Source organism: Tetrao urogallus (genome assembly GCF_951394365.1).
Source record: "Tetrao urogallus genome assembly, chromosome: 5".
NCBI lineage: Eukaryota > Metazoa > Chordata > Aves > Galliformes > Phasianidae > Tetrao > Tetrao urogallus.
The window spans coordinates 52,226,123-52,513,673 of NC_136818.1; the positions used below are offsets into that span (position 1 = coordinate 52,226,123).

A 287,551-nucleotide genomic window follows, 5' to 3' on the forward strand; every position below is an offset into this window, starting at 1 on the left:
GATACTGCTCTCCTGACAAAGTCATGCTGTGTTCGCCAAAGGGTGAACTGGGGCTTGTGAGTAGCAGCCCATGCTGCTCCACCGTGAAACCCACTGCAGATGTGCTGCTCTGGAGAAGAGGGGTTCATTCAATGTACAGCATCTCTCCTGCATTCGTAAGGGCTGGAGCACCAGAAGGTCCCTTGTGGCTGTCAGATGCGGTGGCCAAGATGCAGTCTGTGATTATGAAGTCCTGAACCAGACTGGTAAGAAGCACTATGGCTGTGCCCAGGTATTTTTGCTGACCTTGTGCTACTGTGGGCTGGAAACAGGATGCTGAGAGCTGTTGAAGTGTGGGTGCCTGATGTGTATCCCTGCTCCCATCTGGGTCCCCTGTTCAGTTTGGAGGACCCCTATCAGACGCAGTCATGGCACTGTGAAGGTTCCTGCTTCCTAGGATGACCTCTCCTTTCCATATGGCCAACAGTCTTTTTTCTTCTCTTTTCCATCTTTCAGAACTTTTATAATGTAAGGAGATGGAAAAACTCAGCTTCAGTGATCCTTTTGCCAACTCTACATTGCAGTAACACACCCTGGTGGATGGAGTCTCTCATTTTATGAGTTCCTCCCAGAGCGGGTGGCAGCCCTTGCCCAAAGACATGCTATCGTGTAAGGTCAGTTACACCAGGCAGCACCAGCTGGCGTGGCGGATCTTGGTGCGCTCACTGGTTTCGTTGCTGCCGTAGCAAAGCAGACTTTGTGAGGGACTTGGAGGAAGGCTGGAAGGTGGATGCTCACAGCAAATGTGAGAAAAACCCCAGTTGCAACATCCAAAAGAAAGACCAACCGACCGAAAAAACCCCAAACTCAACTACAACGGAAAATGCTTCTGAGATGCAAGGTGACAAGACGCAGGCTGTACATTGGTAGGAGAAATTTGGCTTGGAGATGTGAAATGAGATGCTGAGTGCTGGCTTGATTTGCATGCTCAGCCCAGCGCCCGTGAGAAGCAGCTGCCCAGCTGGGAGCCGGCCCTTTGGTAACGGCCTGCGAATTTCCCCAGGCTCCGTTAATTGCGGGCCGGCTGCTAGTTACAGCTCCCGGTCAATTGCTGGGAGTGTTGGGCCCTGCTGAACAACCCCTTGAAATCAGTTGTTAGCCCAATTAACAACCAGTTTGGCTACAGTTCGGGCTGTTAACCATCAAACAGATAACTGCTGGTCATGATTGATTTCTCAGCAGTTGGGGTTGCCGTGGAGGAGCCAACCTGTTCCATGAAATGCCACAAAAGCCAAGACTTGGCACAGGCAGCTGGCTCAGACTAATGTCAGGGACATCCCACAGCAAGGTGGGCAAGGTGGCAGCTAGGATTTCTGCTTGTTTGGTTGAAATGAGGCCATCAGGGTGTGTTAGGGTGAGCCACATTCACTACCACGTGATGCTCCAGCCCTGTTTGTAGGGCAACCACTGGTACTTGTGGTCATTGCAGCCCTCAAGGATGGAGAATGTTTGGTGCCCAGCTCTCTTGCCAGTCTGTTTCTGTTCTATCCATGCAAAGATGATCTTGTCCAGTTGGAATATTCAAGTGTTTCCACATTTCCATCTGTGTGGCCAGCCAGGAGCTTGGATAGGGAATGGGAACACTTCTAGAGCAGACCAGGATGTTGGCCCAACTCAGCAGGTAGGGTAGGCAGCGCAGACCCATCTGTAGATATGAGTACATCTATTAAAGTCATACAATACTCTTGGAGTCATAGGTAAGGCTGGCAGGCCAGGTTTGCTTAAGGCTGTTGGTCAGCTCTTTCTCCACTTCTCTCTGCTGCTTCAGAGGAACCTCAAGGTTCCTCCAAGAGCAGATCTGGCGCTCCCTGACGTGATGCTTTGCCTGCCTACCTCACGGGAGGTACTGTTGTCCCGGGTGCCTGTCAGCATGTAACCTTGCATTCTGTATGTGATTTCCTGGTTCTCCCAAAGGGGAAAAATGAGAAATTTGGGTAAGCAGGAGAATTAAGAGCTCAGCTTTCCCACTCCTTGGATCTGTAAGCAGAATCACAGAATCACAGAACTGTAGGGGTTGGAAGGGACCTCGTTGGAAGGGACCAGAAATTATATTTGCAGCTTGTGTATTTAAATGTTTGGGCTGAACTGCAGTCCTGGCTGGTGCATCTCCTGCCTGCCTTTTTCTCCCAGCAGCTGTTGGTAAATGCATCCCTCCAGGATGAAGCTGCTGCTTGGGCTTTGACTTTCTCTGTTTTACAGAAAGCTATAAACGGAAGCAGTTGGTTTTGTTGGGGGCTTTTTTTAGATGCTGAGAAGGCTCCATCGCCCCCAGGCTGGCTCTGCTTTCAGCAGCCAGCGTGCCTGAGCCAAGCACTCAGCAGAGGATCCAGTATAGGAGAAGCAGTGCAGGATTTACAAGGGCTCCTCTGCTCAAGTCCTGCATCCTAACTCCTCCTCTACAAGAGGCCAAGGAGGTGGTCCAGTGGGGAACTGATGCCTATATGCTATAATCTGAGCTATAAATGAAGTACAAAGCCACAAAAGTGATCCTTTGCTAAACCTCACGTCCAATTCTATAACTTGGACTGCATGCTGGACCTTGTCCCACATCCCGGCTGGAAGGAACCTGCTCTGTACAAGCTTTAAATTCACAGGGATTGCTCTGACTGTCCGGTCCAAACCTCCAGCAACACCTGGACAAACACCTGGACAAAGGGATCCTGCTCAGTGCCTTCTGAGCAAAAGCCAAGGGCAACGAAAGAAAGATTTCCTGTAGAGTTGCCATATTTCAGTATTATTTGGTATTTCTCACTTGAAACTGTGTCACTTCACCTCCTGGCGCCTGGTCTTGCATTCACCCTTTCAGTTCATAGTGCCATCCCACTTCACCAAGGCAGGTTTTCCAGGTATCTCTGTACACTGCAGCTGTTTCTTTCAGCTTTCCCATCTGTCAGCATCTCCTGTGGATCCTGAGCACACTGGCTATAGCACCCAGTGATGGAGCCCACCCCTGGCTGTGCTGGGGATGCTGTGAGGGCAGTGATGCAGTGACACCCACGGGACAATCTCCCTCATCGAATCCTTGGCGTGGAAGTGCAGTAAGGGCATGGTTGCAGGCTTCTGTCCTCCATACAAAGGCTGCAGTGCAACTCCAAAGCAGAAGTGGCTTTGTTTGTGGAATGAGTTCTGAAGAGCTGAGCCTTGCTATTGCTCAGGAGGGCTCCATCTCTGACATTTGAATGTCCAGCTGGCCTGAAGTCAGAGTTATTTTTGCTCTCTGTTGTGATAGGGTAAACTTGCAGTCATTCTTCTGGCTTCAGTAGACTTGCTCTGGGTTAGTTCAGACAAGAGAAGAGGTTTGTTGCACCTCATTATCCCCAGTGGCCATGCATGCAGTTCTCTTACACCAAGTGGAGACAGCAGTGAGCACAGAGGCATTCATGCAGGGTTAGGGTAGAGACTGCTTGGGGAGCTGCTTGCTGTCCCACAGCATTGCCCTGGCAGTGACTGAAGGACAGGGAGGGCACGACTGGGCAGTTGCAATACATGCAGCACCCAGTGCTGACCTGCATCCCTCTGCAATCCCCACCCAGCTAGCTGTAAGAAAACCTCCTTCCTGATCATTGCTGCTAAATGGCAAAACAGCATCCCTAATAGTGGTGGTGGCTGATAGGTGCTGAGCCCTTGCAGCCCCCATGGCAGGATCCAGGCACTTTGCTCCCACTTGTTCACCTCAAGGAGCGGAGTGTTTCACCACCTCCCTGCACAGAGCCGTGCCTTTGCCATGCACTTGACATCAGCAAAGGGGATTACTTGTGCCTGATGGCTGTCTCCACCACCTCGTGTCACCAAGCAGAGATGTGCAGTGCCTGGTGCAAGGCTGAGCTCCAGAGCTTTGCTGTCAGCATGGAGGGATGTGGCATCCTGTGGAGCAGTGGGATGCTGAAACCTGCAGGAGGGAATCACAGCGGGCCTTTCCCTCTAGCTGTGATGGTCCGTGAGCTGGGATTTTGGATGAAAGGCAGGCTCTCAGCACTGTGACACATGATCACCTTATGCATGGTGAGGATGTGGCATTTCTTCTGCCCACTGCCTGTACTGTGTGGGAGAATTCTGGAGATGGGAGCTCAGGGACGTGTGGCAGCAGGTGGGGCACCGACGGCCAAGGTCAGAATCTGCTCTGCAGTCTGGCAGAGCCCTGAGTGCTGCTTGTACCAGGTGTACTCCCTTGCTGGCCTTTTTGCATGGGATGCTACTGCTGTCACTGGATGCTGGCAGGGGACCCTGATGCAAACAGCCCCAGGAAGTCCAAAGAGCACTCACTCACCCATGCAGATGAGAGCAAGAGGAGAGTCTGCAACCTGCTATGGGGAGCTTATCTGCAGAATCCTCCTCATACTGCTGCTTTCTCTATAACATCCTGATGGAAGCAGAAACCCTGAAGCCATTAGCTGCTGCTATTTCAAAGGGTGTACTATGGCAATGCACTAAAATTCTTTGAAATCCTATTTAAGACTGGAGGCAGCAGGAAGAACACCAGGGTGCTGCAGAACAGCACAGTGCACCAAGCTGCAACCCGAGTGCCCCAATTACTGCAGCGAGCTGTCATGGACAGCAACAGGTCTGCTTGAGTTATTCAGCCTGTATTGAGCTGCTGAGGAAATCTGTGACCTTCCTTGAAACCAGAGCATCAGCTCAGCCTGTGTAACCTCGGCAGCGAGCTCGGGGCAGGAAGCACAGCACTGAGCGATGGGGGCAGTAGCTTTGCTGAGGAAATGCATTTAATTTGAGCTACGCTGCAGTTTTTTGTTTGGAAAAAAAATGTTGATGCAGTAACATTCTCTGCAGTAACCAGGGGTGGATTAAAGGTCACAGAGATAATGTAGCTATGTATTCATAGGCAGTAGATGAGGTGAGTCCCAGGCCCACTGGGAATGTCTCCCTGAAGGTCTTCTCTGCAGCTTTGCCTGCTCTGCTCAAGAACTGGGTTTGCACCTCTTTCCTATCAGGTTTCACTCTTTCCTGGACCTTCTTTTCCTTGAGATTCACCTCCAGATCCCTTTGCTCGATTTATGCCCGCAGTTAACGCAGTTTTTTGCAATGCTGACTGTGCACACAGCTGGGTCTCACTGCACAGTGTGTTCCTAGGCAGCAGGAGGAGATGGTTTCCCCACTTTGCTGGAACTGCTGTGGGCGTCTGAGCTTTGTGCAAAAAGTTATAACAGAGGTGATGTCAAGTTTGCAGGTCTCTGGAAGCTTAATGCAGATTTCCCAGAGGTTTTGGAGCATGCATGAAGGATGTTGCAGTGCAAACTTTATTTCATCCTTATCACCCAGAGGAGACAAATGCAGCCTTCCTCTCAACGACTATTGAACCAGCTGGATAAAAATCCAGCAAGGAAGCAACCTGTGCCTGCAGACCCCCCCAGTATTGTGTGCTCTGTCCCAGCAGAGGGAGCCCGAGTTTATTAACAAATCCAGGCCTGAGATAGGCGCTATCAAGGTGGTACCGAGCCTAGGTAGGACGTGTACTGCAGGAGGAGGGATGCTGAGACCAAGCCAAGGGATGGATGGCCTGTAAGAATTGTTGGACTTGTTTGTTGCACGGGGAAACGTTCTGCACGGAAAGATACATCAGAACCATGCTTCATGGATATACTGTTCCTGATCCATGTTTCTTTTTGAGCCAAATGGGAGCATTTGAACTGACTTCCCTGGGATTTTGAGGCTCTGTGTTTGTGCACAGAGGGCTCCGGTTGAGGAACAGGAGCACCTTCAGCTCTGATGCCATGGGTGCTCCCATGGGCACAAAGGTATCTAGGAGAGGAAAGAGGATGCCGCTGGAATATGGGAGAGTCACTGATCCTTTTAGCTCATATCCAAACATCATTTAAATCAGCGCAAAGCCTCCTGTTAGCATGAGCCAGCCTGGCCAAGCCAAGGCACTTCTTTTAGAATCATAGAATCATTAAGGCTGGAAAAAGCCTCTAAGATCATCTGATCCACCTGCAAGCAATACTGCCCACTAATCACATCCCTCAGTGCCACATTTACTCTTTTCTTGGGCACGTCCAGGGACAGTGACCCCACCACCTCCCTGGGCAGCCTGTGCAGTGCCTCATCATGCTTTCTGAGGAATTCTTCCTAACATCCAAGTTGAGAAGCTGGATAACAAACTAGGATAATTCTGGGCATGGGGATGGGAAGGCAGACGGTTCAGGCTGTGCTCTAAGCAGCAGCCGGACATCTTCCAAGGCAACTTTTGAAAGGAAGGTTAAATTTCTCCAAGATAAGGAGAGCTTCAGTGAGCTGGAATGCATCGCAGCCTCTCTCCCCCCCCTCCTCCCCCCCCAGCTCACCCTACGATAACAGCTGTTGTGTTGGAAACCTAATGCTGATGAAAGAGTTAAGGGCTGGTTGATGGGCAATATCGGTGACACACCTCTGAATTGAGCATACTCCTGGAGTGAGACTGCGGACTGGTGTTACTCAATGAATAGAGGCCACTCCAAGGGAGTTTTTCCTTGAATAGAATGGGGTCAGGGAGCCGCTTTGGGGAACAATGGTTGCCACCGGCTAGCTGAATTTCTTACAATCACACACCATACCCCCTGATCAAATAGCTCCTTTGTCAGCCTGATATAAAAACATGTCATACAATGATGATCTGGAAGAATGACATGAGCTGGGCTTTCAAAGAGATCAGAAGGGCTTGTTTGGCACAAAAAGAGCCCCCATCAGAGTCAAGACAGAAAAAAATGGGGAATAAAAGGGGGTGAATGGAAACAAACAGCAATAACAACAACAGCAGAAAAGAGGGCAAGTTGGAATCTTGGGTCTGGCTTGTTTCATTGCATCCCATGGCCGCGGCAGCACCGTGTGGCTGCGTTGGAGCTGTTTGGGTACAGACGTGGATGTCAGATTGAGCTGCCATTGGGATCCCATTGTCATTCTGCACTGGGACAGAAGAAATTGCTGGATGGGAAAAGGTCACTTGGCCCAACGAATCATCTCACCCCCCTCCGAAAGTGTCTCAGCACCATCTCTCTGCTTTCTCACTGTAGTTCTCTGCCTTCCTAATGCAGTGTTCATCTGCTGCCTTTATGCCTCCATACAAAGTTCAGATTGCTGCTCTTGTCCATCTGCTTATAGGAGCTGGAAAATGTCTTTATTCAGCCCAGTTCTCTTGTTATATTTCTCTTTTTTTTTTCTTCTTGGAGTCCATACACTCTTTACAATCCTCTTCCAATGGTTCACAGGGACGTTACAGAGTTTTGATGGAAAGAAAGAGGTTTCCCCAAATAATGCTTTAAGATGTGCAGGGAAGTGGATCCCTCTTGGCTGCTTCCAGGGGAGCTGCATTCTTGCAGAACCTATTGCAGGAGTCCCAAGAGATGGCATTTGCATTCAATCATGGCAATTATTTGCAGGCTAGGAAAGTTCAGCAATTGTGGAATAAGGCAACAGGAGATACCGGGCAGTTCCAGCACCTACAAGTGTAGGAAGCAGCCTATATTTGGATTCTAACCTTGCATTACATAAAACAAGCAGTTGGAATAGTCAGAAAAAATCATCACATTTTGTCATTCTTATAACATATGCTGCTTGGCACATATTCATTTATAGAAAAAGTAATTGGCAAATTGTGTTTACACATTACATTGCTTCTTAAATACACAGACTATTTATAGGCACATCCACATCCTCACTCCATAGTGATGTGTATAAGCCAAACGAAATTACTGCTGACCTGCACGCTTGAGCTCTTCCATTCCTTTACCGAAAAGTCTGCACTGCACAAAAGATGGGTCATAATTAATCACTTATTCTCCTGAAACACAGCTCTGAACAGCTGTGCAGCTGGCTGAAAACAGTAATTTATTTAGAACTGTTCCAACTGGAACCTGCAGGTACCCACTTCTTATATGGAGAACCAAACCCAACCTAGGTCTGGGTGATGGATGGCACTGCCCAAATGGAGCGCCTTGCTGAGAGCAGGTATCTCCAGTGCTGGCTTTGATCATTAAAGCACATTGAGACCCCCTCCTTCCACCATTTTGTGGTCAACTGGAGCCAACTGGGGTTGAGAAGAAGCACTTGGCATTCCCAGACAATTGTGGGTGCCCTATCCCTGGAGGTGCTCAAGACCAGATTGGATGGGGCCCTGGGCCCTGATCTGATGGGTGACACCCAGCCCACCACAGGGATTGGAACTGGATGGGCTTTAAGGTCCTTCCCGTGTGAGCCATCCTGTGATTCGATGATACAGGTCCATGCCATGACCATCTGGATGATCTCTGTGAGTAAAATCTGATTCTAGATGTGGGGCATCTCTGTTCTGGGGTCAGCCTTGGTTGAAGGGCTTTCTGTATTACAGAAGCTATGGATAGGCCATGTGGACGATGTCTTGGGTAATCTGTTTTGATGCAAAACTGTGTAATTTTGTTGTGTTGTTTATAGCAACCTCTCCTCTGACTCTGAGACTTTGCATAACTCAGGGAAAGAAAAAAAATGATGTTAAGGGAATATTAACTGCATAACTATTCCAAAGGTCGGGGGGGCATAACTAAGCCAGGTTGTACACACACCTTAATTCTGTCCCTTTCTCAGCAGGTGGTTGATGGAAATGTAAGTGACACGGTCACCCTGGTTGTTTCCACGTCACTTCGCCCTGCTGCTGGTCCTGCTGGCTCTGCTCAGCTGGATCTCGCCTCGTCAAGTTTCCAGAGAACCTCCTTGCATTCTGCTCTGGTTCCCATCCTGCCGTTATAACCTCGGCGTTGGGAGCAAGCCTGGAAAATTTCAGGATGAAAACCGAAACCTTCCAAAAGGTAGGAGCACATAAAAATCAGAGGATATTAATGCAGCAGCAGCTGGACTTCTGCTTTAATAATGTGTATTTCGTAGAGCACGTAGCCATTTGGGTCAGATACGGGTATTTCTGCGCACTTCTGTTAAAACGAACCCCACGCCAGCAATACAACAAGAGGCTGATATACTATCTTAAAATACTAATTACCGAGCTCCTTTCTTCTGACGGGTCTACTAAGGGTACTTCAGATGGATACGTGAGAATTGATCAAAGATTCGGCAGGCTGTTGCCACTGCTCACTGGGCATTGCAACCCAAAGGAGAACCCGACTCCCATGAAAAAGATACGGTGTTTTTACAAGCAATAAAACCCGCCGGTCACTTGATTGCTATGGGGATGGGTACAACCAAACCGGGCTTTCTTAAGGCAGAAACAAAAAGGGACATGGGAGAGGGAGGGAGAGTGCGAGCGAGCGGGAGCTGAATTGATTTCAGTCTGTTCAGGTCTAGCTGGAAAACACAATGCGTCGAAACGCTCCCTGAGTCGGCAGGCTTCTTTTCCTGGGTTTTTCCCATGGTTTGAAGTGGAGAGGGAGGGATGGCATTAGAAAAAGTGTGTGAGAGAGAGAGACGGGGCTGTAGGAAAGGGAGAGAGATGAGAGACATCATTTGGAAGGGTGAAAATAGTCCATTCCTTCTGGGGAGTGGAAAACTTTGATGTCAGCGTCTCTGGTTTTAAAGTGGCAGTGTCAGGTTCAGGCTGAAAGGCTCTGGTATTTGAATCTTTGTCTGAGCTTGCGCTCACACCTGCACTGCAGGCACCTGCTGGGTGCAGATGAGTGGTGCAAAATAGGCACACGGCAGCACAGGTCTGCACGGCTCCTGCTGGAGGCTCATGCTGAGAGCCTCTCCTACTCATTTGAAAGAATAGGACCAAATTTGTCGCTTGTGGCACTCAGGTGATCCTGGCAGAGCTGATCCGCAGTGCATATGGCTTCTCCTTTCCTCCATTCTGAGAGCAGAAAGGTTTGCACCCTGGTGGGGCTGTCGAGCAGCAAGACCATCCTGCTGGAACCTTCAGCCCATATTTTGCCAGGCACGAACACGACACAAAAGTAAAATGTTTGAGAATTCTGCAGAATTTCAGATCAAGCCAATGATGAATGCAAACGTTACTGTGCACAGGGTGGCTTGTGTGTCCTGATGGGATAGGGACAGCGAATCAGTGTGTGTTCCATTGACAGCCCTCCTCTATCGGAGGCAGAGATTTGGGCTAGAATCCCAGGAATGTCGGCATTTTCTTTCCCAATCCTCGTTTTCAGTGAAAGGCCCACTTTCGTGGCAGGTGGGCTGGAGAAGGGAGGTTTTCATGACTCTTTATTCTTGGATTTATAATCTGACACGCTGTACGCACATGTGCTTGTCAGAGGGCTGTGTGAGGTGCCCACCACCATCCACGCATGGTCCAGCAGATGTTATAGCCATCAAGTGTGTTTTCTTCCTGTTCCAAAGGAAAACATTCTCTATTTTGGGATGTGGGATTTTTTTTTTAAACCGATCTAAATAAACAAACAAAAATAGTGGTGGAGAGGTAGGGCTTACATGATCATAAGAAACCTGTGTAAATGAGGATCTAAGCCTGTTCCCTGACCCATAAACTGGGTTAGTAATTAGTTGCTCCTGCAGTTTGTTGTCACAAAACCTGAGGTTAGGCTGTGGACTGTTTGGAAATTGTCAGCATTAGCAATATTGGATACCCAAACTTACACTTACAGCAGTGCCTTGGTTGCTGCTTACAATAGGATCTGAGGGTCTGAGGCCACAGCAGAGGTCGCATCCTGTAATTCTGCAAATTTGTAATTGTTGCAAGTAATTAGACTCTGTCTTGGTTGTCTGCTCCAGGCAGACCCAAAGCTGCTTGTAGGATTAGGTTCACCCACATACCTTATCTTACTCCGTAAGCAAAGCTTCAGGTACGGTAGCAGAACACCCTCCAAGGGACCCCTCTGTGACCATGGGCACAAAGAGCTGGGATACCACCATACTTACCCATGGACAGGGTCTGGGTCAAGCCACATAGGTGGAAGGAACATGCAGAATAAAACAGCACCATTGCCACTGTTAGAGCGAGGTTACTCTTAGACTGCTCACTGAACACTCCAAAATGTTTTGGAACGACCCGTGGAATTAATGAAAACTGAGTTGAAAATTGCTAGTTGTAAGTCTTGTTCTTACTCTCAAAGAAGCCAACGGGAATTTGGATGTTTAGTTCTTTAGACTCTAAGTATGAAAGGAAAAAGCCCCTAAAATATCTTCATAGGTAGCCCCTATAAAAGCACAAGATTCAAAAGCATTCCTTCAGGAGATCAAGGACGGTCCAGCCTTTGAAGCCGGGAGGATTGGGAAATTTAAAGATCTTTGTGGCAATCATATTGTGCCACTACAAATCTACCATTTGGAATTGTAAAGCATTTAAAAGGAATGATTCCAAATTCCACAGCTGTCTGGTGAGTGACAACTTGATGTGGCCTCAGGGGTAGGAAGAAGGTCATTGTTGGGAAAACAGTTAAAATGAACATTTTCCGAACAGATGCTTCAGATAATACTTTGATAAATGAGGTTAAAAACAAATAAAATAATCCGGGTGACTTTCAGAAAATAACAGACTGGCAAAACAAACAAACCAAACTCAAAATGCAATGACAAGAAATGGGTGTAGGGTTGGTACTTAGAAAAAGCTGATAGAAGACTGTTCAAAATCAAACGAACAACAAACAGAGTCTAAAATGACGCAATTCTGCTGGCTTGGGGAGGTGATACTTTTTTTTTTTTAGCTGCACTGCAATTGAAGAGAACTTCCATAACAGTCAACTGTTGAATTTGATACACGAAAATATTTGACGGTCTATTCTCATTGTCTTATTTTTCAAGCCATCGAAGCGGCTTGGCTGCTGATGAAAATACAAAAGCGTTGCATGTGCCTGGTAAGTGGATAATGAGAGCGACCCCCTTGGTTTAGTATCTTTGTCAGCAGAGTGCAGTGAGAAAAGTAAACACACAGCATCACCGCTGACAAACTGATTTATGGAATTGTTTGTTGTCATAATTTTCAGCATGGCTATGAATAAAGGTCCCGATCCTGCGGCTGCTAAGTGCCTCGTAGGGATGGCTGCTGGCTGCGCGCCCTTCGCTCTCACTGAGAGCTCCCTGTAGCTGTGGTTTGGAACTACACAGCATAGGGTCTGTTGGGATTATTGTTAAGGGAAGATTTTTCCTCGTCCTTTTACAGAACTCATACCAAATAGTTTCTAGTTCTGATTTCTTCTGGCAGCCCTTTTATAGGTAAAACCAAATCGATACGTATAAACCGGGGGAAAAAAAGAAGAAAATTCACTCTTAAATTCAGCATAACCTTTTAATTTTATCCTCTTTAATCCTTTGATATTTTTTTGTGCTTCTACTGCAGAAAAGCAATTCTGCTAATCACCTTTGTGCCAATCCCTGCATTCCTGACAATAGCGTGAACAGCTTCCATCAAAGTCTTTGATGTGGGAAAGACACACACACACATATAATCTGAAAACAATTCAGCTCCTCGGTTCTCAATGGCGAGCACTCTGCTTTAATAGAGTGCAAGTTCCGTGGAGGTTTCTAATCCTTTCTGCCAAACAGAAGAGACACAGTCAGGTAGCACACCTTATTCAGAAGTTAAAATAACATGTTACTTGCTCTCAGAGAAAATCAAAACAACTCAAGATCAAAAACGGATTCCGCCAACCTGAACGGGATAGACTTTCTACTCAGATAACTCTTGATCTAAGTGTGTAACAAGTAACCTGCTTTAATCCCTCAAAGCGATGGTGTTACAGATAAGTACTGTAGTAGCAGAGGAGGTGTCTTAAGTTTCAGAAATACACAAAAGCATTGGTTGGAAGGAAAAACAAAACAAAGAGCTGTCCACATGATTGTGTCTTTAGCTGGAAAGGTGTATTTGAGGGCACTGCAAAGAAGAATAAAACCCCTTGAAGACAGGAAAAGAAGAAAGAAAAAAAGAAGAAAAGACAGGCAGGTATTGAAATGGAATTTCTTCCGAGCTGGATTTCATTGACTTGCACTGTTGAAGCATAAGCTTTACAGGTGTCAGCCCTCATTTTCAGTTTACAAATCCTGCAAGCTATGATGCTGGAATGATCTGCTGCTTCAGCACGGAACCACACTCTATTTTCTAGAGGTGCAGGGAGGTCATGAGCCATGAAAGGACCGGAATCTTTGTAAGATTTGTGAAGGCTGTGTTATTTATTGACTTATCCTGCACTGGGCACCTGCACTGACTTCATTATTAGAGTATGACCATTGTATGGAAATAATCACGTTACACGTACCGTTTTAGAAATGCTCCCAAAACTTCTTTGCTTCTTGCTCTTGCAGATAGCTACCTATGCACTTTGTTCAGCTCTGCTGAGAAGACAAGGGCCATCTCAGCCTTCGATGCGCAGCACTGACAGCTCCACAGCAGTCACATCTGCTGAAACCACACCTGAGCAGGGTACGTGCTTGTAGGTCTGTTCCTCTTGCAGAGAAAGAAAGTAACAGATCACAGTGTTTGGGCTAAATTATTGTTGTAAGGCAACTATCCACACTACAAAACAATATTACTTTTAAGAGCAACGTATCATTGGTTTCTTCGTAACATTTTTTGTGACACCTATTGGGATGCTATTTGACCTTCTGTATGATCACTGCTTGTAAACATATTTCATCTTAGCCAAATCTTCCACAGTTACTTATATCTTGGGACACAAACTGGAGAGCGCTAAGTCAGACCCTACTTCTGTGGATGTACTTCTCAGTATTTTGGATCTGCCATTGCCACATGCTACACTGCACGTGGCACTTTGAACAGTCCCCTTCCAACGTGCACCTTGGTGAAGGACTCGGGCACAAACAAGGCTCCTGTACACTGGGATAAGGGTGTCATAATGTGCAAGGAGATGTCAGACGTGGCAGATGAAGCACTTGCATATTAACAGAGCCTAAAACAAGTAGGGGCCCCTCTGACTGATCTGATATACCAAGTTAGGAGTCGCTAGATCAATTCCTGGCCTAAAGATTCAGTTGCTGTAGGCTAGTCAGTCTTGCTCAAGGGGGAAAAAATTCTGATATTGTTTAAAATAGCTTCCCAACAAAAATATATTTATAAACTTGTTTCCCATCACTTTCTGTTAAGTGATCTTATCACTCTGTCTGCTAAACTGAAGATCCTGGTATCACCAGATTTTATTTCCTGTTTCAGTGCCCACAAGGTATGATCCCCTCACACCTCACCCTCTTTAGAAAGCTAAACAGACTGAGCACTTTGGTTCTCACTATAAAACATGTTTGACAGCCCTGCAATCCTTCTTACTGCTCTTCTTAGAAAATCCACTAGTTTTTCAACATCCTTTTTGAAATGTTGGCTGGACAAATTATTTCTAAAGCCGTCACAACAGAGTCAAAACCAGAAGTGAAACAACCTCCTGGCCCTTGTTTGTTTCCCAGCCCTTTGCTCACAGCACTGCAGAAGGAGCTCACGTTTAGATGATTATTCATCTTAATGAAGTCTTCACGGAATTGCAGCTTTGCAGGATAGAGTTACATCCTTTCAGTGTGACCTACATTCTTTGTTCCTGGATGTGAGACTTTACATTTGACTTGATTGAAATACGTATGAGTTGATTATGCCTAAACATAACATAAGGTTACGCAGCCATAAGCACCGTTGGCCTCTTCCCCGAGGCTTTAAGCCTTCTAAAAACTTTGCTAATAATGACTTCAGATTTTTTTTCAGGTCACTAATAAAAACATCCAAAAATGTAGGATCCATATGCTGTCTCTGTGGAATCCTACCAGAGAAAGACCAACTTGATAATAAACTTCTCTTTATAATAACAATTTACGACAGAGGAGTCAGTCAGCTTTTAATAAATTTAATGTTTCAGACTGCCAAAGTCTATTACAAAACAGCTAATTACAGTTACATGTTTAAGATTAATGTCATCAAAGAGACACAGAATTCACATCAATTCTCCATAATCTTTTGTTAAGTAACGTTTGTTATATCGCCTCTCTTTCGACTGGCCGCTTCAGTCCTGTACCAGATGTGCTGTTATTTTACCTGAACTTAATCTGAGGTGCTGAAATTTTTAATTGCTCTGGCCATCTGATTCACTCATTATAAATGTTGATAAAATATTTGCTGTCTTCTGATCCTTTAGAATCTCCTTGACTTCCAGGGTGCATTGAAACTCAGTGTAAGTGGACCAGACAGCTCCTCAGCTGGCAGTTTTGAACCTTTCAAATACAAGGCCTCCAGAGCTGATTTAGATAAATGAATATTTGAGTGCTTGAGATTAAACAGATGAGATGACCTTCTGGAACAGGATGCAAGTAAGTCTAAAAGGCCTGTCTGCTATGGTAACCTCATTAAATGCTGAAATTTATTTTCCAATTCTACAGTGCAAAAGGACCTGCAATTTGAGGTTGGTAAATGATGTCTATACAAAGAATTCTAGGTAGATGATTTACTTTTCATAATTCATATATTTTTTAATTCTGAGGCAGAAGTTTCCTTAAGCATTTCAGGCTTCTGTAGAGTGGAAAATACTGTAAGAAAGAATAAAACAACACTGTACTCATATTTTCCTGCTCCACTGTCTGTGGAGGGCTACTTAGCCATTTTGGACCAGGATCCTCCTGTGTTGTCAGTACTCCAGGCTCCTGTGGATGGCAACAATGACTCAGTTATTATGAACCGTTCTTTGCAGCGATGCACATACATGTATGCACATACATGTACTAAGCGTGAGCACTTTTTCACCCCCTGCTCCATGGAATAGATGGTACCAAATGGTCTGAGTGACCAGCCAGCCTTAAATCCTCTGCAACAGGGGCCTTTCTTTCATAAGGAAGACCCTTTATTTTAAGTGACTCAGGGAACCTAGGAGTCCAGAACTGCAGTGTAACACCAGACGACCCCTGCTGTCATCTGGTGGGTGACAAGAACTCCTGACTCTGCTCAAGGGTAATTAATGAGCAGTAACCACCCTGCTGTTCACCTTCCTTTGCAGGAGTGCTGCGCCCAGCCAGGTGGTGGAGCAGATGCTCCGGTTACTCACGATCACCATTCTGGCCGTTAATTATTCACGTTATTAACGAATGCGTCGATAAGGTGATGTTATTAATCTCAGCTACAAAGAATAATAACCCATGCACGGGCCGGGGGGGCTGTTTCGTGGCGGATCGAGGTGGGGGTATCCCCGGTGCTTCCCATTAATGAATTAATTTCCTAATTGTCCCCCCCCCCCCGCCCGCCGCGGCCGCCTCCTCCCCCGGAGGGGGGCAGTGACAGGCAGCGGCTCCTGCCCCATGTGACTGGGGAGCGGCTGCCCCCGTCCATGGCTTGGCCTCCCCCGGGCAGCAGCAGCTCCGGCTCCCGGGGAGGAGGGGCAGGAGCTGCTGCTCCATGGGGAGGAAGAGCAGCCCCCGATCCCCCCGGGCGGAGGGGGGATCCCGGGCCGCCTCCCCCCCCTCCTCCTCTTCCTCCTCCCCCCCCTCCTCCCCGCTCTGGGCCTTACCCGAGGAGCTGCTGCTCCTCATCTGCTCCTACCTGGACGTGCAGGCCTTGGGCCGCCTGAGCCAGGTCTGCCGCCGCCTGCGCTTCCTCAGTAGCCGCGATCTCCTCTGGAAGCGCATAGCCCGCGGGTGCCTCAATTCCGGCTTCACCCAGCTCGGCACCGACCTGTAAGCTCGGCCTCCGCGGCGGAAGGGCGGGGGGGAGGCGGCCGCGGCGGCTAGGAAAGGCCGGGGATGCCGCGGCCTAGCTGGTTGCTAAGGGGCGTGCTGCGCTCCTGGCGTAGTCGCTAAGGGGGGCTCCCCGCTGCCGTAAGGGGGCGGAGGGAAGAGGGGCGCTATTCTCGAAGCGCGGCTGCGCCGTCACTGCTCCGAGAGGGGCGGCGAGCGCGGGGGAAGCGGCGGGGCCGCCCTGCCAGGGGAGGGACTGCGAGCGGCGGCGGGCTCTGGGCCTGGATGCGCCGGCAGGGCTGCCGTGTGGGGGGCAGCGCTTCCTGCTGCCGCGAGAGCGTGGCGAGGGCTCGCTAAGCACCAGGTCCGGCAGGAGCGGCCCGCAGATACTGGAGCTCAGGGGCCTCTCCGGATGAGCTCGGCTCCCCGGAGGCCCCCCCTGCACAAAGCAGTGTCTGAGCTCGAGAGCTCTGAGCCGGGGGAGGTGGGCTCTCCCTCACAGCTCCTGAGCTGCACTGCCTTGCCTGTGGCTGCCGAGGCCTCAAAGACCTTGGAAAAGTAGCTGAGAGGGAGCAGAATCTGAACTGGCAGCTGAGGAAAGGCCTGGAGAATGAGCCTAGATGTGCTATTAGAAGTGCAAGGCTTGGTAGCTTTGCTCTGTGTGACACCAGCATTTTTCTGGAGGTGCTTTTGGGCTTTGGGCCTTGATGGCACTTGGTAAGAACCCACAGGTTGTGTTTCCTCTCTCCATTTGCTGGCGTGCAGAACGCCACTCAGAGGCAATCGCACCTCGTGGGCTTCCCTTGCTACCTCAGGGATCCCAAAGGGGAGTCCATGTGCTTAAGGATCTATGAATCGCTTCCTGTGTTTCCCTATAGCTGCCAGCCTGAGGTCCGTAACTTTATTGACGTTTATCGTAAAGGATGTCTGAGACCTGTTTCAATGTCTCATAGTGCTATCTTGTCAGTAATACAGGCAGAGAGAAGCAGCTGTGGCTCTTGCTCTTTGGAGCAGGACTTCAGTGGTGCTGAAAATCTCTGTTGGGTTTTCAGGCCAGGATTTTAACCCGTTCAGTTTTTGTAGATTTAGGCCTGCAGCCAAGGGACGCTGCAGCCAAAGACCGGACTTGGAAAGTTAACCACAGTTCCCTAGGAGGTAAGCAGGAGTAAGTGCTGCAGAATGGCTGTGCGTAGGACTCCATCCACCATGATATATGATTTTGTCTCCTGAGGAAATGAAGTTCTGTATTTTTCATTAAGAATAAGGTGATACTATGCTGCTTCGGTTGCTGGAGGGATCAGGTGTACAGCAGAGCAGGTGCAGCACATGTAAGGACCACCACTTCCCCCTGCAGAGGAATGTGGGTCTATAAACAGCTACAGAAGAAGTCTGTTAGGTCAGAGGGTTTAAGTGAAGGGAAGGGTACTTATGTGTCATGAGCTCCCAGGGATTTCAGTGCCGTTAGACTCACTGTGGGAACACAGAGTTGCTTTGGTTAGTTTTTTGTTTTGTTTTGTTAGTTATTCTAGGGTGTGCTTTTGTGCTGAGCCCTACTTGCAAATTGTCTTTAAACTCTAGTACGGAGCACTGCTTTTAGCATTGGCTGGTGCTTCCTTGGTCCAAGGGAGTTCAATCACCAGCAATGCACTGTGGAACTACAGTCTGGTCACGAAGGATCTGAGAGATATCCCAGAGAATGAATCCTGTTGTTACTTTTAACTTCATGAAAGACTCATGCAATCTTCAGTTCTTTGAAGTAGACAGTGTGCCAGTTCTTTTGGGCAATACCTGAAAGCCAAACGCTTGTATTCCCTGTGTGGACATCCAGCATCTGGGGGCAGTTTCAAGAGTCTTGCTCCAGTGAGTTTGACAGTTCTGGCAACAGATAAAAGACAAGAGGGTACTTTGGTGTGTGGAGGGGTCTGGGTATGTGTACAGCTCCAAAAGAATCGCAGTGAATACACATGTTGGGTTGTGGTACAGTTATGAAGTTTGTGCTTGATGAAGAGTTTAATAACCTGTGTGGCAGCTTGAGGGTTTTAAATAGCCATGTCTTTTTTACATTGCCTGTGCCTCACGTGTGTCTCCAAGATCAAGAGCAATCTCCAGTGTTGCTCTTATTGCAGTTGAAGGGTGAACGTTTGAGGAGAAAGGTTATACTTTATTTGACCAGGCAATACAAGCTGGGGAGGAGAGTTAGGTAAGCTTCTAGGCGCATTGCCTTTCTTCCTGATGGTAATTCTGGGTAAGAAACTGGTAGGTTGCTCATTGGAGATTAAATTTGAACTGAGCAGGTGTTTAAGCTAGAATATCATTAGTAAATAGAATGATGGTGAAGATGATGGTAGTTGGACCTTCTTGACGACTGTGCTTTCTTAATCATATGGAGTCAACCTCGAGTATGTCATGCTTGGCTTGCTTGAGGGCTGGGCCTTCTGTTGCACGTTCTGGATAGCATTGCATGAGGTGAACACTGTTTTTTACTTTCAAGAGGTATTTGTGCAATTCTGTCTGCAATTGAGAAAGCAAAGGCTGGAACCGTTTGTGGTAAATGTACTTAATGAAATAACGTGCATGGTTCTAACATTAGATCTTAGACTGATGGTCCCTGAGAGGCTGGCATAAGTTAAAAACTAGTCTAGGGAGTTCTTACTGCTTAAAACAAAAAAAACATCTCAGAACTAGTTTGATCGTTTCTGCTGTTAAATGGCTTTTGATAAGCCATCTGTTAATGCTTTGTAAATAGAGATAAATTTGAGCTTAGAGTGTAAGATAGCTGTGAAACTTATCCCCCCTCCTCCACTTTCCCATTTTTTAAAGGCTGATTAACTTGAAAATGACACCGTTTCTTTAAAATGTTGTTTCTGTTAGGTATATCTTCAGGTAATTGTAACAAGAAGATCTGAGGGAACAGGCTTTAGCTTGTATGTGGAACAAATGTTCACACAGTGAGCTTGCTTATACAATTTTTTCATGCCCAATTAGAGAAGAGAGAATATTAATTAGAAACTGGTTGCAAAACCCTAGCTGTAGAGCAGCAAGGGAAAGAAAAAATGTAGTACCTAAAACAATTTGACTTAACTTTTAAAATTACCCTCTTGCCATCTTGGCTATCCACTTCTGCCGGCTATTTTTATCTCGGCGCATATACTCAGGCTTAAACAGCGTTCAGTTGATTGGCTAATGTCGTCAAAAGAAGATATGAACTTAATCCTAGGCATGAGTTGTTATGTTGAAAAGCATTTTCACATCATTGACAAGCCTCTCCTATTTGCCCTTTCTGATAGATTCAGCTAATGAGGAGCTGTGTGTGCAGTGAAGTATTTAGGTGTTTCAATCATGCGCATACGAAGAAGAACGAAGTTTGCCTCGTGCCATGTTTCCATCACCTTCGTTCCTCAGCAGGGGAACCGCTAGATCTGCATCAGATGAGTGAGTGTATATTAGGGATAGCAGGGCCTGACTTGGAAAGGTTCTTAAGTACGTTCTTGGTGTTAAAAACATACTTTTTCTTCTTTGAATCCGTAGTAAGTAAATGCTTACTAGAATATTGTGTTACTGTTTTGGAAGTCTGCAGCAGGTTGGGCTGTATGCGGTTCTTGGCGCCTGTCTCTATGTCAGGCTGCCTTTTGCTCTGCACAGTCATGTTAATTTTATGTGTAGACCTGTACTGCAATAAGGCCTTGTTGTGGGCATGGTAAGAAGATAGTCCCTGCACAGAGGAGTTTTGCTCCACTCAGTCACAGGAGCTGCTCAGGCCGGAGTCAAGACCCGTCTTTATGACGTAAGGTGAATGGAGCATTTTTCTTCCAAAAATGCATGGCAGCGTTTCACAGAAGAATATGGCTTAATAATTCTTTTTGCAGCTAAACCATAGCTGAGCAGTAGCACAAGGCCTCTGGGGTTTCTGGTGAGTATAGTGATTTTACAGTTGTGTCTGGTAGCCTGTGTCTGTTTTGCCAGCTGTTGTACAGGCGCAGCAAGAGCAGTCTCTGCCCTGAAGAGCTTGCTGCCTAAATAGACAGAGTAAACAAGGGCTGGGAGGGCAGCAAGGCACAGAGATGTGAACCAAGCTGCCCTCTGTGCAGCAGGTCAGTGTCAGAGCCAGAAATAGAAGAGGGTGCTGTGAGCCTTCAGCCAGTGCCTGCCTTCTGGACCACCTTGGACTGGAGAAATTGGAGAGCCAGAGAGCTCATTGCAAGGTGGTTCTTTATTTAAAGCCTGAAAGAAAGGAATAATGTTGCAGCTGGGCTAAACTTATTTCCTCTTTGTTACAAAGGAATTTTAAAGGGCAAGTTAAAAGTTGCAACCTAAATAGCTTGACAATGTGCTCTTTGTAATACATTAATAGCTGTTGTCAAAATACAGAAACGTTCTGCTGCCTGTTTTCTCTCCCCCATCTCGCATCCTGCCTTGCCCACTGGCACTGTGGGATCTTCTCCAGTCCAGAAAAATAGATTAATTAGTGGGTGACTTTATTTTCTTTGAGTATTTAAAAACTAGTGTGAGCATTTATGTGACTTAATAAAAGCAGTGTTTTCTCCAGATCTTGGATAAATATATACACCTGCAGGAGCAGGAAATGGCCAATCTATGTAAGTCAAATCCAAATGCAAACTGCAGCAATCATCGGAGACCTCTGCCTTCAGTGCTGGGGGGAGGGGGTGTGAAGCAGCGTGGAAAGCTCCTTCAGTTTCCTTCATCTTTTAAAAGCCGTTTTGCCAGCTTTAAGTCACAACTGAAGTAGGCGATGAGCTGGTGCAGAGGATGCAGAGGGGAACGTTCTGGGGAGGCTACTGCAATAACAGCTAAAGCCTGGAAGAGGGCACACAGCTATTGCTTTGTGCTGGAAAAGTTGGTGTGTTTCAGGAACTCTTGTTACATTCTTACTGTCTTAAACTATTTCTTCTGGGCAGCCAGAATGGCACACTTAGTAAAACAATTTCTTGATGTGGGAATGGGAAATTGTAAGGAGCCTGTGTCCCCTCCCTTTACAAACTTCACAAGTTCAAAGCAGCAGCAGAATTTTATCGAGTTCAGGGCTTCGGAAATGTACGCTGTGTCTATTGCTGTTATTCCTGTAACTTGCATGAGTGAAAAGCTGTGTGCTATTTCATTATGTACAAACATCGCCCTGACAGTCCACTCTTTCAATTCAGAATACATGACAACTATTGAGCAGCTGTGGGTTTGCTCAGATCTTCCTGGGCTATTCATTTATTTTATTTTATTTTTTTAAAGCAGCCTAGATATCAGCTCCAGACAGACTACATAGCTCCTTGAGAGCAGCAAAATCCTGCCTGGAGTTTCTGTCTGAGTTCCCATTGCAGGTTGTGAGATCATCAGTGAGGGAGGAAGGATCTGATGGGGGTGATCTGCTTCAGATCAGGTGATGATAGGTGGTGGTTTTTGGGAATCTCTCTGAGGATGCTCGTCTTTGCTGTGTGTACAGGAACTCGATTCTGATTAGAGTCTCCGGCTTCTTCCTGCAGGTGGGTGGTTTTGAGGATCTGTGGGGCTGTGCAGCCTGCTTGCATTGCCTGCTAATGTCTGACCAAGGTAGCTTAGTGGCATCACCGAAGGCAAGGAGCAGCGAGAGAAGTTGGTAGTTCAATCTTGGTGTTGTTTGAACCCACATCACATAGGAAGGGGTTGAGTGCAGAAGACAGACTGAACCTGGCTGTAAGCTAAAAACGGGCCATGTGCTAAAGGAATTCAGGTGGAATTTTTTACTGGAAGAGCCGTACTGAAAGCATGCCAACTTCTTGAGGACAGCAACAGGAGCTCCTGACATAAATAGCTTTTCCCTCTTGGCTGTCTGTTGGTGGCCCATGACTTGCAAATGCACTGAGACTCTGCCACTCAACAGGTGTGTCCCGATTACACAAATAAGTGCAGTTGGTCCCTGTGTTAACCATCTCTGCCACAGGGCCAAGGTTGAAAGGGAGGCTTAGCCACTATGACCTATTTGTTCCTCTGTATGACCCTTTCAGTCAGGCTAGAGGCAGCCTGGTGATGGCTTTTATGCAGACAACAGATTTTCTCTATAGAAGAGATTCAGTCTCTGCTGTGGATCTTTGCAGACTTGCATTTCCAGATGACCTCTTCAGCATTGAAAGTGTAACAAAATGGAAAGGACTTCAGTGGGTTAGGATGCCCCATGCAGCTGGGAAAATATACAGTATGACATATTGGTGTTACCTTCTGTAACGTGGTATTTGTTGTTGCAGGCACCATTGTTTTGGCACATGCTGAAATTGTAGCCGGCCAGTGGGAATCTTGCCGAGATGCAGTACTCAGAAACTCTTGCTATTGCAGAAATGCCATTTCTCGTGGCAAAAGAGTTTGGCTGGGGAGGGGATCATTGAAGGCAAAAGCTGCTGGAAGTGAAGCTTTAGAAGGAGATGTGCTTTGTCTGTGGCTGAGTGATTCCTTCTTTTGCTGATTTTTGGGGGTCCAGGTCAGTAAGTGCCATGGTGGCTGAGGTGAGGTCAGTGGTGCTGGGGAAGGATAGTCCCAGTCTCTCACTTCAGCAGCTGGGAAGCGGGCTCCAGAAGGAGTATTATGTTTCTTCTGGTAACTCTGCCAAGAAAGAGAGGAAATCCATAATTTGAGCAAAATACTTAAGGGTAGGGTGAAGTAGGAAGGGAGAAATGAAAATTCTTTTATAGTGGGTTGGTTGGGATGACTTTTATACTGGAACTCTCTCTCATGCTGTGACAAATGTTCAGCTTCCCTTTCATACTGAAACAAAGACATTCTAAAGGAAACTTCCACCAGGAGCACATGCAGTTGGAAGCACGCATTAGCTTAGGTCATATATTGTGCCACATGGTTTGGCATCCCGATAGAGTGCTTTTTGGATTAATTTGCTAATGACAAAAGATAGCCGTGTGTGTTCCAGGTCATGTGGCTTTATAGACTGTTTATAATAGTCACCCTTAGCACAGATGATAAAATGATGGACTTTGAACATTGCTTGGGTTTTAAGAGTGTTTTGCTTAAATGTCACTCAATTTTTACATCACAGTGTTCACTTCGTTGTGTGTCGTCCTTCTAGGATGGGCTGCACTTCAGTTGCACTCTGATGCAGCATGGTACTGCTCCTAGTAAAAGTCCTTCCTCAGTGAGTCAGCCTCCTGCAGCCTGGAACTTCACTGCTGGAACTTTTCCGTGAGAACTTGAACGCTGCATTTCAAAGAACATTTAAGCATGTATTGAATACCAGCTGGTGTTTTGTGGTGTGGTATACTAAGAAAGGTCAAGTTATTCGCTGTCTTTGGATTGTGGTCCCTCCACAACATCACCTTTGTGAGCTGGGTTAGTCCTGTTAATCTCTGAATGCTCAATCCAGTTGCTGAAGTGGAAGGTACTTGATTGAGTCAACCACTCAGTGTAGATGTGTGGTGATTTGATTCTCTCCGGTCACCATGGAGAAATTGGTAGATTTACACATAGATCTTGCAGGGGAGAAAAGGATCGTTATTATTTTTTTTATCATTATCCTATGATTAAATTTATATAATGATGCCCTTTTTAGCTTTCTAATATTTGAGAACTGCTCTAGTGTGCTGATGGTGCTGCTCTCACCCTTGCTGGTGTATTCTTGGAGCTGCTGTTGAGGAAGCAGATTAAATTATATGTCAGCATTGGATTCCATCACTGGCCTCAGTTTGACTTCCTTCTTGGCTCAGGGGAGCACCCATCTCTGACCAACACTGAAAGTCATTGCAGTTTGGTCTCTGCTGCCATGGAATTGGCAAAGGAACATATCAGTTCAACTTTCACATCTCCCTTCTTGTGGCCTTCTTATGTTCTGTCCCACCTCCTGCTTCTATTTTAAATAAATGGAAATGTATGGAATATGTGAGTGCTTCTAATGCAGGTTAAAATTAGATTGGTTGAGAATTGTTATATGATGAAGGCAGGCTGGATGAACAGTACATCTATTAGCAGTAACCCTCCACCCCAAAACAAACAACCCGCTCCCAAAGGAACAACAAACTCAGACCCCCATCATCGACAAACAGTCCTTCCCTTCAACGTGTTTTGTCCTTGCCCTTTTCCTGCAAAAACTGTTGACGTGCATGGAGGAGCAGAGTGTCTGTTCCAGGAGTAACTACAGCAGTTTACTGATGGTGTGGGCCGAGCCAGCACGCAATAGTCTCTTCTGACATTTCTCTTTTAGTGGTAGAAGGATCAAGGCCTACCCACCCCCAGCTAGGAAAGTGACTGGTTTTTTCAGATGAAGGCTTCTTTTTTGACCTTGGATTCACCTTTTTTTTTTTTTTTTTTTTTAATGGTGGAAATTGCATCTAGCCTGTGTAGGGTTTGTGCATTGAGCACAGGATATCTGGCTGGGCCAGTATGTGTTGGGGGTTGTGGCACAAGTGCGTTTTCCATCACCATGCAAACTGGTGCTTTATATCTGTACGTGGGGAGAACTTAACTGAGGGCTGAGCGTGGGGAGGAGAAGAGTTCTGGAGTAATGAATGGAATTGGATGTAGGCGGAGAGGCTGAACTCTGTCTGGGAGAGTAATAAGCAATGAGGCGACTGCTGGACCTGACCTGACTTCTCAGTGCCGTGCATTCCTCATCTCAGACGCTGTATGGCCCCACAAACCCCTGCAAGCGCTCTCTTTAAATGGAATTCCTCTTCTTGCAGCCTAGGCTAACGCTAGAGATTTAATTTTACTTTTTTGTTTTGTTTTGTTTTAAGGGTTAGGAGAAATAAAGAGCTTGTAGCTTCTTAAAGTCACTTTTGTTTGTTGTGGTGCTACTGGTCATAAACTTCTAGTTGCACAGGTGTCTAAGGGATGAAGATCTTTTCTGTGTGTGGTTTTTGTTTTTGTTTAAAATGGGTCAAAAGCCCAGGAATGCAGTCAAATTATAATGGTGACTAAGTGCCGGAAAGCATAGAAAAGGGGAGGGAAGGGTGAGCAGAAAAAAAAAAAAAGCCTGAAGAGCCCGAGGCTATGGAAGGAAGGCTGGGAAAATGAGAATCTGGCCAAGCTGCAGGGCCAGGTTAGAGATTCCTACACCCATTAACAACCACAGGAGATGTTTATTTACAGAGAGCTAATCTTTGTTTTAAAGATGACAGAGTACCCAAAAATGGAATTGGATTGGAGGCATGGTAGAAATGTGAAGAGGAGCTGGCCCTGGCTGGGCACCAGTCCCCATCTATCAATGATCTAAGGGTCTTCCTTTCATCCCATGTGGTTGGGAACATTCACAGCTGAGAAATGCATGAGAAGGGAAAAAACTCACTTTGTAGCCTAGTAAATGGCTCACAACACCCAGTTACAAAGAATAATTTCAGTGATTTCTTTCTTTTTTATTTTATTTATGTATTAATTTACTTTACTGATCCTTTCCACCTTAGCAGCTCCACCAATGATATTGAATAATTAATACGATGATAGGTTGGTATTACAGCTGAATGTTACTTTTTTTTTTTTTTTTAAATCTTTAATCAATTCCAGATCATGAAGGCGAAACAGTTGTTGAACAGCTGCTTCAACTGGGTAACTTCATGTAGTCACTGAAGAGACCTGGGTCCCAGGTGTCTGTGGTACTTACCTTGTATCACTTTTTGAGCTCTGCTGATCTTGGCTTGTTCCATAATTTTGGTTTGTATCCCAGTGACTGGGTATGAGTCTCTCTTTTAGCAACCTTCAGTAACTTTGACTAGAAGTAGGGAATTTCCCAGCAACCAGGTGGAATTCTTTTTCTTTTGGTGAGCTGCCGCAAGTGATGGCCCATCTTACTTGGGGTGTGTGTGCACTGGGTGGTTATACACATGAATGAATTTTATTTGTAGTCTGAATCTATCTTGATTTCTAGTTAAGCAGATAAGGGTCTGGAGCAGTTTCTTTACTACTCTTCTGAGTGGACACTTTTAGCTTCTACTTTCAGTATTCTCTTGACTGGTGTTTCCTCTATCAGTTCCTGTATGTTGCTGTCCCTATCCTAACTGTCCTTCTTTAGTCTCCACTAGAAGAGTGGTGTCCTGTTTCTTTGGTTCTGGTAATTTCTTTGCATGTAGACTTGATCACATTTCATTTTAACCTCTATCTGTGTACCAGATCAGGTCGCGATCAGATCTAAAGTCTGTACAGTAGTGAGCACTGTGGTTGGCTTTCTTTGTTGATGAACACTCGCTCTGCTCAGAACTCCTTTCTCATCAGCTTTTCTAAGTGCATTTCCTTTAGTGTGGCTCTGGCACCATCAGTGTGTACGAGCTCATCATTTGTGGAACCAGAGTGAGAACCTGTGAGCAGCTTGGGTGTATTTGTTCTCTGTGTAGCATCAGTCACGTTGCTAATCTCATCTTTCTTCCTTTGTCTGCAGAGCACCTGGCATTCCAGTGAAGGAAAGGGTGAAAGTCTCTCAAAACTGGAGGCACGGACGCTGCCGGAGGGAGACAGTCCTGAAATGGAAATGCAAGCAAGTGGCTCTGTTCTCTTCTACTTGGTTCTTTCTGTTGCTGAGGGGATTTGGGTTTGCCTCTGTGCTCCAAAATGAGGTGTTTCACGCTCCTTCTGATCGAAGGGGTTTTACAAGTGGTGTCACTGGCCTATTTTGGATTATGCTGTCTAGCTGGATGTGGGGTAACTGTAGTTATTGTCTTGCTCTAGGGTTTCACTCTGAGTTCATAGAATCATAGAATGGCTTGGGTTGGAAGGAACCTCAAGGATCATCTGGTTCCAACTCTCCTGTTGTGGGCAGGGGTCAAATGCCAACCATTTGATCAAGCACTAGATCAGATTGCCTGGGGCCCCATCCAGCCTGGCCTTGTGCACCTCCAGGGATGAGGCATCCAGTTGAGAGTTCCTCTCTCAGTAAGAGCTTGAATTTGGCATTGCTCTGATTTGTACATTTCTAGTTGGATTTAGTAATGTTGCCTGCAGACTCCAGACTATTGTGTGCCTGTCTATTGCTGCGTACCATGAGCGATTTTCTGCCCTGCTCTCACAGTGAGCATACCTTGATCTCAGATGTGGACTTGCATGTTTCCTCAGAATGCTTCTGTTGTCTCCAGTGCTTTATCTTTGCTCTCAATTTGGATGTACAAATCTAAAATGCTAATTGCTATTCTTTTACTTTGTGCTTCTTCTTTCTTCTGTTTTATGCTTCCCTCCTTCACTAACAAAATGGATATTTGACATTTATGAGAGGAGGTTGTTGTTAAAGCTTTTCTTGCAAAGGCATACTCAGCTTTCAAAGCAAAGCCTGAGATGTGTCTCTTATCTAAACAGCACATCTAAATTTTCAGCTTTCACATCATCAGACAGAAGGAAAAATGAGAAGAACTATGGTTTGCTAGCTGCTGAGGAACAGGGACCTGCTACTGAGCTTTCATGCCTTTTTGTGCTGTGTAGATTGAAGTGGTGGATAATGTGCCACTGCTTGTGTGAAGTCCTGGGAACAGCTGTAATGAGCAGAGTGGTTCTTGGTGCAGGTTGTATACCTGCCTTTGAAGTGCTTGTGACCATTTGTGAAGACAGGCTCTGTGGTTGTTAGAGATCATTACTAAACCAGCTTCCCAAATGAAAATGCAAGGACCGATTTAATAAGGCCATCATCCAAGCTGTATCCCCTGATTTTCATTTGTCCTACTTTCAAATTTGCTACTCCTCCTTATGAAAAACCCATAGAAAAGGGTAAAAAGCTAAACTATGGCAGGAGGAGAGCTGCAGAAACTGGCTGTGGGCTGGGGAAGCTGGATATTCACTTGCCTTTAGAGAACTGCGTGGGAGTGCAGGAAAGAAAAGAAAATCAAAGCCTGCCTCAAACCAAAGCTGCTGCTCCAAAGATGCCTCTTATTTTTTCCCCTTGCGTAAGACCAAATCGCAAATAACCTGTGCTCAACTTTTTATTCCTGTGACAAGCTTCTTAGTGGAGAGGAATACAGGGAAGCAGGAACCTTCTGTCTGGTAATCCACATTGTTCTCTTGCTTCTAGTCCCTCATTGTGATGATTTGAGGGGCTGCTGTGTGTAATGCCTCTACTAATGCAGAAAATTGTGACCTCTAAGAATGAATGATCTGCAAGAAAGAGAGACGTATTTTTATGCTTTCAAAACAGCTTTTCTGAGTAGTTTGAAAGCTGAAAGGATGTTCTATGGAAAGGCTTTGGTTTTGCTCAACATTTTCATGGGTATTAGTGTGCTTGGCAATGGCTGTGCAGACTGGAGACAATTTTACACATCCGTGCCTCATATGATATGAGCCCCATATCTCTTTATATCTGACCCCATGTCCAGAAGGCCTATTTGTTGACTCTTGAGAGGTGACACAAAAAGCAAGATCTTCAACAAAGAGCTTACTACCTGCAGGTATGTTGTAGGCTGTTCTGTTATTTTGATATTGTTTCAAGAATCAATGAATCTGTTGTGATGAGAAACTTGATTCAGACACTGCTTGAGTGTCCTCTTTATCTTGGTTTCCCAGGATTTGAAGCATATTTTTCCACTTTCAATTTCAGTCTTCAAACAGATCGTTTAGCAGTCTACTGCCTGGAACCCCATGTAGGAAATTGTTATTGTTCCATAAATAGCAAGAGCCAGAAGAGGTGTATGGGCTCATCTGAGAGGTGGGCAACATAAATCAAGAGAGTCTGCTCTGCAGTTGCTTTCAGCTCAGCAGTGGAAAAGGTGTGAATGTGGAAAAGTACCTCCTCTACTTGGGCAGCACAACGTTTCTGGGTGCCCTCAGGCTTTGCATAACAGTGTGCGATATGTGTAGTAGGTGCAGGACTTCATGGGAAGATGTTATTTGAGGTGACCTGTTCCTGTGCTGAGATGCATGTGAAACAGTGGCAACTTTGTGTTCTTTGCTGAGCATCGACCAATAATGTGGACAATCAGGACTGCTTGCGCCAAGAGCTTGGTACTGAAAGGTCTCTTAGAAATGTTTGACATAGCTCACAAATGCCTGATAGTCTAGTTTCTTTAAAAGTACAGGGCTCGTGAAGAGGGGTCAGGGAGCCTTAAGTATTTCCTATCTAAACTCACTAGAGTCTTGGCAATCTTCTCTTCAGAGATTCCACACTTCATTTTCCTCAGCTCTTGGTTAGAAAAATGCTAGCAATGTGATCTGCTTTGTATGTTGCTAAAGAAATATCACTTCTTAGCTGTGCTGCATTGAGCCCTGCTTTTATATGTGACCAGCAGCTCTAACTTCACAATTTTCTGTAGTTTGTTTACGCGTGCGTTATTATTACTATTGTGATTAATTTTTGTGGATTTGTTTTTCTCAATCCTCCGACCTTGATGCAGTTTGATGCCCTGGATGGAGCTGGATGCCCAGTACCTCTATCTGTCACAAGCCGAGAACATCCAGGCCTACCAACTCTGCCCAGATGGTACAGGTTTGCAGCGTCACCCTCAGGCTATTTTCTCTGGCCACCAGGAGGACGTATGTCGCTTTGTTCTTGTCAACTCCCACATCGTCAGTGGAGGGGGGTAAGTTGGGTCAATGATGGGAGCCCATGGAGCATGGCAGTGAAGCTGGAAGGGTTTTGTGCAACTCCAGCTCAGAGCAGACAAGTCAGTCTTTATAACAATATCTTTGTGCTTGGCTGTATTCAGCTCCTGCTGCTTTATCTCTTATGATTTGGTTCTGTCCTGAAAATCACAGAATCACAGAATCACAGAATCACAGAACTGTAGGGGTTGGAAGGGACCTCCTGAGATCATCGAGTCCAACCCCCCTGCCAAAGCAGGTTCCCTACACCAGGTAGCACAGGTAGGCATCCAGGCAGGTCTTGAACATCTCCAGAGAAGGAGACTCCACCACCTCCCTGGGCAGCCTGTTCCAGTGCTCCGTCACCCTCACTGTAAAGAAGTTCTTGCGCATGTTTGTGCGGAACTTCCTATGCTCCAGTTTCTGGCCATTTCCCCTTGTCCTGTCTCTACTCACCACTGAAAAGAGTCCGGCCTCGCCATTCTGCCCCCCACACCTTAGATACTTATAGACCTGGATCAGGTCCCCTCTCAGTCTCCTTTTCTCAAGGCTGAACAGACCCAGTTCACTCAGCCTTTCCTCATAGGAGAGATGCTCCAGGCCCTTCACCATCTTCGTGGCCCTCCGCTGGACTCTTTCCAAGAGATCCCTGTCTTTTTTGTACTGGGGAGCCCAGAACTGGACGCAGTACTCCAGATGAGGTCTTACCAGGGCAGAGTAGAGGGGGAGGATCACCTCCCTCGACCTGCTGGCCACGCTCTTTTTAATGCACCCCAGTAAGCCATTGGCCTTTTTGGCCACAAGGGCACACTGCTGGCTCATGGCCAACCTGTCGTCCACCAGGACACCCAGGTCCCTTTCCGCAGAGCTCCCCTCCAGCAGCTCATCCCCCAACCTGTACTGGTGCATGGAATTATTCCTCCCCAGATGCAAGACTCTACACTTGCTTTTGTTAAACCTCATCTGGTTTTTTTCTGCCCAGCAATGTTCTACTCTGTATAGAGCCTCACAGTCCTGACTGATCTGCAGGGTTCATTTATTTTCCCTGTTACAACCAGGGTAAATGTGTTCTAATGTTCAGAACTGAGGCTTCAGTTGTGCATAAATCTTTCTAGGCACAAGCTTGTCTTTATTAGACCTACTGATATAATTGTGGAGAGGGGGAAAATTGCCAAGCATTCCAGCACACACACATTTCTCTGATTAATTTGCATTTGGCTGGTCTTTTTTGATTATAGCAGATGACAGAACTGTTATATATAATGTTTTATCTGTTAATATACTTCAGCACAGAATTGAGAGATGCAAGCGTGGCTGGCTGTCCTGGATGCCTTCACACTTTCCTCTATGAACTGTAGCCTAAAATTGAGATCAAAATGAAGGCATGCGTTTAAAGTCCCAGTTACTGTATTGGTTGAAAAATGTCTAAGTATCCTTACAGTTAATTCAAAACACAATGCCTTGCGTTGCTGCTCTGAAATGAATGAAAAGCTGAGGCTCTCATGTGGTAGAGAATGACCTCTTGCTTGTTCCCTTACTCTGTCCATTCAGCATCCAGCCAGGATTTTGGCCAACCAAAAGCAGGAGAGGGAAAGCAGGAGAAGGATGCTCTGTTACTTTCTGTGGTTTAGCACAAAGTGGTTGGTGGAAGGTTTACCAGAAAAAACGTCACGTGCAGCAGATCAGGCTTTGAATGGCCGTTGTGGAATCCAGATAGGATTCTGGGAGAACATATGATGTGTGAGAAGTATTGGGTTAATGATGCTGTTTGAGTTTCTGCTCCCATGACAGATCAGTGCTGGTCTTTTAGTGGCGTTGCCAAATGTTAGTGGAAGGTACGTGGCTAGCCAGAAGAGATGCAGCTCATACAGTCTCTCTGTTTGGGGATGTGTTTTTCAGAGATGGAAATATTGTCCTTCACAAGATCCATGGCTCCTACAGCGTCAAGTTCTCTGCACATGAACAAGAGGTGAACTGTGTGGACTTCCAAGGTGGCCTCATTGTCAGTGGCTCGCGGGACAGAACAGCAAAGGTGAGCAGAGATGTTCTGGCTGCTGCAGGTGCTGCTGCAGTGCTGACCTCAGAGGTCCTATGCCACAAACACCTAAGTGTCAACAAAACTGTTGTGAGCCCTCCCTCTGCAGGAGGAGCGCCGGGTATCTTGGCATAGGCTCACATCTCAGAGATGCTTTCTGTGCCAAGCTTTTTGGAAAGATTTAGCAGTAGCTTAGTATATTCAGCTGTTGGTTTAAACTGGAAAAAACCCTGTCCTGTGTCCTGCTAGCACAATGCAGCATCTGTAGCATCTTCCCAGTCTCTCATTTTATGGTTAGTAGTGAATGCTGTGTGTTGAATGTTTTGACTGTTGCTCAGCACAGGATGCACTCTTGATCCCTGGTACATATCTTAAACCATTAATGGAGTTAAGAGGAAAAACTGCTATTCCTATTTTATGAGAGGGGAAGATAGGGGCAAAAGAAGATCTAAATGTCAATTTTAAGGTTTTATAGGAAATATGTGATAATTGATAACTAAGTGGCAAGGCTGCTCAACAATGCTACCCTATCTATTCTGGCTGGTTCCTCTGTATGAGTGTGTACTCCTGGATAAAATTGCCCTCAGGCAGACCAGCCTGATGCAGAAGGTCTGAGGTGCTTATTTGGCTCCTGGGAGCAAGGCCTTGATACTGCCTTGTCTGACATTTAAGCAGGGCTGCTTCTTTCTGTTCTGTGGACCCTCTTTGCTGGGAGAGTGCCTTCTTGGTGCTTCCCTGGCAGCTGGAGGACAGACCTTCCCTGACCTTGAGAACAAATTCCTGAAGGCTAGGGTGAAATTTAAGTCTCTTTTTCTTGGAGCTAGTGTGAGATCTTGCCCACCCAGTGCTCCCTGGAGGATAGGCTCTCGGGATGTTCACCTTTTATTTTTTATTATCTCTTGTGTAGGCTGCCTTGTTTGCATGAGTGAGACTCTTGGAGGGTGGAAGGGAATCCCTACTGGCCTTTTAAAGGGGCTCTAAGTGTCTAAGCTATTGAGAGCTCTGCTGAGTGTTGATTAGGACTAAGCCCTGAAGAGCTGCTAATGTACATTCCTGTGTGATAGGCACCAGATAGTGTGCTCTGAGCAATATTTTTAACCTGTAGGAGATAGGGATGCCTTAAAAGAGTTAAGCTTTTCTGCTGCTTTTGCTGACACTAGGTGCTAAATTCCCCACTGACAAGAATAGCCTGCAATCCTGGGCATTATCAACAAACAAACAAATAGGGCACTCCCAGCTTTGAAGTCCTGAAGTGAAACATTGGGGGTTGGTTACAGAGAACTGAGGAGCTCAAGTTCCACCAGCCGAGAATGAGGGCAAGGTGGGGAAAGTGAAGAACACAAGCAGAGGCTCAGTAAGACTTTATAAGGACCCAGAAGCAAAGGTAGCGGGGAGGGTGAATTTGTGGATGGAGATGTGCATGGATTCACTGATGGGGGAGGGAAGAGATCTCTCTCACATTGTCAGTGAGCAAAGGGGGGCCTCTGAAAATGGGGTACACTTAAGAAATTTGGTCCAATTGGAATGGCTTTATACAGAACTGCGTTACAGGGTAGTGAACAATTAATTTTGTAGACAAATTGAATCGAAATATTTTCAGGGATGGCACAAGGTCTTCCCACACCGTTAAAGGGAACAGCAGAGGCCTGCTCAAATCTCACTTCTTGTTTATTTAACTACTAAGGCAGAGAAATCTCTGTGCTGAGTGTTGCCTGAGAGCGCGTGGTGATGGAGGTGCTTTCTCTGTTCCCTGTGGTGAAGCAGTATGGAAAATCATATTCGTAAGCTGAATCATTGTAACGTTAAGAGCTTCTTTCTGCCAGTGATTGAAAGCTCTGTCCTCAGAAATAAGTAATGGGAATTCAGGGAGAGGCTATCAGGGAAGGTGAGCGAGGCAGTTTTGGCAGCTCTTCCAGCACTGCATTAGTGGTGTGCATCCTGCCTCCTGGGTTACGTGGCATAACGTGCATCTCTCTCTCTTTAGGTTTGGTCCCTGTCCGCAGGCAGAGTCGGACAGTGTCTACATACAGTGCAGACAGAGGATCGAGTGTGGTCCATTGCTATCAGCCCGTTATTAAGGTAACTGAGCTCTCTTTATTCCCAATTTCCGACAGAAAGAAGTTAAGGAGTTGGATAGGGTGTATGTCTGCAAATGTTTTTGAGGCACCAGGGTGACACTTCAGGGACTTGCTCTGCGTGGCGGCCGATCAGGTGCTTTTGCCTGCAGCAGCAGTTCAGGGAATAGCGTGCAATCTTTGTTCTGCAGCACAGCAGAGTGGTCCCTTCATAAGAGGCTGCAAAAATAGCCCTGCGTTCCTATTACTGTCTCGGGTGGGACCTGTTCATTTTTACTTGCAGAGCAAACTTTCTGACTTGCTCTGCCTTGCTAGTTAGAAGCAGCGAGCTGAGTCTCTGAGGTTTTCTGTACTGAGAAGATGCCAACTTGTATTCTCACTCTGTGGCAGAAGAGATGCCAGGCAAAAACTGTTTCTGTTTTTCTGGCTTGGGAAACTTGGAGCTGTGTGCTGTGGTTAGCGCTCAGTTTTCAGGGTAAATTGAGCATACTGAACTGTGGAAAGTAGCAGAGGTCAGTGGTGAGGTTTTCCAATCTCCACTGCATGTAGTGCTGTGCTTCTCATGGAGATGGTGTATTACTGTAACTTGAGCATGGAAGGTAAGGGTAGTGCCAGTGTCTTCCAAGGTGCTTTTCAAGGTGATCCTGTTCTTGAAGAAGCGAAAATCTGAGAAATTCAAACTCTCCTTGTTAAAATCTTATACTGGCCAGCAGTGATCCGTCTGTCTCTTTCCACTGTTAGCTGGTCTGCTGCATACAGAAGAGATTCTTACTCAGCCTTCCCCGAAGGAAGGGAATGTAGAGCTGTTGTTGCTGTCTGTGTGATGTCTGCATTGAGTGAATTTTAGACTCGTGCAATAGCAAAGTATTTCCCATAACTGCTATCTTCCTCAAGTGTCTGAGCTTGTTTTGCGGGCAGCAAAGACTTAACGGTACGGAGCAAGTGGCATTATCAGGGAAGTGACCTCAGGATCCACTATGATTTTGCCCTTCCACCATCCCATTGCTCCAAGTGTTTGGAATAGATAATGTTTTTGAGAAGTGCCGTGTGCATTAATGCTACTGCAGGATGTTAGATAGAAGCCCCTTGCTGTCTTCTGTGCTACAAGGGCCCCTTTTCTGGCAGACTCATAGCAGAGCTACAAGGCTCTGGCTCTTGCACCATGTTTGGTTAGAGCCCAGTGGCATGCTGCTTCCTGCTCCTAAGTGATGACCTACTGATGTGGCCTCTTGTCAGGAGGACAGCGTTCCTCTCTGTGGTGTGCACGCTGCACGCACTCCTTGTCACAGTATTTACCCACTGTCTCCTCACTCCCCCCTTTCCTCCCTGCAGGGTGATAAATGGGAGATGGTGGAACAGCTACCCCATGAACAAGCGAGCCTAAATTGTGCACTTTTTTTTTTTTTAATGTGACTGTGGACTGTACCAGCCTCCCCCAGTAGCCAGCCCTATTTCCCCCTGCTCCATCTAGCCCCTCCATATTTTGGGGAGGGGGTGGAGAATTAGAGCCAATTAGCCACGTCATTAATTCTTCAATTTGACGGCTGATATAGCAGGGGCCTGAAACACGCTGCTGACCTCGTATAATGGGAACCCTGCTCCTTAACATATTGACGATGGGAGAAGTTAATTAAAATTCCACAGAGAGAAGGTGTCGGCTAACCTATAAACCTGTCGCTTCTCAGAACAAATCACAGCCATCCTAGAAGAGAGAGAGGATCAGAACAGGAGGGCATGTGGTGGGGGAGGGCCGGGGCAAGGGGCAGAGGAGATGAATTTTTCACTAATAGGTTTTATTGCTTGTTGTCTAATGAGGGTGAGTATCAAAAAGATAATATTTGGTTTCTAGCAAGGTCTGCTTTGGGGAGCTCTGTGGTTTTATTTGCAAGAGCCCATATTTCACCCATCTGAATTCTCATTGTGCTTGTCTGTGAAGCTTTTCCTTCTCTGTAGCCACCATCCTTCTGGCTTGGACATTGAATGCATTTGTTCCTCAGTGAGGCTGAACGTGGCTTGTAGCCTCCGCTTCCTCCTAAATGTCTGACATGCCCTCCTGCTTCACCTTCTCACTTGCTGGTGTAGACTGGGAGCTCCTCCATAAGAATGGATAGTTATGCTGGTGTAGAACTGCTGTAGAATCAGGCTCCAACCACAGAAATATTTTGGCCCATCGTTGCTCAGAGTCCACCGGCTCTCTCTACTTTGTACAAACAGAGGTTGGGTACAGCTCAAAGCTGTTGTGTGCAATGGGATAGAGCACAGAGCTTCTCTAGCTCCAACCATTAGAAACTGTTCTGGAGAGGCTGCTGTTTTCTGGCCTGGAGGTTTGCCAGAGCTAAGACTTGAGTAGTCAGGGCTGTGTTCTTACTGAACCTCAGCTGTTAATGGGCAGGAGTGAAACTTTTCTTCTCGCTTTTCAGTGATCTCTCTTTCTGTCACTGAAGTTTCATTAGTATCCCATGTGGTCCTGAGCCACAGCTGGGATTTCTGCTGTCTGTTGTAATCCTGCTCTGCAGGGCTGCTGTTCTGATGGACAGTGCCCATACCTCCAGACTAAACTTCAGTAGGAAGGACCTGGACCAGTGCAACCCCAACAGAAATGTGTATGGTGACATGACAGCAGTGCTGCTAGGGACTGGTCAGGGTGGCTCGTACAGCCATGCAATTGCTTTGCCCTGCATAGATATTTGTGCTCTTAAGTGCAGCTTTTCTGGCTTTAGGCATCTCTTTCAGCTATTCTGCTTTGATTTGTTCCCAGTTTCCCCAGAGCTGTAGAGAGACCCTCTCACAGATGTGCTGAGCTACAGGGGAGGCTTCCTTGCACTTTGTGTGGTGATGCTGGGCTGAATGCTGGGAGGGCCTTAGGGCCTTCAAGCAGAATGGTGCCATTAAGGGAAAAATTAGTAAGTAGTTTGAGGAAAAACAACAACAAAAAAGGCGCTAGCAGTAGTAGCTATAGTGTAGCTACTATGCAATAGTAGGAATATTTTCTCTTCTTTGTGGGGAAAAAATTGTGATTGGTCTTTTGTGCTGCCTTTTCAGTTGTGGAGGTGCCTTCAAATCAACTTATGCTATTGGAGCCTCATTCCTTTAGGGCTCCCTAACAATGTCCTGCAAGGTAGTGGGGATGGGGAGAGCAGTGCTGCCTTTTTGGGTTTTTAACAGGTGTTTTGAATAGCTGTGCTGTGGTCAGTGCAATTGGGACAGCAGGTCTTACATTGCCTGTTGCATCAAGATTAGAGAAGTATCTTATAATATCCATAAAATAGGATGCTTCAGCTTGCTCTGACAACTGTTTAGTTGGTCTCCAAAGCTATTCTTCTGCACAGGTGAGTAAAATACTATTCTTACAGAAAGGTTACATACACAAAACCGTGCTTCTTAGCTGCTTGTAATCCCCTTCCCCCAGCTCATTTGCCTTTTGAACTCTGCGTCATGCAGATGTTAAACTTTCATTTACTAGCACTAACTGCAGTGACTTAAGTGTGCTCAGGGACCAGGGCAAGCCTGAATGCAGTGGACCAATTCAAATGTGCAAAGTGAGGCAAACCCAGGGACTTCTAGTGGAATAGTGGCACCTTCATGCTTTGTGATTCCCTGAAGTGGCAGTAGCCAGGGAAGGGAAGTGACCACTGTGCGCTGTCTAATTTGAGTGATAGGTTTATAGGGAAAATGAGGTCCAATTGCTTGGCATTTATGGCTGCTGCTGCATATAATGTTTTGTGTATATATATAAACCCAGATATTTGTTGCACTACTGAAATGCAACTATTTTTTCCCTAAATAAAGGAGCAGTGCATTTTTTTTTTCCAATGATAGAGAAGCTCAAACATTGGAAGGAAAATAACTAAAAAAAAAAAAAAGTGAACCTTGATGTTAAATTTGTTGTTAGTCTTGGATTCAGAAATTCTTTGATATCAGGTTAAAAAAAGTATTTCAGTGTAAGCTGGCTTCTCTTGCAAGATTTAGCCACTAGAATTTGCTATCTAGATTTTAGAATATTTATGGTGAGAGCTGATCTTCCTGAGTTGTACTCCAAATTTAAAACCAAGAAAAAAGATGGTGGAGGCACAAAAATGGTTTTCAATGTGCAACCAGAGATAGAGAGCTAGGAGACATTCAGCACAATCTAAGGAATCAATGCACAACTCTAATGTGCCCTACTGTGGCAGAAATGTGTTTCTGTGTGTAAGCCTAAAAGATGGTCTCCCTGTCCAGCTGTGTCATTTGGCCTACTGCAGTACATAAGCTCTCCTTGCAAACCTCTGAATGTTCACTTCAGAGAAGAGGAAGACAAGGTATCTGTGCTCAAAATGACTATCTCTGGGAGCAGCTGAATTAATAGAAGGTAGCTTGGTCTCTTTTATTTATGCAGTGTTGTAGCTGAAACCCGGCTCCTGTTGTTCTACATGGTGGATTGAATCTCTGTTAACCTAGCTGCCACTCCTGTGGAATATTATGGGGAGTTAATATCTTGGACAACTTCAGACAAACTAAAACGTACCCAGAACATGCTGGGGAAAGGAAGGAATAGAAGGGTTAATGACAGGCCTCTCTTCCACTGGGAAGAATCAAAATGATTCATTTTGAAGGCTTCTTCTTTTTATGGCTATCTGGAAACTTTTTGTGAAAATGGAACAATCTGGTCTTGCAGTTTGCATTAAAGCAAAACAACCCACGTGAGTCAGAACCGTGTTGCAATGGTTTTAACTGTACAAATGAAGCCCTAATGTGCAGCAGTTAAAATGCTTAATAATGCTCCCCCCGCCCTCATTTCTTGCTCTGTTTTATCAGTGGATATCCCTTACTGCATATCAAGATGAGCTGTTGTTCTGTAGTGGTGCTCTGTTTTGACCTAGCTTTGTGCAGTTAACCTCCCTGAATCTGCTAGGACACGGGGCAAGTAACTGGGTTTTGTTCTGGTTTGTGCATTGCCAGCAAAATAGCAGGCAGCAATAGTTCTGCTGTCCTTAGGGATCTCTTGCAGAGTCTGGTCGGTTTGAATAATTGAGAGGGGACTCTGACCTGCAGCTGTTTCTTAAGAAGGAGCAGGAAGGGCTTTACTCAACTGCGAGATCCCTGGGTGTACTCGCAGAGTTAGTGGTGGTGTTAAGTACCATCTCTTACTGACCTCAGAAAGTGATCTGTGCAGACTTCTAGATACATGCAATAATCATAACTAACTTGGTGCTCTTTCACCCCTGAGCTGAAGAGCAGGAAATGAGTATCGGTTTCTCTTTCCAGTTTCTACCATCTGGAGCTAAAATGACACCTGTGTCTTATCCGTGTGCCTTGACTGTTCCCTTGATGAAGGGAAGAAGAATTTGTTCTACTTTCTTAACTGCGTGATAATGATTCTCTTTTCCCTCTTCGCATGGATGAGCATTTGAACGTACACATATTCTTTCTGTCTCCTCCAATATCATGCACGCAAACAGTTCTGTATCACGTACATGCTGACAAACTGTGCAAGTCACCCTTCTTCACTTCAGTTTCTTTGCTTTGCACATTGAAGCTTACATGACTTACAGCGCGCTCCCTTGTTGTCACTTCTAGCTGATAGTCTAATGTATATATTGTCCCTGTGTGAATTGGCTCACTAGTGGCTGTGGGCAGGTGAGCAGGCTTTGGGAGGCAGTAGCTGAGTTAGATCTCAGACATCTGTTTCTAATTCTTCGGAGCTGTTGCATATTGAGGCTTTTAAAAATTTTTTTTCCCCTGACATTTTTTCTCATCTTTGCCTTGCTTGAGGGGAAAGTCTGTCTCAGAAAGCTTGGGGGAAGCATCTTTATTGTGCTGCTTGGTTTGCACAGGAAAATCTGTGTCTGTTTAATCAGTGTGACAGAAGAAACTCAGTTAAAGGGGCTGACAGCCTTATGTCCTGAGGTTTCTATTTCCAGTTTGAGTCATTTTCTCTTTGCTTTTTAAACTTATAGGAGGAGAAGGTAACTTCACCAGACCTCAGCTGCTGTTTACCTTTGCTCGGCTGTGCAGTGTGCCTTTGTTTTTCCACCTTTGATCAGTGTCCTGCCGACAGATAATTTAGCAATTGCATCCCAGGGTGGAAGTGTGGAGTTAATGTTAAAATTAGGTTTTTTTTTTTTTCCTTTCCTAACTTCTCTGGCTGATGGAGCAGAGAAGGAGAGAGGGGAGTTGAAGGGGGCCATAAATTCTAGACGTGGTGATTCTGCTCCTTGTAGAGAAAGGAAAGCCTCTGATGTCTCTTCAGCACTTTCATTAACATTTAAATTAAGGGTTTGTTTTTCAGGCGGCTTCAGTCACAGTCCTTTCATAGCTTGACACATGGAGGCTGTTCTCTCCCTCTCTTCTTCTCTCTCTCTTTCTCCAGCTTGCAAATCAGTGTACAGCAGTAATCACTGCCCTATTTTTTTTTTTTTTCTGATCTCTTGTGAGGGCAGCGACCTGACAAGCTGTACCAGAGGTTCAAAGAGAATCAGAGAGCGCAAAGGTAGATGGGCAGGAGGATGCCAGGTTTCACTCCTACAATTAGAGTGGTGTCTGTTCCCTCCCCTGTCTTTCAAAAAGTCACTTTTGGGGGCGGGTAGGGACAGAAAGGGATGGACCTTTCTTGCTTGGTGAGAGCCCCAGGTGCAGGTGCCTCTAACTAGACTCAGCTTCCACTGTTACTCCTCCCAGATGAGGCCAGGGATGTTGCTCAGAAGATGCAAGCTCATGCCCTGAGGTGGGAAGAGGAGTTGCAGTGTCCTAAGATAGAAGCCTGGCCCTTCCAGAGGAGTGTTCTTTCACTCTGAGGAGAGCAGCAGGCTGGATCTCAGCCTGCCATTGCCATTGGAAAGGAGGGAGATAGTGGAGATCATTGCCTTGAATTAAGAAGCTCACCTGTGTTTTCTGTGCTGTAATACTGAGTTCTTGTCTGCTCTGCCTACTGCGGCTTACTGTAATGGTAGAGGAGATAGATGGTTTGGATCTTGGCTTACAACAGCCTAAACAAGGCTATGCATTACTGTAGGTAAGGTGTAGGAACTAGTTGGCTTAATGTCAAGGAGAAAAAAATCCTGTCTTCCACCTGATTCTGTAACTGTGTAAGAGCCAAGGAACAAGGAGAAACAAGGAGACAGTATTAGGAATCTGATAGCTAACTTCTGAATTAGAACTTAACGGAAGTGATTTGCAGTAGAAAAGAAATGCAGCAGGATTTGTGTAAACATGATGTGAACTGCAGTCTCTATCCCAAGCTCTTTTGGAATCTCCTCTGTCTCATCTTTCACCCAGATGATCACCACTGCCTCCTAATTTCTGTGGGCTCTCTGGTAGGAGTTAGCAGACTCAGAGAAGAAATGAACCGGTGTCTTTCATGAGCTAAATCTCAGCAAGTGGTGGAGGAACTTGAGCCAACACATGAGTTAAGTGTTTAGCATAATGAAACCTGCAGCTTTGCTGCTGTGGCTGTCACATTGCTCTTGTCTTCACTCCTCCACAACTTCACATTTGTTTGCCCTTCACTAAACAGATAGGCTTTGGAGGACACCAACAGGATGTGACAGCAAGCTAGCAGTGGGATTGGAAAGGGGATTGCCTACCTGCTGATAGATATGGTGCATCAAGATAGATACCAGAAGTTTCTGCTTCACCAGCATTGGCCTTATGTGTGCTGGTGGTGATGACAGACATGATTTATACCACATAACTCTTCAAAATTATTCAAAATCATGCACTGACAGAAGCTTCCTATATATGCTGAAAAATGTTTCTGTTATGGAGATAGGGTTTTTTTTTTTGTTGTTGCTTTTTTTTCCTTTGTGTGTGAATTACTACAGACTGCAGTCTGTCAATTCTTGTGTCACTGCTGTCAGGTTGAAGTAGTATTGTGTCACTGACCAGGTGATGGTGTCCCTCTGACAGTGAGTGACACAACAGCTTTTCAGAAACAGGTGATCTTGTCTGTATTCCAAGTGCTCTGAGGCTGTGTGGTGGGATATGCTTCTCTGATCCCATCTGATCCATGCTCTATTTTGTACCACCCATCTGATTGCCCACCTCCAGGTGGGTCCTAACTCTTCTCTGTGAATGATTTCTGTATAGTCATAACAACTACCACCATAAAAGTCTTCTAGGTAACTTCATCCCGTGTCATGCAAGGGATATTAAGGACACATTATACTGCTAGTATCTGTCCACTCTTCCACGTGCTCTTGGAAGCTCATAGGCTCATTTCCTCATCAGAGGCTGTGCTGGATGATGCTGAACATGTTTGTGAAGCTCAGAGCTTGTGAAAACCAAAGCTATTAGAAATGGGAAATGGATGCTTAATACTTGTCACATGTGGTCCTTAATTATTACTTCTGAGCCACCTTTGGTGTAGCTCAGCCTGTAACTCTTCAGTGAGGAGAGCTTTTAATTTGAGCTCTCCTGAAGCTGAGTGCATGGAGGCCAGTTGAACTCCCTAGTGGCACTCAGGACAAGCGTGCCGCGGCACTAACTGGGTAACTCTTACTGAATTCCCTTTGGAAGCTGCACTGTATTTATGGGTGGGGAGGGTGGGGGGATGCCTGCCCTCCCACCTTCCTCCATGTTGTCTCAAAGGGCCCTGGTGCATCTTTGATTAGGTGTAGGTCAAAAGAATTTCCACATCGTGACCTTAATAACTGGGGTTGATTGGCAGGTGGTCTGCGGAGAGGGAGCAGCCTGTCCCTTTCATCTCCCTTGGTGCCGTGCAGGGACAATGGGCCAGCATATTTTCCTTGTTGTTCCTCATTTGAAAAGGGTCTGGTATCTCTACTAGGTACCTGTGACATGGGGGTCTTGATTGGGGTCTCATAAAGGGCCCTGTCAGTGTGTCCAAAGGCCAGGAACACAAAAGCGATCAGTGGGTGGGGGTCTCAGCTGACCACTGAAGAAGGGAGGGGAGGGTCCTGGAAGCAGTGGAGGGAGAAGCAACCCCTGATGGGAGACCTTAAAGGGGGGAGGGAGGGAGGAGGCGGCCCATTTTTGTCCCAAACTCATCAAGCACATCTGCAGAATTGTCCCAGCCGCTGCCTCCCAGTTTCAAAAGAAAATGATCGTTTGATAAACCGTCCTGATTCACCACTTTCTCACAAGGGAGGGAGACCCACCTTTGACCTCTATGATTTCACATTGGGCCCAGCTCCCCCCCATCCAATTGCTGGAGAAACTTTGAAATGCATCCCTTGCGTTCCCTCTCCTTCTCTCTCTTTCCCTTTACGCTCTTTTTTTCCTCTTTCTTTTCTCCCCCTCCTCCTCTTCTCCCCACCCCCACGTTCCCCGCTCTCCTCCTTTGTAAAAAAGCAGGCGTACTGCTTTGGAGTTTAGGCAAGTAATTAGTAAAATCTTTTCTGCAGCACAATAAAACGCAGCGCTTGGCCCACATCTTCCCACAATTTACATAGTCGCAGGCATTTGCGAAAACAGGTGGCATTCCCAGTGCATCGCTGCCTATGAACATCATTTGGAAGGCAGGGAGGGGAGGGTGCTGGGACCCGCTCGCTCCTGCAAGCTATAGGAATGTGCATGAATATATTAAAATGTTTTCACACAATGCTTGTATTTTCCAACGGGAAGAGGCGTCTTCTGGATGAAAGGCAGCCGGCGCAGACACAGGCCTCTTGCAAGCGCCCTTTCCCACTCGGAGTTTGTTCGCATGGACCAGATAGAGAGGGGACTTGTGGGGGAGGAAAGGCCGAGGGTGCTAGCTCTGAAGAGTAAATCTTTGTGTGCCTCCTGCCCACTCCCTGTTTGTGGTCCCAGAAAGTCGAGTTATGAGGGAGCAGAGTCTGCGGAGGGGGCAGAAGGGGGAAATCTTTCTGCAGAAGCCTTTGGAGGCATTCAGATGTACAGAGGAAATAGTTTGTAATGGAGCATATAGCTCTCTGACCAACGGGATTCGGTGGCTGCAGCAGGAAATGTCTGAGAGGGAGCTGATTATCTTGGGCAGTATTAGCAAAGTGCCTATTAATAAGAGAAAACATTCTTGCAGTACTTTTCCAGCTTTATCTTATTGTCCAAGAAGTGGCTGATCAGTGCTCAGCCCGTGCAGCCCATTCAACTGTCTGTCTTTCCAAGGGGGCAGTGGTTCCAGGCTCTGCCACAAGTAGAACCCAGGAGTTCCTCCTCAACTTCACTTGGAGTCCATTCAGCTGCTTTGTCTCCTAAGAGGTTCTTTGGACTCTTTGAATTTGTAGAGTGTTGGCAAGCAATGTGTGGTGAAACCTGTGTCTAGAATGTGCAACAGGGATTTCCTTTCAAATGGCTGAGAATCAAAGGAGAGAATTGAAGGGAGGTAGAAGCTGAACAGGAATAATGAATAGGTGAGCTTTGGAGCAAGGTGCGTGTGTTGTGGTGACCTGGGTTCAGCCCTAGGGTTACTGTTTTATTTGAGAATACTCTGGCAGGATGCAAAGAGGCCTTGCTGGGGAAAACTGAGATAGGATTGTGGCTGGATTTTATTTACTGAAGTGGAAAGGACCCTATAATCTCTGAGGGAATTAGTGTGCTACCACCAGGGTGATCTAGATGTCCATCCCATGTGTGCTACAGGTACGGTCTTTGTAGAAAGCTCTTCTGGGCAGGCTCCTGTCCAGATTGGTCTCTCCTGCCCACAGCCAGCCAGAACCATGCCAGCACACATCACAGCTGCCTGCAGGAGCTATTGCAAGGCCCGTGCTTCCCATCTCAAGTCCCTGCTTCCAGAATAAGCTGTAACCCTTCAGGGATGAGTGGGAAGTACTGTACTGAGGCCTTCTCTCAGCTCAGCCAGCTTTTGTCGTCCTTTCTGGCCAGGCTATCCCTGTGGCAGGTGGGGAGAGATTGCATTACCCAGCCCTGCAAGGAGCGAGACAATTCAGCATTTCAAAACCTTTTGCACCAGGGTATTCTTGCATGTCAGCTGTTCCTAAAATAGATCTGCAGAAGTAGGAAAGCTGTGTGATTCTGTTTCTCCCAGTTGGCCTGGCGCTGATCATAGTGGTGTTTGTCACGGTGCAAAGGTCTCTAACCTTTTGTTGGAAACAACCAACAACACAATCAGCAAGAGGGCTTACTTTTTATTTTTAATTATTGTCTTCCCAATTCCCCACTCCTCCCCTTCATCTTTCTGCATTTCTTAAAAAGGCAGTGGAGGGAAAAAAGGCTTTGGTTTTTGTTTGGGAAGGGGGTTAGGAAGTGCGACATGGCCCCTGCAACCTCTCATAGGGGTGTCTTGTCAGGGCGCGGCATGAAGGGCACAAACAGATCATAACCTTTAAAGGAAAATGTGATGGAGGGAAGAGATGAAAGCAGTGAAACAAATTAGATACATCTAGAGGGGGTGCTCAACTGGAGAAAATTAGCATTTCTTCCTAATTGGAGTGCAGGGCATTCCATTACAGGGTTTCATTACAAGGCGGGAAGCACTGGGCCCCTTTGGGGGATTCCCCCTTGCCCTCCATTCTTCTAAAATTATATATGTGTGTGTATATATATAAATATATAATATTATTATATACATTTATTTATTTATTTATTTATTTATATGTATTTATATATATTTGGGGGAGAAATGAGAGAACGCTGAATTAATCAGAGTGAAAGTTTTGTTCCAGGAAGCAGGAAGAGCACCAGTTCTCTGTTTATGCAGAGAAGGAGGAGATGACTGCATGCGAAATGAGACACTAGTCTTAGTTTTTCTGAAGAAAACTAAAGTCTGCAGGAGGCTGCAGGTGACAGTAACTTTCTGATGCTACTCTTTATTTGTTTAAATTTATAACTGTATTCAAAATGTATTAGGCCAAAGCATGTGGTTACATATTTTATGGTTAAGATCTGTAGAATCAATTCAGGTCTGTTGTAAACTGCATGTCAAGACCATGCTGTGTAAAGCACTTATTCAAGGCATGTATGTCTGTTCCTGCCTCTGATTAGAGCTGTTGTATCCAAGAGGAGTTTGGAGTGAGCTGGTGGGAAACATCCTGTAAGTGCACTGGGACTTGTGCGTAGTTCTGCGGTTCCAGTGGCTTGAAGCTGCCTGAGAAATAGGCATGCGTGAGTGTTCTTCATATATACATCTTTACGTATAAATGGGCTATAAGAATAGTTTAGGGGCAAAATGTCAGCGTTGCGTCTTTGGATTAGGAGTAGAGGGAGATGGTTTCTTTATTTGAAACAAAGACTGTGTGCTCACTGGAAGGTGGAAAAAAAAGAAGAAAAAAAAAAAAGAGAAGACTTGCTTCAGGTGTGTGGCACGTAATGTATGTTGCTCTGCCAGTCTGCAGTTACAGCATTTACTGTTCCAGGTTGGGAGGAAGAATATACAAGCATTGGAATGTGTTTAAAAAAAAAAAAAAAAAAAAGTTCAGAGGGAAGGCGCCTATCTGCACAGAAGGTGTTTCCTTGAATGGAGAGTGGAAGGATGTTTACAGCAGCAGTGCCTTCATCTTGGGAAGCCACTGTCATCTGTATGCCCTGAAAGAGATTGCAGACAATATGAATTTATGGAATTCGTGAATGCATATCTCTAATTTAACCTTTCTTCTGAATTTTGGCATCTCCTTCAGTTCCCATTGAGCAAAAAGTCAATTCCTGTATGCAAAAGATAGCAAAGCTTATAAATCCGTAGCCTTTGCAAGACCAGTTTTCACTTATGTCCATGCTGAACCCTAACAGAGGATGTGCTCAGTAATTGTAGGGGCGGATTGTGACCCTGTAAATATGAGTTTGCAAGGTCTGACCATTAGGAGCTGAAGTTTAGAATCTCACTGATGTGTACTGTGTGCCCATAGCTCTGAGCACAAATAAGCATTTGCTAGATTCAGCTGTATCATACATCGTGTCTAGTGTACCTCCTGGCTTCAGCATCTGTAGAAGACAAGCCTGAGGCAGACAAGCTGGAAGCTGCATTTTTAAATCAGTCCTCTTCCTCGTGTTCCTGTGCACACCCCTGCTAATGGTTTAGTACTGTCTGAAAAGATGAAGCAAATGGTACTTTGTATTCATCATGCCTAGGCATGCTTGTCACACTTACCAGCTGGGAATCGCAGAGCATTTAGCATCCTCTTCACTGAAAGCATTTAAACCTACATGGAGAAATGTGCTCAAGAATGAAATCTGCCATAAGCCTGGTGTATCTCAGGTCTTTAGTTTGCTCTGCCTTTGCTCTGCTTGATGGCTTTGGGAGCTTTCTGATAGTAGAATGCTGGAATGAAAATCAGCTTGGACATCCCTTGAATTGTAAGAGTACGTGTATGAGGATCCTCTCTCTGTTTCTTCAGTGTGAGGCACAGAGCAAAATGCTGCCCCCAGGAATATCTTCAAGAAGAAGAACTGTTAAAAATGAGAACACTGCTAAGAGATAAGCTGCTTCCATTTGAGGTCTGGCACACATCAGTATATTGTCTCCTATTCCAGTCCTTTCCAGACCCCTCAGTTCTCACAAATGTTTGAAAGACTGTTTAATGTGAGCAAATGCATCAGAGACAGTCTGGCTCTGGATTAGCAAATCAACCTGCTTTTGAAACACTAGCAGAGGTGGAGAAGCGATTTGAGAGGGACCAGTGGGCTGGAGTTGAAAAGGGACAAGTGATTGGAGAAGGTTGGCAGGCTTGAAGGGAGACTAGGTCCTCTGAAGAATGGGAATGTCTCCTCAATTTATGCGATTGTGCCTCTAGCTTGTGTGCTGATATTCTATAAAAGGCAGCATGCTAGGGTGCCTCCTGCCTGTTACTAAGCTTCAGCTTCTCCAAATAACGGATCTTTCAGAGCTAGCTTTCTTTCAGAGCACCGAGAGAGCATTCCAGACTGGGAAGTCAGTTCTCTCCGTGTAGTGTTGTCCCCGTGTGCTGTAGCTGATTACCTAGGATTTGTCAGGTCTTCTCTTACTTCCTTCTCACCTGCAGGGAGCACAACCATAGAAGATACTTTCTTGCTATAAAAATGTGTTGTGGATTCACGACATGCCGTTCACCATTTCTGCACATACCTACTTGAGGGATATACTTACAGAGCTTTGTACATTACCTGACGTTTCAAGATGTAGTGCTACTTTTGGGTCAGGTGTTAAAGCCAGTTTTATGTGCATTGTCCTGCCTAATTAGTAAATCTTTACCACTCTCCTCTGAGATTGAGGTGTATGTTCCTCTAACTCTAGCCGTCCATCAAAGAGGATTTGAAATGAGGTTCTGCTATGGTTGGTAGACACAGGCACCTAATGAAGAGAGAGAGAGCCCATTTCCTTTGAGAAGAGAGATCTGTACCAAGGTGATTAATAGTCCAAGAGATTTATTATTGTGAGGGCTGGGTAGAGGTTTTCAAATTAGAACCCAACAGCTTGTTTGTTTTTCAAGGGGAGAAAGAAGTCTAGTGCCTGTGTGTATGTACCTCCCTTCTCTTCCACTTCCAAAGAAGCAGAAAAGGAGACCAAGGAATAAAAGTAGACTGATCAGAGGGAGCAATTACAGATTGAGCTGGGCCAAGCAGCAACTGCTACTTTTGCTATGCTTAGTTTCTGCTTCCTTGAAAGCTGTCTTGAATTTTGCACCTGTGCTTTGTGTGGTGATCTGCTTCTCCTGTCCAGGCAGATTTAATGAGGGATGAGGATGGAGCGGGACTGTCTGATGGAATTGGTTTTCTCTTCCTTTTTGGTTTTGGTCTTACTTGGAGTATTGATTAGTACACGTGGTTGAGATCACATTTGCTAGTAGTTAAGAATGAGCTTCACAAGTGGGCATTCCTGAGATGTGGTAAGCTCAGCATTTCTTCCCTGTGTAGACTGTAGCTGGAGTCCACAGAGATGCAGCCTAAGTTTATCCACATGCTAAAGATCACTGACAGCTTCAGCTGGGACCCTCCAAACGCTGCAGAATCAAATATTGGTTTTTTGATAATGCTCATTTCAGTGGAGGACAAGTGAGCAAGTTTGGTTCTGGCATTTTTTCGTGTGGGTATTGGACTTGCCAGAAAAAATGGTTCTTACTGTATTTTTGGATGAGGCTTCATAAACTCTCAGAATGCATGGGAATTGGGCAGGCCATGGAAGGAAAAAGAGGAAACTGTGGTTTCACACTCCAGCCCGCAGAGCTGCTTGTGCATCCAGAGCTTCCCAGCTTTTATTCATTGAAGTGTCAGAGGACTGACTGCCAGCCTTTGTCCTACTTGATCTAGATAGCGGGGGACAGGGGGCAATGGGGTATTTCATATCCATGTCAGGTATTTCTTGACATCAGAGGACGATTTGTTTTAGGGAATTCTCCGTTCCATTTCAGACTTAAGAGATGTGTGCCTGAAGAGGTTTCTTCCCAGTGCCCTCCAGCGTGATCCTTTCCATCCTACTCCATTTTCTGTGCTTTTTTGGGAGGGGGATCAATATTTTGACTTCTTGACTTGTCCTTTCCCTGATTCTACAGCATCTACCTTGCCTGATTCCTTTCCTATCTTTACTTGGCTAATCTCAGTTCTCATTTAAATTCAGTCGTTCATGGTCTGCCCTGCTATCCAGCCTGTGATTACAGATGCTGAAGCTGATGACCTGTGCTGTGAATCTGCTTTATTGTGTATTGACTTCAGGATGGCTTGAGCTCTGGTTCTGCAAAACTTTTTCACATGTTTTTTTTGGGGGTAGTTCTGGAGTTCTGTCAGAAGTAGCCACTTAATGTCCTTATGCTTTAGATGTGTGTTGCCTGATTGTTTAATGAAACCTTACGTGCATTTTTCTGCACACAGGGCTGGGGATATCCATTCTGGCGGATTTTATTTCTCACTCTGGTGCTTGCCCAAAACCAAGCATGTCCTGAATATGCAGATGGAGTATAGAGGCTTTGTCCAGGATCTTGGTCACTTAGGGGCAAACAGTTAATGTGCTCCAAATGCTTAGCATGAAAACCCTGAAGCAGATCATGTTGCACAGAGTGGAGAGCTGGCAAGAGGAAAGCTGCCCAGAGCTTTTAGGGCAAATGAACTGAGATTGTTGCAAGCGTGTCTGTGTTGGGGCTGGAATGGTCAGAGCAGGAAAGCTCTAGGAGTCATTTCATGGCTCAGTTAAACACAGATGAGGCTTTGCTCACCTCCTCCACAAAGCACCTGTGTCTCCATGCCTCAGTGTCCTGGACCTCTTTGCGTGCAGCATGTGGTGTGCACACACTTCTCCCCTTTCACCTTTCCTGCTTTTTGGCTGCTTAAAACCCTCTGAGCAGTATTTCCCCCACGGTCCTCTCCTATTGGATAAGAATAACTCATTTTGACTTTGGTAATTTGGTAATCATTTAAGTGATTTTTTTTCCCTCTGTAACTGTGAACAGGTATAGCTCCAGCCTCTGTGATGTGGAATAAGAACTACTCTTTGTGGGAAGGTGATGAAAGTATATGCTGATTGAGAAGTCCTCCTTTTCCTCATCAGCCTGACCGCTTCTTTTCAAAATTCTAAATTGGAAGGTTTGGATTTGGGCTGTGTGTCTGTGTGGGAAAAGGAATAAGAGAAATATAATGCCTGGCTTGTGGCACCAGGAAAACTGATTCCTTCCCACCCCTACCTTTAAACTGAAACATTCTTGGGTTTTAGTTGTTCTGGCAAACCTGAAAGGATTCACCCCTCCCCCTGACCTCCCTGGCATGCAAGGATTGCTGGCTTATTGAAAAGTCATTTTCTGTCCTATACTCTAATGGAAAAGCTTAGATAAGCTCTGATTATATATGCATTTTTTTTTTTTTAAATAATAGTTGTTTCTGAAAACTCTGCCAGTCACGTCTGAAAATGTATTGGGATTGGCTTTGGCAGTCATGAAGCTTAAAAAATAGAAAGGAGATATTTCTAAAATAGCAGAGCCTTTCTAGCTTTGCATCATGATTCTTCAAATATTTGCTGCTCATTGGTGTGTATCTAGACTTTTCACCAGTGGTGACAACTGGAGCCTTTACTTAAATCACTCTTACATCTCCCCTTGTGGTAGAGTATGAAGTTTCAAGAAGAGAGAGCCCTAGATTCTGTTTTACATTTCTTTTTCTACCGGTGTTGCAACTCTTTGGTAGATTTCCTCATGTAGCCTTGAAACTGGCCTAGTCAGCTTGGATCTGCCTGTGTTTATTTCTGGTTCCTGTTTCTCATATGGCAGCATTGATTTCATGTCAAGCATATTTTGTTCGGAAGTGTTGAAGATTATTTTTAAGGAAAAAATCTAGAGTGTTGATGAAATGAGGACACATGGTATCTAGCTGAACTCATCCCCACAGCAAATACTTTGAGGCTGCAAAAACTTGGATTGAAATTCAGAAATCGACATTCCTGTTGGAATCTTTAGTAAAAGGTGAAAGATGTATATAAGCTGAGAAGAAACCAGAATATTCTGGGGTGGAATCATGCAACCTGCTTCTCCAATTTGCAGCCTGCTATGGTATTTGATCACAGTTACGTATGGTTTTAGACAGCTCGGATGCAATGGGTCTGTGCCCTAGGAGCTGTGCTGCCTGTCTCCTTGCTACTTATTAAGTCTCTTCCTTTTAGTTGTGATTGTTGTGACTGTATCATCTCTGAGGGCTTGCTCAGTACTCCTATGTAACTGTTGCTATGATGAAAGCAATGGCCTTGTTTTCACTTGGCTTCTTGCCTCATACACCTCATTGCAGATTAAGGACTGAGCTTTAAGATTGGGACAGTTCTTGTTTTTCAGTCGAATACTGCAGTCATAAGGGGCACAAGAAGACGTTCAAAATGCAATTTGTCATCAAAAATAAACAACAAAAAAAACAAACCCAAAAATCCAAACCTGGTTGCATTGGAGGTGCAATCACTAAGTCAGCTGAGCAGGTTTAACTTGTCTACAGCCCTAGAGCTGACCAATTAAGCCATATTTCTATCCTGAAGAGAGCCATAATAATTCAAAGAACACATAGATGACACTGTTACAGGATACCAGATGGATAAATGCTCTGGCGTGGCACAGGAGCAAATGCACTGCAAGCCTGGTGGTTTGACCACTCCACAAGCAGAAAACAATGTTTTATGGTAGGTTTTGCAGAACCAAAGGCTTGTAACACAAAGGTAGCTAGCATAACCGAGGTCCCACTATGAAAAGTGATTTTGCTTTGCTAATGGGAAATGGCTTAGCAATGAGGAACCTGGAGCCTGTCCTCCTGGTTCTCCTTGTTGCCTGACTCTGGGCACATGTGCAAGAGGATCTGTTCTTGGAACAGTTCTTTCTATCCTGTCTGGGACCTGTGATATCCAGTCTTCTTTCCCGAAGCCTCTTACCTTTCCTAATTTCAGTGCAAAGACTTAGAAATCCTTCTCTGGTAGTGGATTCTATGCCAAGCCTTCAAGAATCTGTCATGCGTTGCAGCTCTTCAGATGTGCATCGTTGGATTTCTTTCCTCCTTTGCCCCTTCTTAGCATCCCACACTGCCCCATTATGCAGACTGAGGGAAGATGCGTGTTGTGCATGTTCCACTGCGCCACCAGGCTGCAACCCCCTCCTCCTCACCCCAGCCCGCAGCCCCCCGTGAAGCCTTTGTCCTCCTGTTGAGAGCAGCTCCTGTCCTACCGTTCCCACATGGCACACCCTCCCTGGCAGCCCCCTCCCCATTCAGCGGTTTGGACTGAAAGAACCTTGGCTAATTACGCTGGGCTGAAAATTACCACTTTGCTGTGTTCTCCTGCTGCTGGGCGCATTTGTGTGGGGCCTGTAGTTAAGAGGGAACAAAGCCCCCCCCGTGGAGCCAGGCAGGCCCCAAGTGTGAAGCTACAGGTACAAGCAACAGGGGAATGAAGGGAATAATTACCAGCTTCTCCAGGTGAAAGCCCCGTTAAAACTTCAATAAGCCAATTAGGGGCCAGGGTGTGTGTTGAGGGGACAGTCTCCTGCACCTATAAGTGATTCCCACCAGGCAATTAACTGAAATCATTTCATGGAGGATAAGAAATGGCTCTTAGAAATTGTCTTGGGATGAGGGGGGAGCAGAAACAGCATGACTGCTGCAGTGGTCCTCATGTGCTCCAACCTCCTAGCTCACTGTGTGGCCCAAAAGTGTTGGTGGGGATAAGGGGAAAGGGAGGAGGAAGGGAAAATGGCAAAGAAAAAGGAATCACTGGAGCTTTACACCTGGGCAGGCTTTGAGAAAGCTAGGGCCAGAGTTCAGGGCTTCTTGTAAGGCTGTGTGTGGGCCCAGAGGACTGGGCTTCAGGGAGATGCGGGTTCCAGGGAGGGTGAGGGTCAGGTCTGCCCTATGGGTGCTAGGGAGAAAGAATAAAGGTGTTGAGCCACAGGAAGGTGATTGGTATAGGACGTGAAGGCTAGTGGTAAAAGTGCAGGTGGGTGAGAGCTGAGATCTGCCTGAGATGATCCGTAGGTGCCCTGCCTTATTCCAGGAGCGGGTGGTGTCCAGTGTCTAAGACCTTTGCATGCATCTCATACAGGGACCATATTCAATTGGGTCAAAAAAACCAATGTGCTGAGCAAAGATGGAGACCTTATGAAGTTGCCTTGCACTTCCTTTGTGCTGTACTGCTAATGGCATGTGCTGTAGTCGAGGGTAGGGCCTGCTATGTGGTGGGTACCTAGCGACAATATTGTGTATTCTGCAAGTTCTGACTGGCTGCTCCAAGGAGGAGGACAAGAGTAGAGTGTGGGAAGAGGTTGCTGCAGATGACTAAGTGGTGTTGGAGGGAGAAGCACACAGTTCTCCAGATACCAGTTGTGGTTATTTCACCATGAACTCCTCAAAGTGTGAATGTAACCTTAGTAGCACCTTTCTTTGCCTTTCTAAAGTTTTGACTTCTGAGAAGTAAAAATGCCCTGTAAGGTTTTGTTGGTGATAAGCTGAAGTGAGTCTTCTGTAAGTTAGATTCTTTAGTTAAGGAATCTCTATTTTTTCTTTTTTTTTTTCCCCCTCTCTGTGATGACTGTAAAAATTTGAGCATTGATTGAGGATTAAGTTGAGTTTGAGAATGCAGGAAGTTCTCATACAGAAAACTGTGCACAGACCAACCGCTCCATGCCCGGTAAACCCTGAGTATGGGGAAGGAGGAAGGGTAATTGAACAGTATTGGACATACCATGCTAGTAAGTATTTTACGCCTGCAAAGGTATAAAGACTGAAAAGCACTGACTGCAGGGTGGAGGTGTCCAGGTTGGGTACCAGCTAATAATCAACTTGCTGGAGTAGAGGCAAATTCTTCTGCTGTGCTGGGAATTGGGTCTTTGGAGATACAAAAGGCTTATTATATCCTCCAGCCTGCACGGCTCTGAAGTCTAGAGGAAGACATGAAGGTAGAAGCCAAGAGAGAGGGCTGGAGCTGACCCTTCTCTCTGCTCTGAGATATACAGTAAATGATGTGGGAGACAATGACGTGAGCGTTTCTTCTCTTAAATGTGCTGGAGTTCTGCCTCAAATGTGAGCCTTCTCTGTTTCAGCCCAGCTTCTTTACAGTGCCCTTCAGTACAAAATGCAAATGCCTTCTTTCTGGGGACCGCTTTCCAGTTGTCCACTTGGGGCTCAAGGCAACATGTAAATGAGTTATTGGCCTGTCTGCTGGTGCCTGTGTCACTGGTCTTCTTGCCAGAACACAGCAATTCCTATTTCAAACATTGAGGTGTTCATGTAGTCATATTTACACATTTTCTTTTCTTTCTGTGCTGAGACCCTGGTGGGGTATCCATGAGGACTAGGCAGAGTTCTTCTGTAGCTTCTCTGTGTGCTATTTACGATGCATATCTGGAACAGAGTTCAACCCTGAGCTGGCTGATGCCTTGGGACACACTATGGCATGCACACGAGGCTGAAGGAAGCAACAGCAAACATGCCAACACTTTCTAGTCTGTTTGTGGAACAAGTCTGGTCATTTGCCTCCAGCTGCAGGTTCTCTTTGGCAACATTATTCAGTGCTGAACAAAGGTGAGGCTTATGCAGCTGTGGGTCTCTGTTGCTCAGGTGAACTCAGTCCTGTTATTGAGTTGAAATACAGGAATATTTTACATGTATGCAAGCACTTGAGCCCAAATGTAAGGGCTCAGCTCTAGAGCACCCCAGAAGTTCTTTTTATGACAAGTTTGGATTAGCAGTGCAGGAACCTGAGCAGATTATCACAAGCAGACTCCTGAAACTAGACTTTGGCAAGGTAAAGGGTGGATACCCTTGAGCCCAGAAAAGCAGCCAGAAATGCAGATAGGAAACGTTCAAGTTGGTGTGATGCATCTTGTGTTCTTTTCCTTGCACTGAAGGTCTGGATCTGGAGCACTGCATGGCAGAATGCAGCAGGAGTATGGTACTTGGGACAAGAAGGACAGCAAGGCTCTTAAGGACTGAGGAGCATGGAAAGAATTAGTCTAGAGCCAAAAGCCTGAGTGATATTGCAGGGAAACTGAATGCAACTTGCGCTTGCTATTTCAGGTTTTGTACAGTTAAGTGTCACCAGCCTCTTTAGCCTTTTCAGTCCCATCTTCTTCTAAATAGACTTCAACTCCCCACACTTGCTGTTCTGCAAAGTCATTATTTTGGCCTGTTAGTAATGGTCAGACTTTCGGTGTGACTGCCCTTCCTGCCAAGTTTTTTTTTTTTAGTTTACTGTTACTGAGCTGCCAGCACATAATCCAGCTGTCCTGACTGACTTCTGCTTGGTTCAATTTTCTTATCATGCAAGAGGGATGAAGTAGCTAGTGGAACTTATGTGGGGCATAAGTATATACCATTGGGTGTGAAGGGGCAGCACCAGGAATGTGTGCACAACCAATCTTGGCTTCATCTAGTGTTGCCTCAGTGAAGGGTGCATGGGACTTTTTGTACATTTGCTCATAAAAACTGATGCTGCACTTTTTCTTCAAGTGAAATGCTTCTGGGGAAGAAGCACCAGCTTCACGTACTGTTTCTGTCTCTCTCTCCTGTTGTGTTCATCTGCTCTGTCAGAAAAGCCTAGTGTTGGAGGTGCTGAAATTCACCGTGCGGTTTTATACCCCCTTCTCTCCCCTTGAGAACGTTGTTACTGTTACATCTGTTCTGCAGCCTCCTGAGCTCTTCAGCAGGGGCTCCATCAAGTTTGTGTGACCTTAGCACTGTATTCATGCTGGAGGAGTTACCTTCCTTAATGATGTCAACTGATGAGGTTAGCAGGATGCTGGCGACTGCGATAAGACATGACATGTTCTAATGATTCGCCTTAGCGAGCTGCGTGCGTGTGTTGGGGGGGCACAGAGGGGCTTAGAGAGGGGAGGTGGGGGCCCCACAGGTGCCGACAAAGACTTTGACCTTTGCTGCTATAATATCAGTGTTTCACAGGCAGGGCGGTTCGGTAACCCACTTTCAGCCCATCAAAAATTGATTTAATTGCAATTTTTTCCCCCAATTAGGAGCACTGGAGCTTAACTAATTGGAGTAATAGAGAGTAATAAGGCTCTGATAAAAAGCCTTCCTCTGCCTCCTTTGTATCTTGTGTCATCGCCTGTCAGAGGTCAGAGAGCTTGCATATTCTATTAGGCAGAGTTGCCTTCATTTGTACAAATTAGTTTACCCAACAGTAATTAAAATGCCAGTGCGGGTCGGGGAGAGCTGAATACAATTGATGGGCACGTTGGTGAAGGATTTGACAGCTCTGGTGGCCTCCCTTGCCAAAGCGTGTCAGTGCTGAATCAAAGGCTACACAAACCCACAGACCCGTGTGTTTAACCTGCGGCACCAGCAGCACCAACTGCTTTCTCTCCTCTGTTCCATTCTCCATTTTGGACTTCCTTTCTCTTCTCCTTCTTTTCTCATCCAACTTGAGACTTTTTCAAAAGGACGTTTCCCATCTCTGAGCAGTCCTTTCTGTTGGTCCTTTTCTTAGTGCTACTGCTAGTCCCCCCATCCCATCTCCCTCAGTGCTCCCCCACCACTCCCCCCCGCCTTCTACATTCCCAGCTGCAGGGCTCTGTCAAGTAATAACTTCTTTGTTTCCCGGTCCGATGAGTCTCTGTATATAATAGTCTCCAAAATGGAACAACGATGACCAATTCCAGAGGGTGGGGGAGCATGCAAGGAGAAAGGAACAGGCTCTTGCACGCGTCAGGCAGATTCTGGGTTCAAAATCTCCGAACAGCAGAATAGGACTTGGGAAACAATCTGTTTACAGTACAGGGAAAGGGTGCAAACCTTGGGCATGCTGGGAGTTGAGAAGAGGATGGAAAAGACCTTTTTTACCCAAGTTCCTTCATTGACTTTGCGTTACAGGATTCTCAGCTCAGGCTTTCTCTGAAGATTGGGTTCAGTGCGAAGGCTTTACTTGGGATGTGAGACTATTTCCAAGCCTTACAACAAACAGCATCTTTTAAAAAAGACTGATGTACATCTACCTCTTTCCCACTGGTTCAACCACATCTGGTAGTGCATCTCTCCAGCGTGGGGTAAAGAGGGATGCTGTAAGTGAGATGGAGCTAGTATTTTAGGGGCAGGCGTGGGATTGTCATAACTGTACTACTATATTGGCTTTCCTGGTTTTAGCTACTGAGGAATCCCTATGAAAACAGTGCATGCTGCTGTGGAAGTCACAGAATCATTAGGGTTGGAAATGACCTTTAAGATCATCAAGTCCAACTGTCAACCCATCACCACCATGCCTACTAAACCATATCCCTAAGTGCCACATCGACACGTTTCTTGAATACCTCCAGGGACAGTGACTAAACCACCTTCCTGGGCAGCCTGTGCCAATGCTTGGAGAAGGAATTTTTTCTAATATCCAGCCTGAACCTTCCCTGGCATAGGCTGAGGTCATCATCTCTCAATCTATTGCTGTTTATCTGGTAGAAGAGATTGAAGTCCTACTACGTTGTGTATTTTTCCATTAGAGGGTTGGAGGGAGGCTGTAGTCATGGTACACAACAGTTTTCACAAGACAGAGGAAAGCATAGTGGGGAAGGAGTCTCTGCATCTCGTAGCCCATCTGGATCTTGAACACAGCAGTTTTTATGTAGTGGGTGGATGTATCTAGTCAGTGTCTGCATACACCAGTAATGTACCTGAGACACGGATCATCCATGTGGTAACACATGTAGGTTATCTTCTGTTTTCTTCTTCCAGTCTAGTCTCTCTTCAGTCTCTGACTCTCAAAAGCACTGTAGGGCAAAATAAATGACATTTACTAAGCTTGTAAGTCTTCAGCTGTTTTTCTTGTATACCAGTTTTTCAGCAACTCAGTTTGAGTTATTTGTCTTGGGCAGCTGACCAGACCAGTTGTCAAGAGGTTGGACTTTCTAGTTCACAGGTTTCTGCTGCATGCTGTGTTCTTCCTAAGACAAAAAGCCTTGCTAAAGGTAAACTGAAGGAAGCAAACCTGGTGGTAGGTTTAAGCTCTGTATTCAGAGGCTTTGAACACCCATAGCTCCAATTTGCATATTATTTCAGACCTACCAAATCATGCTTGTGTTGCCTTTCTGCTTGGTGTCAAGCTGTCACCTCTATGAGGCTCCTGTTTTGGGATGTCTGAAACTGCAGACCAGACTCAAGGTGAGAGGCCCTGTATCATACCTGGGGATGCAGCTTTCCAGTTCCATTTGCTCCAAGGCTTTGTCAGTTACCCGTTTGCACTGCTTCTTTGTGCAAGTCTTGTGAATGCTGCTCTCTAATCCTGGCAGTGAAGATGCCCAGCACTTCTGGGAGAAGTCTTATCTTTGCTTGCTAATGGGCTCCAGCCTGTTAAAGATAAGGCCTGCAAACCTGATCCTGCTGAAGTATGAGACAAAATTCTTGTTGACTAAATGGAGGCAGCTTTACCCAGAAGAGACTTGTTTGTGGCCCTGAGGCCTGTATGTGATGCTGAAGAGAAATCTCTTCATCTAATACTATTTTTTTGGGTGGGGGTTGAGGGTAAGAACTGAGGAGGGAAAGCTGAAGTCCAGGACTGACAGCATGAGCAGGGATTAGACCTTGCCGTTCCTCCCACCTTTTTCTCCCTGTTGGTGTGCCTCCATGCTAATTTAGACCTGTGACTACCATCAAAGCCTTGCTGCATACCTTCTGCACAAAGGGGTCTGTCTCCCACGTGAGGGCGTTCTCTGCTGGGACAAAGTCAGTTTGTCCCCCGAAAGAAAAATCTTAAGCACCCAATTGCCTGCTTGACTGACTCCCTGACTGCTATTATGTTTCTAACCACGGTAATTGGCTTTAGTAGTTATTAATGGATTATGCTTGGGAAGGGAGGGACAGAATCCAACACCTAGCTTTGTAGATGAGGGACTCCCTGACATAAGTGCTGCTTTCCAGACATGGGGTATGGCTCGTGAGCTGTCAGAGTGAGTCTTTTTGGCTTGTTTCCTCTGAGACAGGAGATGTTTGCAATCGGGGAATATCTCATTCTTGGTGGAGGGAAGGTAGATATTGAGCAGAAACCCTGTTTCCAAATGCAGAATGCTGCAGGTGATAGCTGTCTGCCTCTTCTGCTTAACATGCTTGGCAGTGCTGCTTCAGCCTCATGATTTCAGGTTGGATATTAGGAAAGACTTATTTTAAGAAAGAATTGTTTACACTTTGGAACAGGCTGCCCACGGAGGTGGTGGAGCCACCATCCCTGAGGTGACAAAGATGATCAGGGGACTGGAGCACCTCCCCTACGAAGACAGGCTGAGGGAGCTGGGCTTGTTCAGCCTGGAGAAAAGAAGGCTGCGGGGTGACCTCATTGCAGCCTTTCAGTACCTAAAGGGAGCCTACAAACAGGAGGGGAATCAACTCTTTGAAAGGGTAGATAACTGCAGGACAAGGGGAAATGGTTTTAAGTTGAGGGAGGGAAGATTTAGGTTGGATGTCAGGGGGAAGTTCTTTACAGAGCGAGTGGTGAGGTGCTGGAACAGGCTGCCCAGAGAGGTTGTGGATGCCCCGTCCCTGGAGGTGTTCAAGGTCAGATTAGATGGGCCCTGGGCAGCCTGGTCTAGTATTACATGGGGAGGTTGGTGGCCCTGCACGTGGCAGGGGGGTTGGAGATTCGTGATCCTAGAGGTCCCTTCCAACCCTGTGATTCTGTGATCAAGGAATGAGGAGATAGGGCTCTGAGGGACATGGTTTAATGGGCTTGGTGATGGTGGGTTGACTAGATGATTTAAGAGTCTTTTCCAATCTTATTGATTCTATGACTTGGAGAAAGCAATTGCTCAGCTAAAACATGGAGCTGGAAGTAGAAATAGTACTGAGTTCTTGCCCTTCTTTCACATGGCTCTACTCTGGCTTTGATCAAGTTGAGTGCGTGTTTGCTGCTGGATGCCATGTAGTGCTGGTAGGAGTGCTTCTCACAGAGGTCATGGTCTGTGGAAGAATCCATTCCTGCTACATTAGTCTTGGAGGCACCTTTTGATTTCCAAAGGAAGAATCAATGAAATGTTTTAGAACTGCTGTTTTTGCAGACATTATATATTTATTTTCTTATTTTGCTTTCTTCTTTGAGCTGTCATCCTCAGTGTCATGTTTAGGCAAAGCAGCAAGTTGGCATTTTTTGAAAGCAGGCTGCACTTCCTGCATTTGTACTATCCTCGTTGCAGTGACTTAAACATAGTTTTGACAATTTTATTCTCAGCAGCTGTAGTAAATATGGCTTTGTGAGAGATCATTAATAGATTACTTAGGAATCTTTGATGAGTCTGTTTCTCTTCTTTACGCTGAGTATTGGAAGCTGGCACAAAACAAGCAGTGTGATGTGGATAGCTGTAGCACCCATGTTTCTGCTGCTTGAGTTTGGAGATTTGATCCTCTCTTATCAGTTAATTTGAAGCCAGTGACTGTTAGCCAATCTCTGGACTCAGCATATGCAGCAGGGACGTGGCATCACCCAAAGAGGACTTTGTAACGGACCTTGCTAAAAGGTGCGAACTAAGCTGAATATTGCTGCCTCTAGCAGACAGTGTTGAGTACTAGAGAGGGCATCCTGATCCAGCTTTGAAATTGGCCTCACTTTGAGCAGACGCTGGACTGGAGACCTCTATTCTGTGGTTTGTTAGGTCTGTGATGCTGCAGCCAATTCATGATTGTGCTGGGAAGCTGCCAACGCACAGGCACAAGACATGAATTGAAAAGTAATGGGGAATTTTCCATGAAGTTTTTCTGCAGCTTATAGCCCTGACTGTATATGAAATGTCCCAAGTATGTGCTGTTTTGAAAATGTCATTGCAATTTACAGCTGCTCCTGGTTTAGGCTTTCCATCCACACATGCAAATACATCTTTATGTCCTGCCAGTTCTCTGCAGTTTTGACCTGCTTCAGCTGGGAAGCTCAGTCCAGCTACACTGACAGCTTCAGAGCACCTCTCCCTCTTCTGCAACCTGCCCTTGTGAAGTGCAGTGGAACATGCTGAAACAGTCTCTAGCCAAAATTCAAAGTGTGCCTTGTAGCCCATTTTCTCCATCTTGCTCACACTTTCTTCATAACTTAAGGATTGGTAATTGTTTCTGTTTGCTTGTTTTTAAACAGCTCATTTGTGACAGGAACGGCCTGCTGCGGACACACGTCACCTCTGAGAATCTGGGACTTCGAGAGGTGAGTGGGCATATAGGTAATGGGGAAGGACTTGGCAATAGGAAATGGAAGGCTAAAGATGGCATAGGATCATTCCTTTGGTGTGTATGGGCAAGAGATGTTTAAATAGACATTCAAGGCCAGGCTGGACAAAATACTGAACAACCTGATCAAGCTGTGAATGTCCCTGTTCATTGAAGGGGAGTTGGACTAGATGACCCTTAAAGGTCCTTTCCAAATCTAAGGGTTCTATGATTCTATGAAATATGAGATGTGAGGGCAGGGTGTAGAAAGGTGTGTGTTGGAGTGATTTTGGTTCAGTATGGTGCAGCTCCACGTTTCTCTCCAATTTATGGCACAGTAATCCTTGATATCCAGTGAAGCTGCTCTTGTTTTATCTGGTTTCTTCTCATGATCCAAGTACAGTCAGAACATTCCCATTACACCTTCCTTTGCATCCATCTCAGTTGATGCATCAGTTCAAGCCGGAGGGGAGAGAAGTGATCCTGTGTCCTTCCATTTGCAAACTTGTCCACGATGTTGAGAAGCCAAATGTGAATGCAGGCTCTACAGCCATCTTTTCCTGGCTGGTGTTTCTGGCAACTCAGGGAGGTGAGGGTGGCGACAGGTTATCTACTGAAGTGACTTAGGCATGTTGTCTTCTCTCTGTCTTAATAAGCATTGGAGGTTAATTGCTGTGGCCTCTGATTTGGGGCCACTGAGTAGTTCCTGTCTGGTAAAGGTGCTGACCTTAATGACTGGGAAATGTTGGGCTCAAATCCTGACGTGAGACTCAACTGCTGACAAATTTGAAACTCTTAGCCTGAGGGTCCTTGTGCAATGATGGACAGATAGCAAATATTTGGCAGGATTATTGAACGGCAGCTCAGCTTTCCAGAACTGGTATGCTCTGTGTAGGAGTGGCACAGCACAGATTATCAAGGCAGTGCTGTCAGGATTGAGGAGAGCTGGCGAGGTCTGGGAGGGGAACAATGACAGAAGGGGCCCAAGGGTTGTCACCAGGGCTGTGTTTGGGAAAAGGAGGGTAGAAGGAGATTGGTGTGGATTCAGAGCTGGTCTGAGGACAATTGTCCGCTAACCTATAGCTTAGGTAATTTAGATTGTCTGAGTCAACTACATCAAATGTAAATATAAAACACTTTGTTTCCTTTCCTCTGAGGTAATAAAAGTGAAGAGTTGGCAGAAGATGCATCCTGCAAAGGCTGGGCTAGAGTGGGCCCTAGTGTTTTAGCAGTGGCAAATGTTTCTTGGTTACCTAATCCAGTGGTGCCCTTGGTGTGCTCCAGAAGGATACAGGCTGCGCTGATACCCCTGCCCATCAAATTTGCTGATGATTCTTCAATAGAGGCATCTGACAGGAGTGAAGAGGTTGGCAACCCTCTCCCCCTGCCCCAGCCTCTTTGACAGGCTTTCCCAAGGAAGCCTGAAGAGATAATAAAGCTGTGTAGAAAATAGGATTAAGGTAATGAACAGGCACAACGGAGTTTGATCTTTCAATAATGTCAAAGCCTGAGTGACAGGCAAATAAAAAAGCCAAGGCAATCTAGGCCACTGGGCCTCTGTTGCAATGGCTGCAGTGTCAAACTTATTCTTCCCTGTTCGCCTGTCACAGCTGGAATGCACCATGCCACTGGGGCTTTTCCACCCTGGGGATCTGCGTGTGAGCTGGAAGTCTCGTCAGCACGTGCAGGGCAGGAGGCTGGGTGAGGAGTACTGCTGGGAAACTGCCATGTGAAGCTTGATGTGATCATTCATAATGAAAGAATATGGAGTTGTCCTTGAAGATCTTGACTTCTCCATAAACTCTTCTTCCCAGGAAAGCTTTAGACTGTTTATTAAAGCTTCCAGTGGTTGCTAGCAACCATGTTGGAGGGAAGTGCTGATTTCTTCCCTTGGGGTTTGTGCATGTTGTCTTCCTGCTGAACACTCCTGAACTGGGAGTATGATGTGGAAACTCAAGATCTTTGAGCTACCCAGGACTGAAGGACTCCTCCTGTGTCCAGTGTGTCCAGTTAATGTCATGCAGCTGAAGCCAGACTCTGCCTCCTAGTTTTCCTTATGATCGTGAAGGGGCAGAGTCTGACCTGCAGAGTCTGACCTGAGGCTGAACGTGGCAAGGACGTATTGCTATGAGCAGAATTGAGGCAACTTCTCTATCAAAAAATGATGCAATGATGCAGGGGAGAGTGATGCTTAAGATACATTCTTTAAAACTGCAGGATCCTTAATGTTGGTATTTGGTGCTGTTCAAGGCCTCACTCAGTTTATTTACCTGGTGCATGGCGGTGTGTGCAATGTCTGTGGTATTCTCTTCCCTTGGGTAGGTGGTCTTTTTCTCCAGCTGCTGAGAGATAGAACATGCTACAAAAGGATTTAAAGCTTAAATAACCTTTTGTGTACTGATCTTCTTAGTTCCAGGCCAGATAAGTCCTTGGCTGGTGCTTGTAGCTGTTGGTCATGGTGTATTTTCGTATTTATGACCTTCGCTATTCCCTGACCCTGGGGCCCCTCTGAGAGAAAAGGGTTAATGTCTTCACCTGGAAACGTGTTCTGGGCACTGAGAAAGGTTGGTTGGGTTTAGAGGCAAAGAAATTTTTCGTGGGGGAAAGGAAATGCTTCTTGCTGCATCCCACCCCCACAACTGTCTTTCATTTCTAACTCTGCTTATGATGGCGTTGGATCAAAGCTGGAACAGGCAGCAACAAGCAATTGTCAAAGGGAGTCTGAAGCAGGGGAATGACCGCGTAATGCCAAGACTGTCTCTGATGGCTGAAATTCCAGCTGCTGCTACACCTGGCCCTTTCTCCTGTAATAAGGATTTTTTTTCTTTTGCTTTTGAAGCTGACTAGCTACACCTCTGGAGGACATATCTCACAGATGCTACATTGTGCCACCTGATCGCTTTTAGATGTGGGGAAACTGCTGTGCACTTATTGCTACTCAGGATCAAGGTGTGTTTGTTGAGGGGGCTGTGAATAACCTAGATGATTAGAGGTCTGTACAGGAAAGGAGAACTATTAGTAATATAGGCCACTGGATGCCAGCCTGTGTCCTTGCAAGTATCAGGTCTTGTTGACTTCTGGGCTTCTTGCAAGCTCCCTTGCCTTTCTGCACCAGTGAGGGATGTGGGGGCAGCTGCCTCTCTGATCATGCATCCCTGCTTCCAATGAAAGTGCACCTGCCTTTCTCTTCCCAGACCTTTCTGTCTCATCTGCCAGTGCTAGCATGTGGCTTAGCATAAGAGAGATCAATAATGGCAAGCAAGAGAGAAAGAAATTTTCTTCAGATTCTGTTCCTCTTGCCACCTCTAATCTCCTTTGGGAGTCTAACCTAACTGCCTGGGAGATAAGGGTGACACTTCTGGAAACAGCCCAAAGTCAGCATTTGTCCTTTGCCTGCAGTGTGCTGTTGCTCCCCAGTGTGTCATGGTTGTGTGCATGTCTTTACGTGCAGAGAGACAGGTGCCCCTTCCTCAGAGATGCTCCTCTGCGAGGCAGGGTACCCTGGATGTCACTTTGCAGCAGCTCTTGGAGCTGTTATGCTAATGATGTTTGAAATGGACCAGTGTTGCAGTATGGCAGCACTCATGCTGTAAACACTTGGAATGCACAAATCCTACCTCATCCTTTCCTGTGACACAGTGTGACAGGCACAGGGCAGGAGAGCCTTTGTGTAAACTCAGACAATGTTAACTGTGCCCTGCAAACCTCCTCTACCGTTTAAATATCCACTCTTTGTCCATCTCCTCCCCTCTTTTGAAAGCATTTTTGCTAGAGTTGTTTCTTGTTTTTCGGGTGTGTTTTTCTTCTTCTTCTTTTTTTTTTTTTTTAAGAGCCCTCTAATTTCTCGTTCAGTTTTTCTCCCTCTCCTGAGCCCTTTGAAAGTGGCTTTACGCCGTCACTGACACCAAACTGACACTTTGCGTTTCCCCACTTCTTGTCCCTTTATGGCAACAGATGTTGAAATTTTGTATCCCTTTTATCTGTCCCTCTTTGCCCTCTTCCTGTAATTAGGTTTCCCTTGTTAGCAGTACAAAGTGGCCCGGTTTGCTGCCTGGCCTTTTGAGCCATTGTGTCTGAGCACATTTTTTTCCTCCTCTTTCGGAAGAGTTCCTTCCCCCTTAAGTAATAGGCAGGGTGTGGGCCAGAGCTGTGGCTTTTTCTTGTTTCTTTGTTCTCCATTTATCTCTGCCACCTTTTTCAAAGGGATGGGGAGAAAAAGGCAGAGAGTGGTGGAAAGGGAAGATACAGTGTTTCATTTCTTGACCGTCAGGCTCCCCTGATCTTCAGGTGTTCAAGGCAGGTGCCTTTGATGTCTGCATGTTTTGGGGTGGTGGGAGTAGAGGATTCCTGAAAGTGGCTTGGGAGTGGAGAAGAAGGGAGATTCAGGTGTGTGGCTGGTGCCCTCAGCAGAGGGGTGGGCTGCTGAGCAGGCTGGTAATCCACATTTGCCTCTCATGCTATTGCATTGTGGTCTTTCCCTGTAAGAGACAGCATTACAGCATAAGCAGCTGGCTGAAGTTTGTGTGAGCTTGCTGCTGCTTGATCTCTGGTATGTGTTTCCATGGGACCCTTGCTAGGTTGCATCTGTCTGTGAAGCAGGGTGAGCAAGAATTAGTTGCTGTCTCTCAAATCTCAGTGTATGTTGATCTGCATCCACTTTGGCGGCTCTTAAACCAATTGAGTGAAGGAACCTGAGCACAGCTGTCAACAAGGAGGGAGAGCTTTAAAGCTTTTGCTCCCTGTGCTGCTCTTAAGCAGCAAGTGTAATGTGACAGCTGCCTGCTATGTAGCGCTGGTTGTGCGCTGTGCACCATAAGTGCTAGGTCCTGCAAATGTGGACCCAAAGCAGACTTTGGTCCTGGCTTCATTTTGTACTTGGTGGGCTTAAGAGCTGACTGCTATACGAGGTTTGTAAGCTGTTTGGGGACTAATGGTAGAATCTGATTGCTGCTGGTGCTTTCCTGTTTAAATCCAATCCTTCTTGTCTTTGTGTCTTATCATACTCAGATTTTCTACGCGTGGAAGTAAATGAAATGAAGATCTGCAGAAGTAGCTCTTGGTTATAAAATGTGCTAAATGTTTTATCAGAAGCTTTTTTTTATAGAAGTTTGGTCTAAAATGTACAAGTGTCATGTTCTAAAGTGAGTTCTGTTGAAGAGTGCTCTCTTCAGAGCTTTTGACTTCAAGGTTTAAACAAGTTTGAGACCCTCTACAGCTCCTCACAGGGGAGCAGAGGAGCAGCGCTGATCTCTGCTCTCTAGTGACATCCACTCTCTGGAAATGGCATGGAGCTGCATCAGGGGAGGGTCAAATTGAGAATTAGGATAAGGTTCTGTACCAGAGGGTGGTGGGGCTGGAGCAGGCTCCCCAGAGCAATGGTCACAGCACTGAGCTGCTGGTGTTCAAGAAGTGTTTGAACAGTGTGCTCATAGGACTTGGATTTTGGGTGGTCCTGTGTGGAGCCAGGAATTGGACTCGATGATCCTTGTGGGTCACTTCCAGCTCAGAGTGTTCTATGATTCCAATTCAGTGACAGGTTTGGGTGAAGGGGAGCGAACAGACTCAGAACTGAAGTTCCTAAATCAAAAGGAAAGGTAACTGTCTCCAAAAAGGGTGGGGAGTCTGCTTCATCCAGGCATTAAAACTGGATTTATTTAGTCACAGAGTAGAGGATGGATATCTCAGTGGGACCAGGAAAGATGAGTGGTAGGAAATATTCTGGCACTTATAATAGATTCACAGGATTTGGGGGACAGAAGAATGACAGTATCACACTGTAGATGAAGAATCCCTTCTCTTGCCATGCTTTTCTATGAATTTATCACACTAGTCATCTTCCTTGGTGAAAACATTCCAGGCTTTGTGTGAAAAAGGCACCACATTCTTTTTAGGCTTGAATTTCTTTCTCAGTATCTCTGTCTTGGCTGAACAAAGTCCTTAAATCACAGTAAGTGATTCAAAACTTGTCCAACAGTGAGCTAAACTGCTTTCTGAGCTGTGCTTGCCTCAGATAAGTGAAAGCAAATGTGAACCTTTGACTGCCTCCTCTCAGCAATGGGATGATCCACAGGTAACTGCCCTTCCTCAGATAGCTTCTTATTCTCTTTTTCTGGGGCAATCCTGCTTATTTATTGCTGTGTTGTTTCCTCTTCCCCTCCACACATGACTTTGTTTACTCTTTTTGAAGCATTGGTTTTGAGTATTCCCATTAATGTGTACGTTGTTAAGTGGGAACAGAAGTGTTGTGCCTTCCTGAAATTCAAGGGAAAGGGGTTTGTGATGTGACAGTCTGAAGTCTATCATAGGGACATTTTAGTCTTCAAGCACACCCATTCTTGATCTGCTCATATTAATTTAGTTTTGCACAATGATTATCATGTTTCTAATTTGGTGCTCAGAACCATTCCCTCTGCAGTAAGGTCAGCAGAATGGGGAGCTCAATTGTAGATCTAGGCAAAGGAAGAGCAGGTCCCTCTCCTTGGGAACTGCTCACGCTTGTGACTTGAGAAGCAAGACTAGAGGCACACTGTCCTCTTGCCTTCAGGCATGAATTAATCCTTTGACAAGGCCGCATTGAAATTCCTACCCCAGTTCTGCAGCTCTAAACTGTGGGATTAGTTTTCCTTGCCCTGAGATCTCAGACCTTGTTGGAGGCAGGACGCCTCCAACAGCCAGCTACTTGAGCCAGTGCTGGAGGAGGCTCACTGCTATAGGGTGCCTCTTAAGTAGCTCTCTCCTGGATGAGTGCTCCTCTTAGCAGTTTTGTGGTCAGAGCACTGTCTCTTGGTTTATAATTAATAGCTTCTGTCTGATCTGCTTGTGCAATGTATTTTCTGTGGTATGCATGCAGTCTCAAATCAGTTTTGGGCCTTGTGGTTCTTCATTGATTTTCTTTTTACTTTTTAACATCATTTTTCTCAACCTTTTGTCATGTAAGCTGGACTTTCTCTGCCTTCCTTTTGTTAAGAGGACTCTGGTGCATCTTAACCCAGAAGTAAAACACTTGTAAGAGGAAGACCATACAGGTATTTATCTGAGATCCTTTTCTCCCCGCTGCAGTTGCGATTCTCTCGCACTGCGGTTGAGCGTGAGGCCAGCTCCTGCCCTTTGGATGTTACATGTCCAGGGCATGCTGTGGCCTTTGCACTCCTGTTCAGGCGTATTTATGACAACTTTACAAGGCCCTGAACAATTGGAGAGCGCGGGTGGGGGCTGGACGCTCCAAATGCATCAATCAGTTTCATCCCTCTGAGCCAAAGCAAAAGCAATCTTTATTTTTCCCTGGGTTGAGAAAGAATCAACAGAGGCAAGAGAGAAGAATGGGAAGGAGTGAATGAGGAACCCCCTCTGCCACTGGCTAGTGGTAGCTCATTTAAACAGATGGCTTTGTTTTGATTTGGACTCTCCATTTTTTTGTCTCCCCACTAAAGGAGACCTGCAGAGCTCAGTCCAGAAAGGGAGCAATACAGCCTCCTGTTCCCACACAAGTGGGGCGAAAGGCGAGAGGCTTTGAGAATTCCCTGCTTCTTTTCCTTGCCTTCCTCTTTTTCTCTTCCCTCAAGAAATCACAGTTTGAGAGAATTCCCCCCTGCTCCTCCCGTTGGAAAGAAAGACACAGAAGACATTCTTGACATTCTTTGCAGAGAAAAGGGGTTAAATGTCTGAATTTGGGGGTCACCATGTTATACAAATTGCAATCTAATCGTTTTTACAAGAACACACGTGTGCTGAGAAAAGGAGCCACGGACAAGAAAGAAAAGGGGACAGACAACTTTTTTTTTGTCCTATCTTTTTTTTTCTCTCCCCCCAAGGTTTTGGACTATTGTCATGTCCTGTCTCTCTACCCTCTTCACCCCCGAGAGGGAGAACATTGGTTTTATAGTTAAATTGGTCCGTAAAGCAGAAGGGCTTGGTGCCATTTCTGTTTGTTTTCCCAAATAAAAGACCCAGCAGGGTCTCTTTTGCACCGTTGTGGCTTTATTTGAAGAAACTGGCTTTTTCCCATAGCCCAGCGTGTCAGTTTATCCTCTGAACTTAACCTTACGGGAACCCGCACAACAAAAACTCACAGGGTCCCCGAGCTGGAAAGGTAAAGAAATTGTATCTTTTTATTGGACCATTTAAAGCGTGTGTGGGCCAATTCAGAGAAAGCAGAAGAAAAGAAGGCAAAACTCCCTCTTCTGTCTCTTCCCCCCCGACACAATCTCAAACCATCGTTGGTGTCATTCCCCCCTACTGCCTCAAGGCCCTTCAGCTGTGTTGGGGAAGCTGAGAGAGGCATTTCTCCTGAAAATCACTTCAACTCACTTATAATGGCATCTCAGAGCCATTTCACATGGAGGTCACCCCCAGAATTCCCCAGTCCTATCCACACCTCCCTGCGAGAATTAGTAACCTTGGCCTAGTGCCGAAGTAATCTTGGGGTGGGATAACTCTGTGAAAAACAGCTTTGCCAAATAGCTCTGTTTCTCCCTGTGTACATTTATAGATGTTGCTTAACCAAGCCTTTCTCTTCTTAGCAGAACCTGCTGCATCCCTTGAGTGTCCTAGCCCCAGGTGCAAAGCACCTGGAAGAGATGGCAGTTTAGCTCTTCCCTTCTGTTTTGGTGTTCTCTCCAAATTGGATGACAGGGGTTGTACAAATGCTGCACTCCAGATAATTGTCTTTAAATGGGTTTTGTTTCCTTTCTCTGTTTGATACCCTATTCAAATATCCCACTGTTTTGAATAGAACAGTGCACTTTTCAGTATTTATTTATTTATTTAAGTAAATGCTTCCCAGCTGGCTTGCTGGAAGTCGATGTTGATGCTAAAATATGCGTATGGAGCAGTGCTTGGTTTTGGCCTACTTCTGTGCAATGGCTTCTCCTCACTGATGGATAGTCACAGCTCACAGATGAGGTTTCCAGAGCGAATGAGTTATGTCCTCAAATTCAGGCATATCTGTTTTCAACAGATGTTCTGAATTCAGCAGATTCCTAGAATGCGCTTAATACTAAACTTGTTTGCTATGTATTTGTGTAATATCAATGCTAGTGAATCAGGTTTGACAAAAATTTAGGGTGGGGGGAAAACTGTGTATTGTTTCAACCCAGCTTTTGGACTGTAGTTCAAGTACATCAAAGATAGCTGGCCAAGACCAGAAGCAACTGGACAGAGTGCAGGTAGGGAGCTGCAGACTTCTTCAGAGCTCTGTCTGTCAGCAAGGTCTCTGGGAAATCCTGAATTCTTACGATCATGCAGATGATCGTTTTTGCTTGGGAGGCTGTAGATTATTTCAACTTTGTGGGCTTTTTTTGTGCCTCTTTGAGTAGGTGCCCACTGCCCAAATGAGCTGTTAGAAAACTATTGCAGATGCGCTGGTGTATCTACTGCTTTTCTTATTGCGCCTTGATAGGTCATCCTGATCATTTTTGGGTTTTCAGGGAACAGCTGTGGGTTTTGCCCCCTTTGGAAGTGGAAGCTGGTGGGGACTGGGTTTTGAAGGCAGGGAGTAGTTGGGATAATGAAGACTGAAGAATTTGTAGGCACTAACTTGTGATCCTGAGACTGGTACACCTGTGGTTGCAGAACATTTCCTTCCCAGCAAAGGCTCAGCATGGTTACGCGTGCTTGGAGGATATGGGGCTAGCTCAGCATGGTGGCCTGGTTCCTGGAACTGCTGGCCCAGAGTCACATAATTTGCTGAAAAATGGAAGAAATATTAATCACATTCAGCGTCTTTATTTATTTTAGTGTACCTATGCCAAAACTTAGCTTTTTCTGGTTTATGTGCCCAGTGTGCAAGACAGTATGATTTTCCCCTGGTGTCAGGTTATAAGCTTTTCACTGTAGCAACTAATGTGTTGCTTCTGTAAACTGCTAAAGGGCTGCTGCTGTAAGCAGGGGCTGGACCTCCCAGCTGAAAGCTGTTTTGGCTGACCTATTCTTAGGGCAGGAGGATTGAACTGATTAACAAACAAGCAAAACAAGGTTTCCTGCAACTGCAAAATGACTTGTATGCATCTATGCTGCTGCTTTTCTGCCTACTAAGGAAAACTAATCCTGGTGGGGATTTTGTTTGTTTTCTTTTCTGTTGTCTAGGCTGGAAGGGAATTGGAGGAACTCCAGTTGCTGAGGTGCTTGGGTACCACTTGTGGTGAAGTGTGAAGGCATGGTGAAACACTGGAGCAAGGCACCTGGGTGGTGCTCAGCACAGCACAGGAAAGCAGGAATCCAGACTCTCTGGTTTCTCCCCGGGGTTCCTTGATGTTTAATGCTGATTTTTTTTTTTTTTCTTTTCATTTGGAAACATTAACAGCCTGGCGTTAAAATTTGCTGCTGTCTTGCAGCGCTGCATACTGAAGCCTGGTCTGGGGACACAGGAGGCAAGCTTTTGTGTAGCCAGGATCAATCTGGATATAATGGGAGCTTGCCAGAGGTGGGAGCATGTTAGGAGATCCATTTAAGGCACCTGAGAGGAAGAAGAGGTGCTCCAGCACATAAAAGATTTCTGGATGTTGTTCAGTGTCCTGCTACCTTTCCTTAGCACAGTGCCTCTCTGTGCATTTTAAAAGTGTATTAGTAGGGAAAAATGATGGAGGGTAAATAGTACAAACAAGTGTCAGCCAGGTAGCATGTGTTCACCAAATGTGCTGCTGGGTAGAGTTGTCTGTGCACAGCCACTGAAACAGCTCATTTCCTATGAACTGCTCCCTGCTTTTCCTCTGGCAGCAAGCAGAGGACTCAGGTTGGCGAATCTGTCTTCTGCTTCTTGCAGGTAGACCAAGGGCTCATGATTGAGAGAGCAGCTGCTTCCTCTTATGTGTGTCTTCTGATACATGTCCACACATACAGCTCATAGGATCAAACAGGTTGTGTGGAGGCCTTGAGAACAGCATTGTGCCTGTCTGTCTGTCCTGCTGACTGTGCAGAATGGCAGATAGAGTGGATCAGTGCAGTTGGAGGGGCAGGGCAGTGCCAGAGCTCAGATGTCCAAACCTCCCACACCCTGTAGTGAAGCTGGAGGACACATCTACTTCAGCTCAGACTGAATGTTCGACCTCCAAATCTACAGGTGCAGGTGCAGAGTTGCAGCTAGGTTGGTCTGTAAGTAACCCTCCAAGGGTTAACGTATTGTGAGAAGGTTGCAAAGGCCTGATGCCTGGAATCCCCTCGATCCCTTGCCTAGAGAAATACAAAGTCCAATAAGCCAGCACCCCTGGATTCGTGTTGGGGGGGATTAATTCATGCACTTGATGTTAAAGCTTGTCCGAGAGGTTTGCATGGGGGGGCCATTGCTAGGGCTGGTTGGCCTCTCTAAATGGTTGCTAGGGCCCTGGCATCAAGGGCCAATGTAGCTGCCCACAGCCACGGTCACGGAGGGAATTACACAGCCACAAAGAAATTGTTATTCTACATAATCTGCTCTTTGGAGAGTGACTGTGGGGAAACAGGCTGGCCCCAGCACGCCGCCAGCTCTGTGATCATAGAAGCGTGCTGGCTGCAAAGATCGGCCAGGGCTCGCCTTCTGATCTGGGGACACCAGGGCTCGAGGCGCTAATCTGCTTTATCAGCGATTTCTGTCTCCTGACACAAAGGTGTTTACTTGTTTTAACATCTCCTGGGACTCTATTTCTCCTTTTGTGTGGTCTTTATCCCCCGACGAGGGCTTTAGCCCAGATTACAGACAGAATTAAGGCATTTGGCGATGTGCCTCAGAACTGTGTGATGCTGGATCAAGGAGCAGAAAGTAACAAAATAATGGTGGGAAATGCTGGGAGTGACCCCACGGCGGGGTTCGTGCTGTCGGCTTTCAGGGCCGCTTCATTGTCCTGAGAACCAAGGGCCTGTTGGAGAGGGCGGCCGTGTGGCAGGGGTGGAAAAGCAAGTGCTTCGAGGTTTATTGTGTCCAGCATGTTTGATGTAAAGGGTGTGAGGAGGAGGCGGAGGAAGAAGAGGAGGGTTTGCAATAGGTGGCCATCTCCAGCAGCTGGGCAGATTGTCCCCTCTGTTCCTTAGAGTCTGCTATGGACAGGTGTTGCTGGCTGCTGGGGTAGTTGGAGTGTCAGTGGAGACAGCCTGTGGCCTGTGCCCTAGGCAGTGTGTAGTTTCACGTGACCGAGAGAAGGGCCTCAAACTTCTCCCAGCCTTGCTGGGAGGCCCCTTGTAGAGCGGTCCCTCACCAGGCAGCCGCTGCTGCTTAACGTGAAGAAGCAGCTGAGTGATATGGCCACAAACTTTGAACTTCATGGGGATTTTGTTTTAGCTTTTCCACAGCAAGCAAGGAATTTTATAAGGACAGGGGAGAGGCTAGCCTTTGGGAAATCATCTCCAGAGCATACCTAGGGTGGCTGCTCTTGGCCTGTCATGTTCAGCCCCAGGTAAGGTGTTTGCATCATGCTGCATAATGTAACAAAGTGAGGAAAAGCAACCATGGTGACCAGGGGCAGGAGTCTGTTTTGGCTGTGGATCTGAGCTGTGTGTCAAAGATTTCGGGAAATACTCTAGCAGACAGTGTGCTGGAGGACGGAATCTGGGACGGAGTCAACCAGGGGAGTGGCTGCTGCAGATTATCTGGAGTTGAGTATCATTTCCCATGGAAATGGAGCCTCGTCATTCAGCGTATTGGTCACTTTTCCCAAGGAAGACGACCCCCTGTTGCTAGGGGTCAGCTCTATCTTGGCTCATGTCTTATCATGACCAGCTGTGACTCCTGCTGGTCGCTATCCTTGGCAGTTTGTAGCTCAACCACTAGCAAAAGCTGGAGGAGGAAGAGCAAAGCTGTGCAGGCTGTTGCATTCTGTTAAATCACAGATCATGAGATCTAAGAGACTTCTGTGACATCTCTGCTCTGGCCTGCTGGACTGGAAGGGCTCCCTGCTCTGAATGACTCTTCAATTATGTTTCATTGCAGCGGTCAGCTGTTAACCTGCTTAGGGACTGACTTTCACCATGGAGCTGGAGTGCTTGATGTCTTCTATGAAACTCCCTCCCTTCTCCTCTCATGTGGGTATGACACTTACATCCGCTACTGGGACATACGGACCAGCACCAGGTGAGCCTATCCTGCTGGCATCTGGGGCCTGTGCAAGGATCCTCTGGGCTTTTCTTGTGCAGTGCCTGGGGACGTGCCTGCGGCTCGGTTAGCTGCTTCAGGCAAATGGGACCTCAGTTCCAGTCCAGGCGCTGGTTGGTGGAGGCTCAGCTGCTCTCTGTTTTGTGTTGTCACTGCAGAAAATGTGTCCGGGAGTGGGAAGAGCCCCATGACAGCGCCTTGTATTGCATAAGGACTGATGGGAACCATATGATTGCAAGCGGCTCTTCCTACTACGGAGTGGTGCGCCTCTGGGATAAGCGGCAGACTCAGTGCCTGCAGGTGAGGGCTGGTTGGAGGCCAGGCAGCAGCAGGGCTTCTGGCTCATTCTGTGGCAGCCAGGTACTCGTGTCTCTCTGAAAGAAGAGACAGAGGCTGTCGAGCTGTCTTCGGACTGAGTGAGCCTAGCCTTTATTCCTGCTTTGCCAGGGCATCTGACCATTTGGGCCTGAAAAACCTGTTGGGGTCTGTGGGCTGACCTCTTCTTTGAAAAGCTGACTCTCCTGTTTTCTTGCAGAGCTTTCACCTGTCTTCACCCACCAGCAGCCCAGTGTACTGCCTCCGTTTCAGTACCACCCATCTGTATGCTGCCCTGGCATCAGCCTTGCACGTCCTTGACTTCACGGCCTCGTGAAGGGCACCGTAACCGCTTCTGGTCGCCCCAACTCAGCAATGTTGACACTTGGTTCAGGGAAAAGCAGGGCAGGAGAGGTGAGAGAGGCCCCAAGGCATCTATAGATTCTTTACTTGCCAAAAGGCTATGTTAAAGAGTCCAGAAGGGGCAAGGCTTAACAACTTCATCTGCCCTTTAGTGGAAATAAAGGCCAATTGTCCTTTCCTTTTTTATTTTGTGCAAGTCAGGGTCTGTAATATTATCTGTTCTTGGTGGGTTTTTTTTTTTGGTTTTTTTTTTTGTTTTTTTTTTTTAACTTTCCTGTGGATACATTTGAGGGGCAGGTTGAGCCAGAATGCCCTATCAGCTTTGATGCTGGTCAGGTTGAGATCAGCCAAACTGAGCCGTGTGAAGCAAGTCTGTGTGTGGGGTACACTGATTTGGCGGAAGGGAAGGTGCCTGGAGCAGGGACTCCTTTTCACCTGTGCTTGCTCTCTTGACAGCTGCTTGTGCTGTTCTTTTCAACCAAGAGAAAGAATTGAGCTAAAAGGCAGAGCCAGCCCTGCTTTCAGTGTATGCCTCCCCTAGCTGACCATCAGGTCAGGCAGTGCACTTGGCAGGGCTGAAACAGTTGTATTTTGCTAAATAAAACTCTGAAGGGAAACAGAAGAGATTGTTTGTTTTGTTTAAAGTCCCAAAGGAGCTGTGATGTTATCTGCTGGTTGTAGAGGAGACTGGTCCTGTTTTCAGGCAAACTGTATGTCTGGAGGATCTCTCTCTGGGTAGATGCTGTGGCACTTCTGTGTTGAAGGCAGTTGCTGGGATCTTGGCTCTCATACCACTTATTCAAACAAGAAACAAAAGCAAGATCTGTAACTCGCTACCTGCATACAAGCAGCAAACTGGGCTAGTGCAAACACCAAGGCCTTGCTGTGACTTATTGGGATTCTGTAGGAACATCTAAGAGAGCTTAACTTTTTGCAATGGCCTTCTGAACCTGACCAGGACTGAATCTCCCAGCTGTAGCTTTCATGTATTCTGTGCTTTCTGAATGATTGTGGATGTCTGTGGATGAGTGCAGCATTGCCTGGTCCTCCTCAGAAAAGGAGGTGCATTAACTCTATTAGGCTGTGAGTTTGGGTATCCTGGATAGGTAAAGGAGAGTTTTTGTATCACAAGCTGGCAGCACCTTTAGGGCAAAGCAGCCAGGATGGTGCTTTGTTGGGACTTGAAAGACAATTTCTGCCTTCAAGAGGCTGCTTTTCTCTTGTGATCCACAGTGATTGGAAGATGTACGCTGGAACCTCTGTTGGAACTAGAAGAGAGTGGAATCAACCAGGTTCTCACCTGCTTTAAGAAAGCCCTCCACTCCCAGTGGATGTGAGACAGCAACTCAGGGTGCAAAGTAATTGGCTTTACTGCAGGATCATATTCTCACATAGCTCTTTCCAGCACAGCTTCCTGTCACAGTTTGTGATCCAGCTCTGCTGACAATTATGGCAACTTACTGCTAGCTTCCGTGTAGCTACTGTGGTGCCACATGTTCTCCTGGAGTCTAAGTGGCAAAATAGATATCTAAGTGCCCCAGGCACTGATCTACTGCTGTAAAAAGATGTCAGTACTGGAACAATCTTCCATCTATGCAGATCTGTAAATCCCAAAGACAGCTGGTCCAGGATAATGATTCTGGAGGAGACCTCTGGGCTATAGGTAACATGGAGCTATTGTCCAAAAGATGGAGCTTTGTGTCAGGGGCTGCTAAATACTGTTGCTGTATTGCTTGGAGCACTTCATGCTCTGCATGTGAGAAGAGGCTTTACGTACATGATTAGGCATGAGACACAAGACCAGAGAGATGGCAGAACTTGGAAGTGGGGAGGAAGGTCTGTGTTTTCTCAGATCCTTCAGTGTTCCAAGTCTTTTAATGAAATAGCAAACGGGGGGGGAGAGATGGAGATATTAAATATCTCTGACACAGTCCCCAGAGAGAGGCTCTGAAGGATTGGGGTTAATACCGGGTGGGAGGAGAGGTATTTTATTGCACTGGGACTTGGGCAAGGCTCAGAGTAGGAATGAGCATGTCAGCAGATTATGTGAACAGTGTCCCTGGGGCATCTTGTAGCAGACGCACCTGCAACATCGCTGCTGCCAGTCCTGCCATTCCCCTTCTGCAGCCCCTGTTGGTGGATCCTGCACTTTTCTGTTTGCTCTTAGGTTCCTTCTGGTTGAAACCTAGAGCAAAGCTACAACTCCATGGTGGTGCCAGCACTGGCTGGTTGAAGGATGCACCCTCCCACCTCAAGTGACATTAAGGAATGGGAAAACCAGAAGTAGGGCTTGGCACACTGCCTCTGCTGACCTCTGCCTGTCGACGGTGCCTTGGGAAGACTTGGGTGCAGATGGGAGCTAAAGTTAGGCAGCATGGAGGGTATAACTGAGGATGTCAGCAAGGCTCTGAGGAGTTTTTGTGATTTGAAAGCAACGCTATGCTGGGAGCCCATAGCACGCTCACTTGGATTTGTTGTGGGCAGAAGCTTTTCAAATATGAGCTGTGGATGAAAGGACATGCAGAAGTATAAGCACAAGGATGGTTGGTGCAATGAGGACAGTAGCCAGCTGCAGGGTGCGTTGTAAAACCAGCAATGATGGAGTTGTCTCCATGCACAGGGTGCTGTCTTTACAGTGAGGCTTGCACTGGGGCAGGTTGGGGCCCACTCCTGCAAAGGATGTGGTTTAGCTACCCTTGAGTTGGCCAGTGGCTCCTGTCACCACATTCACCTCCATGTCATGCAAATGAAGGCAGCTGCATCTGAGTTCCTTCACTCTGCACAGCAGCCCTGCATCCTGCACGTCACGTTGCACATGGCTGGTCATAAGGAAGCAGCTCTTCACCTGTTTCATATGCTGTGCTTGCTCAAGCCTAAGCACTGGAGCTGTTGGCAGGGAAACCAGTCACCAGAACATCATCTTAACAGCGTGGAGGACCCTGTGCAACAGCACAAGAGAGAGCTGCTTCCAGGCACATTCCAGGCAGGTAACAAGTGTGAGGAAAGCGTTCTTTTTCTCCTCCTGGGGAACTACCCAGCTTTCATGTTGCTTCTCCCACTACAGGATGAGGAGGAAAGGGCAGCTGACTGCAGCTGTGATGTGCTTTTTTTGCTTGTTGCAGCTTCCCACAACTAATAGAAGGATTATGAATGTCTGTGTAAATAAGGCAAAAAACAGACTGCCTTGCAGTTTCCCTGGGCCTGCAAAAATCCCTCTGAACAGCTCTATTAACAACACAACTTGTATTTATTTTGCCTTTTCTAATAAAAACCATGAGGCTGTGACAGAGCTGTCCCCGATACCTCAGCCTCTTAGCAGCCACAGCCTATTGGGTCTTGCAGTCACCATCCCCACTGTTTGCTGCCTTTATCTTCTTCAGCTCCTTCTGCAACTCTTCTTCTGCAGCCAGGATCTCCTTTGGCTTCTGGTACTGTGGAACAGAGAAATGCCCATAGCACTCCTGTTCAGCCTCTGCTCCAAGCAAACTAATTGGAGCGAGGCTGTAAGCAGCAGGGTCTCCATTAGCACAGCTCTTGCTGGGTGTAAACTACACAGCTGGGCCCTCTTGACAAGGGAGGTCTTTCCATTATCAGCTACCTCTAACGTGGGCTTGGAGAGGTGGTGCCCTCCTGGTAGGGACATCTGCCAAGATCTGGAGTGTCAGTTACAGTGCAAGTAAAACTTCCTAATTGCATGTGGAGTCTTGGCCTCCACCAGCACCTCTGGAATATCCTGGCAAGCTGTGCTGTGTATATCCCTGGTGTGCTCACTGGTCATATGCTCACACGTGTTTTATATATATAATCTCCATTTTTTTTAAAGGCAAGAGAAATAGGAGTTGCAGTTCCTCTGACCTCCCCTCAGAGCCCTCTTGCCCAGCTGTAGTTCAGTGGTGGCTGCAGGTGCTTTTTGGCAAGGGTTGGGTGTATAGCAAACAGAAGCTCAGAAGCACTCAGGATGCGCCTCCTGGCCTGTTTCCCCTGCACACCCACCCCCAGCTCTGCTGTGAGGTTTCCCTCAGAGAGGATGCGCTCTTGGTAGCTGGCTTCCATGTTTAAGATGAGCACATGCTGCTCAAAAGCATGTCTGCCTCTGGATGCTCTTTGCAGCAGGTAAGTGCTCATTTTGTTAGACTCTTAACTTCCACCATGTGTCCCTTCTCTGGCACAAAGCAGCAGGTGACTTTTTTAAGGCTGAGAGACCTCCAAGTGCAGCAGGACCTTGGAGTCTTTAACACTCATGCACATAGCATGAAAGCATGATCTGAGCCAAGACAAACTTTTTGTTGCTGAGAGGAGGCTTGCTCAGGCCAGTGGGAGGGGAGTACATGGAAAATAGGGCACTATTATAATAGACCCTATTCCACTTGCAAGTCACCTTGATGAGCAAGCAGGGCCCCTCTGGTGGCCTGGGCTGTCCTGGCCAGTGTCAGCATGTCCAGCGTAATCTAAAAATGCCAGTGACTGTGACAGAGAAGGGGATCAGCAGTGACCCACAGCATATCTCCCTGCTCTGCCTTGCTTCTCCACATGTAAGAATTTTAACTTCTTTTTGGACATAAAGGGAAAAGCAAAGTGGTATTCTGTGTGGCTAAAACCTCACCGTGATGATCAGAGTGTTGTTAGCATGGGTGAAGCTCAGGGCAGCTGCATCTAGGGGGAGCTGGTATCGGTCCAGGTCAGGAATAGGAAACTTCTTGTAGTACCTACAATGCGATAAGACAGAAATGAGAAGGATGGAGTTCCTATTCTCCTTGTTATTCAGCAAGGTATACTCTTGCATCTCCACTGTGCCTGCCTTTGTTTCATGAACAAGGATCTGCAGGGAGCAGGGTCTCAACAGGGTAAATGCAGGGGGGAATGGACCTGTCAGGGTTGGCAGGAGAAACCTGTGCCATGCTGTGTGCCTGCTGGTGCTCCCAGGCTGGTGGGAGCACTGGAAACAAACCTCTAAACTGGGTATTGGAGCTAGAAAGCTCTGAAGAGCTTTGGTATATTGGAGCAGGCTTGGTCCCTCCAGGTTGCCCTCAAGAAGTGCCAGGCATAATCAGGGATAGAGTGCTCAGCTTTGCTGAGGGATGTTCCTTATCTTTGTGCCTGCTCATTTCCTTTTATTCCCTTTAAGTTACCTGTCAAAGTTCTTGTGCCTGTTACTTTCCTGAGAGCTGCAAGGTTTTATTTTGTCTCCCACTTGCTCATATCCTGCTTTGGTGATGTTGTGGCTCTCAGGCATTGCCCTGGGCACAGAGCTCCAAGCATAGATGCCAACAGCCACCTAAGCCTCTACTCTGCAGCATCTCCATGCAGCCCCCGTGCTGGCTGTGCTGCTGTTCTGCGCTCCCAGCAACACCGCCCTGATTTCTATCCCAGTTTCCCAGTCTCGCATCCAAGGAGGGGATAGGAAGGTTTCTGCCAGCTCCCTAACCATCTTGTCTCTCCATTGACCACACTTTGGGCTCTGCTCAGTGTGAAGGGGATATGTTGCTGATAGAAATTGAGGGGTTATAAGCTGTCTATGCTGCCGAGAGATTTCCTGCTTTGGGGACTAGAACCTTGTGGATCTTCATTCTGCACTTGGCCAAGATCCTTCTCCGTTGGCATGGCTTGCCCTGCATCTGCTGCTTCCATGTAGGATTGCAGTTGTTGGTCCTGTGTCCAACTGGAGGCATGGTTGGGTTTTTAGTCTCTGCCAGCAGTTTCATGGGTAATTCTCTCAAAGAACTGGCAGTTCTCTCCAAGGAATTGACTGGTAGCTGGTACTGAGGTGCCCAGAGATGAACATGAACAGGCAGCAGTTGCTGTCATGCCATGAGGGGTTCTTCTCCATTCATCTGGTTGTGTATGAGGTTTGGCCTCCCTGGCTACCCTGCCCAAATTGCAGTTTATTTTCCAAGTCACGGTGAAAACAGCTACAAAGGGCAAATGGCCCTCCTGGTGCAGTGGGAGGAATGTACGCAGCTTGTTACCGCAGGGCTCAAACCCTTCTGTGTTGTCACTGCTGTCGGTATTTGGAAAAGGTGGCAGACATGGATAATAAGGGAGATGTCAAAGGTTAAACAGCAGAGATTAGATGAACACAAAGACATGTTAAGGAAGTGTTAACTTCTTACCGATTAGACAAAAAAAAAAAAAAAAAACAACAAAAAAAAAAAACCAAAAAAACCCGAAGGAAAAAAAGCAGTACACAGAAAAAAAACACTGTTTCAAAAGGCCTTGGGAGTTATCAATGAAACAGCAGCATTCTGCTGCCCCAGGACTAAGGAGAAGGGAAGAAGAATGGCTTTGGCTGGCCTCAAACTAAAATCTGTGACAAGATCAAAGGAAACCAGATCTGCCTGGCCACCCCCTCCTCCTCCTAACATTACCACTGCCTCTTGCTACAATAATTGAATCAGGTTTGGCGTTTGGGGAGAAGGCTTTCTGGGTTTGTTTTTAGAGTTTAGTTTAATGGATTTATTTTACAGCAAGAGGTTTTAAGCAAATCCCACTTGAGCAGCCCTTGCCGTGGCCAGAGGGAATGGGAGTGACTGGTGGATGTGAAGAGCTCCGTCTGGGCTGGGAAGGTAGCTGATGGGAGGTAATTTCTGCTGAAGCAGGGAGATTCTCTGCCCTCGCCTCTCACCCCATGGCCAAGGGCAGTATTGCACTCTGAGCCTCGGTCCTGGCTTGAGAGCCACAGTGCGTATGTGAAGTCACCTCTATTTTTTTCCCTACTGGAAATCCACTTTTTGTCAGCCTGTAGGGAAAACTGCTACTGGTATGCTGAGAATTTATTGCTGAGCTACTCAGTAGTGACTTGGCAACCCATCCTGATGCTTGTGCCTCTGGCTGGCGGTCAGCGCAGCTCTGCTGCTCAGAGGCAGCGTGGCTGACTTCCAAGGGTTGGAGAGGCTCTGAGGTTTCCTTTCTCTCCCATAGTGATGCACGCTCTCGCTGTGTCCGCCCCATGCCTTTGTTGCTATCTTGGAATTAGTTGCTGAGTGGTGCCTTGCCCTGGCCAAGACCCAGGAGAAATGATATAAGATATCCTGGAGCCTGTACAAGTACTCCAGTGCTGGAGTCTGTCCCTGCTCCCCACTGAGGTGACTTTCAGCTTTAATTCCCAAAGCCCTTAACTTTCATCTGCAGGCCACAAGCAGCTTTCACGTCCTTCAGCTATCTCTGACACTAGTCTGTGAGCGTGCAGCTGCCATACGATTGTGGGACAACTCTATGTTATCCTGAGAATGGTACAAAAAACCTCAAAGTCAGGTAGGACACAGGTGAAACCTTAGTGTACGTTATAACCTAACAGCAGGCAAAGAGGTTCCCACATGCACACTGCTATTAGTAGGATGGGAAGTAAATAAGCTTGCCAATAATAGCTGGGGCTTGGACTTAGACTCAAACAGTACTGCTTTCCATGGGTACCCACCTGTACCTGGTGAGAATCTCACTCATCTTTGCTACGCAGGTCTCTCCATTCTTTTATTGCAAATCCTTCTCTGTGGATTCAGGACAGAAACCTACTGTATTAGAGCTGAATCTGCTTCTGCTTTCACAGAGCAGACCTCCCCTTCCTACTGTCAGCTTCCTCATGCTTTTGAGCATCCAGGTGTGCCTGTGTACAGAGCTCAAACTTCCCCTTGCCATGGTCTCTGATGTGATAAACCACTGCCTGAAAACTGTGGGTTCTGCTGTCCTGATAGCTGTTCAGTTCCCAAGGCAGAGCGAGCTCCTTGCCAACAGCACCACCTACAGCCAGCAGCAAGGAGAGTTGAAAGAGGGCAGGGTGCAGGCCGAAAAGCAACGCTGCGGTTTTTACCCACGAACCTGATCCTCACGGGTTCTGCAGCAGTGCTGGGGAGGAAAGGCAACCAAAGGACAGGCTGCCCAGCTTTTTGTACTGATGTATTTATCCCAGTCTGTAAATAGCTTTCACTGCCTGTCCAATATTCTCTCTTGTTTTCCTAACACTCCTTCCTTGCTATCTCTCCCCAACACTACTGCTCATCCTGGCCTATTCCACTGAGGCAGTTAAGGCTTTGGGGCACAATGCATCTCATTCTGTAAGAGTAGACAGGTAATGACAAAGGTTAAACGATGCTTAAGAGGCTTTTTTTCCCCTCCCTTCTTAGTTTTCTTTTGGCAGAATATTGTGGTGCTTGCCTTTCTTAGATTGCCTGTATTTTTTCTTGCTACCTCCAGAACAAAAACTATCATTGTCATTTGACTACAGAGTAAGTTTTCAAAGGTGCAATCTGTCTGAGTGCTCAGAGCTTACACTGTGCTTACTGAATTCTGCAGGTCCGTGCATTCTGAGATACAATGACTAAATCAAAGTACTGTGTCTCAGGAAGAGGATGGGAAGCTCTAGTTTCAACAGGTCTGCAAAGGTATTATTTCCTTTCTCTTTGGGAATGATATTTGACAGGAACAGAACAGACTAACCACCTTGGTACTGAACTTGGTGAGATAAGTTTGCAAAGTCCACTTGTTGAGCCTGAAGGGCTTTTTGCTCAGTCTGAGGCAACTGGAAGTGGAAACTGCAGTTGGCACGTCTCTTTCTGCCTAATGTATGGCTCCTCGAACAAAGGCAAGAGAGGACATCACCCCTCTGCCAACACCACCCTGCCCTCTGTGCCAGCCCACCCCAAGGGACTTTCAGCACTGGCAGTGCTGTTCTTACTGACTTCTTGTTTGTGGTCCGGATGACACAGCAGCGCTGCTCCTTCTCCACAGAGACACTGTAGACCTCCTTGGGGTAGGGCAGGTTACGGATCCGCCACTGGAAGCTGGTCAGGGTGTCCTTCCTCATGAAAACAGGCTACAGCAAACAAGTACCTTTAGCAAGGCCCCTCCAGCTGTCTCCTCTCTCTTCCTTGTACCCTTTCGCTTTTACTACCCCAAGAGGCTCCGTATGGGACTATTTCTTCTTTCCCACTGGATCGTTAGGGAACAACTCAAGAAACTGCCAGAGCACCTGTTTTGAAGGGCTAGCACTTACTGCTAGCCTGCTCTGCTCTGCTTGTAGGCAGAAGCTAGAAGCAGAAGCAGAGGCTGAAGGCATTTACCAAGGGAGTCCCGCAGCAGTGTTACAGTGAAACTGGGCCTCTGCCCCAGTCTGCTGCGCAGAGCTGCTCTTGTGTTTCAGGTCTATAGAAAAGAAAATGAGAGACTAAAACCTCTGCTTCCTACACCGGTGGGACAGGAGGTTAAAACAGGCAGTGCTGTGTTGAGGAGCAGCTCGTTACATACTGCCTTTGTTGGCCGTCCCCATTATCACCTCACTTTCTATCCACTGATTTGTCCTGACTCTTCCTTTCAGCCTACCTTTTTGGAAGCTAGCACAATAGCTGGCTACCACAGCAATGCAGTTTTTCTACTTATACGAACCACAAATCTCCTGAAGACCTAAACCATGTCCTCTTTCTCCTCAGACCTTTGGGATGCTTTGGAGTAGAGCGCTGGGCAGGTTAAGGCTGTCTCTTGGGGCAGTGAGTGATCTACAGACTACAGATTACTGCTGTAAGCACAAGGCTAGGTAGACAGTTTTAGGTGCAGTGGTGCCTGCAGACTCTTACATACATTAGAGCTGCTTTCCTTTATGAGCTCTGATTCCAGTGGTCCCAGGAGAGGTGAAGTTGGGTCTCCCACTTCAACCTGCCACTTGCCAGTGCCCCCGAGGGTGTTCTTCTCTCGCCACCTTCTACCTGTAGAAGGGAGAAGAGATTTTGTTATTCTGTTTTATATGAAGAACTCCAGCAAATTACCACCAAAGCTGCGCAGCACCTTAAACTGAAATGATAATAAGCCTCTTTCCTTAATTTCAATTATTTCCACTTCGGTATAAGTGGATCAGTTAGCTGGACTACTCCCAAATCCAAGAATTGTGCACTAACTGCCTCTTTTTTGCTATTTGATATTGAAGCCATAGTAGGTTCACAACAGATGCTGTGCCGCAATTGTGGTTTTGGATAGGATCTGTAACCAACACCTTATCTGTCTGTGGCCACAAAAGCCACCAAAAAGCATGTTTTACCCCAGCACGTGCCGCAGCCCCTGTCTGGCTGTGTGAGCTGGCAATCCCGTTCAGTGCAATTGTGTCTGCTGTGAGTGACAAGCAGTTTGGGAGTGAAGCAAGGTTTGCTCGAGGAAGTGAGAAAACTCTGGGTCTAATCAACCACAGTTATGTCCCTTCAGAAGGGAGTGGGAGCTCCAGGAACAATTTTTTTCTGGAATATTTAGGAGCACTTCCTTCCTGCCCAGACAGTGCCTTCCACCACTCCAGCCCTGCAAATACTGACCTACCACTCCACTTACTCACTAACTGGCCGGTCTTCATGTCGTACTCTTCAGCCATCTCCTTCCCATCCTCAAACTGGTAGTGGATCTTCCGCTTCCCTAGAAGTAAGGCAGGGCTGAGAGTCAATAGGAATAGGCTTACTCCTGGGAGTAGGGCCCCGTCCCCTCGCCTGGGACCGTACCCCCTCTCCCGGGACCTCGTCTCCTTCTGCGAGGGCAGCAGCGCAGGGCCGCGTCCCTACGTTTGCAGACCCGTTTCCTCCCTTAGGACCCAGGCCGCGCTCTCTTCCCGCAGGCCCGCCCCAAAACGCTCCGGCTGGGAGTAAAGGAGAAGGCAGGGCCCCATCCCGGCTCGCCGCTTCTGTTACCGTCCTGCACCAGCGCGGTCTTGCTGGCGGCCCGCAGCCTCTCCAGCCAGCTCGGTACCGCCATGGCGGCCGGGGCCCGTCGCCACGGCAACGCGACCACTTCCGTCGCCGACCGGAAGTGCTTTCGGCCTCTGCCGGCGACCCGTAGGTGAGCGCGGCCTACCGCGGCGCCTGGGCCCGATGCCGGGCTCGGGTCCCTTCCCTTCTCGTCCCCTCTTCTCCCCTCCCCTCCCTGCGTGCCGGGGCCTTCTGTCAGCCCTCAGGGACCTCAGGGGATCGCTTCCAGCCCCGGAGCTCGGTTCCCCAACAACAACAAACTAACAAAGTCTATGAGCAAAAGGTGCAAAGCTTAAGTTGTTCTGATTGCACGCAGCTCTTCTCAGCAACTTTCTCCTTTCTTAGCGCTGTTCAGCAGCTGCAGCCTCACAGCCTCACTGCTCCCCAGGGGAGCGAGGCGCAGCCCGGCCTATGGAACCGCGAGGGATTGTCAAAGCCTTTCCCAAGAGGAAGAAGGTGAGGGATGACTCAGGGAAAAGCGTCCCTCTAAAGATCCCGAAAGAAGGAACGGAGGAGCCAGAGGGTAAGTCCCTGTGCCTGTGGTGTGGGATATAACGGCCGCATCCCAGCTTGCTGGCTGAAGGTTCTGTGCCCCGAAAGGCTTCTTCTGGCCCCCGAGTGCATTTTCTGTAGAGGTATGGCTGGCTTGCTTCAGTGTGTCCAGCCGTGGTCTGAGATATGTAGCCCATTTGCTTCAGGATGCTGTTTCTCTGTTGCTGATCTCCTGTCCTTGTGCTTTTCCTCAGCGGAGTGGCTGAAACCAGTCGCTGCCTACGTGTTGCAAGCTGGCATTGGCCAAGCTAGGGCAGAGATCTTCCACAGGCAGATTGTCCAGAATGGGGGATATGTACACAGCCGTCTCTGCTCGGAGGTGACGCACGTCATTGTAGCCGAAGATATGGACTGTGATCGGGCCTTCCGGCTCCTCAAATTAGCCAAGCTGCCTTCGAGGTTGCAGCTGGTGAAGGCATCCTGGCTCAGTGATTGCATTAGAGATCAGAAGCTGCTGAATACCGCTGGCTACAGTGTCTTTATCCCTTGGAGGTAGGCAAATGCCATGCTGTTTTTCCTCCCTGTAGCACCTCAATCCTAAATTGAATTGCACTAAAATTTGACCTCTGCTCGCAATCTCAGACTAAATCTCTTCATGGCTCCCTTGGGCATGGCTCAAAATCCTTTTTTGCCATACAGATAGTGAAATTTAGTGATTCTGTGACTGGTTGCCATTCTATGTGGTAGCAGAACTTGGAGCAGAGCCCAGAGTGCTAGTAGGAGTCCTGTTGCTTACTGCTGGTGATAAAGGCTCTTCTTAATCTATCAGTGATAGAAAGATTTTCTTATTTTTTTTAGAAATACTGGGGGTTAATTACTGTTTCTTACTGCAGATGAAGAGCAGAGAATTGACAACTAGGCACAAGAAGAAATAAGGAGTGGAACAGCAGCAACCACATTTTAGGGTCAAAGTGTTTTGATGGAAGTGTAGAAGTGTTTTAAGACTGAGGTAGATTGGAGTGGAAGTTGCATGTCAGTGGAATGGATTGAAACTGGGGGGATTGAGCCAAAGCCAGAGTAATCTGGGAGTAAAATTCACATTGTTTGTTTCATTCCAAAATATGTGTAAGGGTTTTTTGGACAAACTTCTTGGAGCTGATAAGTACTCCTCTGCTAAGGTGTCTGATCCATGGCAGGTACCGGGAAGAGGGAGAACAGCAGCAGCAGTTCCTGGGCAGTGAAGAAATCCAGTCCTCAACAGAGGAGAGTGCAGCAGAACCAAATGTTAAAGCACAGGTGGGGGATTCCTCACAGCAAAACCTGGGCAGCCTTGCACAGCAGCAACCATATGAGGTGAGGCTTCCCATACAGGCTCTGCTTCCTGTGGACAGGTCCTGTGTACTACTTTGGGTAAGAGCCTTTCTGCAGGGCTGAGATTTTCTGAGCAAAGGGATGTTTTGGGTTATTTCAGTGGGTTGATGTTGACAGGCTTGGACTGTAGATGTGGCTACTGCTTCTCTTTATCTCTTCAGATGTTTTAAGTAGAAAAAACACCCCTTAAATTCCCATCCCTATCAGAATATTTCTAGCTGAAGCAGTCCAGGTGCTCCTATCAGGCCAAGGCTCACTCCAGTGTTTCCCCTGCCTCTTTTTGAGCAGTATCCCCTGGCTGAGAATATCTCCCTTCAGGAAGCACTGATATTTCGTCTCATGTTCCTGCCTGAGCCACACTGACACATTCTCTGCTCCTTGGCAAGAATTCTGTTCAGACACATGTGCAGTGGATCAGATTGCTACTAGAATGATTGTGATGGTGTGCTTAAAATATCTGTGTTGGGGTATTGGTGGCCTGTGCTGTGAGTCAGCTTCTCCAGGTCTGCCGTCAGCTTTGTCGTCTTTTCCTGCGTTTCTGTCCAAGTTTGCTGAACTCTTTTCTGTGTTGGCATTATCCAGATCTATCTGCAGCAAAGTCACCCGGACCTCTTAGAACATCAGCTACCTTGTAATGCTGGTAGCTGGTGCTGTGTTTGCTGACTTGGTCCCAGATTATAGGTGCTGAATTTATTTTATGAAACACCACAATTACTTCCTAGTTGGCATCCCACCAGGGTCACCTTTATTTCAGGCTTTCCTTTTTCATGAACACGTGCCTGGGGGATCTTTTCTCCCCACGTTTATTGTCTAGTATGACAGGGTTGGCTACTGCTTCTTCACTGTATCGCCTTTGCAATTACCCTATCTTTGCCATTTATTGTAACTCCAGTGGCAGTCATTAATAACAAATCTCACACTTAAGAACAAGAAAGGGACTTCTGTGCTGTTATGGATCCTGTGGCAACTGTCCTCCTTTCTTCTCACGTTTACTTGTGGTGGTCAGACAGCTGATGGAGTCTGTGGGAAGCCTTGCTGCCTTTTTTTCTTTTAAATCCCCTCAAGCAATGATACTTCCTGTTAGTCTGCATGCAGAAACAGTATCTGTAGGCACCTGAGTAAATTCCCTTGGTCAAAGCTTAGGGCTGTGTGGGTTGAGAGGAGAAGCCACTGGTTCTGCTCTAAAGGCAGTACCTAACACTTTAAAAAAATGACACCAACAGAGAAGCTGAAACTGAAATCTTAGTGTGGAAGTAGCATCCGTTTAAGCACTGAATGTTTTTCAGCATGGATGGATGCTGTTCTCTAGGCAGCAAGGAGCGTGCCAGTATATCATACTGAATGGGGACTGCTCTAGAATTCGGGGTTTGGATGTGAACTCAGCAGAAGTCCTGTTGCCAGTCGGGCTGTAGCAACTGCCTTGTGATTGGCATCAAGTTGCTGTAGTTTTCTACAAGGTAGGAAGTGGTGCCAGTTATTCACTTATGGAACCCTGTCACTGTTTGCTCTCTGTCCAGTGAAGTGTTGCCTCAGCCACCAGGCTCAGGCTGCCTTTCTGGGACAGACAAACCTGGCACAACCCATTCTCACCCAGCTCTGCAAGCCACCTGCTGTAGGATCGTGGAGTAGCTTAGAAGCTCACAAGGCTGTCGTTTTGTATGCGTGCTTGTAAAAAGTCCATCAGCTTTTTTGGCAAAGCACAGAGATTCTGGGGTTTATGTACTGTTTCACCTATGTGACACTGCTGGCTGAGAGAATGGGAATTGCATGCTCCAGCTGCAGTGTTGTTTACATTGTGCTGGATAACATGTTCCTTAAATGCTTTTAAGGGGCTTACTAAGCGATCTGAACACTCTGAGGCTTTGCTGCCCTTGGAGGGAACTTTGTCTTCAGGGAGTTGCATACAGGGTTTCAGAGCAAATAAAACTACTTCAGTCTATCAAATCCTCAGTCTGACCCAATTTTCAGAGTTATAAAACAAGATTACAAAAGGGAAAGCACAGGAACATCCTGCCTCTTCTGCCTAATGGCTTCAGCTCTGTATCTTGCAGGGACTTTGTTTGCAGGCCTCCCTAACCAGCAGGAACAGGTTGTAAAGATGTGGCTCTGCCTTAGGCTGATGCTCTGCAGAAACTCATAACGGGACTTGTGTGCAGCGTGTAACTTCAGAACAAATCCCAAACGGCCCTGTTCCTTTCACATTTACTTCCATGGTACAGGAGCTCATATATCTCCATAGACTCCTGTGTTTATACATAAGGAGAGAGGGGGACCCAAATGAGCAAAGCAGTCTTCAAAGCCTCTGTTCAGCTTCCTCCTTCTATCCCTTTTGTTCATTACCTGAAGCCAGGGGTCATTGTTTCTTAAGTCCACACAGAGGCATCCTAATGCTGAGAGTATCAGCAAATGTATACATTGGTTCTTTCTTCTGTCACTGAGGAATGTGGAGTCCTTTGTGGCATTCCTTCCTTCCCCTTTTCTCTTGCAGATAGCCACGGGGAAAATGGGGAGGGGGGTGGTGGTGTTGTAATTTAGTACCCTGTTAAGATTTTGTCTGCAAAGTGAAAACAGAGTACAGGGCGTATCTCCTGTGATCTGCATGGTGAGGTGGAAGGCACAGAGACTGAATGTGAGAGATGTGCCTATACAGACACCAGTTCAACAATAAGTTCCCCAGTGGGAGTGCGTGTGTTCTTGGGTTGTATCTGAGCTGCAACCTCTGTTCTCCTGTGCTTCGTGAGATGTGCGTGTATTTTCAAGGGGTGCCTGGGTAGCTTAGAACATTTAGAGCTGTGTATGCATATAACTAACAACTTCCTGAGATGGCAATTTGAGCACTGCATACCCTGGAGGTTGGTTAGCGCTCTGACTTCCTACTCCCAAGAGCAGGCTGTGCTAACGGGACATATGTGAGGCATGCACTTATTCTCACATGACTGCTTTTCTACCTCTCCCTAAAGAAAGTCTGTGATGATGAAGACAGCGAAGGAGAAGATGGGAGTGTCACTCAGGGAGATCTGGAAGCACTGATTTCTGGCCACTATCCTGTGAAATTGTCAGAGGAGACCAGCGGCAGCTCTTCCGCAGTGGCCCAGCCTGTCAGCAAGTGGGTTTGTGCACAGTCCTCCCACAGCAAGAAGGAGAATCACAACCAGTGCATCACAGAGAAGCTGGAAGTGCTGGCAAAAGCCTATTCTGTCCAGGGGGACAAGTGGAGATCTCTGGGCTACGTTAAAGCCATCAATGCACTCAAAAGCTACCACAAACCAGTAACCTCCTACCAGGTAAAACACTTACCCAGAGTAATGGAACAGAGAGATGGACTCTGCATCCCATCTCTTTTGTAAGGCAGATCTGTTCCTGTTTCTGTGTGAAGTATCTGATCTTCATGCCTTGGGAACTGTGTTGTAAGTTGTTGTTTAGTGGGTTGGATTCGTTCACCACCAGCAGAATCTTGGAATCAGAGCCTCTACCCCATATTCAAACTCAGAGCCTCTTAGGGTAGGATCTGAGCACCCACAAGATAAATGCCTTCCCTAGGTTCAAGGCAGGGCCATTTCCACTTTCCTCATAAACCTCAGCAATGGGCTAGCATTGGAGATAATGTATAAAATTAGTTGAATCTGGAACTGGCTGACTGTGACAGCCCAGCTGTTCAGTGTGGTAGTGTTTCAGTCCTGTTCTGCATGCTTGTCTTTTTTCACTTGGCATTGAACCTATGTCAGCCAGATCTGAAGATGAGCAGCTCACAAAACTAATCCTGCACTTAACAATCACTGATCTGACTGGGTTCTGAGTGGTAACAGCTCCCCAGCTTGTGTGTGGCCTCTGTCACCTCTGATTTCTTTCCAGGAAGCCTGTAAAATTCCTGGGATTGGGAAGCGAATGGCAGAGAAGATCCTGGAGATCTTGGAGAGTGGACATCTGCGCAAGCTGGATCATATCAGTGAGAGTGTGCCTGTGCTGGAGCTATTTTCCAACATCTGGGGAGCAGGAGTCAAGACAGCTCAGATGTGGTACCAGCAGGTAAGTTTAGAGCTTTATGCAGTGGCTCTTGGGCTGTGATTTGAGGACTGCTCGTGAATACAGCAGGGAAATTACTTTAACAAATAGTTTCCGATTGCCAGTATCCACAGATAGGATTCAAATCTGCATTAATGGGAGTAATTGTGAGGCTGGGTCCTGTTGTGGGTGTATTTGGGGAGAATGGAGTGCAAGCAGCCAAGACTTTGGTCATGGGGTAGACGGCGAAGATGTGCGATAGGAAGAGTGGAGGAGGACACACACTGTCTATTCTGTTGCCATCACTGCTTGGAGACTCATCTCTGCTCACTGAGTGACACTGTTAGGAGCCAGCCTTGAGCCAGGATGTCTTGGTTGTCAGTTCACAATCCAGTTGCTGCCCTGTTGTCCTGGCTGGCTCCTATAGCTGTTAGAGCAGCCACCCACCTTGGTGTAAAATAAGTGACAACATGAGCCTGTCCAGCCCTCTGGTTAAGTTCCTTCTCAGAAGTCTCATTGTTTCCTGAGCATAGATCAAGTGAAGCCTGCCTTCCTGTAGTGTTTGGCTTGTGAATGGCTTCTTTGCTGTCTAAAAATATGCCTGTGTTTCCATCATAGGCTTTCCTTTACCTACACCACTTGATGTCATTCAAGCTGTAAAGAGCACAGAAGCCTTAAGAACAGCACCCTTCTGTCAGGTTTAGTTAAGCTTTGAAGTCATTGTGGGTGGAACTTAGGAGTATGTGTGAGGATTGCCTAAGTATTTTCTTTCCAGTAACGAGGCTGTAATCTCTACATGCAATTTCAGAAACTGTGACTAGCCTGGTCTTGAGACAGGTTAAATACAATCTGCCCTGGTGCTAGTGGAAAGCATTTGAAGAATGAGGTCTCAGCAGAGGTGTGTTCTGCACTAGGGGTTCCGGACGCTGGATGATGTCCGCACAAAGGCGTCTCTCACCAGCCAGCAAGCCGTGGGCCTGAAGCACTATGAGGATTTCCTGCAGCGCATGCCTCGGGAGGAAGCTGCAGAAATAGAGCAGACTGTGAGTAGCTTGCCTCTGAGCCCTTGGAGTGCAGGAGCTGCTGGGATCTGACAGGAAGTTGCAGGCTGTGGAAGTGTCCCTCTGTTATAGCTGAGTTCTTGAGCAACTTCTCTGAGTTTGTCAGTGCTTGGGTGACTGCTCTTGGGTATGAGCCCACCAAGCACTTACTTTAACCTGTGAGAACGATCGGTTTGAGTGCTTGGCAAGAAGGAGGATACTTCCCAGCTGTCAGTTCCTCACAGTGCTTCGAAAAAGACTAATGTGGCATGATGGCTCGAGCAGGTTCTAGCTCCCTTTTCCCGCCTCTCATCTTCTCTGATATCTGGTTTTGGCCAAAGGCCTGAGCTAATTCCCTGATGCTACTTCTCCAAATGAGTCCACGAGCATTCTGTGAGCTGGTTGTTGGTGTTGAGACAGACCTTGGATATCCTTGGTAGAAGCAGAGGGGATCCAGGCACAGAAGGGGGTTGCTCGCTCTAGTAAGCCGTGGCTCTCCAGGACCGTGGGGTGCTAAGTCAGTGTACCCTAATGTGAGCAGAGAGGAGCTTGGGGCTCCGTCATTGCTACCCCTGTACTCTCTGATCACCATGGAGGCAGCAAGCAGCGTGACCCTGTCACTCGGCCACAGGGCCTGGCCACAAAGAATACCCTCCTGCCAGGCCCCTGCTGGGGTGTCAGTCCCGTATGCTGGATTAGCCAGTTTGGTTGTGAGTGGTCCTTTTCCCATGCAGGCTGGTTTGAGGAGCTGGCTCTTGGGGCTGGGCCTATTGTTATCTTGATGGGATTACTGTGCTCCCCTCCATACACAGGCACACACCTCTGATCCAGGCCAGGGAGAGAGAATAAGGGATTAGTCACTGTCTGTGCCGCCTGTCACAGTGAGAGCTGATGAGCTTTTAGGCTTTTGGGTGGGGTTGGGAGTTTTCTAGAAATCTTCATTTAAAGCCAGAAGGGGGGCAAGGACACCAGAGGAGGGCTTGCTCCGCATGAGAAAGGGTTGTGGCTTCTTGAAGCACCTCTGGGGCAAAGGTTAATGGGTTTATCTCTTGCTAATGAAGGATGATCCCCAAGAGTGACAAGGGACTGTGGGCATGGACACTACCTTCCTGAACCTCAGCCCCTGTGTTGGCCTCGTCACTGGGAATTGCTGAGCCCCTAATTATTTGCTGCCAACAGGGTGATTGGCACAATCAGTCCAAGAATACTTCTGTCCAAGGACATGGGAGCCTTTCTTAAGCATTTAATGAATTTAATGAATGAAGCCATCAAAACTGGTTCTGTCCACGCAGAGTGAGAGCTGGGATCCAGCCTGGAGGGGGCTGCAATAGTGGTATCTCTGATGATGCTGCCTCCCTAAAACTGCTGCATCTTCCAACTTGTCCCAACCCAGCTGCAGCCTGGCCTTCCCCAAGAGCTGATACCAATGGCCAACTTGTGGCAGCAGCCTAGTAGATCATTGTGTTGTTGGCAGCGGGCTGGGCATTTGCAGGACTGTATGAAAGCCATCCCAGTACACGCGGCTTCTGACAGCAGGCCAGTCTTCTCCTTGGGGCAGTTTGCCATGCCTGCCAAGTGTCAGCTCTGTACAGAGACCCTGGAGCTGCAGGACTGGCTGAGGCAGGTGCAAGATCATTTGCTGTCTGGACAGAGAGGGCATTAAGAGAGTAGTCTGTGACTCTTCTCCCCTCTTTCCGCCTCTGTTCTTGAAGGTCAGACAAGCAGCCCTGGCCCTGAAGCCTGGGCTCGTGTGTGTGGCATGTGGCTCCTACCGTCGTGGGAAGGCCACCTGCGGAGATGTGGACGTGCTGGTCACTCACCCGGATGGTCAGTCCCACCGTGGGCTGTTCAGCAAGCTGCTTGACAACCTCCACGAGAGCGGTAAGAGGGCTGGGGGCTGGCACATGGTGCTCGAAGCTGGTCTTAGCAGAGCCAAGCCAAGGAGGGACTGAGGTCAGAGCTACGCATGAGTAGCATTCGTTGAAGGGCAGGTGATCGCTCCTCCCGTCTTGGGAGGCCGTCGGGGCTGAGGCTGTGTTGTTGTAGGGACCCTGCAGCACACCGAGACGCCTCAGCTGCTGCCTGGATGGTGGAAAGTTCAGAATGGGGATTCCAGGTCTGCTGCTCAGTCCCCCTCTGCCTGCTCCCTCTCCTCAGGCTTTCTGACGGATGACCTGGTGAGTCAGGAGGACAACGGTGAGCAGAAGAAGTATCTGGGGGTGTGCCGCCTTCCTGGGCCAGCCCGTCGTCACCGCCGTCTGGACATCATCGTGGTACCTTACAGTGAGTTTGCCTGCGCCCTGCTCTACTTCACCGGCTCGGCCCACTTCAACCGCTCCATGCGTGCCCTGGCCAAGACCAAGGGCATGAGCCTCTCAGAGCATGCCCTCAGCATGGCCGTAGTGCGAGGCCCTGGTGGTGTCAAGGTGGCACCCGGCCACGCTCTGCCCACCCCGACCGAGAGAGATGTCTTCGCTCAGCTGGGGCTGCCGTACCGAAAGCCCTCGGAACGGGACTGGTGACGCCGGTTGGCAGCCAGCACTCCGAGCTGTGCTGATGTTTTGAGGGGTGCTGGCTTCTCCAGTGCTGTTCTGCGGTGGCTGTGAACTGGGTAACGGATGGCAGCAAACGGACTCCTGGCAAGCTGGGGTCCTGCTGCTAGCAGAGCTTTGTGGCTTCACCCAGCAGAGGGCGTAGGCTGGAAGGGCTGGCCGGCGTCACGCGTCTGCCTGTGCCTGGTTCTCAGGCAGCCCCTGGCTACTGAAGGGGCTCACTGCCCATCAGCTAACCCTGGCCTGGTCTCTCTAGGGAAGCTCCAGAAGGCTGGCTTGGAGATTGTTATGCCAAAAGCCCTCCTGGTGCTTGGGTAGTGGGGGAGAGTGATGCATCTTCCTCTCTGTGTGAGCACAGATGCCCCATAATCTCTGTTCTGAGCTGTGTACGAAGGCAACAGGGATCCTGCCTGGCCTGGAAACGAGCCCCTTTTCTCTGCTTGCTGCTGCTGGCATCTGCTGCTGTGAGAACTGCAAAGGTCTCCCTGTGCTGCTGCTATGTCTTCTCTCTGACTTGTGTTGCCCGGTGAGTCTCATTACACAGTGCCAGGCAGTTTCCCCTGGAGCCAGGTGAGCCCTGAGGAATATGTAAAAACCCAGTGTGCTCCATCTACATGTTCTCAGTCCATCGTGTGCTGAGCATCCTGCAGTGCTGAGTGCTGCGATCCTCCTGGCCTGGGCACAAGGGCTCCTTTCCCCTTTGTGCAGGAAAGAAAAGGCCCCTTTGGCTTCAGGGTGACTGTGCTCAGGATTGTAATGGTGCTGAATGTAACCTGGAAAGGCTGTGTGTGGTGCATGCAAAGCATGGAAGCAGAGGGAAACACGGATAATTCAGTGTTAATCTGGGCAAAGCAGAGCTTTCCCATTTTTTGTGTGTGATGACCAGGAAGTCACCTGGTCTGTATTGATCTGAGCCAGTGTGTGTGTGCACGTGTACAGGTGTGCTAACCCCTTCTATTCCAAGGGAGTGAATTTTGTTTCTCAGGAAACCTCAACTATTTTTATATTCTGGAGATGAATTTTGCAGAGGCTTTCAGTGCTCTGCGGCATCAGCTGCTGGTGAGGCCAGGGTGTTCCTGCCTCAGTCTCTGGGGCTAATCTGGCCTTACACTCCCTTGTGTTGTAGGGGACCTGGCCACCCCCACTCCACACTTTGCTGCATCTTTGTCATGTGCAGGGATGAGCTGTGTTTGCTGCCAGGGCAGCCACTAGGCCATCAAACCTGGCTGCTGGGGACCTGCAGTGGGGCCTGGGTATTTGCTGGGGAGGACTCAATCCAGGCGGTGTCCTTGGTCAGCCCAGCCCTTCTACAGAACGCCTGGTGGAAACGAATGTCTTCTGGCATGCACTGGTGCTTTGAAACATGAAGTGTAATAAATCCTTTCTCTCTTTTTCATCCAGCTCTGGGTGCTGGGGTGAGCTGTTCCTTGGGTGACTGTGGCTGCCCCTCTCGCCAGAGTCACATGCTGGAGACAACGCTACTGGTGGGTTAGATGCAGTACTGCTGTCCCCCATCTCTTTTCCCTTTGTCCTTTCCTATGGGGCCACAATTCACTCTGTGGTGCCAATTGAGTGCTGCAGCAGCCGTGCAAAGCTCTGGTCTGGCTGTGTGTGCTTTTACAAAGGGGGAGGGCTGGGACCGTTCTCTGGGCAGCGCAACTTTCATGGGGACACGAAGAACTCCTGCCAGCCCCCTGCACTCTGAGGGAAGGGTCTTCTGTCTGTCCTTGTCCTCCCATCCCTCAGCTCCCTGCCCAGGAGCGCTGGAGAGGGCAGAGAGCCCTCCCGTGGCCAGCAGCAGCTGCAGCTGCGTGGTCCAAGGATGGGGCCATTTCCCCTGCAGATGCAGCACGATGGCCCTGCCGGTCACCAGGAGTGGTGCTTCTGTGTTCCAAAGGCTCCCACTTCCCCCTTGTGCTGGGCCAGGCAGAGCAGCACCAGTGACTGGATCATGCTGGACTGGGCAGAGCCTCCTGCCCTGCACGGAGGGGACAGAGCACCCGTTCTGCATCTTCTGAGTCACTTGCAGACCTCAAGGTAGGGATTACCTCCACTCTGGCATTCCCCAGAGCCAGGTGTGGCCCTGGGACCACTCCTCTGCCTGTGCAGCAGAGCAGGAGCTGGCCACTACGTGTCCCCAGCACAGCTTCTGTCTCTTCTAATGTCACGCAGAAGAAGGTTCAGAGCTCAGGGCCCCAACGGAGCTCCTGGGGTGCCTGGGATGGGGTGTATGCCTGTGGGTGCTGAGCTCCCAGGATGGCTGCAGACAGGGTGAGCTTTAAGATTGCTTTAAGCATCTCCCATGGGGTGTTGATTGGTTCCTGCACCCCAGGAAGGGCCTTCAGTGCTTTCCCCCTTCCTGTCCTCCCTGGCTGTGAGTCCGATCATCCTGAAAATTAAAAAGAAACCCGAACACAGCAGCACTTGAAGAGACTGAGTGGGGACAGGCATTGAGTTCCTGCTGCAGAGCCCCTAGCTCCCACTTCTGCCCTGTGTGCCCCCAGTGTGGGCACACTGTCAGGCAATTCCTGTCCCACCCAGCAGCTCTCTCTGCCCCCAAAAGTAAAAGGAAGAAAAAGCCATGCTGAGTCACATCAAGGCAGCTCTTCCCACCCTGCTCCCTACCCCATGGGGGGGATGCCTCACCCCCTGTGCCTGTCCGACAGGGGGCAGAGGGGTGCAGAGGGGCCCTTTGGGCTCCAAACGGTGGCACTTTGTACCATGAGCAAATATTTGCTAATGGCAGCACGGCCGGGAGAACGTAGCGGAGCTGCTCCCCCCGCCGGGGCAGGCAGGGAAATGAATATGAATTTATCATGATTAGGTGAACCCAGCAGGGAGAGCGGGAGAGAGAGGGCCAGGCAGGGAGGGGGCGGGCGAAGATGGATCTGTGCAATAAAATTAAATAAGGACACCAAATAGAGTCGCTGCTCGCGCGCCTGCCCGCCCGCGTGCTGGGCCTCTCCCGCCCTCCCTCGCTCCTCCGGCTTTGCTGATTTCTCTCTTTCCTCAAATTTATGAGGCCAATTATGAAGATGAGGTTGGAAGTTCTCAGAAGTTCACTAAATGCAAAGTGCGGTCCCTGCTGTTCCCATCAAATTAATTAACCGAGCGCTATTGATGGCCGGGCGACGTCGGTGCGGCGTGGAGCGAGAGGGAATGGCTGCTGGGGTGCAGCTGGGGGAGGGATGGGGGACCCTGTGAGGTGTCCCAGGGCAGCAGCCGTGTGCCCGGTGCACCCCTGCCCATAGGGGCGGCTCCTGGGGGTCCTACACAGCCCCTATGTCTGCTGTGTCCCCATAGCAGTGAGATGCACGCTCTATGTGCGACCTGCTGGGATGCTTGTAGGTGGGAGATGCAGAGCCCCGGGCTGAGCTCAGCCACCACCCAGCCAGCCCTCCCCTCACTCATTTTTGGGGGAAAACAAACCCAAAGCAATTCTATTGCTCAGAGACGCCTCACCCCTGTGCTGTGCCACAGCCAGTGCTTGAGGCCGGCAGGGGACGGTCCCAAGCCCTTTCAGAAGGCCTGGTCCTGAGGCCCCGGATCAAACCCAGGAGGTCTCCATTTGCTGCTCTGCCGCTCTGTGCCTCAGTTTCCCCCCTCCTTGCATTTCTTGGGGCTGTTTGCTCCATGCATTGCCAAACCAGCATCCCGGTTTCCAGGGAGCGCAAAGACACAGAGAGATGCCCCCCCGAACAGCCTGATTTGGCACCAAATATTTGTGCCATGGATTGCTTGCACTATCCAGGCATGAGAATCTTCACCCCGCAGTGCCAAGAGGTCTGAGACCACGCAGCCCCCCAACCCAGGGCTGTAGGGCCGGCTCTCCTGCTGCCCCGTCATCAGTGAGCTCTGCTTGGGCCACACGGCGGCACAAACAGCCGCGTTTACAGAGGCGTTTCTCTCCAGCAGAGCCATAACTCAGCTCCCGTCACCACGGGAAAGGGGAGGCAGGCTTTCCAGTCTCCTCGGATGGGAGACGTGTTACTTGCCGATAATTTACCTGCTCGTGTCAAATCGAAAAAAGAAACAGCCCGGCAGCTCCTGGGCTGCTGACGCTGGGCTCAGAGAGGGAAAAAATCAATCCCAAACGCGGGAAGGAGCGGTTTGAGAGCAGCCGGCTTTGGGGCCGGGCTCCCTGCCGGCTGGTGCTGTAGGGCTGAGCTCGTAGCCTCGTCCTGCCCCCACAAGCGGCCCCAGCCACGGTCCAGAGCTGCGCAGGTGGGGTGGGAGGGGGAGATGATGAGGAACCTCGTCGGGAAAGGAGGCGGAAATCAGGGAGAGGTGAGGGGACAGGCAGCAGAGGGAGCTGGAGGACCGGGTAAGGGCAGCGCGGGGATGCCCGAGGTGGAGGCGGCCCGGCTCCGTGCAGCTCCTTGTCGTGGGGATGGGATGCCGGGGTAGGAGGTGGGTTGAGATGGCGCAGTGACCCCAAGCCAGGGGCGGGCTCAGCCCGTGCCCGCAGCCCGGCTCCTGCACCAATCCCTGTCACCTCCTCCAGGTTTACTCGCAGCGAGGTCCTGAGCCGGCAGCACTGAGCCTGGAAGGACGCTCATCCCAGCAAGGGGATTTGGTGGCTCTGTGACCATCAGCAGCAGAGCAGTGAGCCATCAGGGAGCGGGAGGACCTGGTGCAGGTACGGCAGAACCTGAAATTGTCCCCCTGCTCTGCTCCCTCTGCCTCCTGCTGAGCCCCGGGGTGCAGAACTCACCAATTGTTCCTGCAGTCAGCACAGTTTGCCTTCCCATTTGGCAGGCCAGGCCGTGGGTCTGAGCTCTGGGGACACCGATCCCAGCTGCAACCCCCGGCCCCGCCTGCCTCCCTCCCAGCTCCCTCCCTCTACCCTTGCCATTCCCAGCAGCAGGAGCCAATTCGCGGCCATGGGTGCCACGCTGGGACAGTACAGCCCCTGGAGCTTGGGTGGTCGAAGGCACTTGCTGCTCCCAGGAAGCAATGCCCACAGCAGGAAGGTCTCACTCTTGCTGCTGTGCCAGGTACTGCAGTGGTCTTTGTGGTGCCTCCGGGCTTCTGCTGCTGTGGTCTCTGCCATTCCGGATGGGCACTTGTCATGCTTTTCAACAGACAGCATTTTTCTACTGCCCATTTCCCATGCTCTGCAAAGCTGCAGCAGCTCATAGGGGATGCAGCAGGACCCCCACCCTGCTCCTAAGGGTGTACCATTGGGACACGCCAAGAGATCGCCATTGAAACACCCAAAGGAGGCACCACTGGGACACCCCAAGGGTTCCTATGGGATCACCATTGGGACACCCCAAGGATCCGTCAAGGGGACACCCCAAGGGGATGCTCCAAGGAGACACCATTGAGACATCTCAAGAGGACGTTATGGGGACGCTCCAAGGAGACGCCACCGGGACACTCCGACGGCCAGCACCCACAGCCACTGGGGGATTTGGGTCCGGGGGGGCCCTCTTGCTCATTCTCCGTTTTCTGCCTTAATTAGAACCCGGAGAGACCGGGCGAAATCGCATTAGCGCGGGGCCCCGGTGCGCGGAGCCATCCATCTTTTTTTATTACAGCGTAATGGGGCTGCTCGCGAGGCGCCGTGCGATTTGTCACAGGCCTCGTTCCCTGATAACGGGCATTTGTCATCACTTTCTTCCCGTGTTAATGTCATCATCGGCGGGCTGACAGGCGGACCCGCGCAGGGAGCGCTGGCGACAGACCACATCCGTCAACCTAATATTTCCGTGGCTGTGGGGATCGGCCGGGCTGAGCGCACGCATTAAGGAGCTTATGGGGGAGAGAGAGGGAAAGGAAAAAAAAAAAACTAAAAAAAAAAGCTAAAAAAAAGAAAAATAGAAGAAAAAAAAAAAGGAAAAAAAAAAAAAAAAGAGCCATTGTCATTCATTAAAATGTTGGCACGAGCGAGTCAGTGCATGGGACACAGCCGTGGCTTTCTGCTGGAGGATGCAGCATCTCCTGGATCGCATCTGGGGCAGCAAAAGGTCTTCGGTAAGAGGGGAGGAGTTAAGTGGGATGGTTCCCCCCCATGTCCCACCCCAAGGGTTTGTGCCAGGGCTCATTGGAGGCGTCGGTGGGATGAAGTGAGCAGCCTCAGCCCCATGGGGTGGTGGAGGGAGGGGAAACCCCCAGTCCTCCCACCAGGGACCTGACCTCGGCCTGCTGATGATGATAATTTGTGGTTGGGGGCGCTCAGGGCTTCGCCCCCCAATATTTGGCTGTTTCCATGGAAACTGGGGGTGGGGAGAGGGAGAAAGGTGCTTGGGATCATGGGTCTTCATGGGGGGGCTGTCATTTTCAGTTCTTTTCTACTCTTTGGGTAATAAAGAAAAATAAGGATTTTTAATTTAATGCCTGTATTTCTAATACCTCTGCAGGGCATCTGGGGGCTTTCGGCGGGTGCTCCCAGCCAATTCTGCCCACTGCCTCCCCGGCTCTGCCCTGCACATCCCAGGACATCCCACCCTCTCCCAGGTTGGGAGTTTGGGGTTTTGCCCAAAAGCCGATGGGGAAACTGAGGCACACAACGCCGCATCCCCAATGCGCTCCCACCATGAATCGCTGCCCTCCGCGGGCCGACCGCCTTTCAGGAAGGATTTGTTGGGGGTGGGGGGATGGGAGGAGTGGGACACGGCTTGCCGTGCGGTGGCAGCGATGCGCTCCCATAAATCGAGAGGCAATAGCAGCAGTGGGGGGGCACGGAGCACCCCTGCCGCCCCATCCCTGCACTCTGCAGAATCTCCCGCTCTGCACAGAGCGCAGCGTGGAAAATCCCCCGGCGGGGAGTGCGGACGCGTGTTCTTTGTAAATGAAGAACATAATTAACATTAAATTAAGGTAATACAAATGAAGACAACACAGCGCCTGACAGGATGAGTGTTTGGGGAGGCAGTAGAGAGAAGTGATTCATATTTTTAATTTACTGTACAAATAGACTAGCAGGGCTGGGGGGGGGGGGGGAAGGGCCATCCGAGTGGAGTGGGGATTTCTTTTCTTTTTTTCCTTCCTTTTTTTTTTTTTTTTTTTTCTTTTTCTTTTTCCCACTGTTGTTTTGCTGTGCTTTAAGCACACAATGACTATTAAAGTCAACTGCCCATATAATAGGACATCTCCTACATGAGCGCTCTCCGAGAGGCAGCTTGCTGCAGCCATAAATCCCGGCAGTGCCATCTGCTGGCGCGCACCTCACGCCCCGACCGCCCCGGCACCGACCCGCTCCGCCATACGGGATCCTTCCTTCTCTTTCTATAGGGAAGCACGCTTGTGCACGTATAGCTATTTTCTGAATAGCTCATCCTTCAAAGACGCGTTTTGGAGAGGTTGGGTTGGGGAGCGTGGGATCCCAGGAAACGCGCTGTGGTTTGGAGTGACAGAAATCTCCGCTCCTCTCCACCCAATGCTCCCTCCCTCAGCACTGGGCACACCGTAGAAAGGCACCCGGGGCAGATCACCTCTGTCTTTGCTTCCACAGATCCTAGCAAGGCCGTGAGTACCCTCACGGTACCGAAGTCACTTCTCTGCAACACCTCTGATTTTTTCAAAGCCTTCCCCTCACCGTCGCTGTGTCATCCCCTCATCCTCAGTGCCCTCTGAGTATGGCTGAATCCTTTTGGTGGGTTTGGGCAGTGCTGGAGCCCTGTACTTCTCCCAACCCCATGAGGGATTATTTAGAACTACAAAATTGTTTGAGTTGAAGGAACTCTTAAATGCCACCTGGTCCCATTCTCCTGCATTGAACAGGGGCACCTACAGCTTCGTCAGGTGCTCAGAGCCCATCCAGCCCGACCTTGGGTGTCTCCATGGAAGTGAATGTCCCCACCCCTCCCCTCTCTGGGCAACCTGTGCCTCGGCCCCAGTTCACTGGACAATTTTGGTGGTAGGAGGTTGTTTGGACTCAATGATGTTAGAGGTCTCTTCCAACCATAATGATTCTACAACATGACAGCAGGGCTCGTGGGTCACACCGGCACGCAGGGGTCGAGGGGTCACTGCTTGCCACGGGGAGGGCACGGGGCATCTCCCAGGCTGCCCAGCACGCCGGGTAGGAGAGAGAAATAAATACCAGAATAAATAAATACCAGTGGCAAAGAGGCCTGAAATGATGCTGTCGTTTGCTGGGAATGAGAGACACAAGTGTAATTTAGGTTTTGATATTATGAAAGTCTCGCTGCTCTAAAACAGCAGGGCACTCAGTGCCTCATTAATAAAGGATAAACTTGGAGTCTATTTACAATGCACTTTTTGGGGTTATTTACACTCCATTATACATATGTAATGCTGCACATATTTACCGCTCTGTTCTGCTGCCGAGAGCAGCCGAGTCGGGAGGGGGACGTGGAGGATGCTATGGGGCCGTGATCTCTGCTTCCACGGTGTTGGACCAGGCAGTAGGGATCCATACGGACCAGTCGCTGTTCCCATGCGCATCGTCGGGCTGCGGGTTGGCAAGACGTCCAGCAACACCCCCCATTGTCCCTGCTCCCCTCTCAGCACTCGCTGGGGCTCAGGGCAGGCTGTGCTCTGAGCCCTCCAGGCTGCTCTCCGTGGCCCCGTATCCACGGAGCCTCAGCAGCCCCGCGTGGCACGGTGGGGCGAGGGGTTGGCGGGCAGCAAAGACACGGCTGATCTCCACGAAGGTCTTGTTCTTGGTCTCGGGGATGATGAGGTAGACATAGAGGGCCACCAGCAGGCAGACCCCACAGAAAACCAAGTAGGAAAAGGCACCGGTTGACATCTGGGGACAAGGAGAGGGAAGGGTTGGGGCGGCTGGTCTCGGCTCCTGGGGGAGCAGAGGGGTCATGGCCATCCCAGAGCCCAACCCGAGGCCATTACCTGCAGGAACGGGAAGATGAAGCCGATGGTGAAATTGCAGAGCCAATTGAGAGAACCCCCCAGGACATAGGCAGCCGAGCGGTGGGACTGCGTGAAGAGCTCGGCTGTCATCAGGAAGGGGACGCCAGCTGCGGAGGGATGGTTGGGTCAGTGGCAGGGGACCAGGATGCCACGGCCCTTTGGGACAACGGGATGGGTACTGGACCGGGAAGCTTCAGTCCTGGTGCTGTGCCCGGGGTCCCAGTGCTGGGGATGCTCAAGTCATCCTCGTGAGAGGTGCTCCAAGGAAGGAAATGAACAAGCAAGCAAAAGTGATAATAACTCCAGGAGGAGTGCAGCCCCGATGGACTCTTACTCACAGCTCGCCCAGAATAGAAATATGTATATTTTTGTTATAAAAGTCCTATTCATCATTGTTTGTGAACAATGAGCCATTAAAATCCTAATTAAAGATGTAATTACAGTGAATAAAGTCTGGGCTGAGGATGAATTATAGATCTGCTAACGGCTCTGCTAATACATCAACTGGGTAAAGCAGGGCAGGTTCTGTGCCTGAGGTCTGGAGCACCCAGCTCTGTGCTGCCCCCTGTCACCACCCCCGGCCCCACAGCCCCCAGGCCCACCTGGCCCCATGCAGAACCCAGCGATGATGCCCACCACGCAGGCGACGGCGACATAACGCATCCAGGGCAGGGCAGTCTGTGGTGGGACACGGGATGGTGGGACACCAGTACAGAAGAGAGATGGGTGGTCCGGGGCAAAGCAGAGCCAGCTCAGGGAGCACCCATCCCATCCACTGGAGGGTTGGACTTGGTGATCTCAGTGATCTTTTCCAACCTTAATGCTTCTATGCGTCTGTGATTCATCCCTTCACCACCCAGCCCTCATTAAGGGTTGCCCGGGGTTGGAATCTCATTAAGGCACCCAAGGCCCGTGGGATGGCAATGTCCCAGCCCTACCTGAAGCAGCAGGCAGCCGGTGATGCCTGCCAGGCAAGTGCCCATGGCACAGAACCCAGTGATGATGAGGGGCCGCCGGCCCAGCTTCTCAATGGTGAAGCACTGCCAGGGGAGAGCAGAAAGCAAGGGGACAATGGGGATCCCACGGTGGTGATGAGGGTACACTGTGGGTCCAGGTCCAGCTGCAGGCATGAAGTGCTCCTGGTGGCACCTCTATGTCCTCATTCAGATATATGTCCTAAAATTGAGCCTTCTCACCCCATTCTTCCACCCCGTTTTCCTGCCACCCCCCTGCAGAGAGTGGCACAGATGGTATATGGGGTCTATCTGACCCAGGCTCAATGGCGCTGGGTGCTGAGGTCTGTCTGTCCATCCATCACTCACCCCAATCAGCCCCGCAACAACTTCAATGGCGCCGGTGCCCACAGTGGTATACGGGATCTGGGATTTGGGGATCCCCGCGTTTTGGAAGATGGTGTTGGTGTAAAACCAGATCTGCCAAGGAGGGGACTCAATGTGAGCGGGGGCACAGAACTCTGTGTCCCAGCAGAACCAGGTTTCAGGACCAGGACTCACGGCATCGATCCCTGAGAGCTGCATGCCCACATTCACCACCGCCACCGAGAGGGTCTGCCAGCGCACCGAGCCGTCCCGCAGCAGCTGTCGGACAGAGACCGTCTGCACCGAGGAGAGGGACTGCTGCTCCTCCTTCATCTCCTCCAGCACCTCCTGCACATCAGGTGTCCCCAGGAACCGGCGCAGCGCTGTGGGTGAGGGTGGATGGGTGCTCATAAACACGGCATGGGGGGATCCACTGGGCCGTGCATCCCTGGGAGTCAAGGAGATGCCCTGACACCACAGTGATGGGCACCGGGGAAATGCTATGGGATAGTTGAGTGTGAGAGAAGATTTGGGTTATACGGGGCATGGGGGCTGTCAGGGTAGTGTGGTAGGATGCATACACACAGGTGGCTCCCCCCTAGGACAACCCTCACCCTCAGTTGCCCCACAGACATCATTCCTCTCTATCAGCAGGAACCGTGGGCTCTCTGGGAAGCAGTGCAGCAGCAGGAGCTGGAGGGAGGCAGGGATAGCCACCACTGCTAGGAACAGGGGCCAGTACCCGTCCTGGGGAGAGCAGAGATGGAGATGTGTCATGGGGAGGGCAGTGCAGGGCCTGTGGTAGGGGCACAAAGGGGACATTCCATTGGGGGGTAACCCTTTGGGAGGGCATCCCACTGGGGGACATCCCATTGGGCAGTACCCCATTGGGTGATACCCCATCCTGCTCACCTGGCCCAGCAGCTCAGGCAGCCCCAGCACCTGCGCGCAGAACACCCCCAGGCAGATGAAGATGCTGGGCAGGAGGCCCAGGAAACCCCGCAGGTTCTTGGGAGCGATTTCTCCCAGGTAGAGGGGCACCACGCTGAGACAGATACCTGACAGCATGGACAGCAGGGCCAGGCGGTAGGCAGCGAGGTGGCCACACAGACAACCCCCAGACCCTCTCAGGGTTAGGGTTAGGGTCTTCTCCACCCACCTGAGTGCAGCCCGGTGATGGCACGGCCGATGATCACCATCTCGGGGGCTGCCAGCTGTCGGCTGAAGGCCATGAGGCCACCGGCCAGGAGGACGAGCAGAGCGCTGCGTCCCAGCGTGCCGTGCCTATGGGGTACACACAGCAGTGGGGCAGCCCCTACGGCCCCATCTGCGCCGTGCCACCCCCTTACCTGCCATAGCGTGCCACCAGAGTCCCCACCAGCAAAGAGCCCCCCAGCCCGCCTAGGGCGAAGACGGAGACGGTCAGAGAGTAGAGGAGGGTGAGGGGCCCAGGGGGCAGCCCGTGCCCATAGCGCTGGGACCACGTGGCGTTGTAGAAGGCCTTTATGTGCTGTGGGGCAGAGAGATGGGCACTGACTGGAGAGGAGAAAGGCGGGGGGCCAACAGCATCACAGCCAGCCCTGGGGTAACAGCCTGAGGGAAGAGCCAGCACTTCACTGTTGGGCAGGAGTTGGGGTCCCACCGCCTCCACGGAGGGACGCAGATCCCGGTGGGGCTGTGCCATCCCTTACCGCCGCTGGCGAGTTCACCACGGCCAGGTTGTAGCCATAGAGCATGGAGGAGCCGAAGGATACCAGGAGGGTGACGGAGAGCAGGGGGCAGGTGAGGCGCTGGGGGAGAGGAGAGCAACAGAGCCCTGTTCCAAGCACATACCCCAGCCCCACAGAGCTCCCCAGTAGCCAAATCCCAGTCCTGGGAGTTTCCTCTCCCCCAGCCCCCCTTTCTGAGCCCAGTAGTCAGATCCATAGCACTCAGCAGCTCCCGGCTCACGCACACCAAATCCTCACTAATCCCAGTCGGAATCCTGAGCTGGGAACTGGGGGGAGGGGGGGTTTACACACCATGAGGGATGTGGGGAATGGGGATGGGGCAGCCCCCAACCCAGACCCCTGCCTACCCAACACTCACCCCACTGATGTCCCTGCTGGGCCGCGAGGTCCCCTTCTCGTCGGTCTGAGGATGAGGAGGAGGGGAGGAAGGCAGCCCCTGTGCCTGGCTCTTCTCTCCCATTTTCAGATGGAAGGAGGGAAGGGAAAGGAAAAGAAGGAAAGGCAGTCTGAGTATTGTCCCCTGGGCTCATTGGAGGCTTCAAAGTGGGTGGAGGAGGAGTCTGGAGCCCTCCCTGCCTCAATGGGGCTCCTCAGGACTGGAGGCAGAGGGTTGAAGGGGATGCCCACATCTCCCAGCACCGCCATCAGCCCCCCACCATCACATCGGGCTGCGAGGCAGCTATGCCCCATCTGCTGTGATGAGGGTAGGAGGGCTGGTGACCCACGTGTCCTGATGAATGGGGGCATCTGCCCTTGTCGGGACCAGGGTGGCAGAGCCCCCAGCCCCAGGGTGCAGCCCCCAGCCCCAGAGAGTAGAGATGCAGCTCATGGCAGCTCAGAGGAATCCAATTTTGCTGCGGCCAGGAGCTGCCTCCCCTGCTGCTAATGAAGTGCCTTTAATTAGCAGCCTAATAGCAAGCTCTTAATTTGCTGAACAGCCAGTCAAAAGGATGGGGACCCCACTAAGCCAGGCTGGCAACAGCTCCAAAAGCTTAAAAGGGACAGGCCAGGCTGGCTGGCCCCACCGTGGGACAGGTCCCTCCATACGGGACTCCCTGTGTCCTGCAGTGACGTTCCGAGAGCCCCTCCATCTCTCTCTGCCTCAGTTTCCCCATGTCTTCATTGGGACATCGACCCACATAGATCTGTGGGACTTCAAGGGCTCTGTCCTCAGAGCAGAAGGACAAGGCTGCTGTCACGGGGCTGTCACTGGATTTAGGAGTAAATCTGGGTTACCGTCACTGGTCCCCAGCAGCTGCTAGAGCTTTGGTGGATGTGCAGGTGGGGACAACGTGGCAGGAAGGGAGGGGGGTGAGGAGGAAGCCTGGGGTGTCAATTAAGGGCCACTGGGGAGCCGGGTTAATTGGAGACACTCCTGCGACCTGACCCAGTGATGGTGGCACACGGTGCGATGGGGACAAGTGCTGGCAAGCAACCCCCACTGCTCCGTGCTGGGATGCAGCTCAGCACTGCGTCTTACAGGCAGCCCCGGTCCTCCCTGACTCAATGTGCTTTGGGGGGAAAGCAGGAGCCAGACCCCAATCCATCCCATTCCCTCCCACTCTCACCCCTGCAGGACCGCTCGCAGTCACCTCCTTATCTGGGTGCTCTCCCACTGCAGGAAAGCCACGTACCTGCACGGAGCCCTTCCAAGCCCAGGTTTTCCTCCTCCAAGCCCAGCAGCCCTGGCACAGCAGCCCCTCACCTCAGCAAACACCCCCAGCAGCCACGAGGCTCCCGCCATTAATGTGCCCAGCAGGCCGACACCGACTGATTTCCCTCTTCCCCAAACACTCCTTGCTGAAGCGTGCATATAAAATTGAAAGAAAAAAAAAGAAAGAAACCACCACCAGAAAATTTCATTTTAAAGCCGTGGGTCGATCAAACGCTGTTAATTTGGAGATATGGCAAACATTACTTTCCTTCTTCATTTGAAGTGGAAATAAGGCACACATTTTTAAAAGGAAAGGGTAATTAAGCACTGAATCTATTTAAGATAAGCTGCCTGGCACTCACTCTGTTCCTGCAGAAATTTACAATGAAGATTGCTTTTCTGTCTCAGATCCTGTGCTCCTGGATGCGAAGGCAGAATTGCTGGGAAGTTCTCCAGCTCACTCTGATGGGTTGGAACTGGATGGTCTTTGGGGTTCCCTCCAGCCCCACTATTCTGTGACTCTCCCATCTTTGGGGTCCCTTCCAGCCCAACCATTCTGTGATTTTCTCACCTCTGGGGTCCCTTCCAACTCGATCACTCTGTGATTCGATGACCCTTGTCTTTGGGCATCGATGGGAAGGAGAGGAAGGGTTGGCTAGGGATAGAGCAGGATAGGAACAGCAGAGGATAAAGCAGCATAAATCGACGATGTACGTATTAAAAATCCAACCCTCTCCAAACAAAGCACGCGGCTGCTGGGAATGCTGTCACAAGGAGGGATGGGGATTGGAGGTGACAGGACTCCCAGCCCAGCAGAAAGCAGGAGGTTCGCCATCTCCATCCCCTGCTGGTTCCCAAGAATGGAGCCAGCAGGGAGAGCGGCAGCAGGCGCGCGGCAAGTGTTTGTTTTGTGCCCACCCTGGGAGCCGGGATCTTAAAACCGCAGTCGTCTTTGTGTTAAAAGGGGCTGTTAAGTAAAACGGGAAGATCTGAGGTTGCCATCCGCAGAGCATTTGTAAGAGAAAGGTATTCTGAGGCCAAGGGTGCTCGCGTTTGAATTGTCAGCATTTCAGCATCCCCAGCCATTGTGTCGCATGGCGGTGCTGCGATATGTCAATTACTCACTCATTATTGAACAGCAGGATTCTGATTAGCTTATAAAACAAATTTGTGCTTCTCCTACCAGGATCTTGCAAGTGTACCCAGAAAAGCACAGTCTTTATACTTTTATAGGCAAGATGGTTGTGGCTCGGTGCGTCGCATCCACTCTGGCTTACAGGGCAGACGCATTCAACCCAGCTAGAGGCCACCAGTCATTCGGTGGAGTTTGTTAATTAAAAAGTATGCTGTGGTTTTAGGAAAAAGTGGTGGTGGGGTTTTTTTCCCCTCTTTCTGCCTTCCAGAGCACAGACAGAGGCCCGGGAGCAGCCCCCAGGCTGGTGCTGGGGCAGGGAGGTTCGTTCATGTCCAAGTGCAAGGCACAGCCCTGATGGTCCAACACTGTCCTTCATCCCAAAAGGAACACAGGAGAGGTTCACAGCTTAACCTTTGTATTTGTATTTAAGTTATTTTCTGAACAGTTAAAAAAAAAAACAAACCACACTGTTACCATGACCCTAGCTCAAGTGAACATTAGTACATTAACTACACATCACCGTAACATAATCACAAAATTCAAAGCACTCGTTACTTAAGAATCCAGATAACAAATATAGCAGAGTAACAAACCGAAAACTCTGGAGAAGCCACGTCCTTCCCCCCCCCCAGCCCTCAGTCTGAGCAGGGATGCAGCACAGGACAGTTTTTGGGGTGACCACCTACTACAAAAGGGACCCATCCAGCAGTCAGTTACCACACATTAAGGGCTCGTACATCCATGCACATCAGCATCCCTCTGATTTTCAGTGTATCAGTTTAACGTCACCGAAGATTAACCAGTGGTGACAACTCCTGTGAGATATCCACGGGACAAGCAGGGAAGCCCAGCGGTCTTTGGGAACAAGCACAAAGTCACGGGGAGAATTTTCTGACAAGACAAAGGATGATTTATTCTGGCTGTGTATCAAGGCTCACCATGGGAGAGAAGCTCTGGGAACGTGCCAGGAGTTAGGCTACAGCTCATTAAAAAAAAAAAAAGGAGTGAGGGGGAAAGGAGGGGAACCAAATCTCAGCCTCAGCAGCAACCACCCCTCCCAGCCCACTGCTGGGGATGGGCAGAAGGAATGTGCCCGTGGGACCTGCCGCTTCTGTTCTGGTATTAAGTGAGGACAAAGACCGTGGCCCTCATGCCAATCAACCCAGTGGGATGTGCTGTCAGGATGAAGGAGGGATTTCATATGGAGACCTCTCCAGGGACAGCTGGGTCTCCTGCCGTTCCCCTTCCTTCTGGGAAGCTGTTATTGCTCCTTAGGGAACAGCAGCAGGGCAAGGCTCAGCACGTCAGTGCATCATGCATGCCACTGGGAGACCTGGCAAAGTCCTCTTGGTCACTGCAGTTCAGACCTCTCACCCCGTGCCCCCAGTGCAGCTTAAATGTGGGCATCGCTGGACCCACCCATTCCTGCAGGCACTGCTTAATGACCTCCTGGCATTTCTGATGTCCTCACAGTAACCCTTCATCCTCGTGAGCCAAGTACACCAGCTAAGAACCCTGTTTTTGCAGCACTGTCCCCGCTCATGCAGAGCTCCATCTCACCCCCACGCTTCCCTCCTAGCCTTCAGCCACACGGTTCTCTCCTCCTCTCCTCCCCCGGCCTGCAGCAGGAAGGCTGGGGCTCCTCTCCTCGCATCTCTCCCCAAGGAGAGCTGGTAGTGCCGTGCCTCAGCACAAACACCGACCGCATCAGCCACAAGTCAGACCTACAGGTGTGAAAGGAAGGCGCTCTCAGAGACGTGCTGCCCCGTCAGAGCCAGGATGCTGAAGGACTGAGAGCCAAGCCTGGAGCCCTGCTCAGACTGAGGAAGGAGTGCGTGACAGGGGCAGGGAACATACCTGGGGCAGGGAACGCGCATGGTAGTCTCCAGTTTTTTCAGTGTTGTTAAAAAAAAGAAAAGAAAAAAAAAAAAAAGAAAGAAAGGATCCTTTAGAGCTGGAGCAGGTGGCAGGTAGATGGAGCACGGTGGTCCAAGTCAGCTTCCAGTTCAGGAACAAGTGTAAAGCATTTCAACGTTTCTGATGATCAGGCTTCTCGACTTGACACCCGCATCCTTCCCTTCCGGCAGCGGACGTGTCTGTCCCTGAAGGTTACTGGGGAGGAGACAGCCACACAAGTTCCCTCGCTGCAAACTCCTTTGTGCCATTTTCTATTTGCATATTTTAAAGCAAGCTGAATTCCTCTGAAGATGAGAAATATTTGCAGCACAACGGTGTCCTGTCGCCAAAGGAGTCACAAGCAGGAGACGGTGTGGCCAGAGGGACTGTCCTGCTTTGGACGCCCCACACCTGCAGCACTCGGATCCCGCAGCGCAAGGGGAAGGCTCTGCGAGCTCCCTGCTTGTGGGAGAAGTGACCATCTCTATGCAGCAGAGGTATTTCATTTCAAAGCCATGTGCAACACCTAAAGCCCACAGACACCTTCAGCCCCTTTTGTCTCCTTTCTGTAGGCAGGTGCTAGCTCTTTTCATCATAAGCTCTGCAATTGCTCCAACCTGGCTGAGGGATTACCCATTCAGTTCATGCTGAAACCTCTCTCACAGGTGCTCTTGCCCTCTCACACACAAGCACACGTATGCTAAGGGGGGAAGTTTGAAAAAGCCACTCTTCTCTGACTCTGGGAGATGTACTTACCAGACCGCTCCTCCCTGTGTGCAAATGAACACCACCAAGTGCCAGCCTGTGGCAGCTTCAAGTTCAAGTTACATCAGTTCACTTCAGTTTCCTTCCTAGCTATCAGAAAACGTGTACAACTCAGGGATGGGTTAAGAATCCTCAGCCTCCTGCAGATCTGTATGAAGTACCCAGACACAGCCCTTACTTGAAGGGGAGACACCGTTCCTATGTTTGCCAAAAAATGGGAGTTCAGCTGTTGCTCCCAAACTGTACCTTAAAGAGCTCTAGACAGCAGAGTTTGAACTACAGTACCACTTGAAATACCCAGCACTTAGAAGTTACAGCACAGCAGCATGGAGCAGCAGGGCTATGACAACCACGGCAGTCTGCAGCGGTGCGCTCCCTGCGCCTGGCCAGCCAGCCTTCTGCTTCTCCCAGATTTCTGCAGACAGTAAAATAAAACACATTTCTGCAGGTGCTACCCACAAAGATGCAACTAAAATATTAGAAGTTCTGCAGCTGTCAGAGGCTGGAGTAACAGATCACTGTTTTCCACAGTAACCTAAATGTGAAAGGCAGAGGACAATCAGACAAGATGAGGAAAGTGACTACCAGATCTGAAGCCAACCTTTATCCCCTGCTGATATGTAACCATGCTGCAGACCTTGTAGTAACTGAACTAAGAGGAACTGCGTGCAAGTAGGATTAAGAATTAGACTCTGAACTTCAACTGAGAGAAGTCTGGGATGTAAACTTGGATGCTCTCTGCTCCCCTTCCAGTTTTGCTCTGGGACTGCAGTGTAGCTGATATGTATAACTGTCTGAAATCCACAGCAACCTTCTTAGACTCAAAAGTAGCATCAAAATTAGTTGCAAATGAATTTATTATAACGATCCAGAACATTTAGGACTCTGCAGAGGTAGGTCATACTGGCAGTGCTACCTGAGCAGAGTAGAGCTAACCTGTGAGATCCTTTTTACAGCAACAGTTCCAACAGAGAACAGGAGTGTCATCACACGCTCTGAGCTGCTCTTTTGAACTGAGGCAGTCTCCAGGCTCAATGAAAATACAGGAGCTGGGTGCTCAGCACTGCTGCCCATGCATTTCAGGAACTACACCAGGTGCTCCTCAACCACCTGCTTTCCATTCCCTCCCTACATCCACTGCCATGTTGTCCATCCTGACTGTCACCAGAACAATTTAAGCCCTCTGGACTGCTCGCTGGGGACTCTTGGTCCAGCTCCTTGCAAAACTTCATTGGTAGAAAAAGCACATCCCAAGCAATTAGACACAACTGCTTCCCTAGCAAAGTGAAACTGATGAGAATAGCTGAATAAAATGTCCCATCTGCCAAGTTCCAAGTTTAAAGGGTGTTAGAAAGCCTGTTTAAAACCCTTCCAGCCCAGAAACAAAGGACCCTGTTTTCCTACTGCAGGACTGGAGCACCTCCCCACTGAAGCAGTGAGGGTTATTCAAGACGTGGGCATGGCCTGGAATGTGGCCAGGGACTGATATACACCCTTTCCTGATCCAGTTGCAGGCCTGCTGCAATTCCCTTCAGCTCAGTAAAAAGAGGTATGTCACATCAGATCTCTGTCTAGTTCAGAGACATGCAGAATTGTTTCACACGTCCCTCTCCTCCAGGGCTATTTTTATCTTCTAAACAACAGCAATTTGCAAAAGACTCAGCTAGGGAGCAAAGATCCAGCTCAGCTACCAGCAAAGGGACAAATCATCCCGTGTCCCTGAACCGCAATGCAGCATGCACACAGGTTAGACAACAAAGGCGATCCTATCCCTCCCACCTCAGGCTTTTTAGCAAGGCCAGCCCCAGAAACGTTGCAGAACTGCTAACCTTACTGCCTGTGCTCACGGCCACCACTGCCCACCTGCCATCACCAGGGGACCGTGCCTTTGGGTGGAAAGGCAGGGGCATATTCAGCTTGCCTCCTTGCCCCAGCCTCAAACCTCAGCCAGAGCAGAGAATGGTTCCTAAGCCACGGGCAACACACTGCCTTCAGGGAGAAAAACGGGGGTCAGATTGTCCTTTGCACAAATGATTCCTTTGTTAGTGAAATACTGCCCTCAGACAACGCTGCACCGGGACAGGGGGAACTGGACATCAGCCCCAGTCCCTCATGCTTGGGACTTTGGCAGAGGAGAGCTTAACTTTTCACTGAATAGCATTCCTCAACCAAGCAGATGTTAAAGGAGACTACAATGCACATCCAGCTTTCAGAGGGTTAGCAGAGCAGGCAGGAGAGAACAGAGACGGATTTGGCTCATCACAGTCAAATTTCAAGGGTCCTCTCTCCAAAAGAACGGTCAGAACAGCCAAAAGCTGCAGTGGTGTGGGGAGCGAGGTCTGGCGTTTCTGTCGCTCTTCAGAGCTGAATGCTTTACAAAGGCCTAGCAATGGAGATGGATTTCAGTGGGAGAGCAGCAGCCTCCTCCCCACCCACCCTCCCACCCTGAGGTGACTCTCCCAGCAGGGTGAACTGTGGCTGTAAGTCTTCTGCTTAACAGCAAAGCAACACGTTCTGGCAACATCTTAAATATATTCACAGGACATCTGTGACTGGGTTTGGAGGGAAACCAAACAGGGTAAAGGGAAGGGGAGTGAATAGGAAAACGGGGATGAGGGAGGAAAGGGATGGATGGAGAGGTTTAAAAATGTTATTAGTTCACGAAAGATAAAAGTCATCTTCTGATTTAGCAGCACTTTAGCAGTCAGCCACGCTGAGTAGACCCTGTCTGAGATCAACCGCATGCCAACTTTGTTCCAGAAACAAGTCTGAGAGCCTTCTCTCTTCGGCAAGTATTGGTTACGTGGATAGTTCTTTTGTCCTGGCATTGGCAGATAATATAAATACTGCAGCTTAAATGAGTCCTGAGAACAAAAAAGAGAAGAAACCAAACAAACCCCATTTGTACTAAGCCTTTCAATGATTGAAAATAACGTCTTACTGATCAGAGTGCTTGAGAAAATCAAGACAGCTGATGTGACAGCCCTGACACATCACTGCGTATTTACTCATCAAACAAGATATAAGATGTGCTCCAGAACAGAGCACTTTCATGGAAAAATGTCACTGAGAACACTCCCTGCAGAAGCCTGCCAGCTCATCTGCCTTTTTTCTCAAGCTACTAACAGCAGTGGTACCCATCACAGTGGGCAATCATGCCATGCCACTCTGATTACAGACATCAGATCCACTCTGCAACTGACTCAAACTTAAGAAACACAATTTCCTCCCCATACTATGTTGGCCAAGACAAAGGGAGAAGGCAATAAGTCAACCAGCCAGGCTCAGACATGAGCAATTTACACCCATGCTGTAGCAAAAGAAGTGCTGGGCCCAGTTAGTAAATAATTTTGCATATTGATGCACCTTGACTTAATTTGCCTGGTCTTGTGCCTCAGTGCCTCCTCCCTTAGCCAAACAGTTCTCTTGAATCAGCTTGCTGCAGAGTGAGAAGGATGGTCACCACTTCAGCAGGAGGGAATAAAGCTGATGCCTCTTGGCAAAACGCTCCTGCCTGGTGAAACTGCCCAGGGTCAGGCCATCTGCACCTCTTGTTAGGCAGCAGCTGCTCTACTCACTGCAGAAACCCTTCTTCCTTCTAGACAGCAGTAATAGCTGATTTAATTATTGATGATGATGGACAGTGGAGGAGTTCTTCAGGGGAACTCACGGACACCACATGTCACAAATACTTGGATAAAGGCCTTCTTGTAAGGCAACAGAAACCACTCCTTTCCTTTTACAGGACACTGCAGTTACTGTCCAATCAAAATGAGAAATACTGACAGACCCAGCTACGTATTCAAGCTGCATGCTCACATTACATCCAGTGTCATCTCTGAGATAATTTTTACCTGTGCGAGTGTGAGGTACAGTGTACTGTTATTTATCTTGAGATGTAGGTGTATGTTCTGGATGGGGAACGAGTGGATTCTGCTTGGGCAGCTGGGTCATTCAGAAAATCCCAGATGAGGATGGTGTCATCATGTGAGCTGCTGACGATCTGGAACTCGTCAAACTGAAGTCGAAAAACTCTTCCAGAATGCTCCTAAATGGAAGACACGGCATGTGAATTCACAAATTCTAGCATTATATTAATTTCTCAGTCAATAAACCTCTTATGACACATCGTCCAGCCCCATATCTAAACCACCCTTGGTGAAACAAGCTTGCTATATCTGCATTCTTGGCTCGCCAGGAATTTTACATTACATTTATCGCGTTACTCCTTCAGTCCCCATGAATGCACTGTGAACAAACCGAGCTCCCTCCACCATACAAGGCAGCCTTGTGAGGCTGATGGGAGCAATGCCTTCCTTGTTCTTCGGCTCCTTCCTGAAATCACGGTGTTCCCAGATGCAGTAGGTTACAGGGGGATTAGGATTTTGCAGTCAAGGCTTGGCACCACTGCTACTGCTCAAGAGGGGAGAGCTTAATACTGGAGGACACTAAGGAGCCTGTTGTAAAGTCCAGTGACACAGTAATAATCCCTCTTAAGTAGTTCTAAAAATATGAACTAGAAAGAGCATTCTTTATAGCCTGCATTTTGCTCAGAGGCTGAGTGGAAATGGCATGATGATTTGGCAACAGTTCAGACTATAATTAACAGAAGGTAGCAGAAAGATCCTGGATATCAAAAAGAAAATCCACTAGGCTTTCCCTTTTGTGCTAGGCACTTTTTCCTGGTGCTTACTGCCACAGGAGCGAGCAGCATCCTCCTCAGGAAAAAGAGGACACCGTGCAGGCGGGACAAGCCCTCTCTCTCTAATACATTTCTCTGTGGTTCCCTGTGGCCTAAGGTCAGGAAAAAATGCTTAGAAGCATTTTATAGCTTTTTCAAATATTTGCACAAAAGAGAATTGTTAGCTACTAAAAAGGAAGCCTGTGTCTTATGGCACAGGACTCTGAAAATACAGCTTGGTTTGAAAGCATGGAGAGAACAGAACAGCTGCCTTAAAGGGAGCCTCTAAAGCTCCAAATTAAATATACACACTCCAAAATCAGATTCTGTTTTTATGACAATTTTGTTATAGAAGCCCAACCATTGGGACCTTCCTGATCTTCTGACCCAATAAGTGTACCTTATAAGCACTTCAAGGGCTTCTATTCAGTTCCAAAAAGAAAAGTATTTCCAGATCCTGTTTTGCATCAGTGAAGTAAAGCAGTAGTTGCTAAAAAAGTACCACAACAATAACCAGATCCACCGAGGGACCCTTAACAAAGGCACCAAGAGAGAGGTATTTCTACAAACTATTCTGAAAAGTCCTTTTCCTCCCAGCTCCTGTAGGCTAAGACTGCCCCAGAAGTTCCACGCAGCCCTCCCCAGCGCGGTTGCAGTGACAATAAGCAGGCTGCACGCCCTGAGCTCAGGCTGCAGGGAGCTGGGCCCTTCAGCTCAGAAGGAGAGTTGTGCTGTTTGCTTATTCTGCGCCTGGAAAGCCTCTGTGACACTCGTGTGGCCGCTGCTCCAGCTCACGGGAGGGACCTGGCATGCAGCGAGCATTTGTTATCTGTGCACTTTCCTCCTACTGTTTGAAAATTGAACACGAGCAGCGGGAGACTCACGATGTTCATTGTGCAGCCAGGTTTAATTTTGGAGGCCGAAAGAAGAGAGGGAAAAAAAACCAGCTATGGGTAAGCGTGTATAAGGACGCCCTGTTGCCATAAACATGAAAAGCCCTAAAAGCACGACGACAGCCTCCTCTGCCCCTCCTCTTCTGGCTTCCTCCATTGCTATCAGAAAGGGATTTATGAGTATCCACGTGTTGAGATTCCTACAGTGTTTCCATCCCACCGCTTCTGATTTATAATACAATTAGCTGGGGCACTTTGGCTGTCCACTGCTGGAAAATGCAGAGGAAATCGCACCAGTGAAATTAAGTCTACAGGTTACTAGGCACACATTTGTCTCGGGCTGGAGCAGAAACACCACTAATGTCACGCTGAAGTCTTGGACTCCTGGGATACGTGTTCATGGGCACAGAGTTATTCCACAGTTTGCAGCTGGGTGGCTGACGACAAAAGGGTTTTCTGGACTTCAGCCACGAAACTATTTGTAGTTTTCTTCGGCTACCAAGGAGGTTTTTCAACACAGTACCTGCAGGCATCCAAGGCTCTCACTGACTCTTACTTTGCAGCTTATGGTCCAAATACAGGATTGGAAAAGAGCTAGTGTGGCTTAACGACCTACTGCCTGTCAACCCTCAAAGCCTGTGCAAAATGTGAAGCAAAATACTTTAGTGAAATCTACAGCAACTGTAGCAGTTTGGGTGGTAGATGAGGGTGTGGGACAGCTAGAGCAGCAGCAGGTCTGATGTCCACCAAACTCCGACATCATCCAAAAATTTATTTGCTAAAAGAAAACAATAATTCATTACTTCTTTTTCAACATGGATTCAGCACTGGACCAAAATCTTTCTGTAACCCTGGCATAAGTCTGTCAGAGCAGAAACAGCAAACATGTCAGAGGAATGCTTATAGGAAGCACCCCATGGCCTTGGCTGTGCTGGCGTTTTTGTCACAACCTTCCTGCATCATTCTAAGATCAGTGCAGAGCCACTGTTAAGCATGACGGTGAATGCTGTGAACACTCATGCAGTGACATTTTTATCGCGCTATCATCAGACCTGCACTAAATATCACTGGAGAGCATTAGAAGCTGCTGTTTAAGGATGAGGCAATCTCACTGTCTGTTCCAGTCTGTAGCCCTTCTCTCCTTAAACACACACAAGCCACTGAAATGCAATGCAAAGGTTGCTTCTGTGTTCTCCCCCCTCCCCCCTCAAATTTGAAATTTACTTTTCTTTAAGAAATTCCCTGTCAACAGCTCATGGGAATAGGCCCACTAAAGTAAAGCCACTAACACATGGATTCCAAAGACAAGTCTCAAAAATGACTTAGTTTTTAACTTCCAAACAAGAAACCAGATCTCTAGAAATGACTTCTGGATCCTGCAGGCTGGTGCTAAAATAACTTGAATTTCTGAAGTTCAAGACAGCCCTGAGCAAGAACATTTTCCTGCTCCCTCTCCAGCACCCCTACCCAAAGCTCTTACCACAAGGGTTCGTAAGCAGAGTGTCCCTGCTGGAGCACGGGGGTCCAAAGCAGCCACCAGATCCCATACCTTAATTTTTCTAGTAGTGAAAAAACAGAGAAACACCACGGCTCTGTTAAAAAGAAAAGATGAAGTGCTCACAGAAAAAAAAAAAAGCAGTTAGCACAGCCGAGCTGATACAGCAGCTCAAGGAAAGCTACAGAAATCTTTCTGCTCCTGAAATGTGGTTCTTGCTCTTCTCCTCTGTAATGCTCATACAGCTTCAAGGGAGAAAATAATACGCTGTTGACAAAATAAAATATAAAAAAGCAGGCAATAATAACTAACAGAAACATACAGGAGGGTTAATGCACACTAGTCCTAGTGGCAAATGGATCAGAAGACAACCACAGAAGGCAAACACTGTTCTTAGCAATGGTTGAGCTAGAAGATGTTTCGGATCAAATCTATCTGATATTCTTAGTAGCTAAAGAAATGGACCACATGCATCAAATCCCACTGACTTTTTAAAAAAGAAAATACAACAACGGGTGTACTTCGTAGAATCAGCCTGACTCACTGGCCTTGACCAGGACCTCTGGGTATGACACACAAGAAATTTAATTTCTCTGAGGAAGATCCAGCAAATTCGTATGAGAGACACTGAGAAAGACAGGAGGATCCAACACATTAGCTAGCCTCACCCATCGTACGCCCCGCTGACTATCCTCTTGTTGTCAAAGCGGATGCATCTCACCAGCTCTTCGTGGCCTTCCAGAACTCGCAAACACGCCCCACACTCGATATCCCACAGCCTGGAAGAGATCAGGAAGAAGCAGTGAGAATTTCTGATCATTTCAAAGAAATGTTTGGTCTTTGCTTGTAGTTAATGAAAACTAGGAAATAAAGTTTATGATGAAGCAACAAAGAACAAACAAACTCCTTTTCCTGCAGTTCAATAGATGCCATGTTTTTCAACAAGACTCTGTCATGTGGCAGTATCATATGGGGGATTACCCAAACATTTTAACATCAGCCACGCTCACCATCTACTTCTCAGTTAACACAAGACACGGGATATCTCCCAGTTATCCTCATGAGGAGCCTGACTTTATTTTAAGTCAGTTTTTCACAAAAGTGTCTTTCTTTGATTTGAAGATGTTCAGTGAGAGAGACTCATCAGTCCTCCTGGAACCTTGTTCCACAGGTAAAAGCACCTGGACAAGGCACACGTCCCTGTCTATGCCTATTTCTGATTTGGAGACTAACGTCAGACGAATTGTGGATACAGTAGTGAAAGGAACTAACAAGCCCTTTATGTTTGTCACTTTGTCCCACTGAACGTGTATTTGCCCTGTAATGAAGACAACTTATGCATAAGCTAAAATGGGCATTTTGTGTTTATTTATTCATAATGCATTTTCTTCTTGTGGTCAAACAATTTTTTAAGAAATAAGCCTATATGCTTTTGATACTTTTGTCAGCTCTTTGAGGGGACTGCCAATTAGAACAGATGAAGAAAAATCATTTGCCAACAAGAACTGAAATTCTTGACATGTATCACCTACAGGTGTTCCACCTCCAGATGACATAAACTTGGTTCACAACAAACGGAATCTTTCAATGCCAGTATCTGTTGAGGCTCTGACACACAGCTGAGAAAAAGCAGTCACAGATGTTCTTGAATGCTTGTTCAATTAGAGTTCAGACTGACAGGGACTGCATGGTAGTGAGGTTCATGGTTCACGGAATTTGTCTGGATGACACCACACAAAGAAGTACAGCTGCTGTGGGGTCAGGTCACTTTTCCTTGAGAAACTAAGAGAGATAAATCGTCCCCACATATTTCAATCCTGAGGTCCCCCAGGGAATAATCCAGACCCTGTGGATGTGTGCACAAGGATGGTGGGTAATGATTTCATCTGTCCTGCCACAACAAGCTGCTCTCGCTATGGACGACTGGGGAATGAACAGAACTCTTCCTATAACTGTACTGGGTAAGGGTTAGTTTATCATAGAATCATAACGGTTGGAAAAGCCCACCATGATCACTGAGTCCAACCATCAACCCAACACAGCATGGCCACTAAACCACGTTCCTAGGTGTTACACATCTGAGGCCAAAGAGGAGCAGATGATTCCTCAGTCTATGAAGCTGAGTGTTCATCAGTCTGTGAAGAGTCCAATGGTTTTGCATTAGCACCAGCACCAGTTAAGGTCAGAGAAAGTAAACCCATGGTAAAGTTCAGCCAAAGGCACTCTGGCTGGCCAGAGAGCATTACGTCTCCTGCCAAGGACTGCAAACAGGATGCACAATGCCAGAAGTGAATTGGTGCAGAAAGGTCTGAAGCGCAATCTTGTGCCAGGAACTTTTGTGCCATGTGTTTCCACCCCTTGCCATCAATCCTGAGGTTGCCAGCAGCTTGGCAAGGCTGCATCACGTTAACTTAGACTTGTATTATCAGGTTCTACTTTGAATTTTCACCTGAATTTGGCTGTGATTAGAAAAGATGATCGCAGCCCTTAGCTCTGAGAGCAATGGGCTTCCACACACAAAAAGAGTAACTGCTGTGTAAGAACAGCATATCTAGAATTGGTTCCAAGGGAACTTTCCAGATTTGGTAATCTCCTCAATTTTCTACTTCTTTAAATAGTCAAAGGATCAAACAGAAACAAGACTGCTCTTAGGCTTGAGAACTAACTTCGAAATTTCGCTATGAAGTGAACACAGGCAAAGGAACAGCCACTCTTCCTTCCCAGAGCTTTGGGAGAACTTCTATAGTAGAACACCTCCAATTACCACGGCCTTTACTTCTCTTGACCTCCTGGCAGAGTAGGAAGATAAACAGGAGGCAGACGAGCCTGAATCCCCTTCTTCAAGAGTCCAGCAGCAGATCCTCGTGTGCACACACTGGTGGTTGAATACATGCACATACATGCACCCATGCCAGCCCTTCATTTAAAAGTGAACACAGAATGACACAGCTCATTTTTTTTGCCTTGGCACTAGTGGCTAAGATACTTAATTGACTGGATTAAAAAAATATATATATTAAAATGATGGGCCACTTTCTTACTGGTAAAAATCAGCACAATAACAGTGATGCCTATGTAGCTGTATTCTTTCGCACTTGCGAGAACTCTCTCCTAAACCAAAAACCTAAGTCATTTTTATGCATGGAGTCTCTCCACAGAAGAAGGATACGGACTTCTCAGCTACTTCCTTAGATTCATGGTTGAAGAATGAGTAATCACACAGAGTCAGCTCCTTTTGCAAAAAAAGTTTCCCCGTAACCGAGGAATGGCCAACTTCAAATTCAATACCAGAAGGCAATCCCTACTAAAGGCCAGCACAACATCTGGTATTTTACAATGGATTAAAATCAAACATGCAAAACACCAAGCCACCCACAGAGAGGACTTAGTAACCTGCCCTTGCTTAATCACTCTTCCACTGACATGTGCCTTCTGCTAATGGCTGGGAGAAAGCTACGTGAACAGGTAAACCTTGTGCCTTGCCCACACACAGCTGCCAAATCTGCCTTCCATTAAGATTCACTGCCAACATTCTTGAAATTCTAGCACAGTTTATCTGTCAGTTAGGGATTTTGTCCAATGTAAGCATAAAAGTAATCACACTCCTCTTTAGCATTATCACTACACTGACATTTATTTTTATTAGTATTACTCATATTTTAGATCCTTCCCTAAATGGTGTAGCATTTAACTATTTCTTACTCTGAGACCAAGTTTCACAGTACAGAAGCAGTGGGTTATTTTTTCCATCTGGAGTTCTTACTACATATATGGTGCTACTCTTACACAATGTCTATTAATACTTATTGCCTTGATAAAAGGACAGAAGCCCCAGCTCTTTAGCTCATGCTCTCAGGCAATCACACACTAAAACCTAGTGCAACAATCCAGTGATGACCATCAAAGGACCACCATTTTCCAGAACACAAAGCACAGAGAGACACCGTTTTGCAAGCAAAGTCCACAAACATCTGCATGAATCATTCTCACTAAGGAAAATAAACTCCGACATCAAAAGTGAAGACTTTCTGCTTAGGCTGTCCAGACTTCCAGTTTTATCAGAAGGAACACAATTCTTCAAAGCAGTGATCAATACAAAATGGAGGCTCCTCTTCCTCCTGCTTGAACAACAGCCGCTTCCCCACACAACTTACACTCCTATTCCGGCTTGCTCAGTACACCCAGAGATTAGTGGGACACCCCTCTGCCAGCAGCTGCTGGATGTAGGCAGAAATTCTGGCTCATGATACCAGAAGGAGTTAAATCTCAGACTGTAGCAAGGGCAGCTGGAGAAGTGCAAAAGGCAGCAAACTGAACTTCATGCTCTAAACCAGCTGTTCCAAACTTAACCCGGTGCCAAGTACCACAAGAAGAGCTTGGCCAGAGCCCAGGAGGATTTCTGCAGAGGATTAAATGCCTCTTACTGCAAATCTGACCCCTTTAACTAGACACATAGCCCAATTAAAATATCACAAGAGGACATCACAGAAAGTGTTACTTGCCAGCTCTTTCATACACCAGAATTGTCAGAGCAATGCAACTTGTTGATTAGTATAGGACTCCTGAGATACAGAGAATGAAAGACAACACAGTAAAACAGACTTCTAATATCTCTTCCCAGTAGTTCCCAATGTACTCTACCAAAGGAAGCATATTTCAAGGAAGACAAGGGTACAGAGCACTTTGCTTGTCTAACCTCCATGCATCCCAGGGATTCAGAGACAACATGCTTGCAAAGAACTCTGCAACGGGGAGTGTGTCTCTCACCTGATAGTATTATCTGAAGAGCCGCTCACTACTAGCCTGTCTCTGTACTGCAGACATGCAATGCCTCGTTTGTGGCCATTTAAGGTGCGCACAAATTCGCAGGTACTAGTGTTCCATACCTGTGACAGGAAAGGTGAAACCACACAGAGACAAAATTATTAAGAAGAGACTAACAAAAGATGGCATCTGTATGATACAGAGTGCACCTAGAATGTTCTTAATTGAACACACTTCCATAAGAACAGGAAAATTACCCCTTTGATGACCTGTGACTATTGCCTGAAAGTGTTCACAGCTTGGGCCACAGCACATAGAAGGTTTCTGTCATACTGTACTAGAATTAGCTTCCAAAAACAGTCTTTGGCCTGAGAGTGATTTAGTCTGTGATTTAGTCTACACAGGAACTGGATTTTCCTCAGTTTTAATGCAGCAGATCCGGATCATAGCAGTAACACTCAAATGACTCCTACTCAGTCACCTTTGCTTTTGCCCCCATGTTGCCTTCTGACAACTCTTTGTATTACCAATGCTAAAACAGATTGTGGAACCAGTCAAATTGAAAAAGAACACAGGGAAAAAGGAGTCCTTTTTCAACTGCATCTGCACCGGGGTCTGACTTGCCATACAGCTCTGTCAACAAGACGCACAAGCTCAACAGATGAGGGATGAGTGGAAATGAGCAGGAGGAATACTGCTTCTAAAGGAAGATCAGTGTAATAACAGCCAAAGACTGTTCCCTGTCTGGTCATTGCTTTTTGTTAGTAAATACTCAGCGCTGCAAATAAAAAAGCCTCCGAAATACCTCACCTTTATGGTTCTGTCACCTGACGCTGATACGATGTACTTGTCATCAAAGTCCACTACGTTGACAGCAGCACGGTGCCCTACGAGCACCCTCCTCAGGGTGATGTCTGTTGGTGAAGCCATGTCCCACACAGCAATGGAACGGTCTTTGGAACACGTCACCATCATGCCGTTATTGAAGCGGAGGTGCAGTACTGCTTCACAGTGGTGAATCAGTGTGTTCAGCATCTCGCCTGCGTTCACGTCCCACACCCTGCAGTTTCAGATTTCAAACCAGAGAGGAGAGAGTTAAAAGAATGTACAGTAGTTTTTCTGCAGAGGGAGAAAGGGAAGGGGAGAGGTAATTAACTCTCTAGCAATATTAGAGATGCAAACGCCACAGGTTTTAGCTAAATCTATTAAATATTTCATTAAAAGATATGTTACATAAACCTGTTGATTATGCACATATTGAGACAGTCCAGCAGCCAAAATCCCTGCAATGCAGTTAACACCATAAAAACAACCCAGCCAGAAAAACAAAAAAAATAAAAAAAGCATTCCTTAATTAAGAGAATTTAGTGCTCAAGGAAAGGTATGAGATTGACAGCCCTGGAGACAGACGTCTCCTGGTCAGGTCAGCCTACCATTCTCCATTCCCAGACACTGACTGCTTAAACATGACCTGTGGAGAAGGAAGTTCAGAGATAGGTTTCATTTTTTACTTCTCTCACAGGACTATCATCTCATAGGATAACTTACACAGAGGCGAAGACAAGGTTATGCCTTTCAAACAAATGTAATTGCTACAAGTTGCACAATGGGCTGCTTTTACTCTGCAATGCATCTGGTACATAGCTACATCCTAAGAATGTGCTGAATACCCAAATTAAGACAGAACATTCATGTTGATTTAATGTTATTGGAACCAACTGTTTGTACTGAAAGATCATTTAAGATGAAAACTACTCAAAGGCTTCATATGGAACTTCTAGGACTTGAAATTAAGATTTTAATCCTCAAAAACGTTTTGGGCTGTCCTGTTTGCAGGCTTTTTTCATTCTCCACAAAGAGATTTCTTTTGGCACTATCACACCTGTATCCCACACACACTGTGTGAGAGCAGAAAATGGCTGCATCATTAGGCAGATCACACTGTAAAAGCTGAAACTTTCCTCTGCCAATATGGTGAGCAGTTAGAAAAGGCAAGATGTGAGAAAGGATTCTAATGCCTCATTTTCTAATGCATAGAAGCTGAAGCAAGTCAACTTCTGGTTTATAAATGAGAAAGGAAAGTACACTTCCAATTACAAAATGCAAAGTTAAAAAGACTGCAGACTGCAGACCTGAGCCATTAGCATACAAGCAGTTTGCCGACAAGGTTGCCAAACTGAACAGGAGCTGGAGACCTACTGACTTCTCTGGACAAGTGCATCCCTGAGCTCTCGGAAGCATTAAGAGCCCATCTGTACTGTCTATTGGACAAAGCCCCTCTTTTTCAGGAGACCCAAGGATAAAAGTGATGCATCCTATGTGCCTCGGGGGTCTGCACAAACGTTTATAGCTACAGTGGAAAACAAAGTATTTCTGGGCAAGTAGCCAGTCTGCAATTTGGCCTCCCTGGCCTGATATGGAAAATGATAGTGCTTGTTACAGAAATAAGCATCTCCTTTTGCAACATGTATTTAGCACTGAGCAGTTCTCTCACAAGAATTCTGGATTTCTACAAATATTAGGATCCCAAAACCTAACAAGACTACATGCACCACGTGTAAAGTACTAAATGAAACGGTCACTCGTTTAACAGTGGTAGTTTGCATGCAGCACAGTGATAACCATGAGCAGCCTGCAGCCATAGGAACACATGGTAATAGCTTCAGAAAAAGGCCATTGGCACAGCTTTTTTGTCATCTGTAACTTCACTGCATGGGCATTGCTGATTCTCTGACAAAAAGAGGATATGTAACAGCATGGAGAAGACAGGCTTGCTCCTCTGTGTCCAAGTTCATATTGCAACTCACTAATTTGAATGTGCCTGTATTTACACTGCAGGACTTAGGCTCTCTGTGATCCTGTAATATGTCTAGTGGACTTTACATCTGCATAGTGAAAATGTGCACTGCATGTGCTGACTTAAGCGTCCAGCCTCTTAATGAAGACTGGAAAGGAAACAAAGTTAGAAAGACCAGGAAGAAACGTCATGCTGAAACTTAATTAAAACTCACAGGAGATCTAGTCACACATCTTTGTTAAAATTAAGGGACAACAGATGACTAATCCTTCAAGCTTGCTTTGAGTACTTCACCAACTTTAAAAAGTTATTCCTATGGAGGATGTAAAAGCATTCCCAGGGAGTGTCCAAACAAGCAGCACCTTGGTGAAATGCCAAATTGTTTTCCTAAGTCATCTTGACCTTGGCTGACCTTTGCTTAGGTTGTCATTTCTCCTTGACAACCACTCGTGTGGACATCTGATAAACAAGGACAGTGCACTCCTGAGCAAATGTGCTGAACTAGATTATGGAGGTAATTGAACAGCACAGATTTAAGAAAAGATCACTTCAGCAGCCCACAAAGCTGAACTTTCTGAAGCAAATGGAAAGCTCTGAATCACAAGCACACACCTGACAGTCGAGTCTGAAGATCCAGTGATAATCACCCGTTCATCATACTGCAGGCACAGGACAGAACCCGTGTGTCCAGTGAGAATTCGCTTGCATTCTAATGTATTCTTATCCCAGATCTAGGAGAGAGCAAACATTACAAAACAGACAGCTAAGGAAGGTTTACATCATACTTTAAGCACCTACTGCTTAAAAAACTGGTCTGTTTTTCACTACAACGGATCATCTACACTGCAGGCAGAACTACCTCAGCGGCATGGGCTCATTGCTGTGGTGACATGCAGGCTGGTGTAACATGCTAACATCTTTTGTATTACTGGGTTTGCTCTGAATACTCGCCTTACCTCCTCATTAATGCAGAGTAGTTATATAATCTGTAATTACTGACTGAAAAGCCAACTAACAAATTCTGTTCAGAAAGAAAACAAAGTCTCTCTTGACTAATATAAGAGGTATACATGTTGCTTAGGTAAGAGGTGAAGGAAAAGGATAGTTTAGCAACAAGAGGTTGGAGAAGTGCCACTGAAATTAGGACACTACTGTTTATGGCACTAGCGTTATGTGCCATTGGCATGTCATTCTGGAGAGTTCTCACCTTGATAGTGTTGTCTCGTAGGCCACTGACTATCTTCTGATCATCGTACTGTAAACAATAAACGCCTTTGCTTGTCTCACTACGGCAGTGGATTCTCTGTAAACTGTGCCTCCCACACCGCCAGTTTGACTCTATTGTCTTGAGAGACAGGAGACAAAAGAGAAGTAAAAATAAAAGACAAAACTCTCTCTTCCTTACTTTCATTTGCTTGAGAATCACACAGAATCACAGAGTGGCCTGGGTTGGAAGGAACCTAAAGGATCATGAATCTCCAACCCCCCTGCCACGTGCAGGGCCACCAACCTCCCCATGTAATACTAGACCAGGCTGCCCAGGGCCCCATCCAACCTGCCCTTGAACACCTCCAGGGACGGGGCATCCACAACCTCTCTGGGCAGCCTGTTCCAGCACCTCACCACTCTCTCTGTGAAGAACTTCCCCCTATGTCCAACCTAAACCTTCCCCCCCTCAACTTAAAACCATTTCCCCTTGTCCTGCAGTTATCATCCCCCTTGTCCTGCAGTTATCAACCCTTTCAAAGAGTTGATTCCCCTCCTGTTTGTAGGCTCCCTTTAGGTACTGAAAGGCTGCAATGAGGTCACCCCGCAGCCTTCTTTTCTCCAGGCTGAACAAGCCCAGCTCCCTCAGCCTGTCTTTGTAGGGGAGGTGCTCCAGTCCCCTGATCATCTTCGTGACTCTCCTCTGGACCCTCTCCAACAGCTGTCTTTCTTGTACTGGGAGCTCCAGACCTGGACACAGGACTCCAGATGGGGCCTCAAGAGAGCAGAGGAGAGGGGGACAATCACCTCCCTGTCCCTGCCGGCCACCCCTCTTCTGATGGAGCCCAGGGTACCATTTGCTTTCCGAGCCAGAAGACAGCAGATACTTTACATTTTTTCCTGCAGCCAGATCCATAGAATGACACAGCAGTTTTCTAGAAGCAGCAGCATGTGATGAAACCAATGAAACAGGCAAAGGCTTGGAACACATACTGTGGCCAAACTCCCCTGCATGCTCTGGCATGGTGAGGGAGCAGTGACCCAGAAGTTGTTTTTCACAAACTTCAACCTTTAATTCTGTGACTCTGCAACTAAACAATTGCAGAGAAAGTCTCAGCTGAGCTCTAAGGGCTTGTGCAAATCTGCCCAGGCAGTGCCTGACCACCTCTTTTGCCACTATGCAACTGTCAGAACAGGGCACTTGACACTGGCTCTCCACCAAATACAAGGCAACACGGCCCAGTTGCCTCGTTTCCCTGGGTTTTTTAGGGACTGCACTTTCTTGCTGACTCAATTCCTGAGATCCATCTGTTATCACCTTATTAGATTCATGTGCATGGATGGGGCACAGGACCACGGAACAGAGAAAGTCAAGATGGTAGTGGTGCTATGACATCCGATGTGCAAAGTGTGGAGACTTCCTGAACAACGCAGCTTCCCCTCTGACCAACGCAGTGACGATGGCCTGGGAATTTATACATAGCCCAGATCTTCAAACTCCCAATGAACACAGACACATCGTACTTAATGAAATACTTCATCAGCATGAAACAGAATTTGAGCATGATGAATAAATGAGAGAGGTTGTTAAAAAAAGCAAAACAAAACAAAAAAGCCCATCACACCTGGAAGTCACTCCTTACCTCTATATCCTGTATAATTTTGGGGTAAAGTGCTCTGTAGAAGGAGTTGGGTGGAGCAGTCCCATCAGGGGGTTTATTTTTAAATAGGTATTGACCCCTGGAAGACAGAGAACACAGATCACATTTTAGCACTGGGGAGGAAGATCTCTCTGGTATTTTAGAAATGGGTACCCATTGCTGAAAAGCACACAAAGATTCACAGTCTAACTTCATTTACTCAGTAACACAGGGTGGTTCCTTGTTTGTTTGTCCTGTGACATGTTGAAGTTGCATCTAGTCACTGAAAAATTAATGACAAAGCAGTTCTTTCTCACTCGGGGAAGGAAAATGTGCTATTCTGGACGCGAGCCCCTTCAACTCAGTAAGAGGTTAGAATGGCTCATACCCACTGCATACATATTCATATCAGAGGTCACCTTTAAAATAAAGCATACAAAAAAATATGAGAAGCTGAAGAACTCTCAAGCTCTCTGTGCATTCAGGACTAGCTTTGATCTACATTAACAGGAACAGCATCAGTTTTGGAACACGGACATTTTACTGCTACTACTTTATTTTGGTAAGCAACGCTTCATCGGTGGCGCCTTCCTCATTTCAACACTGATTTGGAATACTCATATCCCAAGCTAGATTTTTGCTACAAAAAAATCCATAAACGGCAATCACTACCTGCTGTGTAAAAAACTTAAATTCCTCATCCTGAAGTTAAGAAGCCACCAAACACGGTGTGGAAGCTAGTAAACCCCACCATGGGCGTACTAACTGCTGCTCTGCCTGGCAACATGCCTCGCAAAATGGAGAGAGGCACAAATGCCTCCGAGTGTAATCCTGGCATTGGAGGCACGGAGTTTATACTGGGCCAGCTCTCCACTTCCCCCTCCCTCGCTCCATTATGGCATAATTAATTGCTCAATACTTCATTGTGCATTCTTTTCTTGTCCTTTCCATATAACATGTCTTGAAAGTCATTTGAGAGGCTGCACTAACTGGCTGACATACGTTGGGCAAAATCCAGACTAAATCATTACAATTTTAAGGTATAAGCGGGGAGGTAAACTATAGGATTAAACAAACAAAACAACAAATGCTCAAGAAAAGATCTTTTGACAATTAGGGAAACTACTTTACATTCAAATTAAGAGAAAGCTGCTTTCTACTTAGGACAAAGGAATCATTTGAGTTTTCAAACAGTAACCAGCAGTCTGGGGACAAATCTTTGTGAAGAAGGGACATATGGCTGCGTGCAAACCAACAATTAGGTGGATCCTTACATGATCCAGTTTGGAAGTGCAAGAAAATTACTACTACTGGCTTGGGGAGGGTGGAAATGGAGATGTGCAGAACAGCTACGGCACACTACAGAAGACTTAGGGTAGGTCTAGAACAATCTGTATACAAGCCTATGTGCCTGAAAACCTGTCTGTTGTTTGCACCTTTACTACAAGAACTATTAGAAGGCCCTGCTAGCCATACACAATGTCTTGCTACTTGTAAAGTCAGTTGCATATAGATCAGCTGAGGGACTGTTTGGAATTTCCCTGGTATTCCCGTGATTGGGATAAAAGCAACTATTGTTTGCAGTTTCTGATGACTGGCCAACTCAATCAAGTATTCAGATGGAAACAACAGTACCCAATCTTGGGCTTCTGTTTTGTTTTTCTCTAAATCTGGTAACGCTTGCTGCTCCCTGACAGAATAACATTGAGTGACTGTTCTTTGAGATAGAAAGCAGGATTTTTGATAGGAAGAAGGCAAACCCAAGGAAATGGTGGACTGTCCAAATGAACTTCACAGACTGCTCATCATAGAGCACATGATTAGATGAGTTCCTGGAAGATGAAAAGCTGACCAGCAACAGCCACACTGATCAATCCAGAATAAATCATGTCACACGGACCTAATTTCTTCTCAGAGGTCAGTTTCATAACTTAGCTAGAAAGTATAGTGGTGGAAGTGCTCAAGGGTGAACACACAAATGGCCAGCAAGCACAGCTTACCAGCTGTGCACTGTCAAAAAGAAAGGCAACTGGGATCTTGCATGAAGTCTCTCCTAGATGTGTCATATTAGACATTTTCATTAATGACAAAGAATGGAAGAGGGAGCATATTTACTTTGTGGCCAATGATGCTAAAGCTGAGAGAAGATACAAGCACTTTGGAAGACAAGATTAAACTCATAATGCATCTGACAAAATAGAGAAATACTAACCAGTATATACAGAATCTAATTCAATAAGGATGAGTGCCAAGTTCTCTACTTATAACATAAGCATTCAAGATGAGGAACAACAGGTAAGGAGAACTTCCACAGAAAGGGTAATTAAAAGTTATGTATAAAATAAAACCACTGTTTAAAAAAAAAAAAAAAAGCTCGTGTTCTTCTGGAAAGCCTAAAATGGAGCATCCACCATAAAGCAGAGAAAATAATCCTTCTCATTAAACTCTGGTGATGCCTCAGCAGAAGGATCAGCTGAAGTCACCATCCTCCAAGAATGGAGAAGAGTAAGAAGAGTAACTGGAGTGAGGCTACTCAAAGCAAATTGAGAACGACAAGAGGGCAAGAAGACACAGGGTGAGCATTCATTAGTACATCCCATGTATAGGAAATATGATCATCTCCCAGCTATGCAAAAGATTGCTACAAAAAGCAGAAAGGGAAACCGTTCTCTGTGTCTGTGTAGGCTAAATGTAACATCCTGAGCTGTAGATAGGAGGATGATGTTCACCAGAACTGGCTGCCCACAGAAGCTGTGCATGCCCCATCCCTGGAGGCATTCAGGGCCAGGTTGGATGGGACTCTGGGCAGCACGGTTAGCAAAATGGTGGTACTGTTCGCCCAGGCAAAGCACAGAGAATCTCCATCATTAAAGGCTTTTAAGAACCATTAGACAAACATCTGGGATGACATAGAAAAAAGGGGATGAAAAAGTTACCGCTACCACATCTGCGTTCATTTTATACTCTTTACAAGCACTGTACAACTGGAAGCAGATCAACATAGTATTTATTTTTAAAGGACATTTCATAATTGTGAATTACTTGCCTTTACTTTCTGAGACAAGCAGTACAACAAAATTAACCGTGAAACAGAAGTCTTTGTTTGCAGTTCTGTATCTTTTTCTTTTTAATAGCAACCAAAATGCCTGAGCTGTCACTTTTATCTTGTTTATGAAATATTCATACCCAGCTTCCTTTCTGCCAACATCCTAGGGACACCCTTGGAAAAGAAAATTATGTATTAAAGGACGTAGCCCCTGAGAGGGAAAGTTCTAATGAAATGTTAACAGAGCAGCTTCAAACTTGAGTGAGACCCACACTGTAGTAAGGCTATTCCAGCTGATTATTAACTAATCTATCTGCATTTCTAAAGTCCCCTATTCTCTGTGGTACCTACCCTCAGCTTCCAGTTTGAAAATTAAACAGATATCTAATAGTGAAAATCTGCTGAGGAAAACAAACAGACCCATCAGGAAACAACTAATACATAGCACATGCTGCCCCATTGCCACCCCCAAAAAAGCTCTTCTGCTCCGAACTGCTGACTAGTTTAGTGTTCCCCTGGGGCGTACACAGCTTCTTAATTTGAACCGAATGACAGCTGGGCGTAAAAATCTCACTCTGTATATCCCACTTGTCACAGTGGGATAAGAGCATGATCAGATGAGGAAAGTGAGGAAAAAGCCCCCTCGCTGTCTGCACAGCCAAACGACGCCCTAAGCCCCCAACCCCTGAATCTGGCCTCTTGCATTTGTCAGGTTTGGAACCAGTGTGCTATTTCAGGATGCTACGTATTCTTCTTCAAACACTGTTTGAAACACAGAGCACCCACTATCCTAAATGGGGGCAAAAGAAGTAAAGATACAGTTCCCTCACCATCCTCTCCTCTCTGACAACCCCCTCCACAGTGAGTCTGTCCTGACCATCCTCTCGATCAGCTTCTTCCACAGCATGCCGTCCGACGTCACGCGGTACCACTCCTTGCACACCAGCTCAGCAGCACACAGCGATTTGGCATCCAGGTAGGACAGGATGTTCTCAGCAATGTGATCCAATCCCCGAGCTGCAGGGGGAGGAAGGAAAAAAAACAACAGGCATTATTTGCTGGGGAGAAGGGCAGTTTAAAACAACTTCCCTTACACATACAAATACACCCCCTCTCTCCTATTCCTTTCCATCCACTCTTCTGCATGCAGAGCTGGACCAAATGCGCAGAAGAGCATCTGCAGCTAAGTTCAGGAGTGAGCAGTGTTCTCCAACTTCCTTTGGATATAACACAACAAGTCATTAAAAATAATAAAGAATCCAAGAAGTCATTCCAATCTATTTCGATGGGTTTTAGCACTAGGGGGATATTCTATGGATGGCATTTCCAACTCAGCGACGCAGCCCCCAAAATCTCTCTATATTAGGACCATTTCTCATCTCACTGCTACAGCTGTTCTCATGTTCCAGCGGCTCAAAAGCTGTTTTTGCTAAAGCAGTAGCTTTTAAACGTAATGAAGAAAAAAATATATATTCCCAATGTGTGCCCTGAAGGGTAGTGGTACCTTTAGACATGGGGGAGGGAAAGATATGCAGATGCACGGGGAAGTGGAACGGAAAGAAGAGGCTGTCTGAGGAGAAAGTGAAGCAGGTTCACCAGCTTCATTTATTAAAGCGAGTGGAGGAAAAATATGCACCATAATCGTATAATGTGCAAATATTTTCCAGTGTGAATACCATGACTGGCCTTCTTTCAACATGGTTGGAGTAAAAGGCAAAGCAGTTGAGCTAAAAAGGCAGCAATGCTTGCAAGGCTTTGGCTCTACAGCCTGGGTAGTACCTAACCAGCTCAGTGTAATATCTCCACACAACACCATGCTCTGTCTTTTAAACAGACAGATGGGTCTAGCAAAAATGTGCCCCTTCCTACTCAGATCTGATCACCTACCAGACATCAGAAAGATAAGATGCCTTTTAAATGAGGTGTTGCATAAACACACCTTCTCTTGGAGGCTGCTGAATTCATAAGCGAGACACAGTGTCAAGGGATCCTCCCTCGTCACAGGTCCAATTGCTGAGGCTTTGTGAAAGTTGTGGTTGAGACCCTAGAAACCCTCTAGTTCACATGTGGGACATGGTTATATGTGTCCTTTCTTGCTTTTTAAACAACAGCCTCAAAGAGCAGGCCCTGCCTGTCAGTGACAAAGAAAAAACAGTGAATGCATTTGTAAAGTCACATGCCCATACATCAGCAAACCCAAACTGGGAGCAATCAGCTGATTCCTTTGGAGCTCGTAAGAAACAAAAGGCCCAATCTCTACTTGGTTTTGTTAACTGAAACATCTCAAAATTATCTACTGACACATGAAAATGAGAAAACTCAGCACGTCTTCTCTCGATCCTATCAAACATCTGAGATTTATAATGCACATTGGGTGAGACATTCTGCCCAGCATTTTATGTTCCCATTCATTCAGAAGAAAAAGCACGGGAATGATCCCAGACACAACCAGAATGCAGCAAGAGGGCTGACATTTCTTATCTTTATAGATGCAAAATTAGATGTCAACCTGCAAAACCGAAGCATCAGCAACCTTTATTATGGATTTAATCTGAAAAGATAAACACAGCCATTACGTGAAACTTTCAAAGAAGAGTGTTTGTAAATCCAGGTTTATACTACAGCAATTCATAGACCTATGTCTATGTATGTATGTCTATGTATTTTGGTGAACCTGAACCAATTCTGAAGGACAGAAGCGGACAACTGAAGGTGTTTCCTTGCTTCCCCACTCTGCAGTCCTGAGCTCTCTCCAGTGAGTAGAAATGCCACATTTTGCCATTCTTTCTGACAATCTTTTCCATTCCACTTCACGTGTGGGAAGGGAAAGCCAAAACCTCACTATTGCTTGTCTTCACAGAATCAAAGCTATTTTGGGGTGGCAGCAAACTGAATGGTATTATTATGTGAGATACATATCTACTGGAGCATTGCTTCCTTTAAAAAAATTCTTCATGCACAAAAGCTTTTGCTAAACTAATGTGAAACACGATTAGCCCTTTGGTCCTCCCCATCAAGTATTAAAGGAATGTTTCAGTTGTTTCACACGCCAAACCCTTATGAAAATGACTCTGCTCATAAAAAATGTTAAACAGCTTGGAAATGCTAAGCAAAGACCTTGTTTGTTTTTTTTTTTTTGTTTGTTTTTAAAGAAATGGAACAAAGTTTGTTAAGTACACAGTTAAGCTGCATTTTCCCAACCTTCATTCCGTCCAAAGCGCTGGGAAAATAACCTCAGTCAATTGTCCTCTATATTAGCCAAGCCTGCTCATGACCTAAAACCATCTCTGGTCATTCTGTGGCACAGTGCAAGGAGGACAGAGATAAGATGCCTCAAGATTTTGGAGAATCTTTATTGTTTTATTTACTTGAGGGGGAGAGTAGGAAAGAGAAGGAAGGCATAAAAATGAAACTGGAATACTGAGCACTTGAGAATTTCAGAAAGCTACAAAATACTTAAATAGGCTAGGGTTTGTTTGGTTTTTTTAATTGACTTAATTCAACATTTTAGGTTCAGCACTCTTTCCTCAGCAGTTCCCTCTTCCTATCACCCTTACCAGAAAGCTGCCTGCACTGAGGACATTCTGCACCTCCCAGGCTGCAGAGCCTGAGCCAGCCTGATTCCCTGCCATTCATTTTCTCCCGTAGAGCCATATTCACCAGGACATTTGCACTTTGCCAATATGCAAATTGATGCACATATATTATTTAAGCACACAGTTCCCACAACTGTTCACATTCTCAGACATTAGCTGCCTAATATCCTGTCTGTTCTGTACTTGGAGGCAGTAAAATTCAAAGCTAGAGCTGCTTCCTAGATAACTCTGAAAAGACCACTAACAAATATGGCACGGCAGGCAGATTTTGGATGCCTGTGAAAATATTTCTAATATTTGCCCAAAACGATCAGAAAAAGGCTTGTAGGATGAAATTAAACAACAGAAAATATGCGGTATTTCCTTGCTCTGATGGAGCTTTGTGGAGGAAGACCCGGAAAAATTGTGTAGCTAACTGTATATATGCTTTTACTTTAGAAGTGGGGAAACCAGTGTGCTTTCCAAGTATTCTGTCTTTCTGAAACAGAACAGCCTCACAAGTTAATGCTGCTCTAAGTACACAAGATTACTGCCACTGGACTACTAAAAACTAACATAAAGAAGGTACTTAGCATAACTCAGATTTTTTTTTTTAATGCTACAACAACCATTTGATTACTGGACACAATGAGCTTAAAAATCCAGAGACTGCATACTTAACTGCATAGCAAAACTCTCACACTGCCTCTATGCTTTGCACAATTCAGTTAAATCCTATTTTTTTCCACCTTTTTTCCAACCCAACATTTTCAATTTCAGGTTAAGAAATCCCCTCCAAAGAATGATCGAATGACTGGATGGAACGAACTGTCCAAGTTGATCATTTCTCCAAAGGGATCCACAGAACAAGTATTTTTGCAAGAAATTCCTCTTTTCAGCTGGTTATTTACATGGAACAGCTGTAGGACTTGCTCAGGTTCACCTGAAACAAAGGGATTGCTAACCTACTGACTATTTATTGAGGTATGATCTAACAGTCTGGAAAAATTCGACAGACAGGAATTCCCATCTGGCTCTGAAATTCTATGGCTTATTGTTCGCATGTCTTATCTCCTTTTGCCTCACTTTCTCACCTGTAAGAGGGAGTCAAGACACTATATTACGTGTGCGTTCTCTGAAATACACCCAATGCCACATGTGAGAACATCTGGGACAACATCTTGAAAGGAAAGTCCAACAGAGGTGCAAAAAATACACTGAACATTTTCCATTCTTTTTTCTCATGTCCTCCATTCACTATGGGCAATAAACAGATAATCAAAATGATGGCCTCAGGAAGGTATTTTACTAGCACCAAAATAATCTACATAAGAAAAGAGAAAAACCTTGGCTGAGCAGTGGAAAACAAGAGTAGTTTTAATTTTTTAAAAACATTATTAATGAATCATTGCAGACATTCTAAGCACAACTACCTGTCTTCTGGTTTGTGATAACTCCCCTTAAGATACAGATAAGAGCTATCATTCACTCCTGGCCAAACTATGCTGATGTTAGATCATCCCTTCAGTGACGGTAGGAACACAGAACAAAACATTCCTGTATTTTGTATTCCTATAGAGCTTTTCATTCAAAAGCTACAATTTGTTTTGCTAGATGGCCCTAGAAGAGACTTCTTCAGCAGGGCAGGCCAGAGGCACAAGAAGCCAAGGAGAATAGTTTTCTGGAAGACAAGAGGAAGGAGCACACTTCCGCCGCCTGCAGAAGTACCTGGCAGTGCAGTGATGAAGTCCCTCTGTAACATGGGCTTGAGGTAAGAGTTTATATGTCCATGCTGGTAGTGACACATCTGGGAGATGAGGTGCTCCACGAACTCCACCTGGTCAGACTCAGACCACTGCTCGAAGTACTTGACGCAGAGCTCCTTCTCCTTCTCATAGCTTGCTGACAGTTTTCTCTGCTTGGGCACAATCATACTGGAAGTGCCATTGGCAAGTTTTGTCTGTGAAAGGAAAGAAAAACACAAATCATACAAGATCGGGTGCTCTGATAAATGAAGTTGGCCAGGACTGTGCATCCCATTTGCAGCTGAGTGCAGAGCTGTAACTCCAGCAGAACAAGGCCCTGGTCCACGCCTGAGCTGCACACAAAGGACTGCTTGGAAGGGAAACCATGAGTGCCAATTTAATACAAACACAGTTTTATTTACGTCTTGCAGACAGCAAAATGCGTTTGGATTCCTAATCTACAGTTACCAGTTATTTCAATACACCAACAGAAAACTGCATTTATATTTCACTTTTCTAAGAATGGACTGCTACTACAACTCATAGAAAATGCCTAAAACAAATGAGGGGAAAAAAAAAGAGCACTTCTTCCAAGTATAAAGTCATACTGTAAGGGTTAAACCAACTAAAGCACACCCTGATATCTGCTACATGCTTCCTTCACAGAATAAAAGAGCTTATGTTTTCCAAGCACTGCTAATATCTCGTCAGAAAGGCTCAGCTCAAAGAAGAGTTTCAGGGACAATACAAAACACTGACATTTCAATTTACTTCTTGATGGCAAGATGTAATTTCTGCTTCCTAAACGATTTTACTGGAAGAAAAGTGCACATTTTGCATTGTAAGGATATCCTTTGTCCAGAAAACATTAACATTATTTTTTTTTCTACACTGCTCAGTTTGCATTAAATGCTAAATTGAGACTTTTGTATCTTTTTAGGATTCATTATCCCCACACACTCACTTCTGTACATCCCCAGTCTAGGAATACACACTACAGGCACACGTTTAACCAAAGCAAGGATAATTTTCATTTTGCTTTTGTAGATTATTCCCACTGAAAACATATGATTTTCCCTTTTTCACCTCAGTGGTGTAACACCAAGCAGCTCTGTAAGGAAAGTCAGCAATACTACACCGCTTGTATTTACAAAATGTAATTGGAGGTTCACTATTAATTATCAAATCATTAGAAACGAATTACAGACAGTGAAATATATAAACCATTGATTCAGGGGCGCCGTATTTCTGCTGTATGATAAAATTCCAGGCACCAACCTCACCATGAGACTTCATTCCTTTTAAAGGAAAAGATGAGTACCTAAATCTGCCTGTAATTACAACTAAAATGTATGGATTTACTCATTTTACTGGAAGAAAACACAAAACACAAAACAATACTTCTTCTCAAGTGCTGAAACACTGCGTTTAGAGAGCAGATAAAAACATTATCCAGTTAGGGTTTGGAATGTGTAAATTCCTAACTGCTCTGGAGAAAAGAATTCTTGTTCTTTGATACCCACCTGCCCTGCCAGCAATTCTCTGAAATACCAAAAATACCATCATTTGAAAATATACCTAACTATTCACCGCTTCCATCTCATTGTATAGCACAAAGCCACCTAAATTTCAGCCTCTCCAGCAGAGCTGGACAGATTTTCTTCAGATGGAAAAAGGTGGTAATTAGCCGCCATTTGTAGCAAGCAATTTCTACTACTTCAGTGTCAAGTCTCAGAACATGGAGTACACACCACCCGTACTGAACTCTGCAGCTCAGGGTTTTCAACCTCCCTTTTCTCCCCACAGAGCTGTGTGTGTGTTCAGTAGGACTGTGTAAGACAAGGGCTATGACTGATTGACCCTATTTCATTCGGTCATCCCACGGACTGCACTGCAAGTGAATAACAAACCCAGTACTGGGCAGCAGGAAGACATTCTCTTGGGACATCTTTTTATATAGAGAAACCTCTATAAAAGGGGCTGTGGGAATGACGTCCTTGGTGTGAAAGACTGAAGTTTTCCTAGCAAAGTCCGCAGCTGGCAACAGCCAGGCAAAAAATCATTACCAATGGACTGCGCTGAACATTGGTCTTGGGGGACTCTGGTCATTTCTGCTGCAGTTAAGCTGCCTGCAAAACAGACACCCCCGTAAAAGTGCTGGATTTAGACAGCAGAGAGCTGTTGTGTTCTACAAGCCTGATGTGGTTAATTTCTCTTGTTTGTTTGTTGGGAAGTTCATCCCACAACAGGCTGTCTCCAGCTTTTAATTTGAGAAATTGTAAGACGGAGCAGCAGAGTAGGCAGGTGAAGTACAAAGACAAAAGGGACTGCTCCTCCTGGCGTGGGGCTGCAGCAGGCTCTGCCCCTGCCTTGACAAGCTTCCAGCAGCCTCCAGCCCCCACTTACCTCTAAAACGTCTGCCTGGGACATCAAATAGAAGTTGCAAAACCCACAAAAACAAGTAACAGATCCTGTGTGCCTAAAATCAGATGGCTTCGGTGGGCCAAAGCAACTCACCTTGCTTGGGTCCCAAGTAAATACAGCCTCTGAGGTAGGAAAGAATCAATTAAAAAGCCCACTGACCAACACGTAACTTGAAGACAAACTCTGCACTTACGTTGTGGATCTGCTAAGAAAAGCATTCTATGTGTTTATATGTCTGAATTAGCAGACAGGAGTACAACGTGTTTTTAGGTGTGCGTGTCCTACTTCAGCCACATTCTGACCATAGAAACCTGAGACATCATCAGTGTCCCTGCCTGCTCAAGTCTCCCATCGAAAAAAGCACACCCAAGGTCACCATAGCATGCCCAGGGGTCCCATGGTCCATACACCAAGGATCAGAAAGACTGTGCAGGCCAGGAATACCCCAGCTCTGCAGGATTCAAAATCCTGTGATCGCCCTGTCCATCTGCAGCTAAGGGTAAGAAGAAGATTCCAAAATTTCAATTTGAAGATTCCTGAAAATCCACTGAGGAGCTCGGTGAAAAAGGTCTGTTATTAAAAAAAGCAACGACACAACAATGACATCAAGCATGTGTATCATTAAAACACTGGGGAGGTACCGGTTACAAGCAGCAAGAGAATTCATTTAGCTTTCTAATAAACCCTGATGACTCAACCATTCTGTTCAGCTGCAGTTCATGACAAATCAGATTCCATTTCCTGCAGCACACTATGGTCTCTTCAATGGTTCCTTTTCCAGGCACAACAGCAGACATAACCTGAAGAAGTGAGCACCGACCTACAAGCAGGACACACTGCTATGTTGAACTGGCATCCAAGTGCCATGTTAGTGCTTATGCTTTTTATAAGCTTCACTTGCCGAAGTGGCGAAGAATAAGCAGTGGTAGCCCATCATCACAGGCGAAAGCTGCGTACAACGAAGGTGCAGGCTCCACTGTGCCTCAGCTAGCTCCAGGTTCCCCAGTGGCAACTCCTCTGCAAGAGCCACCAAGATGTTCTGCACTGGTGTGCCCGAGCCTGTGAGCTGTGCTGGGAAACCCAGAGGACTGGCTGCCTCGGGTTGGTACTACCTCAAGGATCTACGTACCTTGCTCCACTGCAGCCCATAATTACATGAGCCTTTCTCCAAATGGCTACATTTCACACAAAGTATGTTTGTATGCCCTGCAAAGTACAATAGGGCTAGTATATGAAAGGAATTCAATCTAACTAATGGTTTGCAACTATAGGAAGGTGCCATACTTCAACAAGATAAATAAAGCCTAGATAAATCTCCTACTCTGCATAGTAGACACAACGGCCATGGTATATTACAGCTGTAACCCACATATGACAATCAAAGTTATTTTTGGTTTTGATCAGTAGAGGGGACTAAGAAACCTTCTAAAGCACAACAGTAAGGATCAGCACAGTTCTCTGATGGTGTTACAGGCACAATATTTCACAGCCCACAGTAACGGTCAGAACCCGTAGCAGTGGTCAAAACCTAGTAATAATCAATTTTTTTTTTAATTAAAAAAGTCCTCATAACATCTTCTAATCATTGCAGAGGACTTTGTTAAGGCACTTTCCACAGCATGGGTGAATTTAGTTTACACATTTCTTGATGTAAGAAGACAACTCTTTTAAGAAAAAGAGAAAGACAGAATATCATGTGCGGCTTAAATGATCCCAGCAAGGTTTGGGACCTTCTCTACCTTCCAGATGTCCTCAAGCTGGAGTTCCAACATGACCAAGAGATGAGGTCAGCACTGAGCATCTCTCCAGACCAAATGAAGGGACCTTCCTTGGACAACTCAGTACCAAGGGTCCATGCTGGGCTTCTCCCCCTTCCTCCATACAGGGACTGCAGCTCCGACCTGGACAGGTGGCTCCTACTGTTCATTGGCAGCTGCAGTATCCCACCCCCAGCTGCTTGTGTCGCTGGCCACGGTTAAGTCGCTGATCTAGATAGAGCCACCTTAACAGGAATTTTGGATGGGTCTTAGTGAAGGGGAGGAAAAAAGAGGACATAATGTTTAATTATAAGAAATGATTGAAATAGGCACAGACATACCCCGGGTGCCTCTGCACTGCAGCAAGCTCTAAACTTGTTATCGTTAATGGTTTAAATTTCACTGTGCTAATCATTTCAGGACACAAGCCTTTCTTGATAATCTAATGAATTATTCCAACATCCTTCAGCAAAAAAAATCCTCCATGACAGCACTAATTACAAGACGTTTTCCCAGTGCTTATGTAAAATATGACAGAGCAGCAGCTTAGGGAATTGCAGAAAACTGCTTCTAATTTCCACTGAGAAACTGACAAACACCTCTCTTTCATCTCTCCCAGCTCTCAAGTAAGATTTAACTTTCTCATTTAGTTAATTACCGAGTGAGGATCATCATTTTCCCGGATCGGAGCGGCACAGAGCCTTTATCGTGTTAACTTGTGAACTTGATCGATGGCTGCTGCTAAAACTTAATAACTTCACCCCCTGGCAAATTGTAAGATAAATATAATAGGAGAAACTCTGACAGTAAAAACCTGCCAGAAATGAGCGCTGTGTTTATGTTTCTTTGCAGGCAGCAAAAAAACAACCGACAGCTTATTACTGGGTGCGTGTTACTTATATTTAAAAGACTCCAGGCATTTAACTTTCTGCGTACTGTTCAAACTTCACTCACAAGATAAAAGACACTGGGGGGGAAAACGAGCAATGGGATGACAAAGAAAAGTACCGTGCAGGTGTACGGCTGTAACAGGGGGAGATGGTAACTTTGCAGTGAAAGCAAAGCCACACCAGTGTACACATCCTGACCGTTCCTCACAATTAACTCCATTAAAAAACCACAGTGGTGAAACCAGACATGAAACCTGTAGTTGCGGCAGCAGCACAAAGAAAGATCAGGAATTCTGCAGCATGCTGGAAGCTGTGTGAGAAAAGCAGGGGATTAAAAAGTCCAAGTGGTGGAGAGATGTTTTGAGGTGATGCCTGCAAAGCTGCTTGCAGCCCCAGAACACTGCACAGCTCCTTCAAAGCCACTCAGTAGATGTGAAGCTGCTCCTGCCCGTAGCACTCAGCCACCCCAACAGAGCAACGGAGCAAAAGCACTGAAATGGAGCTGAGAACCTCTGCCAGTCCTCCATCCTACAAGGCAGAGCCAGTATTTCAGAGTCCTGTTGAAGGGGGCTGTTTGCACGCCTGAAGGCAGTAACAGCATAATTAACAGGACACAGGTTCGGTTTCTACGGCTGGCTTCTTTCTTTTTAGGTTCATAATTGCCAAATGCTGCAGAACAGATTCCCAGATCGCCAAGGCTAAGCAAAGAGGATGGAAGTCGTAGCTCCTTAATGCAGCTCCCTATGGCAGTGCTGCCTTGTTTTAGGAAATGGGGTGGGGGTCTCCCCATAAGGAGCAGGACCTCTCCTGCCACAGCACCTGTATGGCACAAGAAGAACAGCAGCTCCTCACTTTTCTCCTTTGCAGAGCAAATCTGCTTTTCTGATGTTTGACTTGACAGAAAAGCTACAATCCTAGGTCATTTAACAACTCACTCCATTTACTTTTATCTTAAAAGCTCACTTTAGAATCTACCCGTTTCCGTCTGCCTCCATCTCGCACAACAGACTCTGCGAGGTTAACCATGGGTTTAGCGCACACACGGACGGAGTCGCTCAGTACTGAATTAGTTTCCACGCTGCACAGCTCACCACAACATTCTGAGAAACGATCAGAACTCAGAAGCAGATGATCATCAATCACATCTGAGAGTCAAAAGAAAGCAGCATGAAAGAAAGCGCAGCATCGCGACCGTTCATTTTCAAGTGAAAATTCAAAATACAGGCTCACGCTGAAATTAGCAGCCCCCTGGACACTTAAGGACCTCGCAGTTCTGCCAGTTCGTGACTTTTAGCAGCTTGCCCACATTTGATCTCCAAACATCTTCAGAAAAGAACCTGGATAAGTAAGGATCAGCCTAGATGAAAGATCACTGGAATTACACTGGACACAGCAGCCCAACCAGCCGCACTTGCTGAAATTCAGGCGGGGGGGGGGGGGGGGGGGGGCAATCGTTTTCAGAGGTACCATCCAAGTGCCTACGATGTGATATTAGCCTGAAGGGCACCCAGCTACAGATATGGCCTCAGACACAGAAGAAGGAAAATGCTGCATTGTTTTAGGGCCAGAGAAAGCCACAGACACCCGAACAGGAACATCTTGGGTCTCTCCAGGGACAGGGGAGGCACGACTCGGCCATGTGCACTTGCACAGCGGCTGTACAAACTGCAATAACACCTTGCTGGAGAAGCTGCTCCCCTCCCACACTGCTACACAGTAAACAGCAACAGGGAGAGGAGATTAAAAAACTATTCTTTTAAGATAATAGTTAATGTTTCAGACAGACTAATAAAGTTTAATTGTCTGGAATCTCGTAGCTCCTATTGTAAACTTTCGTTTGATATAGGTCTCCCATCTAGATTTTAAGTGCTGGTAAAAACCTCCAAAATAAAATTTCTCTGATGCCAGCAACGGATGTGAATTGGGAGTCCCTCTCCTCCTCCTCCCTTATCTTCAAGTTGCCTTTGAAAATAACAAGCACTGATGAGAAATCTGCTTGCATCAGCACAGCACTGGCATATGTTACTTTCCCAAACTAAGATCCCTGACCGAATGCAAATCTAGACATATGGGGCAGGGAGGAGCAGCCACCGTCACTCTTAAAGCGATCATTTCATTAGGTATAAACTGATCGTACACCGATGTCAAAGCAGATACTACAGTAGTAAGAAACTACTTTCACTGGAAGTCACCAAAGGAAATTCTTTCTCAGAATGGCTACCAGAACCTATGTTGAACTGCTGGGACCATTATATGTTATTACTGTTAATGGAGGGAAGGAACACGCACATTATCACTTGGAGAACCAGTCTACTAAAGTCATTGGGTAATGGCCAGCAGCAGCAAAGGGCTCGTTTATGGCAGGGAAAGGCATAAGCTATGCTCTAAGCAGCAGTTTCATAGTTTTCTAGAACAGTTGCTTCTGTTTTAAAAACATCCAAGCATGATTTACTGCCTGAGTGAAGTTTTTCTTTACGGTTGATTTTCTTTTTGCTCCAAGTACTCCCTGAACTCGGAGAGAAAAGCAGCCAGGAACAGGCAGATGGACTAAAGAGGTTCAAACCATGGCTAAACCCTGAAGACTACACCACTGGGAAGAACCCACAAGTAGAGGGAGAGAACAACCTGAAAGATAATACTGTCTGCATTCAGCAATGCTACAGAGATTTTGAAAATGCTATGATCCTCTAGGTAAAGCTTTTATCATCAAGAACAAAAGCCCTCCAAAATAGCTCATCCAAGAGAACACAGCTCAAAGCAGCATTATTTTCCAAGAACCTCCTTGGAGATGCACATTGCCACCGCCAACAAAGAGAGCACAAATGCACCATACGACCAAGATACGCAACAAACAAAAATGCAGCAGTGATCTAAAGAATGGCAACTGTCTCAACAATGCTTGGTCCCACTACAGACACACTCCTTAGATCTGCTGGCAGAGTTGGCTGCATGCACACTGCCTAACCTATTTCAGTCAAAATAAGCTTGTTAGCAAAGACCTGCTATTTAAACTGTCTAAGCTAAAACACCTCATCTTAACTGAAAGCAGGGTTGCAGTTTTGCTGACAGATCCTGGAGGGCAGCAACCTGCAGCAGCCAGACAAAGGCTGTGTGGTGTTTTTTTACCAGCACAGCCAGGTCTAGAAGAGGACATCTAATGGGTTCACACTCATTGACACCAACATTCCTGCTGTTGGCAGCCATCAAAGAGGCAGCTGTAAGAAAGTCCATGGAACAGAATTATATAACTGTTTTATTTCGAAGGGACCCTTAAAGGTCATCTAGTCCAACTCCCTGCAACAAACAGGGGCAAATACTTTTGCAGAGTGTCAAAGCTGGCCAGTAAACACCTAGACAGACTTTTCATACAGCCTCCTATGGTCTCTTCTAGATAATCATGCAATTTTCACCCATTAATAATTACTGTCTTCTCAATACTAGCTGTTATGTAAAACTTGCAGTCAAACATTACCTTGCTGGCAAACTGGGGCGATTCCCAAGAAAGAGCTGGCTGGGGAAGATGGCTGGGGAAGCTGGATGTTTGGTCTGGAAAAGGCTGAGGGTGTCTCCTGAGAAGTTACAGAGGAACATGAGATGGAATCTGTTCAGAAGTAAGTAACGAGAGAAAAAGTGGCAATATGCACAGGTGGTAACTACCAAAACTTTGGTTGTTATGAGAGAGAGAAACAGAAGCGGTCAAAGTCCTGAGCAAACTGAGCTGGCTGTGAAGGCAATCTTCCTCTGAACAAGGCAGTTGGACTGGAGACCTCCAGATGGTGTTATCCCAGCTTAAAGCTTCCCGTGACTTTGTATCTTAAGCTGCTTTGCTGATACGTGGTAAGAGATTTATTATCTGAGCAACGGTCTCCAAAAACACAATCTACAGATAGCCTCTGGTGAAGTCCACATTTTCACACCTCGCACTGCGCTGGGTTAGGCCAGACAGGTAACCATATGTACACGGGAGAAGAAAGGCATGAAACAGTCCCCTCAGCAACACCAAGCAAAGGCTCTGACCAAAACAGCAAGGTGTGTTTTGGTTCAGAGATGAGCAGACTGTCCCTATCAGCTGCACTCAAATCACACAGCCCAGATCCTGAGTCACAGGCGGCGGCACCAGGGATTCCTTCATGGCTCACTGCTTAGCTGCCAACAAGCTTCCAGAAAAACCCTCAAGTTAAAGGAGAGAGGAACAGTCCATTGCCTAGAACAGACTCAATTACACAGGGATTGTGGAAATAGACAAGCAATGTAAACATCCCAGTAAGATGGGGCAGAACAGGACAGTGAGTCTCATCTGGCCCCTCACTGTTCTGCATTTCTCATGTAACATTCAACCACTCACACAAAGGTATGATTCTGTGGTTTCTTTTAAGGAGATTAGCAAGCCGTGGGAATAGTTTCAATCTACCTTCATTTCCCTTCCTACAACAATAGGCTTATCTTTCTTTTCATCCCACTTCTGAGCGATCCTTCCCTGTTAATTTGTAAGACTTGTCCTCCTTTCTGAAAACAAGTGTATACGAAGGTTAGACTTCACTACTGTATATTATTTGTTAAACATCTCAGTGCTATCTCTCACTTGTTTCCTGTATATTCAGGGAGCTCACAACAGCCTGCACTAAGCCTAGTGTTTGCATACCTGAAAACACACTATTTGCATCTTCTCAGCTTGAAAAATGCAAGGAGTCAATTTAGGATCATACCCAGAAAAAACACAACACAACTTTCTGATGCAAAAAAAATTATGAGAATTCAAGACTTACCAGGGACCAAGCTGGACAGACACACTGCTCCTGTTCCCTACATCAAGGGGTTAGAGCTCCCTCTAGCACTCTCCAAACAGAAGAGCCATAGATTCTATGCTGTGACTGTATGATCTCATCCAAACCAACCTTGGGTGGTGCTGTCCATGATTTTTATTTGCTTTACTTTCTGCTGTCACATGAATAATTAAGAATACATTCACCAGTTCGTCTGAAGCTCGGGAGAAACAAGTGTCAGAAGAATTTCTCTCCATAACCGATTAGAAATAGTCAGATTGCTATAATTAACTGTTCTGTTTTAAAATGTAATTTAGGACCGGTTGAAGGATCTTCATGTCAGCTGTATGTAGAATGTGAAACGTAGCAAGAAATTAAATGAAAAAGTTGCTGAAATTTTCAATTTTCACAATGTAAGAAAGTCTTGCTACCTCGCCCTACCTTGCAGCTGACAAACATCCCAGTGTAGCTGACAGGTCGCCTACAGCTGTGAATTAGGTGTTTCTATTTCAGCATTAAATATTGAGCAACTCAGCTTAAGTGAAACTCAAAAGGTGCAACCCTGCTGAGTTCTGCACAATGCTGAAGACAGAGAAACATCTAATGACAGAAGGAGTGTCAGGCCTTTTTAATCACAGGTTATTACTTATTAATTCTTGATAAACTGAAAGCTGGCAGTACAAAGTAAAACTGAGAAAGGAAAATGGGAGCCGAGCCTTTTCAGTTTTATTCCTAACTCTCCTGCTGCCTTCCTGAGCTGCCGTAGGCAAGTCACCCCTCTGCTTTTCACGAATCTCTTGTTAAATGTATGTGTCCTAATGCAAGTCACACTGAGACAGAGCAAGGCTGCATGCTGGTGAAGTCCAAGGAGGCCGCTGTGTGGAAAGTGCCTGGTGAAGCAAGCAGAGCTGAACAACAGCACACCTCACTGCCCACATGTAAACATCCATCATCACACAATCATCCGAGTTGGAAGGGACCCTTCGAGGCCATCAGGTCCAACTCCCATGCAGTGAACAGGGACACCTACAGCTCCATCAGGTGCTCACAGTCCTTCCAGCCTGACCTTGGGTGTCTCCAAGGATGGGCAGCCACCCCCCCTCTGGGCAACCTGTGCCAGTGCCTCACTGCCCTTACTGCAAAATGCTTCTTTCTTATATCCAGTCAAAATCTCCCCTTGTTTAGTTTGAAACCTCTTCCCCTAGTCCTGTCACAACAGATCCTGCTAGAGAGTCTATCCCCTTCTTTCTTACAGCCCCCTTTAGATACTGAGAGGCTGCTATTGGGTTTCCCCAGAGCCTTCTCTTCTCCAGCGCTGGCAAACACATTTGACCCTTAAAAAATAAAGACTTGTTAGCAGGGTCTAGACATCATCTATTAGGAAAAAAAGCAGCCAGACTAATAATTTTTGTGGTCTTTGAAAACAAGATCAAAATTTGTGTACATCAAGAAAACACTTTACCTTAAGTTTTCTCAGGTGAGCCACAGCACCCATCTACGCATCTTAAAATCCATGCAAATGTGGAAACAAATCCTCTCCCTGCACACGAGTGCCCTAGAGTGGGTACATTTTAGTTTCTTTACTTACCACAGCAATTTCAGTATTTAACCACCAGGGGACTTCTGAGCACTGCCTGGTTTTAGAAGTTTGCAAATTTAGTAGTATCAGTATGTGACCAAGACGAAGAAACACAAAGGATGTCAGGCTATCCCACTTACATTGCCACTTCTCTGACAAGTCCAGTAAGAAGGACTAGAAGTAATTAGAGCCGAGGAGATGACAGAAGCACCTGACAAAAACCATGCAAACCTCCTGGCATAACCTGCCTGCGTCCCTCAGCCCCAGCTGACAGCTGTCATTGCCATTCCAGGCCGAACTTTCTGTACTGTTCTGCTGCTGCACCCAGATCCTGACACCCAGACCTTCCCTCTCACGGTACAGATAGCATCTGACACTGTTTCTTTTATCCCCTTGAGAGGACTTGGAGAAAAGCACTGGCAACTTCTGCTTGCTTCCCACACCTCTCCCATGCGGCAGGAGAGGATGACAGCAGTCATCTGACCTACTGAACACCAGTGGAAGGGTGTGCAGAGGGACAGCACGCCTCAGAGGAGGACAGACAGGACTGCCTCAGAGCAGCCCAGCCAACGATGTGGCTGAGCAGTACTCAGCTGCACACTTGTACTGCCTAGATCTGTGGGCGTCAAGGGAGACTTACCCCTCAAATTGTAGAGTAGAAGTTCTGTGTGTGCAAAACTTGGGAGAAGCACGTTGCTAAGAGCGGAGGTTACCTCGTAATGAATCCAATGCTGACACACTCTGAGCTGAAGTCAGACCTTCCGAGGTCTCCTCCAGCTTAAGTGATGCTGTGTTTCTCATCTGACAATCCTCAAGTCAACACTCACCTATACATCCCAGGTGTTTGGAAAATCCTGTTTAGGTTTTGGCCGAAATCAAAACAGAATTGTCTGATGCTGATGTATTTCATTTATTATACATGAAATCTAAAATTCTGTTTAAAGACACTTTACAGAGAATTACTTTTTAAAGCTTTCCAGCTCCGGGCTTCACAAGCCTTTGCTTTTCAATTATTCATTCTTTGCAATAATCAAATACCAGACTCTTCCAAAGGGCACTGCAGATCTGCCTGCTCTTCTGGTTTTGCAAGTTGAGAGCATGCAGTATGCAAAATACTGCCCTGCTTGAGATGCCCTGCTCAGATTGCTGATCTCCCCCTTCCATTCTGTCCATCCAGCTACTCAAATTTTGCCAAAACCTGTTGATTCTGTTACAACGTGTGTTGTCTCTGAATTGCAGCTGATTGTATTCCAGACATTTCTGCATTTATGATCCAAAAAAACTGCAAAATTCAGGTCTTAAGCAAAAAAGATTGTGAGGTCCAGTCATCTTCAGAGTCTTCTAACACTTGCACTGCAAACTGCCCATGAATTGAGATTACAAATTACTATCAAGCACACGACAGGCAAATCTAAACTAACATGGCAGGGGAACAACCTGATTCCACAGAATCACACGTTTGTAAAATCCAGGGACTTAAAAGAAAACAATGCATGCACATAAGTGGCATTAATTAAGCAACATTTTTATTACATACAATCAAAGACTTGTAAGGAAGGTTTATTTGACAGAAAGAGGGCTTTTTTTTTTTTTTGGCCAAGAAATTACCATTCTTACTTAATTAACAATCTAGTTTTTTCATAGTGTAGCTGTTAAGCTTTTTTCACTTTTGTTTTCATCTAAAAGGATATTATGTAGGGGAACTTTGTCTAAACACAAAAGCAATTACAGAAGTGGGTCAGAAAAGACAATGCTGAACCATTCTAAGAATCATGCATTTTATTTTCTTTTGCAGCCACCATTGCAAGGGTTTTGTTTTGTGTTGTGAAGCAAGAGGAGGGACACACAGGAGAAGAAAGTTAAACCTGGACTTGTGCATATAACTAGGAAAGACCTATCATGTTTCACAAATTCAGGACATACTTCTACCATGCAGGCAGGTTTGCTTCTTGCACACAGAGCCCAAATAGCCTGGCTGCACAGAGCACCTTTTCCATTCTCTAACTTCAAACTACTTTGTAAGCTGAGCATGTATGGACTACTTATCTGTCAAGATTCATTATTACTGTAAAACAAGTAATTGCAGCTACTTGTAATGCTACTTTCAGGTCTGTGAGAGCAATTATCTGGTTGCTCATATTTAATTTTCCTCAACAATAAGGTTCAGCAATCTGTACAGTGAGTACTGTCATGCTGGACATGAGGAAGTATTACTTTTCAGAAAGGGTGGTCAGGCACTGGAATGGACTGCCCAGGGAGGTGGTGGAATCACCGACCCTGGGGGTGTTCAAGGAAAGACTGGATGTTGCGTTGAGGGACATGGTTTAGTAGGAGCTATTGGGAATAGGTGAACGGTTGGACTGGGTGATCTTTTAGGTCTTTTCCAACCTTAGTGATTCTATGATTCTATGATTCTATGATTCTATACTGCTGTCTGCTCCCAAGCTGCAGCCTCAGCTAAGCCCGTCAGTCACATGCAGCAAGGGACTGCCTGCCCTGCTGAAGTTATCTTGAATATGAGCTTCCACAAGCAGACTAATTTGAATCTATTTTTGTAAATTATAGATTGTGTTAAATATACATGAAGGAAAATATGGAACAGTTTGTTTTACTGCACAACATGAGTTATTTCACAATCTAGGTTCCCTCTGAGAAAACTCTCAATTTTAAAACTTGCCAATTAGTGGCAGTGACTATTGGTGAGACCTAACCCAGGCAAAGATTATTTGCTGAATGCTGCAAAGGGCAGAACAACGCTGCAGGAGAATGAAGGGAGAGGAACAGCAAGAGGAACAGCACACAGGAACAAGGAGAAGCACAGAGTCACTTGCCCAAGCTTCCTTTCCTTTAAGAAGAACTGAAGGTTGTGTCACTTTATGTATTTTATATATGTATATATATATATATATATATATATATATATAAAATATGCTATATATGCTTTAATACAACAGTGAAACATCAGCCAGAATTAGATCTTTGCATGCAAAGTGAAAGTGAGTGTTAATTGCTACAGTAAAGTTCAGAACAATTATTAGACAGAGTGTTTGGAAGAGAGCACGATGCTCTTCATCACTACTCTTTCCTCTTATTCAAATGAAGACAATCCCATTCAATCCATCCTAATAAATAAACACAAAGAGAGCATGATTTCTTCCAACAAACATATGGGGATAAACATAAAAAAGGGAAGGGATTTCTAAAACGGAAGGAATAAAGAAGCAGAAGAATCAAAGCTACAATCCCATTACGAGCAAGCTAACTCGGCAGCCTGGAGAGGATTTCCAGTGTTCAGAACTATTGAGCTGCGGAATGATCTTCTGGTGGTACCAGAATGGAAAAAAAAGTTCAACCTTCAAGTGGCTGTAAAATAAAGCCCAGCGAGTTCACCAAAGGGACAGCACAGTACCTGCAAGAGCAGGGAGCTGGAACTAGTGAGCTGAGGTCCCAGTAGGTAGGGTGATAGAAACCAGGAAAGGTCCCGCTATGCAGGAGGTCATTCACCACCTTATACCTCACACATCATCTGAGACGGCACAGATGCAGACTTGTTGACTAGTAACTGAGCAAATTGACCTTCAATGAGTAGAGAACATAGATGAGACCGCGGACTCCGCTCTATTAAATATACAAAGATATATTGATTCCTCTATCACGGACGATAGGCCACTGCGTCAGCCAGAAAAAGCAGCTGTCAATTTTCAATCTGAGCTTGAGCATACCTGAGATTTATGAAATGTCCAACCTACACCCTTCCCACTAGGTGCTGAACTGCTGAGTTTCATAGATACACAGGAAAACTACTCCAGTACGCTTTTATCCATCTGTCTCAGCTCCAGGAGATTCACAAACCTCAGAGTGCCCCAAGGCTGTATCCACTGTGACTGCAGCTGGTTTGACAGGGTACCCCTCCTAGTCTCTGATGTGTTTGTAACAAATGTATTACACAGGAACAGAGGAGGTCTCTGTTCATACTTTCACAACTCCCACAGGATGTGGGGCAAAGCCTTAAGCTGCTTGTTCATGTCATGTTTGGATGTAAGATGACGATGGGATCTGGCAGGTTGTAAAGCAAGTGACCTTAGAGTCCCTGATATGCATGCACTTCTGCTGGAGGATTAGAGAGGAGATACCTTCAACTCACTCACCACTGACAGAGAAGACTAGGCTGTGACCTGCTGGGCAGTGAGCTGCAGTGACTGTGAACTCTTCTGTCTCAAGGGACAACTGTCTACTGTCTCCATAATTAGAAGAAAAGATACATTTCAACTTTGCTGCTGTCTTCTGGTAGCTTCTGCCTTTAGCTGATCTGCGTATAGGTTGCAATGGACATCTGTCATATACTCCCACACTTTCACACGTTTCATGAATATTATCAGAACCACAGGGAGCAATCAGACAGGTATTAGTTGGAGACCAGCATGACTCCTAATCAATTCTTAACGACTAGCAGGATCAAAACTTGTCCTGCCAGCTGATGATGGTCTGCTGCAAGAAACTGACTGACAGGCAAGTGTCTGACCTCCATACTAATTACACTGAGCCACTTCAGGTCCAACATGAGAAGAGTTCTTTAACTTATCAGGAAACTCAGAAGGTAAATGTGACGCAGTGGAGGACAGCATCTGAAGGCTGCTGATCTAGTCTTTCACATTAGCAGGGATCCTAATTGTCATTGCTTGATCCAAAGAAGTTACTGATGTGACAAACGGCCAGAAAGTAAGGTAAAGACAATAACATATTTGTAAGTAAACTGAAGGTAAGGAATCAAGTTCTCCATTCTCCAAGGTTTTATTCCATTAAACATTATTGTAGGAGATGAGATCGCAGACTCAACAGAGCTGCTCTCATTTCCTGACTGACAACTTAGCTATGCAGCCTGTAAGTTCACACATCCCATCCCCACCTTCATGGGAACTGCAAGATACATTTTAGGGATTAGTACTTCAATACACATATTGATTTCATTAGTATGGGCAAGGTTTTATAATCCTGCTAAAGAGAAACGATATTCTGTAGCACTTTGTAAATAACTGTTTGCCTGTTAAAAACTTAATACAAAATGATCTGTCTTTGAGACAAACCTGTCTTGCTAAAAATAGCAAGAAATTTTAAAGACAACAGCAAGAGCAAGGTTTTGCTAGCCCGCCTAGAACACAAGAAGACATGGGTAACTGAAACAAGCACAACACAGAGAGATTTCAGCTGGAGGTAGGAAATATTCTAATATTTAATAAAAGCGGGCTTCAAAAATAGCATCCAGAAAGACTTTTGCGCCACACAAAGCACATGAGACTGTATATACAAAGTAGATATGTGCGCTCTCTCCACATATATACGCCAAGTATAAGACTCTAGGAAGCACATGGGTGGGCACAGGATCCATGGAGCCACTTTGGCACCAGTTCCCAGGGGAATTGGGTAAGGATGGCTTCAGATGGCACAGGCCAGTACAGCTCTGTTCTCACAGCACAGACAGCACAGTCTGGGGACCAGGCTGCACATCAAGGCCTTTGCGTGGGTCAGCCCACCACCAGCTTAACAGGAGAAGGCATCCTGCTCTAAGGAGCTCCCTTCTGCGTTGGTACTGATGTTCAGGAAATTACATTCACTTAAGGAGTGTTTCAAGGAGGGCCTGAGGAAGATATGATGGTAAGCAGCAGCACTCTACACATGAAAAAAGCTCCAACGTGATCAAGCCACAGGGGTAAAGTAAAACACCTGGAGAGTGATATCCCCCAGCCTGGGGCAGCTTGCAGAGTGCAGGGCAAGGAAAGCACTTGGAAGGAGTGGGAAAGCTGCACTGAGAGAAAGCAAAACCCAAACAAGTGATGGGAAAAATACATAAGCCATTTTAAATAAAACTGACTGAAAACAGGGTTCTAAAAACTACCAAGAACTTCTAAAATTGACAAAATCAGACAGTTACAAAATCTGACCAGCAGCTGGAAAAAAATGTATCAGGTTAATAAAGAATTAAGATTTGCTGCATGTTCATTTTAACGTGTATGTCAACACTACCAGTCTGTAGGCTGCCTATTAATTCACATGTGGCATACTTACATTCATTCTGATATTACGCCCCATGCTAGGACATCCCATTACAGAGTCACGGTAGCAGCTCCATACTTAAGGTGTCAGGAGCCGGTGAATTCCGCAGCACGTTGCCTTTCCCCTCTTATTCTCTTGCAGTAGAATTACTCTGGGGCAGGAATTTGCCATTTGGTTTTCAGGCCACAAGGGAATCTCTTAGGGAACTGACAAACTGATTTAAGCAGCTGTAGAATAATTTACTGGTTTTTCTGTTTTATTAAAAGTGGAGGGAAGAGGGGGGGAAGAAGGCTTTGACATCTTTTGGTGTTTATGCAACAAGAAGAATAAGCATTTGTCTTAGAAAATGACCACTTTTTCATAGATACTGCCATTGCCTCCTGTAAGTATTGCATTTGATTGCAAATTTGGCTGCAACCACTGGCGGCTGGGAGGCACCAGTTCCCCAAGACCCATGGCTAACACAGACAGACCTGGGAAGAGAGAAGGTATCAGAGGAGCAGAACCCAAATCAGCATTAGGTGTATATAAACAAAAGCAGTGCTCAAGCAGAAAACACCCTTCAACTGGTATCACACTTCCAGATCCCCAGATGTCGAGCAAGGAAATATTAAGCAGCATTATCACATTTCACAGACAGAAGAATTGAGATGGAAAAGCACGATATGACAAAGACTAAAGGTATCTCAAAATCTGGAGCCATAATTCCTAATCTAATAAACTTCCTGTTAGGCCTTAGTGCTTATTACGAATATTTCATCCCTAGATTTCAGTTGTAAGAGCAACTTTGAACTCCTCCGCAAAAAAACGATGCTGTGAGTCCAGCCCTGGTCCCAAGAAACATGGGGAGGATTAATTAAGGCTTGTGAAGCACTCAGACTGCAGGGAAATCCCCAGGAGGAAGTTCGTATTTCCATATTCTGACCAGGGCTTGAAAGGCATGCAATAAACACAGCCTGGGGCACAGAACAAACAACACGAATAAAACAAAATACTGAGCAGCTGTTCCTTTAGCAAATACCCTCTGTCCCACACCAAACTTTATTTCTGCCTCAGGCCGCAGGGAGGGAGTGGGGAATCAGATTGAGGGAGAAATAGACTTTTACTTCAAGAGGTTAAACGGTAGCAGAGTTATAAACAAGGGAACCTGTTTGTTATAAAGGGAAATAAGACATCCTTAGCAGGCAGAACTGCCAGCTACAACAGTTACACCACCTTCCCATGCCAGAAAGTGGGATGCCTACCATGAAGGCAGCCTGCTTAAGTGTCCTAATGAGAAAAAGGAACAAAAAGCAGCACAGACGTGCAGGAGCACAGCCTCACTCCACAGCCAACACAGCTTCTTTGGGAATCACCGGGAAAGAGAGGCAATGCCTGAAAAACACAATGCAGAGAGCAAGGAAAGACGAACATGAACTGTGTTAATCAGCTGGATTCCTCTGCACTGCCAACACAAATGCTGTTTCATAGTATTTCTGATTTTCCTTCCCAGAAGTCACCCCCTAACACCACTCTTTCCTCCACAGTATTTGTTTCCTTTACAAATATGCCTATTTTTGAAAGACTGCTGTTCATTCAGAGCTGACAATCATTAATTACTGTTTCAGCTTTTAGACTGTAATTGAGAAAGCTGCTGTTTTATCAAACCTCTACAAAAAAAAACAATCAAGTCAATCTTCTCAGCAAACAGCTGCCAAACCTTTCAAATTACAACTTGTCAATAACTGAATAAACTGAAAAATATTGGTGCAAAAAAAAAAAAAAAAAAAAAAAAAAAAAACCTACCAAAAAAACCTCCCAAAATGCAAGCAGAGAAAGGAGCAGCAGGAAAGCAGCGCAGTATCTGCTCTCTGCTCCTTTTTGCTGCTGAAAGAGGCACAGCATGCATAGTATTTTTAACTAAGGAGTCTCACTGCAAATATATGCCAAGGAATCTTATTTCAAACATATACTAAATAAGGAGGGCAGTAATAAAACAGGCAGTCCCTTACTCTAATTTTATCCGTCTCCCTCCTCTTCTTTCCTTGATGCAGTGAAACTTTAAATCCAACACCAAACCCCGTCTCTCTCCTTCCTTTTTTTTTTTTTTTTTTTTTTCCTTAAACAGTGATCAACATTTTCCTAAATGACCCCCGAAAGGACCTACTTCTAAGCTACTCATTAGTAACAGCCACGTTTGCAATATTAACCTGGATGCGGCTGTTTATTAAGATCTTTTAAGGGGTTTCGAATGAAGACACACTGCCGGTGTACAGGGAGCACAGAAGGGGTAATTTAAAACCCGTGTTTTTCCTCCCCCTCGCCAAAAAAATGCCCAGCATTGTGCAGCTGTGCTGCCAGCTTCATCACTCCCTCCGTCTCCACTCTTGCTAATTAAAAGGTTGATCACAGAACAATGCTCTTCTCATTAATTTCGGCTTTCTGATTGGGCAGGATTCCCGTTCGCCCCGCCTGATCTTTTCCACACTGCTGAAGTTAATGTGACAGGAGCCCGAAGATGGATTACCCGCTGCCATATTGCCCATCACCTCCAATCAGCAGCTATCTGGGTAAACTGATTGTTCTAATTTGCTCTCATTATTTTTACAATATCAGGAGAAAATAACGCACACAGCTCACTGTCAAAGCCGTGAAAATCAGCCATTAGTTAAACCCGGGCACTGAGTGCCTTTATTAGAAGCGCTGCAGTTTATCGACGCGGCTTCTGTAAACGAAGAGAATACCTGCCCTCTCAGACACACTTTTTGGTGTGTGGTTACACGGAAAGGAAACATTTATCAGGATACTTTTGGCAACGCACGCCATCTCAGCCTGTTATCCCAACCCGCTGGCACACAGCGACGAGGAAGAACAATAGACTTGACTTCTGCAGAAAGAAGGGCAAAATATGCAGCATTACCCATGCAGCAGCCTGCCTGAACATCTCCACTATTATTTACTGCTCAAATAAATTAAATCATTTCAGCACTAATATGACAGGCCAATACATTAATACACCTCCAAAACACAGGAAATACTGTAATAGAGTGAAGACAAACATGGCATGGTGTGAGTCGTACGCACAAGGTCAACGTTTTGGGCTGGAGCATTTGTTTGGGTTTTGTTCTGCTAAGCACAGGAGCCCCGCATCAAAACCCAGCAATCAAGAGCAGGAGTTTCATGCACTAAGGGAAACCAGCACGTTCTTCAGACTGGTTCTGTTCTGTCCTACAGACTGTTCTTCCCCTACAAAAAAACACCGTGCTGCAACAACTTGGGAGTGAGTCAGAGCAGAAATGTCATTCCACACTGGAACCTCACAGGATCCCATGGCTAAGAAATGAATGAAGTATTGTTAGCAGCATGAAGTCAGGCGTTCTTACACTGCAGTGCTGCTACAAGCTACTCTCAAAATCCTGGACCTCTGACAGTCTCCACGCTGTACAAAAAGGGACCTACGTTATTTTGGCTGCTGCCTATCAGCATCTTAGCAAAGAGAAATGCTAAACAGAAGGATTAACAGAAATATGATACTTTAAATCTTGCTAAAGACAAACCTTAAACTGGTGTCTACAATGCTGTGACTCACAGTGTGCTCCAAGAGTGACAGGCAGAGCACAGAGCAGACTGATTTTACTTTTAAATAATATCTAAATTAGATTAGCTCTTTGTGTAGATCTGCATGAACCAGAGGGGACATTCATCATTGTGCCAAAAAAGTTAAATTCACTGGGGCATGCTCAAAGTGAATGGTTCTAGACCTACGTTTTATCTCTCAGATACATCATCAAGATGCTGTGCCAATATGCATGAAACCAGCTAGGAGCTGCAAGAAAGACAACGGGAGGGGAACCGGATACCAGAAACAGTTTCATTTTTCCCATTGTAGATTATGAATTGCCTGGGACAGGATCTGTGGTTTCCGTGTCTTGCAAGCACGGAGCATCCTTTCAATGTGAGCTTCTTTTTTAATATTTAAACGGATTAAATATAAGGGAGGGTATTCTCTTCCCTCCCCCTCCAAAACAGATGTAATTCTAGTTCCCCTCCCTCCCCCCGCTGTAATTTAAAACACCACAATTTTCACTACTGCTTTTTTAACATTTGTAAACCCTCATCAGCTACAGCCCTGAGTTCGGGGCGATCTTCCCTCCCTCCCAGCTTTGTTTGGCATTTCTTTTGACCCTGGCTAATGGCTTTCTCTCGGAGGGGTGTGCCACGCTTTTCTCCTTAAAATTCCTGCACTGAAAGGCTGCACCGCACCGCGCTCCACAAAACGTGCTGATGGCACAAATTACAAGCCCCCAGCCGAACGCTCCAGCCCCCACCATTCGGGCAGATTTATGTGGGCTCTTGCCGACGTTATTACAAGTCAGAGTTTATTGGGAAATTGTTACATTATGCGGAGTGTCTAACAAATTGCTTATGCTGCTATAATTGGATTACAACAGCCGCTTGCTCCCACCGGTAAGATTAGGCAAGTAGGACTCCTGCCGATCTCTGAGCGTTAGCAGTAATTTTATTTGCCTTGCCTCTCTCTTTCCTAACAACATGCCTCTTTCCCTGCCAGCTGTCTGCTGAAAAGGCACAGGCTTGTTCCTTGGCCCTAACAATGCAATTACAGCCCTGCAGATCGCACTGTTTGTGCATTAAGTACAGAGCCAAAACGAGGCGAATTGATCGTTTGACTTTTGGAGGAGCCATGTGATCTCTGCGTGCGGGTGATCCGGCATGCATCAGTGGGCAATGCTGCAGTACATGCCTGATGAGGAGCTTGCTTCGTGCCATTTCCCCTCCCCGTCTGCTCCGAACAGCAAGGACATTGGAGCCTCCCATTAATCTGGATCTGTCAATAAAGATGGGTTCCTTTTTGTCACCTCTCTTGCTAGGTTCAACTCAGCACTGATTTTGCCTTCTGAAACGTGATGCGTGGCCCCACTGACGGCATCCTCGCCGTGAGCTACAAGATGAAATGATTATTGCAGCATTTCACACCTCCAGCTTAAGCACAAGATTTGGACATATTTTTCAAACTACTTTTTTAACCTCTTGCTTTTGAAAAATACTGAAGACATTTCTAGGTAATGCAATGATTGTAACGTTTGTATCCTCTGCCATCTGAGGGTGCTGTCACTGCAGATGACTACTTGAGACGTGATGCTTCTCTCTGCCTTTACCTCTGCTTACCACAAATCCCTCACTGACTTGGATTCTGAACTGTTCTGTATTTCCATCACAAAACATCCCTACCTGATTGCTCTCTACAACAACCTGAGGAGAGGTTGTAGTGAAGTGTGGGTTGGCCTCTTCTCTTGAGTAACAGTGATAGGACAAGAAGGAATGCCTTCACATTGCACCAGGGGAGTTACCAGCTGGGTATTAGGAGAAACTTCTGCAATGAAAGAGTGCTCAGATGCTGGCACAGGCTGCCCAGGGAGGTGGTTGAATCACCATCCCTGGAGGCGTTCAAGAAACATGTAGATGTGGCACTAAGTGACATGGTCCAGCAGTCAGTATTGGTGGTAGGTAGACAGTCAATCTGGATGACCTTAGAAGTGTTTTCCAATCTTAACAATTCTATGATCCTACACTCTCACCCTGGTGAATGGTTCCTACAAGCTTAATGTGGCAGGACCTGAATCAAGACCTCAGGACTGCAATTGTTTATGCAGAGGATCCAATCACATAGCAAACATCTAGGGTAGAAGCACAGCATATGAGAACACACACTACCAATGTGCAGGGCAATTCTAATCAAGGATGTTCTGTCATTTTTATAGATTTATATCACATCTCCAGTACCTGCATACTTGGAGCACTGCAGGACAACCTTTAAATGGGACCTTGGGAGCTCTCCAGTCCATCCTCCTGCTCAAAGCAGAGTCTGTTGAAAGGGCAGTTCAGGTAGCTCAGGACTCCATCCAGCCTGCTTTTGAAAACCTTTAGGGATGATGTGCAAAGCATCCATAGGTAACCTGTTCCAGCTGACGGTCATTGTCATGAAAAAGCTTTCTTTACAGCAAGTCAAACCTGAAGGGGAGTTTCTAATTCAGGAACCTTTTAAAGATACGCTAAACTCAGCTTCACTGACCACACTATCTGCTTTCTCAAAATTCCAAACCCGGGGCTCCAAAAAATAAAAACATCTCCACTGACTTGGCTAAAATTTGGAAATTACTCTTGGTATCAAGATTTCTCACATCACATGACCATCCTCACTGTGGAGCTTTGAGAGCTGATCTCTGAATACGCCTTGAGACCCTAAGCCATAAAGCGCTTTACGACAAGTAAGCTTTATAATAACATTTCTTCAAAGTCTCTTTTTCATTTAAAAAAAAACAAGTGTAATTCTTTTTTTAATTTGTGGCTTCATTGACACGCAAAGTCATTTTGGGCGCTAAGAGAAGCAGAAATGACAACCATAGTGTTTGCATAACTGAAGACTAAAAAAGCCTGTTTACATGTAGTTTAACACTCAAAAGAAACTCTGAACAGCTGAAATGTCTTATAAATAGCTCAGACCCAGAGGAAGTGCAAACGTCTGCATTGTGAATTGTAGATCTTAATTACAGACAATGGCTGGTACGGCAAGTAGCACGGAAAAAAAAAAAAGTGAAACAGTTGCACTGTTCATGGTTGGCAATAATTCTTCAGGAAAATATTTACTATCAATCAGTTATGAGAAAAGGGACTCTGCGCTCATAAAACAGCACGTTGCTTCTCATACCAGGACCATTTTGCTTCAGCATAATCTGAATTTAAACAGCTTGTTTCCTGCGGATATAATTTTGGAAATAAATAAAACAAGTCTATCAAAATCTGGAGAATGTGTATGGTGGGGTAGGGTGGGGGAGCAGGATATCACATTTCTTCCTCAGCCATTTGCAAAGAGGTTATTAGACTGAGGCAGAGCTAAAGCCTAAAGACTGTCTTGAGCAAAAATAAATAAATAATTAGAAACCCACAATTAAGATAAAAGTAGCCACATCGCTACGAAAAGAAAATCATCGTTATGTTAACATTCTAAGACAAACCTCTGATTCTGTATACCGCTTGAGTTGTCTAAATACTCAGAATCCAGTGCTGAACTTCATGTTTCATAGCACCTTTTGAACACAAACCAACCTTCAGCCACGTCCCTGCAACACCAGCTATTCACAACACCCTCTTTCACAGAGACAACACGGAACAGAAGAGTGAAATGGCATAAGTGGTATGCCTGGACCTCTCCTGGCCCACACTGGCTGAGCAGGCATTTGTAGGCAACGGCCTCAGAAGCTGATGTCCCTGTCATGTCCCCAGCATACAAAAGGGAACACTGCTAGCAAAGGTTTTGGAGCTGGACGCATGACAGCTGACAGCCTCTCTGCATCACTGCGCAAAAGCATAATACAAAAATAAATTTAGGATGTGAAGGAACATACTTTCTCATTAAACCAGTTGAAGAAGTATCAAGAAACAACGTAGTTTGTCAGATAATATTCATTCAGGATTACAATGCTCTACTATCAATTCAAGGACTGGGAAGGTTTCAGAAGCACTGGAAAACTACGTTATCTGAAGATATACTGACTCAGCAGTGTCTCACAGCAGAACTCCAAGCTGCATGTGCTGCTCATGTAAAGTAAATGCAGCGACACTCTCAGGAAAGAGGAGCCATCAATCTGTGACATAAAGGGAGTTGAGAGTCCAAGAGGGACACTCTTCAGATCAATTTGTCCTACTGCCAACTGGAACATCCAGCCTGGAACCCTAAATGTTTGTTTGTTGAAGTGTAGCCGTGGTTTCTCCACTGCATTTCATACAAAAATTCCGAGCTCAGTGTTACTACTGTGCGGACTAGTCTAACCCGAAAAATTCTGAAGTAGAGATGCAGAAAGAACTCACAAAGAAAAGCTGGTTCCAATTAGCAGCTCCTTCCACCACTCCCCCTCTTCTTCACTGGAATCCCCCTTGAACGTAAGAGTGCAGCTACAGCTAAATAATACTATGCTTCTTTGCAAGAATATGTCCCTGGAGGACACGACACGCTTGGTTTGCTGACACCTTAAGAGGCAGGACCAGGGATCATACATGGGCATGGCAAGGAGCAAGGAGTGCTCAGCTGCATTTTGCTTTTTCCAATTTTGTTCACCTCTGGTAATAACAGGGGCTGGGAACCTGTCCCAGCTGCTGCCCAGCTCAGAGCTAAGCAGATATGCAGGGATGCTGTATGACATTTAAAAGGTGTCTCTGTGCTGTCTGTGGCTGCTACGCCGTAGGTTGTCTGGCTCTGGCACATACAGAGAAGAACTTAATGTGCAAAATGAAACTGAGAACACTTCCCTATGCAGCAGATGCAGACGAACTTGATCTGACTGCACGAGTTAATAAAAAAAACCTATCTAATGAATACAGGAAATGGGTATTGACTGCAAAACTCCATCAGATCAGCTCCTTCTCCTGCTGGGAAGCAAAAGTGCACTTTGAATTAGGAAAATATTTCCACGATCCAAGGAAGTGTACTATCCAATACTATCCAACAGACTCCAAGTGAGCAGAGCAGCAGAAGTCAAACCTAGCACAGCCCACATTATCAAAGGGTGAAACGGCAAGACCTCTATTTAAAAATATATAACCCATCTAAGCAAAGACTCAGCCAAGGAGAATGGAGACAAGCAGAGCCTCCCTCGCTGCAGGGCAAAGCATGAAGGTCACTGCACAAATCAAGTGGTCCAGGATACAGGACAGGAGCATCACAAGACTCCTAGGGACAGACCAGATGCCAGGGGATTTTTAACTGAGGATGCACCACACACCAACACCATTATCCGACCCGAAGATACTGGCTAACAAAATATGGAACAATGGGAACAGATGCTCAGTTGGACAATTTTCAATAACCCTCATTAAAACCGAACGCCCTGCCCTTGCAGCTCAGGTTCATGTTATATTTCTACCTTATTTAAGCATCTTGCACCGATTTCTGAGAAAGTCATCCAATTATGGTTGCACACCAGTACCACTGTAACAAGAAATGCTCTTGCAAATATTTTGCAGTTTCCAAAGGGAGGATTTCTGTGTGTGAGCAGCATCTATAAAAACACAATTAGAAATTACATTTGCCTTTTAAAGACATTAGGTTAAATATATATCACACTTGTTGATCACTCAGAGGCAGTGGCAACAACATGCCCAAAGATTAATGGAAGAACTCCCAGTGACATCTGTGCACCTAAATATATAATTATTAATTTATGATCACTCCTATGCAGTCTAGACATGCACATTTTGAACAATTTTTCCTGTCAAGGCTGATACTGCATTGCAGAATCAGAAAAGGTAATCATCATTTCCAAAGTAACCCTTTTTGTCCTTCAATATCACTTTTAAAAAAGCAATCAAGCAAGCAAACAAAGAAAAAAATTTACAGTACTTTCAGAAAAGTGCTGCAGACAAAGCAACTTGCATTTATGCTTTCCAGTATTCACCCTCTTGACAAAAGATTTTAATGTTCAAAGCCTTAAGACATCAATCATGGAGGATAAAACTCGCCATGTGCATAAGGCTAGGAGAAGGCCTCTGAACTCCTTAAATCCCATTTAAGCCCTTCACCGAGAGAACATTTAACAGTTGTGCCATTTGCCTATGCCATCACAGAGCCATCTGCATCTAGCTAACTGGAGTTTAAACGCTTCAACACTTCTGGAATTTGAAAGATAAGCTTTCTTAGAACCTATTTCACTTTGTTTTGCAGCTGGGAAGGCGGGGAAAGGGGTACAACAGCCAGACAATGCAGTTCTAGGGGAAATACATCCCTGTAAGAGTCCTTCTTTTACATATATTATATAATCATACAGTGTATGGAGACACAATACTTAAGAACATACAACTTTCTATCTCCAGAGTGACAGTTCAGATTTATCCTCAATAACACGAAACAAGACTTGCCAATCTACTTCCAAACTTGCCTATTTCTCTTACCATGACCCCACTGAATAGGCTGCTTCAGGACACTCAATTATTTGGGACACTGGGAAGTTAAAGGTATGTCATCTCAGTTTAAAGAGGCATCACCTAAATTAGCAGTAATTCCTGCACATCCTGCTCCTCAGTAAGAAGATCAGGATGGTGTACAGTACATGGCATTGAGTGGGTTTACTCCTAGCTAGCTCGCTGTGAGTTGCTCCACTGGCATCAGAATAGTGCTGTATGCTGATATAATTCAGTAAGAGCCAATTCAAGAGTTTCACTTTGTATCGTGAAGGGCCTGAGGAAGCAACATGCAAAACCAACTGTCTTAAGCTAGGAAAGCAGATTTCAGGATTCAATATTAGCACTTTGTACCAGGATTGGTAACTTGTTTCTGAAGTGCATGCCCACTGAAAGGCAACCTCGCATGGCAAGAGCAGTTTACAAGTGCGAAGTCACCTGAATGCACCATGGCAAACTTTTATGGTGGCCAATTCAGAAAAAAAGAAAATAAAAGTAATGGGACATCCAAATTTCACTAGAAAAATTCCAAAGAAAAGATTTAGCTGGGATTAGCTTAAAAGTCAATACAAAAGCAGGCCTTGAAGAGACAAGGCACCTTTAAAGTATGGGGAAAAGGGGGACTTCAAGAATATCAAGGAATTTAAAACAGTGAAAGAGAAAACAGGCTTTCGAGTGGTCAGGTCGTGGTGACAGAGAGCTACAAAATGCCAGCTGGTTTCAGTAACAGATGGCTGTGTGCACTGATCTGTCCTGCATGCCCATTCTAACCCTCCTCACAGTGGAAACACGAAGCTTACACAAGGCTAAGTACATCCTTCACACAGCCTTTTTATACTTATTGCATCATGGTTCAAATGTTTTCCATTCACAAATAACTTTGCATGTATCTTATTTTACTCCAGTTATGCTGAATTTTAAGAAAAGAGGGTGGCTAATGGCACCTCCTCTGTTCCAGTCACACCTAGTACAATTTTCAAGGAATGTATTTTCTCTGATGCATGAATATATCTATTTTCTTACCATTCTGACTGTGCTTCCCTCTTCCTTTCCTAAATAGAGCATTCACTGGATTTTAGTTAAAGGGCTTTTATTAACAACTCTTTGCACACATTCCTTCTGGCAGCTAAGAAAGGGCGCCATGACACAGAGTTCTCATGCTTTGTATATTTTATATATAGAGATCAGCATCTATCTGGACATTTATCACGTGTAGTTGCCACAGCTAATCACATGGCAGGAACAGCTCATCCCACTGCAAAAGCCTACCTGGGTAGCAGAATAAACTCTTCTACCCTAGATCGCTCAGGACTCAAGTAACCATTTCCAACAGAGGAAAACAGCACATCTCAAACTCTACCCCAAAGGATGGAAAAACCTACCTCAAGTAGTTACTTTCCATTTAAACACTTTTCCTAACTGTCATCCTTAACAAGAATTTTTCTTTGATTAACAGTGAATTGAATGCTAAAGAACCTCTCAAAACCAAAGCCATTCTGTTACTTACTTTGGCCACACAATTTTCAGTCTTCATAGCCGTGCTTCCTAGACATACTGTTTCCTGGTTTAAGCACAGTCTGGCACAGCTGTTGTAGGTCTGCAGAAAGATTAAAATGGTTATGAATAGAAGACGACAATTTTCTTTCAGGCACCATATTTTTGGCACCAGAATCCACGACAACACTGCTACATTTCCTTTTTCCTACGGTGTAATAATTTCAAGCCAAAATAAACTAGTTTACAGCAAAAATCTATGTTGAGGGCATGCCTGTTCTCTGAGAAGCTGTGCAGTTTTATAGTTCTGAGATACGCAGATTGAAGGGATTTTTTTTTTTTTACTGTGACTACAATTAAACTTGGATGAAGTGACTCTTTAAACTAAAATGTCTGAAGAACTCAAGAGTTTCTAATGAAGGTTTTCAGCACCTTGTTAATGACTACTTGATGAAGCTCACGTTTACTGAAAGGAGAAGGACAGTAGTTCCTAGAAGTCCCAGTACTTGATTAAAACCCCAGTGTGCTATGCCTGGTGCTAACAAAAGACTATTCCCCACCCCCAAAGAACCCACAATTTATGTGCTGACCAAAAGACACAGGAAAAAAAAAAAACAGCGTGGCAGTCAGCAGATGGTATCAGCTGCCTTAACCAGTGCAGTATCTGGGGGAACACTACAGAGCAGGACTGGTCTGTCACTGCTTACAAGGGACTGCAACTCCTGCCTGCATCCAGGAGGAGAAACAGAAATTTCCAGGCCCAAATCCTTTCCAGCACCATTTGGCTGAGCAGGGTGCATCTTTCAGCATCTTCCATCTTTCAGCAGGGAGGTTTGCATTCAAACCAGGATTAGGCTGCGAGCAAACAGAAGGCTGAGGGACTCAACTCTGCCTCCTGCAAATATTTGCCAACGTCATAAAACTATCACTCTGGTATGCACAGCACTTTTTTCTCAGAAGAAGGATCAGAATGGCATAAACTATAATAAATTGTGGCTTAGATGCAGTGGCTCAAGTGGTGGACAGAAAAGTTGACACCATCTGCTCTGTGCCGACGTTCAGACAATACCACACAGACTTCATTTCATCAGCATCACATCAGTTAAATTCCACCAGGCTCTGAAGGTGGAAAACCGTGAAGAGTTGGTAATATTCTTTGTTCATTATTGACATTTGTGTAATTTAACCCACTTATTGTAAATCTGTGATCTCCCTCGTTTGCATTTGCATTCCCAGCATTCCAGTAGCAGCATTTCTGCCCAGTGTACCTCGTATATACTGCAATTTCAATGAGAGGCTCAAAGAAAGCTAATACCAACTGCACTTTGCAGATGAAAAGCTCAGTCACAAAAGCATTTACTGAAAGAAACATGGAAGCCTATGGCTTCCTGAACTCAACCATGAACCAACTCACATCTTTTTAGTCTTTTTCCTCCCAGAACAGGTATCAAAAGGCTTGGTAACAAGCCAGCTTTTTAAAAGGCAAGCTTACAGCAAGCCTTCTATCACATACACAAATAGAGTGGATAATCCAAATATAGTATGTAAAATAATAAAGGCAAAAAAAAAGAGCTTTTTGAGAAGGGAGCTCACTACATCACTGTTCAAAAGTAGGATACGTGACAGACACAAATAATTATTCCACTATACCATTTATTTTTTATTACTTTTACCCTCGTATTACACCTTAGCATGGACAGCACCAAGACAATTTCCAACATAACTCGTTCATCAAATCCCACAGGATCTGGTGACACTTGATGGAACTAATGGAGTACTTAAAAATAACAATAAAGAGGAACAAAAGGAACTCGTTCATTAGACCTGATAGCAGCCTTTCAGTATGTAAAGAATGAGTATAGGAAAGAAGGGGACAGACCCTTTAGCGCAGTCTGCCGTAACAGGACAAGAAATGGTTTCAAAATAAAAGAGAGGAGATTCAGACTGGATATAAAGAAGTAGTTTTTTTTCCAATACAGTCAATGAGGCACTGGCACAGGTTGCCCAGAAAGGGGGGTGGATACCCCAACTCTGGAGATGCCCAAAGCCAGGCTGGAGGGGCTCTGAGCACCTGGTGGAGCTGTAGGTGTCCCTGTTCAGTGCAGGGGAGTTGGACCAGATGCCTTTAGGGGTCCCTTCCAAATCAAATGACTCCATGATTCTCTGATTATATACCTGGAGATCTGCAGCTCGCTTCCATGGGATACTATGGAGAGAAACGTAAGAAGTAAAAATAGGAATTAAATGAGCTCTGGGAGAACATGTCCAGAGTATGGGCCAGGATATCCCCTGGACATCCCCAGTGCCGTCTGCCGTCATTCTGCAGCATCTTCCACTGGGCACTCCCATGTGTGTCCCTCTGCCCCTGCAGCACAAACCAACAAGTCTTAAATCCCTCTCAAGCTTTTCAGCCACACAAATGAGACAAGAACATATTTTTATTGTGAGGGCCAACATTTGTACAGTAACTTTATTATGTAAAGATCTACGTAAGCATCAAGTTGCCAGACAACCATTCAGTCCTTCGGCAGCTCTTTGTTTCTCAATTAAAGGAAAGCTAAGAGGAATCAACCCATCAGGATGCAGAACTGAGAATCAAACACGCGAGCAGTGATCAGCACTTCAACACCCGTTATTACGTTTGCACATTTACAAAGTTCTCCTGGTCTTTTTCTCACATTCTCAGAGAATGTGAGAAATTATTAGCTGTGTGATGAATAGAGACGCTAAAGATGCATATGCAAGATCTACAACGTGGTCAAATAACCTCAAGCAAAAATACTGAACACCACTCCTGGAGGCATCCAAGGCCATGCTGGATGTGGTTCTTGGCAGTCTGGTCTAGTGGTTTGCAATAATGCACACAGCAGTGGGTTCACAATCAGATTATCATTACGGTCCTTTTCAACCCAGGCCATTCTATAATCTGTGATCTAGTTCTGCCCTAACATCCACGAAAAAAGAAAAGAAGTCATGTCGCTCTAGCGGGTCTCAAAGGAAATGTTATGGTAATGTTGAGAAGATGCAGCATTTGGCTCATGAAGAGCAGTCATGAGGAGCCAGGAGAATACATGAGGCGCATGGAGGTATTGCTGTATGGATATCTCCTACTGTTTCTCTGCAGGCAGCAGTTACCAGCTGCTGTGAGACACAAGATCACTAAAGATGTGGTTTCATCTGGCATTGTCACGTTGTGTTTGCACACCAACAGTTTCTAGTGAGCAGGCTGAACAGAAAAGAGAACAATTGTCAAGTCACTGGATAATAACAGAGATAATCCAGCTGAAACACTTCATGGTGCCTCACGATACACTGCAAAATATCAGAGCACTCCTTTTGTTGCCTCAGATGACTGTAGGAACACTGACTACTCTGGAAGAAAAATGAGAACATCAAACCCCGAACCAGCCCTCAGAAAAGCAAATTTCTCAGCTCATCTTTAAAGCTCGACCCTTTTATGCATCTCATCTGATTTGCACCAGAACCGTTCAGGTTTCTCTTCACCTTTCATCAAGATAAGAGGTTTCCTTGCCAAGGAAAGCAGTCTGAAATGGCAGCCTGGTTCAACGCCACAGGCGGATAGCTTTGCGTTGGAGTGCTTTAATATGTTTTTATATTGCATATAAAGCATGCAAACATAAACCAGTTTGTTGAAAACTACCTTCTTAGTGGAAGCCGGCTGTAATTCTGAACAAGTTTTCAATTTTCGCACTGCTGCTAGGGTAAAACATTTTAAAGAGTTTAATTTTTACAGAGGCTTCAATGACACAAGATTATCTAACAAAGTAATGGTTAATCAATAGAGGGTTTAGTTGTCAGGTGAAACATATAACACACTAAAAGGGATTGATTGCAAGGCTCCTCCTTATTTACTAGGAGGTATATATTTAAAATGACACAAACTTGTTACCAAGCCGCATTCCTTTAACCTTGCAAAAGCCGTTTGAGAACGGTGTTAAGCAGCCCTACAGCAAAACAAGCTCTAATGAGAAAAAAACCCTAGGAATATATGGTGGCACCAAATCATGTCAGAAGCAGGGGACCACAAAGCTGTATCCACTCTCAGCCAAAGGCTCAAAACGCCACAGAGACGCGAGGCTATAGTTCACTAAAGATAGAGCTGGATCTGATCTCATTCCATAGGAGTCTTTGGTTACATTTTTCTTTTTAAAGAACGCACGGTGCTGCTCTCTGACACAAACACGGAACCATCCTCCCCGCGTCGGTGAGGCTCGGGATGAAGGTGGAATGCCAACTGACGGCTGGAACCCCAGGCTGAGCTGCGAGCGTGCGCCTCGTCTCAACCCCAACTCCCCGGCCATTTATTCAGAGAATCCCCAGTCCCTGAACAAAACTCCACTTTTTAATAGAAGCTGCAGCCCAGGAGCTCAATAAGATTTCCCCCCCCCTCAATAGTTAATAATTACATGATTTATCAGAGAAAGATAACACTAATAAAAACGCGGCCAAACGACAAAACCCACACCCTCCCTCCAAGTCATTTTCAGGGAAAAGATTATTAAACTGTTCTTTTTGAACAAGGGCTTCTGTAGCTGAGCACAAATTGCCAAACGGTTAGAAAAAAAGTTATTAGACTCCGAAGAATTGAGCAGAAGTGGGAAGTTATATAAACAAATCACTCCAGCAGATTTGGAAAGATCGCTTTCATCTCACTTAGAGCCTTAGGAGACTTGCATTAATTACCCTTTAAAGGTCTTTCACATGGACTATTTAAAATAAACGCAATTTATTTATTTATTTCAAATGAGGTGCTTCTTCCGAAAGAATTAAGTAATCTCAACAAATTTAAAAACGTTTTTATAAGCAGGTAATTAAAAAGAAGACTAGAATCAAGGCAAGCTGTAAGACATTACCAGCCATTTGCCGCAATTATTTTCCGAAGCCTAAGTTTTTGGTGCCCGTAGCCCAGCCCGCGGAAAGGACAGTCGCCACAGAAAGCCATAAGCCGAAATAATGACCAGCCAAACAAAAAAAAACAGATCATTCACGGCGTTTTCCCCAAAGCACAGTTTGTCATATTGCAATTACACCTTGCCTACTGCAAAAGGCAGAGTCCTTAATATTGCCACTAGAGGGAAGAAGTGTCTCAACACATGGCGATGGTAGTTGGGGAGTGGGGTTTTTTTGAGCAATTACCATAACAAAGCTCCCTTGGCTGTGTGTACCTTCTAATTACTCAGTACAATTAAAATGACTTACCTAAAACAAACAGCAAAAAGAGAGGCCCCTAAAACAAAAAACCTCACCACAATACAAACAAAAAGCCTCACTCCAATCTGCCTGTTATCTGAAATTACATTAAAGATGAAGATCTTTCTTTCCTCATCCATCAATGCACAGGGGCAAAGAAAAAAAAGTAATGTCACAATGCCCAAACACCACAGGGTCTGTTCAGCCAAGTAAAAGCATTAAGACCAACAAAAACAAAGAGCAAAGAGAACTACATCTCTCGTTAAAATAAAGAACAAAAAAAGAAAAAAAGGAAATGTCGTGGTATTTAGCCATCTGGTAGCTGCTTGAAAACAAATTGTCCTCAAAAGAGCAGAAATACAGTATGTCTTCTCTCAGTTCACTGGCTTATGAATCAAGATGACTTCTTTTTTTTCCCCCTTTAATTCAGGCACAGCAGTGTTAGACTTTGTGCTGCCGCCCAGCCCTCTCTTGTCCCGCCGTGCAAAAATGGCCATCCCCATCAGAACCGCTTTCTGCAACGTGGACGCAGCATTTGCAGCCTTTCAGGATCCATCTCGTTGGGCCCATTGTTCCAAATCCCCCCGGATTTTTCTTTTCCTGACAGCTACTCGATGATTTTTTCTACCCTTAAATCTTTCATTTTATAAGGCGCGTCATTAAGGGAAGATGGCAGCCAAGCGATTTTTCTTCCCATTGACAATTTGTGACATTTCTCCAGCAGCGTGCAAGGTGTTGAAAACCTGGCAGCTGTTACCTCCCGGGATGAAGCTCCTTTTTTATCCTCCCTTGACAGTTTAACTCAATGGGTCAGCACCTTTAAAGACTGCAAAGTACCACTGAAGTGGATGGAGGCTTGAATTACTGCTCCCTCCCTAATCAATGTAAACCCTCGCTGCAGGTGAAACTCTTCATCTATAGAGGTGCATGGGGGAGGAAAATGTAATGCCCTGAGCCAGATGGTTCTCATCTTGTTTTTTTAAAGAAGAAAGGAACAAGCTAACAAGGGGACAGCTACTTTGTTAGCTCCTTGGCCTCTCTCATGGCTTTGGATCCCCAGGGTTCCAGCCACACAAGAGAAAGAATACAGAAAAACATAAACACTTAAACATAACTAAGGGGCTGGCAACACGCTGCTTTCAAAGACTTGAGAGTCCTGTTCAGCGCTTTATTTATCACTGCCCACATTCTTTGGATGGTAAGTGGACGTGGACACAAAAGACAGGGGGAGCAGACAACACTTGCAATTTACTCAATTACACAGGAATGCAGAAATGCAGCAGGGTGACAGATTCCTATTAGCACTACTGCTGAAAGAGCCCAGTGGCCTTTCTACCACGAGGCAGCATTCCACTGTAACTCCAGCTCCACTACAGCCCAGGTTGGCTCGTTCGTTACCACACACGGAGCATTACAGACAAACGGAAATTATTTTTTCCTTTTGTTTGAGAACAAAATATAAATAATAAATACAGTAAGTTCAGGATGTGTTTCTAGTGATTTTAGAAGGCTTTTTTCAATCAGCACCTCCCTACTTGCAAGCACTAACAAGGTAAAAGCTGAGGTGTGCAGGACAACGCTATTGACCTGGTTGCACCTGCACTCTGCCAGGTGAATCAGAAGGGCAATGCCTTCCCCAAGGGCTGGAGGAGCCTTGCTCCTTCCCACCATGCGGCTGTTCCCACTGCAGAAACAGACGAAACACTCCTGGAGAGCACTTCTGAGCAGCCCCGTGGGCAGGACGAGGCCAGCAGAAAGGGCTGGCTGCTGCTGCTTTTTGTCTTTCTTTTGCTCTGCCTTCTTTAGCTGCTTTCTAACAGTTTGCCCGTGTATGACTTTAAGCCCTTTAAGAGTGGAATGTGTCTACCTGAACACCAAAACAGCGGCTAGAGCATGTCTTAGGTGCTACATGTAATTTTACAAAACGATCTCAAATCCACAGGAGCGAATTGAGGCAACATTCTGTGCCAAAACGCTAGCAGGAAAACAACCCTGAAAATGCAGAGGGGCTTGCCTGAATGGGGAGCAGGCTGGGATTTTTCCCCGGACTTCCATCTGGAGGCTTGATGAGCGACAGCAGAGAGCCAGGTGAGCTTTGCAGAGGGTTGCAGGAGGGAGGCCGCAGCAAGCTGCCGGCATTTCCCCCCGTGGCACCCCGACAGCCCCCAGGAGCACAGCGCAAGGCACTTCGTCATCGCCCCGCCAGGGGACGAAGGGCAGGGCTCTAAGCAAGCCGCATTGTGCCCGTCTTCTTTAAAAACCAGAGAGGTAATCAAGTTCAGGGCAGCCCTGGACAGCTGCCCTGTGACCTATTCATGTTGACCCCCGCTATTCATCACTTTCCTTAGGACTGCGAGGGCAAGCTCCCGGGGAGTGACCACCACAATAGACAGATAGGAGCCAACAATAATACGGTTCCCGCAAAAAAAAACAGATGGCACCGCAATAAATTTACAAATCTGCATTCATGGCTCTGTTAAAAACACCCAGAAGCTAAAAGGCTGGAGGGGCCCCCAGAGAGCTTCCCCCCTGCCCAGTTTCTAAAGGCCGGCTCTCTCCCCAAGACTATTGAGCTCGTGTTCTTCATAAATGAAGAATGGAGACGTAGCCCTTAAAATAACAAATGCCTGACCCAATCAATCTAGCGTTTGGGGCTAACACTAAATGATAGGCACTGAAAACTAATTATGTTTTTTGGCAACGAAGTTGAATTAAAATGGAAACACACAGGTTAAAAAGGCACTGAAGCATTTGCGAGTCCCTTTGAAAGGGCGGCACGCACACACACACGCTCACACGCAGGGCTTCAAACAGGAACCTGATTCAATAACTCATGCATTTATTTTTAAAATGAATCAGATTAGTCCCATGTGTGACCTGCCGGTCCATCTGTATGAGCTGGACTTAATGGGCACTCTTCTCACGCTTACTTCAGTTTGAAGTATGAGAGAGATAAATTTAGTTTAATTTTCAACAGATCAAGCTATCCATTTTCCAAATGGACCATCTGGATCAGCCTATTAAAATTAATTTATAACTTTGCAGTGTGAAAATTCGTTTGTTAGCTTAAATAAAGTTGCCAGAAACTTTTGCCACTCATCATTGTTTTTTTTCTGAAGTTTTTGTCCTACAATTGTCAGTTTACCCCTTCAAAATGTAATTCTGTCAGATCACGCGCCCAACAAGAACTGAGCATTTGCATCCATAATTCAAAACCTGCCACAGCTTAGATCTTTTTCCTGTTCCAGCTATCAGAGTCAAGTTCATTGCCTGTTCCTGCTTCTGTTGCCACTGCTGATCTCCGTGTCCCCTGTGCCCTGCAGACCCTCCTGGCAAGCCATGGTTCCCACCTGCACAGCTCCACATGTTGGCACTTCTGAAGGTAACCTTGTACAACAACCACCTGAGTCAACAGAAGGGTTCCATTTCTAGTAACAAGTCCACAGCACTGAGCTATGGGGGACTTCAGCCCCTGTGCACAACTTCAGGTGCACAAACAAGCACCTTTTTGTTACCTCCACCTCCAGGTACGTCTGTTCCACAAACCCTCCTGAGGACACGTTAATGGCCAAGGCTGCATACCAGCACAGCAACCAAGAAACAGCACCGCACCTCTGCTTGCACACATCAGCAGGTGAACATACCAACGCATCACACCTCCCCTGAAGCGGTCTGTTGCATCTCATTCACTTTCTCTAACAAATCAGTAAGGACAGAACACAGGGACACTTTCAGTAGAAAGACCATGGAAGTAAACAGATCTCCCCCTCTCTCCACACACACACATTCGTTGCTTCTGTGCAGGAGGCCCATGTTTCTCAATAATGAAATTTCAACAGCAGTATCCAAAGGGAGGGACAGAAAATATGAAGCCGTATACTCAATATTTACCAAGTTAGCATCTTTCCACTAAGGTACTAGGTACTGAATTCAGCACTTTTTGTGTGTTACTGCTTTGACAGCATTTGCAGGACAGATCTTTTTGGTATTACAAAATATGCACAGATGTAAGGCAGGTTAATCTCTTCCTCGAGGATATGCAGATCTTTACTCATTGACTAAAACAGAAAAAAGCACAAGGCTGCATTTGTCTCTGATTCCCCCACTTAGAGCTGAAAAATTCCCAACTGCTCCTTGCCCATCATTAATAGAGAAAAGGCACGATCTGAGCTTCCAAAATGCTTTGACAGTTCTATTTATGCTTATATAAAGAACTAAAATTCCTTCCACCACAGACACAAGATTTGGGCAACCAACTCCGATGATCTAGACAAGAGGGCATTTGCTTTCAGCCTACAGCTTGAACTTGTCCACAGGCAAGCAGAAGTGCTCAACACATAAGGTGCCAAATAGCAAGCAGAAGGACCAAGGATTTTGTCCAGAATCTACCCTGCTAAACACTGGGCAGGAAGATGAAGGCTCAAGAATACATGAAATGCAGCTGATCACCATGCTTTGAACTATGTCTTTTGTTGATGAACTGGTAAGAAATTTGCTTTATTATAGATAAATGGCAAAGATATTAAGTTCTATCATCCCACTCTTCCTTCTACCAATTAGTAATATATATGAACATATAAGAAAATAAATTAGTCATTTTTCAGGTTATTAACCTGAACATCACCTCCAAGAAAATTCACCTTCAAGGGTAATGGAAAACTTAATTGTTCTGGAAAGCTCTGACTTTCTTGAACGCATGACCTGAAACAAGATAAAATACACTACAAACAAGGCAGGAAGCAGAACAGAAGAAAAGGCTGAGGAGAGCTGCACGAACACCAACTGGAGAAAGGTGAAACTAGAGAGTTCCAGCTGACTGCACTATGCAGAAATCAAGATTTCCTTGGAAAGGCTCATGAGACTCTCCTGAAAGCTAAATCCGTATGGCTGATTTTCCTGGGTACACTGTGACTCGCTCAGACCCCAAAGGAGAAAAGAAAGAATTTCCACCAGTGTAAGTCAGACTTCAGCTTCCAAAAGCATTTAAGGATTCAAATAGCTAGAAAGTTTTATGGCATTCTTAAGGAGACTGATCACATACCTGTCTAAGTGAATTCTTCTCAGGAATGATCTTCCTAGGGGGCTCATCATTATTACAGTCTTCTCTCTCAGAGGAGTTCTGCGAAAGAAAGTAAGCTTTAATTCAGTTCTTATCCCTAGTATTACTCTGCGAGGAGAAAAGAAACAGAATATTTGTACAACGCAGGCTATAGCATTTTATGTATGCACATACAGGAGGCTAACACGTACTTCTAAGCCAAACAGCTTGTTATGGCAGAAAAAGAATCTCCTCCTCAACACAGCAACGCACCATTGTGCAGGTACCTATGGAAGAAGCCTGTGCTTTGGGGATTTGTTCTGAAATTACCAATAACTGCTTCTCTGACAAGCTGGAATAACGGCTGGATGAGCATGGTAGCACCAGTGCTCCTAGACACCCCAGTATACCCATTGAAAACAGTGGAACCTGATGAAAACAAGACTGTTAAAGCGTAGGCAGCATACGGTCGCATGGCTACGTTTCTCCCTCCTGCCCCTGACTCCACCTACAGACACGTACCGTTCCTGGGAAGTCTGAGGCTGCAAAACATAAGCTACCAGATCCAGAGAAGAGATCAATAAAGCAAGGGAAGGGGACAGGAAAGAAGAACTACGAGGGCTTTTGCAGAAAGCGCAACAGGAGAGTTTTTTTTTGTATTAACCTCACAATTAAAGCCAGTTACTACTTGCTTTAGAGTAAAGATGGGCTAAAGCTTCTCTCAGGATAGGCATGAACTTTAGCAAACATCTGATAGAAACTGCTGGGTACGTGGGAGAACCCCGTCCTCCCATGGCAGCTCCTGTGCACGGGTTCAGTACGCGCCAGCAGCATAGTGGCAGCCAGCTTTGGGGGAATCCCACACACATCTCAAATCAGTTTGATCACCACAGTATTCGTAGCCTTAGGCCACATTCCCACACATTCAGTAGTGAGTAACTAAGCAGGTTTTAAAGAGAGACAGAAAAACTGCTTAGGGAGAGCTCTGCCAGGAAAAGGGTGGGATTCCAGTTCCTTGCAGATGAGCTCAGGGTGCAGAATCTCCAGCAGAAGCGTGCATGCTGTGCTGCTGTCCCCTTTGCCCCCACAGAACCTGCCTGGCTTCTCTGAGGGCCAGCTCCTCAGGCAGAGGTGGCTGCAGGGCTGGCAGAGGGGAGAAAGGCGCAGCCAGGAGGTACGGGCAGAGAAACAGCAGATAAGGGAAAACAGTTACAACAAAAACTCAAATGTTTGGGATGTCATCAGTCGGTGGGAAGGACTCAGTGCAAAATGTGGCTTGCAGACCAACTAGAAATCTTTTTTGCGTTTTTTGTTTGTTTGTTTTTCCAAACAAGATATAGAACTCGCAAGGCACCGTGGCATCTGGGATGCTGTAACCAGGGTTTTATAATGGAAATCAATCCTAAACAGCCCTGATAAATCGCTGCGAGAGGTCGGTTTTTAAAAGTTTTCATATGAGGTCTCTGCCAGGACCCAGTTATTGCATTAAATCCAGCCTAGGAAGGACTGCGATCGTAAAAACACACAAGCTAGAATCACATATCTCCAAAAAGAAAGGTCAGACATTAAAGCTGCTCTCTGCTACTCATGAAATACAGCCTGGTAAGTGGCTAAATTCAAGTGAGGATTTTAATTTCTGTGCTTTGGAGAAACAGACCAAGTACAAGAACCACAGGAACGCAAGGTGAGTGCTGTGCATTTCTTGGAAATGCATTTAGTTGCCCAGGTTAGGGAGTCTGGGGGGACTGCTTATTCTTTCTGGATGGTTTTTCAACAGTCGACCCCTTCCCTACTGCAAGCGCCAAAATGTTTTCCCAGACTTTTCTATGGCACTGAAATTTTGCATCCTTTCTACATTTAAAACTATCCAAGATTCCCCTTCCAAAAACACCAAAAAGGACAAAAATCAGTGCTGATGCTGGAAATTCCTACTTCCTGCACAGCATCAAGTTATCTACTTTTCCTTTAAGCCGAGCATCTGATTTTAAGAGCAAGCAGAGGACCATTTTGCATTCATTATCTTTATAGGTGGCAAGGCTAAGAGGTTGGCTGAACAAAGACCAGACAAAGACTGCCAAGTGCATATGGTGGTTCACAGCTTGGCGCCTCACCATCCTACAGCACCAACACAGCAGCTCCAATCGCAGCCTATTAAAGAGGAGAGCTGCTCATGCACTTTTGTCGGCAAGTAAGTTCCGCTTGGTGAAGACAGAATGACTGGAAAGCATTACACTTAAGGAAAAGCACAGATGTTTGGAACTCCCGCTCATTTCTCAGGAATAGGAAACCCATCGATCCAGGTGCAGGTACAGGATCCTGCATATTTCAGGACTAACTGTGGCTGCGCGGACGTGATTCGCACTTGATAGGGCGACGCTCAGCCACGGCCATGGGAAGAGCATAACGTAATTGACTGAAACGGCACCTCTATATATTTCTCCTTGCTGAACAAGGTGGGAGGAGGGATAAACGCACGCGAGGTCACAACAAGGTTTGCCTCGGCAGGACTTCAGCGATGCTCCCGGCCACAGGAGAGGAACAAAGGGAGGACTGCTGCGAGCACCCTCTCGTGGCTGCTGAAACGCACATCCCAGCACAGAGCTGGAAAGGAGCATTTGGTATCCAGACGGTACCTTGGGTTGTACTCACTGGGAATATTAAAGTGCGGCGATTGTGCTCGATACAGAGGGGACGAGCGATGAAATTTATTAGGGTGAAAGAAGCAAAGAAAAGCAGTGCACACAGAAGCTGAAAAAGCCAATGCAGGGGAAAGGGATAAAATCCCAAAGGCAAGCCTTCCTTCCCAGGCTGGAGCCAGCCTGGCCAAAACCAGGTTGGTTACAGCTGCAGAACCCACGTGCAAGGGTCTCTCCTTTCACACAAGGACAAGCGAGGTACAACAAGAAACACCAAAGTCTCCAAACCCCAGACCGATCAGCCCTGGTGAGATAAACACACAGGGTTGCCACAGACAGGCAAAATAATTTCCCAAGGTCACACAATGACGGCGGAAGTGCCAGGACGAGAAGGCAGCAAACCCAAGCTGACGTTTACGTAACCTTCAAAATCTGCCTCTAACAGGAGGCTCTTACAACAAGAGGCTTTGCCCTCCGTAGCTCATTTTTCCTAAAATGGCCACTACTGCCTGGAATGAGAGCCTTTTAAATCCGATTTGCATTTAAAACTTCAGCCTGTAATTAACAGAATAGAATTCTGTGGCAGGTTGTCTTAAAGACCACTACGAAATTATTACTATTTAACTCTCCCCATGACGCCTCCTCCACCACTAAACACACCATGCTACGATGCGTACGAAATCCCCAGGCTGAGGCGTTTGATGGGAGATGACACGCAGTATTTTGTGTACACAGCCCAGCAAAACACTGCTGGGAACGAGATATAATACATGGATAAATGCACTCCCAGGGACTACCAATTGGGCAGAGCTACCTTTAGTACCGCCTCACTCGTCGCGGTGGAAATCAGAGCCCTGCCAACTGGGGGAGGCTTTCTTCGGTGCCGTGCTGCCCAGCACTAATTATAAAGCGGTACAGATGCAGCCTTTTTCCGAGCGTGGGGAGGTGGGGTGGGGGGAGAAGCGTGCATCTATGCGAAGAGCACAACTATTTTTTATGCTTTCAAATTCTTAATCCTGTTTGGAGCTGTCAGTGGGGGTTAATGGAAGCCTTGGATAGGAGAATTCCAATCTGGTTGGCAGATGGATAGGTTGGTTATAGCTGCATAACTATGTCTTGCCTGCAGGCACAATTCAGAACACTGTTAAAGCAATATAAAGTCTCTGTCAAGCTGAACCATTTGGATCAGTAGCAAGGAGAAATAATAATAAAAAAAGGAGTTCATTTCTGGGCCTTGCGCGTTTACGCTAGTATGCAGAAACTGATTAATTGTCATCGTGTGCTGGTCTGCTATACCTCGGATTTCTACTTCTGGAGTAGATTTTGCATGCTAATATAATCATTCTCCCTCTTGAGACATTAGCAAATAATCAAATGAAAAACAGGATCATAATTTACTGAGATTCGGGCAATTCTCTATGCAAATTTGACTTGTTATTGCTGCTGCCTCGTTAATCTGAATGCCTTTGACAAACTCCTTTGATTTATGAACTCGTGACAACTCCAATGTGTATATATTTTGCTAGATTGACATTATCATTAAGAGTGGGTGGACTGAGCTCACATGAATGGCTGATTTTATTCGCTGGTGTCTGCTGCTCAACAGCTGAGCATCTCCTTCTCACAAAGCCCCTAAGCACCAGGCTCTTCCCATCTACCCATCCATTCATCATCTCGATGTTAATTGGCCCAGGCTTTAAGCAAATTTTCAACACGATTTAAAGGCACGATGACACTGATTACTGACCCTCTGCCATACGGTGCCTATTGATTAACCTGACAGAGATGATGAGCTTGAGGGAAACTAGGTGTGTGCAGACCTCAGGGGGAAAAAAATATATTGTTTATGCAGGCAAAACACTTGTCATTATCCCAAAGGCCAGAATTTGTGCTGCACTGGCCCTTAAAACACACTATTGCTTTAAACACCTGCATCCAATACAGAAAATGCTTGCTTGCTGTGGAAAAAATGATTACAAATCTGATGTCATGCGCAGTCTGTATTTTAATCGAGTTCCCTGATAAATAGACCCCCTCCAGCCAGTCGAGCTTCTCTCCAGCCACAGCCTGTGAATGCATCGGCTCCAACAGGAGCCAGGGCAGGGCATGCTTTTAGTGGCATCAGCAGATCCAACCACATGGAGGAAATCTACTTGGGTATTTCAGGTCCCTAAGCAAATAATGCAGAGGGAACACTGTGTCCAAACGGTTAGAGTAGAGCAAACGTTTCAAGGGCAAACTGGATGCCAGATGCAGCCATCGCGGCGGTTGCTGCCACATTAAAATAGATGCTTTAGTACATGTGGGCAAAATACCACGTTTCCCCTTTCCTAGTGCAAACTGTTGATGGCACTTGACCCCCAACCTCCTAAGAGGATTCAAGCATTTTAGCAGAGCTCAAAAATAACTGGCATCCCCTTTCTTGCCTCTTGAAGGGTCCCTGCGATGCACTTGCTCCTCCTCACAGAGGGCAAAGGGCTGCTGCGTTCCGCAGCTCCTTCCTGGCTGAAAGCAAGAACACCAGCACCGTGCCTGCAGAGCAGCACTGGATGGAAGGAAAACGAAGCAGAAGGGCTGCTTCACCCCACCCAGCCCCAGGTTAAGGCTGTCACTCACTGCATGCTGCTCTTCCCCAGTTCAAGCCAGCCAGCAGCCCAGATGCATCTCGTTTAGTCTGGGGAGGGGGTGGAGGGGTTGTTGCCCTAAGATGTTAGGAAGTTGTCTCCTCATTTGCATCATTGATTGCAGGAGACAGAACAAGGCATCACTGGGTAAAGGTACGGGGAAATGAGCTGCAATTGTCTGATGCCTGTGTCAGCCAGAGTGCACTGAAAGGGGAGAGGGAGGGAGGAGAGAAAAGAGAGAGAGATGTGTGGAAATAAGTGCCAGGCTAAGACTACAGGCCCATATAAGCCTTACATTCCCTTTCCAATAACCTTTGTAAGTGATAGATGAGTCCAAGCCCATTGTTATCGTTAAGGGACTGTCAGCATCCTGATTTTATAAATGCTGTCTGTCAGTTTATAAATATCTCAGCCATTTCAAACAGTGCTTGGATGAATCCTGGCATAGCCAATGTCAGCCTGAAAGCAGTATTACCGTTAAAAAAATTATGGGTCTAGCACCCACTAAAAGCATTTAACAACAGCTTCTCCTTTTTCTCCTATCACAAGGCCTAGAGCATTCAAATTCATGCTTATTTGGCTAGTCACCTTGCTAGATAAAAGCAGTCTTTAACATTGGTAATGTTCTTTGAAAGGAAAAAAAAAACACCAAGTGTAAAAAAAATCAAGTTTTAAGGCAATTCTCTGCCTGTTTGGTATATAAAACAAAAATGACAGCTGTAACAACACAGGGAGATCCATGGCAATGAAAACGCAGAGATAAGTATTAGACCCCATTCCTCTCTGGCACTTGCTGCTCTGAACATGCACTGAGATTAGATCCTTTCAGAGAAAGCCATAAATTGCAATATGTAGGCACGAGGGGGTGACTTCAGCCAGAAATGGAGCACAGACAAGTTTCCCAGCCCTTGCAAGTTTCAAGTTAAAAGGCAGTTCTGCACGGGGTTTATGCCTCAGCATAGAATAATGGCAAGAGAGCAGACCTGCTGCAGCCTTGGAGCAACTGAGAGCTGAAAAGGAAAGGAGTTGAGCACAGCTGGCTCCCAGCTCCTACCAGTTTTTCCCTTATTTTTCATTCACATCCATAATTTTAGATTAGAGGAAGATACATATTTTCAAAGCAACGCAACTTGATACTGGAAATCCATGGCATAAAGAAGGCTTTCTTATCAAGTTGATTTAACTCACTAATCACTGGTTCATTAGAAATGGTGGCCTAAAGAAGGGGGGAGTCTCAGCATCACAAGTACAGCAAGTTCAGCTTCATGTTAAAATATCAGAAGCCGGTATAAGTATCCGAGATCTGATAAAGAAATGTACCAAAAAGCACAAATCTGAGTCGCAGCTAAAAAAACACCAAAGAAATCCAGGTGCGGGGAAGAAGGCATTTAGGGAAATTCTGAAAAGCCAGCTTTACTTCGTAGACATTTCTCAAACAAGAATGGGAGAGAGAGAGAGAGAAAATACGGCTAATGAGAACAGCCTTCCCTGTTCCCCGGGAAGCAGCCCTGCTTAACATTTCTGTTCTGTGAATTTAAGAGAGTCAGCAGTGGTAAATTTGTTTTTAATATTCAAGCTTTCAAGCTTTGCGAGCTAGTTGGCCAATGGCCCTTTCTATTCCAGTGTTTGTTGGTGCCTTATTTACACAAGCATTACATCCGGAGAGCCTTTGAATATAATTTCACGTGGATTAAGGGAAGAACATTTGCTTCTGCTAATCAGGACATCTGGTTATTTTTGTAACTCAGACATCTGCATTAGGCAGTTCGACTTCGCCATTCCTCATAACAAGGTTAGAGCTTAAGAAGCCTTAAGGACCTCTGGCTAAATGTTATTATTTGCATTTTTCCACAGCCAGCTCTGTTTCAGAATTTCCTTTCCTCAATAGCGCAGATCGATCAGCACCTTCGCAGGTATGCATGCTTTTATAGCTAGCACTTTCCATGCATGATTTTATAGCGTACATCTTGTACTCAGGATTTTATAGTAGTTCAAAGCCATCTACATCTTTTTAAGGAACAGAGCGCACATATTCCCAAAAAGCCTGGGTGAAAACACCCAATTAACCTTATGATACACAGAACATGGGTATGCTCTGCATACGCCATCAGGCCGCTTACATAAGAGCAGTCTCAGACCCGCTCTGAACCTTGGTATCGAGATGCTTTCGGTCGCCTCTTACCAGCAAGTCACCCTGCGTACCTGCTCTTACACTGCACAAAGCAGCCCTCTCCCATTGCTGTTCTTTCGAACAACCCTAATGATTTCCCCAATCTTTTAAACCCTGGCTCAAATTCTTTAAGTGGTTTCCGACGAGGCTGATTTGTCTGCGGGGCTGCAGAGTTGTGCCACGCATACTTCAGGAAGACGGATTTTACATGCAACAGAAGCTTCTTAAAGAGGAACAGAATCAATCACAGCTTGGCTCTCGTTTCTTTGTTGCTGTCATTTTGCTACATTCCTTTCACAAAAATTCATTTTCTACACTCATCTGGGGGTGCCGAAGCACTGAATGTTGAAGCTACACACACTCCTGAGTTCGCAGGATTCTTCCCTCCCTCCCACAAACCACAGCTTTTATCAGCGTGTTTCTTTCTTCCATCTTTGAGTAAGATGCTTTGCTCATTTTCTCCTGTGCGTAAGGAGAAGGAAGCACAAAGCCTGATTTCACAGGCTGTGGACATGAGCCAACATCCAAAAAAGGTGTCAAAAACATATTTCTGGTACTAACAAGAATCAGGACAAGCCAGCAGATCATGGGAGAATCTTTTAAAACTTTTTACTTATTAAAGTTCTCTAGATAGAGATTAACTTTCTTCCTACAATATTCATTGCAGATTCATCTGCATAGGAACTGCAAGAGCTCTGAGAAATGGGCAGTAATACGGGCTATTCTTGCTGCAGCTTTCATGCCTTGAAGAAGGATTTTGTGACTTTTTAGAGGACCAGTGCTGATTCATCACTCTCACTACAGAGCCCCCCACTCTCTCATCTCTGGTATCTCCTACCTTCATTAGTTTCATCTCTCTCCATTTTCCCCCCCAGAGTCTCTCATTCAAGCTCTCCCATCAGACCAAAGCTCATCCAAGACTCCTTGCGCCCCTTCCTTAGAACCCATGGCTCACTCCAACACATCTAATCCAGACCCCCTACCCTCACCTTGCTGCACTGCCTCATGCTTCTCCTGGTCAGCTTTCTCCTATTTTTCCCATTTTTTCATTGGAGGCAAGGAGTAAAAGATATTGAAAAAAAAAAAAATCCATCCTTGGGCAGATGTCTGCCCAAAGTCAAAATGGCACCATCAGCAAAGAACCCACAAATCCTGCATCCTAAGCAGATTTTTCAATCACAATTCCTCCTAAAACAGTAACTGCAAGCAGCACATTCGTTTAAAGGGAGGGCTTTATGTCATGAACAATGAGAGCCAGGTGATCCTGCAGCCAAAGCCACTTGGCATTCCATCTGGCAGAGGTTTCAAGCACCATTCAGGTGACACAGCCCCAGCTCCCTGGCCTTTCTCACAGCCCGTGAGACCCTGCCCAGGCAGGTCTGGCTGTACGGTCCAGCTTCCAAAGTCACGCTCGCCCCAAGAGATACCAGCCACCACTGGGTAAAGCCGGTTAGCTTCCAACACACAGCACGTCCACTGCTACAGAACGAGGCTGAAAAAAGTCAGCGCTCATTATACACAATGGTGCGAGTTTAAATGTGCCCCAGCCTTCCATCTCATCAAGTAGAAATGTAGATATTATTTTTTAATGGAAAAATACACAAAGGGAAATGACAGACCAGCACTTCATGTCTTAAGGTTTTGCTAGCCTGTAATATGGCCTTATAATAACAACTAGCACCCAAGAAAAGAAACCTGGGTGCTCCCAGTTTGTCTATACGGAATTTAAGTGTGGTAACATAACAGTTTCTCCTGTAACATTCCAATTTAAAAGCTCACAACTTGCTTCTGTTATTACAAAATAATTCCAACACCGAAACACCATTTTCTTGCAAGGAGGTACAAAATGTCATTGCAAATCTCACTGCCCTGGGTAAGGATGAAGAGTTGGACCTGCTATGGAGACCATCAAATCAAGCAGGTAGCCAAGCAATCGAAGAATGAAAGATAAAGGTGTATATACAGTGTGCCTTTGGATATCTTGGGGCTAGCAAACATTTTGTTCCTACAGGAAATTACACAGCTCTAGATCACCAGCTACTGAGATCCACTATTTGCAGCTTTTTGCTACGACATGAATGGCTTATTAAACCTACAACATATCGCTTTAGTTAACTTCTTGGTGGAGAGGGGCCAGGAAAACAAAATGTACTTAAATGCTGATTTTTTTTTCCAGGCTGAATGCCTTTCATCCAATAAGACATTCAAAGCAGTGACCCAGCAAATGGATTGAAAAAGCAATCTTCCGTCTCAGTGCCACATTATCATTCCTATTCAGTATTCTCGGTGAGATATCTCAATCAGCTGGATGTGTGTGTAAGTGACAGCGCAGCCCATTGCTGGGTTAATTAAACATTTGACTTTAACACCCTCCCCGTCATTAAGCAAATAAAAACAGATAATTCAAACTGCACTTCATCCACGGGGTACACAACATACATGTCAAAATTAAGAGAGTCCAAGGCCCTCGGGGAGTTCTACTCGGGGAGGTAATCAGTTTAAATCTTATCTGGTTTATCAATTATTCTATTGATTAAAGCAGGGTGATTATACAAAACTCCTTCTTGCCACATGGGATACATGTCAGCAAAGCAGGACAACACAGGGAGGCTCAAAAACCATTTGAAGGAAATGCAGACAGATGAATAACCGGCTATTAGTAGATGCCAGCAATCCATAGACGGAAAACCCGATCCTTCCTTTTAAGCAAGTCCTTCCAAATTAGACTGCCAATGTTGTTACTTCATCTGCTTTCAAATCAGATCTACACGTTGAAAGGGCAACATCTCTTCATTTTAAATGGACAAGTTCTTTGCCTGCATGTGAAACGCGTTTTATTGATACTGGCCTCGGAACATAACAAAGACACCAAACACAAGAAATTACGGACTCTGAAGGGCATTATGCTTGTCCATCAATGAGCTCAAAAAGCAGATGGAAAGGCCGTTCTCAGGACTTGAATTCTACCACAACACAGCCGTAAGTAACGTGCTGTATTTTAATGATCAAAGTGTGACAGCTCAGAACTAAAACCTGCGCTCGGGGGTTTGGGGGATTTTTTTGCCTTGCTTCAGAGGATTGCAAAATATGAGCAATTTTGTACGTTTTCACAAGGCTTCACAAACACCACCGCCATACAGCAGTCCTCACTGCTCTTCTCCTGCATTCAGCCACAGGACACAAAGCAACTCCAGTTACTGCTTTCTTGGTGTTTGCAGATGAAGAGAGGCTGACCAAAGGACCAGCCTCCAAGACCTGCTCACACCCTGTGTTTGTGGGCACAGTCCCGTTCTCACTACTTTCCCAGTAATACTTTGCCTCAAGTTTTTTAGAATCATAGACACATTCAGGTTGGAAAAGATCACTAAGATCATCGAGTCCAACTGCTGCCGCATCCCCGCGGACCACGTCCCTCAGTGCCACATCTCTGTGGCTCTCAAACAGCCCAGGACAGTGAGCCCACCGCCTCCTGGGCAGCCGCGCACTGCATCACCACTGTTTCCAAGAAGAAATTGTTCCTCACACCAATCTGATGATATTACTCCCTTGCATCCTAAACCAGCTCCTAAAGCTGGGGCACAGGGCCCTGCCTTACACGTACAAGCTGTCGGAGCTTTTAAAAATGTAACACTGCAATCTAGGAAAGAAACAACTGAAATTTATTTCTAGGAGTTCCTCAAAGCAGACAATCAGCAGTAGAAAAGAGATCAGCCTTAAACCAGAGACTTTTTTTCCACCATAACATCCCTACAACCTGCTTCATCCCATCAGCCCGGTACCGCCAACTCCTTGTTATTAACCTAACCATGTCTCCGCTTTAAACCAGGACGGAGGCAGAAGCACAGGCGCGCCTGGCTCACAGCACAACAGGCCAGAGGCAGCGATGAGCTGCTCCCAGCGCGGTGGGGCTGCAGTCGTAGAAACGTTAGGAAAGGAGAGCTAAAAGCAGGCCTCAAGTGCGCTCCTGCCCTTCACCTTCAGAGGGGCTCACAAACCTCTCTGCACTGCGTGTGCATCCAACCATTCTTCAGCCTCTTTTCGTCTTTGGAAGCAAACGGGAAGCCTGCATTAGCATGCTGTATTTTACTCTCTCCACTAGAAATACTGAGGGTGCTATTTGTAATTGTATTCTTTTAAGAGGTTTGTTCTCTGCAGCTGTTTTCTGCTTGCAGTGTATTTTGTGTAATCAGCACATCATCATAAATACATTGGCTGTTCCCCCGAGGGAAGCTGTCACTGTTTAATTTACAGAACAACCTGGCCAATGTGAATTCTAACACTACAGCACTATGGCACGAAGTTACCACACTCAGAAAAACAGGTTTCTATGAATTTTTATATCAAAAGCTGGTCCCAGGACAATTTCAGTTCTAGAAATAGATTGTTTTTAAAAGCACTTTACACACTGGAAGGAATGGGTTCCTTCCCACTTACAGCTTCTTAAGGCAGCACTAATCTCACCCCCATCTTATTTTAAAGGTGACAACTCCAACCCCCCCCCAACACCACAGCTCCACTGCTGAGTGTGCCAAAAAAGGCACCGCAGGAGGTGTCCTATGTTACCCACTTCTTTCTTAAATGAAGAACAACCCCAAGCATCAAGGTGTTACTTGTCCTCATTTCAACAAGGAAACGTACTCTGTTGCAAGGTCAAATGTTATTACCTACATCAAAAGGTTGCTGCACAGTTTATTACTCTGAAGACGCCACAGAAGCGCAAAGCATATTGCTGAAAGACAAAAAATGTATGCAGCTTTACTGGCTGAATGAAGAGTTGCTTCCTTTGTTTGCTGGGTATAAGGTTATATTTTGAGAGTGAATAAATCACAAGCTTTTTTCTTTTTTGTAGATGGCACAGAAAAGACTGAAGGTTGATCATTCCCTATGCAGACGCATTTTAGGAAGTCCTCCAGTGGTGCCAAATTACATTTGAGAGCAAAACGTGAACCCCAAGTAAGTATTTGGGAACGACCAATGAGTTACTCAGGTATTTCAGGGGCAATGTCTAGTAGAAGCAGTACGACCATTTGGGAAGGGATCCAAGCAGGCTGATGACCCGACTATTTTACTTATATATGTACACACACATACTTATATATGTATATATAGATATAAGCGTATATGAACACACAAATGAACGCTAAAGAGAATCAACTACAAACCTAAACAAATCAAAACCAAACAAAATTGGTTGGGAATTCTCCAGAAGCAACACACATTTTTTAAAATGTGTAAAATAGTTACCTGTTATCCCCCCTTAAAGGGAGTTAGCTAAATTTTGGTGCAACTGGAAATGCCCAAGTTCTGTGCATGGCAGCACTTTGCTGCTTCTCAGCAGTAATGAGAAGCCTTGTTTCACATCTCCAGACACAGGACAAGTATACAGATGTAGTAAAGAACCATGCACATCACAGAGTGTTGTTTAAGCATTTTGACAAGCACGATTTAAGCTCTACCCAGTTTGCACAGCATTCTAGTAAATTATTTTTGTCTCTCTGAAAAGTAACAAAATCTAGGGAGCAACTGTTAGAGCAAAATAAATACCAGCTTATCTCTCATATAGTTTGTGAGAAGGATGTACCAAGGAGACAAAAAGCTGCATGGAAATGGATTAAATTTTATGGACAAGTAAATAATCTGGTTGAAATTGTATGAAGGGAAGGGAAGAAGAGGAAAAGTGACAATAAAGAGAAAAAAGCATGAAGTAACAAGGAGACGCTGAGCCCCCGTGCCGCGCGGCGCAGCGCCGGGCCTGGCCAGCAGGGGGCAGCACAGCCCGCACCATCGCCGCCCCGCGGCTCCCGGCCCGGCCTCACACGCATGCGCGGTGATACGCGTTTGCTCGCACGCACACACACACAGGCTGGTTCTAATTCAATTAGTGCAGTCTGCAACTCCAGAAAAGAGTAATTCAATTAGTGCATTGTGCAGCTCTACAATACCTCCAAGCAGATGTTCGCAATCCTTAGGAGCTGGAGCTCGCTTTAAAAATACCTGTATGCCTTCAACGCGGTGCTGCATATGCTGTTTGTCAAAGCAGCTCTCGGCACCCTGCTTCCAACGAGGGAGGGGGTAAAGGTGGGGCCGGGCAGCAGTTTGGGTCCATTTTTCAAAGCGATGAGCCTAACGAACACAGTGAGCGAGGGACCCTGCTGCACTGCGCTCAATGAGACCCTCGCTGCAGGGCACAGAGCGGGGCTGCTCGGCCACAGCGTGCCCTGAGCTCATCCCCCTGCTCAGCACAGGATGGAGCCCAGTGTAATCAATCAATCAATAAAAATCAATGTATTCGTTTGGCTACACTTCTGCTCCTTCCCTTCCCCGCTCTCATGCCTTTATAATTGCTCCTGCCAGGCGATGAGGAAAAACACGAGAAACCGATGCCCCGCAACGAGAAACTTTGCTTAAAAACCCAGGTGTCACATTGTGGCAGTTCAATATTTCATAGCCAATACGAGGAATGTGCAACAACACTGCAACTTTAAATCTCTGCCTCTGTGTCAGTCTCTCTCCTCTCATTGTAATGCCAAAGGGAACAGCAATCAGAGTGGAGATGTTCAACGTGATAGAGGTCAGGACACCGGTGGATCAACGTACCAGAAACACGACCTTGTTTATTTTTTTCCCCGGTGTTATTGTTTACAGGGTGCTTTGCTCATGTACCTTGTGGTTCTTAGCTAAAAGATGAAATTACAGCCCAGGATGAAGCGCTCAGGCACACATCCAATTTGTGTTTCCATCTCAGAAAACAAAAAGCTTCGGAGGCCCTCGGGCTGCCATTCAAACTTGGAGAGGCTGACATTTTTAACAGCATGAACCAGAGACTGGCAGAGGGAATGATCTAATGCATTTCTGACTTGTCAATCAAAGGCCTCACCTCTGCTGTCTTGTAAACAGTTGGGGGCCACCTAACTACGTCCATAAACAGGGGCGAGCTGCCACCAGCCGGGGGTTCCACAGCCAGCTGCTCCAGCTATCAGCCACCAGAATTAGGAGTCAGTTGTAAGGGCTCCCTGCAAACAGCCCCCAGGCACGTTCCACGCAGCCTCTGGGGGAGCTGGACGCAGGCTGGGCCAAGGGAACTCGCTTCTCTGTGCTGGGGGCTGCAGGCTGGACAGCTGTCTCCCTCCCCACCTACGCCTACCAACAGAAGTCTTCTCCAAAGCCAAACCACTTCCTTCAAATGCATTTCACGTGAACACATTTCCACCTATACACAGCTTGCCCACCTCAAGACCTTACCTTAAATATCCAGGAAAACCATAAATAATGTACTACTCTTCACACTTACTGCGTATTTCAGGTTGGATATTAGGTAAAAATCCTTCCCAGAACGAGTGGTCAGGCTCTGGAATGGGCTGCCAAGGAAGCCTCCATCCCGGGAGGTGTCAGAGAACCTCTGAGGGACGTGGTTTGGTTGGCATGGTGGGGTGGGTGGATGGCTGGACTGGATGATCTTACTGGCCTTTTTCAGCCTTAATGATGGACTCCATGATTCTCAGCAACAAGACATCAACTCTTATGGTAAAATCACGTTGGTACTGCAGAACCTCAGGTGTGTTCCTGCTTACATCAGTGTGACCAGCATGGGGTGCCCATGCCTTCCTTCCTCAACCAGGACAGAGCCAACAAGGAGGACGCTTCACTTCTGCAAAACCAAGCTGGGTGCAGTTATTTGTGATCAATTCAGTAACGCATTACTCTTGTCCCATAACGTTTACCATCTACACTGAAACCAATATTTGTAAGTAAATATTTGTAAGGTGTCAGTTGGGTAAGAAGTAAGAAAGAGACTCTTTCCTGGGATTACCCCAATGCATAACCTTTGACAAGAATTTAACATTGCTCCTTAAGTGTCTTCATCCATACAATAGCCTACAGAAATAAACTCAGAGATGTTATGATCTTCTGCAAACCTGGAAGGCTTAATGCAGTCACTCTCTTGGCGTAGCTGATGGATGTAATTATAAATCAGAATTTTCAAAGAACTGCGACTATTAAAGGCAACATAAACTGAGCCCTGTAAGCATGCATGGCAACTATTGCAAAAAGGGAAAGTAATCACCCTCAAATAAAACTGTCATGAAAACCAGTACCAGTTGGCACATCTGGAAACTTCAAAAACATGAATTTCTAGGAGAAAATACATTCTACACAAGTTTATTTGTATTAGAGGAATCTACTTGCAACCTAGTTTTCAGTTGCTCTGTAGTAAAATTTGGCGTCCACAACACTGAAAATGAAATGTCTGGCCCTTTTCTAAAACAGCCTTTAGGAGTTCATGTTCCAATTTGCTGCCTCCTTTCACCATGATCTCTATGAAATTCAGTTAGACTATCAGTTGCAAAGCCTTTCGAGATAAAAGATGTTAAGAAAACAAAAACTGTTTCTAGCTCCTTAATCCCTCATTGCTGGATTTAGCCTTAAAACCTTTCCCACTGCGAGACGGTTGACAAACAGAGCTGAGCAACCAGAAGATCCTGTTTTCACACAAGTGTCTCCAATAATAAAAACACACAAAGAAGAAAAATGAAGTTATCTGATGTATTAACAGAATCATCTCTAGATCGACTATCTGCCAATGTTTCCCATGAGGAGTCAGCAGGGCTTCAACTGAGCTATTCAAAAAGAGCCTGTTTCCACATTGCTGTCTGAGCATCTGAAGGTAAGCATGTAAATAACCAGACAAATTCAGCAGTGACTAAGTGGCCTTCCAGATGGCACCTTCTCTTTTGCCACAAGCAAAGAACATTGATATGCTTCTCCAGTTACTACGAGCTTGCTAGGGAAAAAATAAAATAATACGAGAAAAATTGCTGGGCTACAAGAAAAGCCTTTAATGCTTTCCTGCAGATTCAATATTAAAACACATTAAGAAATGATGAGATATTCCAATCTCGCAGTTTCAAGCAGCCTTCCAACCACTCCCATGTAGACCACCACACTTGAAAATGCTGAAGCCAATCCTCCCACAGGGGAGCTCTCCTCAGACCATGCAAGTTAATGGGAATCAAAGCCCATGGAAAAACGGGCTGAAGAACGGGTGACTCATTGCTGCAGAAGCTGTTGCTGGCATTTAGTTTCTCAAGTGGCACTAAATGAGTTCCTCAACGTTTAGTCAGAGTGCTACAAAGACGACCAGTGTACCTCTTCTGACAGCAAGTGGGGCAGGCCTCCCCAGTTCCCATAGTCACTAAATATCCATGGAAATGTCTCACCAAATCGGCAGGAATGTGAATGCCAAGAGCCCTCCTGCACTTCCAAGAAGGCACTACATGGTGCACGGTTCAGCTGCTGACTCATCTGATCCCAAATATCAAGAACATGCTGTATGAGCAGAAAAGTTACTGTTCATATCCATCAGTAACATCTTGAGCTTCCCTTTCCCTTTTGAATATATGCTTATTGTGAGTAATCAAAAGTAATTCAAGGAGAAAGAAAGTCACAATCATACTGCTAAGGTTCTCTGAAACCTGAGCTTAAAGAGATCAGAGATTTATACAGCAGCAGATAGCCCAAAAATGAGGCCCATCCGATTTAGTCAAATTATGCAAATCAGGATTAGAAGTAGGATTCTAAATTCTGCCTGTTGTCTCCAGAGTCCTCTTAGACTAATACAAAGTCTTCTTACCCCTCCCCCACAGAAAGCTCTGCTAAAAGCTTGCTTCAGCAAAGGAGGGCTGGCAGGACACCTTCCAGAGTCCAGCAGTGCTGCTGCTGGCTCAGCAAAAAGAGTTGCAGCAAAATGATGCAAGACACTTAAGCCTCCCCTGAGACTGAGACGATTATTTCCACAGCACTCTCCTAGTCCTGGGAGCAGGAAGCCAAATGCGAAATAATCTCTGCATGCAATCCTTTAGAGGCAGATAAACATCCATCAAGACGATTCTGAAGTTTTCAGAAAGATTCTGGTCTGTTCATTGTCTGGTATTGCAAGATGCTGGTGAATAAAACTCTCTGTCACTGGTTAGGACAACAAATCCTGCAGCATAAGCCTTGAAACAAACCTTTATGCTACCATGAGCACATTCTGCAAAATTACTTCTCTAGTCCCTCACTCACTGCAGTTCACACAGAACCATCTCAGACAGAATATACAACACAGACAGAACATCTCTGCAGCCCAGCCCAGCCCAGCCCAGCTCCTCCCCGGTTTATACCCACATGCCATCATTAAACGCTTGCAATGATCCTGAGAGCTCTGGTTAGGTTTCTAGCCACCAGCCTAGCAGCTGCCTCACTCTCTCCCCACAGGAGAGTGGCTGAATTCCGTAAGCTTCACTGGCCATCTAAAACACCTGAACAAATTCTGTTCCACGGAAAGCTGTCTGATGACAGAGAAAAGCTTGAACCTCACTAACTCAGAAGCCAAAGAAAACCAGGCACCTTGATCTGCCATCTGACTGACAACTTACTTGTACAGTAATTTTCTAAAGTCAAAGCATCCGCACTATCTCTACCAAACGTGAAGTAAGCAAAGGCAGGCATCAGCCAGCAGCGTGGCAATGAACCCAACCCCCCTCAGTCCTCCAAATGGCACACGGAAAATTTAGACATGAAGGAAATCACTGTTGGACTTAACAATCCTGGGGGCCTTTTCCAACCTCGGTGATTCGATTCTAGGATCGGAGACTGTACAATGCATACTGTTTGCAAAACAGAATTGAGTGGTATATTTTGGACACAACTAAAAGCTGATGGAAATGCTGATGGTACCGAGCCAATTCAGGCAAAATAATCAAGTTAAACCAAAGCGATGGAAATGCCCCAGTACTGAGCCACCCTGCATCTACACAAGATGGGTTTCAATACTGGAGGAGTTCTGAATGGCACAGGAAAGGCATACGGCATGAAGCAGAGCAAATGGAAGTAAAGCTAACAAAGAAAAGAAGCAGATGCACACAGACATGGGTGGAGGGGAAAGAAGAGCGGAGAGACGGAAAGTACCTGGAAAGCTGGGAGTGCGCCAGTCCCTGGGTTATACAGGCATCGCAGCGAGGGCATGCTGTCCGCCAGGCTGGAGCAGCCCAGCCACAGAGATCTGGGCATAGAGCACTGCAGAGAAAGGACAACTATGAGATGGGACCGTATGAGACAGGATGGCACAGATTACAGGAACTTTCAAGGCATAGCCAAACGGCATCAACACAACTGAAACGAGCCTTAAAGACTGAGACACCTTTAAGAGAACACAAACTGCTGATGAGATTTCCTTCAGAGAAGCTTTACAATGGCAGAATAGCAAGAAAAAAAAAAAGTACTACAGACCAGGAAAGTAATTTTTGATCATTTCTTTAACACTAACGCAAGAGCTTTTCTGCTAATAAAAAGTTCCTTTCCAATTAATCAGACCTCCTCCCCATCCACAGCCACATTCCAGGCACAACAAAACACAAGGGATGCCGAAAAGGAATCAACAATTTTAAATGAAACGCTGGCAGGGAAAGAAAGGATTCATATGTTTGGGTTTAGAAGGAGAAACCTGCAAGCCAAGGTGAACAGGAGCTTGGTGATACTGTATAAGAGTTTCGTGTTTCTGCTTGCCTCGTTAGTCATTAAATAAAATACTGCTATTACCACAAAGAGGCTCTGTTTGTCAAAGCACAAATACAAAAAAAAGGAGCCAAAGCAGCCAGTCAAGGAAAATGCTAGCCATTTTGTATAGTTAAAGCCAGCACTCGCCAAAATACAGGCAACTGCTTGTTCATTTAAAATCACTGCTATTAAATTTCAGGATACATTATGATAGCTAACGCCTTTACCAGCCACACAGTTTTGGATGCCACAGGCATTGCTGCATTTGTCTAATTACTCTTAAGGAAGGAAAAAAAAAAAAAAGCAAGTCTATTTTAAATGGGCAGCTAGCTATGAAATCTATAGGATGTGACAGATCAGATGCTGGACGTTTCAGATCCTTGCACCCTTCTTTTTTGCAACTCTCCTGCCCTTTTTTTTTTTTTTTTTTTTAAGGGGGAGGGGAGGAAATCTGAGTGGGAAGGGCAGCTGGAATGGGTATGAAATGACAGCTGCCTTTTGAGCAACCATTTCTTGCTCTGAAGAGGTCTAGAAAATCTTGCACTAGTTTACTATGTAGGAGCAGTGCAACCCACCTTGGATTGAGCAGAACAGTGATCACCAACATACAGAATCTGGCACTGTGCAGACAGCCACAGAGAAATTAACCCTATCACCATGTTCTTCAGTGCACTTTATTGCAATTTATGCTGCTGTTCCAGAAATAGTATTGAAAGACCACTGGGGAGCATAACCTATACAAATGTGCTTTCTATAAGTTTATGGGACTTTAAAATAAATTCTCCATCTCATTTTCTTTTTTAAAACCTCTTCACAAAGATACTGAAACTCAAGAACTTGAGTGCTTTATGGCATTTCACCTCACAAGATAATGCCCTCCCTGAAGACAAAAAGCAAAAAGCAGACAGTATTGTAGCAAGCACCCAAGCCATGCTCCTTCTCTGCCATCCCAGCCTCCCAGAAAACATGCACTCCCACATACAAAACCTTCCAAAGGCCAGCAATTTTCTCCGTGCAATGTAATGTGCATCACTCCTGATATTACAGCTGTTGCAATGATCAGTTTTGAAAGTGAATGAATAAATGAAATGAAGCAGACATTTACACTTTTCACCAATTTCTTCATGTATTTACATTGGTCATCAGTGCTCTCCAAAAACATCGTGGCAACAAAAAGGGATCAACTACAACACGGTATCCCTGATGATGCAAAGCAAATTCAGTAGGTGAGCATCTTATATTTACCATTACGCATCATAGGATTCAAAAGATAAGAATAAATCCAGGGTTTCGTTTGGTTTGTGCATAAAGGTTTATCAGTGTTTCACCGCAACCACTTATTCCCTCCTCCCAGGCTGCCCCATTCCCTGTGCTCACTCAACATTTTGCCACATGACGAAGAAGAGCTGACTGTCACTGAAGTAGGTTGGCCGAATGAAGGAGCTTCCTTTAAATATTTGTAGTGAGCGAAGCACAGCAAGAGAGGCAGCAAAAAAGAGGACATCTGCGTTAGCAGCAATGCTAGACTGCCTTGCCCCCAAGTTTCCATGAGACGTGACTAAAGTGAGATGGAGTCACTGCGAGCAGCAGATTGGGCACTTACGAGGTAATGCCTTCCTCTCCAATTGCCACGGTAACAAAGGAAAATACTGAGGGCCCATTGTCCCTGCACCTGCAGAGGGTATTGTTGCTCACCCATGCACTCCCACTGCTCAGCATTATTGCAGAGCTGGGAAGCACGCAGTAAATAATTACCAACACCTCAGATGACTTCTCAATCTGCTCCGGTCTATAACAAAGTCCGTATGAGCGATACAACTCTGTTACCCAGGTTAAAAAGAAGAGTGAAGTTGCACACGCAGTGGGGGAAAATGTCACTGCTGTACTTGCTGTTACCTATTGAAGGAAGCAGAGACTCTAAATTACTGCTGGTGACTGAAAGAGGCTTATTCACAAGCATGAACAAAAGGCCCCAGGTGCTTCAGGAGAAACAGCTTGTGTGTAAATCAGATGAGTGACCCAACAGAACAACTTCATTTACAGCCTGATCTCAGGAAATCTCAGCAGCCTCTGTCCCCATCCGCCCAGCACGGTGCACGAGGGACACTCACCGCTGTGCCGTCAGCTCCACAAACAAGGGACCAGCCCTGCCTGAACGCTGCCTGACAAAATCCTCTCCTGAACTCGACTCTGTGCCCATTGAGTCTTCAAAATAAAGACTCGGAGCACAGAGGCCGGCCCGCAGCAAGGCACTGAGATGCTGATGCTGCCCACCCAACGCCGGGCAGGGTGCACCACCCCAGCGCAGAGGTGCAAAGCTGATTCTCGATAAAAGCTAAGCATCTTTAAAAGGCATTAAGTGGCATTAGATGGGGAACTAATTGACAAAAATCCACGGTTCCTTTTTCCTCACTGTTTTTTTTAGTCCCATTCCTTGACCTCTGAAATGTTTTCCCACTACAGAAATGCAGAGAGCAGAGTTTCAGGCTAGTTCAGCATCCGGCTGCTGGTGGAGGTTGGAGCAGCTGCTCCGCTTGTGATTAACACAGGCTTGCTGCACTTTGAATTAAAATAGGCTGAGCTGAGTGGGCAGCAACCCTGCATTGAAGGGAAGCCGTATTTTAACCTATTCAACTACTCTTGTAACTATACTGCGAGAACATTTTTTACTACATCGGATGGTTTGCCACTAATAGTCTACTTTCTATTCCAATTATTTCACGTCCTAAAGACAAATCTCAGCCCACATTCGATGGTGAGACTTTTGCCAGCACCAAGAGTTGGTTACTTCGTTTATTCCCTATTGCATTACAAGATTACACGCTACAATTTCAGACTGTTCTTTATCAAATTTGCTCTCTTCTGGTCTTTCGCAAATACAATATACTACAGGTAACTAACAGAGTTTTAGTAAATTATGTTACAGGTCAGAAATGCATCACCTTCCCCTGTACAACAGTGCTTCTGCACGGGGAAAAAACAAAACCCTCGGACCACTGCAATTAACCACCACTGCGCACAGGAGGTGTGAATGCACAGACGCACCGCGCTAAACTCAGCAACAAGAATGGAACATTGGTTTAAGGATATTTTCTTTATAAACACTTCGGAGATCTTAATTAGAGAGTAGTACAGCATGAATGTCTTTTAAGCACGTACCTTTTCCACATGCCGAAGGGCAACAAACTACTATGCACTGCTGAACTCTGCACTCACAATGCATTTCACATACCCACAACGCCTTTGCTTTACAGCCAACATAACCAATATCTGTGCACTTCTCAACTAGTCAGTGGCAAAGCCAGAAAGGAAATCATTTTTTTCCCTAATTGCTGATTTTTAGGCATCTGTATCCGATGCTCATTTCAGCTGCTAGCCACACCTATCTCAGTCCTTTCCTAGTTCAGAATTACTCCCCTTCTAGCACAGCATCCAGTGTTCAACTCTGAAGAAAAACCAATACTATTTCTGCTTCTCTTAGGAGATGGTAATTCAGATCCTGTTCACACATTTCCATGAAGGAACACAAGTAGAATACGACACGCTGACAAGATGAATGGTTTAAAAACTGGGAGAAATGGGGCTTCTGCAGGTTGGCCCCACTGATCACAATGAGGGAACTGGATAACACGGCACAGAGAGAAACAAGTACTTATTACTAAAACTGGGACAAAAGGCAAAGAAGTAGAAATTCTACTGGTCCACAGCAATAAAACAAACACGCCATACTAATCCAGCCCTTGGCTTGATGTGAGGAGACAGGTCTTTCCCTGTTTCTTATTTCCATCACTGGAGAAGTGCGACACGGGATGGCTGTGAGGTACAGTTCTCCTCAAAAGGCTCTCAGAACATTGTTTCCTCCCGCTCTCCAAGATCCAAACGCAGGCAGTACTCCTTAGGAATGCTGATCACATACCACGCTTCATCACATCAACGCCCAGATGTTAGGAGGATTCTTAACAGCCACAATTAGTTCAAATGTCCTGCAGAAAGCAGAAGCAAGCCCCAGACTCCTCACTCCCACTCAGCTCCTCTTAGTGCGTTTTTTTTTTTGGCCACATATTTAACTAAGCCAAAGTCAAAAATACAACACATCACTTCCACGTTGTGCCAGCACACACTATTCCTGTCACCACAGAATGCAACACATTGTATGAAACGTATCAGAGCAGGGTGCTGCTATTTACATTACAAATGCAGGTGTCATGAAATCTAACCCCAGGAACGCGCTTCTTGCTAAAAAGTCATTTTGCCTCATTGCTTTGCTCCGCTTTTCAACCTCTCACTTATGGGACCTTGTACATTTCCCCTCTGCCATTCAGATAGGTATTAGTTCAATTAAACACATGATATAGATAGAAAAAAAGGAAAAAAAAAAAAAAAGCACCTCCCAGTGCCATTTGCATACTCTCAAAGTCTGACAAACACATTCTATTTTTCAGCTTGATTGGCACTTGATCCTATGGGCTAAGTTCTATGATATAACTTCAAAACAAAAACAAAAACAAAAACCTTTTATTTTATTTTAGTAGATTTCTGTGGGTCTTTGCTTTTTTTCTTTCTTCCCCTATCCAAACAGTGGATACAAGGCACAGTAAATATGTAATTACACGACAGAGCCACCCGGCTGCCAGAGGAGCCATTTCAGTGAATTGTGTAAATAATATGCCTTTAAACCCCCTCAACATATGAATACAGATTCACCAGTTGTGCAGCAGTTATATACCTGAGAGACAAAAAGACCCATTTAAAAAAAAAAATTCCTGCCTAACTCTATGATTCTGTGATTCTAATTATGAACTTACCAAAGAGACCAGCATGGCTCAGAGCAAATTAATACTTTTATAACTTTTGGATAAAGTTCTTTTTGTATTTTTTTTTCCAGTTGAAAATAAGAAAAAGACATGAAAAGCTGTGAGCCTTGATTAAGCCAAAAACAGCTGCCAAAAACAAAGTTCACACACCTCACACCCCAGGTCCCCATTCCCTGCACATGAGATAGTTCTGACTGCCTTTATCACTGCCTTCATGGTGGTTTTTCCATAGTAAGAAGATGAAGTTATAAAACAAAGGGAACTGCAGAACCCCTTTAGCACAGCCCACGCCTCCATGAGCCCCCCAGCACTTCCAGCTGGAAGATGCTGCACCACACCTGTGTTGGGCAACACGTGTTTGCTGTCACAACCACGGCTTCCAACAATTTCTCAGCTTCTGCCGCGCTCAAATACTTTGGTCACATTTCCACAAATACGTACAAGGACCATCCGAAGTGGCTTGTGTTCCTGTATTGTTGTAATAAGCCACTGAGCCATTTACAGGACCTTGAAGCACTCCACTAACCCAATTCCTCACTTTCAGAAGACTGAAGATGTGCTCCTGGAACACTGCAGGATCGCTCTTTAGAACAAGGAGATCTCACAAATCAGATGGTGAAGCACACTGGCACGGCTCAAGCATAGCATTCTTCCCATGCCCCAAACACCTCAAGTATCAGGCTCACACCTGCACACACCCCTGAATTCAGTGCGGAGGTTTCCCCACTCACACTGTGGCTCTGGGCTCAGTGCATTCTGCAAGCTCTGCAGTGCACAAGCAGCTCACAGCACTGGGAAGGATCCCTTTGCCTTTAGCCTCCCACTTCTCATATAATTGTGCAGTAACTTTCCCTGAACGTGCATATTATGCAAACTCTCCTCTAATTTTCTGCTAACTCCCTCGCTTACAGTAACTTTTTACACGAGATTCCAGTTCACTAACTACTCTTAAATATCAAATATATGGGAGCTTACATATTCAGATCGCCCAAATATTTTCTTACCTGAACAGGATCTGGGAGGATCAAATCAGGGCTTTTAGGAAAATGTTTGTGAAGAAATGTCTTCCCCAAGGAGCGGTTACTGGTTTTGTTGAGGGATTCTGGGATTCAAGAGCAGCAGAACTTACTTGCCCCAGAGAGGAGCTTGCTTCCCAGCTAGGAGGTGCGCGAGATCCTCAGCTGCCAAGTGCTGGAGGGAATTCACGTAGATCATATCTGAACCAGACAATACTGATGTTTTCATAATTACAGCTCTTTAATCCACAAAGCTGATACATATATAAACTAGTGCACCTGCAAAGCTTTGAATCAGATGCCATACCCTTCTTGGTGGAGTGGAACAGGCAGGGACTTGCATGTGCTTCTTTGAGCAACAAGCGCGTTCTTAAAAGCGAGACCTACCCAAATGCACTGAAACCAATCCCAGCAAGGCCTAAGTTTAACAGCTCTCCAAAAGCTGACGATGGAGATGCTCTTGGTCTAGTTTAGAGTAGAAAAAGTTGCTGTTAGGCAACATCACATCCAAAACCTGATTTTGTCACCATTTCTAACAATTTAAAGTCACGCTATGCCACAAGACACAGGAGAGGATAAGCCTGAGGTTCAGCAAACTCGAAAACCCATTCTTGGACCATGTTCGCTGCATGAGCTTGGGTAACGAGTAACAGGGCCCCTCAGCTCCATGCCTGCCCACTTGAGAGGTGCCACAGACCTGGGTGCTCTGGCTCTGAAACAAACATACAGCAGGGAGTTGAGCAGAAGGCAGTGACAGCAAATCACCGCCTTTGTGACAAAAAGCAGAAAGAGCCACAACACCAACTGCTTAACCAGCACTGAACCTGAACACCTACAAGGTTAAAAAGAAAAAAAAAAAAAAAAAAATCCCTCAAGCCAATTTAAGATTGAGTGGAAGCCTTCCCAGCTTGGGACACTTCCATCAGCCAGGTCTGTAGTTCCCCCTCAAAACACGCAGAGAAGAATCCTATGCTGGTGGAGAGATGGAGAAATGGGAGTTTGATAGATTTTTCCTCCACCCATGGTTTTGCATAATTCTTTAAAATCTCTGACAATTACTGCTAAGTTATGCACACATCACGTTACCCCTTTTCCCCAAAACGCTCCTGTCTGCGCGGCGCTTGGCACTCTCAAAGTACTATCAGAATGCCAAACATTAATTAGGAACTGCAGAATGCAAACGTGCTCCTACTGCCCATCCGAGGGATTACTGTCTGAATCATAAACAGCACACGGAACCATCAGAACCAGAATACGCATCTTTGAAGTTACAGAGGAGACACCAAGTGACAGAACTACTAAAAGAAAATATTTCCAGCCATTGCATGTTTTTAAACTGGGGAAGTGCAGTTCTAATGCAGTAATCCTGTTTTCAGCCCGGTCCTGGTTTTACACTCTGTTTCCCAGCTGACTTGACTGAAACACAGGCTGTTACTATCTTAGGTGCCCTGTTTGATCATAGCGGCCTTTGCAGGTCCCAGTCCAGCAAAGGCAGCACCAAGAATTTCCAGCATAAAACTCATTTATAGGTTCATAACTTGGCTCTAAAAATTCTACTCCAAAAGACATTGGGAAGCAGAAAGTCTCAGATGAATGCATTATATTATGTATCTTGGGTGATGTGTACTTGCTCACAACAGTATATGAGGGAAGGGATTCTCTTTCACAAGCCACTTAAAATGATGCTTTAAAATTCCTCGTTTATGTAATCAAAATAATGTTTTGTAAGTGTTTCAGCTAATTAAGAGCCTAATTTGCTCAATTTCATACTTTAGCTAAAACCACAGAAGGCATCAATATAATATAGAATTGGATTGTCATGTCTTATTGATCGAGTCCCAGACAAAAATCCCCCCTCCCCTCAGAAGTCAATTGCAGCTTGTCTTCACAGGGTCAGCATCTGTGATGGGATGTTACGGGCTGCCAGCAGCACAGCGCTGCCGTTTGAAGACAGGATGAAATGAAGCTCAAGGCTGAACAAAATAACTGCAGGTGTTCACCTTTTTGTAAGGGATAAACTCGCAGCAAACTGCTGGAGTAAAAAGAGCTTTCCTTAAAACCCCTTTCTTAAAGCAACACACGTTGCTGGCCGCCGGTATTGTGCTTCCTCCAGCCCACATGTGAGCACAACGCAGCTCTGCACTGCAGCACAGCAACGTTAAATAGAAAAAGCTGCCTTGAAAGGGCAGAGGGTAACAACATCAGTGTGGGCAACCCATGCTCAGGTAGTATTCAACTATTATCTCCTATTTAAGCAGGCTGAGAATATGCAAATCCAGCCAGCACTGTTTTTAGATAAAATTGTCAGTTTTATGGATATTTATAGTACATGTCCAGTCTTGCAGAACTCTATCTTCCTCCACCTCATCTGTAGCATAAGCTGCTTTTAGCTCACATTAATACACTGTGTTATTGGGATACTTCTCGTATTCTGTATAAGCCAGGCAGCAGATCAATACTCAGCTATGCAGAGGAAAAAAAAAATCATTACATTAGAATCCTGTTAAAAACACAAACAGACACCAGAAGGGATAAGTCTGATGCATAGACACCATTCCATCTGCATGCATATGTAGATTACTGCTTTTAAATAAACCAAAGTGGTTTTCTTTCCAAGACACGCTTTTAAGACTCTTACAGGTAGGGCCTTTGGATGCACCTCCTAAATCAAATCATTCTGACCTCAAAAATTCTAAGCTTATCAGAGCTCCTCCTTTTGATCAAAAATTGCCACGCTTTGTACCAACTCCCTTACCCATACACTTCCTGCAGTGAAATTGCAGCACTGAAATTAGAATAGTAGAGCTATTTCCAAGACAGCATCTGCTCGTGACACGAGCTCAGGTTTATAACTTCTGCTGGATCAAGGAGGAGTAAGGATATATAAGTTAAAGGCTTTAGAACCAATAACAGTAAACACAAAATCAAAAGGAAAGCAGCTACACAGAGAAGTATAAGGAACGTGTAAGTTCTTTTATTATTTCAGACTGTCTAATGTGAAGATCTCTGAGCATTTTGTTTTGTTGTTGGTTTGTTTTTTCCCTGAGCATTTTTCGGAGGCAAAAATGCCTATTTTCCACCTGCATCAGAGAGCACTGGTAACAAACAGAGTAAGAACTGATGCAGGTCTGTTTGCCTTTGAATTAAAAATCAGAAGAGCACACAATCTTCTCTCTATTGTTCTCTCAGCCTGCCACATAAGAAGGACTGACGCTATGCCCCATAGGTCAACAAACTTGAGTTCTGAGAGACATTAATTGCACAACTGGGATCCCTCCGAGACGCTGTGCCTCCAGCTCAGCAAAGCTGAAATCAGGAAGGCATTGGCTGCAGTGTCCCAGCTGACCTTCAGCAGTGTGGGACTTCCAGGCAGAGGGAAGCTCCAAACCACTTCACCTTCGTGGTACATCTCTCAGCCAAAGCAATGGTTTGCAAACACAGCATGGGATTCAACGCCCAACCTTCTGTAAGCGCTCCAGCTCGTCTCAGCTTCCCAGAAGTCAACATAAGCTGAGGGCAGCAAGCAACTTGCACAAACAAGTTACCGATAGTACTTGGAGGAGAGAAGGCTGGAGAGAGCCGAAGCCATCCTGTTAGCACCTGCAATGAAACTCTTGTGCTTTAAGGCTTAATGCTGCTGTTGTTCCTAATCCTCTCCCGCCCCACACAGGTGACTTGTCTCTTTGTCTGTGCCGGGCTCACAGCACCATAGATCCTTTCACCGCCACTTTTCATCATTTCCACAACTCCAGTTGCCACGACAACAGGATGCAGCTTCTCTGTGCTGTTTTCATATTTCCCGTTGTTGTTGCCATAACGACACAACCATTCTGGCTTTCTACTACACCAGCAACTTTAAGCCGTGTGTTCCAAAGGACGCCAGCTTCTCTTGTGAAGATCCACATATGATGGAGAGATTGATACAAGCAATTTGTAAATTAAGCTCTTTTTTTCTGAAGGGGGATTTTTCACTCACAGAAGTGAAAAAGCTGACAGCAATCGCTCACGGCAGACTGCTGAGACATCTAAAGGCTGGCCTTTAATAACAGCAGAGCAATATAGAGCTGGGCCGCTCCCGAGCAGGGAGTCCCCGCAGTGTCACACTGTGTCAAACAGCACAATTGGTATGTGATGTGAGCCAGTGTCCGTGCTTGTTCCAGCCAGGCAGATCTGAATGGTGCTGGATGCAATCCTCTCGTGTTTTAACCCATTGGCCTCCCCATTATTACCAGCACCACCGCCATGCAGCTTTGTGTTTGAAGGCCCATTTTAATTCTGTAATTTGAGCTGTTGCTGCAGATTTCTTTTCCAACTGTGACCCTTTTTGCTTTCAGGTGGCTGCTTTTTGAACTCTTATTTACAGGAGGTGCGCATTCATGAGACCGGTGAGGAAACGTTATACAAACACAGCATGCACAAACACAAAACAGTGATGGCTATGAAGGGTATCAGCTAACATGGCACCGTAACTTCATTATACCCTCATTTATGTACTTCACTAATGAGACAAGCACAGGTGTCCAACACAGTCCCTCACATGAGATGAATAACAATAATACAGTCCAACCTGCTTTAGCCATGCTTGGTATCCAGAAGATATAAGTTGGAATCCATCTTTTGGCATGTGTATTCGGGGCTAGGAGAGAATAGACATAAAGAGAGACCTCCTTTTACACCAGGACCTAGCTAACCTACAACTAAATTCTGGAGCATTTTAAACAACGCAGATTTTCTAAAGCCACATATGACAGTTTGGTTCCCATGTTACCTCTTGTTTGCTGCCTCAGGTAACAGCTGCTTTAGCAACACTTTCCTAGCAAATTCACCACTACTTTATTTATCTATTTACTTATTTTTAAACCATTTCCACCATTTTACATTTCAGCTCAGTATATACAGGTATTTCTTTTGAATTCCCCCAGAAATGCACCTGGATAAGCACAACCTGTTGTGGATGTAGTATTAGCACCTACCAGACACCATTAATGCTTTGGCCACTTCATAACACCACATCACAGAATTGTAGGGGTTGGAAGGGACCTCCAGAGATCATCGAGTCCAACCCCCTGCCAAAGCAGGTTCCCTACAGCAGGTCACACAGGTAGGCATCCAGGCAGGTCTTGAACATCTCCAGAGAAGGAGACTCCACCACCTCCCTGGGCAGCCTGTGCCAGTGTTCCGTGGTATGGAAACAGCAGTCAGGCTATGAGAGTATCCTTAGTGCCACTACCCTCAAAACAGCCAGACACAACAGTGGACAATGTGGAGATGATGGGACAGCTCTGAAAGGAGCAGCCTCAGCATGGACTATCAGGAAACTACACTCACATGCTGTCAGAAATTATGATTCAAACTGATGGACAAACGTAACCTCTTCCCCCATTTATTGATTCTACGCCTTATCAGGTTGAGACCAAAGCAAGACACCCAATTGCTCTGTAAGTACAAAACAAAAAGCATAATTTACAACTTAAAAAAAAACCACCAAATTAAGTTTTCCCTAACATAGTATTCCCTGACATAATGTTCAAAGACTCTCAATACTCACAAAACTAAGCAGATTCAGCTGTGCCTATCCCCCACCCCAACCAAAAAAAAGGGGGATGCTTAGAAATTAAAATCATATCTGAGCAACAGGACCAGGCAGGAGATGCTCAGACAACAAATCCCCCATCTTTCTTACTCTTGGCAATTATTTCACAATCCCTTTTCTTAATTCGTGGCAGTTCTCCTCCAAACCATCAGATGCGTGCCCCCGTTGCTCCTTCTAGAAAGCTGCAAACATCTCTCATTTTCAGGACAGATCTATTCAAGATGATTTAAACTCCACCCACCCTTGCGTCCATACAATATATTTAGTTTGCACAAACTGTGTCCACAAACACTGAAAATAAGAATTGTTAGAGAGGAAAAACGTGACCTGAATGCTGAACATTCACAACTGTGGGCAGGAAGCTGTTCAGCCTGGGAATTTGAAATAAAAACTTGAATTGGAAACGTACTAAAATCTTGCCTCCCAAGAAAAGTACGGATATAGACCTCAAAACGCGCTTCGATTTGCTTCTCTCCAGTTCAAATTTAAATTCTCCTATATCTTTCAAAACAGTAGGAAGATTATGCCCTGGTGTCCTAGCCAGGAATCAGAGTTAAAGCTGAATTAAAACTGAAAATCAGAACCACCACTGAGCTGATAAATTAGAGTCAAGTACATCCTGGTTATGGCACTCACCCGCTGAGTGGGCTTCCAGTGCCTAACACATCAACAAAGTATGTTTTAGGGGACCTCTAGCACAGCTAGAAGCATCCTAATCCTTAGTTCAACACCGACTTCATGGGTGGTTAGTCTCTCTACTGCTGTAAAATGAGGACAACACTTATTTAACCCACCTCACAGGTTTGCTGGGAGGAGCTGCTGACATTTCTACGTGCTTTGAAAATGGAAGAAACTAATGTGCGACATATCTAGCAAGATCCCTACAGAAAGCCATGCTTCACATCTGGCTCAAGTGCTCCAGTTGCTCTGTGAAAGTTGCACAGCATGGTATCCCCTATCTGGAAGGAGTTAAAGGAAAAAAAAGCCTTCATAAACAAGCAGAAATAAAAAGCTTTTGGTTAAATCCCAATGTCAGGAGTAAAGAGACCCAAAAACCAGTCTGGGACCTGCCCAGGTTCACCCCACGTATCTGGGGAAAATTGCCTTTCTTCTTCCCCCACTTCAGCCACCCAGCCTGGAAATTAGAGGATAACAGCAAAGCTTTCTCTTAGGACTGGCAGGCTGCTTAACATCTGTAAAGCCCATCAGCCTGGAGTAGTTTGAGTAATTGATTTAAGAATGATTTAAACCATTTAATTTGAAGATCCCAGCCCTGTAAACACGCAAGTAAATTAACAAATCTTTTGCCATTAACAGGATTACTCGTATGCAGAAGTGCCTGCAACAACAAAGATAGCACTGCATTTACACAACTCCTGCTAACACCGGCTCCTTCCAACGTTAGTGCCTGAGCATTAGCAATAAGAGTAATCAGGCCTTTCAGCAGATGAGCACTAATTGTAAACTCTGTTTTTCAACACTGGCCAGTTAAATACACAAACAGGAGAAACTAAGGCCCACTGCCATGCCTGCAAACCCCCTCACTGCAGCATGTCTTCTCTACATTTGATAAGCTTATCCTCATCCAGAAAAGGGACTATACAGAAGAGAAGCAGTCAGTAGTGCAAGGTGTATCACTGCTGTATGCTGCTGCCTGCTCCACTGAAGCGGGACACACGCCCAGGTGAGCCTCCATTCACACCCAGTGCAATTACTCCTCTTCTCCCAGCCTCTACAAGATCTGGAATGCTGACAACTACCTTGCTGGAAAGTTGTGCTGTTTTATCAGTCAACTGTACAGTCTTCCGTGGTTACGATCCATTCAAGGCAGCTCTATCAACACCACAATTGCCCAACAAGACCTACTCATTTTTGGATTTTCATGAGCACACACTGTTTATGCTCATGATTACAGTACCATAAGAAATTCTTTTTTCCTTAGCGTCTGCTCCAGCATTTTGCACAACAAGATGCTGGGTTGCTGGGGTCAGTTTGCTCTTTTTCAGTACCCACTTCCTGAGGAAGGCGACCACAGGGCTAACTTGGAAAGCACTCTAACTGCTACTGCTCTGATCTTTTCTCCTTCAACACTTAACTGGCACTGTTCCTTTACCCATCTACTCTTCTTTTTAATCCATTTGATTTCTGCAGTCCCCAGCAAGGCCTAGAACAACAGAATGATTTCTGAGAACAAGTCAGCAATTTAAAATTCAGTGGTGCCTCTTTCCTTCCCGACAAAGGCTGATTTCTGGAGGACATTTAATTACAGGCCTGAGTTCCTATTTTCTAGACCTAAACACAACCCCTGAAGGCTTACAATATTTGAGTCACAGCTGGAGCTTTGGTTACTATACAGTTTAAATATCAGCCTCTTTACTGTGCAATTTGTTTTGAAAATCAAATCAGATGCCGTGTCATAAACAAGTGCTAATTAAGTGCTGAGCGGAAATTGGGCTTTTTTGTGCAAGAAGGGTTCTTAAATATCTGCATCTTCACTTCCATGAGAAAGGATAAATATGTCAGTACGATAATTATAAAGTGAAACCTACTCTGTTACTGGCAAGGCAGTACTGCTACCTCTCCTTTTTATCTGCTTCCATGCAAGAAGATATAGAGGGAAAGACAGGACGTGTATGAAATATACATATGCACTAAGGATTTTATTAATCTGATCATATAACCCATAATGCTTCCCTTTCCCTCAGAGAGGACACTGACTCTGGGTTTCCATCACGTACCATTCAAACAGGCAAGCTAAACCCATCTCTCTCTGCCACTGCAAAGCAACTGTAAGGCTACTTAAATTTTCATTTCTTTTAAATTATGACCCACACACAGGAATTTATTTGAAGATAACATTGCATTCATTAGATATAACACCTTCCTTGATAAATACCAACTGAATAAGGGGAATAATGCATTGCAGTACTCCGATGGTTGTCTCTGAGTACCGATATTCAAAACTCCATTAACTAACGGGCTCTCGGCTACAAAGGCAGAATTAGATCTGTCAGTCACTGACACGGGAGGGCACGGCCACTTGCACCAAGGGTTGTCCAGCTGGAGTGATTTTCATAGAAAAGGAAAGTACCCCCTGCGGCACAGAACTTGTTAATGACTTTGTATGCATTACAGCAATAAATTCCTACTGCATAACATACCATCTCACAGCCCAGCTAAATATCCCATTCCATTGTCAGTGCTCTACATAAGGGGACAGAGCCTGGAGACTCTGAAATCCTGCATGCGATTCTGTTATCAGGTCTGATGCTGCTAAGATTTAAGCGTGCCATCCGCAAGATTTCTGAGAATAAGCGGAGGCAATGAGTCGGTTGGCTGCCCGAGCTCACAGCTTGCTATAAAAACTGAAGGAGGCAACCCTCTCAAGCAGTAAGCTCTGCCCAGAAGCTACATGAATTCACTCCTCGTGGAGCACATGCCTAACTCCAGTTCTTCAGTGAACTGGTTTGGAGCGCATTGACCAAAGTCTGGCCAAACGTGTATCTGCACTCCTTGACAGACACAAAGACACGAGCTGCAGCCACGGGGAAAACTACCTGAGTCTCACAACACATCACACTACCTTCTCAAGGGCTCAAAGGAATACTAAGCTACAGCATTGTGAATCAAGTGGAGATCTGTGACGACACCTCATTAATCTTCAGACAAATACCAGCCAGCTCTGCGAGCACGCTTACTACCACAGCATAAAGACATCCTCTCTGTGCCCATGCGTAAAAGCATCCTCGATGTCACAACCACCCGACATTTCAAATCTGAAATTCAAGTCCTAGGTTCAGCCCCTTCAAGGCTGCAAAATCTATGGCAAAGAGAAACTACGTGTCTCCTGCTACTGTTTCAACTTGTGCCATATAACCAACACCAACAGCAGCAGCCACAAGCGTGCACTGTACAAACCAGAAGGCAGCTTGTCTCGGTATCAAGAAAATGAAGACAGTGCCTTTTAAGGCTGTATCTTGTCACTTCTTTTTAAATCCATATAAAAGCCAGAAAGCTCATCTGGATACTAGTTTTTTCACTGAGACTCAGAGCAGGAAGAATAGAAAATTCTGCTCTTCAGTAAAAAAAAAAAAAAAAAGATGAATAGGTGACCTATATTAAGAAGTTTGGAAAACTACAGTCTCCATAAAAATCAAAAGAACTTCTAGTGCTTTTACCTTCCTGTCTTCCTGCTAAATCCCAGGTAACAGACCAAAACCCACATATGTATGGCCGTCCTACCCCAGCCCCTTTCCCTCACAAAGCACTGTGCCACAATTACAGCATGAGACCCATTCACTCATTGTAAGGAACTTGGAACCCAAAACTTATTGCTCTGTGCATTTACTAGGATACATTCCAGCTCCTCCCCTAATTGCCCTGCACCAAGGGCACCTCCCGGACAGTTCTCAACTCTTTAAGACTGGAACAAGATGTAAAAGCTCCTTGCTTGACCAGAGAAGGAATTTAAAAGAAGGAGTACCAGGGAAACGTGCTGTCTCAGAGGAAGGATTACGGTGCAAGGATGAGGCAGGGACAAATGAGGGAAGACACCCAAAAGGCAGTCACTGGCAGCATCTGTATGCAGATAAATATTTGGAAAAAGACTAACCACAGTGAACCTGAAACACTGCAGGACTGACTGACCAACCTTCAGAAAAATAAAATCACATGCAGGAAAGCAAAAAGTACAAACTCAATTCTGGTAACTATGGCCAAAATGGAGCACTCGCCATGGAAGTAAATCTACTCCCAATTTAGAACAAATCAGAATTAGAGCTAGACTAACCCAATCTTCTTCTTTAAGAAGATCACCAAAGTCCAGACAAATTACAAGTAGTTAAGCATTTGATAGATGACACATAGGAAGTTACTAGTTAAAATGGAGGGGATTAGGATTAATACCAGAGTTGTAAGGAGGATAAAAACCTAAAAAGGGAGAGGATCATGGGTTATTTTCAAAAGGGAGCCATGAAGCTGTACAGTTGGGTCTTGGTTGAAATCCGCTATTAATCTTGGAATTAATTATAAAATATTAACAGCTGAAAACCAAGAATCATCAATCTGCTGAAAACAAACTTCCTTGGACACAGCATCTGGAAGTAACAGAACACAAATGTACACAAATCAAAAAGTAACATTATTTCCACTGTAAGCTGGAGGCTAAGAAATTGAAAAGCTGGGAAAAGGCTCAGATGCACATTACTTTTTAGACTACTACACATTACTTTTTAGACACTATTTTTTAGTGATGGTTCACCAATGCGAATAAGCTGTGAAGGTGAGTCCCACCAGAGAACACATAACACAAGAAATTCCCAGCAGAGACAAATTAGTACTAATGCTTTTGTACAAGGGATCAGTAAAAACCTTTCCTGGAATATTGTGCATAGTTCTGCCCACCCGTGTCCCAGGTAGATTAATCACATTCTGCAGCTGTTTGAAAAGATCTCCTAAGACAATAAAACCTTATATGAAACATCCTATGAGGGAAAGAAAAAGGGGAAAAACAACACACCAGATCCATCTCAGAGGGGATATGACTGCTCTCTACAAACATACCCAGATGAACACAGAGGAGCAGGAAGAGCTGTTTAAACTCAAGAACAACACTGGCACTGGATCAAATGAGAATGAATGAATGCCATGAATGAAGTTTAGCTAGAAAAACATGAATGAGGATTCTAGCTAAAAGTACTATGGTTTGGAACAGCCTTACAATACCGTAGCAAAGAAAAGAGCACCCATGTAAGAGCTGCTGTGAGGAGGCTGCAAAAGGAACTGCAGGGTGCACTGCCTGCTAGTACAGGGGATTTGAACCCATGCTTCACAAGAGTGCTCCAACCCCGACGGTACCTTCCCTCTTACTGATGAGCTCTGTACTGTTTTGCCTCTGCCTAAAGTCTTATTTTAAAGGCCAGCAAGAAATAGCTACCTAGGAATCCTCTTGCCAGTAGAAAATTTTCAAGGCATTTTATTGTTTATTTTAAAAAAGAAGCTGTTTAAGTACAAAACCAATGCAGTGCACTGAAATCATCTCAGTCAAAAGAAACAAAATAAAGGACAAAAGTAACAAAAAAAAAAAAAACTGAGAACAGAGATCTTTGCTCTTTCAAACCTAGCCTATTATCTATAGAAACCAGCTTAGATCATATTTGAAGGTGTTAACACTGTCTAGATTGCTTCAGATAACTGCTGAGATGGTTTCAAGATACATCTTCTAAAAGGAGACCGATCCAGTTTCTTGAGACTACACCCACCCTTCTTGTTGTTCTGCGTTGCTGGGGATGAATGGCAGCTGGCTGCATTTCTCAATTCTTTCGAGACTTAAGCAGAATATGGGAAGAAGAGCAGTGAGCAGATCCAACAAACCAACCTTGTGGAGAATCACCAGAATCCTCCCATCAGATGGAATTTGAAGGCCAACATCCGAATGCTAAAAGCAACTCCCACACAAAGACCGCTCCATTCTGCACTGCTCTCACAAAAAGATGTGTGTGGAGAGGGGGCCAGACCCTTTTTCTCTAAAGCAACAAGAGACTCTTTTGGCTGCTGAATGGGCAAGCCTAGAAGCTTCAAGATTTCCTCTTCCAGCCAGAATGCAGCCCAGTCCTGCTTTGTATCCAGCAAAGATCATCACTGCCTTCCTCTTGAGTATTTAATCCATTCTCCTATACTTGAAATACCTTACAATCTGTGATAACACTGTCCTTAGATGCCAGCAATAAGAGACAGCACTCCTGCAAAGAAACCACAAAAATTCACAAACGGGCACAAAGCCGGATGATGGAAGAAATCCACACCAGGGTTCTGCACTGGCTGATAGTTCCCAAACTCCCTTTTCTACCTCTGTCTTGCTGTAGGTGCTTCCCTGCAACCCCTCTCACCCCGAGATGAAGCAAACAAAACCAGCACTGAGGCTCTTTGCTTTTGCCCGCCAGACCGGTTCCTCCAGGAGGTGCCGGTTGGTTCCTGCTCACAGCCTGTGAGCTGTGACCTATCCCTCAGGAAGGCTGAAGCTCGCTGAGCTTTCCCTTTCCCTCCTTCCTGCTGCTCCCATCAGGATGATGCACAGACCCTGCTTCAGCACCGGGGCAGGGGGGAAATTAGATCAGATGTTTTTAATTCTTAGTACAGAGCGGGACTAAAAGCAGCAAATTGGTTTGTTTTGGAGCAAAGTCACCACGGAAAAGCGGAATAATTTTGAATGAGGAGTCTTTGACATATCTTTGTCTGCCTTCTGCCATCACAACGAACAAATTGGGCTGCGCACATCCGGCTGCACGCAGGCCAAGCACTCACTGGTTAACTGAGCTCACAGATGAAGAAAAAAAAATGAATTTTAATGCAGTTTTTAGAAATACTTGTCATTGTTTCAGCATTGCCATTTAGTGAATGGGGCCGATTTCTCTCTCAGTAGGGGATGGTATTTTAATGATGTAACAGTGTACTTCCCAGAAGAAAGACAAGCCTCATGAGGCAGATTAAAACAAAGAATATTCAGATCCCATTAAAAACAGACAGTTTCAAGCCATTTTTAAAATTAATTTTGTTTAATGATAAAATGTGTTCTCTTAACAGGTGGTTAGCCAATTGTAAAATTAACCAAAACATGGTTAGAAGCACAAGGCTGGCTATTAGAACAACCGGTTTCCTCTGATGCTGCCTGCTCCTGTCGAGGTACTGCATGACCCTGTGCGAATTCCTGCAGTCCACAACACCACGTACATCTCTGAGCTTCAGTTTCCTATCCAGCAAAGCAGGAGTAGTATTTGGTCAACACCAAGAAAGCACTGTTGTTTAATAACAGGTGCCATCTAGTGCAAATCTGAAGATGCTTATATCAAACAGTTTCCGTGGAACCAAGAAGTTTTCTCAGCACTTATCAGTGCTCATCAAGAAAACGGCTTGATGTTCAATTGCCCATTAGCTGTATTTTGAGCACTTACTCTTTAGCTGCAGCCAATGGACACCACTATGCTACAACCCTCTCTGCTGCCAAAAAAAACATCTCATTCAGTCCTTCAGTGCAAGAGCACCTATGCAATTTACACCTTGCTGAGCATCTCCTCAATTGTGAAGGAGGAAATGAAGAGGGCTGAAGAAAACAGCATTGGGAACCTGAGGTAGTTTGCCACCAAGAATGGCTAAACATTACCCAAGTGTCAGCAGCACGTGGAGGTTGAAGACAACACAACGTAAGCAGACAAGGAAGAGAAGAAACTCCTTGCATGTGCAAATGGCTTATGCCACTCGCATTGCTGAATATAGCATGAAAATCTGTATACAATAGAAGCAATTTGCTCAGCTCACTGGTTACACACATGCTCATTTGTACCTTAAACCTTACTGTAGCAATCACTCAAAATGAATACAAGAAGAAATGCATTTATGCAGACTAAAAAAAAGTCAGTGGAATCCCTTCACTCAACTCTTAATGAAATTTCATAATTTCAGGTATAAACAATTTTCCTTGTAATAGAAAACAAGCACTTTTCATTAACGAGTTTTATGGTGCAAACAAACCCCAGCAGAGAGAAAGCCAAAGGAAACAAAGCAGGGGACGAACAAATCCACTTGACAAAAACATGCAGTCAGCATTCGTAACTCAGCAAATATCGCCTGGTCCCCACTTTTCATAGTTTTCATAGCATGAAGTGAATTTTAAATCAGATCAGAGCATAAAGTTGTTTCTGCCACCTCATTTCTAGTTGCAGCCCTTTCCCCCGGCTCAGTCCCTCACACTGAAAATAAACAGCAGGATAAGAATGGTGGCTTTACCTTTTCCTCTCACTTGCTGCCTGGAGATCAGAGCTCGTCTGGTCACTGAAAACGCTCTGAAGATCTGCTGCTGCAGTGTTTCTCTGTTGCTTTTCCCCCTCTCTCTCACTTAAGATCGCCCCTTGAAGAGGCCATTTCCAAATACCACCCACTTCCCACCTGTAGCAATTGGATCAATATGACGGCAAAAGGTGCTTCACCAAAGGTGTAATGACAGAAGGATGGGCACGATAGAAGAGTGCTCTAAAGGAAGGGAAGAAGATCGCTCACCTGTAACAGAAGATTCTGGGCTCACAGGGCAAAGCTTCACCAAAGAGGGATCTCCAAAAAGAGATCCCTCCCCAGCGGCAGTCTGCCCTTAACTGAGGTCTAGAGAGGTGCAGCCAGGCTCCACCCCCTCTGATCACCTGAACTGCCTTCACCTGTGCTCCCACGCTGACGGGTCCTTTCCCCAGGTGCTCAGTCAGTGGTTAAGGCCAGCACTCAGGAGTTCCCATCACCACCTTATCCCTGGAGACAATATAGAACTACAGAATCAGCATTTTCTTCCTCTGAAACCTCCATTACCTCTTTCCATAGCACAGCTGCAGAACACTGAGGCCTCTGCACATACCTTGCATCTTCTAAAGATCAGTTGGGAAAAACTTTGCTTAACCAAACTCTGTGCTTAGAACGCTCAGCTCCATCTTACTAACGAGAATGATAATTTAGTACCAAATACTCACAAGGAATTATAGCTCTGCTGACTGGCAAATAATTTGCCAAGGCAGATTAGTTTAGCTGCATAAAATAAATATCCACCTGCACATGGTAGCACTAATCAGGGCGTGAAATTAAACTTTTTATTCAGTGGGAAATAACTGCTGCAAGGCGGCGATTTAGGCTAGGAAGCAAATATTAAGGTCAGCCTATTCTCTCTGATGTTTATAGAACATATAATAGTACAGAGAACACGGTGCAACAAATTCTGCTTTTTAAGTCCTTGAAACTAAATACTTCAGCAATGTGAGAGCAAATTTGCCATTTGCTTTTCTAATTGAACACATTTAATGAAGCAAAGTGGCTGAAATGAAACATGACCAGGGAAGTAAAGGGTGAAGTTCTGGAAGCACCAACGGAGTGTGCTTAGAGCAGAAGAACCCAAACAGCTCTGCAAGTGTGGGGCAGAAGGAAAGAAATCAGTATTAACACTGGTTCCTACAAATCCTCCAGCTGAGAGAACGTTACCTGAGTTCTACTGGAGAAAAATACTAAGAGTACATTTAAAATTCAAGGAGGTTTTGCAAACCCACATTCAGGAAGCAACTGCCGTCCCAGCTTCTGTTGTACAATTCTGTTGTACAGAATTACTCCTGTTGCTGTCATGCTACTCTTCCTCTGGATACCCAAGATTCTACAACAAAGTTAGCACGACATAAATGTCAGTAGGAAGGTGGTAAAGGTTTTAAAGCAGAGTTTTAAACAGTAGTTAATGAGTCCCAGCTCTTCAAAATCCAAGTGCTACTGATGCCATAAACCATACGTGTTCTGTGCAAAGGGAACCCTCTGATTTGTTTCTGTCCACCTGTTCTGCATGTGTGTGAATATACATATAGAAAAGAGCAAGCCAGGGATTCCAAGGTTTGGTACCTTTCAGCCTTCACTGCACTGACCACGTGACCTGCCAGTAGCACCTGCAAGGATGTAATACCAAAATAGAGGAACTTCAGACAAAAAGTAAAGAACAAATTCATCTTAAAAGACACCAGTTTGTGCTCTTCTGTGAAATACGAAGGCAATCAGGACCTTCTAGAATCACGATGCCCAGAAAGAAAACACTAATGAGTGTTAAATGGAAAAAGAAATTCATGAAGAACACTGGTATCAACATCCTCCTATTCACAAGCCAGGAAATTAAATGAAGTACTGCAAATTGATTCACCCAGAGAAACTGAGAAAGTGAAACTGCATTAAACACCAAGTTATTGCTTGCCAAACTATCCCAGACAGATCCCACACTGGTCAGGTGCAGCTCCAAGCACTCCTAATTAAACACAACTGGAGTTGCCACAAGTCCATTCGCGCAAACAGATGTTACTTCATAGAGCCTTGATATTTTTCTTAAATACCTCTCAAAATGAGGAACAAAAAATATGAACTCTTATAAAAAGGGCTTTATTGTATTTTTATAGCATATTACATACCTTGTAACAATCATTCCGTTAAGTGTGAATGTCAGTTTTATTTTCTGTCCCTTTTTTCCTGGCTATTTACAAGCTTTGTAAGAATCGTTCCTTAATTAAGTCTAAACATAGTTTTATATAAATGGATTCCTGGAATTAAAAACGTTCAGACTTAAGAAATGATTGTTACAGAGACTGTAACAGGCCGTAAAAAAAGAATGCCACTTTAAACAAAGATTTCTCATTTTAATTAAAAAGATAATCATCAGAACATTCGTACACTTAACAGAACCATTTGAAGCTACTTTGAAAAAAATATCTACTATTCTACGCAGGCAGATGTAGTTTACTTTATATGACATTTAATCAAAGTCTCAGTTGAGCCTATTGCACTCACGCTTTAAATACTGTATCTACAGTTGTAAACACTTCATTCAACTGTGGAAGTTCCTCATCGAGCACCTCGTTCCCGGTACTTCTGTAAGTGGTTACGACAACAGAAGCCCCGCATTCTTGAAGGAATAAAAGCAGAGCTCTGTAAGGCACGCTTCTGTCGATGACGGCGGCTTTTTTAATCCAATGGGCAGAGCTGTCTCTCCTTTTAGCACACGCACCAGTCCCTTAGAGCTGCACTCTTCATGAAGCGCAGCGCGTATCTCAAGGGTTTCAGAAACACCAAAAGGCACTGAGATAAACCGAAGCGCCACTCCAACAAAACCTTGGGTGTAGCTGCAGAGCACTGGGCTGTGTAATTTACAACGTTGTCTTTTAAATCTATCAACTAGCTTTCACTCAAAAGAAGCTTTGAAAGATGACGTGTAGAGTGTGTGATAGACAACAGTCCTTTGCCAGCAGATACAGCCGTCCCTGGTGAGCAGCTGGTCAGTACTGCATAATGCTCATCCGCCACAGCTGAATATCAGGAATAAATTAGGCCTTCTTGCAGAGGTAAACTGAGTAGGTGAATGATGCTAAATACTTTACTTAAAGCTGAAAGTATCAGATGACACCTATGGTAGCTGAAAGCACACCTGGAAAACTGGTAGCAGATATTACCCAAAGGCAACACCGTTTCATTGGCGAGTAACGGAGACAATAGCAGCCAGGGAGAACAATGAGATTTTAGTCTCACTGAAAAGTTACACACACACCAGCATTCAGAACCTTGTCTTTTAAGGTAATGAATACAGACACATTAAAAAATAAATAGCCCCTTTTAAGGCAAGATAATGTCATTTATAAGGTTAGCACTGGATGAATTTTCCACGTGACATTTTTCTCTGAGACATGAAATCAGCAGGTCTGCCTTGCCTGATACCTTGTGACTCAGGAGTACTGCTCAAAGCCACTGCTGAAAATGAGGCACTGTCACTTAGTGGAAAAAGTATTATTTTCTAGAGAAGCCCAAAAATAACACCACCTACAGGGCTGCTTTCCAACACAAAATGAAACCCAACGCAAATTCACATTAGAAACAGAACCACCAAAAAAGCTGGAGAGATAATAGATCACACCTACAGAAGACATTTGAGTATTCACCTACAGTGAGATACCTTAGCACTGGGAAAGCCTCAGGGAAAAGTCACTAATTAACAGCAAAGCCCACCTCAACCCAATGCACAGCCCTTCTGGGAAGGCAGCAGTACACAGGGTGCATCACACACTCAGATGACAGGGTAATATGCTGTGAATGATTCAGCATTAGCTGAGGATCCACTACCTCCGTGCAGATGACTGTAGCAATGCCATTACTGCAGTACCTAAGCACTTTCTGAGTCCTGACAGACTGAGAGGAGACTTCCAGACAGACAGGAGACTTCCCAGCAGCACCGAGCTGATATTTACAATGGGATCTCATTTATTGGAACAACCTACCTGCATACACCTCCACCAACAGCAAACGGAGAACAGGGAAAGACCTCACTGAGTCTGACAGAAACTCTTCGTCAACATAATTAAAATGATAGAAGGACTACACAGATGCATGTCAAAGCAAAAGCCTGAGATGCGGTATAAACAAAAGCTTTTATCACTCTCAAGCCATACAGATATACCTAAAAAGTTCAAGGGGATCAGAGGGAAGCTCACTCTTTCACTGCAATTTTGCATGCATTTTGCTTTCAAGAGGCACTTTAATAAAACATTAAGGAACTTGGTTTAGCTTTTAGCTCTCAGTGAAGTCTGATCCTCGATAATTCTTCCCTTTATCTGGAGCCCTTACCAGATGCAGCTCTCATAAGAGCAGCTCTCTCTCATGCTTGGGTCTCTCCTCAGCATCATGGAGCTTTATTGTTCAGGTGGCACGCTGCCAGCTGTGAGATGAGCAGGGATTCCCTCAGGTCCCAGGCCCAACTTTATGGAAGACTGCAAATGCCTGGAACTAAGCTACTGCTTGGAAACTTAAGCACACAATGACAAAAGCAGTGCACAAGGGCAGCACACAGAAACATCTGAGGATACAGAAGTCGCTATGTAGACTAAGGCTGTCACCACCCAGCTTGGCCCAACATGAACACAGCAGGCTCAGGGACAGTCCTTTGGCCAATTGCACGCCCAAGAAGATGGTTTATTATTACTAATTGCAACCTTTCCTGTCTAGGTATCCACAGCATTTTCCACTTCACTGAGCAGAGACCCTATAAGTCTGCCAGACTACAGGGCTAGCAGCAAAAAGGTCACCGAACCACAAGAGAAACGAGTTCTGCAGGATTAAAAAAGCAGAAGTCAAACAAATGTTGCAAACCTCAAATAAAAAGAAAACATTTGCAAGTAGCACTTCCTCGATTTCACTTGGGTATACGTTCTGAAGGTCTAGCAGAATTGCTTCCTTCTGATGAGCTCACATTTAGGTCTGTAGGACTGGAAATACCAACCCAAAGTCAACTTTCACCACGTGCTGCCAGGCATTTAGGTGATGTCCATAGGGAAAGGGTAGTTTCAGGCACACAACATTACATTCCATTCAGATGGTACCAGCGTGTTTCCATTTCTAATCTGCATGTTTCTAGCCTAAAAGGTTTAGAAATATCAACAACTAAAGTAAAAAAAAGAAAAAAAAGAAAAAAAAAAAAAAAAAAAAAGGAATTTAACTACAGCTGAAGTGTCGGAAGCCTCAAATCTAGGTACAAGCATCTCGGATGCGAGCAGCCCCAAATGTGCCTGCCATGGCCCAAGGGCGGCCCACAGGCCCAGGCCGCGCACATCCACCACCACTGCAACGCAGCAGGAGGTGAGAGCGAGGTGTCGGTGCGCGGCCGCGCGGGCAGGGCGGAAAGGAACACAGAACAAAGCTGCAGGGGGACGGGGCGCAGCACAGCACAGCCTAAAGTACGGGAACGAAGGGAAAAACCCGAGATTCCCCCGCGTACAGTCCCGCCCCGCGGCCCCCCGCCCCGCACGACTCCACTCCCCTCCCCTCCCGACACGGGAACCCCCCCGCGGCCCAGGGCACCCCGACCCGGCGCCGCCCCCCGCCCCCGCCCCGCACGCAGGTGCCCCCTCCGCTCCCCGCGGCCCCTCACCATGAACTTCAGGGCCTTCTCCTGCAGCACGGCCTCGGCCGGGTCCATAGCCGTCCGCGGGGCCGCGGTCGCCCCTCCTCGCAGCGCCAGGCCGCACCGAGCGCCGACGGGAACCTGCGCTGCCCCGCGCGCCCCCCCCCCCCCGCCTCACCCCCGCCGCCGGCAAAGCGCATGCGCCGCCCGCGGGCCCACGGGAAATGGAGTCTCCCGCCGCGCCGCCGGCGAGGGCCCGAGGGTGAGAGAGAACTACAAATCCCAGAGGGCGGTGCGGCAGCGGGTATGCCGGGAGCCGGGTGGTGCACGCGCCGTCAGCGGGCGAGAGAGCTGCTGGGAGTTGTAGTACGGAGCGCTGCGTGACTTGAGGGCAGGGGCGGAAAGGAGGCCGCTGTTTGCGGGCGAGGAGAGCCCCTTTTCTGGGGACGTTTGGGCTGTTGTCTGCCCCAGGCCGCTCTCGGCGAGATGAAAGGTTGTCTCCCTGCGCTGTTTCTAATTAGCATCACACGCGTGGCTAATGAAAGGAGATCCCGAGTGCACGTTCCCGACGCTAGGCTCCTGGCTCTGCTGGCGGACCGCTCCGCACCGTGCCCACGCAGCAGCGATTTCTGAGTCACTGCTCACTTTAATGCAGCTCGGACACTACCCGCCACTCATCCCGTGCACTGGCACGTCTCTACGTGCACTGAACCGGTACCAAACGCATTTAGAGAACTGTGTACCGGCCGGTCAGTGGTGGGTGTTGCTGCCCCTCGGCAGCGCGGCACAAACTGCGGAGAATGGCAGCTCTGGAGGGGATCGCACAGACTGGCTCTGCTCAAATCTCTCCACAGTCACCTCCTCACATCGCCAGCCTCCCGGGCTGCTGCTTCTTCCCTTGGCATAACGATGCTAAATCACTTTTCCCTCAAAATGAGGCCAAACGCCTTGCTGCATCAAGCAGTGAGCAATCAGGAAGCGCTGTCCAATGGCCCTTCGGTAACAGCTGCACATGGAGGAGGGTGTTTGTTGCAGCCCCCCGTGTCCCTGCTCCGTAATCTCCTCTATGCACACCAAATCGGAGCAGCCCACTTGTTGGCAGCCATCACCACTAATCCTCTCCGTTTTGTTAATTTTGTCTAATCTCTTCCCAATTTGCCTGCATTTCTTACAGCCTGCCCAAAAGCTGAAGCTGCTGTACATGGAGCAGCAGAGAGGGATTGCTTGCTTTTACCTTCCAATTGCTTCCATTTTACCTTTCCCTATAGTAAGCATGACACTGTACTCCTATATAATTTGTGATCCCAATTCTTCTCCTTGCTGCTTTTCTATACGTGATCCTGCACCTTAAGAAGTTTACCCTGAGTTTCTTCCAAGTTAGATGCAAAAGAGCCAGCAACAAACATCAACTCCCTCTTGCCGACATTCAGCTTGAGCCCATTCTTTCTGTTCCCGTGCTGGAGCGATACAATGAAGCTCCAAGCTGCAAGTACACTGCCAGCATCCCCTGCACACCAACCCTGCCCTTCATTTTCTCTGAACATCTCATCTCCGGGTTTCTAAACAAAGTAATCAGAGAGAACACAATGCACAGAAAGTGCCCATTACTGCATTCCTTGCAGGGACACCTGAGCTGGGTGGTGCCAGGCTGTGATGCTGGAGGAACTGTGCCCCTAGATGAGTAGCATGGGAGATGGTCGTAGGATAACCTTATGTGCTCTGGATCTCAAGGATGGAAATCTTCCAGAAAAAAGTTCTCGGGTCATCAGGATATGAGCTGTTATTCTTGGCCTGTCCCAGTCACGTTCTGGGTCACTGTACTCAGCACTGAAATGCTTGGCTGTAACAAGCCTGGGCATTTTCCAAAATGCTGACAGTGCTGAAAACTCTTACCACGATTATGTAAATGACAGTAATTATAACAAGAGAGACCTATAATTGCAAAGGGATGTCTCCTGTAACAGTATTGCAGGCAACTGAGGGTCACAAGTACTGGGAGCACAGCTCTCCTGCTCCTTCGTGTAAGCATAGTTCATGGGTGGGATAAGAGAGAATCCCCTCAGCAGCAGCTTGGCAGCTTCGGGCTTTGGTGATACATTTTGTCAGTAATGTTTGATGCTGGCCCAATTGTAGGAAAACTAGGAAGTGTAATACTGCAGCACCAGATACCACTGTCCCAAAGCCCTCTGGGCGGACTGATGTGTCTTTAACCTAAAGGTAAGTTCTTGGGATCATAAAAAGCATAGGTTCATAGTGGATCCAAAACAGTAATGGCTGCTTAAGAACTGGAGTTCTATCCTTCACCTAAACTGGACTGAACCTTGGTAGAAGAGACCAGCTCAGTTCTCATCAGCAGAACATTGTGGACCCACAATACAGGACAGACCAGAGGGACAGGACAGATCTGTGAGCAACCCAAGGCAGCCCACAGAGACAGAGCACCAAGGAAGGAGTTGGAATTACAAGTTAAATAACAGTTTGTTTGGATTGCAAGAACCCAGGGATGGACACATGGTCAGTTCTGCCTCAACCACAGCAGAGCTACACTGGCAACTCCTGTTAATCTCTCTTGAAACAGCAACCATACATCCCCTTCCTGCAATCCCCATCCTTCCTGCAGAGTGTGTTGCACAAAGCCAGCCACACACCGCACAGGGAGCTCCCAGTCCTTCCAGATGAAGGATGCTACCTAACGGTAAAGATATTACTGTGATTATTTTTGCACTAGCATATTGCTCTGTGCATTCCGGGCTCTGCGGACCACATCCACGCCTGGTGTAACGCCATGTTAATTTGCTGTGGCAATCATTAATTGGGTAAGGAACAGCTGGTGCTTTGCTTTAAGTGAAGCTGATTGGGTCAGTAACTGTTTGGGTAAATGATGTACAGCAGGTAAAGCCTTGCCTCTGTCTGCACTCCAGAGGGGTTTCACTTCTTGTCCCAGTGACCCTTGGAGGAAGCAGTACAATTTGGCCATGAAACATTAGGGAACTGTAATCAGTACAGTTCCTCTGGGCATTTTTGCCTGAATTTTAATATTTTGAATAATAAAGAATGATTTTAAATTAAATTTGTGGGCTCACCATCTGTGTGTGCTTGGCCTTGTTTTCCGCTGCTTTGGCAGTCCCTTGACTTTGTTCTTTCCAAGTTGCAGCAAAAAGGAAGAGAACAAGGGGTCTGGTGCTCTCCCTTCTTTTTCCCTTTATCCTGCAGCAACCAGTGTTGCACAGCACTGAGCACACCAATAGGAGCCAGGCAGCACCCAGTGGGATAAAAGCTGCTGAGTGCAGCGAGGAATACCGTACCTAGAAAGCAACACAGCTGAGCATCTCTCCAGTCCTGCTCAACTTCTCCAGTGCATCCCACCCATGTGGGATGGCCGTGTGCTTTGTGCAGGGACTAGTTGGACAGTACCTTGGAATCTTAGGGGCAGGATGCCTCCCTACAGCCCAGAACTAAAGGAGAAGCAGTCATTTGTGCAAGAGGAAGAGAAGAGAGCCCAAGATCATGTGGTATGATTTATGTTCACTACATGGCTTGAACAAGGCAATACCCATCATTTGCATCCCCTCTCCTGTCTCTGCCCAGTCACGTGCTTCTCGTTCTCTGCCAGTTCTGATGCTCGTTTGCTAGCTGTTTTATTTGCTATAGTGGCAGAAGAATGACAATCAGGGCATACCAATGAAGTATTTGTTGGTTGCTGAGTCAAACTGACTCTCCGTGCCCCTAGACAAATAGCAGAGCTGCTGTGAGGGTAAGGAGGTACTGCTCTCCAGGGCAGGGGAGAATGAGCCCCGTCCTTCCCAGCAATGGGCAGCTGCTAATTACACAGGAAACAGGAGAAAAACCACACATCTTTAAGCACCAGGGTCTCCTGGCCTCCATCACAGGGTGCCAATCTGGAATCCTTGAGCAAGGACCTGGAGGGCTCCTGCTGCCCCAAAGATGAATCCTCCAGTGACTGCAGCATCTTCTGGCAGCCTGACCTTGGGACAGCAGCGATGATGAGGTCACCTGGTCCTTGGCGAAGGCGAGAGCATCATTATGGTCTCAGCATCACTGCCTGGATGGTGGGGAAAGGGGGAAAAAGATTTATTCTTACAGGGATTTAAAAAAAAAAAAAAAAAAAAAAAAAAAAACCCAAACCACCAAACCTGACCCAACAGAACAAAACCAACCCCAACAAGTATCTCACAGCCAGAAAAGCTTTTTAAAGCCTCATGAATATTTAGCTTGTCCTCATGTAAAATATATGACTTTGTGTAAGGATCAGGCAAAGGAGGTGCATGATTTTTTTCTGATTTATGGGCCCAGCAACGGATTATTCATAGCAGAGCAGCTGTGTGGAAAGATTCATCCACTGCAAAATGTGATTGTACATCAGGCAGTGTGAGGGAACAGAGCTATGACTAATGGCTACTTTACATATAAATGAGAAGGTTGGCGCTAAGAACTGTAAAAAGAAAAAAAATACAATCACTCAGCTGATGGACCCAGCCTCTTCCTGCAAGCACTGCACAGGGGCCCGGAGAAGACAGAAGAAGGCTGCCTGGAGGCACTGCCTCCCCTCGTATCCTCCACCAGGCCATAAATAAGGTAACAGCAGTCAAGGCATCCGAAGGCCAGATTTGTTGCTGGTGTCAACACACGGGCTGCAGGAGAAAGCAGGAGCAGGGATGTGCCCCCTGGTTGGGCTGGGGCAGACCCAGCCATGCCCAAAGGTTGAAGGCAATGCTTTGGGGTGCCCGGCACAGCCCCATGCCCCTCCCACCTGCAGCCCCTCGAGCCACATTGTCTAGACACTACAGATGTGGACAGATGTTGGGGCTGTAATTTATAACAATGGCCTCCAGAAGGCAATTCTAATTTGTTTCGCTAAAGCTTTAAGTTACAGGCAGCAAGATCTCCTGTAAATACTCTTGACTTACTCAGTAAGTATGTAAGAGCCTGGCAAATGCCCATGATCATTGCTTTCCTTGTGCCTCATCATTCTTGGGGGTGGCATTATAATCCACAGGTCAAAAGCCATTGTGATGAGCCTGATGAGAGGCTCAGCAGGGCCCAAAACACCCAACTTACTGACTAACAGGGTTCATGGGTTGCCTCTCTACCATCGCTCACCTGCTTAAGTGAGAGGGATGCTTCCAGTGAGAGACCCAGCTTCCAGCTCTCACATCACAGGGAACATCCCTGCAATTTGCCACCTGAAGGACCATTTGAAAAAGCAAACTTGGAGCTCTTCAAGAGATTCCCAAGGGGAAACCCTCTCCCAAGGCAATATGACTCTCACTGGAGAGGGTTCCCCTACTGGGAATCCTTCCACAGCCAGTGAAAAGCATAGAGTTCAGCCTTTTGTTTTTTCCAGACTCCCACCAGCCCTCTTCAAAGCAGCCCACAGTAGATGCTATGAGGCATTCTCCCTTCACTGGACACCATAAAATATCCCAAATAATCTTTTCATGCTGTGCTAACCAACTTGGTGAACTGTAGCAAAGGACATAATGACAGTAGTGACACTGCACCCATGGGAGGAAAAGGCAGCACAAAGGAAGGATGCATCCTTCCAAGGTTTGAGTTGGATTGGAGACACGCTCTCTCTGGATTTGCAGCTGCAGTTCTGCAGTCTTGTGCCATGCTGGGAGAGCCCAGAAAGACAAACTCCCTGGTCCTCAAGGGGTGGGAGCAGAAACACAACTGCACTTTGCACAATTCCTGTCGCTTTTGGTCCAGAGTAATTAAAGCAATGGGAAAAGGCAGTTTTCATGGTTTTGGCCAAATTAAAAAGTCATCCTTTCCCCAGCCCCCAAAAGTTTAATTTCAGATTTAATGAAACATTTAATTTGAAGTAATACATCTTGATTGGAAGGGAAGCAATGTTTCGAATTAAAGTAAATAAAGTAATAAATTATTTATTGCTCTTTAATTTGGATTTTGTTTTCTGGCTGAATTCAAGGTGAAACAAAAATCACTGTGAGCTCCCAAATGCTGCTTGCTCACAATGGTAAATAAGTTTTCCAGTCCACATGGGACAGCAGGGTGCACAAGGAAGGGACTGCTTTCGTGGAATCGTTACAGTTACAAAGGACCCTTAAAGGCCATCTGGTCCAACCCTCCTGCAACAAACAGGGACACCTACAGCTCCATCAGGTGCTCAGAGCCCTGTCAGGTCTGACCTTTAGGTATCCCCAGGAACCACCTCTCTGGAGGATGTTTTGGCACTGTTCTGGTGGATTTTGCATCCACAAAGACCCATTTCCATGTTTCCTTATACGCCTGTATCAGTGCTGGGGAGGCACAAATGTTCTGCAGTTCATCCCGCAGCACCCACCCCAGTTCAAGGTGAAAGCATGGTTTCATCCATGAATAGGCATCCAGCAGTGGATTCACTCCTCATTTCCTTTTAAACGGAGAGAGGCATCTCAGGTTTAGGTTATCCCTAGATATGCACGTAGGTATTCCAGGTGCACACTACTGAACTGCACCCCATCCCAGCCCAATGACACCACCTAGGTTTTCATTAAAAGGGTCAGCACTGGAAGGAAAGTACCCCCGTCTACCTTGCACATCTGTCTGATCCAGCCTCCAGAGTAAAATAGTCCCAAGTGCCCCCTTACCCCACCACTTCAGAGGCATATCACTCCTGACTCAGAATTTCCAGAACCCGGGTGGGATCCCACCTGCTGATGAAGGCTGGAGTGCAAGGGGACCCCCAAGTAAGCAAACCAGCAGAGAAGGGGATGATGGAGCTATGAAATGCTCCCCAAGCTGCATCCAGCCCCCACAGATCCACTCAGCCTCCAGAGAGCATGGCTGTTTTGGGGGGCTGGACTGGACTCTTTCCTCTGCTTGCTCAAGCACTTCCAATTAAACCCAGTGGAATTCAATCTATTCCTCTTAATAAACTTCCCTGTTTTCCTGCCAACTCCCCTCCGGACACCAAGACACTATTACTCCAAACACAACAGGAAAGGGCTATTTTTTTCTGCAAACTTTCTGACTGAAGAGACAGCACGATTCCCCCCTAGCAGGATCTGAGCTATTAGGATCCATGAAAATTAACTGCAAATAAACATTTGGGGAGGGGAGCAGGGGGGCTGCTGAGCTGCAGCAGAAGGGATGCTCACACACCCGCTTCCCAAGATGGACAAATTACGGGGGACCCAGCATGGGGACATGGACCTCCAAGCACATGCATCTCTGGGGATACTGTCCCCCATCTCTCATCCCAATGTATCCGAAGTATGTGGTTGTGTGTGGGGGGGGCGGAAAATCCCAGCATCCCCTTCCTCATCCCCACACCATACACACACATGGTCCCATCCATCCCCATGAGCCTGTCTCCACCGCTCAGCCCCAGAAGATTGATGCAGCCATCGCCCAGCTCCCAAAGCCCTGGTCGCAGCTTTGCAAGGCAGGAGCCTCCTTCTCTGCTCTCCTCTCCCTGACAGATGCCTCAGAGCCCGGGGCCGCAGTTAAGGTGACAAGATTCAGCAATTCTTTATGAACATTTCATTCCCGCTCGCTACACGACGTAAATTAGATGGTGTGTTACATTCGGGCAAGAAGCACGATATGTCACCGCGGCGCCGGCCCATTGGATGGAGAGGCTAATCCTGCCGTGAATTTCATTACTGCTTTTATGCCATCGGAATTAGCTCGGTGACAGCGAGCCTGATTGTCTTTCACTAGGGGTTTGCCAGGGCACAGGAAGGCATCCTTCCTCCCTGATGGGAGCACCATGGAGTGACCCCTCTCCGTGTCCGGGGCTCAGGAGCTCCAGCATTCCTCCTACTGGCACTGAAATAAACATGGATTGGCTGAACCCATCCTCTGACACCCTGTACTCATCCCTACACCTCTCATTATGGAGCTACTCCTATGGCTGTGCCTCATGCCCAGAGACACTCAAGGTCAGACTGGACAGGTCTCTGAGCATGCTGACCAAGCTATAGGTGTCCTTGTTCATTGGAAACGTTCCTTCCAACTCAAATGATTCTGATTCTAACTAGGGAACAAAGTTAGGAGCACGCAAACCCCCCGAGCAGCCAGCACTTACCTAAGGTGACATATCACCAGCAGGTCACAGTGACCAGAATAGAGGCTCCAGACAAGCAGCAGAGATCATTGAGAGCACCTGGAGAGCATGAGCAGAACATAGGCCTGGGGTTGGATGCATGCACATGCTATGCATGTGGCAAGTACTGCTTTGCAGTGTCCCTAACAAAACTAGGAGTATTGGAAACATGCCATCAGTTGTCTCCTGGTGTCACCTCCATACTCAGCTTTTGGGGTAGCCTGAGCCTGCCTACCATGTCTCATAGACACCACAGCATGCCTTCTTCAAGCCCAGCTTCTGGAAAGCCCTCCTTCCCTCAGGCTGTGTGCTGTGGCCAGAACAGCCCCAGCGATTCCTCTTCATTTATCTCCTCTCCGTCCCCCTGCCAAGGTTTTGCACCCTACCAAGCTCCCTTTTCTACCTCTGTCCCAAATTCAGGTGCCACCATCCCCCTTAACCAGCAAACACTCATCTGCAAACCCAAGCAGCATATGACATATGAAACCACTCGCCTTTTTTCTTCTGGTGCCTCCCAGCAGCGATCCACTTACAGGGAGCATCAGTGCAATGCCCTCCATGGCTCGAGATGTTGAGGTACACAACATTTGGAGGTTGAAGGTGATGCTAGTAGTAAGCTACCTGGTTGATCTGATCCATTCTGCACCTGAGTACACATACAAGAACAAAACTGCAGGCAATAGAGACCTATTGATCATCACTGCCGGTCAGCCCTGCATGTGTCCCCAGCATCCTCCATTGCTCCAGCCTCTATGCACCCTGCAAAATACATGAGAGACTTTAAAGCTACAACACCAGCAGATAAAAATAAAGCTTTCAGCGTTTCTGAGATGAAAACAAGTGAACAGCTCCTGAAATTCTCTCTCCCACCAGCACAGATCCCATGGCACCTTTGGATGACAATGCTTAAAGTGCAGGCTGTTCCTTTTACAGCATCACCCAGGGACCGAACGAGCCCTGCTGTGTGAGGTGCTGCACAAGGCACAGGGGAAAAGTCTCCTAACCCTACAAGCAGGAAAGCTCTCATCTACAGCTGAGAAAGGACTCCTTCCCACCTCCTGGGAATAATTTGCCAAAGGGCAAGCTAAACTGGGAACCCATCCCTAAGAGAACATCTAAGAGCAGTAATGGCCCAACTAAGGGAAGCTCCAGCAGGAAACCTGGACAGAGCTGAAAATATTGAGATCTGAGAGTACCAAGATCTGGAGCTCAGCTCTGTGTTCCCAGCCCCTCCTATAGCTCACAGGACCATGAGGATGCAGAGCCTTAACACACATCTATTAATCCAAGCACTCTCCCCTTAGGTAAGCACTTTGGGAATCTTGCCTAGTCCTTTGCAGTAATACTCCATTAGCCCTTCACTCTAAATCTAATTAGGGAGAGGAGGAGAGGGTAGGGATGGGGAAGAGGGGGAGGAAGTGAACAAACTGATTTGGGATGATGAACTACAGCAAGGATGCGTCAGAGAAAGGTAAAAGAAAAGAAGCAGCCAGACTTAAATGGTTGCAGGACAAGAGCCTGAAGTGGATGCGGGAAGAAGGTGTGGGAGAAAAGGGGTCCTGGGTTGGAGCCCACCCCAAGCCACCCCACAGTAACGCTCCCCTCAAACCTCTCCTCGCAAGCTGTCCCAGCACCAGGCTCCACCACGCAGGTCCCCCGGCGCCATCTCGCCCCAATTTGCCCCCAGACATGGAAAGCCTGGAACATATCATCCATCGTGCAGCCCAACACAGCTCAGACGAGGCCAGGAGCTGAGCAGAGCAAAAATAAAAAAGTCACCAGGACTCCCCATATCATATATATATCAGCCAGCAACGGCTCCACTGGGAACAGAGGTATTCAAGCATTGGAAAGAGAGTGCTTAGCAGTAAAATAGGTCCTGGAAGCCCTCGGGCACTATTTACTGGGGAATGAATCTACCTTGGTGACTGATTGCAGCCTTTTAACCTGGATAAATCAGATGACAGATAGGAGCGTCTCCCAGGTAGCCCTGCCGGCAGGTACCTCCAACACAGCCCCATCCATTTCAAATATCTCTGTCACCCATCAGGGGACATGTCCCCTGCTGTGCAAGGATAGCTCCACTGAGGGATCAGCGGGCAGAGCATTGCCAGCTTTTGGAGTGCCTCTGCTCTCTATTTACAGTGGGAAGGGCAAGGGAACCATCTCTAGCCCCTGTGCAAGAAGAGCCCAGGGCAACCACAACCGCACCACAGCAAATGAAGCCAGCAGTTCTGCTACTGCAGGCACAGTGAAGCACAGAAGTAGACTGAGCTGTTGGGGAAAGGGAAGCCCTAAACTCCCCTCTGCCACCCCCAGCACTTGATGCATCTCTTCAGCCTGCAAAAGCCCCATCCATCCCCAAATAGCCCTGGAACAGGGAGCCTAGGCAGATACCTCCCCCTTTTCCCACTTTATAGGTTCTAGGGAGAAAGCAAGAGGCAGGAACAGGTGTTCTCGCATCCTCTAACCCAATCCTCTGCTCTGCTTGCTCTCCCTAGCGCAGCTCCCACCCAGGGCCAGCTGCTGATGTTCAGGAGAATTAATTATTCACCCTGAAATAACAGCCTTCACCAAGAGAGTTAAAGAAGCAGCGCTCAGCTCCAGCAGGGAGTTGGGCTGGACAATCTCAGTTCCCCAAAGCCATTGGTGTTCTCAAATGAAAGACTTCTACCCAAAACTTTGTCAGCAGAGGTCACGTGGGGGGAAAATGTGAGGACATCCAGTTTGGCTGGATAAAAACAGTGTGTTCTACAAAGCCTAAACTTGCTCCTGGCTTTCTGTTGGCTTGGAGGAAAATGAGAAATAAAGCCAAATTAATGTATATTGTTTGCATTCCCACAAATGGGATCGTTCCCTTCCATGTTATCCTCATTCAGAAAGGTACCAACACTTGCACAATGGGCACGGGGCATTTGCTGGGACCGGCTCTGGGTAGGTGATGCAGATGGGGCAAGAAAGCAGCTGCCAGCCAGGATGCACTCAGGATGCTAAAAGAGGGATGAAGGCACGTGTGTGGGGAACAGGGATCCACCCAGGGGCTGGGCTCCCAAATCCATCATGGATCACACCATGAAGCCATGCTCAGCCAGCATTAGTATGCAAAGACTGTGAGCTGAGAGAGGGGGAGAGAGAAGGAGAGAGGCAGGGAGGGGGAAGAGAGAGGAAAAGCCAGTTGTTTTATTCATGGCTGGTGATATTATAGACTGAGTGAAAATCACATTATCGTAATGGGAAAGTTAGAGTTGCTGTGATGATGCCCTGAAGCTTGTGTGCTGATTGGGGTGTGATTGCTATCTGTATTTATATGTAGAAAGCAAAGTTCACTGCCAGTTCAAGATGGTGGAGCCTGCTTCTTCATGCTACATAATTCTTCAGTAGGGAGAAGCTGGGAGCAGCGGCGTGGGAGATGTGGTAGCCAGGGGTGGGTGCGAGTCAGCCCCACAGCGCTGCTTTTTGGTGCTGCCGGGGGAAACCCAGCCTCCATCCCGTTTGGGGGGTAGGGGGGAGGGAAGGAGGAAAAGAGGGAGATGCTGGAAGCAAAGCATCCTGTCCATGCTTGTGCATCATGTCATCATCCAGCTTTCTCCCTCCCTGTCCAAAGACTTCATATGGGGAGGAGCAGCCTTGGACCCTCCATGCTTGGGCAAGGGAGGCCATGTGGCTGCAGGTAAGTCCCGATGGTATAAATGCACCTTCAGAAAAGGGTAGTGTTCCAAGGGCTCCCAAAGCTCCAAGCACAAACCTCATCCTCCGCCAGGCCTGGCGCTTACGCCTGGTTAATTCAGCACATGGGGATTTCTGTTCACTAGTTTGGGTTTTTAGATCCGAAAGTGACACCCATTAAAAAGACAGACCATTAACTGTGCATCTGTCAGCACTAACGCAGAGGTTATATCAGCATCCCTCCTCCCAAGGACACACCTTGCAGCGGGCTTCCGTGTCTGCAGGGTGTGCTGGCATCCATGGGGTGCTGTCATCTCCTGTTTGTGGGTCCATTGAGGAGAATAACAAAGATTCAGTTTCAGTGAAGGCTGAGATCTGTTTATCAAACCACAGCAGAGAGAAATAAAAATGGCCAGTGTAGCAAAAGAAAAGAGAGGGTGCATCACTGGAGAAGTGGGGAAGAGCAGAGGAAAAGGATAAATACTCTTCAATTCCCTGCTGAGTTTTGGTAGGTTTATAGAGAGCTACCAACTGTGCTCCACTCCCACTGGAGCACCTTCTTTGTGGCTGCTCAGCCCCATGCCTTCTGTCTTGCTGTTGCATTTCTCCTGTCTGCAGCAGTGCAGAGGGACTTCGGGATGCTGCATGTACAGGGATGCTGTGTGCTCCCGGGAGGCAGTGTGCTCCAAGGATGCTGCGTGCTCCAGCGATTCTCTATCTCTGAGGATGCTGTGTGCTCCAGGGATGCACCATGTCCTGCGATGCCGTATGTTCCAGGGATGCTGTGTGCTCCAAGAGTGCTGAGTGCCTGGGGATGTTAAGTGCTCTGCAGGAACGGCTCAGCCCCAAGGTCAGCACCAAGGACAAGCTTTCCTTCCCAGGCAGAGCTCAGCCTTGGCATTTCCAAAGGCACACGGTGGCAGCGCCAGGTCTTGGGTGCCAACCCCAAGTGCCCTCAGCACGCCAGATGGATGCTCACGCTCCCAAAGAGCAGCCGTTACCTCGCCCTCCTTCCTCCTGCTGAGAGAGTCAAATGTGGCCCTGGGCTGTACCATGCTGCAGAGCAGAGCTTGCCTCAGCCCCCACCTGTCCTCTCTGCCCGGCGGCACAGCATGGGCTGTGGTGGGAGGAGGGCTATCTGGGACCTTGTGCCACCTTTGTGCCATTCAGTTCCAACATGGCCGACAGCAGGTACTCCAAAAGCCTTGTTTCCCAGCCGTGAGCTTAAGACACTGCTCACTTCTGTTGCCTCCAGGTGGACCAGGAGGTGTGAGCACCCTGAAGTGACTAAAGAGAGATGAAGGTCTACTTATCTGCATATGCACGCACAAGAAGATACTTCCCTCTTCCCAGAACACTGCCTCCCTCCCTTCCTTCCCTCATCCGTTTTTCACACTTTAACCAGAATCAGCAACTTCTGTCACCTGCTGCTACCTGGCGTGTCCCTCCCCGTGCCGGCTGAGCCCGTTGGAGCCCACAGATGTGTGATTAACTGTGGTGAGCATTGCTGGCGAGGCACCGCGGCGCGCTCCCCGTCTGGCTGATGAGCGTGCAGCTGGAGCAGAGCTCCCTGGGGTCCCCTGCTGCTCGCTGCAACGCACCGGGTCGGGGGGAGGAAGGTGTCGACATGATGGGGAGGTATTTGAGCATTAAGCCATTTCTTTTCCCTATGAGGTTCCTGGAAGCGCAGCTTTTCCTGCCTGGAAAAGAATCTGGCTGAGACTCCAGTGGAGCTGTGTAGTCTATAGCCCAACATGAGCTGTGCAGGGGAAATAGAAAGCAAAGGGAGAGGGGCACTGGGAGAACACTGGCACAAATGGGCCCTGTGCCCTGCTCTGCACAGCGGAGACAACAACAGTGCCAACGATTACCCCGAGCAGGAAAGGGGCGACATGCAGATGAATGGGTGTTTAGGAGAGATCCACAGGTGGAGGGATGGATGAAGGGCAGCCCAGATGGGTGGTGGGTCAGGGCCAGGTTCCGGTGCACACTCCCTAATTCCTCATATTAATTTCCTTTCCCATCTGCTGCAGTGAAACCAAACACTCCCAACGTTTCCTTATTCTGCACTTCTCCCTCTTTCTGACAACTCATGGAGGCAGATCAGCTACCGAGACCCTCAAACTGATTTCTGCGCCCAGAACAGGGATGAAAGTTTGAGCTCTTGAGGAAACAAGCAGGTCAGCAGCTCCTATCTCATAGGATTATAGGAGCACAGAAAGGCTGGGTTGGAACTGACCTTATAGATCATCTAGTTCTGCAGTGGGTTGGTTGCCCACCACCAGATCAGGGCCCCGGACCTCATCCAGCCCATCCTTGGGCACCTCCAGGGGGCACAATGGGAGAGCTGGGTGGCATCTTGCACAAAACTTAAAGCAAACTGAGCTCTTATGCAGAAACTCTTCACTTTAGTAGGAATCTCCTCCTTATTTATTCATGGTTCTGCAAAGCCCCCGTGTACAATTTGGTTCTTGGTTGCATTTTTTTGACAACCAGAGGCTTGTTCTGATTTTTTGGAAGGCCTGACACAAAATCTGGCTTTGAAAGCTGGTTTCAGGAGGGAGAGAGGACAGGTTGCACCCAGCCGCTCATCGTAGGAAAAAAAGAAGTGAAGTTGCAAGCAACACGGAGAGGCAGAAGGAAAATGTCAGTGCCATGTCACAGCTCCAGTGGGTATGGGACAGCTCTCAAACCGGAATGTGAAAGGGCTGTTTGGGATTAGGTAACCTCTGCTTCATAAATTATGGTGAGTTGAGGGGGGCCGAGCATGGCCAGGACGTCTTTGGGAGGAGGTCCCAGCCGGTTTCTGTTTCATCCAAAGTGGGTCACCTGTCCCGGCTCCGGTTCCCTCTCACTTTCAATCTTGGCTTCCTCTTGGGGCACCGGGCACCTCGCCACAGCACCCTGCTCCTGCTCACAACTGTCTTGATCTCACCCCATTGCCTTTCTTTCCCTTCCTGTGAGCCATTTGAGCCCTGCAGGGCCAGGGGCATGGATGCAGCCCCCTCCTTACCCCATGGCACTGGGGTCTCATGCTGCTGAGGCTTTGCCAGCCACATGCTGGCAAAGTGAAGTCACACAGCTCATCCCCAGCTGTAAATCACACCCATGCATTCCCCTAGTGGCATCGTGTTCAGGACACATCCTCCCCCCCCCCCCCATCTCCAAAAGTGCTGCAAAGCTACACCCTACCCCCACCTCTTCTCCTCTGCAGCCCCTACCCCAGTACTATCATATGGTTCCTTCATGTAATTGTTGAGCACAAAGAGGCATTAAACTGTAATCCACCTCCTTGGCACTGCTTCCCTCCTTCTTCTCCCCCATCCCCACTCTCCTCATCCTCCTGGGCCCATAAATCTTCAGTGCGACTGTAACTTGGGTTCTCTTTATCACTCTCTTTCTGCCTTCCTCTGTCTCTCTTTTTTTTTTTTTACAAGATTAATTAATCATGTTTAGGCCTGGCCCCAGCTGTTACCACCACCAGAGCCCCCTGCCAGCCCCCTCTCCCCACCCCCAGCCCAGATGCACAGCAATTTGGGATAAATCCACCCTTTTGCAAGGAAGACCTGTTGGTCTATCTGTGAGCAAAAGGTCCTATCTCCAGGTCTCTGTGCCCAGGAGGGATGCAGAGGAAAATCCATACTCCCTCCAAAGGAAATTGTCCTGTGGACACTGCTGGCAGAGCTCCTTGGGGGTCCAAATGCAAGGTTGGACCCTGCAAACAGCATTCTCTCTGCTCCCATGTCCCCTCCCCAGAGTCAGCTGCATCCTCACCTGGCACTGATCCCTGGTGTTTGCGTCAGCTGATGGGGCTGGCACACCCCCATGCCACATGGCAGCCTCTCTCCAGAGGTGACCTTGTGTCTGCTGCCACCAGGACACACGGGGACACGCAGGGAGGTGGCTGAAGGGTGCTCACTAACCCCAGAGCCTGATGCCAGTGGTATTCAGTATCATAAAAAATGAAAAGATCCCTGCTTGTGCCAGTTGGGATGGTTGGAAGTCTTTGTCTCAGAAGAACAGAGAGCAAAGGTGAGAAAGGCCAGCCGTGCCATGGCACAGTGTGTGCAGAGCCGGGATGGAAGATGTGAGAGGAAAGGTGGGAAGCTGGGGGAGCCCAGGGTGTGGGGAGAGCTTAGAATATGGGGAAGAGTGACCGAGCCAAGCAGAGCCCCTGGTACTGGGGAGCCATGGGAGAGCTGCACAGCTCCTGAAGGGCAGAGGCAGAGCAGGCAATGTTGGCCATCCAAAATCTGGATGGCACACCCCCGACTGACACACAAGTGCTGCTCCGGCACAGCTTTACTCTGCTCCCAGCCATGCCCGCTGGCTCAGTCCTCCAGTGTTTCCATGAATGCTTGCTTTTCATGCCCAGCCCAGCTTTTTTTTCCCCAGCAGCAAGCCAGCCTGTCACGCTGGGGCTGATGTGGGCCAGCAGTGTGCAGAGCCCAGCAGCTCGCCCTGTGCTCACCCCAAGCTTGAGATGTACTCCCCAGCACACAGCCCAGCTCCTGGCCCATTCTGTGTCCTGATGCTCCTGACTCATTCTTGAAGCTCCTCTATTTTGCCTCCCTTCTGTGCCGCCTGTGCCTCTAAATTATGCCCAATCATCCCCCCAGGGCAGGCTCCTGGTGCTAATACCCCGCAGACATTTGCAAGCTATCATCGTGTCCACAGTGAGTCATCAATAGGCTAAGCCCTTGCACTTAGCTCCTTTAATCTTTCCTTGTAAATCTTTCTCTTTGCACCTCTGCTTGTTTTCATTGCTCTTCCTGAACGTCTTCCAATCATGCCGATGGCTTTCGGGTCATGGGCCTGAAAATGACCCTAGTGCCTCTACTTGGACCATGGGCAGAGCTGCCCGGGGCTGTGTTTGCGCTCCCAAATTCTACTGGCACCTTTCCAACGGCCGTCTCCCTTCTACTGCTCATGGCTGTACCCAATGGTGCTGACTCCAACACCACCGAACCAACGTGGGCTGAAAACAAGATGATAAAATCCCCTTCTATTTATTCCCTTTGAAAAAATAGTCAGCCTGCTCTCCATTAAGCTCACAAGGCAGGAGGTAGCAACTCACGTTGAAAGTGGATCAGGATTCTTTCCCCCACAGAAAGCCAAGACACTGCTGGGTATTTTGGGTTGGAAGCTGGAATGGAGCTGATGGGGCCCATCTGTTGCTTTTCCCTTTGCGGATCAGCTGTGTTTTCCCAAGCTGACCTTCATCTTCTATTTCAAACCCCAGGTCAGCGTTCCCATGGGCCACATCCAGCTCCCACTGGGAACCAAACTGGGTGCTAAATATTTTGGTATCATTTCACTATGTGCTCCTGCCTTTACTACCACCTACAGGCTTCAGGAATGAAGCAGCTTCTTCCCAGATCATTAACAGGGAGCTTAATTAAGAGCTGTCATAACACCAGGCATCACTGCTGGAAAATGGTGGCCCTTTGCAGCCTGGTGACGGGGTCACGCTGTTCTCATTTCCCTGACGAGAACACCCTTTCTCTACCACTGACTCCAGCACTCCTATCCCACCCTGTCCCTCACTGTTTCCAAAGCCAAGCCCACAAGAACCCCATTCCATGCCAATACTGAAGCACACACTCAGACCATGAGCACACGAGCTCCGCCACCGCTCCCAGAGGACTTCAAAGGGTCGGGTCCACGTGCTTAAAGCAGAACAGGTGTTAAATAAGCTGCTGGATCAGGTCATCCGTCATCTGCCAGGCAGGGGGCACTGGAGCTATCTGGTGATAATAAACTACTTTGCTACATTTGCACAGGCCCTTGCAACAGCCAATAAATCAGGCAAAACAGCTGCTGCTGAACTATGCGGAGACTTCGCCCTTCGACACAAGTTTTCTGAAAAGCTCAGCCATGAGCCTAGGGCTGGGGGATGCGAGGCAGACCCTGGAAAGCAGAAGCATGGATGTAAGAGCAGGTGGTGACAGGAGCTGGACACCCATGCACCCAGCAGGCTGAGCTGAGCCCCACACTGCCCTTGAACCATGCTGAAGCACCTGTATGTGTCTGGGGACATCGTGTCACCCACCACACAAAGGCTCCTTGGGTCTGCCCAGCGTTTTAACCTGGGCTTTAAAACATCTGGGGATCTGATGAGTGAGGAGAGACGATATGAGTTTGGGGAGAGGTCCTCAACCTGGCTGCTTAACAGCCCTGTGACTTGATCCAGTTTCTTCCCTGCTTCTTTAAAGGATTCTTTTCCTGTTCAACCAGCACCTTACTGGGCCCAGTTCCCCAGGAATAGGCTCTTCTGGACCCTATTGCTCTAAGTTCCCAAGGACAGGCTGCTGGAGGCACAGCAAGGAACAGCTGCTGGAGGGATGGGAAAACTAGGGTGAGGAAAGCCTGTACACAAAAAGGAGAAGAGGAGAAAGACCCATTTGAGAGGAAGACCCAAATGAGACACAACCAAATCTACAAGCTCCTCTGAGTGTACCATAGGGACAAAGGGTAATGTCATCCTCCATCAGCATTTTGCTCGTAATCCCAGAAGCGAATTTCACAGAATTATGGAATCATTAAAAATGCCAACCCTCACCATGCCCACTAACGCTAAATGCTGCATCTCCACATTTCCTGAACACCTCCATGGATGGTGACTCCACCACCCCTCTGGGCATCTTGTTTCAGAGTCCAGCCACTCTTTCGGAGAAGTTTTTCCTAACATCCAGCCTGAACATCCCCTGGTGCAACTTAAGGCCATTACCATTTCTAATGCAGAGCAGAGCACCCCCTTGGACAGGGTGATGCCAGCTCCCACCTTGCTCCTATATGCCCCAGACTTTTCAAGCCACCACAAACCTGGAATCCATAGTCTGGTGCTCAGCTGTCATCTGCCTAACCCTATGGGGAAAGTCAACACGAGACCCTTAGATTTGAAGGATAATCTTCACTCCGTAAGAGATCTCACAGCCAACGCGTGAGATAAAGCCACCAGCAGAGAGAGAACATGCTGCACTACATCAATCTGTCAGGCAACAAGTGTGCTGTGTGGGCAGGGCTTGCTGCTTCCAACCTGGACAAGCACATCCAGCAGCTGGAAGAAGCCTATTGGTGCATCTTTTGAGCTCAAGCCAGCACATCCTACAAAGCTCCCTCAGACCTTTGTCTTCTTTCCAGCTGCTTTTCTGCCTCCATCCTCCTCAAAAAGAAAACAACGGGCTCTGAATCACTCCTGTTCCTCCAGCAGCTGCAAGGAGAGTTTTTCTCCACTGCTCACTCATTTCTCCATGAGCATGGGTTAGTGCAGGGTTTTGCTCATGGAAGTGTTCAGGCTACAGCAGGGATGGAAACAGAGTGCTGTGGGCTTGGTGCTGTTGGTTAAAGGGCAAAGAAACCCACAACTGGGCAAGCTACAAACTGTTCTCTGTGTTCGACTTTAGGACATGGACAGGCACTGGGGCAGGTTGATAACAGGGGGAAAGTAGTGGGAGAACCACTCATGCCTGGGGCTGGAGTTTTCCATTTGTAGAGCTTCACAGAATCATAGAATCATAGAATTGTTAGGGTTGGAGGAGACTACAAAGATCATCTAGTCCAACCACCAAGCCATCACTACCATGGCCACCAAACCACGTCCTAAGTGCCTTAGCTTCCCTTGCAGAAGGAACCCAACTGCTCCTTCCTGCAGGAGGACCAGCATGGGGCTAGCAGAAGCCATGCGGGATGGTTTTAAAAGAAAACCAAGCAGGAACAAAATTTGGAAAAGATAAAAGGTGATAAATGTCCATCTCTTCCCCAAACTTTTCCTCTTAGCCTCTCGCTGAACCCAATTACCTTAAATAAAACGAATGTGCTGTGATACGACAGACTTTTCTCTTTGATTAAGGACTTCCCGGCCTCTTGCAGGTGATGCACACTATAACTCACAGTAAAGATGGCTGCATTTTATAACCAGCGCATTGTGTGGAGTTTAGGGCTTTCTTCCCCTTTCTCCCCCCACTTCCCTGTCTCCTTGCTCTCCAGTTCAGACCGAACTGGGTTTAACTAGGCCTGAATAATTTAATAGAGTCATTATGCTCCTGTGTTTTTCCCTTACTGTCAACTGTAAAATCCATACAGTAGCTTCGGGAAATGGGGCTAATTTGAATTGATAATAGGAGACTCTGGAAAAAGTCATCTATTGCCGTGCAATGGTGGAGCAGATGCATGCTAAATCTTGTATAATGAAAGAATATGCTGGTGTCAATTATGTAAGAAAACGACTTTACAGTGGTTTGAGGCGATGGGTTAGCATTCTGCTTGATATTATCACATAAAGAAACACCCATCAAAACTTCTCATAAATATGGAACGGCGAGTAAGATTACATTATAAATTTGAATGTTATGAATGTGTATGAGAGAGACAGATCGATGCAGGAAACCCACCTCTCATAACTGGAAGTGGAAAAGAGCCATATTTCAACATTTACGTTGATCTGGGAGGGCAGGGTGGGATGGGGGCCGGAGTTCCCATAGTTCCCACAGCTGCTGTGACGGTGTTTGCCAAGGACAGCACCGCTGGGCACTTGTCCCAAGGCAGTGGGAGTGTGATGCTTTGGGATGAGGTGGTTGGAAGGTGGCATTGGTGCTGCAGGTGGATTTTTCTCTATGAAGATGATAACTGGGGAAAGGTCTGCTCGCCCAGAGGGAGAGGTATCAGCTCATGGCACAGCAGGAGGGGTGAGACAGAAAGGATTAGCAGAGTATCAGAGGGGATTTGCTTCCCAGCAGTTTCCCAGCACGTGCTGGAGGGAGGAGGTGCTGGGAGTGAGGGAATTCCAGGCACAGACTCAACAAACAACAGAACTAAATTCAATTCCTCATAAAATGCTGCAGCATTTGGATGTGGAGGAAAAAAGGAACCAGGGAACTCCAAATCCCCAGGCACCCCAGTAGCCACCCACATCTCCCATAGACACTCCAGGGCAGGTGGAAAGGGAAGCAGACCAGCTCTTTGCATGAAACCCAGCTGATGGCTGAGCCCTGTTGTTTGCTCTGCCTGGGCTCCAGCTGGCTGCCCGCAGCCCCGACCCATCATGTGCTGTCAGCACCATGCACCCGAGCTCCTGGTGCAAATGGGAGGCAGGTGGGAGGCATCAATTTGCAGCCATTCCCTCTTGCTCCCCCAGATGTTGCTGCCCTCCGCAGCCGGGACAGCTGAGCGCATCCAACCCAGGGCCACCCGAGCTGCCACAGCCTTGTAGCATCAGCATGGAGAGACGTCCATGTGCAACTGTGCAGCTGTTAAGGTACAAAGGGCCACCTGTGAGGTTGGGTCCATCTGACTCCATCCTCAGCATTTGGGCTGTCCCATACTTTCCCTCACTGGCTGCCTTTCTGCTGGTCATTGCCAGCCTAGGAGCCAAAGGAGCAGAATAGAACATGGCCTGCACCACTGCCACTCTATAAAAGCACCTTCAGCAGCAGGCTCTGTTGCTCTAGTGAGGGTTCCTCTAGGAATTGTGGGGATAGCATTGTTATAGTTGGATTCACCCAAACTTACCCATACCATATGGTACCCCAGCGTCATTCAGCATCCAAACCCACAGGCTGCAGGATCTGATGCAGAGATATTCATTCGCAATGTGCAGGTCTGCTGACAACTGCCTGGGAGCTCTTCAGCCAAGCAAAAACTGCTCTTGACTCCACTGGAAGATGCACACCAGAGCATGGGGTGGGGTGAGGGCTTTGCGTTGGGCCAGGAAAGATGCAAAGAGCACAGTGAGCCATGGGAACAGGCTGAATGAGGTCTGAATCCTTGGGGTGAGGTGTGTCTGAGGAAGGGACACAAAGGCAGCAAAGCTCTGAAGGAGGAAAAGAGAAATATGACTTTGAGTGGTGCTGTCCTACTAACCACCCATAGAGAAATGACCCTGAAAGCTCTGGTAGCCTCAAAGGTGGGTGCCAAGATGCTCCTGCTAACACAACAACAGCAAGTACTCCCTTGGATATGCTGAACAGAAAATCATAGAATCACAGAATCATAGGATCATTAAGGCTGGAATGACCACTAAGATCATCAAATCCAACCACCAACCCATATCTGTAAGCACTCTAGATCATGTCATTCAGTGCCACATGTACCCTTTTCTTGAACACCTCCAGGGACAGCGACTCCACCATCTCCCTGGGCAGCCTGTGCCAATGCCTCAATACTCTTTCTGAGAAGGAATTTGTCCTAATATACAGAACGGTGCAGAAGGCTGGAAATCCAGCTACCCACTGGGGTCAGGAGCTGGAGCACATCCCAGCAGAGAAGCTGGCACACCTGGTGGAGATGGGGATCCCAGAGCCAGCACCTCCATCAACAGCAATGCATGAGAGGTACCCATCCTCAGCAGTTCCCCACTTCATATAGGATACAAGAGTGGGGACAACTGCTTGGAATGCACCCAGCACAGCAGCCCCTGCTTGGACTGAACTGGCTCTGCCTTACACAAGCAGTGACTTTGGATCATACCAAATCTATGCGGTGGCTGTTCCAACCTCTCTTTGCTCTGATGGTTGCGAACCTGCTGCTTAATTCCCAGCCTACATTTCTTCCCTTCTGCTTTAGCCTTGTTTGCTCCAGTGCCAATGTCCTCTTTTAGCTTCAGCGGCTCTTCCCTGCTGTTAACCCCGTTGACGTATTTATGGATGGCAATCAGATCCCCTCTCAGCGGGTGTCATGCTGGGCTAAACAAGCCGAGCTCATTCAGCCTCCTCTCTCTAGAAGTGGTAAGAACATCGCACACTGAGGCTGTGCAGCTGCTCCACTTCCACAGCCTGGTGGGAGCACATCTGGGCCAGATTCACGCCATCCTAGTCCTGTACCTCGCCTGCTGCCATGGTCTCGCAAAAAGTCAGGCAGGTGCTTGTCTCACCCTTCCCCTCCAGGATGAAGATGCTCTATATGAGACACCCTGAGCAAAAGGTACTTCCGTGAGCTTCTCTACAGACAGCCTAAAGCCTTGCTTGCTCCTGGACACCAAGGACTAATTGCCTAGTGTGGATCACCAGGCAATGGCTTATGAAGATGCCTCAGCTCTGGCTGGCTGGATTCACAGCTGGTGTAAGCCATGCAATGATGGCTGGTTCTGTAGAACCAGCTGGTAAATCACATCTGGATCCCAAAACAGCTGCTTAATCTGACTCCAAAGAAATCCACTGACGCATGGCGGTCCTTCTCGGTTGCTCATCCTTTGGGGTCATAATTCTGCACCTATCGTATGGGTCATGATGGTGATGATGATCCACGATGATCCTTGTCCTGCACTCTCCAGAGCCCCCAGACTCAGCATGATTCCCTCTGGGTGCTCTTGGCTCTCATGAGAAGCAGTATGGCGTTGGTCAAGACATGACTTCTTGTCTTAACATTGAAAAAGTAGGATGCTTTTAAACCTTGAAATGAAAATGAAATTAATTAACCTGATCTGCAATGAGTGTTCCTTGAGGGCTTTCCTTTGCAGGTTGTTTGAGATCATTGAAAGAAGAAGGGGAACAAGATAGACATTTCTAATTAAGTATTGCACATCTGGAACTCTCAGACTTCCTTCTCCCCTCTGGATTTAGTAAACTTCTGCATTTTGCAGAGCTCTGATCAGCCCTTTGTTGTGCTTGGTGTTGTACGAGCTTTTAAAAATGGTAGTCCCAACACCAGTCCAAATCCCACAGCTCCAGTTCTTACATAGCCAAATGTTTCTCACATGTAAGCCTGGATTTACTCCTAGAAAGATGTTTCTTGCCACGTCTGGGCTGGATCCCTCCCCTGGTTTCCTCTGAATACCCTCTTGCTCAGCTGCAGATCCACTGTATAACCCACAGATTTGTCAGTTGTGAAACAGAGATGGTAACTCTACCTTGCCTAAGCAGAATAGTGTTTCATTAATTTTATCTCTTGATTTGTTGAAGTTAAGCTCTTCTAAGGGCTGGTTTAGATATATTTCCTATTCTACAAAAAAGAGCTCCTGGCCACACAATTCTTGCAGCAGGGCTGCTATGACTGTTAGAGTATTTATTGAAATAGGGCGCTGTTGCAACCCTCAAAAAGAAAAAAAAATAATAAAGAAAGAGACTTTCTAATCTTAATTCCAACCATGTTTCAAGGCTTCATACTGTAAGTACATTAAGATAGAGATCTTTATCCCAGCTTTGTGTTTGCTCAGCTGGATGGACCAAGCCTAGAGTCTGCAGTGGGAGTGCCTGGGTTCCTTGCCACAGTCTGCCTCTTTCTCCTTGGTGTTTGAGATGAGGAGGACACGAGCTCCCCAGCCATTTTGGAAGTCCTCACAGTGGTTTGATGGCGTGCCTGGGAAGTGTTGGGCTGTTGGCTGCCCTGGGAGCCATGCCCACATGCCCTTCTCGTGTACTGGGATATTTATAGCCACCTACGGCAGAAATTTGGCTGGGACACAGCCGTGAGGATAACAAGTTTCTCTTTAGGAGGAATGTTCCACCCCAACTGGAGGAGCGAAGAACAATAAAAGATGATTGATTTCCTCACAGCCATCCCCAAGCACAGCCCCATACCCACGCCAAGACGGCTGCAAGCAGCCCTGGCACATCTCACCCTGCACGGCCAACCTGAGGTGGCAGCATCCCACGGCCCCAATAACCCACCTTGGCTCCCCAGGTTGGGTATCTTGCACTGCTTTCACCAGAGATGAGCTGGAAGAGGAGGAGCAGAGGGAGGGAGGGCTTATAAGACCGTTTCCCTGGCCCTTCAGGCACTTTCTATTTACATTCTTTGGAGTAAATTACCAAGCCTTAGAAATTTACAGGGAAATCGCTTTGATTCTTAAACTATATGAATGAAGCTGCAGATGGAGAGAGTAATGGCTTAAATTTATTAGCGCGCATAAAATTGTTGATGCTAATTTTCAGCTGTACACTAAGCAAGCAGTCGATGGGATTAAACCAGATCCCTTATTTAAACAAACTCGCAAAATGTAATTTACATCTAGTTATTGTTCCCGACTCTTCTCAGACCCCTTCCCAAAGCTCCCTCTAATGTTGCCAGGTCTGCATTGCACCCATTCCCGTGGAAGAGATGCGCGCGGCGTTTCTTCCGAGCATAGAACAATGCAGGCTTAGCAAAGATTCACTCATTAGTTGCAGAGTGCCTGATCTCACTGGAGTCCAAAGGGACTGCCAGGATGAAAACTAATTGGATGGGAAGAATCTGGCCATCTTCAGCCTTAAGGAGCCACATGGACTAATCCCATAAGTGAATCTGTGCTCCAGTCAGGAAACACTGGCATGGGATGGGGAATAGGGTGAGAAAGATGATCCAGGTTTCTGACAGCCACATGCAGAATCCTTATTCCCTGCCCTCTGGTGCCTCCCTATGAGAGGAGTCTGTGTTACAGAAATTCTGGGTGTCGCTGGAGGGTGGGAAGGCTGCAGAGGAAAACAGGGCTGGCAGAGCATGTGGAAACACAGGGATCCCATAGCAGCTGCTAATCCTGGCCCCTCTGGCTGTTAGGGCCCTGCCAGCCAGACCCATGCACTGCATCCCATGCCTGCTTGCTGCAGTGGGCATCTAGAAATGGCACCTGGGTGCAGGGGGAAGATAGGGCAGCATGGCTGGAGATGGGAGGGCAGAAGCATGCTGGACATACCTGTGCTTGCAAAAAAAAAAACAAAACTCTCTGTGCAGCATGACTTACTCTGATGAGAAATGGCTGTGGTGGATCTAAGCCAAGGAAAGGGAGAGGTGACCAAATCAGTGATGCTCACACAATCAAGATAGGTCTGCGTTCAGACTTCCCTACTTCCTTCTCTTGTGATCAGGCCAGATTTGTCCTCAGATCCCCGGAAGCTTTTTCTCTGGTGCTGGAGCATACAGTAATTTAGCTGTTTCTGTGAGCTGCACTGTTGGGAATAACCATGGCTCCCCTGCGTCTCTGCAGCAAGACAGACGCAGAGGGATGAAAGCAGGAGCAGAGGCTTGTCCTGCAGCTCATTTGCTTCTGAGCCATGCTGGAGCTTCGCAAGGACAGGAAGGGGGCAAGGATGTGCAGGGGGCATCTGCAGCCTTCTCTGTCCAAAAAAACACGTCTGTGTTTGACTGCATCTTCTGCACCTTCTGGAAGGATCCTGTTGAGAACATCACTGCTTGGGACACCAAGAGGAGGCTGAGGAGCCAATTCCACCCTGCCTGAGGGAGAGACACGGAGGTAAAGATGGGCAACAGGCACAGGAGCTGCTCCGATAGCTCCAGCGGAATCAGCCTCTGGGCTTGGGTAGCGGGTGAACAGGAGACCAAGAGCAGAGATGGAAAGCATCTGCAGCACCTCCCCTCCCACCATGCCGCTGAGGGCTGATCAACCCCGTGTCACCTTACAAGCCACTTAATCCCTTCCGTCATGCTTCTCAAGGAAGGGGGCGTGCAGGCCGAGCCTTGGCTGCCACCAGCTGCCCCAAAGTCATACACCGAGCGGCTGCGTATGACTTTCTGTGGGGGGACATGACTGACACCTCAACAGTCCCCGCACCTGGGAATGGCCCGGTCCTACAGCCACAGCCCCAGCTGGCCCTTTGATCTCAGCAGGCCAGAAGCCGGTCCTCCTCCTCTCCAGCTTTGGAGAGGATCATTCTGATTTTGTCTGGGCATCTCACATCCTGGCAGGTGTCAGTCTTGGCTTCCAAAATACCTCGGAGGGGGAGGTGGGAAAAGAGAGGATTGTAAAAATAAATCAACTGTTGAAAACCCATGTGCGTGCCCATCCTTCCTCTGAAGGGGACTTGTTTGATCTCTAGAAGATTCTTCTGATAATGCCACCAGCCTTCCTACAGCACACACCTACTGCAGGAAATGTCACCCTCAGTATTTTCTAGGTCTTACTGTAAACTGCCTTAAATACAAGGACACGAGCATGAGTGCAAGGCAGGTCACCTTCCTCCCACCCCAATGACCCATGCATTTTTGAGCTTTCTTTTGAACCCCTTTAAGCAGCTAGCACCCACATACACCAAGGCGAGGAATCCAGCAGTTTGGCTGTACACAGCACAAAGAATTTCTCTTCCCATTTTTAATCCTGCTGCTTCCACTTGGCAGCAGTTGTTGTACTGAAAGAAAGAGCGGATAATCATTCCTTAGTTCCCAGTTCAATAGCACTCACCTCCGTCACCCAGCCTGTCTCTAGTCTTTCACTGCCTGAAGGATCTCAGCTCCTGCTTGGTGCGGATACCACAGCATTCCTTTGGCCATCCATGTAGCCTTCTGCTGTTTCTCATCAAGTTCTGCTAGGTCCCCTTTGAGAGGAGAGACCAGAATGGCTCTCTGGGGCAGACTGTTCTGCTTTGCTCGCAGCAGGTGGGACTTCCACAGGGCTGTGTGCCATTCTTGGCATCACACAGAGATAAATGCTATGAAAATCTGACCTTGGGAGGCAAATTGAAGGAATTGCATTTATTTTGCCCAAAAAAAGAAAGGACCAGAAGGCAGCGAGAAAAAATATTTTGGTATATAAGGTTTTCATACAAGGACACAGATGGATTGTTCTCTGTATTCAGTGGAGGTACAAGGAGAGCAAGGCTCCATTTACAGCAGAGATGATTTAAGTTGGATGTTAGGAAGCTCCTTCAGCTCTAAGCACACACAAACCCAGGAGCAAGCTGTCAGGAAAGGATGGAGCCTCTTTCACTGGCAGTATTATTTATAAGCAGTTGGGCACCCATCTGTTGGGAGGGTTTGGGGGGAGCTGCCTTGCAAGACTCTCTATCAGGGTCCCTCCAGCCTCGCATTTCTTTCTCCATGTTCCCTCTGTCGAACCATTCGGCTCGGACAGACCGTGCCATCCGGGGGCTGGAGTCACTCTGCCAAAGGGCCTGAGGGAATGAGCAGCACTAAGAGGAAATCTGTGCAAATCTATTATCTGGAGTCTCTGCCGAAGGCAGGGAGGGTCTCAGTATCAGGCACATCCCCAGTGGGAACTGCCTTCTCACCTCCCTCTGCTCCCCCAAAATGTCACTGCTCTAATTACAGAGGAAATCGCAAAGGAAAACTTGCCAGGGGCAATGTGAATTTTGTTCTTGCAGCCCCACTGCCTTTTCTCTCTCACTTTTTTTATGGGACTTCTTGGGAGCTCACAGACCACAGGCTGAAAGCCGTTACTGACATTGTGTGGTCCTTGCCAGCATCATAGCATCTGGTGACAAGCTGATAATCATAGAATTGTTAAAGTTGGAAAAGACCATGAAGACCATCAGTTCAACCCCATCCCATCCCCACCATGCCCACTAACCACATTTCCCCAGTTCTTGGACATCTCCAGGGACCCAACCTCCTTATCTGTATCACGGCTGTTAGGGCAACCACTCCTCAGCTGCCCAGGGAAGATGGGGTGGACAAACAATGAACCTTCTGCTATCCAATGGACCTCACTGAGGACATTATTTTTAATAGAGATAGTGGCAGCTCTGCCAAGATCTGCTGGTGCCCCTCTCCTTCTCCAGATTTACTGGCACGGCCATTGCTGCACAGTCATTGCAGCATGCTCCCCCTTCCTTCTCTCCTTGCTTATTCAAGGCATAATCACAAAGCAACCCATCTTTTTGCACTTGTAAACGCATTTTACAGAGTTGTAAATGTTCTTATTGATTCTTCAGCCTTATTATCCTCACTGCTCAGCTAAGAATTAACTTCCATTTGAGGATAAATTATTAATCAGCCTTCCCTAGATCTATTTCATAATCATTTCCACCATCCTCGCTGTCACATAAGAAGGATTTGCATATTTATTCAGCCACTTTTCCCCAGAACAGTATGCAGAAGCCCATGTTTACCTGCAGTCTCTTAAATCACTTTCCCTACCTTACAAAAGCACTGCTTTCAGAGAGAGCAGGCCCAGCACAGTGCAGTCCAAGTCCTTCTGATTCATTTACTTTGTTGCATGTTTTTTGCAGGCTAATCCTTTTCTTTTTCACTTCTCTGTTTTCTCATTGCTTATTTATGACACCCTGTAGGGTAAAACTGTGTGGTTTGTTCAACAACCCATAACAAAAATATACAGGCTTCCAGCCTTGTACCGACTGTCTCCAGTCCCAGCCCAGCTTGCACAGGAGAGCATGTTGAGCAGCAATTTTGGATTTGGGCTCTGTCTTCCCCAGACAGTCAGAGATGAGCAGACTCATTGAGCCCTACTCAATGCACGGCTGTCTTTCTGGGGTAGAAGGTTGAAGCAATTTGGGAACAGTGGGGAGAGAAGGGAGTGGAAGCACGGTAAAGCTAATGGCACCTATCTAGAAAGGGACATAGTAAGAGAGAGGGAGCTGAGCAACATTAAGGAGTTGTGTCTTAAGCAGCGTGAAGGAGGCCACACTCCTTTGGCAAAACTCCGAGTGCAGTGGCAAGTGAGCAAGAAGGTTCACCTAACGTTGTCTTCCTTCTTGTGCCACCTCCATCATGGCTCCCACAGGACTTCCATGTGACGAGCAAGTGTACAGGCCAATTCCTTCCAGCAGATGGTAGCAGGATCACATGTGGGTATCCACAGTGGGACCCCCAGCCAGGCTCCGTATCACCACCTCATAGCAAAGCCCAGGGAAATTGGCTACTAAAAGAGCAGCACGCTGGGCGACCACAGCCTTCCCTTGGTGCTCAGGCCATGGACAGCACGTGCTTAACAAGGGACTCATTGTTTCTGCAGGGAATTCATATACAAAATGGCTGCGATTTTTGCTTGGCCATAACTATGACCAGTTGGGTACATTGGCCAAAATGGCAGCTGTGGCACAAGAAGGAAGGCAGCCATAGCAACAGGCAAACTGGCAGCCAAGGTGCAAATCAAGCTGGCCACCATGGGGCTTGGCAGGAACTGATGTACAGCCCCACTTAAAGTCAGCCCTGTTGTCCTCAAGTTCCACACGCACACGTGGCACTGAGGGACATGGTTGATGGGCAGTATTGGTGATAGATGGATGGTTGTACTAGATGATCTTAGAGGTCTTTTCTGACCTTAATGATTCTACAATTCCATTATTCTAAGTTTGGAACACAGCTCTTCCCTCTCAGACCTCACACTCTATTCTCTCTAAAGTTAACAGAGTTACAGGCCATATCCCTCCCAAAACCCTGCAGGTCCAGCTGCTCTTACCATGTCCCTCCTTGGTTCTTCTGTCTCCTGCATAAACCCCCAGCTCTTGGCACAAGGACACAGGAGGGAAATTTCCATGTCATTTTTTTTCCCCCTCTCGCTCTAAGGGGGAAGATTTAGCTCTTGTGATTGCAGAGAAAGCTGGAAAATATGATGTGAGCACAACGGGAAGAGACTGATCAATAGAAATCAAACGCAGCCATTAAACAAGCGGCTGAACAGAAGGACCCGGGTGGCTGAGCTGAGCATGGGTTCGTTTCACAAGCAGAGACAAAAGCAATCCTTCTTGGAGCTTATGCAAGGTGAGAGTCAGGCAAGCAGATCCACCAGGAGAGTGGATGGAAGGAAAGGCAGGGAGCTGCTAAAAGAAGCAGCTGGGAGATGAGCAAAAAGTGAAGACCAGTAAAATCCTGCTGGGTACGTTAATGAGCAACATTGGATTGGAAGTAATTGCTTGGTAAGCCTCTAAACAAGCAGATTAGTATGCCATGGCATCCACAACTCTGTGAGGAAGTGCATCGAGGATGGTAGGTCAACAGTAAACGATCACCTGCAACAGCTTTGCCTTGCTGAGAATAGCTAGATATAGGCACTAAAACATATGTTTATACATATGTATGTAGAGGATGAGGATCACAGAATTGTAGCATCGTTAAGGTTGGGAGACCACTAAGATCATCAAATCCAACCACCAGCCTGTGCCTCTCCAGACCATGTCACTCAGTACCATATCTACCCTTGTCTTGAATGCCTCCAGAGACCGTGACCCCATCACCTCCCTAGGCAGCCTGTGCTGATGCCTCACCACTCTTCCTGAGAATCACGTCTGTGATTCTTTCTCCTCCTTAACAACTCTTGAAACTTTTGGATAGCCTCCAAAGATTCTGACAGAAGGGATGCGACATTCTGGCAGGATTTAGGAATACACATACTTGGGAGAAGAAGGTCCTGCTCCCATTCCCGTACCTGCTTTATAAGACCCCAGCTTGGATCCTGATGGTGGGGTTTGCACATGTTGGGTGATGGAGAACGTAGAGAGTAAGACATAGAGATGTATGTGACACTTACAGATCTGCACCATATGCTCCATCCCACTGCAAGCCCAGGCTCTCCTCCGAATCAGCTCCCAGCCTGTCTCGACATGAGGTTAAACCCTCACTGGGGAGCAGGAAGGCAGAAAAGCAGCAGATGGAACCAATCAATTTGCCACCCAAAAAGTGATCAGTTGGTGGAGACTCCTCTCCCTCCAAAGGCAGAGTGGGAACATGCAAGAAAGATCAGTGGGCAGCCCATCATAAACCCTGAATGTATTTCCAGCCATAAAATGCTTGACATGCCTTCAGAGAGGCTGTTGAAATCCTTGATTTGCAGCTGGCACTCATTTTCCATCACAGGTAGTAAAAAGACTCGGCCACAGTGGGGTCTGTTGCCATCCCCCCAGCCCACTGGGACACACACACCTCCTCCTGCTTCCTTCCCAGGGCTCTCCTTTCCCTTCAAACGTGGATCTGGACCCGGGACTGAGATGTAATGAGCAGGAGCAGCAATTTCAGGAAGTGGTCGGGCCCTGTAAATCCCGGCGGGGGCTTCCTCTGTCAGAGGAGCCATCCGGGGCGCGGGACATGTGCGGGCTGAAGTCACGGCTGTTAGGAAGGTATTTGTTCTTTGGGCCCCCGTGGGCAAACCGGGTTGTGGTAACATCCCTCGAGTCGGGATCTGGTTGCAGCAATAAAGTTGGGCGGGTTGGGTTCCTGGCTGGGCAGGAAGGAGCCATTGATCAATGCCACCCGTCCTTCCCACCTTCCTCCGGCCCCGGGGTTGATGTAAGGGATACCGGGAGGAGTGGGAAGGAAAGCTAGAATGGTGAGGAGCAGAGGGTGGCACGGCCAGGGCAAGGACATGGGGAGGTTAAGCACCAACTGAGCCAAGAACACCACCACAAACATATCCAGATAGGGGCTGCAGGTGGATGCAGTCCAGTCTGCAGCCATGCAAATGCATCTGCAGCAATAACAAGGACCGGGGGGAAGAGGGCCTTCGAATTTCTCCATCCATTTGCTCAGAGGACATCCCAATGAGCTCACATCCCCCAGGTACCCAGGCTGCAGCAGCTCTGTGACTCAACGCCCCAGCAAACAGTGCTGGATGCTGATGGGAGTGCTCAGCCATGCCCTGACTGCTGGAGGCATGCACCCAACGCACCAGCATCATATCTGTGAGCTTACCTCAAGTGGAACTGGGAGAAATTCAGAGGCAGTTCTTTATCCTATGGGGCTGGAGGGACGAAAGGGGACCCCAGTCCAGGACAGAAAATAAGGTAATGCTGTGGAAAACTAACTCTGCTGCTGAGATCATTGGAGGATACACTTGTGCTCCCAGTGGGGAAAGCTTTGGCATGTGGCCTGGGACACAGCACCTCTGACAGCTATTAAAGCTTCATCATTTTTGATCCCAACCAGATATAATGACTATAATGAGATTGATATTACTAATACAGCTAACCATTGTGGTGATACTAATAAAACAATATTGTGCTCCTCCATCCAAGGAGCTCAGGGCTTTTAAAAGAGTTTCAGTCTCATGGCATCCATCCCACTTCAGGAAAGCTTATTTAGACAGCAGCAAAGCCTCCTCGCCAGCTTTGTGCAGCATAGCCGCCTCCAAGGTGGAGCACAGCAGCTATTTATGAGCAAGCAATAACCATCCACTGCAATCTGGGCTAGGCAGTGAATGCAAATACCACTTCCAGGGCAATTGTAGGGGTTAGAGAGAAGATAATGTACCAGGAGACTCTGCTGGGCTTTTAGGAGATGTGTTTGGGAATATTTTTGCAGAGCTCAGATCCACCACCAAGAACTCACCAGCACATGGCTCCTGCAGGCTCTGAGGAACACAGAACTAGTTAGCAGCATTGGTGTGAGTGGGTCTGAGGGGTCATGCTGGGAAATGGCACATTGTCAGAAACATCATTTCAGCTGCATTTCATTGCCTTTTTCTTCAAATGAAAAATTTCAGGAGGAAATGAAGCCAATGCACTGTTTCACTGTGATTTGAAATTTTTTTGCCTACTGTTTTTTAAAGTAGCCCTTCAGCATGCCTCAAGCTCCTCATCCTCTTCCAATGCATCATTCACAGCTCAAAACCATCATTCCTCAGCTTCTGTGGCACGCCATAGGTACTTGGTGTCCCATTTACTCAAAAAGATGCACAATGGCAAAACAAAAACACAATGGCTTTCAGCATGATGGGGAGAGGAGGGCTGAGGGATCCTGTCCTACGTCTGCCTCCCCACTGCCTGAGGAAGAACAGGAGCTCACCTGGCACCCTGGAGACAAATTTCCAGTAGGGAAGTGGCTGCCACCACACGTCAGGAGTGATTTGCTCAGTGAGAGAGATGAGCACCTCCAGCACTGACATCAGGGGACAGGCAGAGGAGAGGGTGAAAAAGCTCGTGCTGGGCAGCAGAACTGCATGGTAGGGTGAGAGCCATGGCTCTGAGGACAGCTGAGCTCATAGATGGCTCATGTGGCTGTCTGATGCTGTGCTGAACGCCTTCAACAAAACTCACTCCATCTGGGACAACTGTTGAAGAGCTGTTAGCGCAATGCTGAGTCCCTGCACGTCCTGTGCAACCAACTGGATGTGCTCAGGATCACGATGTGTCAACACAGCTCATCCGCTGTGCTGGCTGCCCCACAGCCTTCCTCTGAGCTCACCATGGAACAGCAGGATAGGCTGCATGATGCTGACCCCCTGACATCCCATCTCAGGCTTGTCAAGCTGAAAAGCTTTCCTGTTCTATAAAATGTTTTTCCAGTGTGAATTCAGTACTGGTAGAAAACACTGGACATCAACACATATCATTTATCCACTATAGATTCTACAGCTATAGATTCTACAGCAATAACACTAATGCCCTGTTATTTGCCTATTTACAAGGCCAGCTATGCAGCGGTCAATTCCCATGCAGTTCCCAAGCAGAAACCAGTTGCAGTGCACACTGCACGTGTGTGCACGCACAGCAATGGCTCATCTCAGCACACCGAATTGTCACCAGCCCTCAAGGTCCTTCCCTGACCGCTCCGGCTCAGCAGTTTCCCATGGCCAGGATGCCAGCTGCAAATTGCTTTCAAGGGCTGGACTCCTACCAAGCACAGCCCAAAGCCTGGCATTGCTGCATGTCCTACAGGACCACAGGTGTATTTTTGCTTCCCATACAGACAACTGCTTCAAGGCCTAGTCCTCTTCAAGGATGCTCTTCATGGGGAATGGGCCTTCGGGTAATACCCCCTTCCTGGGATCTATTCTCTCCTTTAAGATCTGGCTGCTCTCCAGAGCCCTTTCAATATATCTCATTCTCCTCTGCCCTCTCGTCATCGAAGCATTTTTGCCATCTGCTTATATGTATTGCCTTCAGGAATAACTCCCTTTTTATTTTTAGATTCCAGGGGCAAAATGTGGTCAGGCAGCAGTGGGTGGGGGTTAGAGTTTCTTGAACTTCCACCTCACAAAGATACTCAAAGCATGGAAGAAAAACCCCAACAGAACACAATCCCCTAACAGGCAAATAGACACCAGAAATTCCACAGAGGCAGTGTGGTACTGGCACCACCTTGCTGAAGCCCCACTCTGCCCCTCTGCACATGGTCCTCGCAGCCTGCCCGTGTCTCCTTGCCTCTATTTATACTAAAGCCCTTGCAGAATAAAACATCCATGTAAAATCCAATTTCCTCTGAATCTCTCTCGGAGACGAGGCCCCGAGATTGAGTAGATAACCTCTGCAGTAATTGCCTGAACCACTCCTGTTTGCTGGAAAGGTGAGATCCATTTTTCAATTATCTATCTGCAGTGACAGCAGCGAGCAACGGAGCTAAGAGGAAGGAGAGAGAGAGGGAGAGGGAGAGGAAATCCAGCCAACAAGAGCCGTCTGTGTCAATCCTGGCAAACGGGAGGTACGATAGATGTGGTCACAGTTCCTGCCATCAATATCCTCTAATATAAATGTCAGCGATGCCATTTTACCCACAGTCATTTCCCACAATGCTGATTACATTATCGTATAATAGAGGGGCGCCAGCCGCACCGCTTTCTCTCCTAACCCTCCTCGCGGTAATGTGTCAATAGCCTGCCTCCATGAAACAAGTCAATTTTCTGCAGGCTTGGCAGCGGAATAAATCTGCCGACTATCTAGAGAGCTGGAGATATTTATACACACCGCGTCCTCTCGCTCTCTTTCTCCCTCCCCCTCCCCGCGCGTGCAAGCATAGATGTGTGTCCTCAGCAGAATTGAGTGATTTTCAGCCCAGACTCAATAAGAAGAGAATTTAGGGCAGTCCTACAGCTTGGCTTCCAGTAACAGCCCTACACGTTTATTTTCTTTAGCTTAACAGGAAAGAGAGAATTATGTTCAGATTTATATGACAAGGGCAGTTCTACCAAAACGCTGCGATAAGCACCATGGAAGGGGGAGGAAGGTGGCAAAACCCAGGCAGGCCAGTGGCAGAGAGGGATTGCAACACCTCGCAGGTCACAGCAGGGTTCCTCTGGGAGCCGGAAAAGCAGCTCTTATTTTAACCGACAGCTCTGCTTTTAGTGCATGTCCAAAGCACACAGCAGCAGAAGGAGGAGGGAGGCATGGGCTGCTCCATCCCTGCTGATGGATGAGGGTGGAGGTGTCTGGCTCAGCTCCCTCAGCTCCTGCAGACGGAGTGCTCAGTGGGGACAACACGCCCTGCCCACCTTGAGGTGCCCATTCTCCTTGGGCTGTCCCCAGAAGACGACTATTACAACCCACTTCCTGCCATGCCTGGCAAGACCAAGAGCAAATAGAAACTTGCCTTCAGATTCCCAGGCTCTGTTTTGGTTTGTTTTGTCTTTATTAAAGACTTGCAAACATTCCATTTGTTTTCATCAGAGTTTTGCGCAAGAGGCAAATAATGCTAAGGTCATTGCTTTTGGCTGGATGGCTCCTCCCTCCTGCTCCAGAGCACAGCAGTTTCTGGACAGGGAGCTGGCATGTCCTTCACCAGCAAGTTCACCACCTCCCACCAAGTGATGGAGAAAGCTCCATCCTGGAAGACGCCAAAGATGAACAGTACGCAGTGAGACCCACGGCTCCATCACACCAGCTCCCCGCTCTCTGATCTGGTTCAGTCACATCTGAACGAGCTGCAAGTAGTCAGCCCCTGCCAGTGAGAGAGGACTATGCTAGGGGTAGCTCAGAATGAGCTGGCACCACAGTCTCAAGCGCACAGAACCCTCAACTCCAATTCTTTCTCCGTGCTATGTTTGTCTGGAAGATTTCTATTCATCCTGAGCTGGGTAAGGCCCTACCCACAGGCAGAAGGGAGAGATTTGCAAGGAAAAGAACCAAAGTGGAAGGAACTCACAGCTGCCTCATCCAAGAGCAATCAGGGGCCTTCCTCTTGACACCATTAGCCTTCAGATGAGCCCAGGATTTGGAGACATGCTCTGGATCACAGCCTTCTTAGAGTCAGGGGGATTGAGCCTCTTCAACTGCCAAGCCTGGAGACAAACCGCAAAGAAGAAAGTGCATTAAGAAACCCTTCTTCAGAATGAGGAAGTGGGGACTGACTCCAAAGCTCCGATTCAGATCTTTGTCTGCATATGTGGTGTGTCATTAAGGGAGAAAAGCTGGCAGCCAACTCCAGTCACTTACTACTGCACTGGCAGGCAAGACAAATGCAGAGCATAAGATAAATGAGCCACTTCCAAGAGCGAGAAAGTCAATACTATAGAGACCTTCAAACTGGAGGCTGGGGAGCAGCTTGCAGTTCAGCTTGCTGGTGCAGACAGAAAGACAGCTCTGCATGCTGTGAGCCCTTTAGAATGATACATCCCAAAAGGATACAGGGTGGGCTTGGGCTGAGGCTCACCAGGAGGGATGGCTCATGCACCATCTGTGTTATGGGGGCTCCTGAAGGCAATCAGAGCCTTACTGAACATCGTATTGTACCAGAAAAGAGGCTCAGTCCAGGCACAGGACAGCTTCCAATGGGACCACAAAGAGCAAGATGAAAAAGAGGATGGTCCCAAACATCCAAAGGATGGGAACCACTCCCTGCTGCAGCACAGAGATGGGGTTGAACATGGCCCTGGGCTCACGCACATGCTCTGTCCAACAGCTGAATGAAATGCAAACTGATCCACCCAAGGAAAGAAAGCAGACATTGCCCTGCTTTTTTCAATTATATCCAGGTCCAAGGTCAGCGACCCCTTCCCTCCTGCACTGCAGTATCTTGTCACACAAAACCCAGAGAGAAAGGGAATGTGATAAAGATGAAAGTGATGTGGCAGGCTCATATGTGAAAACAATCACCCTTCAATTAAGTGTGATTGATTTCCCAAATCAGAGATGCATCCACCTTCTAACAAATGGATATCAGCAAGGGGCAGATGCTGGGGAATTCAGCATACATACATCAGGGTTGGCAAAGGAACGCACCATGCTTTGGGGCAGGCTGGGTTCTCCCACTCTGGTCACCAGAACTGCCCTAATACCCATCAGCAGCACTGCTCTAACCATGAAAGTAGAACTTACAGCTCTCCAGGTACTTTTCCCCTCAGCTCTGCCAGGAGCACTCACCATTATGGCATCTGGTCACAGCATTCTCCCCAGTCCTATGCATTCCTCAGCAATGGGCAAGGGCAGAATTGGCAGCACCAGGGAGGTGTTGAGAAGGAGAGGGGAAGGCAGCACTGCAGACCTTGCACAGTTTGTGGCGGAGAGCGGCTCAGCTTGGGCTGTTATCCCATTTTCTCTCCCCCCTCCCCCCCCCCCCCCCATCATATTCAGCTTAATATCCCATGTCTCTTCCAGGCCATGAGAAGGAAGGATTTCAGATAAAAGCCTGCACTTGATCCTCCCTTCCTCCCCACAGAGAGAGGGGATGGCCATGAATAGAGAGCCCCTCATGTTTGCAGCAGTCATTTTCACATTAATGGCAGCATATGTTTGCATCGATTCCCACCTGCAGGGCTATGTGTGTGTGCCTGCACCGCCAGCAGCCCCGCGTGTGGGTGCACCAGGTGCTCGCTGTCAGGCAGCACAAAAAGAAGCATCAGCAGTCAGTGCCAGGGGGCCACGCAGGCAGCCCACTCCCTCCCCCTCCCCACCCCCTCCCAGCAGCCCAGCACTTCCATCCAGCATCCCACCCATGGCAGCATTCTCATGTCAGTGCATGAGATCTCCTCCCCTTTTCCTCTGCCCAAATCCCATGCATCCTGACTGCAGGCTCTTTACTGTCCTTGCTCCCCAGGAGCTCAAATAGTCCTCGTAGACAGAGGTTGTGGAGACCCCTTTTGCTGGAGCATCCTCTGGAGGCAGCTCTCACCCCCTACTCAAGCCCTACCATGTCCCAAACCAGCAATAAGGTCATCTGCTCAGTCCCCACCCCCCAGCTCACAATTAGCTGCAGTCCACTGACTCCTTTTGCACCTTCTCCCTGTGCTGAAAAGCCACAGGGCTAGCCCCCAAATACACAGTCCCAAATGACATACCCCTGCTTTCAAGAGGTGGAGAGAGCTCTGGCCCCAGCACTCACCCACTCCACTTACACAGCATTGGGCATCCTCCTCCTGTCTCTGCCCTCCCTGGCACACTGAGAACACCAGACCTCTGGCACGAGCGAGGACCAGCAGTGGCTGCACATCTCAGTGCCCCAAGCCCAGTCATCCCTGCAACAACACCAGGCACTGCAGATGGGAGCCCTGACCCTGCCTCCTGGTTCGCTCCCAACCGGGGAATTCCCCAGTTCATGGATGCACACGAACTTTTGTCAGCAAAACTTTACACAGAGGAGACCAGGGCCTTCATCTTTTTTTCTGCTCCATTTCTCCTGCCTCTGAAATGGGAGTCGCTGTGTTTCTTTCAGCTGTGCTGCGCATCCATCTTGTCTGCTTAGATGCTGACCCGCCGAGTGCCCTGCAGACACGCTGTGGCTCCAGCAGCAGGGCTGGTGGCTCCCCAGGGGGCGTGGGCACTGCTGCAATCACAGCCAACTCGTGGAGAATGAGAATTAGCAGTGATCCTATGTGGACTGAGAAGGATCCTCAGGGGGCACAGCTGGGGCGAATGGAAGGAACAAGCCTGTAGGTGCTGCTGCAGCTCAGGTGCACAATGGCAAGCCTCCTCCTCCCAGGGAGGTGAGGGCTGGAGAATGATCCTGTGCTCTGCTTCCATTACCTGCCAAAAGATTGGAAGCAGCCAGAGCAGAGATGCAAGGGTGCCTTGCATGAGCCCTGCAAGGCACTGCTGCCCTTAAACCCACCAACTCAAAAACATACATAGAAAGCTCTCATGCCAAGCACCTTCTCCCAGTGTCCTCACATCACATGCTCCCAAGCCCACCCCTCCTGCAATAGCAGGGCTGTGGGGTTGGAGGGCTTAATTAATCAATTAATTAATCCCAAACATTTTAACCCTCTGCATCCTCACTGTGCAGTAGTTTAATGGTTCTTTTCCTTAGCAGTTTTAGTTTGGGTTTGAACATGGTTCATTTGCTCACTCCCTAAGACAAAAATGAAATATAGCCACATGATTAAAAGTATGTGAATGAGTGGTCATACACATGCTTATCACTGCCCTCTGTGATAAGTTGTGCTCAGGACTCACTGTGCCCTTCTTCTCCTCTGCACTAGACATCATGAGGCTAAAGTCAGGCAGTGTAACTCCTTCATTCTCTCTCAGCATTTTTCAAGCCACCCCAAATGCACAGAGATGCAAGCTGAAAGACACAAGAAGTTGACCTTCTCCTTGTGGGTAACATCTACAACATAGAGGCACACACCATATCTCATCTCCTGCTAGGCTGCAACACCTGGATGCTTTTTACAGAACTCCAAATTCTGCTTCTACCCCTACACTGTGCCAGAGCTGCTCCCTCAGCCCTTGAGTTCCTTCCCAAGACCAGCCCAACAAAGATAACCTGAGCTGCAACCAACACCACCCAGTTCCAAGCCTTTGTGAAAAGGTTACACGCCCTCTCCCCAAGCACCCCAGCAGTGCTTAGCACACTGCTGTTCCCTGGGTTTTTATAGTGCCACTTTGCTCTACTAATGAGGCCTCACCCAAATGCCATCCACCCCAGTTCAATTAACAGCTCCATCTGGTGAGGACCAGCACCTGCAGTTCATCATCCCCTTCCCTCCTCCTGTCTGCATCTCCCTAAGTCCTACTGTCCTAAATTTAGCCCCACACCTCCCAGTGAAGCCTGGTCCAAAAACTATGACATAGCACAGGAGATGACTGAGGGATGTGATTGATGGGGTTGGGTTGATGGTTGAACCTTAGCTGTCTTTGCTATCCTAAATGATTCTATGGTGTGGAGGGGTGGCTAAGGCAGCCGCCCCACAAGAGCTTCACCCTGCTTTGATTCAGCATTTTTGCAGTCATTTCTGCACCAGCCCAGCTCTGACCAGCATCATCTCACAAGTGTAACTTCTGTAGGATGTGTGTGGAAGTCCATGTATGCATCGCCATCTCCTGCAGCTGGGTGGAGGGAAGGTCACCCCTCCAATGCAGAGGTTAACAGGGTCATGCTTCCTTGTGGACAAAGCCCTTGCCTAAAATAAAGCCTCGGACTTGCAGAAAGACAGGCCAGAGAAAACATTAAAAAAGGTCAGCTCCTATCAGCTCCTCATCCAATCAGATACTGATTATCTGCACATTCAGTACAGCTGCCCTGCTAGAGCCGTGCTTCGGGAAAAGAATGTCTCCAAAATCCAGACATGGGACTCCTCTGATAGGTGGCACAGCACTGCCACCGTCCCTTCTCTTGGAGGGATGAGTTTGAGAACAAAAGCAAACAAGGATGTCTGCATTCGATTGAAAGCAGTGTTGAGGCAGCTTGCCTTGTCGGGAGTCCTCCAGCAAGACGTTTTTAATGGAAAATATCATTCTGGCAAAACCAACAGTTTCCATGGGGAAATAACACTTTTTGTGGGGTGGGGTTTTTTTAAATTATTTTTGTTCAGTCTAGAAAAAGCAGCACATTTTGGGAATATTTCCTACTAGCGGTGGTCTGGAAACAAAACCTTTCAGTGGGGTGGAAATAGAGCTGGTTTTAGTCTGGAACTTGATTGCTTTATGAAGGAGGTTACGTGATATGGTCCTGAGACAGCAGGGATGGTTTTGCTCCCCTGGCAGGCGGTCCAACACAGAGAAAAGAGAGTTTGTGTGCTGAGTGCCGGCTGAAAGAGCCATGGAAATCCCCTGCAGCTTCATCCCCGTCTCTCTGCACAAGGAGCTCTCTGAGATTTCCTTGTGCTGATAATAAGAGCAAACCATGGCCACTTTCAAGCAGCAGAACATCAGCCCGTCCTCCACGTTAGCTGTGAGAACAGCTCCTGGGCCGGGCAGCAGTGCCCACTGTCCATGCTTTGGGTTTACAGCTGCTGAACATCTGTGCTTGAGGTTCAGCCATCCTCCTGCAAAGGGCATCTCTTCTACTGCATAACCCCATGCAGACGCGTGCGAGCAGGATTAAGAGGCCATAATCACGTTCGGCTCGATGGGCTTTGGAAAGAGAAATCAAATGAAGGCTGTGAACAAGGATGTCCCCAAGGGGGCTTAATGCAATTTGGCTAATCCACTTGGCGTGTAAATGCTTCACTCAACCTCACCGTTTCCTGCCAGTCTGCATAGGATGAAGGAGTGAGCGTGGGATGCAGATCCTCAGGTGAACCCCATTGGATCTGCTTGGGGGAGACTGGGGTCCCTCCTGTTCCCATGGGACTTAGTCCTTCTGGAGGCATCTTTTGGGGAGCAGTGAGATGAGCACAGCCGAAGTTAGGAAGCAGTTTCCCCCTTTAAGTGAGAGAGTGAAGTAGATGTTGGTAAATAGGCTATTAAGACACATTGTCACTCCATTAATTTCACTGAATAAATCTTTGCTCCCTTCTTCCTCCCATGGCCTGAACTGGAGGCTCTTTGTTGGGCTGCAGAGTGGGCCAGCTGTGAAACATCTTCCCATTGAGGACAGAGCCCACAGGAGGAGGGAGAGATGCTGGCCCTACCTCCAGGTCCAAGGTTTTGCTGGTACAGAACCAAAACTCAAGGCAGAAGGTAGAAGGAAAAGTTCCGTGGGACAGACCATAGTGCCTTTGCCAGGGGAAGAGCTGCAGATACTTCTTAACGGGAGGGGCTCACCTTGGACCCAGTGCCTGCAATCCCAATGTGCTCTCTGAGCTGCAGCCACTTCATTCCTCAGTATTTTGGGATATGAGTGTTCTCTTTGTGCAGCAGGCTCGCGGCAGAGGTTGAAGCATCACACTGGCTTAAAGCCCAGACCCAGCAGCTGACAGGGGGCTGAGGACACCCCCAAATATCACCTCCTCCAGCTGCAACCTCCGTCTGGACCAGTGAGGCCACCCCACCAAGGGGGGAGTGGGGAGGTGGGGGGATATGCAGCAGGAGATGCTCTGGTTTCAGCCATGCCTGGCACTGTGAGAAGCTGGGGAGAAGGTGAGAAGAGCCCCAGCTCTGACATCCATCCCTCACATCCCCCATCCCACAGGGCAGCTGCACAATCCACCACTTTCCCAGCGCTCGCCCAGGAGGGAATAACGATAATAAAAACAAAATTAGAATGACTCCTTCCCCCAGACTGGGGGGTGGGAAGGGAATGAGCTCTTGGGAACGGCTTGGATTTCACAGCCTACTCTGGCAAACGTGACTTTTCAGAGAGAAAGTCGCCGCCACCGGCTTCTCCTTTGTGTCTGCAGAAGCCTGGTCCTCTCCCAGCCTTCCCCTTGTCACTGGATCCCATCGAAGGGCTGCAGTCCTGCTATGTCTCTGCTAGGGAAGCAGATTTGCTTTCTCTGCTGCAGGCTCTGCATTCCCAACCTCTCCTGCCCCATTTTAAGGAAGCCCCGTGGTCCCCCAGTGATGTAAAGCTTGAGATCTTTTCTTCCTACTCTATGTTTCATTATTGTGACTGCTCCTTATTGATTAATAGAACTGCTTTTGCAAACACCCAGGAATCCTGGAGAATGGTTAGCTCCTACCCCATCCCACTCCTGCACACATGTGCTGCTCCTGCAAAACACAGTGCAGCCCTTGGGGAATCAGTCAGCCTTTGGGAAGATTTGGAGCTGGGTTTTCTGCCAGACAGCCTAGCACAAGGCTGGTCCCTTGGTCATGCACAGCTGGGCACATGGGTGCATAGGGCTACATTGTTAGTAATGGACCAAAGGGTTTTAATCTGTGCAGGAAGGGCAGGTTGTGGCTCAAGGAACCTTCTGGGAGCTCAAGAATGGGTGGGTGGTTGGGTAGGAAGTAGAAGGATGGCTGGAAGGATGGGTAGGTGGTTGGGCAGTTGAATGGATGGGTGGTTAGGGGAAGGATGGCTGGCTGGCTGGCTGGCTGGCTGGCTGGCTGGCTGGATGGATGGATAGAAGGGTGTGTGGGTACTTTTGCAGTTTGGCTGCAGAAGTTGAAAGTCCCAGCCTGTCTGTTTGGTCTGGGGGAGCTTGCTGTCACATCTCAGGAAGACTCAGCCTACTGAAGCAGTCCACAGCAAGATGAGCATCTCAGCTCTGCTTGCTCTGGGGAGATCAAAAGGCCATGGTTACAGGCAGTGGGGTCAAAACATTGGGCTGGGGACTTTCCTTGAGCAAATCATTTTTGCCACTCCGAACTTCTTGCTACATGTGCAAACCCAATTAATCACAATGCAGTGGTCAGGGTTTGTTAATATTAGGGCTTGGCTGGTTTCAATGCTGGCTGCCAGTAGGCACAGACTGAGGTGGAACTGCACAGCATAGCAAAGTGCTGGCTCTTTTCCTGCTCTCTCTCAGTAGGATTTAGGACAACATCTCCCAGTGTGGCCTGTGGGATGCATTCACCTGTACTGGGTCTTCACTCATACCTACATGCTCAGAAGTAGGAGAGAAAATGTGCCCACGGGAGGAGAGGCAGCACTCTATGTTTGCGCCAGAAGCGCCCCAGCCTCTAGCACTGGTTGCCAGCTCAGACCTTTCCAGACAGCTAATCTGGGGTATTTGTGTTGCAGAGCAGATTACTCAGAGCCAAGCAGGGTCACGGTGTCTCCAGGGGTCAGCCCACAGCCACAGCATGAGTACATAGTGTCAGCCTACTGCCCTACATCCCCACACCCATTTTGCCATGGACCCCTCTGAGCATCTCCCAGCTTCACATCTGGGAGTTCTTCCCTGTAGTGAGAGCAGCTTCAAGGCATGTCCTGCAGCCCCAGCTTCCTGGAGGAGTTATTCTCTTTGTCTCCTTTTCCCTTTTCCAGATCTGACTTAAAACAGAGATTGGGATGACTCACAGAGAGCAAAGATCCCATGACTGTTTTCCCAAGAGCCAGGATATTAGTCCTTGTATCCTGGCCATATTCCAGCTCGGGAAATTACCTTCTGCCTCCCCAGTCCCCCCTGTGGTTTCAATTGGATGCAGGCTTCTTCGTGCTTTTGCTGAAACTGCTGCATGCAGTGAAGCAGCTGCTGCGGGAGGTGGATGATGGGGTGATGAGGTGACGAGGTGCACCTTGGGGTGCTGGGGCAGAGCACGGGGGAACAGGATCACTACTGCACGCTGCTCCTGGCCCCAAACCAGTCTCTGCCCCCAAGCTCAGGCCTCTCTTCTCCCCTTTCCTGCTGCAGACCCAGATGGATTTTACTTTGCTTTCCACCACGTTGCTGGCCAGGCACCATGCACTTGCTTGCTTTCCTTGTACACGCCTGGACATGGGTTCCATATTCCCTTTGTGCACTGCAGAATATCTCTGGACTTTGGGCCATTACAGGACTTGTCCATGTAGTAACGGATGTGGGAGAATGGGCAGGAGGATGGAAGGTTGGATGGTTGGATGGATGGGTGACTGAATGGATGGGTGAATGGAATGCATGACACCATTGTGCCTTCAGTGCCAGATCACAGCAGCAGTTAAGAGCACAGCCTGTCTAAAGAGATAGGAAGACAAGAGAGAGCCCTGCTCCACCCTAAATGCTGAGGCTAGGGCTCTGCCCATGGTGGGACCCATTTTACACAGCTTCATCCTATGGAAGGCACCAGTGCACCCCACTTGCAGAGCCACCCAGTGCTGTGACACAGAGAAAATCCCAGCAGCCAGCAACCCTGGCGCAGGAACCAAATCCCAGAGGTCTCCAGGCAGAAATTCTTCAACCTTGAGTTAAAAATGCAACACTGTTGAGCAGCCAGAGTTTGTGCAGGGCTCTTTGCCAGAATCTATACAAGCAAATTACTTTACTGTCAGGAATACAACAGGAGACAGAGGGAGAGAAATCCCCTGCCTGGGCACTCTGGAGACAGACCTGGAGTGCTCGGATTAATGCAGCCATCTCGTTGACATCCCCCGACATCTGGGGAATGCAAAAATAAGAGCAGTAAACCCTTAAAGTCATTGAGTAGATGTGATTTGTGGATAAAATATAATATACAGTGAAAGGTGGGGACAAAATGGCCTTTAATGAAGTGTCTTGGAGGAAATCCTGTGTGTTTGAGCGCGTGCATCGAGGAGAGGTGTTTATACCTACACACACATGCTTTTACACACCTCTGTATCTGTAAAATGTGCTGTTGGGAGCACAGCAGCAGGACCCCTGCTCCCCTCCAGTTGCACACCCCTAAAACAGGAACCCAAACCCCGCTCCATCATGCACTGCTGCTCAGGTTTAAGCTGGGAGCTGGAGGAGAGGCTTATTTTAGAAGCAAGTTGTTTTTGCAGCGGTGCAAAGGCGAGAGAGGAGACAGCGGGATCATTTCAAGGGAAACCCCCTGAGCACTGGCCCAGGCTAATTTTAGGAGCCAGAACATCCTGGAGCTGTGACAAGGAACTAATGGGGACAGCACAGCAGCAGGACGGCCGTGTATGGATTGCTGCTGAGAGCTAGGTGGGTGCGCTTTGGCAGCATCCAGCTCACTGCTCCATGCCTCACTTTCCCCGTTCCCAGGTGGGGATGCTGCCTCTGCATTGCTGAAGTGGTGACATCCCTCCCTGCGGCCTGCTGAGCTAGGAGCCAGCCCTACCCCAAGCTGATCTATAACTAATTCACTTACAACACGATTGCAATATTGATTCCCAAACTGCTTTGCAGACAGTGCTAAAATGCGCGGGTGCGTTCAGTGGGGAAGAGGCTGACAAAGAGCTGCGATGCGGGGAGAACATGGGTCAGCACCCACACTTGTGGGGGAGGATGGGGTGATCTCAAAGGGATTCTGGGGGACACTGCCATCCCCCTGCCCTGCTCGCACTGCAGCCCTAAGGGTCAGTCATGTTGCTGTTGCAAAGGCTCAGCTCAGCTGGAGGAAAGTTCCACTTGGACAGAGCACAGCAGAGGGGAAAAGTGATCTTAAACTGGCAAAAATAGAGCATCGGCCTCATATAATTTCTGTGAAAACAAGATTTATTGAAGTTCTGTCTGTGGAAATCACTGTAGTGTGGAACATTCAACGCATGGATTCGATCACTGACTCATACCCTACTACATTTTTCATTAGGAAAAAATATTGGCTGGGAAAGTTTGACCTCATAATCTCTGCATTTTAAACAATAACCAAGGAAAACAGAAGTGACTGGCCAAGGCAATCTCTTCCACCTCAGCACCAAGGCAGGAGCTGAAATTTGCTGTTCAGGATCAGAGCTGTCTGATGTGATCCCTGGCCAGAACCTTCTGGACCTGATAGTCATTGGTCATGTCCACCCAACGGACCCCCAGCATGGGTACCACTGGAGAACAGAGCCATACAAGCAACATTTCAGAAGGCTGGGCTCCATTCTCAACATAATTTGGGGCCCTGAGCACATTCAAGTGGGGACAGTCCCAACTGCAGGGAAACCAAAGATAACCCAATCTGAGACATAACTTCTCACCTTTCTGTAACAAGAGCTGCCCAGCCTGACACCAGTACAGAGTCAAACAGACAAGCAGATGCCATCCAGGAGAGCTGTGGTTTCCACCTTAGGTATGGTCAAGCCAGGGGTGGCTGGAGCCTCAGCTGCTGCTACACCATGACCCCTTTCAAGTAAATTCCTGTTTTATGGTCTAAATAAATTAACCTCCATTGATTAGAGGTTCCTGGTGTTTTTAATGTCAGTGTCATAATCAGGTATCAGGATGGATTTGCCTTTCTTAATCACAGCTCCAAAGGGCTTTGGACGTGATGCTCTCACTGTTTGCTGTGTGACACAATTAGAGACCACAAGCTACAGGTTCCAATGTGACATCAGCCTGCTCCATGCCACTCTGTGGCCCTGTGCATGCTTCCCACCTCCTGCAATCCCCAGCTCTCTCCATGCAACTCCCACAGCCCCCATCACCCTGCAGCAAACACAAACTCAGGAAAGCCAGAAGCCTGCGGTGATCCTCTCTTTGATTCTTCTTCATTTCATGCACAGTCAGATGAGATGATCTACAACTTCCTGTGATGGAGGTTCACGATGAGTTCATCTCCAGCAATGACATTCCACTGATGGAGATGAACCCATCTTAGAGATGCAAGCTCCATCAGAATCCTGATGACATTCCAGTGACAGAGATGAAGCCATCTTGAACCCCCAGTATTGGAAATTGGAAGTCATCTCTTCTTCCCATGCAGATCTCATGCACAAATCAAAGGAGAATCAAAGAAAGAGAACACAGCAGGCCTCTGGCTTTCTTGACCTTGTCTTTTGCTACAAGTGATTCCATTGATGGCAATGAACCCATCTTAAAGACCCAAGTTTCATCTTCCATTGTGGAGGAGATTCATGATAGAGATGAACCCATCATGAACCTCCATCATTTGAAGTTGGAGCTTGGAGTTCGTTGATGGAGATAAACCTATCTTAGAGACCCGAGCTCCATCAGAACTCTCCCACCCTGCTGGATGTCCCTGTGCCAGCCCATTGCTGGAGCTCAGAGAAACACTTATGCTAAGAGATGCACTGGACAAGAAGTCCAGCTTGCTCCCAAGCGTGACTGAATGAAACCTTTATCCAGTGGGTAGAGGTGGAGGGGTTTGTAACAACCCTAATGGGCTTGGATCAGTGAGAAGAACTGCCTGCTTTCTGGGTAGGTTTTCTGTCATTTCCTTTATCACCACAGATCTCGGGGCCCTTCCTGACCATTCATCTGATACCAGGGAGAGAATTCCTCTCCACCCCCTCTCTGGTTCTCTGTGTCTCTCTTGCAACTTTGCCGAGGACCCTTGGTTTGATTTCCAAGTTCTGACACAGTCATTAGTTACAGAGAGTGATTAGTTTGGTTGTTGTCATTAAGTCATTTTTTAAATGGCTCCAGGCGGCATCAGAGAACAAAGAAACAAAATACCCGTGAAAAGAGTTAATCACAAATTACTAATTATTCCTCCCCTCCCCCTTTGCGCTCCTTCCTCCCCAAATCATGAAATATTATCCCCATGAAGAAAGGAAAAGGTCTGTCCATCCATGAGCCCTTCACGGATTTTATACACCTAATTCATCAAACAAGAAGCACTTCCTGATTGTCCGGGATTATTTGGAGAGGAGATCCCCTGGCCCCAACCCATCCGCCAAGAGCCATGGTGAAGGGCGAGGGCGGTGATTTCCATGTCCCCATCACCATCGCAGCCCCAAGGAGGGGACATTGCAGTCCTCACCCCTGCCATCTCCCTTCAAACTCCCGCTCCCCAGACTCCAGACATTACAGGACCCACTCAGATTTTATAGGGCTGCCAATTTCAAACACACAGAGTGCTTTGAACACGGCGCCGTGCATGCTGTTTGGGTTTTCATCTTTATTTACTACAAGACCTTTTATTCCTCTTTCCAGCTGAGACGTACGTGACATGAGACAGGACTTGTGCTCAGGGGAGCACAACCAGAGCAATGATGGGGAAGGCACGGGCCAGGGATCCTGCAGATTTTCATAGAATCATTTGAGTTAGGACCCTTAAAGGCCACCTGGACCCACTCCCCTGCACTGAACAGGGACTCCTATAGCTCCATCACGTGCTCAGAGCCTCTCCAGCCTGACCTTGGGTATTTCCAGGGATGGGGCACCACCACCTCTCAGGGCAATCTCAGGGTGTGCCAATGCCTCACCACTATATTGTAAAACACGTTTTCCTTATATCCAGCCTAAATCTCCCCTTCTTTGAGTTTGAAACCATTTCCAGGACAGACAGAGCTCGTCCTGTTTGCCTAAAAGCTAAAATGAATGCAGGAAGAAGACCGTAAGGGTATATGGAAATGCATTTGAATTGATAGGATGAAGTTAACAGGATCAAGAACAAATAGAATGACTCAAATAGGATAAAAGTGCCAGAGGTGATGCTGAAGGAATCGCTGCTCGAGTAGCAGCACAACCAAGTTCATCCTCGGCTGTTCCCATGGATTTAGGAGCTTCGGGTAGGATTTTTTTCTGTCAATGATGACTCAACTGAAATAATGTGTGAGATTCTTGGGTTTGCTCCATGCCTGCTTGGCACAGCTTGGGGCCCGGCTTCTATTAATGGTATCATCCCATCACCCAGCAGCACTGCTCTGGCTACGGGGTATCCAGAGAGGTGCCTACATGCGGGTTGGGGTGATGAATTTGAAACAGCTATGTTTGCAGACATGTTTTAATGTTTATGTGACAGGCTCCATCCTGATTCAACAAGCATGCTGACAGCCAGGCTGTGCTCCAAGCACGCGCTCCCACCTCGTTGGCTATCGTGGAGTTCCTGCCCACACTGGAAGGAAAGCGGGCGCTTTGTGGGTTGAGTACTGCATCCTTTTGGCAGATCCCACAGCCCCCCCCAAAGGCAACAGGCAGGGAACGTAGAAGTGACACTTGGGATGTACCAGCTGTTTGTCCCCCAAGAGCTATACCAAAAAACTACAAATAAAACAACAAGAAAAAAATATATACCAGTATGTTGCAAAGCATCTTTTCTCCATCCCAGCTCCCAGTTTGGGTTCTTTGCCTCAGTGTAGCGTAAACCTGATTCCCAGTGTTTCATAGATGGTGGGGAGCCTAAGAACAGCCTTCACCCCACTGCTTTGGCTCCCCTCTCCAGCACCAGATCCAAGCCAGAATTTCACCCAGTTTAGGAGCTGGGCTGAACTCACTGCCAAGGCGAGGTGGCTGCAGGCCACCAGCTAAAATAGCTGCTTGTCATCATCTCTTTTGTCCAGCCTGCAGGCTGGCTGGACCTGTCCCCGTGCTCCCTTTGGGATCTTTTTACAGCAAGACCTTCATCTTTCCCTTCGTCCCCACGCTTCTCTCCCTTCCCTCTGCCATCTGCTGACCACAGCAGCCCCTTGCCCTGGCTCTGGGCTGTGTTGAGGCTCCCTCTGCAGCAGGCTGCCCCACTTGGGTGACTGCAATTCTTCCCAGGTCAAGGAGCTGGCGGGGTTGGGGTGTCACTTACACCAGGCATGGGGTAGCACAGGCCAATGAGGGTGAGCTGCTCAAGGCTAGTGCTGTTGTCTTCTGCCATGGCCAGGAGATGGACATCAGCAGGTCCTATCAGTGTCAGCGGGTCATTCTCTTTCCATTTAGAAATGAGTTGTTACACTGAAAATAATTGACCCTTAATGCCAGCTGCAGGGACTGGAGCATGCATTTCCATGAGGTTATGCTCCTTCCAATCCATCTGCTGTCCCTCTGCCCAGCTCAGATGTCTCTCCCCTGCTCTCAGCTTTCAGAGACACCCCAGCTAAACCCAGGACATGCCTTTAGCCTTTTCCACCACAGCTCCACAAAAGGATCGAGGTCAGGGACGGTGATACGTCACCACATGCCCCTCTGTGAGTCAGGAGAGACCTGAGAGCAGGCTCAGGCCCCCAAATATCCATCAGCTACTGAGAACAGCTCTTGTGTTAACGTCACAAAAGTGATGTTGTCACTTCATCTGAGCCTTGTCAGGGTCAGTTTCCACCTCCATCCCCTGGTTGTGCCCCATAGCTTTGCCTTGGGCACACAGCCCACATTCTTGGGACAGGCATGGAACAACAACAAACTTTTACTGTATTGTGACCATTACTGTATGTTTGGGCTTCCCCCAGCTTGCTGGCACCATCCCTTCCCTACTAACCCATACCCATCCTGCCCACACATGCCCATTCTCAGAAAGCAACTGCCAACAGCTCGGGAGCTCTGAGCATGGTGGTGGACAGGGAAAGATCCCTTGAGGAGGTACAGCAGGATGGACAGAAAAATACAGCTGCCGGTGGAGCAACAAGCAGCCTTGTTCCCCAGCAGCATTTCTTTCAAGAAAGAGAAGTCATGAAAACAGGAACAGAGCTGGAAAGCAAGCACAGAAAAGCCAGGACTCATGTCATTAAGGCCATAGCAGAAACCTCCAATGTTCAATAGTTTCCAGGGAGAGGATGGCAGCCACCTTCCCACCCTGCCCCTTTGCCTCTCCTACATGGCACAGCCACACAGGAACATGCTGAAGGCAAGCATAGCACGTGGCCAGGCTGGCAGCAGTGAGCAGGGCAGCTCCAGCCCTCCGCAGGTGCAGGGCTTCATGGGCCATACAGCTGTACACTGGCTGAGCTATTGTGATAGCTTCATCTTCCCCATCTCATCTCTGCCCTTTCATCGTCAGTGCTTTCGCCCAAAGGGATCACTCACCTGGTTCCACTGGCACCACAGGTGCCAGCACAGAGCGGGCTTCAGCCCCAGCAAGGGGCACGGCACAAGGCAGAACTGAGGGCAGGCAGCTGCAGCAAAGTGAGAAGGGCTGATTTACATCCACTCTGCTTCGTTCCAGCAGAGCTGAAGTGCCGGTTGTTCTGTACTGGGCCCATCACGGTGCAAGATCCTGCCAAAGCGGGAGAGGGATGTGTGGTGGAAAGCGTATCAGGGGTGGTATTGTCTACACACAAATGCTCAACTTTATGTACTTTTAACTAGAGGTGTAACAGATGGTTGCATTTCGGTCCAAGCAGCGGAGAGCCATGCCCATTCCGGCTGGAGCCAATCAATCCCGCCACCCTGGGGAGCACGGCAAGCTGGGCTTGGAAGCGTGGCTGCCAGCAACCGGAGGAAGGCTCCGTGCAGGCAAACGTGGGCTGCTGCCATGTGAAACCAGGGAAACGGGATGAGAGAGGAATGGAGGCAGCCAGCAAAGCACCGAGCTGCAGCCTCCTCTGACGGACCAGTGCAGGGAGGGGAAGGTAACGGTGCTGGCACAGAGGGGAGGGCAGCTTTGGAAAGATGTGATGCTAGTGGTCATTTGTTTCTGTGGAGCTCTGTGGCTGGTGGAAGAGGACATGAGGCCATGGAAGTTTCTAAACTTGGTTAATCTGGGGAAATGGTGTCTGGGGTGTAGGTATTGGGTGATGGAGATACATGATCCAGTGCTGGTTGTGGGAAACTGAGCTGGGAGCTTACAGCCAGGAGGAGTTTCTACCAGAACAGCCTTCAGTATGACCAAGAGTGAAGGAAAGGGCCCGAGAGTGAAAAAGCATCACTCCTTATTCATCAGGACCATCAGCTGAAGTAATGGAGATGCCACTTACCTGCTGGGTAGGTACTGCGTTTGTCAATAGAGCTGACTTACCCTCATGGCACGTAGGGCTGGATGCACCCATGGGTTCTGCTGGCTCTTCCAGACCCCATTTCTAGGGTAGAATGTCAGCATTACCACCTCCCCACACTTCTCCCCAGGCTGCATGGGCACTGCTGCCTTTGGGTCATCCAGATCAGCTCCTCACATAGTTCTCCCATCAGCATCAAGGAGCACTTGAAATACAACTCTGCCCTTTTTCCTGGGACATGGGTTTACACTAAGAGAAGGAAAATCAGACTGACAGAGGTAACATTTCCCCATGCCACCACCTCCCCTGTGCTGGGGAACCTACAAGGCTGAAGCTCTGTGAGACTGATCCCATAGCTGTTTTTGGGGGTGCTCAGCAGACACCCTGGTTTGGGAGGTGCCCCGGGGGAGGGAGTCTCAGGGGCTGTGTGTTACAGCAGCACAGAGCATCAGATCAGAAACTGCAATGGGAGGTTGTGGGGAAGAAAGTGATTTTGCGTAATAGCTTCTGGAGACTGTGGGATATGGGAAAATCACTGGAATCACAGATCCCAGTGGGAAACTCATCTCTATTTCAGAGCTGTCAATGCCACACAGCCAAAAAGCAGAGGAGCTGGTTGAAAGTCAGGCTTGCTTTGTCTTTACCACTCACCCAGTCCATAAGTATCTGCCCATCTTCAGCGGTGCCTCTGAGGGTAGGAAAGCCACGTGTGGGTGCAGAACTGCCCCTGAGGTCTTAAGCAGAAAAAAAGAAAAAAAAAAACCACCAAACAGAAAAAAAGTAGAAAAACAGTGAAGCATCAAAACTGGGGGACAGAGCCTGCCCAGCAGGGCAGCACACAGCCTGAGGCCAGAGGATTGGGGGTGGCTTTTGGGGAGACACCTGCACCAAGTGCTGTCCGTCCCCTGCACTGGGGATAATCCATCCGAGGCTGTAAAACAGAAAAGCATCGGCCCTTTCCCACTGCCCAGAGGAGTTTGAGAAGGAGTGGCAGGGGGGAGAAAAAACAAAACTTCTCCTTCTGATGACCACTAATAATAGAAACAGCGCTGGAAATATGCAAAGCAAGCAGAAATCTGGCTAACCAGAAGTTTTCCATGAGGCATCAGGAAGTCTCTAGATTGCCACCAGTGCCTTATGGAGTGGTGCGTGTGCTTTCTGTCCACACCAGTTCCAGTCACTGCAGCCATCAAACATTTTTTAATAGGAGCATTAACTTAAGAATAGCTAACAGTAATATTCCTAGCTGTGTGGAAACAGCATTTTATTAAATGCTTCACACAGATTTTGTATAATAAAGATGAATATATTATATCCTCTGCCTCCCCCAGAGTGAAACAATAATAGGAAAATAAAAAAAAAAAGCCAATAAAGTGAAACATAAATAGAACATAATGGGACTAGTAGCGAACTGAACTGACTATATAACATCTGCTATTGTTTGCCTGGCAAACGCAAACAAGGGAAGAAAGCAAGAAGGATTTTAACAGCCTTAACCTCTATCCCCTGTGCTGCAGGACAGCGGCGCTGATGGAACAGCACAAGGCCTGCAAACTCAGCCTTGAACAAATGCGAGCAAGAATGTTTGTGAGCCTGGAGAGTTCTCGATGCAAACACCCATTCTGTAGGTTCCCAGAGCCCTGTTAGGGGACCGATGACTGCCACCCCATCAGCTGAGCAGGAACAAAGCCACGAGCAGGCAACAAATCGTGCCAATTGAAGAGGTACAGAAAGAGCCAACGTTTATGGGCAAGGCCTCAGCTGGCTCCTGTATATCATAGGCAGGGAGCGCCCGCCTGCGTGCAGGACCTTTGTGGAGATAGGGATAGCAAAGGGATCACACTGTGAGCAGCGGGCAGGAGAAAGGAGGAAGAATTGCTGCCCAGCTCCCAGGTGCTGGATCCCAGGGCTCAGCATCTGCACTGCTCAGCCTGTCTGTGCCCAAGCTTAAATCATAGCCACACTGGTACAGGCGGATAGCAGAGCCGGCTGGAAGCTGGGGGAAAGGAGAGAAGAGCTAAATGCCTATAAAAGTCATTTTCCCTTTTATTTGTTGTCTTCCTTGTAATGATCACACCATGTTTCCTATCTATTTTTGCAGTAAGTTGTGCGCGGGTCTCAGGAGGGCCCCGGATGACTTATTATTAACGATGCCTTCTTATTATGGATGGTGATTTATTATCAGAACGATTCTATTTGTACCGGGTATGCCGTTTTGCTGCCAGCACAAAGCTCTGACCATCTTCAGAGCAAAAGGTCGTGTTCCTGCAGCATGGCATGCCCAGCTCTGTGAGCTGAGCTGCAGATCGTGGGCATGTACAGGGCAAAAGGGCAAAGACCACAGGGGGAGCAGCCCCAGAGCAGCCCACGGCTCAGGTAGAAGGGCACTGCTACCCCCACAGTTCAGCATCACCCCTCCCCTCAGCCCCACGTGGAATGAGGTCAGCATTTAAGGATCTGCTATAGGTTTTAAAGAAAAATCTGTATCTGCTACGGTTTGTATCTTGCATTACCAGCTAACAAACGTTTAACCTTCAGAAATTGAAGTCACTTTCCTGCTCTGTGCAAGAAGTCACAGACGCTCACTTGAGCTGCAATAAGGGATTTTGGCAATAGGTTAGCAGGGCACTGGAGGCCTTTAACACCGCTCTTAGCTGGAACTAAAAGAAGCCGCAGGAGCAGGTACGCTGCTTGCTGGCCTGAAAAAAGCAGGATTGAGGTGCGGAAGAGGGGAAGCTAGAGGAAAACAGCCCCATGGGCCGGGACAACCCGGAGTCAGGCAGGCAGAGGCTGTCGCACCGGGCCAGCCCCGATCCCTCAGCGTTCCCCTTCCTCCCTCTAGCGGCTGCTTCCCCGCCCCGACGGGCTCTGCTCACCTCCGCACCGCTTCGGGCCCCCCGCGCACACACCGCAGCCATTCCAGGCTGAACCAGGACACGAGCAGCACCCACACCATCCACTTCGCATTCCCTTTGAAACGCGCTATTTCTGCTTTTAACGCCTCCCCCTTCTGGGTCTTACCCCCCCTCATTAGCTCTAACCGAGGACACTTGTGGGTCCTGGTTAAGCTGCAATACCAACAGCTGCAAGACGTGGGGTCCTGACTGCTTTTGGTCGTATCCAGGCAGGATCCGGCTCCGCGTGTCGCTGCAGATTTGGCATCAGCAAAGAGTTTCTCTCCGCACCTGTAAAAAGCAGCAGAACTAAGTAGACCCCGAGGAGATTTCAAGCAGAAAAATGGGAGAGATCTAGAGGCTGTTCACTACACATGCTTTACTGAGTGCCCAGGAAAAAAAAAAAGAAAAAAGCCCAGGCAGTGAAGTGCAAGCACTGCAATGATTGTACATCAGGTGAAAAAGAGCCCCAGGTGCAGGCAGGGCAAAGTGGGAACTCAGTGCACAGGGTGCTGTGAAGTGAGCGAGGCACAGGGAGATGGCCTGGCCCTGGGAGGCTCAGCGGAACTGCTGAAGATGAGATACTTCTGCAGTGATATTGAACCTCAGAGTTCGGAGTTTAAGTTGCTCTCTGAGCAGGGATTAGAGAAATATCAAGTAGAGGTCTGTCACATAGGGATTTTTTTCACTCCAGCCTCCTGCAGGGAGCTCCTCTCTCTCCCCATCACACCAAGGTGCAGCGCCTGAGCCAGGAGCCGGCACAGCCCCACAGCAGTGTTGGTACAGGTGCACCATAAGCTGAGAGCAGCTATTGCGCAGTGTGGGCTGGGAGAGGTTTGAGAAGCCTCTGAGGTTTTATTTTATTTTATTTTATTTTATTTTATTTTATTTTATTTTATTTTATTTTATTTGGTTAAGATCTGGTGAGAGAAACAGGGGTGTGAGAAGAGGAAAGCTGGGTTGGGGAGCAGGGAGGGGTGCTACACTGCGCTGCTGTTTGGAAGGGAAAGAACAGCTGCCATCTGAGGGCTTGCAAACTCACCCACATGTGATTTCAAAGTGAAGTGAAGTACTGTTTGACCCTGCTGCTCACTGCTACCCCCTCATTCCAGGTTCCCAGAGGGACAAGGACAGCAAGGCTAAAATGAAGGACTGACTTTAGGGACAGTCATATTTTAATTTCTAGTAGCATTTCATCACTGGGGAAAGAGTTGAATTCTGCCCTAAGAAATTCCCAGGGGCCCATATCTGGTCCAAGCTTGCTTCCCTGGCAGGTGGAAGGGTGCAACAACTGGACATGGCCAACCCATCACTCTAGCAATATCAGTGCCTTGGACTCTACAGAACTGTGCCAGGGTGTTGTTTCCATCATGTCCCACTGGTGGCCCAAGGGAGATTAAGGGGGGGTCCATGGGCTGGAAATCCCCCACTGACGTGGCAGTGCCCATGCCTGTAAAGGTTCTATGGGGCTGGATGGGGTAGGATGAAGAAAAGGAAGGCTGGGGAAACAGTACAAAAAGAAGTGAGGTGGAGGAAGCGTGGGGGGAGCAGCCTGGCAGCACGCAAAGTTGAAAGAGATGATGGGCAAACTCTGGCAGTGCCTCCCGCTCCTCATCTCGGTACTGCTTTTGCAAGGGGTGGGAATATTAGTTTTTAATTAATTTCCTCACTGCCGTTGTTGGAAGAGGAGGAGGGAGGGGGATCACCTTCAGAAAAGAAATACAAATAACTGCTTTAACAGGAAACTTTTGCTGCTGTAATTTATTGGAAGCCGAAATGAGCTCCGATTACATTATCCACCCGCACTGTGCCGGCACCGCGTACTTCGGATATTGCGCTATAATCCAATGACTGCTCCTGAATTATTAACAGCCAGTTGTTATTAGAAGAAGTTGCCTGCCTTATTTCCGCCATTCTCCTCCCCCCCCCCCCCCCCCCCCCCACGCCCTATATTAAGTTTCAATTGATTCCCCACATCTCCTCCTGCCCCCCAAAAAAGGGCCTTCGTCTCCTTCAGAGCTGCCACACACGTTACATAGATTTGGCAGCCCTGTGAATTATTCACGCGTGCCGGGAGCGGAGGAGATATTACAGCTCTCGGAGGAGCCAGAGCGATTCGGCTGTCACAGCCCCGTGTCGCTGTCCCCCCCGGCCAACAAAGTTTTGTCCAGAGCCAAATCGCGGGGGGGGGGGGAACCCCTGTGCCGTCCTCATCTGGGGGAAGTGGTCCCGTCTGCTCTGTCTCGGGATGGAGAAGGGACGAGCACATCCATCGAAATACTTAAAAATAAAATACATCAAGTTCTCGCCTTGCCGGGCCACGGATAGGCACGTCGCGGCTGTTCTTCCTGGGAGCCTGCGTCCTACAGGATTGCTGGGTCTGCAAATGAAAATACTGGAGTTAAAAAGAACAAAAACGCACCGAGCTGCTTCCCTCCATGCGGCGGCTGCAGGAGGGCCCCATCCCGCTGCTCCCCGGCCGGGTGAGAGCCCGTGTCCAAAGAGAGCGGCCCACAGCGCCCGCTGCTCCTCGCAGAGCCCCCCCGATGGAGGGTCCATCGCTGCACTAAGGGCGGGGTCTGCGCTGATCCCCAGCATCTGAGGTTGGAAAACCGCCCGACCCCGCGCAGGGTGACAGGAGGAGGTGGACGCGTCTCGGGAGTTGCGTTAGTTTTGTGTTTGTGTCTGGTTTGCGGGAGCCAGGGTCCCCTATTTTTCCTTGCCCCAGGTCCTAGGCACCCTGCCCGGGAGCACCCCCGCTTATCGCTGCTCCGGCTCTTGCTCAAACGCATAGGGCGGCCGTGCCCAGCTCCCCTCACGGGCTTCAGAAACAAGTTGTAAACAAGGCAGGCGGGGGGGGACCGCACCTCGCAGCTCCTCCTGCCTCGACGCCTCTGCCTCTCCCTGGCAGTCGGTTTGTAAACGAAACGGCAGAGCTGTTACTCCTTCTCCGCTCTGTGCGGTGGTTCCGGGGCTGAGGGTTTCTTCCCCTGCGAGTGGACTCGGGCAGAGCTTCGCCCCGCGCTCCGCACCCCCTCCAGTGTCCCGCATCGCGACCCCGGAGGAGCGCGGCTTTGGCCGCTTCCCGGGGCCGGGCAGGGCCGTGTGCGGGAGCCGCGCTGCAGCCGGGCCGGGCCGGGCGCGCTGCCTCTGGCCCCAACTCCTCGGGCTGCTGCGGGCGCTCGGGTCACATTTATTTTTGGTGCAGCGAAGTTTTTTTCCCCCCACAAGGGAAAGAGTTTGCGAGGGGAGGAAGGAGCGGACGACAGCTACAAAACGACCTCCGCAGATCGGCTGCCCCGAGGAGCTTCTCCCCAGATCCACCGAGCTCTCCGGGCCCCCCTCACCCCCTCCCCAGCAGAGGCGGGGACCGGCGGGTGCGCACCTAGAGGGGGTTGTTTTCTGATGGGATCGACGACGGAGAAGCGTTCCCTCCTCTTCCGGACTCGCAGCCCCAAAAGTAGGGGAGGGGGCTTCGAGAAACCCCTCTCCCCCTCCCCCCGGCCCAACCTCCACCCATCCCCCGGCTATTTTCTCGGATCCCGACTCTCCAGCCCTGCCCCGTGCTGGATGCTGTGCCAGGACTCCGCTCTCGCTGTCAGCCCGAGGGCACGGAGCTGCTTCTCCCCGCGCTGCTAACAGGGAGCAACGCGTTTCGGGCACTCAAAGAGGGCAAGCATAACTGGGAGCCGTGCACGGCTCAGCTATGTCGGGAAAGGAGGTGTCATTTGTACGCAGTTACTTTGGTGATCAACACTTGAATGATTTATGCCGCCCGCTTTAATTCTAGCGCTGTGACATTTTCCTGGACAAAAGCGGGCCGAGCGCAGCCAAAACCGAGCAGCCCCCGCAGAGCCGCTCCGCGCAACGCTCTTGGGGGAAGGGGAGAGGAGGGGGGAGGGACCTCGCTGCTACCCCAAAACCCTCAAGGAGCTGCGCCTCCAGAGGTGCCCACTCGGAGCCGAGGGGTTCCACGCGTCCCCAGGAGTTTCGGCTTTTCTGCTCCGCGGAGAGGCCGCTGCTGCCCTCGCATTTCTCCTCTGGAGAAAGGCAAAGTCCCCGACAGGAGACCCCCTGGGAACCCCCGGCCCCGCTTCCCTCTCAGCCCCAAACTTTTCCAGGCGGAGCCTGGTGGCGAGTCCCTCCTAGGCACAGTCGAGGGCAGGGGTGTGAAATTCTCCCATTGAGGGCGTTTTTCTGCGAACGACCCCAAAATGAGGAGAGAAGAGCCGCCGTCGTGTCGGGCAGGAGGAGAGCCCGAAGGATGAGAAGTTTGGAGCAGGCGGCAGGATCCGCCCCGGGCTGCTCGCGGAGGGAGGGGAGACGCGATGGGGCTGCGGGGTGCGGAGGGTCTCTTACTCGGGGCCAGTTCCCAATCGGACTGCTAAAATAAAATAAGATAAATTTCAGTGCAGAGATGTGTTGCTGAGCTGTTCCGCTAAGCCAGGGCAGGGGCAACCCGGTTTGTCCGTCCGTCCCCTCGTTTTTGGCCACCCCCGGAGGGCAGGTACGGGGTCTCTGTACGGATTTGAGAGAGCTGCAGCGATGGCAAAAAGGAGCGCAGGGGACAAACCAACACCATCAAAGGCTCTGCAGCCGAGAGCGCAGCGGACAGGGGTCTGTCGGGCCCCGCCGGGGGAGTGGCGTCGGACCCCATCCCAGATGTCCTATTCCCAGCGGTGTGATATTTTGGGGGGGGAGGTCGAGGAGAAGGGCAGGCGCAAGGCCTGAGCTGAGCTGAGCTCCTCGCACAGCGCCCGAGCTCTGCCACCGTCTGCCAGGGACAGGCAAACGAACAGGAACCCCCCCCAGCCCCACGAACCTGCCCTGAGGCTGCCGCCCGCCCCCCGCGCTCCACCCGTTTTGATTCTGCTGGAATCCAAAATAAATAAATAAATAAATAAAAATTAAAAAAAAAAAAAAAAGAAGAAGAAGTGGGGAGCACTCAAATCTCTGCCTCCAACTCGGGCAGAGAAGGGGAGATGCAGACTGTGGGCCCTGCAGGAAAACCCGGAATCTTTGCATCTCTTTGCAGTTACCAGCACAGTTTGTCCCCTGCCCTGGGTTCCTCCCTCTTCCCCCCTCATTCATTTTTCCCCCCATCCTTAAAAAATAAAATAAATTAAATAAAATCTCGTTTCTGTAATTATAACACCAGCACCCCCGGCTGAGTTCTCAATAAAACCCGGATCCTGACATAAAACGCCACGCTGGAAAATAATGCGAGGGGACACAAGGGAGAGGAGGAAAGTCTCTAATTGGTTAAAATATGTTTAAATCACTTCATAAAACCCAAGCAATGCGAAGCAAATAATCTACCTAGCAAAGCAAAGAAGCCCGGCGATTTAGAATCAGTGTAATTCGCTCCCCCCCCGACCGGCTCCCCCCCAGCTCCTCGCAGTATTTGATATGATGAATAACCCAATATAGGCCTTTAAAAATAGGTCACTGCATAAAGAGACTCCCAGAGAGCCATAAAAAATGGGAAGAGGGCGCTTTAAGGAGAGAAGCCATTTGCTTCTTTTGTGCTTGTTTGGTACCTACAGCGGCCTGGGAGTCGACAGCCGGGATGAGGAGGGAAAGTCGGGGCCGGAGCCGGCGCTGGGATCTCCTCCCGCAGCGCCCGGACCCCCCCGTCGAGCCGCGGGTTGCGTGCGGGGAGAACTGCGGACATTTGCCCCCCTTCACCCCCCCCCCTCCATGGGCCGGCCGTCCCCCCTCGGTCCCCGTGCTTTGTCTCCTGGCCCTATAACAAATTACAAGCCCTCCCCTCACGGGAGCCTCCAAACCGCTGGAGAGACCGCAGCCCCACACGCAGAAACTTCCAGCGGGGGTCCGAGCCCCCACGGCCCCGCGCCCCGCTCTGGTGTAGGGCGCCGGGAAACAGCAGCACCACCGATGCGGCGGTGTTCGGGTTTCATTGGAAAGGAAAGGACTGCCTTACCTGGAGACACGTTCTCCCCTTCTTCCCCTCACTAAAACAGCACAAGGGCTCCGGGTTGAGCCGGAGAGAGACGTTTGAAATAAAGTAGAAGCCGAGATTTAGAGGAGGGAGAAACAGAAAAAAGAAAAAAAAAAATCTCTATTAAAAATAATAATAGTAATAATAAAGTAAAATAATTTTTGAGAAGACGCCTCCGTATTTTGTTTTGTTATTATTATTATTCACTGTGCCGTATTACCCCGATGCAATAAAGGCTGCTTTGTAATGTAATTTAAAAATATATATGTCCTAACAAATAGCAGGGCCCGAATATGACAAGTGCATTCAGCATTATAATTCAACCGGGCTCCACCTCCATACCGCCTCCTAATTAATGGGTCTCCGAACTTGCAAAAGCCTGCATTGGACAGAGCGGGAGAGAGCGAGCGAGAGAGAGAGAGGGCGAAAAGTGTCATTGAAGATAATTGATTACCTCCCAATCAACAATAACTTGTTAGCAATAGTCAATTACCCCGTCTCTTCTCGCCTCTTTCCCCCCGGTCCGAGGGCTCGGTGCGAGGGCTGCTCTGCCCCTCTTCGAAGTCTTCTTTTTTTTAGACATTTCTATGTATCTTTTTTTATTTTTCATTTTTATTTTTTAATTTTTGATTACGTGCCGGGGCGGTGAGAGAAGGGGGGGGGGGGGGGGAAGGAATCCTCTCTTTTGGGGGGGAGGGCAGGGAAAGTGCAGCGATTTGGGGTGTTTCTTAAAATAGCAGCCGGGAAGAGGAAGAGAGAGAGGAGGGAGAGAGAGAGAGAAGAGAGAGAAGAGAGAGAGTGAGGAGAGAGAGAGAGAGAGAGGGAAAAAATCCGCTCCCGAAGCCCCGGGACAGAGGCGCGGCGCGACCACCTCCGGCGCGGGACCGACGGCCGCTCCGCTCCGCGCTCCGCTCCCCGCGGCCGCCCCCCTTCCCCCCCCGACGTGGCCGCGGCCGGACCCGGAGCTGCGCTTCAACTTTTGCTCGCCGCCTCCCAGAGCTCTTCTCCCCGCGGCAGCGCATCCCCGGAGCGGGTGGGGAAGGCAGCCCCGCGCCGCCCGGCCCCACCATGACTTCCAAAGAAGAAGCCAAGCCTTCCTCGGGGGAAGAACGACGGAGGAGCCCTTTGGATCACCTCCCGCCTCCGGCTAACTCCAACAAACCCCTCACCCCTTTCAGCATCGAGGACATCCTCAACAAGCCGTCGGTGCGGAGGAGTTACGCGCTGTGCGGGACGGCCCACCTGCTGTCCGCCGCCGAGAAGCACCCCGCGGCCGGGCTGCCGCTTTCGGGCCGGGCGCTGCTCTCGCAGACGTCGCCGCTGTGCGCCCTGGAGGAGCTGGCCAGCAAAACCTTCAAGGGGCTGGAAGTCAGCGTGCTGCAGGCGGCCGAAGGTAAGGCGAGGACGGGGTGCGGGGGTCCCGTCGGGGGGCGGCGGTGCGCGCAGCCGAGGGCGCGCGGAGAGGAGCGGGGGATCCGGGAGGGCCGGGGAAGGGGGGGGGGGGATTGTTCGTGGCGAGGTGGCAATGTGACGGCTCGTCGGCAGGAAGGGACGGGATGACGATCTTCGGGCAGCGGCAGACGCCGAAGAAGCGTCGGAAGTCTCGGACGGCCTTCACCAACCACCAGATCTACGAGCTGGAGAAGCGTTTCCTCTACCAAAAATACCTGTCGCCGGCGGACCGGGACCAGATCGCCCAGCAGCTGGGGCTCACCAACGCCCAGGTCATCACCTGGTTCCAGAACCGCCGCGCCAAGCTCAAACGCGACCTGGAGGAGATGAAGGCCGACGTGGAGTCGGCCAAGAAGCTGGGCCCCAACCCCGCCGTGGACATCGTGGCCTTGGCCGAGCTGGAGCCCAGCGCCGAGGGCCGGGGCAAAGCGCGGCCCGGTTCCCCGCCGCCCCCCCCCGCCGCCCGGGATCCCGGCGCCCCGCCGCCGCCCCGCCCCGCCTCGCCCCCCACGGAGCGGCCCCGCAGCCGCCGGGACAGCGAGGAGGAGGAGGACGAGGAGGAGGAGGACGTGGAGATCGACGTGGATGACTGAGGGGCGGCCGGCGGGCCTCCCACCTCCCCCCCCCGCGCCCCCCAGCCCCGGCCCGTCGCCCCGCTCTCCCCCCACACGCACCCCCGTCAACTCGAGAGCTCCAACCCGGCACCCCCGGGCCGGGCCGGGCCGCTTCTCTCCTCGGTCACAGCAATAAGCGGCTGCGCTCACCCACACCGCCAAACCGTAGGGCGCAGAGTCGGTCTGTCCCTCCGCCCGTACATCTTCGGAATGGTGCAATTACGGACGGCTTCTGTATAAATATTTAAACGTATATATTGGATTTCTTTTTCCTCCTTCCCCCTTCTTTTCGAGGTTTCGGTTACGATTTCTTTTTGTACCAGCTAACCACGGGCATTCTTTCATCCATAACCCGGCGCCAAGCCGAGTTCTGGGCGCCAAAACGAGCCACGTTTGGGGAAATTTGGGTGATCCTTAACCCGGCGACCGCACAAAACTCGCGACTTCTCCTTCCTTGCATGTCTCAAATGTGCACGAATCGATTTGATGCTTTTTTTTTTTTTTTTTTTTCCCCTTAGAAAAAAAAACCATTTTTTTTTTCCCTTCGCAATTTTGGGAACTTGGGGACGGGTTGTAACGCAAGCTGAATACTATAATCCTTTCTTTTCCTTTTTCATTTTTCCCCTAGAGCATAGATTTGCCCCCCGTGCGATTTCTGCCTCGTTTTACCCATTAAAGGCTATTTTTACCGGGTTTTTTTTTCCTGCTATCGCTGTGCTTTTGTGAAAAAGCTGCCTTTCGTATTTTTGATATGAAGGTGGTAAGAAACGAAACAAAGCAAAACAAAATTAAAAAAAAAAAAAGAAAAGAAAATAATAATTAAAAAAAATCCTAGAATTATTTTTTACTCTTTTTAGAAATTTTTTTGCATGCTCCGGAAATAAAAAGGGCGAACCCCGAGATCGATACATTTAAATATTACGCTGTAAATTAAAATAAAATGTACAGATTTAAGATCTGGGTTTATTTTTTTTTTTCCCCTTTTTTCTTTCATTTGAATTGTACAAACCCGACAGGCCTGCTATTTAAGTTCCGATAGGGACAGTGTCGCTTTATTTACCGTCTCTTAGAATTGTACAGATAGCTCTTTTTTCTTTTCTTTTTTTCTTTTTTCCTTTTTTTTTTTTTTTTCCGATACAATAAAATCTTTACCATTTTAATACACTCCCGACGTCCTTCTTTGCGAGCTGAACCCCCCGGAACCCTCACCCCGTTCTCATTTCGATTTCCCGGAGCCGCAGCACCCGCGGGGAAGGCAGGAGCACCTGAGAGAACTTCCAGCCTTCGGGCTCCTTTTTCTTCCTCTCCTTCTCCCCGAGCCCGGCGGTGCCGCTCCGTCCCCACCGCGGGGCCGAGCGCCGCGCACCTCCGCACCCCCCGACGGCCGAAGCAGAGGGGAAAGGAAGGGGGGGAAAAGGGGAGGGGAGGAGGCCGCCCCCACCCGCCGGGACAAAGGCTGTGCGGCCGGGGGGAGCCGCCCGCCGCCGGCCTGAAGCTGCGCGGCTGCGGGGCGCGGGGCTGGGAAATGGGCCCGGTACCCCTTAACCCCCTCCTTTTCTCTCTCCCTCTCTCTTTTCTTTTTTTTTTTTCTTCTCTCTTTTCTTTCATTTTATTTCTTTTCTTTTTTCTTTTCCTTCCTCCCCCCT

At 47.3% G+C, this 287,551-nt stretch overlaps 6 protein-coding genes across 12 annotated transcripts; 3 read left to right on the forward strand and 3 right to left on the reverse strand.

Moving 5' to 3' along the window:
• Window positions 1-16,223: 16,223 nt before the first annotated feature.
• On the forward strand, window positions 16,224-75,302 carry FBXW4 (F-box and WD repeat domain containing 4; the record flags this gene model as incomplete). Its single annotated transcript, XM_079535380.1, is given in 10 exon segments — window positions 16,224-16,361; window positions 16,364-16,569; window positions 26,924-27,031; window positions 29,853-30,038; window positions 31,939-32,071; window positions 34,059-34,153; window positions 61,526-61,591; window positions 74,489-74,629; window positions 74,809-74,950; window positions 75,186-75,302. Coding segments are annotated over 10 exon segments (1,332 nt in total).
• A 3,352-nt stretch (window positions 75,303-78,654) lies between these two features.
• On the reverse strand, window positions 78,655-86,044 carry DPCD (deleted in primary ciliary dyskinesia homolog (mouse); the record flags this gene model as incomplete). Of its 2 annotated transcripts, none has more annotated exons than XM_079535382.1 (6): window positions 78,655-78,759; window positions 79,932-80,034; window positions 84,001-84,134; window positions 84,896-85,020; window positions 85,631-85,711; window positions 85,981-86,044. In XM_079535382.1, 6 exons carry the CDS (start codon window positions 86,042-86,044, stop codon window positions 78,655-78,657), a joined length of 612 nt encoding a protein of 203 aa, XP_079391508.1. The 2 variants fall into 2 exon arrangements, with proteins under 2 accessions (XP_079391508.1, XP_079391507.1); XM_079535381.1 differs by having other exon boundaries at window positions 85,631-85,756.
• On the forward strand, window positions 83,521-95,464 carry POLL (DNA polymerase lambda; the record flags this gene model as incomplete). Of its 2 annotated transcripts, XM_079535379.1 has the most annotated exons (10): window positions 83,521-83,703; window positions 86,383-86,560; window positions 86,784-87,081; window positions 87,708-87,882; window positions 90,472-90,564; window positions 90,861-91,184; window positions 91,753-91,926; window positions 92,817-92,945; window positions 94,655-94,823; window positions 95,100-95,464. In XM_079535379.1, the coding sequence occupies 10 exons, from the start codon at window positions 83,671-83,673 to the stop codon at window positions 95,462-95,464; spliced, it is 1,938 nt and encodes a 645-aa protein (XP_079391505.1). The 2 variants fall into 2 exon arrangements, with proteins under 2 accessions (XP_079391505.1, XP_079391504.1); XM_079535378.1 differs by lacking the exons at window positions 83,521-83,703; window positions 90,472-90,564 and having other exon boundaries at window positions 86,449-86,560; window positions 87,726-87,882.
• Window positions 95,465-103,826: 8,362 nt separating this feature from the next.
• On the reverse strand, window positions 103,827-109,247 carry LOC306946270 (solute carrier family 2, facilitated glucose transporter member 5-like; the record flags this gene model as incomplete). The annotated part of the gene is given in 16 exon segments (XM_079535255.1): window positions 103,827-103,858; window positions 103,861-103,916; window positions 104,038-104,216; window positions 104,315-104,442; window positions 104,938-105,013; window positions 105,274-105,375; window positions 105,658-105,768; window positions 105,850-106,037; window positions 106,269-106,401; window positions 106,567-106,712; window positions 106,814-106,938; window positions 107,004-107,164; window positions 107,346-107,444; window positions 109,019-109,068; window positions 109,071-109,211; window positions 109,214-109,247. Coding segments are annotated over 16 exon segments (1,761 nt in total).
• Window positions 109,248-116,720: 7,473 nt separating this feature from the next.
• Window positions 116,721-222,734, reverse strand: BTRC (beta-transducin repeat containing E3 ubiquitin protein ligase; the record flags this gene model as incomplete). Of its 5 annotated transcripts, XM_079535199.1 has the most annotated exons (16): window positions 116,721-116,882; window positions 119,889-119,967; window positions 120,572-120,682; window positions 124,671-124,789; window positions 125,478-125,727; window positions 128,077-128,195; window positions 128,672-128,809; window positions 130,314-130,410; window positions 134,187-134,373; window positions 138,660-138,891; window positions 165,059-165,193; window positions 167,599-167,688; window positions 177,838-177,915; window positions 196,212-196,319; window positions 207,197-207,265; window positions 222,687-222,734. In XM_079535199.1, 16 exons carry the CDS (start codon window positions 222,732-222,734, stop codon window positions 116,721-116,723), a joined length of 2,022 nt encoding a protein of 673 aa, XP_079391325.1. The 5 variants fall into 5 exon arrangements, with proteins under 5 accessions (XP_079391325.1, XP_079391326.1, XP_079391327.1 ...); XM_079535200.1 differs by lacking the exon at window positions 165,059-165,193; XM_079535201.1 differs by lacking the exons at window positions 165,059-165,193; window positions 207,197-207,265.
• A 62,173-nt stretch (window positions 222,735-284,907) lies between these two features.
• Window positions 284,908-285,884, forward strand: LBX1 (ladybird homeobox 1; the record flags this gene model as incomplete). Its single annotated transcript, XM_079535749.1, has 2 exons — window positions 284,908-285,232; window positions 285,385-285,884. 2 exons carry the CDS (start codon window positions 284,908-284,910, stop codon window positions 285,882-285,884), a joined length of 825 nt encoding a protein of 274 aa, XP_079391875.1.
• Window positions 285,885-287,551: the final 1,667 nt, after the last annotated feature.